Genomic DNA, 288,358 nt, shown 5'->3' with positions numbered 1-288,358 from the left:
GTAATAATCCCTGCTGCTCTTTAGTAAGCACTCCCCTTGACTGGCATGTCTGAAAGGCAAATCAGCTTTCATGTATGCTAAGCAGTCCTTATCCTGATTAGTCCTTTTTTTTTTTTTTTTTTTCCCTTCCTATTCATAGATCAGAGAACATTGAAAATACCTGCACACAAGCTGAAAAGACATTTGAAGGTTTAGCCCTGCTTGCCTTCCCCCAGAGTGATAAACTCCAATCCAGCATTTCATTAGGAGGCTCAGTACATATCATCCTATATCAACAAAACATTACTGAAGCAGTAGAAATGTACAGCTTTTATCCATTCCCACCTTATTTCTATAGAAATTTACTTCAGGTCAAAGCCTGCCTGATCTGAAATCCTTGACCCATGGTGTGTAATTTGTAACAGCGTCTTCATGTCAGCGCTCAGTGCCACAGGGCACAAATGGATGGTTTGGCCAGGAAAATACAGCAAAATAAATTATTCCGGAGCAATGCTTACAAAGGTAAACACAGAGCAGCAAACACTGGAGTCTCCCCCAAAGGAAGGTCAGGCTAGAGCATCCTCTGCATACACAGGGCTTGGTGAGCTCTCAATAAGAGATACAGACAGTGATCCTGCAGCTACAGACCTGCTGCATCCGGCTTCTCTTCTACATTATTTTGCTTTCAAACTAAAGAAACCTCTCCTTTTTACTACAAGGAAAGGCATGGTTAAAATGCCACAAAGCACAGCTGTACACAAGCTCAGCAGTCTAGGTCAGCCCTGTGGGAAAGAATGTAACTTTCTACTTATACCTGAGGTTTGTGCAAAAAAGATTACTTTTGATTTGGGGACTTGGAGCATCTTGTACCTTCTGAAATGCCACATGTTGACTTCAGGCCTTTCTCCACTGTGCATGTTGTTAAAATCAGAGCAGAACTGCTGCCAAACCCTGTACCTATTATGGGATGTGCCAAAGCAGGATTACACTACACACCCACAAACTCCAATAGAGATTGTATGATCTGCTTGAAAAACACTGAGAAGAACTAAAGAGAAAGAGAGCAACAGACACTTCTTTTCAAACAAATAAGCCCCTGCACATTCAGTGGGAACACAAGGATCACTGCTTGGATAGCAGAGAAAGGGGAAGCACTGTAGAAGATGGTAGGGGAGATTTGCACTGCACTAATTGAGTTAGGAAAGGAGCCTGAGACCACAGGGAGCTGAGCTGTGTGGTACTGAGCACCATCTACATGTACCCAGTAGACTGCTCCTTACTGTGGGGTGTCCAGTGCTCCTTGTCTAATACTCCCAGATAAATCATAGGCCAAAAAGTATATAAAAAATGCTCATTGATTCACTGATCTACTGCCATCCCTGGTGTGGTTTACACCAGAAGAAAATTTATGCCTTTACTGCAGTGGCACAACATCTTCAGCATGAGATGATTAATTAAAAGCAGGCACATGTAGCAAGATGCTTTTGAGAAGATGAAGCAAAATAGCTAGGTGATAACACCAGAGTCTTCTCTGCACCCTGATCTTTAAAATGACAGTGCCTTGTTTTCATTTGAGTTTTAGCAGGAAGATTGATGACAGATACTGGTTATTCCATAACAAAATAAAAGTAAGCAAAAGCTCCCATCCCAAAATTAATACTGGTACTTAGAACAAAAAAGTTCATTATTTAACTTCCAATAATTTCTTTCAAGGCATTAAATGATTAAAAAATCCTTCATAGTCAATGCTAGAGGATGACACTCGTAAGACCTGTTTTTCCTTCTTCCAGCCTGTGACAGGAATCCTGTGGTAAAGAAAAGTTTCTTATTCTCTTTGTGCCTCTGATTCTTGTCAAACATGAATCAGCGCTTGGCACTCATAAGAAAATTAACTTTAGATACCAAAATTAAAAATGCTAATGCTTTAATGAAGTTTTTAAGGCACGTTCAACATGACTATTTCCCCCACTCTGCCTTCTAGAGACAAGCATGCAGTTAGGATTTATCAATCCCCTAAGAATTCGATTTGTTCCCATGCTCATGGCAGCATTTTATCGCTGTCCTGCATTTTATCTCTCTGCCAAATCATAGACACTTTTTTATTCTTCTCTCTTCCTTTATCATTGTGGTTGTTGGTTTTATTTTGTTGTTTGGGCTTTGTTGTAGTGCTGTGTTTGCTGATCACACACCAGCTTGCTGTCTGGGAGTGCATTGTTTGATGCCAGCATCTGTTGCTATTCAGAAGGGGTGACACATGGCTGACAGGGGGTTCCTCCTCCAGGTACGGCCCCCCCAGGAGCCCAGCATGCATGTGGCAGATAAGGGAAGAGCAGGAGAGGAAAGCCCAGGGTGTGGGGGTTGAGACCCATCTGACTGCCACAGGCAACCCAGGAGAGGGTATGAAGAAGCCAGGGTGCAGGTGCAGTGTTCCTGGTCACACCAGCAGGATGCTGGCAGACAAAGGGATCCTTTCCACCAGATTAAACTTGCAAATTTCCTACCTCATAGGACTGGCATTGTAATTCAAACTCTGTGCCACAGAAAGTTAATGATTTACCACTCCTCACAACCCACACAAACTGACACCAGAGATTTGTGAGCAATTAATTGATAGCACATTACAATCTCAGATAAGTAATAAGCACTTTTACTCACAAAGCTGCCAGCACGCATTGCGTAGCTTCCTGATTTGGCCCAATCAGTGAAATATGCACTGAACTGCATCTGTAATCGCGTTATTCACCGTCTAATTATCATTATTTGCATTTATGATAGGTTAAATGCACTGAATGGGATCAGACACACAGGAAGCATTCAGCACTGGGGCTACAGAAATAGTAAAAGAGAGATCTCGGTTTTTGAAAGTGACATTGCCAAATAGAAGAGGTCCAAAATTTGGCCTAAAATACAATGGTGAAGACAATAGAGCCAGAAAACAAACCAATAAAATGAGGAATGCAATGCCTTGGGATACTAGCATGCCTCTGGATTGCATCAAGAGACATGGGTGGAGAAACAAGCAAGCAAGAAAATGGAGACACAGCCCAGACCTTGGCACAGCACCCGTTCAAGGAGCTTCCACCTATCCTCACCCAGTCCAGTTACTGCTCTCAGGTCTTTGAGCATCTGCTGCAAAAGATCAGGAGTAGCACTTCGAACTCCATAGCCCAGCAAGCACATCATAAAACTTAAACTGTTCTTCACTATCAGAGTAGTTAGAAAATTATAAAACAAGCCCAAAGGCTTGGCTGAGCAATAGAGGTATAATGAAGAGCTTACTGTTAGAACAAGAAAGTAGGTTTCAAATGTGTTCCAGTCATTGCCTGTATCCTATATTAAGCAGTTTTGATGAAAATACATAGAAAGGCCATGGAGCAGAGACCAGACTGCCCTTGCCCAGGAAAAATCCCAGACCTCTAGGGCACAGAGCAATTGTCACTCTTTGCTTAACCCCGTGCATTACAAATCATCTTCTGCACACTTCACAGCTCTCGGGCCAAGGCTGCAGAAAGGTTGGCTCCTGCAGTGCTCCTGGGGATCCTGGTTTCCCATGACCCACCCAGGAAACCTGCAGACAGGCACCTCAACTCCCTCCCTGCACTCAACCCTGATTGCCCCCTGAAGGAAACCAAGACATGCAAAGAGATGGATTTCATTCCCGTGTGTGACTGTGAGGAGAACTGCAAGGCACCACACAGAGCCATCCACAGGCACAGCCCACTGCCTTGGGCTGGTCCAGAAAAACACACAAACTACTGAAAGGGAAACATGAGGTTCTGACTTATCCCACCAAAACCAGAGAAACAATCTTCTCCTTCATCCTAGCTTTCTAGCTACTGGGCTACTGTGCAAAAGCACAGCACCAACATGGCTCTTTTGGAGAGAAACAAGGATTGAGCCTGAGCAATTTCTGTGAGAAAAGGCTAAAGCAATTTCTTCCATGGGCCATAAATCCCAAGTAGAGAGAGGCACCTCCTGGCAGTACTGAGAAAAGCACCTGTATGTCCTATATCTCAAAAGTCAACACATTTTTTTCTCTCATCCCTGTATTTATTTGGGGTTTGTTTTCACCCTGACCCCATGAAATCCATCCTGAACTGCCCAGTCTCCCTTCTTGGAGCTGTAAAGTCCATCAGGAACCCCCGCTGCCTCATACTCCTGAATCCAGCAAGTCTCAGATTCAACTTCTCTGTCTCAGTTTCCAAGGAGAAAATAGGAGTGATTGTATTCCTATCTCTGAGCAGTTCTGTGGTGATATATATATTCAAATACTATTTTCCATGCAGATACTGTAGTAATGGAAGCCCTGAAGACACCAGGGGTAGCTGATAAAATACTTCTATAAAATGCAGAAAGACTTCAGCCCCAAACCCGCAGAAGAATTTGCAAAATGCAGTTCCCTCACGGGCTGAAATTGTTATGGAAAAGTCAAGTGAAGTTTCCACCAGAGCTTCAACGAGCAGGTAAACACTGCTACAGTATTCAGTGAGGAAATGAGGACATCCCTCCCACAGAGCAATGCTAGTGAGACAAATAGAGAGACTACTGGCCTGACCGAGCCTCTGGAACAGTTGCCTTGCTGATCCTCCTCTATTTAAAAGTTTAGTAAATCAAGAATGATTACTAGGACAGGGCCACAACACCTTGAAAGAGATTGCTTTTCATTTCTAGCAAGAGTCACAGCAAACTTCATGCTTCTAACGTATCAATTAGACAGTTTGATACTCATTTTCTTTTCAGGAATTCTGCCCTAATCTGTGTGTAAAATGAGCCCAAGAAATGGCTTTAAAAATCCTCTCACCATAGCTTCTGCTTTGGTGGGTAAACTTGCCATGCAGTTACGAAGAGAAGAGCAGAAAACAGTGGTAAATACTGAAGCAGTACGAATGAATCCAGTCTACAGCCATGAACCTCCTTCAGCTCCAGCCAGTGCTTACAGTTAATCATTTCACTGGCCCTGGCAACACCAAGCCATGTATTTCAATGGATAATCAGGTTCAAGGAGCTTTCCTGTGGATCTGGAGGCCAGGAAGCAGGACTACACCTGGCAATCAGGGAAGGAATTGCTATTACAGATTTCATTTTGGAGAGCGTGTATTTAACTCAGTTTTACTTAGAGTCAGTAAGAAAAATGAAATCAAAAGCCTAAAACAAAACACAATTTCTTTTACTTCGTATAGTATAAACTGTTTAAAAATATATAATCTGTGGGTAAATTATCTTCACAAACTCCATTTTCCCAATAGCAGAGAGCAGCAAAAACCCCAAGGAGGGTCTCCATTGTCTATACCAGGTCCTTAAAGAAATCACTACAAGACAAAAGCTGCAATTGATAGCATTAGCTACACATCTGCTATCAGCATCACCTCATGGTTATCACATCCTCCTGGTGCCAAGGTTTGGACCTGGGCAACTTGCTTCTATATATAGGCTGGCACATGCCAGTAACCAAAATTTATTCAGAAGCTGAAATTTCTGGTCTAACTTCGATCTTCAGAATCTCCTTTGATTCAGATAATCTTTCTCACAGCACTTGTAGGGAGCTGATGTTATTTTATAAACCTGAAATTATCCACCCATCCAAATGTTTCCACTTTGTCTGCAGTAGTACATATGCAAAGCATTTCTCCTACCCCAGAGATACAGCTCTTGTCCCCTGGCACGTTGTCCCTTCCTTAGGAGACCAACCTCTGAAGCAGAAATACCCAAGCTATGTGTACTCTGTCATGTTGTTCAGCATGACACAGTTTTGAGCATGTTAATTACTTCACTTTCAGGGATAATCATGCACATGTTGCTGTTTGCATCTCTGCCAAAGCAGACTCCATTTCTCCCTTGAAAATGCCCCTGGTGTACTCTCTGCTTCTCTTTCAGAAGGAAATTCATGTTCCTCTGGTACGGATGTTCCCCTTTCCTGCCACAAAATTTCTGTCTGAGGAGAGGCCAAAGGGGAGAAGGAAGAAACATCGTAATTTTATTTTTTTTTTATTATACAAGAAGGCAGCTCTCCAGGATTGCAGTCTAGCACTCAGCTCTATAATGAATTATTTATCCTAGGAAAACAAAAATGCTTTATTTAAGATGACAGAGAGCCTGTAAACTTGCTTCTTATATATGCATTGACTAATTAGATTAATTAAGCATGCATACACTTCTGATCATGCAGGTGGCAAATCACATTGAAGATGACTTATATGATTTATTTTATCATCCTCACACTTGACAAATAACATCAATTCCAGCATGAAACCAGGGCAGAAAATAACCTATTATTTGCAACGTACAGTACTATTATTTTCACATTTTATTTACTTCTTGAAAGAAAGTGTAAGACAAATAAACTGTTTCTAGCAGCTAATCCTCTTTCATATGAGCACCCAGAAATGTAATTCACTGCACTGCATCAAAACAACAAAACGTGGTAAACCTATTAACGCTGTGACTGAAACTGAAATCTGTAAGATAAAAAAAACTCTGTTGCAAGGCTAGAGAACTATGCTGAAGCTCTTGCAGAGTGTACTGGGAAATACAGCAACTTCAGAGATTCACACAACCTTCCATTTCCTATTTGAGCAACAAAACAAAGGGAGGGTAATAGCTGGAGATTTCTTAAATGGTCTAGAGCATTGCTGCTTTAGGCAGCTATGAGCACACTGACAGGGCCCCAGGACACTGATGCAGCACTCAGCCTCACAGCACAGAAATTGCAGTGCACTGAACAAGCACTGAGCTCCCCTCTACTCTTTCAAGCCCCTGAGCTGCAAAGCCCCACGCATCACAGTGCCCTTACCCACCCTGTGCCAGGAGAAGGTGGGACCAAGGCTGCACAAGGCAGCAGTGAGGGTTCTGCTGGTTCTGCAGCTGGGATCCACCTTGTCTGCAGAGGGGAGGTGCCACCCTGTGTTCAAATCTCAGCAATGAGCCAGGGTCCCCAATGTCCATCAGGGATCACCCAAGCGACAGAGCTCAAAGCTCATCTCCAGCTTCAGCAAGCCCAAACCCTCAGTCATGTCACCAACCATGGGACTGCAGCAGAAAAACAAAGTGATGGCACTGGGAGCACAAAGGTGACATGAGCTCAGCAACAACAGGAGTATAATCAACACTTCAACTGGTGATTGCTACAAACCAAGGTGAGTGCCAAAAAAACCCTAAAACAGCCAAATCTGACTGGAAAGGATTTAAGTCTTTCCTCACCAGTATAAACTTAAATGCTGAGGTTTTCACTATGAGTTAATGACTGGTTTGCACTGCTCCTTCCTTTGTGCACCCTGTCACTGAGCAGGAGCAGTGAGCTACCTCAAAGCCTCATTAGTAGCCAACAAAAAAAGCCAATGAATTCTCAAACACAAGTTTTGCTGCAGTGGCACATTGCCATTTAGCTGGAGGGAGGCAGGAGAAAGCAAGTCAGCAGTGACATATTCTGCACATCCAGCTGGGAGAGAAAGAAAACCCAAGTATAATACCACATCTTATCGGAAGTAGTTAATCTGACATAACTTACTTAAAAAAATTGCAGTCTATTAAAAAGGCATGTAAGCAATGCAGCTGAAAACAAGTCTACACGGGAATAAGCGAGCATAATTATGGCTGTCTGACAAATAGGAGAGACAGAAGAAAAAACTGCATAATTTACCAGCTGACAAATGTTAACAACAAATGGAGAAAACAGGTCCTTGACTAAGAAAAAAATAATAACTGCTCACTTTGTAGTTTCACTTTAGAACTTAAGTATTTTTATCAGGGAAGGAAAAAAAGTAAAAATACCATCTTATAGCTTTGGGAAACTAACAGATCAGCACAAAACAGGGAAGTCTCCATGACATGGGTTAGTACCAGCTTCGCTTTGGTGCTGGGGCTTACACACAAGTTGCTTGTGAAGAAAACACATTTGTGTCTGCAATCCTGCAAGATTAATGTTTCTCTCCATCTCCTAACGAGATAATCACATGTGCTGTGTAACATTAAGCATATGAACAGTCCTTCTGGAGCCACACTTTAAATTCAAGACACGCTGAGCTACTTTGCTGAGCTGGAGCCACAGGGATTGTGCTGCATGTGTTCTGCAGACACATGAGAGGGTTGCAAGGATTTAAGCATTACATCCCACTACCTCCAAATATCTCTTGTTACAGTGTGGGGAGAAAAAGGTCATTGTCATTTTCAGGTGTTACATTTTTGTTGCTTAGTTTTAGGCTAATGATACATTTGGAATCTCAGTGAAGGGATTTTAACACAGGAGCCTGCAGACAAGCACCTCTAGGAGGGCCCTGCATAGAGGTTGGAGGTCCCGTGCTCCTTATTAAACTCTTCTTTTTTCCCCCTCATATTAAAGGCAGTCAACATTATTCAACATAGTGATGTAGCTGCTGCATGAAAATTAGTCCTAGATAGAGATTAATGCCATGCATTTGAAAAGGGAAAAACTGGACACAGTTGAAGATCCTTCAGCATTAGGCACTGTACAAGAACAGGAGTGGCAGACGGGCTTCAAAGTAAGAGAGCAACTGATTCTATGATATCAAAAACATGCAGAGTTATCTTGGAAAGGAGACATGCTAAAAACCAATTTCAGGCCAAGGCTAACTAGGAGCTTGGGTTTAAAGATATATTGGTGCCTAATAGGCAGCTAGTAGGATTTCTTGTATCATTAGACCTCCAAATACCATGGCCTGAAGGAAGCAAATGTGCCGATTGAAATCTTGAATGTCATCCATGCACTCCACTCTGGAATGCCTCTGGGATCTGTCACCTAGATGAACATATGCTTGGGGTAAATTTCCATTAGATTGTCATTGGATGGATGGAAGTGACATGATCATTCTGTCAAAAAGAAAAAAAAAAGGGGGGGGAACAGTGGAACAGGAGTTTCGGTACCATTGCCTAGATATGAGTTGTCAAGAATTAATTACTAGAATCCAATTTATCTTCTGAAAAAAAGAATTTTGTATAACAAGTAATTATTTCAAACATTCACATGGTCTTTCATGAGGTCAATTTTCCATATCAGAAGGCAACTATTAGCAGTATTCAAAACTGTTATTCATAAGTAGGATTTGTTTAAAAGTGCCTTATTAGACACCTAACATCACAGTTGTGTTTAGGAGACGTCTTTTCGGATAGGAGAAATCTTTATTATGAAAAGAAGGGACAAAAAATAAAATGAAAAGGGACTAAAGAATACATAAAAACAATCAGAATGACTGCACATGAGCAGTGATTGTACTTTTCATTACTGAGAAGTAGTGATCACTACTTTTGTGATATACAATTTTTAAGAGCACCAGAAACTATCAAGGAAATACCATAACCAGAGGCAGAGGGGAAATAACTGAAAAGTGGTCCAGACCTGGTACGAATGACAGCAATCCACAGAGAGAGAATCAAGGGCTGCCTGGCAGACAACACCCAGTCAAGGACTGGAGTATGGTTGTGTCTCCCCAAGCCCCCAGACAGGCAAACCAGGTCTATCCAGCTGTGTGAGCTCAGCTTCTGACCTCATGCAGCAGGGCTGTAGCAGTGTAGGTTAAATCCCTCAGCATCCTTCTTTGGTAAACACACACCATTTGACACTACAAATTGGAAGTTACAGAAAGTCCTGAGGATCCCCAGGGGTCCTTGAGGTATCAGGCAAAAAATACATAGCCAAGCATGATTTTTACAGCATGATTCCTATCTACACTGACTGAAGAGCTGACCCTGGATTTATTCAAAACAGCAAAACACTATTATCTATCACCTAAAAGGTAGTTTGGAGGAATGAAATACTGGGCTGCTGCAAGATGGTTCTTGAACAAATGCTTGTCATGCAGTGACTTGTCTAGCAAAGAATGGGGGCAATAAGCATGGGAGAAGGAGGTGCTAAGTAACTGGTGCCATCCTCCTCACTGTCCTCTGCCTCGTTATTCTCATCCTGCATCTTCAACATCTTTACTGAACTCTGTAAAGTGGGTTTGACAGCCTCTGATAAACACAAGGAATGAAGTACAAACATCACAAATACATGTCAGCACAACATGTGAAGCATGTATGTAATAACCTTATACATTTTGTTTAATATGCTCTAGCTTTCAATTGTTTCTTCTCCAGTTTCCCTGAGCAAGACAACTTCAGCATGAACACTGCAGGTTTCATTGGTTGGGATTTCTTTTAAATTCCTCCCCCTCTCCCCTTTAGAGGTCAGTCTCTCAAGTAATAGCTTCTGTATTTTAGCTGTCAGCAGTATTTCCTCTTCTTTTTTCCCACTGCTCAGGTCAATCATCCTTTCCCTCTGAGGCTGGAAAACCTGCCTGCTCCTTTGCTTTCTAATTATAATCTTCAATTCATCTTCCTTCATTGCATTCAGTTCATGAACCATATTGGTCTTTTTCTTTCTTTCTCTGCCACTTGAATATGCTTTTTCCTTTGTCTCAAGAGTTTTTATGCAGGTAACCAGGATGATACATAACCAGTAAACAGAATTTAGTTCTCTTCATATTCCCTGAGTGTCACCCTGCAGTTAAAGCATGCACAGCTGCACGTTTATGATGTGGAAAGAGCCGCCAGCAATTGCAGTCTGGAGCAGAGGACCACACGGGTTGTGCCTTCCAGGTCTCACTCCATCCTTCCTGCTTTCCTAAAACAATCATAGGTCCCACCTCTGAGACCCCACTCATCCCCATGCCATGCCTGCCATTCCCATCAGGGATTCTGAGGAGCTGCCAAAACCAGAGCAAGGAGCCACCAGAGAAACCACAACAGGACACAGAGCAGGGTCATACCCAGGAAGCTCCCTACCTTTGTTATTTCTGACAGTGTTATAGGTAACCATGAAAGAGTTTTCAGAGAAAGAAGATTCAAAAAACCTCAGCACACAGCAGCTCCATGCCAGAGGAATTAATGGTCTGATTTTTTAAAAAAACTTTATCAATATAGATGTGTATTAAAGCTTTCCTGGGTATATACATTTCCATTTCACGAAGCAAATTAGCCTTGGGAATTGCCAATAGTCAAATAATTCTTTTTAATCCCTGTCTGCTCAACTCTCATTAATTTATATAAATAACAACAAAACAGTGGTGTTATTTAAGGAAATTTAATCTCTGAGTATTTCTCAAAGACATGTTAATTCAATCAACTTCATGCAACACATTCAGAGCTTTTCAATACTATTAGCAGGCTACCTAGTGAACATTTACTAGAAAGATCCTATAAGAAATGGCAACACCACCCCCGTGGATGTCAGGTCAAGACGAATGCCAAGATTTCTCAGGCTGCTACCACAAAGTGCTTCACATCTCTTCAGCAATCAGTTTTCAAGCAGCTGAGTCAATTCAGTCATTATGTGAGGGAGCTGTATTTTTAATGTCTATTGCCTGAAAGCCCTCCTTCTGAGGACTTGGTGGGAACTTGGAAGGCTTTAAGCATCATGGATTTAGCATGAGCACACACAGCAGAAATATCCACTGCTTCCTCTTATGAACCCCAAAGAGCCCTTCATAGGACATGCATCTTCTCAAGAGCACCAGAGGAGGAAGGGTCTGTTCTGCTCCTCTTCCTCCTCAGCCTGAACAACCTGGTCCTGCCCAGCCTAGGAGGAAAGGGCAGCAACCACCTTCACATCAGAGGACAGTCAAGAAACATTATGTGTCTGCAAGAGCTCTATTTCTGGAGCCAGCTGTACCAAGGTAGAAATCACTTTTCAGCCTGGTAGGGCCATTTTTTCCCTCCTGAAAATTAAAGCTAATATAAAAACTTTTATTAGCCCTTTGGAGCCAACAAGTCCAGAAAGCTCAGTGTTACGCAAGTACAAGATGCATTAGTGTGGCTATATGGATTGGAAGCAGTCATAGAGGTCTTGTGGCCATCAAGAATCAGGAAACTTAGCCACAAGGGCTTCTTTAACCCTTTTTATTAAAACCCAAATTCTTTCCATGCTGCATTTTTCCAGTAAAGCAAGCAGAATACTGCAACCAAATGTGGCCATAAAATGGAAAAGAGTGAAAACAAATGACATTTCTCTTGTGGGTTCCCTTGCTGGACTACAGTTTCATGCAAAGTTAAGTCCTTATTAACACTCAAAAAGATCTGAAGTAACACGAGCTTTCAGAGAGTGAGGGGAAACCAGAATTCATTCCATTAATTGTGTTTGAGAAATACTGTGTAACTAGACCTACAGCTAAATAGTGAGGGCAGGCTTGCAACAAGAACAGCATTCCTTTGGTAAGGAAAAAAAATGGTACAGTAAACCAAAGATGAGAAACTTTAGAGAGACATGGAATGCACATTTAAGTGAAAAGTGGTGTAATGTATGGGCACACTGCAATAAACCATCACACAGAGATAATGATCCTAGTCCCAGTCAAGCCAGCAGTAACATTCCTAATTATTTCAGTGAGAATGGGTTTCCACCCAAGTTCTAAATGTTTTACTCATGCTAAAAATGAATATATATATAAATGAAGAGAGCTTACTTTTGCCTTCCATCTTTCAGCAGTATCTTAATTAGAAACTTGCAACAGCTTCTCCATCACAGAACAGAAGAACAAGTATCAAAATACATGATAAACTGGGCATCATAAAGTACAGAAAAGAAGGAAAGAACAAAGTCCAAGGCAGTGTCCAGAAGATTTGTACAGATAGGAAAGAAAACAGAGCTAACCACATCACATCTCTGCTGAGCCTTTCTAGTAGGTTAACTCTGAATAATAATAGTTTCAGAATTAGGCCGTGCAGGCAGGTGCAATCATTACCAAGACTGATAGACTGTAAAGCACCAGTGCTCAAGCCTTAATTTAAATCTCTTGTAGAATTAATATTAAAAGACATATTAGGTGGTCTCTTGCAGGCTGCTATCAACTTTCTATTATATAAAGTAGTCTATAAAATATTTTCCAGGAGACTGTTTGCTGTCTTAATTATCCAGTCTAATATATAATCTATATCATTCCTAGTTCATCCTCTCCTTGGCAATTTTCCAGCAGTAAAATAATAAAGCTGTTGTATGTCTTCAAGTCAATAAATTTCACACACCAAAAAAAAAAAAAAAAAAAAAAAAAAAAAAAAAAAAAAAGTAAAAAATGTTTCACCTTAAAGGTCCATTTCTTCTCTTTCTTTTGCTTAAAAAGAAACCTTTTTAGTCTGATTAAATAAGAATCAAAATCTACAGTTTTAAGTCTATCAAATTCAAAAAGAAAATTCTGAGATTATAAAATATGGTTCTGAGGATTTGTGCTTAGAGCCAAAATTGTTTGGGTTCAAAGGACGGTGAATTCATTAAAGAAGCTACTAATAAAATTCACCCAGGCCTTTTATACAGTTTTTTATTATAAAAATTATTTGACATTTGCATTATGAGCTCCGACCTCCCTAAGGGAACAGTAATTTTCTGTATATAGGGTACATCCTCTGGAACACAGAAAGGTTATTGTGAAGGCAATCAATCATGCCAACAACGCACAGTCCTGTAAACAGGGAGCAAAGTTGATAGCTCCAGGTTTCCTTGCAGCTGCTTTTCAATTTCTTCAGTGTATAAATACATACATATCATCAATATTGTAATTAAATCCCCACCCTCTAATACTATAGTAGATCCTGGAAGATTAATTCCTAGAATACTGCACCTGAAAAAAGTACAAGGTGTTATTGACAACTCTGTATTTTTTAGGGCCATCAGGAAAACGCTGTCAATCATAGCAGACACCTTGTGCCACTCTGATGGCTGCTTGGGGGCTCCATTACAACTGTTCCTTGGTTACAGCCCCTCCAATTTCACATAGGTGTTAGGGGTGATGAGAAGAAAATCCCAATAGTAATACTCTTAATAAGAATGGAAAAACAGGAGACATCCCCCTGCCTCAGGCCATAGGATTGCCCTTCTTCCATACTGCTGCTACTGCCCTGCACCCCCAGAGTCCCTGCAGCCACAAAGGATGGAAAGAAGCAAGGAAGAAATGCTCCATACCAGATAAGAAGCCTGACTAAATGGCAGTGCATCCTGATTTTCAAGTGGTTTCTCATAGTTCATGGTCTTAGCTCTGCTTGACTTCAGTGGAGCTCTGTCAGGAAATGCCTCACAGAAATGTCAGGTTGTGTTTTTAGGGAAGCCAGAGCTGTTTGCTGTTACATCATCACTACCAAGACAGAAAAGCTTGCTCTGATTAAGAAGGTTTCTATGAACAGGAAACTATACACAAACCACAAAAATGTAATTATATTTACCAAAAATGTAAAATATTTGAAAACTAAAATATTTGGGGCACTTGTCTAGTGTGATAGTAAAGAAGAGTAAAAGCAAAAAGCTTTCATTCTTCATGGAGGAAGCAGAAACAGCTTGGTTAAAAATCCCATGGAAGAAAACTCCTCAAAAACTTTTCAATCCTAGGTCTCAAATTACCTACTAAAAAGAAAACCCACCATTCCTCAGTTTACAAGTAAGTACAGAGAGGTGTAATGGAATTCTCAAGATCCAGCATAGAACCAGAGGAGAGCTGGGAATAGAACCCATTTCTCAAGGTCCAGTAAAACACTTTTCCAAAACACTGAGCCTCTCATATGTATATAGAACAAAAATTGTACAGAATACCATTAGACCTATATAAGGCTATCCTAGTGCTATGCTTTCTCACATCTCTTTCAGCCTATCCATGAGTGATAACGCCCGTGGAGCAGCCTCAGCAGGTGAAGCAGACATGTTGAACATAGAAATTACTGCCAATTTTAACTCCATTCTGATTTACCAGGGTCTGAGCAATTTGAAGGAACTGGAGATTCTCCTCATGTTACATGAATGATTTACTACAGTGGTGCCACAGACTCAGTTCTTGAAGAGAAACTTCACCTTCAGGTTGCTGTCCTTAAATTACTTCACATATAAAAAAATAATTTAGGCAATGAATATAAGTTTATTCTGCTCTAAGTCCCATCCATGTCAATGAAACCACTGCAAAAATGCTGCAGGTTTCCCAAAAAACTGTACCTACCACTGGACTCAGTTCAGCTCTGGGATGCACCTACATCTCTAGGCATTTGTAGGGAAATAAATTCCTCAGTTAGCAAAAATAGGCAGTATGCTGGAGAAGGAGAATGATTGCAGTGGTTCAAAGCCACAGAAGCACAGAATTTCCTCTCTGCTTCCTTCCTCCACCAAGCTCACCTCTCTCATTCAACTCACAAGCAGCCTCCTCAGCTGAAGAAATCACAAACCACTGGGAGACTCAGAAAAGCAACAAATCAAAAAACCTGTCTATGTACTCCTTGCTTCTTTTTGTACCACACACACACACTTCTTTTCAATTCTGTATTCCCACAAACATTATTTTAAGAAGTGTCTTTGAACTGAGCCATGCAATACAACCAGATAACAGAAGTGGGAAAAGTGCCTGTTCAAAAAGCAGCAGCAAAGCAGCCCAGCTCAGCTTCCTGTGGTTCAAGAGCTCTCTCTCCACACTGCATTGGCAGTGCCACAGGACATGGCATGGATGGATGGATGGATGGATGGTACCCAGCTCTGGTATGCCCTGAACAGGTTAGCACTGGTAAGGCTGGAAGAGCCAAATTCTCTTTCCTTTATTCCAAGAATTTAATATCCATGAAATATCTTAGATGATTTGCAATGCTTGTGGTCATTAGGAGGAGACCTTTTCACTGTACTTGGTTACAGAAACCACAGAATACCTCATGAGGGCAAACACCATTTTAAAAAACTCCTTATTCTCTCAATACTTATTCTCAGTTGGCCGGAAGAAAACCATCCCATGAGTAACACCAGAAAAGAAACAAGAGGGTTCATCAAATGAAGAACTATCATGAAGTTTTTTTCACATTCATGCCCAAAATATACTAATTCATCAGGAATTGGCATTCTCCAAAAGACAACTGCTCTGTAGCAAATGATCTCTCTTCTGCCATCGTTATTTATCATCAGAGAGATCATGTTTCTCCCAATAAAATCAATAGAAAATTACAAGCACTGACAAAAGAGTGGATTCTTCCAAAGGCATTCAAAAGGGCAGAGGAAGAGAGCAAACACACCTTTCACTTCAGATGAGGCAAACAAACACATGTTGCTGTAGCAACATCTGAAATCTTTTCTCACCTATAGCAATTGCACCTCAGAATAACTCAATTCCCTTCAGAGAAGATGCTATAACATGTCAATATAAATAAGATCAGATACAGTGGCACTGAACAACAAAACAGACTAGTCCCAACAACCAGTTGGAATTATTTTTTTTTTATTTACACCTGGGAGTGTTGTTTTCCATCCTATATAATCATCAAACAGAGTTTTACATATTCTTTATGTTTATAAAAAATTGTTGCATAGCTTGAAACAAAACCCCCCCCAAAAAATAAACAAGGAAGGATATCTAGAATGAAAAAACCTCTGGAATTACTTTGAAAAATATTTTTTATCTTTCAGTATCAAAAAAAAGGATATTTTATTTTCAAGGGAGTGCATTCAGGCAATGAATCACTGCCTCAGAGATTTTACAGTCTGTGATTGAGTCATAAAGGAGAACAAAGCTGAGAACTGAGCCAGGATAGCTGGTAGTTGAGAGAACTGGGACACAGCAGGCTATGGGTGAAAACACTAACACTGCACAAAGGATAAAAGAACAATTATCAAGGCCAAATAGAGACATTCTACTCTGGCAGTCCAACCCCATGAGACTGTATATAAGATTTCTTTTTTTTAATGCTTCATTCTAATCTGATATTGACAAAGATTTTCTCTGATGTTTTCCCTGAAAAAGCCTGAGATTATTTCAAAATTCATACTTCATGTTTCCTCTACATTTTTCAGGGAACAAATTTTACTTCTTCAAAAGCTTCCAGCAGATTTTATATTGTCCCACATTTCAGCTTTCCCATCCTTTGAGCAAAGAGCATGCATAGCAGCCTATTTTTGTTTGTTTAAGGGATGTTGTAAGAACTGAAGGTCTGCCACCTTCTTGGGAGGGGCAGAGGGGCAAATTTTATATTTATGTCTTTTCAAGCCCTAGGCCTTCTCACTGCCCAATTTATTTTTCCACTTACTTCAAGCCATCAACCTATCTCTGCCATTAGCTCTGATTTATAATGCCTAGGAACATAATCCAATCATGAATCTTCCTTGGGAATGCTGGAGTGGCATGAGAAAAAAAAACTCCATTTAGTATTCTTCATAGGGTAGAAAACATGAAGTTTCCAGAGCTATCAAAAACATGAGGAGCTCTTTTGTCTGATATTCCCATTCCAATCCTCTCAATGGATCATCTCAGGAGAGAACAAGGCCCATCAGGAACTTACAGGTAGGGAGGAAAGGGATTTCCTGTCTCGCAAAACTAGGATTTTGAAACACTCCCTTCCCACAAGTGGATTTAACAGACACCTTTCAAACCATTTTCCCAAAAGAAAAGAGAAAGATAGGTTTACCAAATTGGCTAAAAGCTAGGATGAAGGGGATCCTGAGTTCAAACTCCCAGCCTGAACTGGGAGGAAGAGGTCTCAGTTCTCTGAGTCAGGTGAGCATCCCACTTGGGTCATTCAGAGGTCTCTGGGCAGCCATCCTCTCCCAGATTTCCAACTTCATATTATGAAATCTGACTGTTTCCTATCTCCTACTGGGAGCAAATAATTTTAACAAATCACATTTCTTCCTCCTGTACACCTCTTATTAAAACTCCACACATTTGTTGTCAGCCCATGCTTTTGTCTCACAAATCACAGGTTTGCTATTGGGTGAGATGTTCCAGCTTTCGTTTTTTAGAAGATGCAGAGAGAGGCTGGAAAGCATTTTCCCACTAGACCCCATAGCTTGCAAAATCAGGATTGCAAACAAAGAGTTCTATTTATTTATTTAGTCAATTTCATGATCTGACTGATGCTGCTGCTTACTTTTTCCTGTCTTTATTGGCTGGCCACTTCTGCTGTAAATCGTCTAAGCAGAGTGGAGAAGGGCTGTAAAATGATCTTTGGATTTATTACACTGCTTTTGCAGGATAAGGTTCTGTGATGCAGAATACAGAAGATTCCTATGGAAACATGAGCCCTCAGGTCATTTTGATCTCTTGAGCTAAAACTTTCTGAAGTCACAGAAGTGACACAGGACTCTAACCCCATTAGCTTTCAGTGCAACTCGTGCCTGATGTTGCTTTTGAAAAGGGAGTTTAGAATAAAGAAGTAGTCAATGCTACATAAAAACATCAAGTACAGTTCACTTACAAGTTGTTAGAAGAGTTTTTCTATGAGGCTCTATAGCCAGGAGTCACCATTTCAGCCTGAATAATTTGCCAGTTTTATATAGGAAGTGTCCTATATTCCTGTGCACTTTCACATTATGTCTCCAGAATACCAATGAAGATTCCTTGTATTCATTGTGCAATGAACAGCATTAGTACCTACTGATATGCCACTTGTCATAAGTCTTGCCAACAGATCTCACATATCTCTATTGGTTTTTCTAGTCAATAAAAAGACTTCTCTGACCTAGACATGAAAATGGAAAAGAGTGAATGCAAACTCATACTGTAAAGCACAGTGCTCTTCTGAGAAATGTTTGGCAGATACTGCTTCTTACAGTAACACTTTGCTTTAATGGCTCTTTAATTGACAGTGGAAGTCCCATAGAAATGTTCGAGGCATCCACACTAATGCTAAATAAAAGTCATTATGATTTTAGAGATATACCAGGACAGAAATATCTCATGTGGCAGACTCCCTGTGAGCATGAGTGGGAGATGCTTGCTAACCTTTTGAAGAGGTTGATCTCCTATGCAGCACTTTCCTCACACAAGTCCCCAACTCTCCTTACAAGCTGCTTCATGTCTACTATTAAAATCCAAGTTGTTCTCAGGTCATTTCTGGGGCGAGGGGGCAGCAGACAGGCAGGCAGCAGGAACATGAGACATAAACAACACTGGTGGTAACTGAGACGTTTTGCCAAGGATGAGCTCTGTGAAGGCTCCTTCAGTAGCCTTAGCTTTGGATCTCAAGAGATCCTGCTGTTGCAAACTCATTCCTTATCTTAAACTTGGAATAGAGAAATACACCATAAAAACTGCAGAAATTTGGGATGGGATTCAGAGTTAATGAGTTTAAATCCTTCATGGCTTGAAACCTTCACAAGAACACAGAAAGCCTGAGTCGGTTCCTGGATTTATTCCCTGTTCCTGCCTGACTCCCAGAATGAGCTGGTCCCTGAGATTCTCTTACTCTGGCTTCCACTCCAGGGAAGGGGCAAATGTCTTCCCCAGATGAATACAAATATTGCTGTGCTTTCACAGCCTTGTACAGAGAAGAGGTGTATTAACATACTCGTATGCTTGCTATAGCTGGAAAAAATATAAAGACTTTTTTACAGGTGGTGAACTAAGCGACAAAGCCAAGGCTTGAGCCATTAACTGTCTGTATTTCACATCTATATGCACTTTTCCTTCCCTTTCCTCCACACACACACACCAGAACATGCACAGAGAAGCAAATGGCTTTAGAAAGGATCAGACAAGCAGGTGGTTCTCTCGTTTCATATTTTTTTCTCCCAAAGTCACAGGCAGATTTTCAAGAGAAAAAGGGTAAATGCAAAAGTGAGGTCATGCAGCTACTCAGGGGAATACTATCTTTGCAACAAAGATTAGGTTGGACTCTGAAGCAGAGAAGATAATTTTCCTCCCCAAACTTGTCCTTTAAATGCTCAAGGTGGTTCCTGCTAACACCCATATTCATATCCAATTGCATTTTTAATCTTACTCATCTCCTACTCTTCATGTAAAGTGCTCTGTCTTAAGCCAGCCCTAAACAAACCATCAGTTTTCTAAGTTAAGTCATGTGGAAAAATCTCCAGGGGAGAGCTGAAAAGCTCCAGGTGTTTGGAGCATATCAGCCTCGTGTTTCAGCATGACTTCATGGACAGAGTGTAGCCTCATGTGGGATTTCCCATCCTTTTCCTGCTCCATAAAGCTTCTCCAGTGAGGCTCCTGGACATTTAGAGCTCAGATCAACATGAGAAAATAATCCCTACCTTTCTTCTAGGCAACTTTCTGCATTGAGAAGGAGAAATTTATTCAGAAAGGGCAGACACGTAGCCCTCACTGCAATGCTATTTCTGATTATTGACTACTAATGGCACTGAAAGGAAAATATTGTCAATTTTGAAGGGCTGAGCAGCTTAATTAAACCACTTCTATTTCAAATAATGAAACTCAAAAGTAATTAATAAAAAGGATGTGGCAATCTTTGCAAGAGTATTTCATATTTACTGTCGGAGAAGTAATCTGTTTTAAAAAAGGTTAAATGGGCTCCAAAGGTGCAAGAGAAAAGAATAATTTCTTAGACAAGTTCAAAATCAGTTATGGGCTGCAGAAGGGGTTCCAGGCAACGTCTGTCAGGCGAGACAGCTTCCTCATTTGCAATAACTGCAGAGACAGTTTCTCCATCTGCAAAGGAGATAATGGTGTTGACCTTCTTCGTGCATTCCTGTGACATCTACTGATGAAAAAGGCACCATAATAAATGCACTTTCTTAGACTATTATCCTTTGAAGTTTCTATGAAACCAGAATACCATCTTCTGTCCCAGCATACAGAGACTCCTGGAGAACAAGGCAAGGAATACAGAGAGGAAAACACCTTACAAGAGATTTTTTTTTTTCTGTTGTTGAACAACAAATCACAATTCAGAACCAAAGCAATGGGGTTGGCTACCATCACTACCAGTGCTGAACCCTCTCCATTGCCCTGAACAAGCCTAAAAGTGAACAGCAGCAGAAACAGAGCAGTTTTAGCTCTCTATGCAGTCAGCAAATGCTTATAATTTAAAACTCAGAGAAGAAGATGGCTGTTCTTTACTGTAACCACAGCAGTCCCTAGCAGGTAACGAGACCTGTACCTCTCCCTAGGCAGAGGCTGGAATATCATTGTCCTTCCTGAGTAGAAAACCAGGGTACAGATTATCAGAAACATCTCCCAAAAGCAAAGCATGCAGCCCTAGGGCATATCCCCTGCAGACCAGGGCCTTAGCTAGCTTTGCCTTCAGCACAGGCCCAGGACTAGAACCAGCACTGTGAACACAGAAGGGCAAGCTGCCAGGCATTTCCTTACCTCTCTTTTTATAAGCATTTTTAAAACTAGTTAAAATTTAATTCTTTATTGAAAGGCACAAAGAGTCTTGTGTCAGGGTTTGACCATTAAAGTGCTGACTACTGTAAAGATGTCATGACTGATTCCATTTTTCTAAGCAGCCCACAGATATGGATTTAAGTGCTTTCAGACCTTGATTGTGATTTAAAAATGGAAGCCACAAAACAAGTTAAGAGTTTGGAAAATAAATGATGGGCTTATTTAACATACATGTTAAAGAGTTCTAATGTATTTGCAAACACAGAGATAAGACCTGTCAAGTTGCATTACTGACAGCACAATCTCCCTTTGCCTCACTACTTTGGTGAAAAGTTGAAGCCTCCAGAAAGGGCTAAAGTTTTCTTTATACTCACAGAAGAGGAACACCAGTGACAGCAGTGCAGCCAGTGTTCCCACACAGCCCAGTCCTTATGTGCTTTGGCTGGGATCTGTAGGGGATCAGCACTTCTAAAGCAGGGAAACTAACCCATTCTTCATGCCTCTCCCAAGCACAGTATCCTTTTTCTGAGGCCACCAGAAAGGGAGGCTCACAAGTCACTTTTCATTATGCCCACCTAATGTGCCTGCAGTGGGCAGTGCATTTCTAGTAGAAGGGCAGGGTGTTCAGATACTGAGAGCCCAGCTAAAACTTACTCAGTGGAAGCTACATTATAAATTTGACAGGAAACAATGCCAAAAAACCCCACTTTATGTCTTTTATTCCAGTCTATGAGATTGCTTCCCTCAATTTCAAATAGAGAGGGTCGAGGCTCCAAAGCAGAAAGTTTATTTGCTAAGAACCTGTTTTCTACAGTTTTACAAGACTTGAGCAAAAAAAGCCAATATCAGAGAAGGTGGAAAGGCAGGCAAGCAGACAAGTTAGCATATGTGGAATGGTATTATCCCAAATCACAGCTCTTACATTACAATGTTGCATGAACCCTGTCCAGCCTCAGTGGATTATTAAGCCTGAATTTGATAGCTTAATAGGAGAGATTACTAAAACTCACATATAAAACCAGCAGTACAGAAATTAATTTATAGTCATTCCTTTCTAGCATTAGATACATTCCTGTGGAAGGTAATGTTAAATCTGCCAGCAGAAGGTCAAGACCACACAAAGAAAATAAATCATGGCATCGCTATGTGGACCTGTCTAAAGGTTAAGGATCTAAAGGACAAGCAGATACTCTAAAATATAAACAGCCCTTAGGGGATAATTACTTAACCAGCTCCATTTGAGCAGTCCTGAACAGATGGTTTAGTAAGTATATCAACTATTGCTGTTTTGTGAAACTATTTATTATCCTCTGACACTGGGAACAAATGATACTGTAGACATGAAGCTGGTTGTCTCCCTAATCCTGTGTATCCTTGCAATATCCAGTGACCCAGAAATCCATTCCCAGAAGTACCATCTCCCACAGGCAGTAACTGGGTAAAGTGACATCAGATAACATCCTGTAGGTATAAAGCCTGAAAAGATTAAGCACAAAACAGGTTGTTTGGCTGAATTTTCAAGCCATTGTAAATTATAGTGACTGCTGTACAGTTAAACGTACCCGAGATAATACTGAAGCTGCTGGAAGTATATTAAAGACTCATCAAATTTATGCTTGGCTGTGAATGCAGGACCCATGGCTGCTCAACTTTTGGCCTGAGTTTCTTCAGCCACAAATACTTTTCCACTTCTGCCAGCATCACAAATACAGATGCATTCAATTCTACCTGAAGTTCTGCCAGGTCAGACCAGGAATAGGCTCTCAGTGGTTTATTCATGGTGAGTGTGAGCAGCATCAAAGTGTAAGAGGGAGAAAGCTAAGCTCTGATCCTGGGAAAGGTCCCATGAGACAAAAAGGACTCCTGTCTCTGCAGGTGGCCAAAGCCAGGTTTCTGCATCTCCACCTTCCCACACTTATGACAGTGGTGAGAAGGAAATTGGGTTACACTCCTGTCCACAGTGTAACAAGTAATGGTGCTTGAAATCAGCAATGTTTGAGTAGCGAGCTCAAAAAAACTCTGTAGTCATCTCCTGAAGTTCAGCCCTACAGGATTTTTCTCTTTTAGGATTACTGATTCCTATGAAACTCCTACCATACCCAGTTTTGCTCCTCTTTATGTGCATTTCAGGTCTGCAAACCAAGAGAACAAAAGATCACCTCTCCCCAGCACAGCCATAAGTGATACTTTACCTCCTCTCTGCCATACACCCAGCTTTCCCAAGGGAAAATTTTGATCCAATGAAACCTGGGAGTTCAACATTTGGTTGGGACTTTTGGACATCTGGCCTGCACAAGGGTCTGCCCCAGAGCTGGAAAGCTCAGCCATTCCTACAGCATGCACAAAATATATGCCTGAGCCTGCCCAGAAGCAGTGGATTTACTGTGTGTGGGCAGGACACAGGATTCATGGGAATGCAGTGATCTGGCAGGTCCCAAAAGCATCACATCCATGTACATGTGTTGCCCACATGTGTAACGTGTGACAGTGAGAGCAGCGCTTCCTGGAAGGGTCAGGTTTACTACAAATGAGCTACACAGCACTGGCCTTTCTCCTCTCTCCATCTGTCACTCCAAGCTGCAAATGATAGGTGCCAGGATGGCAAAAGGACCCATACAGTGCAGAGGAATGACAGGAAGCTGCAGCTGCTTAACCTATGAGGCACCAGAAAACAAACCTGTCATTTCCTCTGGAGACCGGGCTTGCCACTGACCACAACTCTTGTACTTAAAACAAGTTCCCCAGAAAACCCAAGGAGCAAGACAGGGAGCTGCTTCTTAATAAAATGGAATGGGTAATCATGGCTCTTCTCCTGCACATTTGACCAGTTATTTAGTTTAAGCAGGGGGAATGTCACACCTTGATGTGCCAAAGTAGTGCTGAGTGGGACGGGGAGGAATGAACAGAACTGTGAGGGCAAAATAAGAGAAACTGGCCAGGTGTTACTTGGGGTTACCAACAAAGATAAAATTATTTAGAACTGGACTACAAAATAAGGTGTCTCCAAAAAGCATCCATGTGATCAATGGAAGACAGAGAGATACATAATTTATTTTATTAAACCTAGAGCAAACAGCTCTGAGAAAGAAGATCCCATTGAGTATTTGGGTTCATTGGTTTCAAGGGCAAGTACTAAGCACAAAATACTCAGAGCTCATTTAGCTTTCAAAGGGCTGGGCTAGAGATTTTGGGGTTTGAACTGAGAAATTTGGCTTCATAACGCATGGGATTAGTATCTTATACAGCAAATATTACCATACCTTCCTGTTCATCACCTTTTCCCATAAACAGACTTTCCTTTTTCTTTTCTAAGCCTACAAAAGAAACTGGTTGCTCAAAAAGAATTCAGAACTCTGACAATTTGAACAATCTTCCACTAATCTTCCCTTCAGGGTGCCCACAATCCTTTAAAGCATGACAAACTGACAGAGAGTGCTCCTTTATAGTTGCTGGGCTCTATATCTTTATAAACTGGGCTCTTCTGTATGCAGCAGAAAACCCAAGAAGGCAGCCACTGTACAAAGGAAGGTGGAAACAGGCATTTTTAAGCATGCTTGAGGGGCCACCAGATGAAAGGAAAAGGTCTGGGCACAATATATGATTCTTCAGCTAGAGAGAGGGGAAAAGCTACTATAGCCTTGTTGGAAAAGAACCCCACATGCCTACTAATCTACCTACCAAGGGTTATATGACACTTAAAAAAAATTTGGAAGGCACTCAAAGCAAAGAATCAGTTTACCAGAGAACACAGCCTTGCCCTCATCACTTTTCTGTTGTTTTAGATGTTATTTGTAATACAGCCAAGCTGATATGGCCTTGACACGTGCAGAACGTTACAGCTCCAGGCAGCTTTTGGTTAAGTGGGGTTAAGAAAATTGTCTGTGTGTGTGCAACAGCAGCTCAGTCTCTCCCTCCTTTTAGGTTTTTTTTAACTTTAGGTTTATCTCTGTTTTCATAATGCCATCCTGACTGCTTCCAAACAGATACTGTGGGAGAAGACACTGCAACACAGCAGCTGTTAACAAGCTCATTCCAAGCTGCTCCAGATTGGCAATGCACATGACAAACACACCTTCTAAGAAACCAACTCTGACACATTTCCCATTGCAAATTTGACACCATTTTTTTTACTGATATGGATCTGATATCTGAGAGACTTCGAAAATACCCCAACGATAAACTATTTACCTGCCATATGGTGTTCCCATTTCTGAAGATGACCAAGCCTGAGTTCACACACTATTTTTCACACCAGAAATAACATGATAACAACTGGCACATAATGGTTATCATGCTATTAGGCAGCATACTGTGATTCAGCCATTTCACATTCTGTTATGCATATATATATATATATATGCTCACATTAGTCTGTCTACAGTACAGCACATAAGTAGGAGCATCTCAGTAGCAAAAGCAAGTAACACTGGTGGCAGTCCACATTCCCACATTCTGCCAGATGGCACTTCTTGCCATGTTTGTGCTACATAACTTAAATGTAAAAATGTCTGTTTTGGAGACAGGAATGCATGAACCCTTTCTGGAACAACTACTGAAGTCACTTATAAGATATCTGCTTAAATTGACTTCTAAAAAAATAATGTTTTAGACAATTTAATCATTCCCTGCCATTCCACCAACACAGCTCTAAAGCCCCCAAAACATTAGGATTATCAGGAATGCACTTGGAGTGTTAGAAGCAAAATCTCTTAAATGTCCATGTGAAACTCAAAAGCTGAACTGCATTGCTAAAGACATGTTTTTTTCTAGCATTGCTCCATATAGCAAGCACAAAGTAATCCAAAACCTGGACAACTTAAGAATAAAATAATTTCTAGATGAACCATTACATAAACTCTAATAGCATATTTAATTAACAAGATTACATATTTTATTACAATAGTCTTAAAAATAAAAGGGGTACACAGATATCTGAAAATAGGACCCCTCTGTTAATAAAACTGTTTACAATGCCCTATTCATTTACTTTCTCTATTTTTAATTATTATGGCAATAAATTTAAAAGTATGTCAGTAAACACACGTGCAGCACCGGTGAGAAAGGAGGATTAAGATGAACACCCATGCTTATAAAAAGATTCCTTTTAAAGATTACAGTTCACAAGCTGTGCATACTAATGCCACTTTATCCTCCTCAGCAATTAAGACAGATGAAAAGAGAGACGACTAAATAAATAGACTTTGAAGCATCCTTTCATCTATTTAAAAAACTGTTGGGATCTTATTGCCATCACTTTGGTGTGTGTTACAGCTTCTGAGAATTTTAACGAAAATATCGGTCTGCTTCGAGCAAGTCCTACAGGTATTTTCCAAATTAGAAATACCTGAAAAGTTTATCATCTCCCTATTATTCATACATCTCTTGACAAATATGATTTGAAAAGATTGATATTTTTGGCTCCTCGTTTCCTGTACTTGAAAGGTATTTTCTTCATGAGTCACTATATCAGCATGTCACTCTCTCTGGGGCAAGAAGGAACAGCTCCAGCCATGAGCCAAAGCCTGGTCCCCAGTGGCTTCAAGGAGAAGCATCCACAGGAGGTATCACCTGGGAGGAATGCAGGCCCAAGGACACTTGGAAAATGCTTTTGTGAGCTAAATCAGTCCTAGGAAAAAACAGTGCTAGTATAGCAAATGAAAACAAAAACAAACAAAAAAAAAACAAAAAAACCCTCATAACCCATTTTTTTAATTTCTAAATTATACACAGGTGGTCTAAAGCCACCTGTTTTGAGTTCTAGGTGTCATCAATGACACCAGCATTAACCACTGTACCTGCATGTGTGCAAAGATGTGAGTAGACTCACCATGGATCATAATAGAAATATCCATCTGAATGGGAAAGTGCACCACAGCTGTTGCTGCTCATCTGAGAAAGTAATTAAAAACCCTCAAATGTGTTACTCCTATTTGCCTTCATTTGGGAAACTTTTGGTTGGAATATGGGGGAAATGAGCATTGCGATATATGTAAGCAGTGAAGAGTATAAAAGGGGAAAATAAAATTGTTTTTACAACAAAAGGACTTAAAGCTCTTCCCCCTTCTCAGCAAATGGCGGAAGACTTGAAATGTATGTTGAAGTTCGCACTGTGACTGGGAGAGAAGAAGGGAAAAGAAGAGAGAGAGAAGGGAAAGGAAACCCTCCATGGACTCTGTCACTCCTCAGAAATTCAAAATCTCAGCTGTCTGCCCAGGGATGCAAAATGCAAGGTTCCTGGTGGGACAGGTGACCCCCCTGCACCTCTGAGCACAGGGCAGAGCCCAGGTGAGGGCTGGGGCACAGCTGACACAGGGATTCAAAGCCAGGCACCAAAGAGCTGTTCCAGCAGAGCACTTAAGGCCGAGCACAATTTAAGCAGTCCCATATTTAAATGCTCTGCTGAAAGAAGGCTTTTGTTTTGAAAGTTCCTGTCAGTGCTTTCTTTTAATAGGAAATCAATATATCATTTGTTTTCTAGAAAGTAGACACCCGTCCTTCAGGACTTGTGCAGCCAAGTTTAGCTCTGGTGGAAAATTGAGTAGTTTTGACCTAACTTTTCTTTTTCCATGAATGTCACTTTCCTTACCCTGGGGATAGGAGGCGAGTGAAAAGCAAAGGGAATGAACAGCACGGTATAACTTATACCTAATACTACTTATGGCTGAATTATCAGCTCTTAATTTCTTCTTTTCAATGATACTGCCAAGCAGAAATCCCAATGTGAGATAAAAAGCAATAAAGAGATTAAAATGTAATCTCCTTCCCTCGTGTTTGGCTTTTAGACTAGTAGCAGGAGGAAGAAGAAAGTTGGTGGGGCTGGTTGCCAAGAACTCTGACCTGTGAGCAGCACAGATGGAGTTTGGCAAAGACCTGGTAACTGGGGAGGGTTGGGTGTCACCTTCTCCCTTAATATCAATCCAGATCACATAAAAGAGAATTTTGACCCAGGAACAAGGTAAGAAGCTCTAGCAGTTTCTGGAAGGAATTGAGTTGCAAGAAACTGGAAAGGAGCTAAAGAGCACTCCCTTGTCTGTTCCAAGGCACATGCAGCAATGCAGCACTTGGGGCAGATTGCTCCATAAAAGCAGCCTGAAGAAAATAGCTTGGACCCCTCCAGCTCTTCCCTTCTAAATTAAAACCAAGAAAAAGGTCTTGTTACAAGATGTTTATTTACAGCTGCTTTGAGTAGAATGCAAAGAAATACCTCATAACAAGCTGCCTGATGGCTTCCTATTACCTGTGCTAATGTACATGTGCTTCAGCAGGTACTCACTGATGCTGCTGAAAGATTAAGTGACTGTGGGAATAATATGAATTAAATCTGTTATTTTGCCTATCTTCACCATTCCTCCCATGGTAAAATAACCTTCAGAAAGACAGAAGATCTGATCTGCAATCTTGGCAAGAAACAAATTATTGAACTGATAAAAGAGGATCAGTTTCAAAAGCTGCAGTTTGTGTTCATGGGGTGCTAAAATTGAAGGAGTAAAAATACAATTAATAGCAGATCCATTGTCCCACTTAGGATATCCATGCTTGAAAGGAAGACATTGAAGATTAGATTCAACCACTGGGTGATTAATATTGAAAAGCATATACAGAGGATGGGATCACTTTTCAGTCACAAGCTAGCTTTCTTGCCTGTTGTTTTTTTTTGGGGTGTGTGTGTTTTTTTTTATTGTTGAAACTATTATTATTCATATACCAGGATATCCTGGTTTGGTAGGACTTCTCTCTTTTCATAAAAGTACTCTCATCTGTGACATGACAAAGTCTTTGAAGGGATAAAATTCAGCCCTTTGATCAAAAATAACAGTCCTTACAGATGGGTACAGACTGGATGTACAGACAGAATTTCTCCCTTTGCTTCACTGCCTGCATAGTGCCCCTGATGCAGCAGATGTACATTTCTGCTGTCACTTGTGTTCCTGTTCAAAGCATGAAGTTCCAGTGTGCCATCCTTCTGCACAGCTCATGACATTACATCTGGTAGGAACTGTTTCCAGTCCAGATCCCAGCTACCTCCAAGCCTTCTAAAACCTTAGCACTTTGAAGGGCTCTTTTGAAGAAATCTACTTTTCTTACAACTAGAAGATGCTAAAGAACAAGGCAATGCTTCATTCTTACATTCTTAATATACCATGCAGCCCAGACAAGGGCAATGAATTCCTCTACTGCCACCACCAGCAGAGGCTGCAGCACACAGCCCAGCACCCCTGGGGACCTTCTCAGACTGATGGTTCTGGCTGGGTCTGACCCAAGAGCCAAGTAACCAGCTGGCCTTGATCTCCTCAGGGCAGAGAACTGACAAATTGAAACACCTCACAACATCAGCTTCCTGAGAAGCCCAGCATGTCAACATGAGCACATTTCAGTATCATGCAAAGGGAGACTTTAAATCATCAGGGATTACTTGCTGGAGCTGAAGTTGGCAGATCTGCTGGCTTTACAACACAGCTCTACCAGCAGTATTGCATCCAATCAGCCCAATCATTTAAGGGTTTGAACAGGATTGAGACAAGACTGGATTTGTTTGGCAGAACAAGCTAAGGAATTTAAATACACTGATATTAAGGATCCACACAAACTGAACTGGATCAGTTCTTAAGCCAGCTGTTAAATACTGTTCCATTTTTCTGCATGGTGTAAAATATGAATTTCTTTCCTATTGCTATACGAGTACTTCCATCACTCCTTACAAGAAGCTGATTAGCATGCCAGGACTGCCACGTTCCCACAAGTCTGTTTGTATGGGCTGACTGCAGCTCTGAAGTATTTAGCCTGCTTTCACCTTACAACTGCCTTGCTCTTGGCTGTTAATTCCCAAAGTAATAATCCTCAAGCTGAACTTGTTCCGATTTCTTTCTTGCTTTGCCTCAGGTTATTCACTTTCCACAGCTACACAACTTCTCATGCGATAATTTCCCCTCCTAAATGTCTCCAGTAACACTGTCATGCAGTAATTCCAACAGAGAAAAAGATAAAGGTACACTCAGTGCCATCCATCTGCATGCTAAATAATAAAGACTATGATACTTTCAGCATTCCTAAAATCTGCCATTTGAGACATGACTTCATTTCTTTTTTAAATGGACAAATCAGGCTCCCTTTTATCCTCAAAAGAGAGTATTGATCCAAACTTTACTTGAAAATTTTAATCATATCAGAAGGCTCCATAGAATGTGTTTTGGTTTTGTATTGTGCATGGTTTATTCTACATTTCTATGAAAAATATTGTAATTAAGACTCAGGAGACTCTGAAAAGGTCCTTAAAAATCTGCAAACAGCACCTTTGGGAAAAGGCTTTTATTTAACAGAATTTCTTTATAGATATAGAAAAAGAAAAAAAAAACAACTTTCTTGGCTATTGTGTTTGAATATCCTGCAAAAACGTAGAAAGGAAATGTTTAGATTTACAATGTGTCTTGTTACATCATCTCATGTAATTAAAAAGCCACTGGTTCAGACATGAGCCTTCAAGTCAGTCACTTCATTTACCCAGTAATTTAAAGATTCATTTTTTTGATGTTGTCTTTTAAAAGACTACTTAAAACAAATTAAAGACAAGGAACTCAGAACTTCCCCAACCTACTGTGTCCTCAAAGAATAATCAAGTACTGCAAATTGACAAGGATATAATTGAATCATAAAAGCAAAAGTCATGTGTGAAGAACCAGGTAGAGATAAGTAACAGTTCCAATTGTTAGCTATAAAAACAAGCAAAAAAACAACAAAAAGAAACCACCTTCCAGAATTGAGTGAGAAGGTAACAAAAAGAAAGAGGCTATTGTCTCCTATGGGGGGGATGGAGTGGAAGTAAAAGAGTAATAATGAAAGTTCCCAAGTCTTATTTTATGTATACAAAGCCAAGAAAGTCTCAAAGGAAATGATTTCCAGAGTCACTGATAAGTACTGAAATGTTTCCCCAGTGGACAGCAGGACAGAAATCCTTATTCTTTTTCTTTGTAGGTGAAGACACCACTAAATGTGGGCCAAACCAGACCTCTCTCAAGCAGAACACCATGGAAAGACACTAAGATCTCAGGAGTGGTCTTTTCCTTTGATGGTTAAATCAAAGTCACTTGTGGAATCAAGCTTCTTGTTAGGTGCAGATACCTGTGTGCATAACTAGTCTTCAGTCTGGTGCCTTCCTTTACTGAGGAAGGAAAAAAATAAAGCAAAGAGCTTTTTTCCCCACAAAAGCATGAAGAAAGAGATGATTCTTAAGGACCAATTTGTTGTTGCTGCTACAACTTATAAAGCCACAGGCTCTGATAAAACATTGCCTGCAACCTCCTGGTGGGAAACTGAATAATAGTAATGGGGAAGTGAGAGTGAGAGAGCACCAAGATTGAAGTTCTACTTCTTTTGCTGTGCAAAATGCTAGAAAACAACAACAAAAAAACCCCAAAGCAAATTGTTTTAAATACTACCTTATTTGTGGCAGCCATTTAGCTGTCTATTTAGTGCACTTTTGCCTTACAAGAAATTCAGATAAGCTTTGGAATCTGTGATGTTTCACAGTCTGAGTAATGTTGAAAGATTCCTTTTACACACCTGAACAAGGAGCCAAGAAAATACCTTTACTACACATGACAACAAACTCTCACTCTACAACTCCTCATCTCACAAGGGCCCTGTAAATGGATGAAGCCTTTTTTGGTGTTACCTTCCAGTTTTCATCCCTCAAAGTTCACATGAAACTAACCATACCTGTCCTAGTTATGCTGAGGCTGAAAGACAGCTGAGCAGATAAAGGACAGGAACATCTTCCCTAATTCTCTAAAGAGTTCTGCAACTTGAGGCAGAGCTGATACAGTGAATAGAGAAAAGAGTCTTTTGAGAGGTGCAGTCCTCCATGCAGGCAGCAATGTAAATAATAAAAGAAATGATCTAGAACTGATTAGCTGAATGACAGCTAACAGAATGAAGTTTGGTGGTCTTTAGAGCTGTATCATCAGTTGAACAATTCATCCTTGCTTTGTTTTGGAGAAGGGATGAATTTTGGAAAAATAAGACAGCTACAGATTGTTTCTTTTTTGTTCAGGACCACTCTAGCCACCAGATTTGTCCATTAGTCCTGGAGAAGATTGATGGCCACCTGGGTTGTTTATAGATCTAGACAGAAAGGCAAGCCTAGAAATGTCTGCTTTCAGAGTGGTTTCATCTGCATTAAGAAATAAGTTTTTCCTCTATATTGCTACCTAGGAAACCTAAAAAGAAAATAGTCACACCTATTATCTGGTGGAAAATACTGCTTTATGCTCAGAAATAAACTGGGAATCATCCAATCAATCTTATCACTTTTTATCTGCTCTGTTTCCAGATGCAAAAGATACCAATTGCAAGGCAGAACTTATGCCCCACTCACATTTACTCAATTTTCATATTCAAATCAAAGGCAGGTAGAATAGGAAGAAGAATTAGAGGACTTGAGAACATGAATTATCAGCCAAATAAGTAAATCCCTTTGCCTGTGACATGCCACTATCTGAATCACAACTCTTTATCCTGCTTAGCCATGAAAAAGATCCAAATATGAAAGTAATATGAGGAAGTAAAGACAATTTGTATCTCTTTAAACAGAAGATGATGCTGGCAAATCAGGATGTGAAATTTGGGCTCAATTACTGCTATGCATCTGTGCCAGTACACAGCTACAAAGCATTTCAATTCCTTGGGCTTCTACATCCAGCAAGTGTCAGGTCACAAATTCTAGATCACAAAACTTGCCAAGGCAGCATCTTCCTACCCACCCACACCAAATAATGGGGATTCTTGCTGGGCCTACTCCTTGTGCCATGGCACACAGCTAAACTTAGAGGCAGAGCTGACTCAGGACTCCATTGAGAAGGGGGCTGGCCAACAAGTCATTGGTTAGCAACAAGACAGAGGAATAGAAAGAAGTGTAACTGGCAGCACAAGAGCCCTCACTAGTGGCTAGCAGACCCCTAGCTGCTGATCAGGACTTCCTGGCTGCAATGGGAAACAGAAGGTGGAAGATGAGCACCATATTTCCATCTTTGCCCCAGTTTTCACTAGGGACATCGGGTCTTTAAGATGCCCATTGATATCTCCTGCCTCTGCATTCAACGAAAGCTTTCCGACCCTTCAGCTCAGAAGGATGAGTGGCATTTCCTTGTAACATTCCCCATGGAGTCAGGAACCTAAGACAAGTACAGACAGGGACTAAAGACATCCTTCATAAGAACAGGTTGGCTCATTTCTTTTTTTTTTTTTGGATATTGCTGCATTACAAACAGGTCTTTCCAGGCAAGTTCTGTTCTATTGCAGACTTCTTGAGCCTGTTGTCTGTGGTGTTTAATAAAAACTTTGTTTTCTAAATGTAAAGCCAAAGTAAAAAAAAACCTTTAAATCATCTAAGAGACCAGAAGAAAACTAGCATGATCAGAGAGGCAGATTACTGCATTCTACAAAGCACAGGATAACTCTGTGTTTAGCCAAGAGCGTTTGGAACCAAGAAAGTGTGTTTGACACATCTGCTGTGCTATGGACCCAAAGAGCAGCACAGTCCAACAACTCCAATAGCTACAGAGATTCCCCTAGAGATGACTAAATTCCACCAGTTAATCACAACTAGGTAATTTCTGAGGTAATGAAATTAAAAAGGTCAAACAAAAATATCATAACAGATGCAGAATTTGAAAGACAGATGTATACAGAATTTTTAGTCCAGTTCTCTATCTAGCTCTTGCAGCCTGAAGCTTGATTTATTCCACATTTTCTGGGAAGCTACAATGTTTACTTGATAGCTTTGACAGAAGAGGTAGAATCAGACCCTAAGCCTTCCAGTTTGCTCTGCCATCTCTTCTTTAAGAACCATGACTCAACTGGGAATCTCTAATTCCTGAGCTCATAGAAAAGAGGCCTGGGCAGGAGTTCAAGAGGTCTGTCAGTCAGTGTCTGTGTTTGATTATTACGGGATCAATTATTCTACCTGATGATTCTGCTGATGAATGTTTAAGAACAGGTTACACACATCTCCTTTTGTGGGAGCTCTACAATTTCTCAAAGCATTCTAATCCAGCACTGCAGATGTCACACTGAAAACAGTGTCATTGCTACCACGTGGCACAAGTGCCAGAATGAAGTGCATTTGACAAATATAAGTGCAGTTCTTGTTGAAAAGGCTCTTCATCTTACTATTTTAAAAGCGTGCTTCTTTGTTACTCATTTACAGCAAGCCACTTATGTTTTATCTGAACACTTCATCTGGTTTTCAAGTCAGATTTATAATGTAAACTTGAAACAGCAATTAAAAATTGTGAGGAAGATGTCACTGGCACGGTGTTAAATGTAATGCCAGCATCTTGAACACCATACCAAAGGGATTCTGCAACCCTCTCTGGTATAAGCAGTCCCAGTGAAAACAACTGAATGAGGAATGTTCATGTTATTAAATACTGCTGGGGAGTCACACAGCAGAGGACACATTAACTGTGGTCTATACTATCAGGAAGGTCACACCAAATATATCTTTAAACACAGCTCTATAACATACACTTAAAAAAAAATTAACCAGTGTCAGAAAGTTGTACTTTAGAATAACAGTTTTTTTGCTTTTGTTTGTTTTTAAGATATATAATTGCTTTGTTCTCCTCAGAACTGCTATAAAATAGAGCCCAGACTTTTGTCACTTTGCTTATTACGTTTCCCTCCTCTCCTCCTCCCCCCCTCCTTTTTTTTTTTTCGTTTTTGTTTTTTTTAGAACATTTCAGCTTCAGGGAAGCTCTTCTCATCATCTTTCTTTCCACGTGGAACTGGCTGAAAGATATTCATTAAAGATTCACTAGGGCCAATTTTCTATGACTATAAGCAACAGCAACATCAATATTTCAATGTCTAGAAAATGTGGCTGTTCTCTTGCGTGGAGTAGATTGTTAGAAATTATTGTAGTTTAATGAATTCAAAGCTTCCTGACAGATTCTTTGGGTACCTTATGAGAATTCATAGGGGCAGAAGAAATTTTTGTCTAAACAATATTAGGGCAACTATCAACCTGCTGGTGTTTTACATTATATTTATGGCAGTGTAGGTAGAAACGTGACTGTTGATCTTTTCATCATGGTCCTTGTAGACTGCTGCTTTCCCAGGCAGTTTCAGCTGTCACAGTTGCTTAGAGTCCACTGAGCTGTTTTTAGTTACTCATTCAAATATTCATAAGAACCGAGGGCTGCAGTTTGCCGTCTGGTAACAACTTCATTTTCTGCTCACACTGAGCTTGTCCTTGTGGGCTGCCTCTTCCCACTCAGATTGGCTTTTCCACAGCCACCTGACCCTTGAAGGGTAATGGAGTTTTCCTGGGAGCAGGAGAAAGAGGCATGTTCTACCTTTTATCTTTGCTTGGCTGGACAATGAAAATAATTGCAGAAGACAGTTATGGATTACCAGAGAGACATGAGAAATGATCAAACCTGTATCAAGCACTGGTTGCTGCTACTAGCAAAAGCACATGCTTTAATTATTTACCTTCTGGGACAGCTCACACCTTAGGATGGCCACATTTTTGTGCAAATATTTACTTAACAATATTGTACTTGAGCAGAGTAATGAAAATAGGTGTAATTTCATGTAATGTTCCTGGGAAAGACCAATGGACTGTGACATTTCCCTGCATGGGGGAAATCACTAGAGTGCAATGTTTCTATTATTTCATTAAAACTCTTGCTAAATAACCCTTCAGGGCAGCCCAATTTTGCATTTTTACCTAAAGGAAATAGCTGAAGAAGAGAAAGCCACAACTATCGCCAGTTAATAATAGAGTGTGGTAGGTTTCCTAAGAGAAAATACTACTTAATTGAAGTGTGTCTGGGTAGTCATGTGTGTTAAAACAGGATTTAAAGGAAGCTAAGCAACACCCTGCAGTTAGAAAGCACAGCTTCCACTCCATGTATTTACACGGTCAAGACACAAAGGAGGAAGCCCCCTTGTCTGTCTGCAGAGATCATTGCTCCTCTCTCACTGATGCCCTCTTACTTCCCCCTTTACCAGCTCTTCTCTAGGAAAAGCTTATGGGCAACCCAAACAGAATAGGACATGTCCCTTCTACCACCAGCTCTCCATGCAAAAGCCCAGATTCTGGACTTGACAGAGAGTTTTCAATGAGCATTAGAAGTAAATGTTTCCCTGGGTATTACTTCAATAAGTTATAATGGGGTTACTGCAAGTATTTTATAGAAAAAGGATTAATCTCTGCCAAATACAACAGACTACATATAGAGCATATTAAAATGCCCATCCTTCTAATTGCACTGCCATGACACTTTTAAAAGTTGTCTGTTTCAAGGCTTAGATTGAAAAATTTTATTTACACACTTCCTGAACATAGGTACATGACAGCATGAGATGGCAGGGAAGCCTTCTGGAAAAGCAAGACAAAGGATGGAACAGGTACAACAAATTTTTGCTGCCTATCCTGTTCTACTCCAGATTAAAAGGGAGGGGGAAGCAAAACAACCTGTCACAGGCTAAGAAAAAAAGATGATGGTTTCATAGCTAATGAATGATAAAACCATCTTTGGAAGGAAGTGAGGAGAGTGGGGAAAAAAAGAGCCCAATAACACCATTTGTTTACTTTAGAGAAACATCCACTACTGCAGACACTGTTAAGATACTGTCAGGGTTTCTATTATTATCCCATATTTCAAAGCCTTACAACTTGGCCATGACAAGTCACTTTTAAAATTGAATTCAGAACATAGAGTGAATTTAGATGTATTTAGTATGTTGTTGTCACAAGGTAGACAAAAATGTGTTATAAATTTAAAATAAAACAACTACAGCTAAATAAAAACTAAGTCTATTTCTGAGCTATGAATGATAAAGACATATTAGGCTCAAGTCACCCAGGTAGCCCTCATTCCCTTGTCTTTAAAACAACATAACAGATTAAAAAAGCAGAACACTTTTCCTGGATTTTAGGTGGTCTGTTCGGGTTGGATTTTTTTTAGTTGCTAGAATACAAAAATCTGAAGAAGCAAATCATGCAAGAGCACTATAAAATACATGAAAGAAAACTTTAAGAATAAGATTCTCTTATCTTAAAGAGATAAATCTTTAAAATCTTAAAGATCTTAAAATCTTAAAAGATTTTCTTTTAAGAAAAAGAACCCTCTGCTTCTGCAGCACCTGCAAGATATATTTGTTTCTTTGTGTAGACATTGAGTGAGAGCTGTTTGGTTGAGCTGGGGGCAGGGGATCTAACTTTACAGACTTTGACCTTTCATGAAAACCCTTCAGCTTGCTCCCCCCAATCTATTTTTCCTTCAAATATTTTTCCTTTACAAGGCTTCTGAAGAGCAAAGGTTAATGAAGTAATCTATGACTGAACGCTAACATATGCAATGTATGTATAGAAAAATGCACATCCCATTTTTAACATTTCTCTGGAAACAACTATGGTCTCTTATAGCTGCAATTTGGAAAGAATGTAATTATGGTATAGAATTTCAGCTACCTTTGGGCTGAGGCCTCTGGAGACACACAAAGAATTAGTGTATTGTTGTGTGATACATTTGTGAAATCATGTTCCTCTAATATCCTCTCTAAAGCTACAATGCAATGCCTCTCAGCTAAAAATCATCTCTGTCTTTCCTTCTGCAGTGAAAACATCTAGTACAGCCTACAGGTTTATTTTCAGTTTCAAAAAATCAAAACTACGTCCACTAAATTAGCATTAACTGACACAACCAAAGAGCTTCTGCGAACAAAAAATGCAAACTGAAAATTAAGCACTGAAGGTAATGGATGTGGTGGTGTTGGGCAAGTGGAGAGGAGTCAGTCTGAGAGCTGAGAGTCATCTATCAAAGTGCCTTGCACATTTTGGGCAGCTCTGGAAGTCTTTGATTGCTGAGTTTATGTATGAGCTGAGAGAAAACATGAAGAGGTTTGACTAAAGTCAGTTGAACAAGTTTAAATGACAGGCATAGCTAATGTGTAAAACTGTATCTCCCATCATGATCAGACATGACTTCTAGGGTGTTAAAAATCAATGACCTTTTGTTGCTTCCCTTCATGAAAAAAACAATTCTTCCAGGGATTAAGTTCACTGGCAGAAAAAAACCAAAACAGGTATTCCTCTTGTCTGTGCAACTCACTGGAACCCTCATCAGGAATATACTGATCCCAGAGAGGTTCAAGATGGCTTGGGCTTATCTGATAGATAGGGCAAAAGAAAGGGAGATAGAGGCTTAGAGAGCAGATACACTGATCAGAACAGCCTTAACTCTACCCATGGAATCTGGAAATTCACTTTATAGCCAAATTATTCTTAATATCTGTTTTAGTTCAGATAAGCTTCAGCTCAAGGTGCTTTTTCAACCTTTTCTCAGTAGTACTGCTATCCATACTATCTAACAATACAAAGTCAATTACTATGGTTTTATTGATAAAAACTCAAGCTGGTTTCTTGACACAGTTTTTAGTACATTGAATTGCCAAGTAACTTCAGAAACATGACTATACCACAGGAATAAAACATCAAATAAAAAGAATACGAAAAAACAATTTAAAACTGCACATTCATAGAGTGGTATCACTGATCACTCTAGCACTTTGGGATAAAGACTTGGATTTGGAGTATGGCACAGCTACTGTACTCTGGCCATCGTGTGTACACCAGAGCTTTGCAATGCATGGCTGTGTCTGCTTGCTAGACATGAGGCAAGCTTTTTGTTCTGCACCACTCCCTGCACATCAAGGCTTCAGAATTTCTCCACATCTGCTCCCAGTTCTTCCAAACTATCAAATGTTCCAAGTTAGGTGCTGAAGACAAACACATTATTGACGCAGATTCTCTTTACCAGTTTTAGCCAGACCCTGGGTTAACTAAAACCTTCTTTACATTGGAAGAGCAAGTTTATGAGCTTTAAGGAAGTTTAATGAAACTGAAAGCTGTATTTGTTTATACTTGAAGATTTGTGGCTAAAGTCTAGACTGTATCTTCTAAAGTCTTCTATATTGTGTCTGAGTCCCCATGATGACTTGAAAGTTCATTTCAGCCTTCTGACATTCAAGACCATACAACACCCAGGGACCCACAGCCCAAAACACTGCCCTAACAAGATTACACAGATTTGCCTTCACTTTTATCCTCTAGTCTGAGTACCACCTAACCAGATCATTCAGAACCCAAACTCTTCTTTCATATAAATCTGTATTTTTCCATATATATAAAAAGAATTTCCCTTATGCTCATTTTCCAGGACACATCCTCCTTTATACTTGCATGAAGTCCCAGATAAACCCTGAGGAGCCTTGTCAAACAACTCTCTCTATATATATAAATTAAAAAAAAAAAAAAAAAAAGATTAAAAAAAAAGATGCAACATATTTTCAAAACAGTCACCTGTTAGACACCTGCTGTATTAACAAGCACCAAAGTCCTCTCCTTTCCCTCCCCTGAGGATGGCTCAATACAAGTATTGCACCAGTTTCTTCCTGAAGCCTCTTCCTTCATAACTGGGAATATTATTTTACTAACAGCAGTCTGGAAAATATCCCCTTGCTTGTTTCTAGTGTTTTAAAAAAAGAAATGCAAAATTAGGCACTGGTATAGTGATGGGAAAATCTTAACATCCTTCCTTCACTTATCTTGGCAATAGCAGGGCACATGGAACACAAGCCTGAAAATCCACATATTGTAAGGAAAATGAGAGGTTTCTTTTGGTTTTTAAAATGATAGACATGCAGGTAAAGTAACTGTAAAAATTTCCTGATTCGTAAGGATGTGACTTAAAGAAGTCAATAGCTACACTTGGTCCTCAGTCACCGTGGTGTTACTGTGTTTAAAAGAAAAAAGCACACTGTCAATGTATAGAACACCAAACTTTCACAAATACTGTACGGGTCAGACTGCAAGCCTTTCACTCACACTGAGTAGGTAGGTACAGCCTCCCCGAATTAATGGCAATATAGTAAAATGCCATCAACACAGCCTGCCCTGGCAGGAGGCAGGAAACAGGCATCCTGCAGCTCCTAAAGGTGCTTGTGACCTAAACAGAGGTCCCCACCTCATACTCCTTAAAGCTACAGGAATCAACAGCTGTAACATGTTACATGGGTCAGATCACACATACCTTCTCCCCACCCTAGAAACAGAAAGATTGCCTCATGTCAGAAAATTAAGACAGAAAAAAACTAACACAGAACCAACCCACCAGCCTCTCTTTCAAAATCATTAAAACATTTACAATAAACACAATTGAATCTTTCTGTACAAACAAGGTCTTTTCCGACATCCCCAGTAAACCCTACACTACCATCTAAACCCGGAGGACCTGCCAAGCACTTCATTTCTCCTCTACAGCATTTTACAGAAGGAGATGCAGGGACTTCAGTGCAACCTTAACGGGAGAAGATGTTTCCCTGCTCCCTTTCAGAGCATCCTGCAGCTGCCTTCCCGCTTACACACACACCTTTCCAAGAGGGACAACACTCTCAGTACATTTTGAGTTTCCTCAGAATTTTGCTGTTTCTGCAGCCAAACGGCAGCAGAGCCTCCTCCCCAGCCCCCCCGCCCTGCCGGCTTCAGGGCGCCGGGCCGGGCGGTGCTGCGGGACGAGGCTGCCCCCTGGCCCCGCCACGGGGAGACGCAGCTCGCTCGGAACCGGGTCCGGACCCGGCCCTGCCCGCAGCGTGCGCAGAGCGGCCGAGAAATAAACCAGCGGCCGGCAGAGGCTTCCGGGCAGGGGCATAGCCACGTTGGTCATTTCTTGGAGCGTTTTCAGGGTTTCCCCTAAAAAAGGGAAAGAGGGGAAAACAACTCGAAAGCCTCCACAGAAAATAGCTTCTATGCGTCTGTTCAAAGCTCTGACTTTCAAGATAATATAGGGGGAAAAAAAACAAACTCCTGAGAACTTTACCACCCCAACTGCAACAATTGCAAGTATTTCAGAGCACAGCTAGAAAGCAGCCTCCCCACTGGGCATCCTGCTGTGCCAAATAAAAAAAATCCCCCAAATTTACTTGAAGCAGCCTCTTGCCTTTCTCTGCTAATAACTGCTAATCTCTCAAAATATTTAATTAGCATGTATTGAATTTTATAGTACTTTGATTAAGAGAGATTTTTTTTTTTTTAGTGGAGAATATTAGTCTTTGGGGGATTGACTGAAACATGAAGCATCTTTAGAGGAGGAGTGACACAGTGGGAAGGATAAGAAACCCCTTGAGGTTCTGAAGTGAACATTCTCCCAAAGAGCCCCTCTGCAGCGGTATCATGAGAGGGAGCATTTGCTCCTCTCCTGCTGTACACCCTGAGTTTATGCCACAGTTTAGGAAATCCAGTTCTAAACACTGCCTCAAACAGACTTGCATCAAATTTTGGAGTAAATGATTCCACAAATCTCTGATTTACTTCTAAACTAAGCACAAACAACTCCCAGTCTTGAACAAGTTTGTTAAATCCACCTTTTGAGGGTAGCTGATCAATCTGTCCCTGCCATTCCCTGCCTGCAATTGATTCCCTGCAACATGCAGCTGACATGCAAATTAATTTACCCCTGGCACTTCATTTCACTCCCTGCCATGGGTTATACTCAATACTCAGCATAGCAACTGAGCTTTTTTCTCTCTCCCATTCCAAAGCAACAGCAAAGTTACTAAGAAGGAACCATCAAATTACTTTTGGGATCAGTTGTTTCATCCCAGAGGATGTTTTTTTCGGTCACAAAACATTACAAGTTGCTAAGGTTTGATGTGCTGAGGTGAGGGAAGGCACAGCTACACAGATAAAGAGGTTTGCTCTGAAACAGCAGCAATTCAGGCTTCCAGAGCAGTTTCATTATTAGCACAAAAAGCAAAGAGGATTTACTTAAAATTACCTGACAATTTGTTCTGAGGTTTGATCTTTTGTACTTCTGTTAAATCCTACTTATTTCAGGCGCATTTTAAGCTGATTCCAAATAGACTAAGAAGAGCCTTTCATTCCCTTCATTTTACACATTTTTGGATTGCAGTTTTTTTTTTTTTTATTTCTGTGTCTGGTGGACTGGGTCTCATCTGAACAGCTTAAAGAAACCTGACAATAAGAGAAAATCTGCACTGAAATCCCTCTAAATACACTTTGAAAAGAATTGGTTCTCATGGCACAAGTTCCTTTTGTGAAGGATATTAGGAGACATCAGTGTCTCCAGATGCAAGAGATATATCAGGGTTTTCATTCTGAAGGCAACAAGGCAACAGACGCTGTAGGCAAAACTCCTAAACTCTTTCCAAATTCCTCTTTCAAACTCACAGCTCCATATGAGCAGACCTGCAGCACTTGAGCGCCTATTTGAGGATCCTTCTCATTTTGTCACCATTCCTATGAGCAGAGAGAATGGCAGGGACATGGCTCTTAGGCTGATGTCCACAGTGGAGATGGCCCCTTCTGGACAGCAGAGCAAAGGGGTCCTGCAGCACAGCCATCCCTCTGCCTCACCCCAGCAGGGCTGCTGCAGGGGCACAGCATCTTCATGCCCAGTACGTGGCCATTCTCTCTCACCAGGAACATGACAGCCCAGTGAGGTGCTGGTGAGGGAGAACTTCCTAGGGAAATTCCGTGTCCCTTCCTAGTTGTCTTTGTTCAGCCTGTACCCAGGACTAAACTGAAGCAGGGGTGACCCCCTCCCTTCCAAGACGGGGAAAATCAGGAAAGGGAGAGAAGCTCTATGGGTTGAAATATAAACAGATTTAATGAAATAACACCTAATAGAAACACCCCCACAAACACACCAGCTTCTTCTCAGCCTGGTCCTTGGGATGAAGCAGAGTGAGCATCAGGCCAAGAAGGAAGAGCACCAGGAAAGGGAACTCCCACCCTTAGCACAGCTCCCCCTTTATAATGTGTGAGGTGAGAGCTGTGGGACACCCTTGTCACCACCTGGGGCAGCTGCCCTGCCTGGAGCTCCAGGCTGCCTTGGGGCTGCTAATGGCCTGTCCTCCACAGCCATCCTGGGATCCTGTCTCAGGAAAACCAGGACATTACTGAACAATTTGCCAGTGGAACCAAGTTAAACTGAATTAAAGGGGCCTACCCTGAGAAGCAGATGTAGATCTGACACTGGCTTCCCTTGCACACATTCCTTCATCTACTGTGCATTCTAATACAGAAGTGAGCTTCAGACCTTCAAGCCCTGTGCAGAAGGTCAACCTTCAGCTCCAGTCCAGCTCCTTTATTCAGATCTCACTTCTGTTGCTTCCTATTCCTCCTTTAAGGAGGGCCTGAAGTTCAGGAAGTTCAGACTGTAAGGATAACCAAGGACTAAGCTCCATTTTCTTATCCTTTTTATTTTTCATTTACACTCTGTGTACACTTTGTTATGCTTGAAAAGACAAAATACCTCCCATGGAAAAAGCAATCTGGGAAGTCCAGGGTGATGTACCAATTTTAGTCAAAACATCTGTGAAAAATTTCCACTCCAAGAAGAGCTTTGGTACAGAAGCAACAGCAGAAGACATGAATTGCTGGCTGAAGGGCAGCACTGTTACAGAACATCTAATTAAAAGTAAACCCCCTGAAAAAGACTTTTATTACTGGTCTTCCTACTATAGGAGATGGGTCTTTCTAGCAGTGTTGTCCATACAGACAACATTCTATTTGTCTTTCATACAAAAGACATCCAGCACAAGATACAACTATGGAAAGACCCTGAGAGACATTAACTTTGCTATTTGTGTGGTATTCAACAAGTATTTTAACCCTGTTGTCATCTGTGCCAGACTTCTAAAGCTATTATTAGGCCACAAAATCAGTCCTGCAAAAGACCAGCTCACCCTTCATCATAAAACATTTCATCAGCTGAATAAATCAAAGTTTTCATTACCATCAGAAGGAAGCAGTAATGGTGATAAAATAATCAGTCAGCAAAAATTCTATTACTTCTCCCTTACTGAATGTGATCATTACATCTTCACTCAAAAGTTTCTCATTTCCTGAGGGATCAGAACAACTATTAGCTAAAAAGCACAGAGAAGGCAAAACTGACACCTATTAAATGCATAATCCCATTGCCATAGAGAAACCCCACTGAAATTGCACTCTGAATACGTTTCAGGTAAGTGGTTCAAAGTGCTCCTGTCATTATTCAGATTAAGAACAAAAAAATGTAGCAGAGAAAGGTGTAGCCATAAAACACAACCCTTCTCTTCTGCTTTGTCTGGTATTTTTCCTTTCTGTACATTGAAAATCTATTCCTTTAACTGGATTAGTTAGTTAAAATGCATAGTATTCTTTTAAAACAGCCTTCCATATTTCTCTCTATGGATTACTTTGAAGCACAGCATGTCTATTCTTTTAAACAGGTTCACTCTTCACAGGTGTTCATTAAAGTGTGCTCAGCTCTAATCCCCTTAGCACTGAAGTATGCAGCTTCTTAAAAGGAACTGTGCTAAACCAGAATTGCTGAACTCTTCAATGCTGTAAAATGTAGACATCCAAAAAAGAAGAATTTCTTCAGCTGTCTTAAAGACCACACATGCTCATCCTGGAACAAATACTGACCTACTTTGTTAACCTGGTTTTAAAATGATATTTCATCTTTGAAGAGGAAAAACAGCCATGCCAGAATACAGTCAATTGGTATATGTCTAGTTGTTGGTGAGAACATATGTTGGAAAATCCTGCTCCCTATAAATAACACAAGTGATTCTCTCAGCATCTTGTTTACTAAAAAACTGACTTCATGGAGGAGGAAAGGTTGGATAAGAACCAACTTTATAGATACTTTCATCACTACCCTTTGCAGAACTTTCATGCAGTCCTTTCCAAGGATGTAAATTTCTCATGCAACACCCTTCCTTCCTGTCCTGGATTTGGTCTGGATTAAGTAGCAGTTGTGTAGGTCCAAACCAGCAAATACTTTGGCACAACAATAATGGCTGAGTAGGGAAATTTAGCTGGTGCTCAGCCTCCTGACATCCACACTATATCTATTTCAGATTTACTTCCCATTAAATTTAGTTTGGTCCCTGGACTAAACTTCCTCAGTGGACATGTGGTTTGATGCTTTCACCTTAAGTCTCCTTCTCCCAAGGAACAACACACAGATTATATCCTGGCAGTTCTCCTCAGGGCTGTGCTGTTAACAGTCAGATGGAGGTTTTGGGCTCAAGAGAGGAGTTCAAACAGATGGGACTACATTGCTCTTCAGATGCAATATTGCCAGTAATAGCTTAAAAATGGGGAAAACCACTGGGGCCTCTGTTGAGCTCAGCCAATGGATGTACCTATCACCAAAGGACCCCAGAGCTAGAAAGAACGAACCATCTTTCCCCCAGTTTTGCTGAGGTGTTACAAGGTTTTTGCAATACAGGTGTCTCTATTGGCAGAAACTGGTAAAAAGTCAGACAACCCTTCTGAAAGTTTCCCTTCCTTCATGACTGTTGAAACATCTCTGTGTGCCAGTTTGCTCAGGCTGGCAATCTGAAACACGGCAGGAGGCACCTGCTCTATGTGCCAGTGTAATTCTGCACTGCAAAATCATTTTATAATTCAATAAACATCCAGAGATCTTGGTGAAATTCATTCCCTGCAGGCAGCAGCAGGAGGCATCCACCATCAGCTTTCAAAATGTGTAATGCACAGGCAACATTGGATGCCTTTAAAGCTGAATTTGTCTCATTTCAAGTTCTTCTTGCACCCTTCTTTGAAGAGTTCAAAGCACTTAGCAAATATTAAGTATCTTTTATTTAGGAGAAGTGTTAAAATACACTTTATCAATAGAGAGATCAAGGCAGAGAGGCTGCTAGGTGCAGCAAGTTGTTGGTAGGGGGTGAAGAAAAAAAATAATAAGAAGCCCTTTTCATATCCTTTAACTTTAATATATTGTGCTGTTCTAATATGAGGTTATTTGGGCCTAGGAAAAAGAGTAGTAACCCCAAACAAGAAGCCAAGTGTCTATGCCCATCACTCGGTGTTCTGGGCTGGAGTGGGGGATAGGAACAGATCTGCTTGAAAGATGTTTATGTATTTGACACAAAACCACTTAACACGTGTGACTGGGCAATCCTTGGGCCACAGTTCTCACCTGCCCCAGCTGGGCTGGCACCTGCTCTGGGCAAATAGAGATACTAAGGGCTCAATCCTTCAAACAATTTTTATCAGATGTGTTCACAGCTACAAGAAGGATGTAATCAAGAAAGTGAGGCTCATGTAAATGTACTTCAGACAATATAAAGCTAATTCAAAACATGAATTATTCCTGTTGGAACAACTTCACTGATGTCACCTGGCTCTTCACTGTGACTTTGTGAAACTCCAGCATATTTTCCCATGCACACTGCAGCCTTTTACACACAAAAAAGTATATAGGGACAATTATTTAATGCTACAAAATTCACACATTAACTGGAATTCCCAATTCGATGAAAATGCTAAAGATTTTTCCATCTTGTTGCATTCCCAAAATAGGAGAACCAAACATCCATTTTCTCTAAGCATTGCATAATGCTGCAGGCCAAGAAAAGGTGACTATCTGGGTTTTGAAGCAGGGTGTTGAGCTCTGATATTTCCTATGAAAAATAAGCAATTGACATTTCTTAAACCCATGTATTTCATTGACATTTTGATGAACTGACTAAACCTTAACTGCATCATGACTGCTGAACTTTAAGTCTCATAAAGCAACAGACCATTTTTTCCCAAAGCAAACTTTCTGTTTCACAGTACACCAAGCCACAGACCTCTCAATAAACTTCAAGAAACCAGTGCATTTCTTGCCATCTGCTCCCACTTTGTTTCATGCACTAAAAAAACTACAGTTTCCACAAAACAAGGTAAAAACATCATTGTGAACAGTGACCATTTTAGATTAACTTAAATAAAAGAACAAAAAAACCTATCACAACCTTTATGAAAACAACCCAAGACACATACTACTCTTTATTCATAACAAATGCTTCCAGAAAAATCTAGAGAAAATATTGATTTTTGGCAAAAACAGCTTTCCAGCATGATGCACACAACTGTCCCTTCTAGCCAATACCTTATGGAATGAGAATGCAGCAGGCTCTTTTGTTGTATTTACAACTGTCCTTAAGTTATGCATTTGTGCTCTCCCCCTCAGTACTGTTTCTGCTGTTATCTGTTTAATCTGATTACTGAAATAAAAGTAAAACCATCATTTCAAAGAGTAAAGAAGGATAAAAGTTTCTGCTCCACAACATTGCTAGTTCACAGAACTCACTCTTGTTAATTCCCTTCCCAACTTTGCAGGCTGTAGAAGTATTCTTGATGTTAAGCCAGAATCCCTGATCCAGCAAAAAAAATATTTGAGCAGCTCTTTGCTCTGTCAAGGCTCACATCTTTTCCAAATTAAAAATGTGCATGTTGGTTTTGCTTCTCAAAAAACGATACTAATTCTAATTACATTTAAAGTGATCCAGATTTTAATTGGAAAAGTAGAAAGGCAGAAGATCACCAAAATGATACAGGTTCAAAAATAAATAAATAAAAAAATCAACAGTACAGAAAAATACCCAAAATTATAGACTTTGATAAGCCTTTAATTTCTAATAGCCATTGAGCCAAAAACTTTCCTGTCTGAAATAATAAGCATGGTTCTATTACAAATGTGCCCATAACACGTTTCCAGATAAATGCGTTTCAAATTAAAATAAGTATTTGAGTCACTGGAGGATTTCTTTATTTCTTGCAGCAATTATTTCTAAAACCAAGATGCATGTACAGTTTGTTTCCCATCCTATTAACACAGGGTTATTAATCACTGTAATGTGTCCTGGTATTTAACATATGCAGATGATCAAAATGCAGAAGCTTAAGCAAGGTTAAGTATCAATACCTTGTCCTTTCACCTGGGGTTTTGTTTCTTGTAAGTATTCCTTGATGTTATATTACTTTCAAGTATTTTATTGAATGGCAAATTAAACCATATCTCTAGTGTCACCACAAATTAAATCAATTGACCCCTATGCTCTATTAAACAGAAAATAATGACTTGAAAGCTAAAGAAAGTAAAAACTGTGGATTATGATGGCCTTTGTAATCACAGGTATTATTTTTAGAACAACAAGCAACAAAGAAAAGTCATTTTTATACATTTGTTCACTAGTTAAACACTAAATCTAATCATTGATCAATGCTTGAGTCAAAGAGTAAATGCAAATCTTGGACAGCACTCAAATTCTGTATGAACCTTCAATTTAGGAGCTAGATTAGACTTGGATGGCATTTTGGGACTGTAAGGTCCTTCCTTCAAAACAGACATTTTACCATTGATACCAAGGTATCATCTCAAGTCCATTCAGCAAAAGCAGCATCTGCAGAGGGGTTTTAGTCCATCTCAGCATAAACCAAAATATTAGCCTCTGGGTTAACTTATGAATATACTTGTTTTAAAGAGAGGCGAAACAGTCAGTTTGCGTCTTCAGATAACAACTCGGAGTAGTCTCCTTCCCAAATCTATTAATAAATATTGGGTAAGCAAGGGTAACATACACATCACTGCTGTGACTGGCAACTTAGGTGAAATGTCTCCTTTCTAAGAAATGTTTATATTCCTTTTACTGTTCACCACAATCAGGTATGTCACTGTCTGCAGTTCTTAAGAAGCCCTCTGTACAATGTAGAAAGCAGAGCTGAGAAAGCATCCCCCCAAAGCAGCACCTTTGTTTCACCATGGTGGAGTGCTGCACATTCATCTCTGCCCCCCAGCAAAGAGCCAAACTCCGACATCTAAGTTTGCCTGGGACATTCCTCCAAAAGGTATTTCATGAATTCTTACAGAGGAAATTAAGCCTTTCACACTAGTGTAACAATATCTGACCAAGTCAACATTTGGCAGATGTGGTTAGAGATTTGCCTAAGGAAAAAGAATCCCCTGAATTACATATTGACTCTGTGGTGTGCCTTTATACTCTCATTTTGCCCATATTTTTTTCCCCGTAGGCTGCAGAAGGTTACTTGTTTACACTGAATCTAAGCCAAGATATTCCTGATACACACCTTCCACGTTGCATTGTTTTTGCTTCTCCACACTTTTGACACGTGAAGAATCAAGTAGGGTATTTGCACTCTATTCCATGGGCAGACAATGGTTTCAAGAGACAACAAAAGATTCTGGAACTAATCTAAAGCTGGATACCTTCAGATTGTCTACTGATTGCTTTTCTGCTTACTGCAGAAGTAAATGTTTTCCTTCTGGCACTTTCCCACCAAACACTTAGAACTGCTAATGATAATATCACCATCCACTAATTCCACATACTCTTATCCTTGAAATGAGGATATCCTACTTAGGATAAACCAGACCTCTCCTCATTCTGATATGGGAAATAGCTTTGCTCATTAGCTTCCCCAATTCTAAAGGATTATTGAAATTGATTATTAAAAAAACACTTGCCCCCTCCAACCCCCAACCTGCCAAGCCAAGAATGACAGAAGCTTTGCCACCTACCATATGCAGTACCACAGGGTCAAAGGCTCCTCCATTTTCTCTGTCTGAGCTGCTTGGAGAGTATGAGGGTCACCCTGCACCTCCTGAAGGTAAGGGAACAGCAAACTTATTTCCTAGGAGAGAAGAAAGAAAAAGGGTCACCCTTGCTTTTGAGTGGTGCCAACTTCTGCCAGGCCGTGCAAACTCAAATGAAAAGCTGTGTGTGTGGGAAACCAGGACAGAGGGAAACTATTAGTCAACTCATTTCAGCAGAACATTTGTGCTATTTTGGTAAAGATACTCTATACTCCCTGCAGCTGCTCAGACGTGCTCTCCCAGAGCTCTGGTTCTGCATGCTACTTACCCGACAAGTCCAAACTCCTCAGGCTCCCTGCAGTTGAGGGCCAGTCTTACCAACCTCTGCTGCCTTCTGCTTTTAGGGCTGTCAGTCAGCAGCAGGAATTCCCTCCCTACATAGCTATGCAGGCTGGGATTTTGTACCTGGCTGACTCCCAGGAGCACCCATCTTCCCTATAAGCAGGGAGGAAAGCAGGGAGGAAAGCAGGGAGGAAAGCAGGGAGGAAAGCAGGGAGGAAAGCAGGGAGGAAAGCAGGGAGGAAAGCAGGGAGGAAAGCAGGGAGGAAAGCAGGGAGGAAAGCAGGGAGGAAAGCAGGGAGGAAAGCAGGGAGGAAAGCAGGGAGGAAAGCAGGGAGGAAAGCAGGGAGGAAAGCAGGGAGGAAAGCAGGGAGGAAAGCAGGGAGGAAAGCAGGGAGGAAAGCAGGGAGGAAAGCAGGGAGGAAAGCAGGGAGGAAAGCAGGGAGGAAAGCAGGGAGGAAAGCAGTTCTTCCCTGTGGATTCTTCTCTCAAAGATACACATGCTCCAGAATGGCATCTTTGTTCGTGTTATCAGAACATAAAGTGCAAAAAACTGAAATGAGCAGAAAGCAATTCCTCCGTTCTCTGGGAGGCCAGGAGCCAGGAATACTTCACACCAACCTTTGTTTCACTTGAACCAAGCTACAGTTAGTCGAGCTCTATTTTTTTCAAATAACACTTTTGCTGCTTTAAATTGCTTCCAGCCAACAAACAAACCAAAGCAAACATATCTATTTCTAGAGCAATATGATCTTTTCCTTGACTAGCCCTAAAATTAACTTTTTCTCCCCTCTACCAGACAGGATACCACACAAGTTAGAAGTCTCACCTAAGACACCTATCTCAACCATGTGTGAGTCAAACATACCTGACCCCACACACCTAACATCCCAGATAGAAAAACATTACTCCTCCAGCTAACATCCTTTCAAAAGGACAGGTTTTCAAGAGTTAGAATTAGCACTAGGTAAGGAGTGTCAATGACTGATCTGAGTCACTTCACATACCATTTTGGAACATAGTATTAAAAATCTAAAATGATAAAAAGAAAAAATAATAGGAAAACCAGAAAAGAAACAACACTACCAGTTATAAAGGACATGCTCTTTCCATTAAAACCATATAGAAATTTCTCTGTAAGGGAAGTTTTAAACACTACCCTAATTCTGTATGTAAGACTTCTAGTGAAGTACATAAACCTGGCTGCCTGACTTGATCAGCATAACTGTTGATCCTGCTCATTTAGCTTTAGCTTTATAAAGCCCACTCTCATGTAGAGTAAGTCCTCAAATATTCATTGATATGTTACTACAAAGTGAGGATAACAGCAGATCACCAAGAGATGGTGGTGTTTGGGTCCTTAGAGGCTTTCCATTACAGCTTAGGCAACATCAGACAGGGATGGGTTTACACTGGCAACCCCACCTGCCACAATTCCATGTACCTGTATTTGGATACAAAAACCACAGCTGTTACCTCAATTTATCTATTAAGTGTTAGGGAGTACCACCAAGTAAGATGTAAAGCATCATCAGATTAACTTATACATGACAACTCATTAGGACTGAGAAGTCATGGCAAAGTGGACTCGTGTTAGAATGAGAAGGACAATATTCCCTTGTACACAACTCATTAAGTCACTAAACTTGCCTTACTTTCTGCTTTGAGCCTCTGAATGCCCATTGGCTCATAGCAGGGTAGGAAAACCTGAGACCTGTGTGTTCTTTAACCAGCATCTCTCATTTTTATTCTTAGCTTGTGCATTCATATAAATTTGTAGCCATTAGTACAGGACCAACAATAAAATGCTTGGACTAAATCATGTCCTGCAGAGGGCGTTGCAGCCATGGAAGTGAAAACTTCCACTCGCTAGAACTTTGGTCTTTGAATGCAACAAGTTTTTCTCTGCTAGAACTGCTTAACTTCTGAGTTTTGGGGAGCTCTTTCTACTGCTCTCTAATGAAGATGATTGCTCTCCAACAGAACTTTTCATCTCATCAACATTTGCAGGGAAGAGATGATGTTTTGCTTTTCTTATTTGTTTAATCCCATTAAAAAAAAAAAAAAAAAAGAGAGAGAGAGGGAAGAATCTCCTCTTGGCATGGCCCACACCTGCCAGGAATATTCTAGCAAGTGGTTGAAACTGTCAGGAGGATTTAACTTCTGGTAATCATTCAGAGAATTTGCCATCAAGTACATGGCAAAAATTAAATAGAGCAAAACAAACGTCTTGATTCACACACCATCTGAAATTCTCTTCAAATTGTTACCTCCTTTGGAACTTAAAGAAGCCTAGATCCAACTCAGGAGAGATGGTGACTGCCTGCTGCAACAAGCAGAGAATCTGACTGCAGCGTTTCCCACAACTACCCCATCACTGAACACTAGAGAGCAGCCTTTCTCCAGCATACTCGGATTTAGAGGCAAGAGAAAATTGACCTGTCCTCTGAGAACTCACTGCACTGCACAAAGTCACTCAGATGTCTGATCAGACTGGATTGAGCCTTAAATCTGCTAGACAGCATAATCACAGCATTTTATAGGTACTGGGTGTTGTTAGTTTGCATCCAGCTTTCAGATTCAGACACTTTTACAGAGAACTTTATCATCTCATCTCAGTTATTTGCACCACTGCATCACTTCAGATTAAACCAGCCATGACTCCAAAGGGAACTTGAAATTAGTAGGGAAATCCTCATAGTTATTTACAGGTTCAGAAGGGTTAAGTAAATGAGTTTACAGCAACACTGGGAATTAGACTTCTAATTGTCTTTTTAGTACCAGCTTTTTTCAATATCACGTGCATTAAGCTCTCATGGATTAGGCCTTTGGAGTGCTCAGGCTGTGCATTGAAACAGCAGTGTTGGAGTCAGGGATTCACTTCCAACTTTCAGGCTGTTAATCAGGAATGGGAGATGTGCAAGATTTCTTCCACAACCCCCAGCAGTGCTTAGGAACATCTCTGACAAGGCCATTCATTAGACTGGGGGAGAGAGTCAGATTGTACTTCTGCAGGGGTGGCAGAAAAGGATACCTGCTAGTGCACCTCATAACACCAAGTCTGTGACACATCAAACCTGTCTCCTGAGCAACGCAGCATGGCTTGCAGCTCATCTGCTAGAGCCTCAAGTCACCTGGGTGAAGCACTGGTTCTGCTGCTAAAAATCTGCTGGCATCTTCATTGTGTTTGGAAAAGCTTCAGTAAGTATCATTCTGTTTAAGACCTAACTTTTAAAGGCACAGAAGGGAAAGGCACATCCCTTACTTGTCATAGCACAAAGATGTTATCCCCAAGTGATGATTTTTTATATCTCTGGTATGACAGCCCATTGAAATAAGCTGTATAACTGTACACTACAGCTGAACATGTGTATTTAAAGCAGTAGCTTCTACAGTGCCTCACATTTTAGCACTGGGTGAGAAAACCCAGCATTGATGGAAATACTACCTTTTAAATCATGATCATTCTACACAATCCATCACTGTGACCATCAGATAACCTACATTCGGGCAGCAGCAAAGACAGAAAGCACAGATTTTCAATAGCAAAATCTCAGGTCTCTATCACTTCAGTTCAAAGGGGGGCTATCAGATACAGAATTATTAAGGCTATTACTCTCTGTGGGTTTAGACAGCAAAAGTAATTCCTTGTACCTCTGCCCTCACATTGCATCATTATTTCTATTTGTTCTCTTGTTCTGAATTGAAATGTTCAGTACAGGGCAGCACATTTGTGCTGAGTGCCTCTGTGTTGCCTAGCACAGGAGCCTCAGGGGGCCCTGAGTCCAGCTGCAATACAAATCCTTAATGGTTCATTTGATATGAAGAAATCACTAGCTAGTCCTACTCCACAAGCTTTTCATGACACTTCAGGTTAACTTACAATCACCTGTTTTTAAGCAAGGCTCTTTCCCCAGATACGCATTAAAGAAAAAAAAATAATTAACATGAACATCACAAGCAGCTGATCCATGCAGTAGGGCCAAATTTTGCCCATTTGCAAAGATCCCTAGCAAACCATAAAGGGTCACCATAAACTACACCTGATTGCCTTGCTTGTCAATAACAGTTCAGCTTAAATGACTGATGTATTCAGAAGCTTATTGTTTTTTAAATAAACCTCTATGTAGTCTCTATGTTTTGTAATCCAGCTCCTTCTTCAGAGTACAATTTCCACTAAATTTACCACCCAAGCATCAGATGGAAAAGGTGGAACCAGAAGCAGTCCCATCAAGGTCCCTGCCCTCAACCAACTGAAGAAGAAACACTCACCACATGTTCAGCACAGCACAACTCTGCATGAAGACACCAAAGAAATTAAGAGGCAAAAAAATATTGGAGGTTCATAAGTGAAAACAGGAAACAGACATTTAAATATTCAAGTGGATGAAGACTCTAGAAAGCCAGGATCAGAACCAAAGCATTCTAGACAATAGTTGATAACATAGCTTACACTACCTTTGGTTATTTCAGTATTATGGAGCTAGTAATATATTTACCATTCATCCTTTTCTTCCCTGAATGAGTAAGAAGATACAGTATATGCCCCAATGAGTAACATTCTTCACTTCAGAGTTCCTAGTATCTTCCTAGTAGCAAAACTAATGAAACTCAACTCATACACATGTTAATTGTTCCACCATACAGAAACAGCACAGAAGAAAGAAAATGTCAAGTCTGCATAATTTTAGTTCTTATAGTAATTACTCTATGTGAGGAAACATTTGCTAGACTGTAAATAGAACTGTGGCTATTTGGCTTGAAATATGGAAGCAGAAGATAAAAATGGGGTACAAAGAAAAAAGAAATAAAAGGAGGCTTAATAAAATTAGTTTTGTCTTGGTTATTCACTCCTTTAAACAGGGATGTTAAATGCTCTTGGATTCGTCAAGTTTAAAATTCAAATTAAAACTTCAAATTAATTCTACAATTATAAAACACAATGCAACCAGCAAAGTTAATAAGAGATTGCCCTAAGTTTTCTTGTGGTAAATTAAGATAGCAGAGAAGAGTTGCCTGTTTTTAAAGAGTTGTGAGGTAACACTTCTTTTTTTTTTTTTTGAGGGTGGGGTAGTAGGGGGAAGAAGGGTACAGTGTTAAGGGGGTCTTGTTTGTTTTATTTCAAATGCAAATGAAAGGGATCACAAAGTTAATTTGTCATTTTCCCGCTCATCCCTTTTTGGTCCTGGATAGCAGAAACCCTGAATTGGGACACTACTAATCTCTATTTTCCAGTATTTTTTCTTTTTTAGTTACAATGGCTTTCAATATATCTCAGCTACTACTAATCAAAAAAGACTGCATGCAATGGTTTTCCCTATGAAAAATGCAAGCTTAAGTTAAAATATCTGTCAAGAAGAGTCTTTCCACAAAGTTGAACCATTGCAATTTTTATATTTATTAAAAAATTACCATAGCAACCTTATCAAACATTCTGGTGATGTTGAAAGAAAGAACGTGTAACTATTTCTTCTGCATTTATTTTGCTTTCATTCAGAATGAAACCAGCAACTACTCAGCCAGCAGCTGGCAACAACTTTGCTGAATACTACTGAATTCTTGGAGTTTTTTATTACTTTATACAGGTTCTAGACCAGGAAATAAAAACACAGAACATGAAAGCACCCCACAGTGCACTTCTCAGCCTTAAAGCTCTTCTCTAGAGATAAACCCACTCCCGTATCTGTTCAATACAGTACTACAAGACAAGCTGCCCTTCTCCACTTCTGCTGTCAGTTCAATTCCACAGCCAGCACAGGGACAAGTGGGTTTTATACCCAAAATATTACAGGTCAGCTAATAACTGATGGATAACTGAAGGATCATGATCCTTCATTGCCTCTGTCCAGTATACTAAAATGGAGTATCATGCAATATCCAAACACCATGTAAATTCCTATTCTGACTTTTTCTTTACTTCCTCTCACTCTTTCACATATCACTTATTGCCCATGTCCCTTTTTCCTAATTTGTTGTTGTTATACTGCTTTATAAATACACATAGGTGTATTTATAGGCAACTTTGATCTGTAGCTACAGAAAAAGGCAACCTTGACTGCAGGCTGGTGACAATGAGAAGCCCTAACAAACAAATCTGGCAAGCCAGTATCTGCTTAATGAGGATTCCTTTCAAAGCAGCTGTTTTCTACAGGTCCCTTCTGGGTTACACTCACAAAATGCCAAGATAATGGTGCTTTCAACCTAGGCTACTTTAAGTCAAAGAAAACAGCTAGACTCACATTTGGACATTTTAACCCCCTTATTTTTCAGCCAAAATGCCAAGACTGATGAGTGTCCTTCAGTACCTCCCACAGGTCTTCTAGAGCTTCAAGATACTGTACCAGTCTCTCCTATCTTTTCATTGGAAAGAGCACCAAAGCACCTCACATTTTTAGTATGGTTTGTCACAAACAATCCCAGCAACACTGAGATAAGACAGGCACTGGGAGCTGTATGTGCCTTATGCATCACTTGCACTGCCCTAGCTGCTCAGTCTAACTGTGGTGTCAGCTACCCAGGCAGAGTCAGCACCCAACATACCTGCTGTGACTGGATGTTGGGAAGATCAACAAGAGGAATAAAGACATCTTTAACAGTGCAGCATCTAGCACTGGCACACAATAACAGCAACGCATGTGCCCTGCATCCTGTGTTGTTTTTCCTTCATTACACGATACAAGATTATAAAAAATGTCACAGAATGATTTACTTTAGTACAAATCCTTTTTTTTTACTTCAGTGTGTACAAAGCTAAGGATGTGTAATAACTTCTGAAGGATCAGGGTCAAAACATGAAATTGTTATCTATAACATTCAGAGTCATTTCAGTATTCTTTAGGACCTTTATCACTCCAGGTTCTTTCAGCAGACAGAAGACAAAATTAGTTATGTGCAGAAAATCTTTCAGTTTTCCTTACACCTGAATGGAGACAGTCTTGGAGATGTTTTACTCATTCTTTACATGCCTCAAAATATTCAAACATACAGGGGATCTCAGCCTAATGCCACAGTCTCTGTGAAGTTAAAAGCATCATTGCATTCTGCAGGCTGCCTATTTTATTCCATTAATACCTAAAATCTGTATAGCATGGCAAAAACACAGCAGTAAAAAAGGTGCCATCTTATCAGATGAGAAATAACACAGGCCAACCAGGTATGATTTACAGAGAGAAAGCATCAAAAGTGACAACTGAAGCCAAGATTTCTGGGGAAGGGAATGTTGGTTTGACCTATAATTAAATTCACCCTCCCTTTGCCAAGCTCCCTAATCCTGTTTTGAGTGGGAGTCATTTTCCGACAGGGAAAATAATATATATGGAATCAAACAAGTTGCTTCAGGCAGAGCAGGAGGGAAGGGTGGGAAGAACACTCTTTCACATATTTTTCACTACTGCTTTCTGCCCACTGACCACAGGCTGCTGCAATGTGAACTGCACAGCAAGCCCCAAGGACCTGCTTGACCAAACAGCCATGCTGCCAGGGATTGCTTTTTGCTCAGCTTTTTTCCCCCGTGAAGAACATTTCAAGGGAGCTGGCAAATGAGGCAGCCTGGTAGTTCAGGTGTCCAGTTGTTTCACCCAAAGTAGCCTCAACCTTAAAAAAAAACAGCTTTTGATCTAAGTGTATAACCACACCTTGCCACCAACTTCCTTCGTGGTTTTGGAGACTCTTGTCTCCATTGCCAGGCTGTATCACAGCACTGATAGAATTCCCCTGCCCCAAAGAGCTGATATAAACACAGAATTGATATAAATTCTAAACCCTGCATGATTCTCTCCTCAGGGAAACATATTAACAGCTAAAATACACCAGCTTTCCTGATAACCTAAATTTCAGGCTCAGTAGTTTCATAGAATCATAGAATTAGCCGGGTTGGAAGGGACCTCAGAGATCATCTAGTCCAACCCTTGACCCACTGGAGCAGTTGCTAGACCATGGCACTGAGTGCCACATCCAGTCTTTTTTTAAATGTCTCCAGGGACGGAGAATCTACCACCTCACCGGGCAGTCCATTCCATAGCCTGATCACCCTCTCCGTGAAGAAATTCTTTCTAATATCTAACCTAAACCTCCCCTGGCACAACTTAAGACTGTGTCCTCTTGTCTTGTTGAAGGTCGTCTGTGAAAAGAGTCCAGTTCCCACCTCGCTACAGCCTCCTTTCAGGGAGTTGTAGACAGCAATGAGGTCTCCCCTGAGCCTCCTCTTCTTCAGGCTGAACAGCCCCAGCTCTCTCAGCCTCTCCTCATAGGGCCTGTGCTCGAGTCTCTTCACCAGCCTGGTTGCCCTCCTTTGGACCTGTTCCAGGACCTCTACATCCTTCTTAAACTGAGGGGCCCAGAACTGGACACAGTACTCGAGGTGTGGCCTAACCAGTGCTGAGTACAGGGGAAGAATCACCTCCCTGGACCTGCTGGTGACGCTGTTTCTGATACAGGCCAGGATGCCATTGGCCTTCTTAGCCACCTGGGCACACTGCTGGCTCATGTTCAGTTTCTTGTTTATAGTAATGCAACCCAAAACTTAGGTCTAGAATTTTCTCCTTTAACTCTGAGCACATGTCCAGTTTTGCTTTTGGCCATTATCTCCAGTAAATTTTGTCCTTGCTGGCTAAATGCAAAATAGAAGCTAACACAGCTCTTGGTTAAAGTGGAGTTAGGCAGTTCCCTTGCTTTGCTCAAAGAGAAGCTTTAATTCCAACCATGAGCTGTTTCCCAACACTGTGAAAGTGTAACAACTTATATTGAAATTGTGCTGTGTTCACCTAGAAACAGCTTCCTGAGCTGAGGACTACTTGAAGCCTTGAGTCAAAATAAGTTTGAGGGTTTTTTTTCCATGGCTAAGATACTTCTGTCTGTGTCAAATGAAATATTCAACTTTTTCAAGCCCATCAGCCCAGTTGAAGAAGCAGAAATATCTGATTCAGATTTTTTTTCCCAATATTAACTATCTAAAGAGAAAACAAGTTGGATCCTTGCTTCATGCATGAGCTGTCCTCACCACTGCTTATTGGGTAACATTTGGTTGTTTAAGAGTTATTTGGCACTTTTCCAACACTGCTGACAGCTTAATAATATATAATCTGGTTTTCAGCAAAGCAATTACTAAGTAAACCTGAATACACTGAAGGAGTAAACGACAGGTTACAACACCTAGAACAAGATGCCACACCTGAAAAAGCTAATATTACCTGAATAACTATTATCTGTAATCACTAGAATATGCCAAAATTATTGCTTTATTTAGTGGAAGATTAAAACACCTGCCCTTAAAAATACATGCTAAGTACTTATTTACTGCTCTTCTTTCTTCGTACACTTAAGAGGTTCAATAATTACTTCACTAGCACATTACTGGCACTGATGTGTGAACCTCAAGTTTCAAGGCCAGATTGTTCATAGAGACAGAATACTCTTAATTAAGCTACTCACCTTTGAGAAACAAAGCAGAGCATCTGATTCTGTCTCAGAGCTCCAAATTAGAGCTAGGAAAACACTAGATTTTCAGAAAAAAGAATTAAAATAATTTAAACAAAGAAACGTTTGGGTTTTACACTTAAAGTTTAAGTCCTCACTCTCAGCAAAATATTTGAGAGTCAAGCTAAATGTTATGTTTGAGCCAAAACTCAACACTTGACTTTCTGTCCAGCTAGATGAATAGGAGCTTAAAAATTAAAGCATTAATATTTTCTCACCCATTTTGGGGGGGAAAAAAAAAATTAAAAAATTTCAATGAACTTCCATATCACCTGGAAGTTTATTGCTGAGTACTTTCCCACTACTGACTAGGAAGCTGTTACTTGTTACTATTAGAAATTATTGCTTCATTATATTTATGCTAAGTATGATAAAACCACCAGGGCTGCTTTTTTTTTTTTTTTAAGCTACCCACTCTACTTTGAATTTTTCACTAGCAGCATTGTAAACAGGTAATGATCATCTACCAATGGATCTCCAGTCAAAGGTGTTCATTTAGAAACAAATTGTCATTTTAATAACCACAGCAACAGGCTGCAAATGGAGGAGGTACAGATTACTTCTCTGCCATTCTCTGTTCCAGTCCAATGCTTGTGTTAACTTTTCATCCATCATTAAGATGTAGGAGAGCCCAGCACATCATAAGATGAGATGAGAGAGCTGGGGGTGTTCAGCCTGAAGAAGAGGAGGCTCAGGGGAGACCTCATTGCTGTCTACAACTACCTGAAAGGAGGCTGTAGCGAGGTGGGAACTGGACTCTTTTCACAGACGACCTTCAACAAGACAAGAGGACACAGTCTTAAGTTGTGCCAGGGGAGGTTTAGGTTAGATATTAGAAAGAATTTCTTCACGGAGAGGGTGATTAGGCATTGGAATGGACTGCCCGGTGAGGTGGTAGATTCTCCGTCCCTGGAGACATTTAAAAAAAGACTGGATGTGGCACTCAGTGCCATGGTCTAGCAACTGCTCCGGTGGGTCAAGGGTTGGACTAGATGATCTCTGAGGTCCCTTCCAACCCAGCCAATTCTATGATTCTATGATTCTATGATCATGATTATGATCACAGACCTCTTTGCACACACTCTATGTGCCTTATAAAAATGGAGTCTAGTTTCATTAAGGTTTTGTTATATGCTGTAGGGTTTTCTGAAAGTTATGTAACTGCTATGAAGATCACTACACCATGGTGGTAACCACATCATGAAACAATTACATGCATTTGTGCCATCTTCAGGAATGAAATTTCCATCATGTCAACCGTAGAATATCTATCTGGAATAAACATGCTATTGGAAAATGAACTGAAAATGTGCCAAATCCCATCATGTAACCAGTATGGAAGAGTTTTGACACACAGTTTTGCACTTCCCAGCAAACATCTTCCTCTCTACTTTAAGCCAGATTGAGGGTACATGTACAGAGTCTTTTGCAGACAGATGTGAACAAGCTTTGCCTTTGCCACAAGCAGCTTCCACACTGTTCTTCTGGCATAACCAGGGTACAGTGCCAATGGCAACACCTTGCCCTTCAGCAGCTCTCATCTCTTCAGCATGAGCACTGTCATAGCTGGGGCAGCACAGCTTCTGATCAGCAATTTTGCACACACGGCTGAGCTGCTTAAGTGCCTGCTGACACATTGCCTCCAGACCTGCCTCACAATTCCTCTGCCAAACACCTGTGCACTCCCAGAAAGTTCCATCTTCAATCAAGATTTGGCTCGCTCTCAACTTAAGCCCCTTTCTGGGCAGCTGAAATGCAGGACACACAGGCATACAGTGGTCTTAGTCCCTCACTCCATCTCCTTTCTCCCACTGAAGTGAACAGAAATCCCTCATCCAATAAAGGAGGTCAGGGCACAGGAGCCTTATCTATCAAAGCTGACAGTGCTGGACACCTTACTTCTAGGTTACTATCATTACTTCTCTTGTCTTTATTTTCTACTCACTCCAAGCATGAGTAGAGTACATACAACTTTATTTTTTTTAATTTCTCCCATTGTGTCCATTCTTAGTATTCCTTATGGGCCATTTAATAACCCATTTTTATCTGTGCATCCTCTAGGGGAGCATGAGCCACCACCACTGGCAGCTGAAGGAATCCCCTCTCCCTATTTCCTTGTATTTCAGTGGTCTAATGTGTTGGATATTACCCAAAATTATACTAAATAAACACCAGCGTGGGCCATTTTTTTCAGTGTATGTAAGATGTCAAGTGATGATTTTATTCAACTATTATTGTATGTCTTAATCTATTTTTTATTGTATGTGTAAACGTTTCATTGTATGTAGTAATCAATGTATGAATTTAGAAAAGCACTACAAATATGTAAACAAGTCTGTATTTACCCAAATACATTATTCTTAAAGGAAGTCTTGGGTTTTGCCATTACCAGATTTCTAGATGCCATACACAAGGGGCTGTAAGAAACTTTTCAGGTTTTATGGACTAGAAATTAGTCAAAACTACCAAAATAAAAAGCTAAACATGTACATAGAATCATAGAATCATAGAATTGGCTGGGTTGGAAGGGACCTCAGAGATCATCGAGTCCAACCCTTGAACCACCGTTGCGGTTGCTAGACCATGGCACTGAGTGCCACATCCAGTCTTTTTTTAAATATCTCCAGGGACGGAGAATCTACCACTTCAGTGGGCAGCCCATTCCAATGACGGATCACTCTTTCCGTAAAGAAATTCTTTCTAATATCTAACCTAAACTTCCCCTGGCACAACTTAAGTCCATGCCCTCTTGTCTTGTTTAAAGTTGTTTGGTAAAAGAGCCCAACCCCCACCTGGCTACACCCTCCTTTCAGGTAGTTGTAGAGAGCGATGAGGTCTCCCCTGAGCCGCCTCTTCTTTAGGCTGAACAACCCCAGTTCTCTCAGCCTCTCCTCGTAGGGTCTATGCTCGAGTCCCTTCACCAGCCTGGTTGCCCTCCTTTGGACCTGCTCCAGAACCTCGATATCCTTCCTGAACTGGGGGGCCCAGAACTGGACACAGTACTCAAGGTGTGGCCTCACGAGGGCTGAGTACAGGGGCAGAATCACTTCCTTGGGCCTGCTGGCAATGCTGTTCCGGATACAGGCCAGGATGCCATTGGCCTTCTTGGCCACCTGGGCACACTGCTGGCTCATATTTCTACAGAAGTCAGTAAGACAGCTAGGAGAGTTTTCACAGACTACTCACAGAATATCAAAAACCATTTTGTCAGAATACTCCTTTTGGAGCAAATCTTATCTTACTGCAGCCTTCACACTCCAAATAGGAACAGTAGATGGGGCTGTTTGATGGCATCTCCTACCTTGCATTTTATCACCAGGATTAACATGTTATTCTTAATACATTTTTACAACATCTATTGGAGAAATTTAATATTGAGACTCTACAGTCACAAGACTACATTTAATAATTATGACATATTTGATTATGATATTGCTTTCTAGACTTTACTTCAAAGTGCAGTTCCTAGAATACCTTGACTCCTCAGAAAATGAGGTTTTTCTCTTTACCAGTCAGATCATCATTATCAAGTGACACATGTTCCCAAATCTTTTTTTTTTTCCTTGGGGGGAGTGGTGTCATAGAATAGTCCAGCAAAAATAATTCCTAATATTTCAAGATTTTCAAAATGGCCAAAACTTGTATTAATTTGCAGAACTCTGAGCACACGAGCCCTGTAGAAAGTAAAAATAACTCTGCATTTAAGTCTGACAGGTGAATTTTTTTTTGTCAGAACCAACTTAACTGTGTAAGAGATTCCAAATTATTTAATGAAGTTGGTTTCAGCAAGCTGACATTTTATCATCATGTGTTTCAGTTTTTCTCCCTGCAGTTACAAATACAGCTTCATTCTCTCACTTGCTGGGCACCATCCTCCATTCCTGTCACTCTCCCTTGACTGATTTGCTCAGCATCATGCTCAAGCTTCTTGTCCTCACTTGGAATTCCTTCAGATATAACCATAAACACAAGTCACCCTTATGCATGCACCAGTTATGTTCCCTTAGTGGATGTGTCTCTTTCTGCCCCCATCTACTCTACACTTTCCCCTCTGCTGCCCATTAGATTCAACACATCTGTACAGCAATATTTTGGTCTCTTATACAGATTCAGCTCTGTCTCCCTGAATGATGAGCCTTAGCTAACAAATAAAGAGACAAACAGTGCAGCTGAAATAAGTCCTTTCAAACTGAGAACATCTGTATTTCTATAATATTTACATAAAAATACTATAAGCACATGTGCACTATTGTATTCAAAGACATTCTAGCACTCCAGTAGGACTGTCCACTGCCTGAAAACAGACATGTACACAAGTTCTGCATGACTTGAACCTCTTCTATGTGCTGCATGCTATTTGGGCTTCTAAAGCACAACAGCACCTCAAATTGTCAAAAGGAGCTGAGGTTTTAGGTGCAGATTTTTTTTGCGTATCAACAGAGAAAACAAAAATCCTCAATAGAAAGTTTTTTATGGAGATGGTTTAACAAACAAATAACAATATTGCTCAAGGAACCATGTCTTGCATGCAACTTCTTCCAAAACACTGCCAGGTTTTGTTTTCAAAACAAGTATTTTTTCCACAAACACTTCACGTTTTATTTTTCTATCCAAGAAAATGAACATTTGTCAGCCCCCCATCAGTGTTTTCCCTCCTTCTGCTTCTGCTCAGAACTTTTCAGGAGTGAAAGCATTTGGATGCATTTGTATCAGACCAAGGAAAAAAACCCCATTTCTTTCCTCCAGTGCAGGGAAGAGACACTCAGAAGAACAGGGAAAACCCCACACAAGCTTCCAGGTGCATTCAGAGACAGGCAAGTCTTTGAAACCTGGAAACAGCTTTTGCCAAAGTCTTTCAGCCTAAGAAAAGCAGGATCAGTGTTTCTGCTGGGGGCAGGGACCTTCCCAGTCCTCCTTGTGCCATCTCAAAGGCAGCTACTCAGAAGATGAGGTGGGGGAGCTCTGCTCAGGGCAGCCCAAGCAGCCTAAGCCAGGACCTAACCCAGGCTGAGCACAGCCAGAGATGTGCAGCAAAAGCAGTGTCAGTCTTTAGAGTGCTGGTGTCTGAGGGTTCCTCCTGCCCTCACTCCACTCAGGAGAAGGAACTGTGGCCTCCCAGACAAGGAGAAGGACTGTCTTATTTGCCTCAGACTGTGATCTCAATAAGAGAAATTCTTGCATGAAACATCTGAAATGGACGAAGGCTAGTTTCTGATAAATTCTTTTCCAGCACAGTTTTAGAAGACATTCAATTGCATAAGCAGAAACAGCAGGAAGGGCAGGAGGAGCTACAATGTAGAGAGAAGTGAGGAAGAAAATTGGCCAAGGGAATCCTTGTGACTTGCTGCCTGGAGGACCAGAGTAGCTGCTCTGTAGGTAAAGTGTTTCCACTGAGCTGCATCCCTGACAGCCCCTCAGAACCTCAGCAGAGGGACCAACCCCTCATCCTCCAGCACCATCAGCCAGAAAACCACACATGCTGCACAGCAGTCTTATGCATTTATTAACTCTGGTCTTCCTTAAAACAATGCTGTTTCCCCTGGAATTTTTTCCTGCCTTATAACTAAGAGATATATTCCCCCTCTGAAGCAGAGACATCTATTTCACCTCACACCATCAGCTGTGACGAAGGGCAGGGCAATGGCTCTTCTTCCCAAGGGGCTCTGCAGAAGGAAGACTCCTTTCCAGTTAAGCCAGGGTTCCAAACCAGTTTACACTCGTTTGGCATATACACAGAAGTAGCAAGGCCTGGCAGCACCTCAGTTTGTACCAGCCTCCCACCAGAATCCCAGCTGATCTAGCACTGAAGGCAGCTTCAATCAAGGCATTTTTCCTAGAGCTACCTGGCCACCAGACACTTCAAATCAACCAAATGGCAGGTGACAGCATTGTAGACAAGAAACATTGGCTGCTTTTCCAGTACAAACGTGTTTTCAGTGGCACCTTGAGCCAATTCATTCACAGTAATTCTCCTTTTCAGTCCATGCAGAGTCCCCACATCCACACTGCTGTGCAAAACTTCAACCCCCTGAGCATACGACGTGCAGAGAAGTTCACCAGCAGCATGGCTGCAAAACTTTCCAGGAGTGAAAGCATTTGGAAGCACCACACGAAGTGGTGCTCTCCCTGTGCTAGGTCCTTTTGGGGCCACTCAATGTATTACAAGGGGATTGCCTGCATCTCCTCAACATCCACCATGCTTCTTCCAGAGGTTATGGAATGCACATTCCCTTCTGCCAGGAACATAAGTTCTTCCCTCTGAGCTTTGCCAAGGCACACTCCCTCTTAGCAGAAAGACTTGGAAGATGCTGTATCAGAGCAGACTGCAGCTATCTCATATTCCTCAGCTCCTGCAGTTCCTGGGCAGTGCCAGTGTCTGTTACCCAGTCAGATAGGGTCTTTCCTGTCTCCCTGGTTCAAGACAATCAGCTCAGCCAGAAAATGTACACCACCACTGCAAAAAAAAACTTCTGAGTTTCATTCTGGCCTCCTTTTTACTTCACAATTCCCTTCTACAAAAAGCTGGAGCAGACAGACACATGGCCTGACCAAATGTTTCTAACTTTCCTTACTCTATCTCATGAAAAGTACAAGAGTTTTAAGGATTTCTGTAAAGGAATAAAAAATCCAATGCTACTACATTAGCAGGCTCAGTTTCCTCACTCTGGAGCACTTACTGGGATTTGGACTTCTGTCATGCATTTAGGATCCACCCCCCCGGGCACACACCTTTACCCCCCACACACAGACAGAGATCAGCCTCTCCTCCTTTCATCCAAGCCTGCTCCAGCAGGAACAATCCCTTCTCCTTCCTTAAACATGTGCCCCTCCTTTTTCTTATCCCACGCTTCCTTGTATTCAAACCCTTCCTCAGACACCTCTGCCAACTGCCTATCCCATTTGCCACTCTACTCCCCACTCTCCTGAGCAGGCTTAAACAGATTTCCTTTGTTCTTTGCCATCTCCACACACCCTCTAGTAAGCCAGGAAAATTTCTTAAAATTCCCGTGTGTCACGCCAGGCTGCCTACTCAGTACCAGTCACAGACACATCTCCCACCTTTCCTGAGAAATACAGGCTTGGAAAGCTGAATGTGCAACACTGCCACGTTTTTGAGCAGCTCACTTCTCCAATCCCTCCATATGCAGCTGCTGAAAGGTTTGTGCCCAGGGAGAGGGAGCAGAGGGATGGCAACAAGACACCCCAGGCTCTGTCCTTGGAGCACCAATATCTGGTGGCACTGGCTGAAAGTACTCAGGTAAATTTTTTTCAAACTCAAAGGACAAACAACTGCAAGGCACCCCAAGGTCTGATCACACACTAGAGACAAAAGCTTACATAGATAAACTCTTTTGCAGCACTGCTGCAGATCCTGGGTGCTCTCCCATCCTTCTTGGATATGATTCCTGCCTTCCTCTGACTTTTTGCTCTCAAGGGCAAGGCTGTACTCTCTGTTTTGGCCAAACCAGCAAGTATGACAAAAAGAACTCCCCCTTTTTTTTTTTTAAATCCAGTTAGTGAGAATAAACTTCTTGTACACCTGATTCTTATTAAGTGCCTTTGAGTCTTCTGCAGAAAACCATTGAAACTAAATGGCTGTGACATTTGATCTTTATAGTGAAGATGTAGGGTTAAATTAGTATGTTTTGCTGGCCTTTCATCTTCTGGTGATTGCATACCTTCTTTAGAGAGCAAAATAAAGGCTTTGAGTTCTCATCAGTCCCTTGTACACATTCAGGAAGAGCACTGACTGCTACACAGCCCATTTGGGGGTCTTCCTCTTATTGACCAAACCAGGTGTCAGTTCAGGGATTTCCCATAAACTCACTGCCAGCTGTAGTAGGGGAGAAAAACTCCAGGGTGAATTAGGCATTGCTTGGCTTTGCTCAGCACAGTGCTGGGACTGCTGCTGGTGTGCAGCACTTTGGACTGTGTGTGGCACTCTAGCACCTGTAATGTGAAATGCTATAGCAGAAAAACCCTGTTGGGATCCGGCAGCTGGGAGGATGGAAAACAGAAAGAGAGAGTGGCAAATTTCTCATTAGGTAATTCTTTAATCTGATTCTAGGAAGTTATCTGTAGTATCCAGGACATATTGAAGATATTCAGCAATACTTTCTTTACAAATTAAAGTCCTTCAGCAGGTTTAACTGTGAACTGTGTAGAGTCAGTAATGAATTTGTAACTTCCATAAATTTTCTTAGAGAGAACTTTTCCACTGGAGACATGAGAATAAAGGAAGAATTTCTGTTTCCATAAAGCACACAGGCATTTATAATGGATCTCCTTCTGTGTTAACTGCCAGCAATCCCATTTAAGGACTGTCAGTTCCCTACTTTGCTCCCAGCCAAATGGTGGCACAGAAGAACAACTTTCTCCTTTCCCTCAGACAGATTAGGAATATAACTTGGTGTGTTCATATGGAGATAGTTTCCTGTTGCCTAACTTCACTTTTGCCTTGAGATGATGTTGCTGAGTATGAGAGCAGCACTGGGCAGCAGAAAGGGAAACTAATGCCCAGCTGAGTCCCTCTCCAGACAGGATAGAAATGCTGACACCTGCCTTCCTCCCAAGAGCCTTATAGACTAATTTGATATTACTGCCAGAAACTATCTTAAGAAGAAATCAAAGGCTGGCATTTGGCTCCCACACCATCTTTGTTTCATTTCCTGGAAGTTAACTATACACCTACAGGTGCACCTATAGACTGCTGCAATATCCCATAGCATCAGTGCTTTCTCACGGAGAACTGCCTGGACACTGAGCCTGAGTCCTAGATGCTAATTCCTGGTCAGCTAGGATTAAATTTCTTTAAAATTTGTCATTGTCTCAATTGTTCATTGCCATCCTCTCTTAACAGACCCCAAGAATGTACTTTCAGTTCATAATTGAAAATACCTGCCACAAAAAGACATCTCTTTGGAAGGAGCAGTCAGCAATTCTTTGACCTTGTTACAGAGGAAATCCTGAGACCTGCAGTGACACCTGAGTTTTGAGTTGCAATTCTAAATTTTCAAGTAGTAATTGATAATGGGACACTTTCCATTGCACCATGTCCATTGTAGTAGTTCATATTTGTATACCTATGAAGCAAGACCTCATCAGAATCAGTAGAAGTGGGTGTAGAAAGTATTCATCTGTAGCAATTAAAGTTTCACATTCAGAAAGAATGTACAAAAATAATGACTCTGATAACACTACTTAATTTACAATTTACAAACTAATCCAGGAAACCAAGGAAAAATAATCATCAGCATAGAAAACTGGAAGGCTTAAGCTCATCTAATATAGGTGGTTTTAGTGCATCCTTGTAATGCAGGGCTTTCCAAACCAAAATATCTCAGGTGCTCTTCATCTTGTTCTGCTTTACCTGCTGCCAACTGTAGCTACATTAAATGTAAAGACCATAGAGGGGAAGGGATGCTAATAGCAAAGAACACTTATAGCAGAGTTATTTCTCAGTTTAAAAGCATTCAGGGCAAGCTAAATTTCAGCTTTATTAAAGGTCCACGAGTCCCTTCCTAACTTCCAAAAATCTCTAGTTAAGTAAATGAAGACTTTCACAAAACTGAAAAAGTAACCCATTATCTATTATAATTAATAAGCATTGACTCATACAATGCCACTGGACAGAAATAAGAAAAAAGGAAAAAAACAAAACCAACCCCAACCACTGTCCTCTGAAAAACTGGGTATGGTAGGCTGAGTGTCTTTAGTGGCCACAAGGAGTCAGGACAGCCATTGAAATAACTAATGGTACCCTCACAGCTATTGCAGAAAAAGCCCCTCATGGGACACTGCTTCCCAGCACTCAGAAGTTCCTGCTCACAAGCCTGAGAGCAAACAAATCCCACAGCTATTTAAATGAGGAGAACAACTGAGACTTGGCGTCCCCAGCAGCTCCAAGGAGGATTTATGGGGAGGGTGCACACAAGCTTTTCCAGGGAAGCAGCTGTGATTCCATAGTTGCATAGTATCTGTAGACTTCCACCCAAAAAATCAAGTTCCTCTCTGTGTGAGGAACAGCTTCCACAGATAATGGCCATGGCCTCACCCTGACAACCCTACGGTTTTTTTCCTTAAGAAACAAGGAAAACGCACTCAACTTGAGTATTTCAATGAGATAGCAGGGAATAGGACAAGGAAATATTGAGTATTTCTCTTTAGCCAAGGGAACTGACATGCTGGTCCATTTCTTGTCTGGGATACATATGCAATTTCCCTGGCAGCTTGCTAGATATCCCCATTCACCTAAGGTACCCATACTGCTACTTTAATTTGTACCAATCAGCCACCCAGGAGATGGGACTGGGAAACCTTGCAGTGACAACCTCTGCAGTACAAGACACAGAACAACTGTAGACAACAAATTACAGCAAGATTAATAAAACCTGCATTTATCTCTTGTTTTTTTTTGTATAATGTGACTGCTAGGATTGATTACCCTGGGCAGATCTCATGTCATGTGAGAATCTCTATGCCTGGGAAGAACATGGCTGTATGGTACAACACAAAAGCAGGGTGGCTGATGAACTGATTAGTCAGAATACAGCTATTCAGGGTTTTTTTTTTTTTCTTTTTTCCTTCAGTCTTTTCTCCACTTTGCACGGACCACACTAAGCCTATAAACCATAGGTTGCAATCCCATCAAAAACGTGGTCTATAAAGAAGATACTTTTACAGAGCTGCTCAGGTACAGACCTTGAGGATCTCCCCATGCCTCTGAAAGCTGTTAACTCTGTCCTCAGTGGAAGTAATTCCCCATGGGCCATGGAAATTCACACAGAATTTTTATGTATATACTGCTCACAACAGAGGAGAATGAGCTAATCAAAACATCCTGATTATTTTTTATAATACATATATTTTAATATTTAAAAATCCAAAGATCTGTGTTGGACAAAAATTGTTATTTAATTGCTGCACGTGGATATTTTTCTGTGAAATATGTTTTTCCATCACCTGAATTGAAAGATCCAATTGGTTCCTATATTTCACCTGTTCTTCCACATAATCTTGCAGTACCCATCTGACCATTCTGAAGTTCGAATACTCATAATTTACAGCAAGTAGTGACTTGACTATGGGGAAATTTGTTTTGCCAATTGTAGCCATTTCCCAAACATATTCCCAGTTGGATCTAGTATATTAACTAAAATTAGGTATGTGTTTAAATGTATCTGAACCTATAGAAACATTTGGAACTAGATCATAGCAACTTAAGAGAATCTTAATTCAGTTAGATGAGAGCTCACACACCTTAAGCTAAATGCTATTAACTTTTGGTGCCTTAAAAGTTCTCTCTTGCAGGGAAGAAAATTCCTAAATTCTGACTATGAAACAAAATTAACATCTTCTATCTCATAATTAAGGAAACAGGGAAGGGAACAGACATTTGTAAGAGTGGGTTTTTCTGGTAATGGTAGTTTGCTTAGTGACTACATCAGGTTTTGTTCCATGTTCAAGCCACCTAAAAAATTCAAAATCATTGTAAGTAGAACTGCTTTTGCAACCACTTCATTGCATGATTAAAAGCCATGTGCTGTATCATCCCACTGCAATTCACCGATACAGATGGGCCACTGACTTCCAGATCCTCTTGGGAAGACACAGCCTTACCATTCAGCACAGTTTCTTCAGAGAAAAGAATTCTCTGAGAGACCTTGACAGACAAGTGAGCTGCCTAAAATCCCACTGCTGGTTTGGAAAAGGACTTAATCTCTAAAAGCAGGAAGGCTCTGAATTGCTTATTGTAAATGCCAGGCTTCATAACTACTTTTTTCCCCCCTTTCTGTTAATAGTGCAGAGCCAATACCTCTCTGAGCCATCAAGACAAAATCCACTGCTTTTCCTGTTTTGTCATCAAAACTGACACAAGAAAACACTTTCAGAGCTGCGTAAGTACAGCCAAAATTGGAATAAGCTCCTCCAAGCTGTGGTAAAGCTAACAGGATGCCAAAATGAGCAGCTACCCTTATGCCTCCCGAGACAGAGCCTCAGTGCATGCAGAATCACAGGATGAGATTTGCAAGCTCATTTTTCAGCCTTGAAGAGCAATGCTTCCCAGCTCCATAAACGTCTCATCAAACAGGGGATCTGTCTAAAAATCTAAAATATCTTCAGAGGGAAAAGTACAAAACAGGATCAAATCCTTTTCCAGGCACATACCAAAACTTGGTTTGTTTTTGCTTGTTTTTTGAGTCAACCAGTTCAGCTATTGAAACACATGTAGCCATCCAGCCCAACAAGGAGATTTAATAGCATCCACCACTCACACTTCAAGAGTATTGGTAAATATCATCACCTTGGTTCTGTTATTCACCCTGTGGTCTTCAAACTTCACATTAATAGCAGTGCAAGTCTTCAGGCTTTAATAGGAATAAGGATACAGTGAAAAATTAATTAACCATTGGATTTGACCCTTTTCTAGCATTCCAATTCACTATAATTTTCTGATTTTACCACACTACTGGAAAATGACACTGAACAAAGCTCAACACTTGATTTTTTGTACAGTAAGACTTTGTTTACAAGAACCAGTCCAATCCAAATTTGAGTGAAAACAACAGAAATGCTCCCACTGACTTCTGTCCACTTTGGATCTGATTCTAAGCCTGCAGTTTCCTACTGCACTGTGAAAAGAAAGACTCAGGATAAGGCTCTCTGCAGCTCTATTCATTCAGATTCTATCATGATGGCTTAAGAAAAAAGTCTCAATTACTCCTCCAGTGAGAAAAGCTGAAAACAAACAACTCACCAGAGCTCAAAAGCAAAAAGCAAGACGAAATGCCAGCATTTAAATGAATCTCTATTTTGTCTCCCTGAAACCATAAAGACTCTGATATTCTAGTTCAGCAAAAGTGCTTCCCATAAAAATCAATAGAAGGATCATCACCAACCTTCAGAGGAACAGAGTTGGACCTATACAGGGTTCTTTAGAACATTCCATCTTAAATTCCAAGGTAAGTGTTGGCATCTTGGGTCACGAAAAGCTTGAAGGCCATTTGTGGAAAAAAGCCACCCTTAGTCTAAACACACTGCAATAACAGTTGGAAATGGAATTCCCAGTCACTCCTCTTTCATCTGCTCCTCTCTGAAAACAGCCAGGGAAGTGTTTAGCCCCCTTTCAGCTGAAGCTAGCCAAGGGCCAAAAAAGCTCAGGAGTAGAGGTGGCCTCAGATTTCTCTAGCCACAATTCTTGCAATTCTTCTGCCTAACATGGAGGGGTTCAAAGCTGAACTAAAATCAGAGATATTGTTACTCTTAGTGTTCTTTCATTTTGTAATTTAAGTGCTAATACTTTCCTCTCCTCCTTGTACAAAAAGGAGTTTATGACCAGTCAAGCACCTGAGACAAGTTTGACATGTGTGCTGCAATAAATCAAGTGCCAGGAGCCTATGAAGAAGGGTTAGGAAGCACAGTAAAGTAATTCTTGAGTTACACCTATGGTGTTTAGGTGTAAGATTTTGACCTCTTAGCACAGGATTTTTTTTCAAAGCCTGCAAGTTATGGCAACAACAAAAGCAGGGCTGAAGGGGAGAGAACATGAGCTGTTGTAGGTCACATTTAACAAGAACACCCAGACTACAGATTTCCATGGCAAGGATCAGTGACTCTGCCTTCCCCCCCCGACCTACTCCCCCACCCCCCTTCCAATGTCTAAAGTTAACTATAAATCTGATTCTTATTTGCTCTATATTGTTCCTGTTGCATTATGGAAAAATACTGCTAGGGCTACATTCAACCATTTGTTACAAATTCCACTGGAATTATATCAAAATTTATAACTGAGCTTTATAGACTATGGGATTGGTGTGATTACTTGAACTTAATATGCCCATTGGGGGCTAAATTTATACATCATATTTGGTCTCCAGACCACATTTCTTTTCCTGCCTTCATTTACATCTGTCATATCACGTCTGTAGCTGACCTTGAAGACTGTTGTTTCTGTGGAATAAAATATTTGTGGCTTTTTCTTAGGCCCCTACTTGAAAATGTACTTTTTGTGGTCTCCAGACCAATCTGAGGCAGAACATGCACAACTCCACACTCCCAGGAACAAGACAAACCAAATACTGAACCCAGAAGCTCATCCAGAGGTTCCAGTCAACAGAAGCCACATGTGGCCATTCACCTATGACTCTGGAAATGTTTATCCTAAACATTACTGGGGTCAAAATGAACAGAGCTTGCACTTGTCATAGATCAGCTTCCAGTAACAAAAACTGTAAAGCAAGCACATGACAATGACATCTATTTGAACAGCATCTGTTCAGACATCCCTAACCCATCCCTGCAGTGCTATTGCACTCAATTAGAGCTCTTCCATTCTTCATACATTAACAATTCAGGTTCTTTCACACTGTCTTATATTTTCCACTAACTTAGGACATTTAAACAAAGCAGGCTGCTTGACTTTTGGCCTGAATAGGACTTTTGTTTCATTTAGCTTTTTGAAGAGACTACATTAGATTTTTTTTTTTTTAAGGAACAGAACAAAGAAAAAGAAAATAATTCTCTTTGACATCTGTTCCTTTGACTTCCAGCTAATTAGGAAAAATTAGAAAAACTGTATTGCCAAGTGCTATTTGCTTGCCGTTGTTTTTCTTCACTATTTTCCATCATTTCCCATAAAATCTTAGGCTACAAATCCTAGGCTGAAAAATAACTTGGACCATAATAGAATCTGTGTTGCTAAGAAGATGGCATCCTTTTCTTGCATGAAAAGAAAATGCTCTGCTTTTGATGTGTGTATAGGTAGGCCTGGCAATTAAAATTAGAAGAATTTAATGAGATGATTTTAAAAGAAATGGTATATAGTAGAAAAAAATGTTTTATTGCCTTGACTCTCTGGATCAGCACCTGTTCTCAGAAACCAGCAAGAGGGTAAGTCCATGTTTGCAATAGCATAGCTAATGTTGCATAACTAAATGGTTCAGTAATATCTTCTTGCTGTCTTAGTATGAACCTTTACTGCTATTAACAGCAGTATATTAGAGCATGCCAACATATGGAAGTGGATTGCAAGTAGGCAAAAGGGAGCTTAATAGTTTTATTTAAAATAGGCAATTGAACAACACCCTCAATTTTTAAAAATATACATGGAAAAAGAATAAAACTCCTTTTGTTCCATTAAAAAAAATAAATCATTCTTTTATGGATGCATTGGCACATTTTTTCCATCACTGTTAATCTTCAGTTTCCTCCCTCTGCTGTGTTTATCACAAAGAGGATTGGTCAAGTCCAAGCTCATCAGCATCTTACTGTTGTGCTTGTAGAGGGAAGTTGAAAACTCCAGAGACCAAACATAGTTTAAAGGGATACAAATTAGCATCGACAACTATTGTACAAGCTTAGAGTTCCTTGAAGGTATTGCTTTGGACAAGACTTCTGTACTCCCTTAGCTTTTCTGCTAGGGCTTGCCAAAAAGTTTGCAACCACCCCCTGTTAAGTCAGTGTCAATGCTACAGAATAACCACGCCCAAGAACTCACCTGCTACTGTACTGGGAGCCCATGTGACATCAGGTTCACAAAGTCACTCGATAGTGACAACAGTTTGCTCATCTTAATACATCCCTGATAGAAAGCAGTTTTTGTCAGCACCTGGAGCACCCTTATGCCAGAATCAGTGATATACCTGCTGATGGTGCGTGGCTGACACTTGCAATGAATTTAAGGGACGATGTTCTCAAAATCATTCTTTAAAATAACAATTCCTTTCCACATTAAAGCTGCACATATTGCTGCTGACTGGCAGGCAGGCACTGAGTCTAGAGGCTGTTCCTCTTATCTCTGTGTCTTATTGACTGATATCCTACCTAAGCCACTTCGTAAGAAAATCACACAATGTGAAAACACAGCAAGGGCCTTAACATCCCAAACTTACTGTTATTGTCTGTCCTTTGCTGTTGAGCTTATGAGAGATAAAATAAAAGGCAGCAAATTCAGTGAAGCCATGAAGGAAACAGAGACATCAGCTACATAGATTACATCACCAGCAGCTTCCCAAGACCAGAATATATTCTATTGAGTTTGATGTGCCAGGACCAGAAATTGGGAGCTGTATCAAGACAAATATTTTAAAAAGCAAGTACACATTCTTGCTCAGAGATAGGGTTGTTTAAAATCTAAACAGTTATGCAAATAGGAAACACATTGCCTGAAATATATTAAATGCAATACACAGTAACCAGGAAATGTAAAATCAGGGAGTCAGAGCTTTCCTTGGATCATCTTGGCCCAGGTACTTTTGCATCATGCAGCTATGCCCTTCTTACAGGAACTAAAGTTTTGTCCCAGATTTGAGTACAGCTGAGACTATTCTTGGGCATTACTGGAAACCTGTGATGCCCAGAAAAACTGCTGGACCACATCTGCAGATTCTCTTTTTATTATGTTGTCTTCTCTCTCCTCCTAACATAATTCCCCCAACTCCAGCTGAAACCCAGGCTGTGATCCACAGTGCACCAATACAACCAGTCAGAACAGGACTTATTATATATCCATAAACTATCCCTGATTTAAAGCAAGCAACATCAGACAACTGTTCCAGGAAACCAGTAAAGCTTTGCAGAGCTGCAAGACATTAAAGCTACACAACTCTTCTCCTCACTTCTCCTTGGGATGTGACACCCATTAGTTTGAGATGTCAGTGAAAATCTCCCCCAGTATACACAATTCCTGTAGGCTCTGTAAGTTAAGGAAGTTATGTTGCTAAATGAATGGAGGGAAAATGGAAAAAATTGTTGGTCTTTCTTCACTGCAGCTTGCCCAGAGCTACAGTTGATGCACTGAGCACACCACAGGTGATCACTTCAGACACAAACGTGGAAGTTCAAACCTGAGCTGACTGGATCAGCAATGAGAGCCCAAGACAAGCTGGGAAATAAAGTCATGGTGCTCATCCCTCTTGCTACTCACCACTGCAGCTGCTGTACCTTGCCAGGCTGAAAGGGGACTTACATTACCATGGACAACACTGTAACTCTGCAGTGAAGAGCTACATCCACGTATACCAAAATCATTTCAACAGCTTCTCTGACTACGTGAAGATCTTGGTATGTGTGCACTAGAGGAAGTCAAATTCATGTCAGTAAGCTCTTTTAATGAAGTTGGTGCTATGAGGAGGACACAAAGTTAGAAATGAGACCGCAACACACAGAGCAAAGTTTGTCTACCTATTAGGTAGCCGAGATGAACAACAAATGAACACACCCAGTAATGAAGGTAAATAAAACAGTGGTCTGTTCAAAGAAAAATTGAAAGCAGATTTGTAGAAAAAAATCAGAAGCTGCTGCCACCAATTGAACTTGTTAGTTTACAGTGGTGATGGATCAGTTGATTAGATTTTTTCAGGGTTAATAAGGGCAAGCCTCAGTGGGTCAATCTCATCTTGTATACATTCTTCTGGTATGTAAACAACGCTAGACAGTCAAAGCAACAAAATTGAAAGCAAAAACTCATGTGATGAGGCTCATTGGTCACTCAGCTACTGCTTTTCCTTGTCATTATGTTGCAGAGAGAAGCTGCTGATTCTGCAGGAAGCCTGAGCACAAAACACTGAAAGGTGAAAAGTTTTGACCTAAGCACGTTTGGGTGGTACAATGATGAAAGACAAGAAGTAAAAGTTAAAATGAAAAGCAAGGAGTCAACTGAGAAATATAAAAGCATAAGGTCTTCACCTTTTTCCCTTCTTTCCTGAATAATGAGAAAACAAGTCACAAAGAACATGACACCATTCAAAAGAAACATGTCTCACAGTGAGCCAGGGGAACCAATTTATTTTACTGAAGTCTTGCCTGACTGTAAGTGGACAGAGTGTGAAATCAAAGCAAACTGCAGCAGGAGATTCTCAAGAGAGCAGAAAGGCAGAATTTACAGAAGCACATCGTCCAAGAGAGATCAAACATCCTCAAATTCGAACCTTGAGAAGGCTGTAGATCCCCATATCCTCCTGGAAAGCAGGTCAGCAATAGCTCTTGTGACTTGGTTTTTGCCAGCAATAACTGTGAATAAGAGGAGATTAAGGCAAACAGCCTTCTGGTGGTTGAAACTAACAGAAAATAGCAATCTTCTAACATTGAGAGTGAAAGGAAAAAATACAGGAAAGGAGAAGGGCTGAAATTTCTCTATTGTACAGGGGGACTAGGAGGTGGTAGAAATTAGCCAGATGCTTGGTTCATGAAGAGCTAGACACTGGGCTGATTTGCAGAGAGAGAGGCACTGTCTACAGAATCTGCCCCTAAAGATCAAAACCCAGTCAGCATAAACAAAAATTTTGTAACAGAAACCAACAGCAAGCTTGTGTAACATAAATGGACTAAACATATTACATGGCCCACAGCAAGTGTGAACTGGAAGTATTTTCAGACAGCCATCCCCAACTCTGTTTTACAGAGTCATCCTATGGCCAGCCTGTGTGTTCTTAAAAGACTCCAGAGAGGAGGATTCTTAAACCTTCCTCTGTTAGCTGAACTATACCCCATATTGGGAAGTTTCCCAGAATATGTAAACCTTTATTAAAATCAAAATGCAACAAAACTTCAATCATAAAATTTTAGTCTTCTCTGAATGTAATCTAGTTGCCTGATCAGCTGTGTTTAAAACATTATGCAGAAAGCTCTTAAAGATTTAAGAAAATGCTCTGTTAAAAGTAACTAGGTTTAGTAACCACACTTTCACAGTGGATTCCGATTTTCTGTAACAAGGGAAGTGTTCCTGGAAATATGATTCTTATTGTTTCTTAATGCTGATGAGCTACTCAACCAAAACTAATTAGTTCTAGAACGGAAAAGTTGCATATATGACTTAGGCATGGTATCTGGAAGAAGCCCTGCTGTAGATCAGCCCTCCCTTATGGGATAAATGCAGGAAAAGGATAGCCTTGGAGTCTGCAAATTCCATCTGGATACTCTGCCCTTACCCTTACTTTCTCTTTAAATACAAGGAGAGCAGTGTAATCACAATGATTTAAAAGGACAGAAAAGAAAACCAAAAGAATTAAAACCCAATTGCAGAACAGCCTTTGAAAAGATTATGAAATGTAGGTTGTTCCAACTTGGTTTTACTTGGCCAAGGCACCCTCAGGATGATCTCTAGAAGTGATTGATGCCAGCAGGTAACAGCAGCTAATTCAGACTGTCTTCTGCTTTGACCTTGATCACAACCATTGACTCAGTCCTATTTGAGCCAAACTGGCCAGAAATTCAACATACTCTTCAGTTTGCAAAAATATGGTAGAATGAAGAGGTATGTAACTGAGCAATAGCTACTAAATATTTAGCAAACTGTCCTTCTGTATTAAAAATGCATCAATAGCCCTCAAGAACTAAGTGCATGCAAACCACTGTACCAGATCTCAGAAAACAAAACCCAACTATGGTTATATTCCTTAATTCCTCAAGTAACTGCTATGTTGAGTCAACTGAGATTATGAAGGAACAGATTATGACTACGTCACAATCTCAAACAAAAATTACTTGCTCTTCTGTTACATACTACTGCTTACTTCTTCATTTATAGAATTTCTTTTTATCATGATAAAAAGAGGAAATTTTAACCTAACTTAGTGCACAGAAACCCCAGAAGCTAATACAGCCACATTAAAATAACCTTTTCAACAAGTGAATTTGAAGTCTCTCAGGAACACTCCCTTTTCACTGACCTGAGCAGTTTTGATTAGACTGCTAAATGCAGAGCAGGTGAAGCCCCATCTTAACTTAATGAAGAGGAAAAATAAAAATAAATAAAAAACACCAACAAAACCTACACTTGCACTGACTTGGTGGCAAAATTTCTTGGAAAGCCCAGAAACTCTAGCTCAGCCATCAAGATGATGATCGCATTATCTCCTGGATAGTACCAGCAATATAAACAGGCTTTAAGACAGAATAATTAAGAACAGTTTCTGGTAGATTGCATGTAAAAATCACCGTGGGAACTAGAAGGAGACATTTTATAAATGGCAAAACTTGCTACAGGCAAAGTCACCAATTTGCAGCCTAACCCCATTGAGGTTATTGAGTCACCCTAGAGTGACTCAAGAAGTTCTGAGTCACTGAACTATTGTTATAGCTTTTTTTTCTGGCCAGAATTTTCCATTTGTGGGTTTTCTATTTTTCAGCAGGTTTGAAAGGTATTGTTTTCATGGCAATATTCTGCAGGAGGAGAAGTTCTAAGGGGAACACTCTTACCAGCTCTTGCTAGAAGGATGATGAGAGAAGAGAGAAGAAAGATTTCACAAAAGATCTGGACGGGTTTGGCTAAACTTAAAATAATCTTCAATTGTATCACTGAATTTCTGAGAACTCCTTAATTAAAGCACAACTGTGAGAGATTCCTGAAGCCATGGGAATCCTTTAACACTGATCCCAATAAGAAGAACCAAAACTAAACAAAGTAGTGGTGAACACAAACTGAGAGTCACAGAGATGAGCATTTCATTCCACAGTAACATGTCATGCAGAAAATATCAATGTGAAACACGCAAACAAGGGTGACATCTAGGTGGAGAAGAGTGGTGATGAACAGATGTTACAGAAAGAAATCCTTTTGCAGCAGGGACTAATGGAATATAAAGCAGAGAAAGAGGCCTGCATTTCTGACTGGTATTAAACTTGGAGGAATATGGAGATTTTTGGAAAATGCTGAGTCTCCAAACCTGAGCACAAAACTAACTGAAGAAGTTTAATTCAAGAAGTTCAAACAAATAAAGCACAGACTCTCATATTTTTAATTTGGGCAAATGCAGAAAAATACCATGAAATTAATCTGTTATGCAGTGGGTGGTACCCAAGTCTCTGAAGCCTTAAGCACTTTATGAGCAGTCTTTCTGTAAATTATAGAAATTTAACTCACAGTTGGCTGACAGGTGTCCTGTTCAATGACTTAAAAAGGATTTTCAGAAGTTTTCTGAAAAGAAAGATGGGGGAAATAGAGGATGGATGGTTGTTGTTTTGGGTTTTTTTGTAAAAAACCAAAAAAACAACCCCCAAACCAATGATTACCTTCTTGCAAGGGAGAATAATTATTCAGATTGAGAATAAAGAATCATATTTGCTTTTGCAGGAATGCATGGAAAAACAAATCACAAAAACATCGATATTTTCTTTTTTTTTCCTCAAAGACCACATACAGTTTAGAGTACAGATGTATACAAAATAATTCAATTCAATGGAAGTGCAGGAAACTTTTTACAAGTGCATATAAGGAACACCGGGTAGATCCTTTATTGATATAAATTGATAAAGCAATGCTGGCTTCAAGAAAAGGAGAGTGATCAGCAGTATGTGTGGGTCTGAGAAAAAGATCCTTACTAAAATAATAATGGACACCTAACCCTAAGGAATTTATTTTAGACAATTCCTACAATAGGTATTTTTAAAGGACAATTTTCAGCCTACAGTGATGTAAATCTAATGGTAAGCAAAAGATCTGGTAGACACAAAACTCATGGGTCAAGTCCCTGCCTCAGTCACACTCCATTAGATGACAAGATATATATTCTGGATTTGAAACCCTCATGCTCATAGGCACATATAATCCTATAACCTACATAATCCTTCTGGTAACTACCAAATATTTCAGAAAAAAAAAAATATAAAGTTTCTATTAATTAAATAAGGGAATTAGAGATGACCTCTCGAGCTCAGTGTCCATTCCATTGGAAAGTTTAAATAAAAAAAGGGAAAAAAGAAACCTGAAAGCATTTTCTCAGATGAAACAAATGAATGAAATTAAGCATGCACAGTCACCTCTGATTTCTAACACTCCATAGGCTGCAGAGCTGGGAAAATAATCAGGTGATAATTACGAATCAGGTTAACCAAGTCCTGTAGTTTAACTGATTAGTCAGGATAACCAGTCCAAGTTTCATCCAACCTGGAATGGTGAAGAGGTGGCAAAGATGGTAGGACTGCTGCAGTACACCTGCAACGATGCCCTTCTGCCTGCAAGCTGCTCAGTGCAGTAGTGCATAGGATACATGTTTAAATCAACAGCTGCTGTTCATGTTTACTGCACACTGTACAACTTATAGATCCTGCTATTGCACACAAAGGATATCCACATACAGGACAGTGAAATACTCACAAAGCACAAGCTTCCCAAGCAAGCCATAGAGTAAGAGCAGTCTCACGATCTTCACTTCCTGAGACAAGCCATCTCCAACTCAGCTCCAATGGAGAAAAGAGGAAAAAAAAGAAATTACACCTCTAAAACCCAAGCTGCAGTAGCCAATCTGGAGAGAGGGATCAAGATTGGTGGAATAAATTTTGATTCCAGCTTGTTGCTGACAGGTAGAGAAACAGGCAAAGGAAGCCTCCTCAGATGGACTCTGCATCCAAGCCGATGTCAACAAAAGGCTAGAGAAAAAAGTTGGTTTATATCCTTCACATCTTGATCTTGCAGCAAACAAACAAAAGCTCTGCGTGGATTCAAGGATACAGGATCAAACCATACAGATGAAATTGAAAAAAAAAATTTTTTTCCTCTTTTTTCTTTATTTAAAAAACACTGAAGTGACTTGAGAGGGCAATTAACAGCAAAGCAGATTCGGTTTTGCTCACAATTCCAAGACTGAAGCTAAACTTCACAATTCAGCAGTGCAGTTTTCTTTAAATGACCACAAAACGAGAATTGTCATTTCCTAGAGAGCTCTTGTGAAAGCCAGGAACCCTGCCAGGCTAACAGCACTCTGCTGAGGGCAGATTACACTCCCACTCCTCCAAGCCTAGCAGGATTAGCTCTGATAAGCAAATATGAGAAAACCCAAGAGGCACTCTGACAGTACCACTCCACTGCAATTAAATAATTTCTTCAAAAAACCCAGCAGTTTAGATGAATCAGCAAATACCAGGGAGATGGAGAAAAGAGACAGAAAATGTTTCACCAAAACTTCTGCCTAGATGCTTTAAATCAAGCTATGTGGCACTGCATGCCCAAGTCCTTTAAGTGATTATCTAATGGTTCTGTGCATCAAAAGGTTTCATAGAATTCTTCAATAAAAATATTCTACTGGAAATAAAACTAATATATTTTAATAAAGGGGGAAAAAAACCCAAAAGCAAACAGAGTCCTAGCATTATGTTGAACCCTTTTTTTCCTTCCTTTTCCTCGCCCTCAAAATTACAACATTGAATTCATTGGTTTTTCAAGGTCACCATGGAGCACAGCATTTGCAGGTTTTGCTGAATCAGGGACCATGTCCAGCACATGAGGAGGCCAGGTTGTGTTTCAGTATTCCATTACCCCTCTCATCATACCCTCTCCAAATCTCAGACATGTATCTCTCTCTAAAATCCTCTGTGCCTGGTCCTCTCATAATGACCCTGGGTAGTGACTCCAGATACTAAACACAGATTTAAAAGCATTACCACATTGAGATACCTCAGTGACTCAAGGCAAAGTGATCACTATAAACTTTCTTTTGAGAGTTGTGCCAACAAAACTGCAGCCTCTTCAGGACACAGGAGGCAGAAATTATGTCACCAGTGTGAAACTGTTGCTACTAGCCAAGGAGAACCTTGCTAGAACAGATAACAAGGACAGTTCCACCAGGGCCACACTGGGCCTAACAACAGGCTTCTACTTAAGCCAGAAAAAAAAAAAAAAACAGGTTTTTTTTTGCATTATTAAACATACATTGAGTATCATCTTATACACACGAGGATACCTAGCTATGCAACCTCAGTTGTCAGAACCTTTTATCTTTGTGTTAATTTTCTGACCCCTTTGGTTCTCCTTCTGCTTGTGGGATGAAAGCAGATCAATAGAGGGGAGGGGGCACTGCCAAAGGTCACCTATATTTAAGGCAGTTTCATGTGCTGGGGTCACATAGCATTCCCAGGCTGAAAAGAGGGCTCTGGCTCTGTTGCTGGGAACTTAAAAAACAAGCAGAAGGTGGAGTGCAGTTACAGTGCAAGCAGCTGCTAATCAGTTCTTACTGTGCCTTCCAATATTTTAAAGTAACTAGGGAAGATGGAAGGTTCCCCCTAAATGGGCCACACTGCTACAGGGGGAAAAAAAAATAAATCTTTGGATGGTTCACATTCATTCCATTAGAAACAAGACCACAAGATTCATTTATTCCTAGTACTATGAGCTCTGTTAATTCACTAAGCTTACTTACATGGCAGAAGGATTTGCTCTTACATATTCCACACCAAAACATAAAAACAAAAAACCCAAAACTAAACCCTCCAGCCTATTTGAGCTGATTGAGTCTGAACTACATATTGCTGCACTTACTGAGGTTCCAAGTTTGGGAAGCATGCTTGCTCAGGGAGACATGGCAGCAGATGTTTAATTTTAAGCATGTGCTTTTCCAGTCCCCCTGCACTCACACAGGACTGACGAAAGACTTTGGTACAGACTCGTGTGCTCCTCTGAAACCAGGCCAGAGGCTACTCAAACAATTCTAAAGTCTTTCTAGAAGTTCCTCCGATGAGAAAAATATTTGCTTTCCAAACACCAGACTCTCACTGTCTGTGCATGCAAGTATGCCATAGATGAAGTGATGAAATTTTGCAGCATCTGACATACAAATTAGAGAGAAAAGAAGGTAGAGACATGTATAGCATCAGGCCTGCCTTAATTCAGGCACACTTAATTTTCCTGGAATGCAACAGCAGTCACTGCCATGAAGTTTTTCATGCATGAATAACTGCAGCACAACAACACTCTTCATGTCTACAGTTGCCTACAGGCTCCAGGAAAACATGATCATATCCAATATGTATTTTAGACACACACACACGCCCCATGGAAGCAGAAGGTTTCATTTGTAGAGACTGAAGCTGTGATTGAAATGAACCTATAACGTAAATTCAGTTCTAGACATAATTCACTTAGCAGCAAACACCAGAACTTAAACAGCCAAATCAGCTCACTTCAGTTTTTCACTGGTATGAGGGCAATCCAAAATAACTACCCTTTTAGCTGGCCCTCTATCTACCATTCTTTTGGCATGCAGAGAATGACTGATCCTAATACACCAAGATGAATGTATGTAAATGTAGAGAACAACCCAATATTTCTCTGGCCTGAGTTTAACCAGAAGAAAACCTTCTCAAAGAACAGTTGGAGAAAGCTACCATATTAGTTCACAAGGAGTGAGTGGAACCATTAACATGCCTGTATTTCAGCAAAGCCTTTGATAGAATATGTCAGAAGTCTCAAGCTAAATTCAAAGTGGACACCTCCCTCCAAAAAACACAAAAAAACAAACCCAGAAACAACCACCTTCCTCCACCAGGTGCAATCCATTAGAGGGTCAAAACTGTAGGGGAACTAAAGCAGGATTCTACTGTCTTAGCATGTTTCTCTCTAGCAAGGAAGAAGGAACAAGAAGCTTCTTAGGTACAGCACCAGATGAATAATGTTAATTCATAACACCAGTAAGAGAGCCAAAGGAAAAAAAATAAACACAACCACTAATGAATCTCCTTCTTGCAATGGTAAATCTTCAAAAATTAAAAAGGCACAAGTGCAAACACCCTCTCCCTGATTCCTACAGTGTCACAGCCCCTTGCCTGGGCTAAGTGTCTTACAGAGCACTTTCTAGTGCCCTTCCACTTTCCCAGTGCTTAGCCTGGAGCAGACTCAGAGGTGTAAACCATACTTCACAGCCCATGGCTCACCATGAACAAGGTTATTTAGGCTCTCCTATTCTCCTATTAACATCCCACACGTAGAAAACCTGAAGTAGCTATAAAAGAGACTGACAAGGTTACAGATCCCATGCTTCTGTAAGCTCTGGAAACAGCACACAAATACTAGCTTCACACATGGAAGAAAGAAATGAGGTGGACAATTCTCATACTATAAGCAATGCGTCAAGTGCCAGAGCCATTTCATTTGATAGTGTGCATACTGGCCAGCCCTGTGCTCTCTGCCTTCACCCCTTCTCTTTCTCATGCAGACAGGCAACACATCACACTACAGAGAGACCCAAAAAATGACACCACCTTGCCACCTTTCCTTCTGCTCAAAGAAGCATCAGCAGCTTTTTCCTGTCCTTCTCTCTACACACTAATTTGAGGACAGAAATCTTGCTTGTCCTCCAAAACACACACTCAACTCCCAAAGCTGCACTGAAGGCTTGTGCCACACCACCAAATCAGAAACTTCTTTCTCTAGCTGGTTCACCAGATCAGGTTTGAAGAGGTACAGATCAACCTAACTACACTCAAATTACAGAAACACCATTCACAGCTGAAGACACACCAGTGGTGATGGAGTAGCCAAGTGTTCCCTGTCACTTGTTACTAAAAAGTAAGATCTCCTGGGTAAGGATAGACAGGCTGTGACACTCAGAAGAAGAAAAGCTAATGATGTCACCAACATGTCCTGTAGCTATCATTGACAAAGAGACATTTTCACTGTTTCATGGAGATAGGATGGGAAAAAAAGCCTTGTCTTGTTGGCATACATCCTCTTGCACTCACACACAGGCACACACTGTGCAAAATTGTTTGAAGAGCTCGTGGTCTTGTTGTTAAATGAGTTGTGAATGTTTCCAAAAAACCTGAACACCAGACAATGGCAGCACATTGCTGAAGAATGTTTAAGGGATTTCAGCTGATCTGATAATTGCTTGGTAAGACAAAAGCAGAAACAGGACATGGGTTTGAATGAAGTTTGATTGGTTCTTTTTTGGTGGTTTTTGTTTTGCTTTAAAAAAATAAAAATAAAAAGGCATCTAGACCTTTAATTTTTAAGATGACATTACATACACTGCTAGGACTCAAAAAATGCTGAATACAAGATAAAAATAAAAAGGATCTTCTGGCAGGAGAGCAAATTCACATTTATACTCTCTCAGAGGACAACATCCAGAGCTCTGTTCTCAAAAGACCAAGTCTTCCTGCTTGTTCCAAGCCATTACAGGACATGAAACTCAGAGTGATTTTCATTTTGTGCACTCCTAGGAGCACGATGTCAACACAGATGACTAACTTTCATTTTTTCACCCCAAACTTTCTAGATGAAGCAGCCAGAACACGTACAACATAGACGAAACACTGATTTGTGTAAGAACTACAATTCTGGTCTTGATTCTATAGTCAAAACCATTTAAATTTGAGCTGGACTAAACCAGCAAAAATACATCTGTGAATATTTTCTGGCTCACTACAATGCTTGTGTTCCTACACTTCCACATCAGTATTCTGCACGTATACCACCCCCACACTGAGACAAAAGGAGTGGCCTCTGTCTCAGATGGTCCCCAACCAACAAAACCTTGGAGGCAGGGCAAGAACAACTGAGAAAGTATCACCTTATTCTTGTTCTTTCAGAGACAGACTGTTACGACCTGAGCCAACAGAGCTATTTTTGCTTTCAGGCTGGTAACTGGGAAGCAAATTTTAGTTTTATGAGAAGAGGGTTATGCATAGTATGACCCTGCCTACTCTCACACACAGAAACCCCTAACACATCCTCTCAGAAACAGGCACAACAACATCTGATCACTCAGCCCAGCCTGAACACATGTAAAAAATTTCTAAATATTGAAAGAATTAAAAATCTACACATCTTTAAAATAGTCAACAAGTTATGATGAACAGTACACACTTAAAAATGAAGGTTTTAGCATTGTAATTCCACTAGTAGAAAAATTTAACACCTTCATGAAAATGTCTTTGTTTGACTTTGGGTTTTGTATGCATATTAAGGAAAAATCAAAGCCTACCTTCCACCTGAAAATGATTACTGTGCTCAGATAGCCCCCTGAGCTGCAACTGGATCTGTAATGCAGACACACATCAGTATCTATGTGGTTCTATAAAAGGTAAAGATCAGAATTGGTGGACCTCAGATAAGGCAGCAAACAAACAGAAGTTACCAAATACTACACACATGCTATCACAAATCAGCCTGTGTCTTATCAGAGCCATGATACCACAAAGCAATAAGCACCCTTTTTTTATAGGAAGCAGTGTGTTCTGTCAGAATTTTTACTCTCTTCAGTACTTATTAAGCAGTAGAAAAATTAATATATCAGCTGGCAGTCCCATGTATGCAGTACAACTCTGAATGAAGCTTGTGCAACATTTTAGCAGTATTTTAGCAGATACAGAAAAGCTTTTCTTTTGTAGAGCTGGTGACCACTTGTAGTTACCATTCCCTAGGACCAAAACACACATCTCAATATGAAACTGGCAAAGAATTCAAGAGACAGAAAAGGCAAGGACTCCAAACTCCCTCAATACACAACCTGTTTTTCCACTAGATGCATTTTAATTACATTTTACAGATGTTTTTCTGAAATGATTGCCATAGCATGTGAAATTAATTTTTCAGGGGGGGGAATGCAAGAGCTTTTCTATATTTACATGTTAAAGAGTATTTGCTGGTCCAGGCAGAGTCAAATGAACTCTTCTACTCAAGGGTGGCATTTTCCAGGGAGAGTACACACCAGTTTCAGGTCTGAACAACTCAGAAGCAACAGCATTACTCTGGCATGCTTACACAAACTACTCCTCTGTCAAATAAATTCAGTCTGGATGTAGAGTGGATTCCTATTCTTGTGCCATGAAACTGGAAGCAAAAGCTAAAGATGGCCACTTTTCAGTGCCACTTTACAAGATTCCTCCAATATATAGAAAAGCCATATTCCAGCAAGAAACGAATTACAAAAAAACCAAACCAACACAACACACTTCTTTTCTCCATTACCTATTTTAAGCAATGCTCTGATTTATTGTGAGGGAGACAGCCATGCAAAATAATTGTGTAGATCTTCACTTGAGATGCAGGCAGCAGAAACAGTCTGGTGCATCTTGCAGAGTATTTTGGTTTAAGGAGTTCAAAGAATACTTTCTTCTTCAAAGTCAAATTTCACCACAACTGGCCGGGCCATGTTCCACTTCTTATTTCGATTCCTATCCTCAATGAACTCCTGGTAAGAATCTTTCTTTGAAACAGCTTTCTTCGAGCGTACATAACCAAAAAAGACAGTTAATGCCAGGAAAGAGTAAAACAACATGACAAAGAGGATGAAGAAGTAGGCGTTGTCATATGGTTTGTATTGTGGCTCTTTTTGTTCTGTAGCATTTTTTCTTGCGTCCAGGTTCCTTTCCAGAAGTTGCAGAACACATTGCAAGATGAGAGAAGCTAAAGCTGTTTGGTTCATGTTGGGGAATTAAAAAGCATGTCAGAAAACACGGAGGGGAATGAGCATCTAGGGGCCTCAAGCAATGCTTCATTGAAGTGGGAATCTATGCACTGGCTCTAACAGGAGCTGGATCTGGCCGGTAATAATTTCCTCTTTTGGTAAGGAATGCTGTCAAGCACTTATTGGGTCTCAGTCATTTGATAATGAGGCATTTGGCTGATAAGCCTGCCTTGCCTGTGAAGTGAAGTCTATTAATAATAACAATAATGGAACAATAACAAATCCCCAAGAGATATGTTTGCCAGGCAGTTTTTAAAGTGAGAGGTGTTTTTTTTTTTCCCCCCTCCCTATATTTTGGGGACAAATTTGCTCAAGTCATTATGTGAAAGGATTTTAAAAGCATCAGTAATAGTGTTCCAGGAGCAGGTTAAACAAAAAAAACGCCAAAAAACCACCACCAACACAAAGCACACACATCCTCAGTGGAACAAGGTGTTTGAGTCCACCTCTGAGTTAAAGAGCAATCTTGCACATTTTCTAACAAGGATCTCTAAATTGATTCTCAGGTGCTTTCTCTCAGCATCACAGCTGGTAGGCTGTTAGTCCCTTAACAAAACACTCTGCCTGAGCAGCAAACCAGTAGCCAGGGTAAAAAAAGGTTGTTGAATACTGATACTGCATTTCAACCTGTTGCAAGTTAAACATGACAACTCAAATTTCAATTCAAACATGGCAGCCTCTGAGCTTCAGTGGGAAGTTGAAGGTTTTAATGTGTCTGTGTGTTAAGACCACTAGTCCACCGTTGTGTGCTGCCAGAAACAGGTACCATGCTGGAAAGATGCAAGACAGTCAAACCCAACCTGAAAACAACCACCTATAAAGTCCTTCTGGAAAATGAAACCCTTGAATACCAGCGACAAGTGGACTACAATGAATATTTTCAGACAAGGAGCAAGAGGGTTAAGTCTTCTCCAGCGTGGTTTGTCACAGGTCATGTCTACTTGCATGATAATAGCAGAGCAGTGCTCTGTGGATTCCTGCTTCTTATTGTGTTTTACAGGCTAGGTCACTCTAAAGTAAATTGTTGTTTTACAAAGTAGTGAAACCTTACCTCGCTACAAAAAAAGGAAAAAAAAAAAAAAAAGAAGAAGAAGAAGAAAAAAAAGTCCTTACTGCCACAAACGACAATGCCAGCTGTTTCTTTCTGTGATCTGAATTCTGGGGAGTAAGCACCATGACTTTGAAGTGGAGAGCACATCACCCGACTAGCAGTTTGCCAACTCTGCAGTGTTTCTTTAGGCCTGACCCCCTGAACTGATTGTATGATGACTAATTCACATGCTAAGATTGCAGTATATCGGTATCACTAAACAGCCTGCATTTGTCATTAAGGGGTTCTTGTAAAAAGAAAGATGAAAGTGAACTCTGTAATTTTATATGAGCAGCAGACTATAAGTACATTTAGAATATGTAACTTCGAGAAGAAATGTTCAGCTCCACATTTTAACTGTTTGTTTTCAAATCAACCCTTGAACAAGAAAGAAAAACAATTAAAAATCCCCATTAAAAGCAATGCCAAATCCTGTTCTTGGTTAAGACCACCTTATGGGAGAGATTTTATTGTCCTATTCTTGTGGGTAAAGCAGAACAGATTTGGGGGACCTAACCTTGTTTGGAGGAGAGAAGAAAAGCTTTATCACCAGTGAAACTCCAAATAAAATACATTCATTAAACTGTATAAAATCTTCAGGGGAACTATGCCAAATTTATATTCATATAACTAGAAAAGGATTTTCAGTTAGGTTTTTCAGCTCTTCCAGATCTCTGTAAACTCTTAGTGTTTGTTTGTTTTTAAAAGAATTTGCTTCAGTAAAAGGGGCATGTGGTTCTATATAAATTAAATTGGACACATTCTAATTCCTATAAATTTTTTGACTGCTTGAGAAACACATGACCTCTGTTGGCCAAGTTTCTGGGACTTTTTAGTATGAGCAAAATAAATAAAAATGGGCAAGGACACCACAACTGAATAGAGAAACAAGTGACAAAAACCACACAGTGACAGCTTAAGGTATGCCAGGAACAATTAGTGCTGTGCTTACCTTTCACCATGTCTCCTAACAGAGCTGCAGCACCCTGCTTCTTGAGGTGCCCAGTTGTTATTTCTTAAAGTGTTTTATTTCACATTATGCTACGCAGAGGCTGACAGCCTCACATGCCTAAACAGTTCTTAAATGCTATTTATGGAAAGGCTCTCAAAGACTTGGGGGGGGAAAGGACATTCAACATTCTAAGCTTGGAAACTACATTACTGTGTTAGGCCTGGTCCACACTCATCAATACCTGGACTCTATTCCACAAGGAGCTCACCAACTCAGAATCCAGGCACAAGGCATTCAGCTCTACACCTTCCTTTCCAGACATGCCATAAGGTACCCACCGGAAAACTTGTAGACTTTATACTACCCACTGGAAGAAAGATTTAAAGACTTGGCATGCACATCTACAAGAAAACTACAAACAAAAAACCATACATACCAGAGCAGACAACCTCCTCTGAAACCCAAGCAGTTAGACTGAGCGTCCAGGCATGGTTCAAGGGAAGTGGGGAGACCTCAACTGCACTCTGATCAGCTTTGGGAAACACTCTTCCTTCCAGCCACAGCACAACTTATTCCCTTCTGATGCAGAACAGCTGGGAGAGGAGAGCTGCTCACTGATGGCTGATAGAACTCACCTGTGCTTTGCCTTTTCTGAAATGCTTTCTCAAACACACCTGCACCAAGAATCAGGTGATTTGACTTAACCCAAATTACAGAGAGATCTTCATTTGCCCTTCTGCTTCTCTACTGTAATCTGGTTTTATTGTAATTAAGGGTGTTTCTGTGAACAGTTTCTGAATCTACTTGAATAGATCAATGCTTTGTGAGGCTACACAAACATTGCTTTAAAGTTGCTTTTTCTCCCTCTTTTTTTTTTCTTTTTTTCTTTTCACCCTCCCCCAACAGTACATAATGATGCTTTGAACACAATCCTGAAGAGCTTTTTCAATAAAGTGGTCCAATTCTTTTTAGAGATGTAAGTACGCAAAATTCTTCAAATGAAGGGGGACAATGAGTGAAGATTAAAAAGAAAGTAAAAGATTAAAAGGAAAAGACCATAAGAAAAACTCAAAGGGCGGGGGAAAGATCAAAAAGAGGATTAACCATGTTACTTGTTGTTTTTCAGAAATTAAAGAAGTATGGAGGATAAGGAATTTGTTTCCTTTTGGCCCTAGAAAAATGCCAATTATGGTAGCTAAATTGCCAGGATCACATATCAGTATGCTTTGGAAATGTGAGAAATGGATGGGAAATATAAACACAGGGCAATAGCTTACAGTTATGTTATGAATTAAGCCACAAAAAATATCAAGATTTAGTCACTGAATAAGCTGCCAAAGTTAATCTTCCCTGATGAACTTGAGCAGAATCAGAATAGAAGCAACAGAACTGTAGTTTCACAGATCAAAATTGCCTTCCTCACTCATCTTTGCTATCTCTGGATCATTGTGAACCTAAACTTTCCACTAAAAAGTGAAAGTACATGGGTCTGTACAGATATAAAATGGAGTTCTTTATCTACCCTGTGTATTCATTTATTTTCGAAGCTTTTTTAAAGCTTTAGGGATAAAAATAATAACTATTCCAAGTCACTTTTTGGCAAGACAGCTTGTGATACTATCCACACTAGCACAAACTTTTATTTTCCTTTAGGTATTTAGAACACAAGCACAGAATAACCTTTTGGGGGGTGAAGAAACAGCTTTCTTCCAGGTCTTCTAAATATATGTCATTTATGTAGCCCTTTATGGATAAGGCTGACAAAATGAGGCAAGCAGGGATTTCTGCCACAAGTTTAATAAGCAACTAAACCCCAGCTACAACTTACCAATATCTACCAGGTAATTTTACACAAACCAACTCTTTTTACTGAGGCTCACCAGATGGTTTTGCTGTGCTTGGTACTCACCAAGGTGAAGCAGGCCAGCCCTGCACCCTGCCACCCCAGCTGGGGACAGCCACCTGGCCTGTGAGGACATCTGGGGATGCCCAGCTGCCCATGGGACTGACAGAGACCTTACACCTGAGACTCACAGTCTCTCACATACAGTCTGAATCAAAACCAGATCCAACAAAATGCTCAGGTCACCAAGGCAGCCTAAGTTGAACGCTCATTGGAATGGTTTATTTTGGATCCCAAGTGTTGTTAGCAAACAAATACCCAGAATCTACTCACCAGCAATCCTGGTCCTGACACGTAGATCACCTGGGACCACCACGGCACTGAGGTGGCTGCACCATGTCCCACAGTGGCACCTGGAGAAGCAGCAGGATTTTATTTTACACAGTGCTCCATGCGTCAGGACCCAAGTCCAGTAAAGCCACATTTTGATCCCTGCCATTCCCAAAGGACTGACCAAGCTCGACCCAAAGGCACCCACCCCTTTGCCACAGCAGCAAACACCCCACAGCTGATCCTCGCTGACCCCACGCACTTGAGGAAAACGTACTTGCAGTAACACTGAGGCGTCACAGCACTGTAACCCCTCCTTAGCCGCCATTCCCCGGGACAGCAGCAACCTTGTGTAAAAGTGTATTTGGGCTTCACCTTCAGTAGAAACCACTTCTAAGGTTTCTCAGAAGATTTCCAGCATGGTTCCTGTTGCATCCCCTGCCTGGGAAAAGCTGCGTTGGTGCCATCACGCGTGGCAAGCAGCCCACACCAGAGAGACAAAATGGCTGACCCCCCCGCCCTCACGCCCTCACAGAGCCCAGTCCCACCACCTCTCCCTCCCTCCTCCCTCCCTCCCCCTCCCTGCTCACACCCCCAATCTTTCCCAACCTCTGCAAGCCAGAATGTCCCCAGCAGTGGCTGCTTGCCATGCTGGGAGCTCCTCATCTCCAGAACTGGTGAGCACCACGCTTCGGTTGCTCCCTGTGGGACATTCACTGCCGGGCGCCATTTTGGAAGTGCTGAGGTAAATGCAGGATGACCCCAGAGCCGCGAGCTCACCTCAGCCTCCCACAGCCCCAGGGCTGCAGCCTGCAGCCCTTGCTGAGGTGGCTGCGTGGTCATAGCCTCTGGAAAGAGAAGGCAAGAGATAAACTCTTTTAAATGGAAACGGGCACTGGGAAAAAAGGTCAGCCAGCAAGCACCTGCAGAGCAGAAGGGCTCAAGGTTGCCAGAGAGGGAGAAGGGATGTGGGGGAGCAGCCATGATGCTGAAGGAAAGGGAGTGTCTCCCACTACTTGGAGACTTTGGATGGAGGAGATGGAGGAAGGGTTCGGCCAAATGCCGAACAGAGGGGCAAGGCTCCTCACCAAGACAGGTGCAGCAGGGGCTAAAATAGCATTTCGAAAAGTTCTTGAGATTTGTACCTTTGTAAATTATCCCAGTACTGATCATCGGGATACTCACACAAGGATGAGCTCCAAAGAAATTTTGTCCATCTCGAACTGCTGAAGTTTTATGGGTTAAGTGTTCACCATACCTGTAACAATCATCCCTAAAAAGCTCTTACACATATGTTGACTTGAGAGCATTATGAATAAATACATATATACATATATATGGGCAAAAAATATTTGCGTAAATGAAACAGAGTCTGTGATAAAAAGACATGGATAATGGTAAAGAAGCATAAGAAAAACTGACACCATAATTGTGTACAGCACAAGCAAAGATACCCCTGTGAGCACTGAAAAGTGGAGAGTGCAGCAAGTAACAAGTAGCTTAACATTTGCTTTATGCCTAAGGGACAAACTTTGCTGAAGACGAAGACATTGAATAGTTAATAAAGCTTCTGAACTGTTTCCAATTCTCAGACAAGGAAGCAATAGTTCTGCTCTTATCAGCAACTGCTCTTTCATATTTGTGTATCAGGCTAGCTTTATTAAATTATTCAGCAAAGGTCAAATGTGATGTGTCTTCATAGTTTTATTATGATTTTTCTTGACATTGCCTGAGTAGTTGAATAATAAACAGTACATGTCAAAAAGCTGCAGTGCCTGAGCTATCCACAGGCACTCTGCATTCTGAGCCTACTCAGCCACCAGTTCTGAGGCAATATTGCATTTAAGCAAAGATTTAAAGGAGGTGTGAGCACTGCAAAATGTTGTTTGTGGAACCAGGACTGCAAAGCAGAACAACACTTGAGCAGCATGATTGCATACAGATTTTGAAGCCAGCTTGTACAATAAATACTTCATAAATTTCTGAACCTGACAGACCATCCAGCTAAAGCATCTTGCTTCGGGTGACTGATAAGAAGTTCTCAGACTGTGCTGAGCTACCCAGAAGTGCTGAGAGAGAATAGGTAGGTAGTGAAAATCTGACAGACCAAAGGACCCATTACATACAATGACCAGAGAAGCAGACTGCAATTTTGGTTCTTTTACAATAGAAAAATTATCTTGAATAGACTTGGATCAGCTCATGTGGTGTTTTTTATAACCCTGTGACTGTATAAATGTATACACTGATTTATAGTAACACTAGCTACAGAATAAACTGAAAGATACACAAGACTTTTTCAAGCAGTATAGGATGAGGATTGCAATTTCATATATATAATATAAACAAAATACCTATCTAATGTTAATTTAACAGAAATTTATCCATTTAATTTAGTGAATTCGTTCATATCTTTGCAGATTATTTCTGTGTGGCTGTAGGCAATATCTAGAGGTCACTGGAAAGCCAAAAGAAATTAAAATCAGGATATTCCAATCAGAATACAGGTTTTCTTGCAGATGAAGTGAACAAGACAAAGTGATTAATGAATTCAAGTTGCTCCGGGTTTTGGATGGCCTCACTGGTATTGCCCTAAATTAATTTCTTGTCATATTATATATATATATATTATATATATATATCTTGTTTGTGAATAAGCCCATTATAAAATTCCTTGGGTGTCTAAGGGAAAAAAAAATTGAGGACAGATACCACCCATAACTGACCACAAAGTTCTTGCACTGCACAAAGGCATCCCAATTGCTGTTGTGCTATTTTTGTTTTGAGGTTTTTTTTTTTCCTTTTAAATGAACAGCAAAGAGAAAAGTCTTTCTCAGGTTGGGAAGATGTACTGCTGGTACCAACAGCAGTTGAAAAATGCATAGTTCATTTATAAGGTGAGCTCCAGGTTCCACATTAGCAATACCTAAGCAAAGATGCTGCCTGAGCCTCCCACAGCCCTCTGGTGTGTGCAGAATACACTGACAATCACTACAAGTTGGCATTGAAGATAACATGGTTTATTTCTTCATTATATTCAGATTAAAATGCATTGATGTATTTAGCACAATACTACATTTTAGGACAAAATCAGTGCTTTGCAAGTCTTCATAATGTTTATTCATTATAAATAGTAAATATTTACTGAACTTTTTACATGAAAGACGTTTGGGTTTTGTTTTGGGGTTTGTTTTTTTTTTATATTTGGAAATTTTTGTGGGTTTGTTTTCGTTTTTTACAACATCTGTTGTCGTAGAGGCTGCAACACAATGATAATATTTCATTTTCCATCACCCTTAAGACTGAGCTAACCTCTGTACTGAACCTAGCCTAACTCACTACTTCATAGTCCATAATGCTAAAAGGAATGTATTTGTGTTCTGCCTCCCTCTTCCTTCCAAGAATAGAGAGAAATAAATAACACCGCCTTCCATCTTCTTCATCTTCCTCTCAACAACACAAAACACAAATTTATTGACATTCTAAAATGTCACAATGAAAACTTCTTGTAAACCTTGGTTCCTATAATTATAGTTTCTATATTGGATATTATTGTATAATTTAAACAAACGTGTCCAATACAGGTCCATCTCTGTCCATGTCCCGTATGTCACTAAAAAGAATGTAAACGCAATTATTTCTTCGTATTGTTTCCTGAAAATGACCTTTAAATCATGATAAGCAAGCTGGATTTTAGTTGTCCAGCACACCACAACACATCTGTATTTTTTTCATCAGGAATCATGCACTGCAAAAATAAAAGTACCTGCAAAAATATAGTTCTGATTCTATCTATCTGACTTTGGATGATCCCAAAGTTTGTGTGAGGTACACAGTATTGCACATTGCTAGGCAGTTTTGATAATTCAGTTACATTGTTGTTGATTTTTTTTTTTTCTCCTGTGTTTGTTTGCAAAGGTACAACAGACTAGGAAAACTCCACATACAAAAAGGTACCATCTGTTTCACAAGATCTTGTCTCTTGGTAAAGCAAAACTTGCAAGTGACATTCATTGACAACATGAGTACAAAAGCATGGTAAGGTAACCACTAAATTGCTTGGGAAGTCTTTCACACTTATCCTAAGTTCCTATGGACTGTGACATTTCCTCTTGATGACAATTTCCAGTGTGTAAAATGAAAGAGGTTCTCCTGTCCTTGCTTCAGAAGCTGAGCAGTTTTAAAGTTAGACTAAAGTCAGCACTGGATGTCAGATGAGTCAGAGTATGCAGAGCTAAGCTGCTCCAAGTTTCAAAATGTTCTATTTGTCCCAATCAATGCACATTAATTTCAACAACAAAAACGGAATGTTTTGCCAGGCAGTGATATTAAATACTGCTCTGTTTTGTATACCCACTCATAATGAACCATGTCCCATTTATTTATTCATTATTGCTTTTGGCCTTTGTCTTCTGTGTAGCTTCATCCAGCCTTCCAAAGTCTACTAAAAGCTATGATTGGAGAGAACACAACAAGCCAGCTTCTCTCAGTGGGACTGCCCCAGTTTAGGCTGCAGTGTGTTGAGAAGATCCCTCGTATCCAAGCCTTGGAGTGAGACCGGAAAACAAGACCAGCTTTCACTTGAAGTGGACAGTTCATTTATGCAATATCTGGCTTCAGATAATGAAAGGCACCTGCAGGAAAGCAAAAGAAGCTTTTTAAGTCATGCTGTGACAACCTCACATCATGGGGCCATGCCAACTACAGGTTGACATTGTCATATTTAATACTGATATATCAAAGGAAAGAGACTAATATTTTTATTCCTAGGACAAGTTTGACAAAACTCTATGTATCTGGGATTATACACTGTAATGATTCTTGAGCTGACCTCATTAAGAACATGTGTTTCTAATAGTGGAATGCCAGTGGTTATTTCATTTTGGACAACCCTTATGTTTTACCTAATGGCAATCAGGTTTCATGTCTCAACAATTAATAACATCAAGATGTTGTTGACATCACTTAAGAAAATAATTATGCAGCAGAAATCTTGCTCCAATACAACAATCTCACCAGTGCACTCCACTCAGCTTTGGAGAGAAGGAGCAGGCAGCCGTTTCTATCTGTTCATCATTTTATTAAAGACAGAAAACAGGGACAGTTAATAAACAGGTCCAGTGGTGCTCTTCCCAGTGCCAGCATCCCCATACTCACTTTGTCCATACTGTCCATACTGGTAGCCAGTGACAGGGTCCATGCTGTAGCCCGTGGTGCTGTAGGTGGGTGGGCAGTAGGACTGGGATGTGGGCAGGCTGTCTAAGCTCTTCATGTGATCCAACCGCTGGCTGCAGCTGGCTGACACCGTGGTGGTGGGCTCCAGGCCCCCAGTTAAAGGGGACAGGGCATAATCAGTTTGGGGCTGGTGTGGCACACCACCATGGTTAGTCAGGAGTCCCATTACCTACAACAAAAGGTCAGATGATAAAAAGGGTTAAAACAGGTGAAGAACTGTGCTGCTTACAGAGCTGCAGGGATACTCAAGTCTATCGTTTGATTTTGGTGTTTGAACTGTTATTTGACTGTCAACTACCAGAAAGACCCTAATGGCTAAAAACCAGTAAAAAATTATACCAAGGGAAAAAAGGGAAAATAATTTTTAAAGCTTATGATTTTTCCATACCCCATCTCTGTAGATGGTTATTCCTTGAGGACTCACTTAAAACAAGGTGAGAAGCAAGTAGAGACTCTCGAGCTATGATGTCTTGTATCATTGGCAAACACAGAAAATCTGTGAACAAGTTCACTATTTCCCCCCCCAAGACCAGCAGCCACTAAAATGAAATTAATATGGAGTGGATCAGGGCACCAATGGAAGTAAAAAGGATCCCAGCCCCCACACCACAATGTGTGGGGAAGGGGCAGAGCAGCCAGAACTCTGGCTGCTGGATGCCCTGTGTTGAAATGAATGTGACAGAGCAAAGTGCTGGTCTTATAACCAGTTCCCAACTCTGTCCCACTGAGTTAGAGGACACAAGGGGCCAAGTGTTCCAGGTTGCCTTCAAGTTGACTGTGACTTCCTTACTAAGCTACTTGTACATGAACAGCTATGAAACCAGTAGCCAAGATTAGCTGAAAAGAGATTAGTAGAGAATTCATGCCTGTCCCTACAAAAGCCCAGACTTCTGGGCCATAATTTCTAGTTGAAAAGAGGTAAAAAATAATAAAAGCACCTGTGCTTTCAATCATGAGTGAAGGAAGCTACAGTGTCAAGCTATTGTTGTACAAGATCACTCACATTACAGGTCAGTATCCCTTTCCTTTCCCAGCACACCTCTATAGGACATTTTGAAAATAACTGAGATAACAGCTCCTGCTGAAAGATGCTGTGACTCAAAGCCTGAGAAATATTTTGTGGCTTATAACCAGTGTACAGATTCTGCCAAATCATATTCACATCATTTACAGGTTGTTCTTACTCCAAAAAGACATTACAAATACCTGACAGGTGTGCTATTCCATCACAATTTATCTTTACTGCACTGCCTAAATGAAACTAAAAAGAAATTCTTGAAATTGGAGTCTATTTTGTAAAGAACAAATCTGTGCTCCTCTTAACATGTCTAGTCCCTAAAGTTCTGATGCTCCTTCTTGAGCTGTATTTATTTTCTATTGCAGAAGAAAAGGGATTATTACTGTAGGCAATTGGTAGTCCCAGAGCTGCCTTTTAAAAAAGAAATAAATAACTAAAGCTCCAGGGGTGATGACCTAAGTAGGAAAGATGTGTCCTGGTCTTTTATGTCTGATAAGGGGCAGAGCAAGAGGCAAATCCTGAGTACTTCAAAATAAGGCACCCTGATACTGGCATGAAGAACACAAAACACCTCCATATCAGATGGACCCAAGACCTCCCTCAGAAAAAAGAGATGCTAAGAAAGAAGTTCAGCTGCTACTTACAGCACTGGTATGTTTCATTTGTTTCATTAAACAGAAAAAATGAATTTAACTGATGGCATTTTGAGTGTTTCATAAACTGAAGCATTCACACAAAAAACCTGGATTCAGTCTATAAGTTCTTTTCCATTTAGCTCAAACAACATTTTCACTGCACAAAAGCTACTAAAAAACTGAGGTTAATAAAAAGCAATTTTAAAATATCACTGGAATCACCTCAGATCAAAAAAATCAGATTATTTGCATTAGCAAACTGCAGCATTTTCTCCCACAAACCTCTAAAAGCTGAAAATAGTTGTGGCCTCAACTTTTTCAGGCTTTTCAGGAACTAATTTTTAGAAGAAAATTTCTAAAAAAGTATTTCTATTTTAGATATTAAATATTTCTCTTATGCCTCTGGAAAGTTATATAGGCATGAAAACATAACATGGTTAATGACCTGACATTGCATCAGCAGGATACACTACCAGAAACTATGCTCATTTAGTCTTCGTTCATTTCAGTCCTTGTTCTTTAAAATTAACACTAATAAATCTAAAAGAAGAGAAGGATCCACTGAAAACATAGCTTAACTTAAACATTTACATTTAAAATTGCTGCTCTGAAAAATCTTTATGTTGGCCCAATCACACGTGCTCCCATCACACCTTGCTTTTACCTGCACTTGCAGGACCAGTTGTTGAACTGGGCAAATAGATACTTCACCAACTATGTACTTGAACTAAACTTATTTTTTTCTCTTTAATATTTTCAATAGAATATCACCTACACCATTATTTGGACTAAATATTTAATTATTTGGTCAAAAACTTTGGGACTGGAAGTTATTTTAAATACCAGTCTTGAAATATATACCTGGATTCAGATGTGACCACAAAACCCACTCCATTTTTGGTAGCATCTATATTTGGATAGAGATTTATCTTCTCCAACAAACTAAAATTAGTATTTGGTGAGGTTTACTTTAAAAGCTTTAAATGAATCAGATAACACAAGTCTTCAGGCATCTTTTTAGTAAGCTCATATGCACCTAAGAGACATTTTGGGGTAGACCTGACACAGTTCTCTGTCTCTCAGGTGGAGAAAACTCAAGTCTAAACAGTAATCATCTCAGAAATATCTTCTTCAGAGGCCTTCAGAATTATCCTGCAGTTGATTAGTATCTAAATAATTAGATTTTTCATCATGTCTGTTTTGAAAGCTATAAGGGAAGCAGCCTGAGGGCAGAAGGCTTTCATAGGGAATGTGCCATGACCTTATCACCCGTACAAGGAGTTACAGGAAGGGCATGGCTGACTTTCACCTAATCAATTAGAAAGCCATTAATGGGCCATGTCTGCAAGATGCTCAGCACCCTCTGTCTACTGGTCTACAAGATCTGGATTTTGCAGCCCAGATCTTCCGCTAGCATGGAACAGGAGAATTCTAAATTGGTCAACAGACTGATTGCTTTACAATAATGAGGGAAGAAAATAAGTTGACTGAAGACATTTACCATCCCAATTGCTAGAAACCATGTACTTCCCTCTGAGTTACTTTGGGAAAGCCAAGGTAGTAATTGTCATCCTCACTGATCTGGATCCCAAAGAAGATGAAAGGAAAATCAAGGGCTGATCAAACACCTAGCTGCTGCAACTGTTCAATTCTTTTTTTTAAAGAGATCCCTCTGTCCTCCCTACCCCCCCCAAAACAAACAAAAAAAACCCAAAAAAGCCCCCAGAAACCCCAACAAACCACCACCACACAACTGGGTGTATGGTTGTGGCCACATATATTTTGTTCTCATTAAAAAAAAAAATAAAATACAAAGAAATATTGATGCATCATCACGCATATTAAAAAAAGCAGTATATATAATTGGCCAAATAGCTCCAATCTATTAGAAAACAAAGGTGCAATTAGGAATAAGCAGAGAGAACACAGCAAATTGCAACTAAACTCTCTGCAGAATAGTTTTCAGAGAGTACATCCCAAGCAAACCAAAATATTCACTGGGACAAACCCCTTGCTGCCGGGCTGAGCACGGCATCACGAGCTGAGGATATAATCCAGCAAGAAGAGGAGGAATTGAATGATGAAAGCCTTAAAGATCATGTACACCACATCTGCCCCATTATCAGCTATTAGAAAATACTTCTATTATCAACAAAGACCATTAAACTGAGAAAAAGCTTATTCTATTTAAATGAAACATTATGCCAGTTAATGTGGTTGGTATTTTAGGATGCAGGACCTACCCTGGGCACAATAAAACTCTCATATGTTTTAATTCATTTACGCATGCCTGCATTTAATATGCTTTGTGACTGTGCCTGCAATTAATATGATATATGAGAAAAGAACATGTGCAATATTTTTGGGTACAGTGCTAGGTTTTTTTTCTCCTCCTGCGAGTGAAAGATTTAATGAAACAGCTCAAGGAAGGTTGTTGGCAGTTAACGTATTAAGTCAAACTGACAGAATCATGAGTAAACTTTAGTGGAGTTAATGATATCCTCTTATCTGACCCTGACACATTTGCAGCATGTAATTTACAGAAGCTCTGTCCAGGGAATCTTGACAAATGCTCCTAAAGATGTCAGGGCAATGTTCCATTCTAATGTAAAACAGATGTGGGTCAGATACCCTCATTCATCACCAACATTGAAAATTTCAAACTCCTTCTGAGATGAATGGCATAACCTGCTGTTAACTCTTTCCACTTTAGAAAAATCTCTCAAAAATCAGACTATTGCACAAGAGAGAAGACAGAAAGGATGGTTCTAATGCATTAGAATGAGAGATTTCAGAAGACTAATCAGCTGCATGGATCAATACTTATTGATCCTAGAAACATGTTGCTGATTCATTTTATATATTCATATTTCTGTCAAACATAAGAAGAAACTCAACAGAAAGCCTTTTCATGCCAAACAGCAAGCACTTGGAAGCACATACTTGGTTAATAAAAATAGGAGCAAACACACTGACTCTGAGTATCTGATGGTCTGACCTCCTGCACACTCATATCAAGTGGGACCTCATCTTGATTTCACACCACTAGACATCAGTGGTAGCTACACTGAAATTAGAGAAGGTTTACTGATGGATATTCAGTGCAATTAAGAAGATAACATGATCCTTCATGAATTATATTTTTATCTGCAGGAGATTACTAATGTTCACAACATTACCACAGTCTGTCACTGAACTTGTCTTTTTTCAAGTGCTGGTTCATGGAATCACAAGACTAGATAGGGTTATCAGATAATCTCTAGGGGTAGCCAACTATCTTGTTCCTGGTTGTATGGAAAAGCTGCAAAAACATCAGGACAAAAAAAGTAAACCAGAAAGCCCCATAAAGGAAAAATAGATATTTTGCTATTTTGACTTGGGGAAGGCTTTTTGCATCCCGACTCTGTACTCAGTCTGTTTTTATAAGAAAATTTTATTTTTACTGATGGCTGATGAAATGAAAGTCACCTCTAGAGGAGTGGGAAGCTTCAAAGGAAGAAATTGAGCCTGATGCATTTCAAAGTTGATCCATGGTTTTCTAGAGTGTCTTTGCTAAGGTTGCCAATCCCACTGCAATTTATGCTTTTCACTGAAACACCCCAGAGTTTTTTTAGTACCTTTCTTTGGAAATCTAAAATATAGAGCATAATTTCAGGACTCAAGTGAGAGCTTTCTGTGACTACTCACAACAAAACCCTCATTGGCATACCAGTCCTTAACTGAAAAAATACACAGCTATTCAGATTCCTGTTTATATTTCTATTTTGAAAATTCATTAAAGAATTAGAAGTTCACCATCATATTCACTAGGAAGGGCTAACTCATACTTCCACTCAACAAGTGGTTCAAATTCAACTTCAATGTGTAGCAAGAGTAAAAAAATATATTTTAAGGGCTGTAGTGGTGCCGAATACTCAGCCTGTGAGTGTGTATTTTGTACAAATTATTATGGAAGAAGATGGCTTAGTTTTGTGAGCATTGTCATCTTTAAAAAGGGTTAAGGAAACCAAGAAACTGAGATGTGTTCTATATTTCATATCATTTTACTGTTACATTTTTGTATCTAATATATTTTTTGTTGTATTCTAAAACTTTATTCTCATGTAATTACAGTACAATTGGCTTAGACTTCCACAAAAGCCCAGAGGTTTTTATCTCCATGTAAGATTGATGAGCTGCAAGAGAAGACCTATTAGTTTCAAAGGCTGAAGCCCACTTCCCCTCAAGATTTCCTGGCATGGTGGAAACGAAGGTGGAAACAGACCCAGAGACATAAGTGAAGGTGGATATTAGAAATGTAAGGTCACTTTTTTTTATTGCTGTAGTTATATTAATATATTTTATTTTATATATATATATTATATTCTATATATTTACTTATATTTAAATATTATCATATTTTAAAAACAATTATTCTTGCACAATTTCAACTATGAAACTATTGCACCCCATTTATTTGTGCCCATTCCTGACACAGAAATAATCAATCCAATTGGCTTAACTTTTTTCTTTTTTTTTAGTAAAAAAACCAAACTACAAACCACAACTCATGCTCATGAAAATTATATAAAGTGAATTAACTTTCTCACAAAGAAATCCCTGACCTCTGTCTCATGCTCTTGGGTCATTAAGCAAAGAGCTCTCAAAGCCAAAGTTCATTGTCAGAAAGATCCTGAGCTTCTCATTGGTGTGGGACTTGTACCCAGATGAAATGTTTCTAAGGACAACCAATTGTGTAATTCAACAGAAGGTATAGGAAAAAATAAAATCAAATAGTGGTTGCTCTTTTTTTTTTTCTTCTTCTGTTCCTCTTTATGAGGGAATGCAAGTTTTTAGCCACTGGTTCCTGTGTTCCCCTTAAAAGCAGAGCTAAAGACAATATGAATGTATCTGACTGATTCGACAGCTGCCATCAGATCCATACTTTGAGTTAATTCAAACCAAGTGCTCTCAAAGGCTTAAGAGAAGCCAATTGCCTAAGATCTATCTTACCAAAAAGAGTTACAGCATCATGCTGAAACTCGGGCAGTGAAATGTTTTGACAGTAGAAGAAAGAAACCTTGAAACAGCTTGCATCTTCACTGCTGTTCAGAGAAAGCTTGACATTTTCTCATCAAGATTATACCTGAGCTCCAGGTAGTGGCATGAGAACTGCAGACTTTGTTAGAGACTGTTATGATCTCCCACACAACCTACTCAACACTCAATCCACTTCCCATTTGAAACTACAGACTCTAAAAAATCTCTGATTTGTCTTTGTCATGGAAGGAGATGACAAGCAAGAGGGAACAGTAGATAGGACAACTTTTCTGAAGGACAAGGAGGAAAAAAATTATGTCCATGGGGGAAGAGGTTATGCATGTTTGTTCTCTTTCCAGGAAAAAAAACCCTACTAGTTAAGTCTGGGTATGAAATGGCAGGTTTCAAAACTAGCAAACTGCCTGAACAGCCTGGCTTGGAGAAAACTCTGCTGCTTTACCACTAGTAAAAAGCACATGACAAGGTCAAGGGATGCTCCTGTACAGCGGAAAAGCCTTTATTCTGATTTTAAATGAAGCAGTTCAAAATACTGATATCCTGCCTTAAAAACAATCTGTTGTGTAGTAAGACCATACACCTGCACTTGCCAGACAAGTGGTTTTCCAGTTGTTCTGCTATCCATGGAAGAGCTGGTGATGGCTGTTCATGCCAGGATCAGACAGTGACTTGGCAGCTCCATGCTTAAGCCCCCTACACATTTATGAGCACATAGATATGTTACTCCCTAAGAATTCTGTGTTAACAAATGTTTGTTAAAAGAAAATCTCCTGAGCAAGAGAAAACTAATTTGAAAAAGAAATACAATATCCCTATAAATGTATGCATGGAAGTGAAGGAGCTGCATAATAAGCATAAAACACACAAAAATATTCAATTTACATATATTACACACTAATAATCTCTGTTCTGACATTATATTTAAAGAGCTCTGGCTGAGGTGGCATGCTAGCAGTTTGCTTGCTTTTCCATGAAATACAAACAAGAACACTCCTGGCTACCCCTAACTCAGAACATTAATCCTCATCTTATTCCTGCAGAAGTCAACCATTTTCAGGTCTTTTAGACAGAGGTTGTCTCACTGCAGTCAGATAGCAGCAAGTAAACCAGTTAAACCAGGAGAATAATCCATCATCTGGAAACCAGCTGCAGTTCTTGTCTTAATGTTAAGAAGTGCTGAATAGTATTGGTGAGGTAGGACTCCTTCTAGTCTTATTCTTTTAAACAAGAGCAAAACCATTTTATTTCCCTGAAAGACAGGCACACCATGGAGCATTCTGCTTCCTAAACCTGACTAAATCATAGTCTTCTCTAACTTCCAAGTTCATGGCTAAGAAGACAAAAAGAAAATTAGAGCACCCTAACCCTCTCTCCTTCTCTGCCATTACCTCATGGTTACCTGAAACATCATCTTTGTCCATCATACTCAGAACAAAGTTAGAAAGAAAACATCCTGTGTGGGAAACAAAGCTTCCCCAGGGGTCCATATGTCAGAACCCCTCATTTGGAATAAATTGAAGTCTAAGGGGAAAGGGAATTTCAAGTCTTGTATGAACATGATCCTGTGAATCTTGATACTAGAATTTTATTATTTTTTTTTTTTGCAAGTTCTGAGGGCTGTTTTTTTTTAAATCACAGAGGATCTTTTGGCTTCAGACAACGCTTCCCCTGCCCCCTCAAGTAACTGTAAATTCAGCTTTACACTGGGTACATCCAGAGCACTTGCCTGAGAGGACATTAATGGGTGGAAACATTATGTTAATTGCTCACACAGCCAGATTTATTGTGGTCAAAAATCCACTGGCTAGCAAAAAGACCTTCCTTCCTTCTCATCTAAATTCCATGCACACATGCAGAGTACTACAACATGCCCACTCAGCAGGAAATCTCCTGTTTCCCTCTCTTGATGAAACCTCCAACACTGAACTGGGTTTTGACTTGGAAGCCACCTGGATGCCTGCAGGAAGAGCCCTGAGGAAGCCTGAGAAGGGAGGGGGTGCACTGTGACACAGCCCACCACTGAGAGGCATTTTGTACCCAGTAACATCACACGTATGTGACTGACGTCTGCTGCTGCTCTTTCAGGCATAAAGCACAAGTGCTGTTTTGCCAGAGTCCCACAGTTTGTTGCACATAATTTACATATTTGAGGCTGTGTCACTCCCTTACATAAGCTCAAAGCCTACACATGTCATTTCATAGACACATGTGTTTTCTAAGCCCCAAAATTGTTTGAGAGGAACTTCTGATAACAGCTCATGAATTCAGAACTGGTTTGGGGTTTTTTTTTTGCATGTTTGTTTGATGCAATGATTTTTATCAGCCAGTGAAATAATCATTCAGTTACCAAGAAACTGCTCATGGAAATGTACATGGAAATAAGTAATCTCCCATCTGCAGTCAGTGATGAACAAAACATCAGCTTTTATGTGATCAGCCTTCTCCTAAACCTGGTGGCATAAATGCAGGAATGGGCCAGGACCTCTAAGCACTGGGGTAGGAAAAGGTTTCAAAAGTCTAAGGAAAAAGAACAAAACCCAGAAGATTCATAGCATAAAGACAGGGCTGGGTGTAAAAAAGCACAGTAACTGATTAAAGACATGTAATCTATTCCAGGATCTCCTTTTGATTATATCAGACCTCAAATCAGCAAGATGTTGAGGGGACAAAACCCGGCCTCACTTTTTTGTCCCACTTTGACCAGACATCACAAGATTTCTATATTGTTGTTCTCCACTTCTGTGTCACAGACAATAAGAGCTTTGTGAAAGGGAAAGATCACATTTTCCAGAGCCAGAACCAACATACACTTCAGCTGACACCAACCACTTCTTTGGATGGATTAATACAGAAAGATCTGTACATCAAAACTGTGGAAGACTTGCACACTATGAAACTAGCCATTAAAAAAAAAGTGTTCTCTAGAACAAAATTCATTCAAATCTCTTTGGAAGCACAACCATTTGTTTTTCTGTTGGTATTTTTTCCAGAGGTTTCAAGCCATAAAGTTTTGTACCCCACTCTACGCTATAGGAATCTGTGAAACTTAATTACATTTACTGTTACAAAAAAGGGTTTATGAACTTTTGCCTTTGGGCAAAAATGTTTATTTCATTGCCTTTGTTATTCATTCTTTTCAACTCCAGTGCCTTTGAACTTTTCAGCTGCACAGAGTTATCACCGTTGCACAGGAACCAGGAACCGTACTCCCGAGATGCAAACCACAAGTTGAAGAAAACCAAGGAGGCAAAGATATACGAGTCGTTATTTTGGCCACCCTTTGTGCCATTAAAATCTCATTTTCTGCCTATTAGAATGCCCTCTGCCTGCTTAGGCAGTGGTGATAGTCAGTGATTAGTGTGTAATTGAGTATAATTGTCTTTTCACTTTTCATTTGTGTCATTCCGAGCTTCTCTCTGTTTTCCTAACTACTGAGAGGAAAAAAGGATAGAAAAAAGATAAAGCTGTTAAAACTCTCACTTTCAGCCCTGAAGAGATTCCTGATTGTAATTATAGATAGCATCCTCTTTGTGACTTCTCAGAATTTAGTGGACATCTCTTTCCAAGCACCTGGGCAAAGCTCTCAGTAATACAACAAACTACCATCCACTCAAGCTGGAGCTAATAATGTCAGCTTCAGACAGATGCTGCATGTAGGAAAATTCAACCAACCTTTTGACACTCAATTATCAAGCCAATTTATTAACATGATTTCCTAAAAGGAGCTCATGCAAATTAGAAAAACAATTATGGTATTCATGCATTTAGATATTGCCTAAGAGCAGTAATACTCCTAATTTATGTATTTATAACTCGATTAGGGCTCATCTCAATGTGTACTGCTCAGCCCTTGGAACTCTCCTCATACATCGTGCCTGTAATTTTCCTGGACCATTTAGTGAAACCTTGGTGAGGTTGGTGTAAAGAGATATTTTATTTATAGAAAACCTAAATAATCTACTTTCTGTGCCTAGCCATGGATCTTCAGGAAAATAGCAAATGCTATTACAAATGCTTGACAACTGAATGTAAACATAAAGCTTGCATGATTACATTATATATCACATGAAATTAAATAAGCTATGACTCTTGATTCAGCCAGTAGGAGAAAAAAAAAAAAAAGAAAGGAAGAAAAAAAAAAAAGAAAGGAAGAAAAAAAAAGGAAACTAGCAAACTGAAATCATGTGGCTTGTATAAAGAATACATTATGGTTTAAATTTGGCAATTCATTATACTATGGCCTGAGGGAATAGACTCTTTGGTTCTGGTATACAGCAAATCCTCTGTCTGAAAACACAGGACTGACCTGAGGTGAAAGGCCATTGCCAATGGCAGGGTTCATGGGATTTGAGGGCCCGGACGGAGGCACAAAGCTGTCTGTATAGCTGGAAAATCCATGCCTGGTGCTGGGTAGGCAATAGGCAGAGCTGCTCTCTGGGTTTGAAGGGAGGCTGCTTTGGTGTACAGTGCTGGGAGGGAGAGGCTGAGGTCTATGGACCGTGCTGCTTGGATCAGACACAGCTAGAAGCAAAACAAACATGTTGATGCATTTTCCTCATTTTTTTTCTGGCATAATAAGTTCATCATGTGAAGCTCTGCTTGACAGAATTTCATAAGGAGCTAAGTGTCAAAATAGAAAGGTAAGTCTTTAATGCTGCTAGATATTTAACTGGCCAGCTAAGTTACATAAAAATTCTTAAAAGACTGTAAAAACTGATACAACAGACACATGCCAGCTTCAGACAGTCCTTAGTGGATATATATTGTTCAGAATTGCTCCAGCAAAATTAAAAATAAATGTTGTATTTCAATATTTTTATATATACATACATATATATGAAAATCTTTAATTGTTTAGAAGACTGGTAACAGGCTTTCCCTTATTGGTCTCAGCACAGAAATTCTGCTGTAACATGTAGTAAACTTAGCAATGGATGGGAAAAGCCCTGGGAAGTGCTAAATTGCCTTCATTAGAACGTGGCCTAGCAAAGACATCCACCAACAGTTAGGATCCAAATCCTAAGGAGGGAGAGCAAGGAGAGAACAGTAACTTGTCTTACAACAACTCATCTGTAAAGTTTTTCTTGATCAGTAACATCTAGGGCAGCCTGAATTTGAAGCTCTGGTTCCCCCCTCCCCAAACCCATCAGAGTTCACATAATTTCTGGTCAGATTTATATAAATTTTTACCATACTGAGACTTGCTGCTGTCCAATGTGGAACAAGATGGTCCATCATCAGATAAATATTCTGAGTATTCTCAGAAGTTTCCAGTGCACCATTATCAAAAGCAACAAAGATGAAAGGATGCAGTTGCTGCCTCCTTCCCCAGTGTCCAATGCAGCAAAGGGTAGGGAAGTGTGCACGTTGCTTCACCAAATATTGCACCTCCTTTGTGCATGAGGCTTCTGTTTCTCTGGCTAGCACCCTCTCTGTGTAACTGGCCCTTTTATTGCAGCAAAACAAAACTGATCTCTTAAACAGGCTGCCAAGGTCCTCGCTGACTCAGACCCTAGATTGGCAAACACCCATTTTTCTACATTCGAGAAGAAAATGATTCTACAAAGGATCAACACAGGAACCCTCCAGTAGCATTATTTTAACCAAGTACCTGTTGGCTACTGTACCTTGGGGTATGGAGGTGGGTTGGTAGGAGGGCTCGGAGAGCTGGTAGGTTGGCAGAGTTGGCATGGCACTGGGTGGAAATCCTCCTGGGATCAGATGGTTGAAAGCCATCAGTTGGTTGGCACCTGCCTGTTTCCTCCATCTAGCACGGCGGTTACTAAACCAGACCTACAAACGTTTTAATTAGGTACATTTGATTGTTGTACAGTGAACATGTGTGCATCAGAAACAACAGCAGCACATTTGAAATACATTCGGGGTCAGAAGAGGGATACAGAAGATGCACACTGGGCTCAGAGCTCCTAGATGAGAAAGGAGCCTTTGGCATCCCTTCCCACCATTCAAAGGAGAGCAGACAGGAGTCCCAGACCTTACCTGCCTCTCAAATACCACCTTCTGAGGAACAAGCTGACTACTGCTTTCAAGCTTTTGTGTTTTTAATAGCTCTCAGTCGTGGTCTTTATTGTGCCAGATTTAAGGAGAAAGGGAAAATACCTCTCCATTTGATCTAAGTGCCAGCCAAACCTATGTGGTCTGGATAGTATTATCTTTATATTTAATTTGCTAGCAAGGCAGCAACATCATTTAATGCACTATTGGAAGGTGCTTGTATTCATGGTGGGATACTATATTGCCCTAATGATCAACAGAACTGTAAGCTTTTAATTTGAAAAACACAAGCCCATGTACAAAACACACAAATCCCTCCCAGAAATTTTTGGTGTATTCACATGTGTACAAAACATCTCTTAACAAGCTTGACATTAGCAGTAGATGAGAACTGCAGTACTAGATTAGCATTTCAGAACCACTTTGGAATCTGTTCCCAGGACAGGGTACCAAGCAGCTGGGGTTTGCATTAGTGGAACATTTTAGCTATAAATCTGCTTTCCTTCACGTCATTCTCAGTTCATGTTTTAAGTTTTCTGGGTCTTGGATGGCTCTTATTGACTCCAAGAAAGAAGAGGCAAGACCTCACAAATGCAGATATAATAAGGGTTGCAAACCACAGAAATTAATAGAGATGCTGTAGCAATTACACATGCCACAAATGGGAAAGGTAACTGGCCCCAGCAGGGGTGCCTGGACCAAGGTGCATCCACACTACCCTGCTGCAGGCTTAAAGCGATTTCTAGATTACAGCACTCAGGTCCATGAGGTGAACCCCTGCAGAAAAGAAAGGTTGTTTAAGAGAAGGGAGGCTACACACATTAGTAAACAAGCAGATAATTACTCATAACTGTACACCCTGAAGCAACTGCAATGATCCTCTATGACTACTGTCAATTAAATAAGACCTTAACAGAGAGTTAGCATCTTACAAAGTACAACTGGGCAGCCTGTAAGGCAGCACCTCAGCTGAGGAGTCACAAATAGACATATTTATAAAAGTAAGCAGGGTCTCACATCTGCCCTCCATTCTGCAAACAGCCTGGGCTGGCTTATCAGTCAGCACCACAGACTGGAATTCTAGGTGTAACATCATTTGCAAAACCATGAGTAGCCCTTCCATAAGAGCATAACAACATTTTGGACTGCACTCTTGGCTGCTTCTCTGCTTGCTGTTTCAGAGCAGGAGTGGTGGGACTCAGTGGGCCATCTGGTTTCTGATGTGGGCCATCTGCCACCATGTAGCTTGATCAGGCTTCATCCTCTTTTCAGAATAGGATGCTCAGTCCACACAGCTGCCTCCTCCATTGGCCACAACAGCCACTCCTCAATTACACACTCCAACCCCAGCTCAAGATTTAGGACAGAGGGATAGATGAAGCCTCTCTTCTACCTCAGGAACCCCTCTCATGTTTTTGCTAGATGCACTAACCCTCCACACAAACTGGATCTGAAAGCAGCTGGGACAAGGCACAGATCTGCAGTTAGAAGTAGTTGAGGATGGGTCTAAATTCAGCGGGTTGGTTTTTTTTCATCCTATAGAGATCTGTACCCTTTTTCAACTCTCACTATACCCTTAAATTCTCTCACTGACTTTTAAGTAAAAATTTTTACTCCTCACAGACTCATTCCACCTGCTTACATCTCCCAGAGCCCACCAGTCTCTCATCCTTCAACACTTTCTTTTGAAAATTACCAAGGAGAAGGAAAAAGAGGCAAGACACACTGAAGAGGCTTTGCTAAAGAGCACTTAAGGATAATGGAGGTCAGGGAGGGAGCAGGGAACAGCAAAGGGATGTTGTAATTAGCCTACCCAGGTCATTAACTATGGCTGTCTCTGTGACACTCTCCCTTCTTCAGGTCAAGAGGGTTATCTGATGATCTTCAAATGCTTTGGGAAAGCTGACTGAACTACACTACGTGAGGGGATTTCCCCAAGGCAAATGAGGCATCGAGATTTTGTTTTCTCTCCAGACAAGCATTTGCCTTCAAGCCCTATATCTTTATAAAAAGAACCAAATCACAAACTTAATTCAACAGCAAGTGATTTGCAATCAAGCCAAGGTTTATGCTTTTATTTACACATAGATTTTGGTTCATTTTATAGACTTGCATTTTCTCAGAACTGCAGAAACGTGTTAAACATCCCCAGAAGGGATGTACTCAGTGGCATCCTTGCCTGCAGAAGCCCTGGGAGGAACATACTTGTGCAGAGCTCTGTTGCCACCTGGAGCCACGTTAGATTATGTGGGACTCTGGGCGTGCAGGAGCCTCCTTGGGCTGTGCAGAAACAAGAATGTGTATTTAGCACCTCAGTCCCAGGGGACATGCTACCTGCCTGACTCCTGCACCACAGGCTGCTGGCACAACTGTGGCTCCAGGCTCATCACTTGGGCCACTTCCACTCCAGCAGCAGCACCTCTGTCACTGGCCCCAGCTTTTTACTTTCCCTGAGCAGCAGGAAGGCAAACAGCACCTGACTAGCACCAGCATTAATCCAAAATTAACTCATTAACACATTCAAAACCACTTATTGCCACTGATAATCACCCTCCATTTTAGAGGCACATAAAATATAAAAACAAACCAAACAAACAAAACCCCCACTCATTTACAGTAATCCCCAGGAGGCTGAATCACACAAATATACTTGTTTGCCTTTGATTTTAACAGGCTTTGGACCAACCTTGGTAAAAATACTAAAAATACTCTATCTTTAAAATGACCATAAGTGTGGCACCAAGTCTACTATCACGATTCTTTCCATATGATCACACTGAAGATCCCTGTCACAACACCAACAAGAAATAAAGTAACAGTAAGACAAGAATAAAAAATACAAACAGAATTATTTGGAAATCTTAACAACCTGAAAATCTGTTTCGGAAAGTCAAGGAAAAGTTATGCAAACATAAATAACTCGAGCCTAAATATTTTATTTACATATTATATAATGTTTGCTAAAATTAGCCAGACCCCAAACTTTATGCAGTAGCAGTTACACCCTACCTATGTTTAATGAAATTAATTTATATATTTCATTAATGATAGTACCTCAAACTATTTTTGGCTGCCTTGATTCAGAAAATTTTTGCAGATATCCTGAAGAAACCACATGTACTATTGTCACCAATTAAAGAAACCTAGAAAGATTTTGCCAATATCAATCCAAGACTCAAAAATAAATCTTGTCACAGCAAGCCAAGGTGTCTTAGAAACTTATCTTAAGCACCTGGGGAAATATTTTCTTTTGTTTGTACATTTCCCACATGATGGAAACACAATGTCATCTCGCATCCAGCACATTCCAACAGCATGAAGAGATCCTCATCTTGTGTGTGGCCTTTTCAGATCTAGCAGGTTCTCTGTAGGAAGCCTCTGTTCTCCCTTCTGGGAGGGCAGCAATCATCACCTGGGTGCAGAGGTGCTCAGAGTATAACAAAGCCCCAGTGTCCTACCATCAGAAAGCACTGCCCTGCAGAAAGTGTAACAGAAATCCAACTCTAAACTCTCTACATCTGCTTAACCTGACAAACTAAGGCATCTTTTGTTGCCTCCATCAGCAATGGCACAGTGGAAGGCAAACCAACCTGAGACAGTACTTCAAATCCCCACTACCACCCTAATTCCCCCATAGGAAAAGCAGGGGTTGAGCAAGATGCTGTATTTTGAAGACTCAAAATATATTTTTCTTCCACCAACAGAACTGTGCCTGAAGGAATATGAGCTACTCATGTTGGTGGATCATGCAGGAGCTCTAAATCAGGTCAGCATCGTGCTTGGTGTTGTGAAAATGCAGGCCTGGGCAGAGGAAACATGACTTGTCTGAGGGACTCAAGCATCCCAAAGCACTGGCTGCACCAGAAGCCAAGTCACACTCATTTCAGTGAGGCTCTGGCTTCCCAGTTTCTATACCAGTTTCAAAGATGGAATGTAAATGGCCCAGATGATTTGGAAGCAAAATAGACCCAAGTGTCTTGCCAAAATTCACATCTCAAGAGCAGAACTGGAGAGGATGGAATTCAGAGCCCCAATAAAAAAAAAAGATAAAATAGTCCTTTAAGGGAAGTAAGCATTAGAGGATCCAGTTTTTCAAGCATCTGGAGCTGGACTGACCAAAAAAGAAATCACTCTGCAATAGAACATAAAAAAAGTCTTTTACATTGTGATGTAGAAGGAGAGGAACTAATAGGTTTCTCCCATTTCTATGCTGTCATATCTAAAGCCTGCCTTTTATTATCATTTTTTCTTTAAGTAGTTTTCAAGTGATCATGCCAACATCTTATTTCGTTGATCTCAACAGGATATTCTTTAAAAGATGCATTTATTCACTTGGGAACACACTTGTGTAATTAGCCTTGACATTTCAACAGTCTGATCATAAACACAGAGTGCTCTATGTGCTTTTAAGGCAAAAAGATCTCTGATCCAACCAGGCAAAACATTTGAAATGTGAATTTTGCAGGAAACCCATGAATAAGTTGTTATACAGAGTTCTGACCACTGCAAGCATGAGTGCCAAAACCACACAAAGTCAAAAGACTGATGTATTGTTAACAGCACTTCTAATTTTAGAGAGAGGGGGTTTTAGGGTTTTGCCCCTTTTGCCTTTTGGTAACTTTCATGGTAACTCCCTCCCCCACCTGCTGCTACTCCCTGTCTCTCTTTTTTCCCAAAATTCACATGTTTAAGCTAAAGTCTGATCATGCTGGAAGCAGGAGCCCTTGCTGGGTATGCCATCAGGGACTGATGCCCAGAAGCACTGAGGTTCCCTTGAGAAGAGGGGATGCTGAAGAAGGAAACTGGTAATGAAGCTGGGCTGCAACAGCCCAGACAGAGCTGCCTCCAGGACCTTCACACAAAGTGACAGTGTCACTTCTGGAGACACCCAGCACTGCCTGTTCCTGTGCTTCCTGTTGATGCTGGACCTACACTTAGCTCAGCAGCCCTCAGAGCAGTCTGTGCAGGCACTTTCGGGAAAAAAATATTTTTCTTCTCTTTTTGCAGAAGGATGAATTTCCATCCTGGTTCAACATAGTATCAGATGAGCCCTGGGGGGAGCACTGCCAGGGACCAGAGAAAGTAGAATCATCTTTTCATCAACAACAAGAGGTTGGTAAATGAGCTCCACTGCTGTATCTGCACACCCCCAGCCTCAGAGGAATAAGGTACACTATGCAGGCACAGAGGGATACCATGGGTGGCCCTGTGTCCTTTCAGTGTCCCTTAGCAGAGCTGCCTGCAGGCTGAGAACAACCTGCAGTGGCCATCAGTGGGAACACTGTGAGGCTGCAGGTTCTTCATCTGCCAGGAGCTGTTGTTCCTGGTGATGGGAAGTCATAGTGGTTGGGATCCGAGGAGTGATGGAAACCAGAGTTCTTCTAAAACAAACAAGGGGGGTGGGAAAAAAAGCAAAAGCACTGCCACACACATACAAAAAAACCCCACAAAAATTAAAACACCACACACAAAATAAAAGAGAAAAAGACCAGACCAAGAAACCACTAGGCTGTGCCAAAAGGAACAAGGATTTCCAACCACCTCCCAGTGCGATCCAACATACTCAACTCTTGTAGGTTTCTTTGAAAAGACTTTGAGTCCGTCCTAAACAAATGCTTCTAAAACACTGCAGCCAAATAGTTCTGCAAAATATTGAGTAAGAAGCAAATTGAACTGTGTATTTATAAATTAAAGCACCACTAATTGAAGCCCTTAGGCAGCTGGGACCAGAAAGACAGAATCAAAATCACATCCCTTCTTTCCCTTTATATTTAAATGCCTTCTTGGGCCTGCATATGTTTGTAGTTGGCTAATTTACCCATAAGAATGTCTCCTTTACCCCAGGGGAAACGAAAAAATATCTGCAATTACAGGGTTATCTACTACAAGAATGCACATGGAGCTTTCTTTCTTTATCCCAGATATCCTACAAGAGGGACAGCCTCAAGAAAAGGCACAATTAATTCTCCATGACCCACATTGGGAATAACTGTAAATACATGCTAAAAGTTCTTAAATGTCCTCCCTCATTCCTTTACTCCATCTCCCCCTAGCACCGTGCAGTCCAGTGTACAAGCTCAAGCCATTTCAGAGGAGCTGAGGACAAACAGACTTTTTTTTGGCACAGGTCTTTTCTCCTCCATAACCTCCCAGAGAATACTTTTCATTATTTACTACTGAGAAGAGACTTAGGAGCCTAAAAGATTGCACTTCAATGCCTTCAAAGCTTACTATTAGCTTAAGAGTCACCATCTCTTCTCTCACCTCTCTCCTGACTACCTTCTCCAAACCATCCCTCCCCCTTCCCATACCACGGTGAAATGAAGAAAACAAAATATCCATGCACAGCACTTCAAGTTTTAAGAATTATCATTTACCTTTCAGCTACTCAAGACTTCTGAGCTCTTGGGACTTCTTTTATTTGCTGAAGCTGTAACAAGCTTTTTACAAAAGCTTACAAGATGATGACAAGTTTGGCACTAAAACATTCAACCCTATGCTTGTAGCCTTAAGAGATCTGCCTGAATTTTCCAATATTCTCTTTTCTTAATCAATATATTTTCTTTTTGGAAGTTTCCAACCCAGCCAATTTAACCTGGGATTTGTCCAAGAAGAACTTTTTGGGGACAGGCTGTACCCACATTTCATAATTCTTTCTGATTCCCTCTGTTCTCTCACTATTTTTTCACAAATTAAGACAAATATGAATTTTCCCCTTTGCCTTTTGGACTTGAACTGGGAGGTCATGTGCCAGCAGCTTCTCACTGCAGGATCTCCTGCCCCAAACGATCCCATAGAGTTTCAGGCACATCCACAGAACAAACAAGTCTCACCCATCACTTTTCTGGTCATCTAGGAATCCTGCTGTCAACACTGCCCCAAAAGATTGGTCTGACTGGACAGCCCTCTTTGGCCAAGGCAGGCTCCTGGCTCTTCACCTGCTAAGGCACAAACCTGAACATTATCTAAAAATTCTTTACCAAAAGAAGAAAGTAAAAGCCTACCACCACAGGCAATCTGAAACAAACAGCTGCCAAAGCTCACCCAATTCATGCAGGTCTAAAAATAAGCCTGATGTGGGAATCAAAATGTAGCCAGAAAAGATGCTGCTCACTTCCATCTTTATGGGCTATTTGTTATAGAAACCACAACTGTGCCACTCTGAAGCTGACAAAGAGCCCTGGAGCTTCATCTGCACCAGGGAAATTTCACTTTTAGGATTTGCCTTCCAACTGACTCAGTAAAGAGAGGGCACAGACTTGAAGGGTTTACACTGCAAGTTAATGATGTTTTTTAATGAGGTTTTCAACTGGTCAAGTAAAGCAGTACATGTCTGAGATTTTTACCAACAATAAATGAAGTTTAACTTTACACACCCAGGGTACTACAAAACTTTTTTCTTTTTTTTTTTTTTTTTTTTTTAGTAAAGGGTCATCTTAGGCCTTTGGGACTCTGCTTACTTTTACTTTTTGGAATTATATCTGATGAATGCACAGTACCAAAGAACCTTCCCCTTCCTGCTGCATCCCATATGCAGAAAAGTGCCAGGTGTCTCTGGAAGAGGCAGCAGAAGAGGTTGTGCTGCTCCCCACCTCATCTAGGCTCAACATGGGGAAGACAGACTTAGGGGTCCTTGAGTGCAAAGGCAATGCAAGAAGAATCACAGGGAGCATTTGAACTCCTTATTACACTCAATGCTGAAGTGTTTGTAAGGATTATAGTTCTAGAACTCATGACTCTTGCAACATTTCTTTCTCCAAAAGCCTTTCCTGTCCTCACAATTAAGTACACAAATAACATTCACAGTCCCAAGTCTGTTTTCAGTGGTTTGTATCTTTCAAAAAATTCCCCTTAGGAGATGAAATGTTTAAGTGTGATCTCAGCCCAGAGGCAACCTTTTACACCCCTCCTCCCCTTTACAACCAGCTTAGAAACATGCATTTGGTTATCCTTCAGCAGTGGGAAGGTGACAAAATAGATGATTTGGCAGTTCAAAACTCTTCCTTTCATGGGTGTTCAAAGACTGCCTTGGGGAAGAGGGAGAAGGGAAGCACGGGGGCAGCAGGGTAGAAAAAACAACACTAAATGTGAGCACTACACAAAGGGACTAAGGGAATAACAAGGTGGTCCAGTTGTGATCAATTAAATAACTTCCTAGACCACGTAAAACAACTCTATAAAATTAGTCCCTACAGCTCCAGAGAATAAAATAATTTTCTGGGCTTACCCAGACCCGGGATGCAAAGAGTTTATGGACAGTCCTTGATCAGGAAGTGAAGAGGTATTTGTGTACATACCATACAAACTTTGCTATCTCTGATCTCCATCATACTGTTACCAAAAGAGAAGTGTGACTAAGAAAGCCTGAATGCTTTCTTACATACATCAGTATGGCTATCCAGGCCCTCTCAGCCTCAAATCTCTTAGGGTTATTTTCTTTTCACAGGTCGTCTTTTATTTCATGCCCATCATAGGTGGCTATTTTAAGGGGCTACAGAGAGGTGCTGAATGCTGATAAGGCAAATCCTGTACCCCTTAATCCACTGCTAAATCACTCTGCCAGGCTTCAAGGGTACCAGACAGATGGAGTGCACTAGGAAACTGCCCACAGGCTGGCTACCTCAACCCCAGCTCATCTTTAATCCAGGAAGGTTTTGTTCTGGTATTTTAATCGTTGATTGACTGGGAACTTTCTTCCATGCTGTGTTAGGTAAAATATCCATATGTCAGAGGTACTGGGGAATTTGTGGGGCTGTAGATCATAGAAGTGCTGTGAGACAGGATGTGTCTCAAGGGAACCAAGGAAGCCATAAGGAATGTAAAAAGTCACAGGGTTAAAGCCACATTAAGACAGCTGTTATGTTAATGAGAGTTCTGCTTTTCTTCTAGCTGTGGGTCAATGATTTAGAAAAACACAAACAAGGTCTTTTTCATTTTATCCTATTTTTCCACTGTAGCTAACTTAGCCCAAAATGTCATATCCTAGATGCCATTTGTTTTGCTAGCAGGTCTTATCTTTATTATGTAGGAACTTCTTTATTATGTTTGTGAAGAGATGAGTCCCAGGGCTTGATCTGGCCTAACCTGGCCCAAGTCTATATATGAAACTGGTTTGCATGTTAGTAAACATGTTAAGAAAATGTCATGCAGTTCTGGGTCTGCCTTCCAGACAAATTCATCCAAGCATCTGATTTTCTCTCACAGTCAACAAACATTTAAAAGAAATGTGGTGTGAAGCCTTCTGAAAAAACCTTTAGCAAGTAAAGCTGAAAAAGTCCAGATCTTTCAAGAAAGATGCTCAGTAATGCTGCAGGTGTACTTGGTATCTAAAGTCCACAGAACATTTCCTATTGTTTATTTCAGTCTGCAGAGTCTCAGTGCCCAAGGCTGAGCTCTGAAGGCCAAAGGACAAACACAGTTTCACCAAAGCAACCAAATCCACCTGTATCCTTGGTTAGATCACAAGTTACCACTCATTTCTCTTCCATGGCTGGATGACAAGCTCCAACACGTTGCTTGCCACCCAACCATAGGCACAGTTGCCTGTAAACACTTCCAACTCAGATGGATTTAAACTAGTCATGATTTTCCAAATGACCCTCAGATGTCAAGTAGTGAAAGAGCAGCAGAGGAGTCTGCCCATGGCATGAAACATTTCACAGGGCATGCTTCTGTGCTATGAAACAGAATAAGAGTCCTAATCTGAACCTGAGCTCCTGGGTGCAGTTTATTCTACAGTTATTTGGCAATTTGCCTGGTCATGGAAATCTGAAAAATCCACCTTCATCTCTTCTTTAATTTAAATCAACTCCCTGCTTTATTCCTGCAGCATACTACTTTGTTTTAGACAACCCAGATGTACATGAAGTTCTGAAGACCTAACAGTTATTTGAAGGTGTATTTTCCTTATAATTAAAGGTAATAACAATTATTATTTAATAATTATTTCCTTATAATTAAGCTGACAATGGGGATAAAAGAGATATTACAAGGTTTAAATCAAGTCAGTTACAAAACCTAACCTAAAAGTAAACTGTAGATACTTCACCAGTAACCCTCCTCACTTTCATGGTTCTATAGACACATTGTCCTTTTTAAAATGTTTTTCCCCCCTCTGCTAATGCCTGAAAGACCCAAACAACAACAGATGAAACCAGTTAAATAACTATAAACTGGCACCACAGCTGACCTGATTACATGCAGAGTGCTGTCAAATGCACAAAATAAACAACCTGGGATAACAGACCTTCTTCTCCAGAGGCTCAGTGTTACATTCATGGTAGGTATGGAACAATTACTGGAGAGAACACAACTTTTTTTGCCCTAAACAGTTTGGAAACCAATGTCCATGTACAGATGCAAAAAAACCATAAGATTATAAACAATGTAGCTTCACATTTTCTCTCTACCCCAGGGCAGGATCACATGAGAATATAAAAGGACCCGGCATGCTAACAGAAAAGGAAATTCCCTTTTTTAGAGAGCTTTTAAACATGTACCTGGACACGAGCCTCTGTGAGTTTGGCTCTTTGTGCAAGTTCTTCCCGGGTATAAATGTCAGGGTAGTGTGTCCTCTCAAAAGCTCTTTCCAGCTCTTCCAGTTGCTCTGCTGTGAAGGTTGTCCTGCTACGACGTTGCTTTCTTTTCAAAGGTAAATCTGGTTCAGAATCAATGTCAGAGCCTTCGTCAGACTGGGATGCTGATGCTCAAAAAAGAAACAAATTAAGGACAAAAGTTAGCTTTAGTTAAGGGGAAAAAAGCAAAATATTGGATCACATGAAGATTTCTTCTCATATAAAAAGGCTGCTTTTCCCCCCCGTGACTCAGAACTGAGTCGTTAAACTTAAAAAAGCAAAAAAGTTCAAAATTATTCCAAGTTATATGTTACAATGTGCAAATGGACTCAAAGAATTGTCAGAATTTCAGCTATGAGTTTAGCACCTTTTCTCAGCCCAGGAATATTTAAGGACCTCTAGCAATCTTTATCACTAAATGGATTATTTGATTTCCTTTCCCTAACTAGGAAGCAACACACACACTTGTTCCTTTCCCTAAGCTAGTGAACAGACACCAACATTTGCCACAGTTGTCCACGTTGGAACTTGAACATTCCAACCTTACAGACACACATCCGTGAGACCTTCCCTATAGATCAACCACTAAAACCTCATTGCTGAAATAGTTATGGAAGTGGTTACAAAGGTGCTGCTAAAGAAATTAATTCCCATACACAATCAACCATTTACTTCATGTCATGTGTGTTATTTCTCCTACACCCTGAACACCATTTTACATATTTGTGTGAGTATATCTCAGCACATTTAAACATTCCTTCATCTGCTGCTTACTTGTCTGTCTTAGGACCACCTGACATAACTTTAGGAAAGCATCACTATTAAAAAGAAAAAAAGAAAGAAATAAACTTTGAGATGCACATTGCACAAAGTCCAGCAAGAACAACTCAGAGCAATAGTCTGACTTGACTCTTCTACTTACTAAAGCAAGGATATTCCAGGCTGTGTGATGGACAGCTTCCAGGGAACATTCCAGGACATGACTGCAGAATAGCCAGGCTGCACTGAACCCAAGGCCATGAACCATACACCGTGGCCTGAGTCAGTACTCAGGGCAAGTCAGGAAAAAGAAGACCAGGTCCATGAGCTAGGGAGTGGCTACCAGCTCTTGTCTTCAGCAGTTTAAAGAGCAAATAGAACCAAAAATCTTACTGGTTTTCATCTTCATGGAGAGAATAAGATGACACATACAGCCAGCTCCTGGCATCCCGACTTCTTTTCCCCTGTGCTCCCTTGGCCATCAATGGAACTACAGCTACAGCCCAGAAACAGCTGAACTTACATCTATAACTCTGAAGGCAGCAAAGCCTCTTCCACTACTCAACCAGATTCTCCTCAACAAACAGTAATGAACCTGAAAAGCAGACTTTCAAAGTCCATCTTCAGTTGCATCAGCTGCTGTCCCAAGCAACAAGCATTCCCTCTTCCTGGAGTCTTCAAGGGAAACCACCTAAAGAGGGCAGACACTCACCAGTGATGCTGAAACTTCTCCTTCAGTTGAAACACAAGCATTGCTCCTACTACTTCAATAATTCCAAATGAATTATTGATATAGACATTGATTCAAAATAATGATCTTAACATGATTTATTTGAAAGTAACTGAGAACACAAAGCCAGAAAGAAATCACTGTTTTCCCAAGCTCCAGCTAAAGCCCATCACCAGTGTTCATGTCCAACTATCTTACATTTCCTAAGTCACTACAGCTGCTTGTACTGTGAAAACATCAAACTTTCAGTCTCTAACTTGCATAGGAGTTTTGTCCCAAATAAGACTGGGTTAAGCTATCCTAATTCCTGAGAACATTGTCCTTAAGGAGGATCAGTACAAGCATCCTTACCCAAACAGTTCAGGTTTATTCCTTATTAAGCACACAATCTTGAGTATCCCGAATTGAACATAACACATTGCCTGAATCAGTGATAAATCCCAAATCTTCTGAGCTGGGCTTCCAAAGTGACACCTGCCCTCCTCAACAACTGCCAAGTTACCACCCTTCAGGATGGCTTCATGGTGTTGTTCAAGAAAAAGCAACACAGGCAATGTAAAACATAACTTCCCTATGGTACCCTCATATCCCATCACCCACCTCAGGCAGAACAGCTACTGCTGACAAGCTGGTCTGGGAGGAGAGCACAACAGCCACTGGTGTCACACTGACTAGTGCTGCACTCTTACAACACCTCATCTGCTCAGGAAGGTTCATTTGGAGACAACTTCTCTGCCAAAAGTTGCCCTTGACCGTCACCCTTACTGTTTTGGGGTTTTGTTCTGTACAACAACAAAAAAACCCCAAACAACAAGCCATACACACACTGTAACCAAACACCAACAAGCCGAGTATCAGGAGCTCTTTCAATACTCTTTCAGACTGCATATATATGTATAGAACTTCTTCAAACATCTACATGTGTGTCTGCAGAAAAACAGCTTAAACTGTAATTCAAAGTAGATATATAAACTTAAATTTCTGAAGTCAATCCCCTTGCCAGCTGAGCAGGAAAAGACAACCTCCAGTAATCTTGCTAAAAATATTTTATAAAGACTTAGCAAAATCCTGGGGTGCTTCCCTGCACCTTGCATTGGTGCAGCAATGAGAATACAGAACTGAAACACTGACCTAATTTAATTTTCATCATAGCTTTACATTTCATTAAAAAGTATATAACAGGCACAAAGGTAAAGCAGTCAGGGAAAAAAAAAAAAAAAAAGCATCCAAGACAATATGTCTAATCAATTACAAACCTTCAGAGAAAAAGTCTTAAAATTATAGGGAGCAATTGTATCAAAAATTAAATTATTAACATCTGTCTGATTTTTGTTGGTGAAATCCTTTGCCAAGCTTGCCTGCTATGTGCAAATCTACTGAAAACCTTGAGTTCCTTTGTCTTGCCTCATCTGCAATACTAGAATTAGACAAACATACTATCAAATGACAGCTACATGTCCATGGTATGACTACATTATTTTTATTTCTTACAAAGCCTTCTTAAGGATTATGTGTTTCAATTAAGTTTTTATTCTTTTTTTTTATATTCAAGTAATTTATTAAAACTTTTATATAGGCAAGAAGCCTTTGTACATAAATTGGACATTCCTCTGCCCATAATAAAAGCAGTATTTATTATATATATGTTCAACAGCTATAGTGTAATGTCCTTTTGCTCAGCAGTATCTCATAAATAGATCCACTGATTTCCATGATATGCTACTCAGCACAGGTAAAGTCAGTCAGATTTCAGCAAGGTTATTTCTATCTCCATCATCTTCACAGACAGACAACACAGTTATCACTAACCTTTACACTTGTCAATGATCTTAATACTCCAAGCCCTCAAGCTATAAATAGGAGAAACAGGAGTCAGAAAGCCTGAGCAGTACCCTGGGAGATCCCCGCCAGAGCCCTGGCGATCACTGCTTCACCTCTCACTGCACAGCTCAAAACAGGAGAGGCAGCCAAAAGCACTACCACAAAAAGCTGAGCCACAAAGTTTAACTAAAGCAAGAATTACAGAACTGAAGAGTAATTATTTCTCCTTAACCCCTTCGTGACCTCTCTGGTGGCCTGAAGAAAAAACCACATGCAGGTTACGACCATGATACGCAAAAAAAATCTCTGTCATTTGGTCACCTGGAGCTCCACAATGATCTCTTTTCCAAACACTGTAAATAGCCACCACAGGACAGAAAACCAACAAAATAATGCTCAAGAGGTCATTCTGTAGGTTGTTCTTCCTCTCAGCAAGACATTTCATTTGAATAATTAAATAACAAAAACATGACAACCATTTAAAAGCCATACATAATGGCCGCAGCACAGCGCACCTGACAAACACAGGCAGAGAGGGTTGTCTGTCAGTGACCTGCAGAGGCACAGCTTCTCTGGCAATCCTTCACTCACCGTGAAAATTTTTTAAATAAAATATTACACCGCCTCTTCCTCCAAGCTTAATATCCTGGGGTCTGCCCTGCACAAATGCTGCTTAGCCACAGATCTTGCTAAAATAAGACCCAAAACCCCCCCTGTACCAAAGCTCAGGGAGCAGTTTCAATCTGCTATCTCCCCTGCCCAGATCTTCCCAATTCCTTATTTATTCAAGATTAATTTCACAGGCTCTCTCCCTCGTGACACAACTCTGTTCCTTAAGGCAAGGGCTGGGGTGTCCTGAGCAGGGCAGCCTCCTGATCCCCTCAGAGCCTGGGGAGACGCGAGTGACCTCCCTCGTGTTTCCTCGGGTGCCGGCACGGAGCGGTGCAGTGGGGCCGCTACCCCCACACAAACCCGCAGCCAATGACAAATGACACTTTTCTCTTTGTGATCTTTGGGATTTTTGTTGACTTATTTGGAGGCTTTTGTTGGGCCCTAAGAAACGGTCCTGTGGCTGAGGCCTATTCGGCCGATTTCCACGCTCCATCTGTGGTATCCATCAGCAGGGCCTTCGTCCGCATTCAGGGCTCTGACACCTGCCTGGCAGGATGCGGGAGGCACAAAGGAGGCTGTGGAGGAGACGAGGGGGGCGGGGGGCTGGGGGGGCTGGGCAGGGCAGCCGGGGTGAAGGGGATGCACAGCAGGGGTTAATCCAGGCTCCCCCCTCCCCAAACCTCAGCACCTGGAAGCGTCCCTCCAAGGCCACTTCACTCTGCAGAGGTAAAGGGGCTCCGACACCAACCTCCTTCAGACTGCGGATGGATTAAGGAGGAAAGGAAGGGAGGGAGAGAGAGAGAAAAATCCATCGCAGGATGTGGGACGTCAGAGCCACCCCAGGCACTCGGCTAAACAAACCTCCGGTGCTGTCCTGCTGCGAGGGCTGGCAGCAGGGGTAGGTGGCCAGCAGTGCATTCCTGCCCAGGTCCTTGTTTGTCTTGGGGTAGGCTTTCAGCAGCTGGCGTTTCAGCAGTTGACAGACTAGAAACACATCAGCTGTCCTTTCTTTCCTCAGAATAAAGTCCACAGGAAAATAAAACAGCATCTTCGTTTCCTACTCTCTGCACACCTCTCTCCTCCCCTCTAAGCAGTCCCATTTCAGGGCAGACTTCTCTTTGCATACAAAATAAGATGAAGACTTTGGAGCAGAACGTCTGCAATCCCTTTTCGCTGTATCTGGCCCGGGGAAACCTGATGCCAGGCTGCCCTCTCCTCCTGCTCCTCCTGAAACCTCCAGCAAGGAGCCATTAAAAAGAAAATACACCCTGCCAGGTCTATGCTAATCAAAACAAGACAAATAAACTCTGACAATCAACAACTCCCCGAGTGCCCTCAGCCCTAGGAGGAGACTACAAATCAGTTATGAATATGGCAGTCAGCAGGAGATGAGCTCCGGGGGTCTGGAGGGACCCCTCAGCCACCTGTGAGCTCTTGAAGACACCACAAATGAACGTCGTGTTTATCTAAGATAAAGCATGCTCCCAAGATTAAACAGCACCCTTAAATTGTGGGTTGTGTTGCTTCCACCAAAGCACTTTTAATAAGTTTACCAGGACCCAGAACTGATATTTTACTCAATTCACTTTCTGTGATTCACCATCAATGCAGAAGGCAGACAGAGAAGGGGTCTGGGCACGTGAGTTTCACCCCCTTACATCACATCCCAAAATTTTTTAGTAGTTGGGCTCTTCTTTGAGAACATAAGGCAAATAAAAATTAAAAAAAAAAAAAAAAAAAAAAAAAACACAAACCAACAACATAAAACCCAAAACAAAGTGAAAAAAGAATTCCTAGTGGGGTTAAGATAAAACACTACTGTTGCTCCATGCTCCTATTTCCCTGTTAAAACTGAAAAATTTGGAACAGCAGGGATCAGTCTTGCTAGAAAGCAACAGAGGATCTAGTATACAAAGTAGTAAAATTGCTTTTAACCCTTTCTACTGGCATTTCAACCATGATATATTAAGAAACAAGAAACAAAACCGAAAAGCCACTGTTCCAGACATGAATATCACTCATCTAACAAGGATTAAGTCACACTTCAGTTGCTCCTTTGAAAACCATTGCTATTTGCAAAGGGCATGCTTACAAAAACACTGTAAATAGCTTTTATTAAAAAACTCCACAGGCACTTCATAAAAGTCCGTAGTGAGAGAACAAGAAAAATGGAGAGAAAATATGCTGCTGTTTAAGTAAACCAATTAATAAGAGTAATTAATCACTTACTGGAATTGGAAAAGAGCAGCCCCATCTCCTGTGAGCTCTGAACTCAAAAGTCAGCACAGAACAGGAACAGCCACCACAGCAGTGACAAAAGCCATCTTGAGAGAAGTGGTTGGTATTTTTATTTTGTTAGGGCTGATTCACATAGAGAAATGCTCTTTGTAGAGCCAAGTGAAAAGGAAAACAGTAGCTGCAGTAAAAGGAAATGGCCAACAGTGACTTTTATTTACAATTACCAAGAGACAGGCTATTATTGACCATATGTGCCACAATCGCCCTCCTTATCATGGGATGGCCATCATGTCCACTGGGAGCTGTTAATGAACTGGGTAATTGAGCTGCTGACATGTGTTACCAAAACAAAACAATAGGAAGAAGAGACAAATGAACATTTTATTTGCCAATCAGAGTAGGTTCCGCTTTTCAGAGAGCTGTGCCTAAGTAAGTGGCTGAATACATAAAACAGTGCATTGAAGGCAGGCAGATGCATGCACAATAATGGTTAACTGACAGCCTATGGCCCATCTGTGCTTAACATTTTGTTAAAGAAATTACTTGACTTGCTAAAGAGACAAATCATACAGCTGCCCCTAGTGCTGCCTTATAGGAGATAAATCATTAGCTAAACTGTTTCATGCTTAAAATGACAATGCATATTAACAGTTATGCAGGGACATTTTGTCAGCACAGCTTGATGCAGGTAGAACTTACAAAAAAAATGTGGCAGCTCGTAGCCATTCAGCAATTTCAGCTTTGAAGAGAACGACAACACTGTGAAAACAATTTCACTGCATAAACAATAGGCAATTCACAGACTCTTCTTCTTTTAAAAAAACATAGTTAGCTTTTTCGTTGAATGATGAAATAATATAGAAAGGGGGGAAAATGGCCTGTGCCTCACTGTTCTGCACCATTAATCTGCTAGCATGTACTTCATTCAAAACCACAGAGCATCAAAAAGGAACACATTCCATTTTAAATATCAAAGACGGCATCGCCAGCACTAAGAATAAATGGCTAATTCTCAACTGTGCATGAAAGGATAAAGAATTTCCAAAGTGGAAGAAAGGAAAGAGGAACCTGCAACTACAGCTACAAAAATCTCTTCTTATCCCCCCACCTCCTCTTCCAAAGGTATTTGTTTTCTTGATACAAGTAACATTAAACTACTTAAGAGCTTTGCATGCAGGCTGATCCCACTCAAGTTTCCCTTCTGTAAATTTGCACTGGGAATCACTATCATTATGATTTTATGTTGTAATCTAAATAAAGGATCTGGACTTAGCACTCTGATCCTATTGTACACATAGTGCACACAACGCACCACCCCAAACAAAAAACAAGAAATCCTGTTTGGTGAAACTCCTGTAGCCTGTGGGAGCTTTCCCTGTGGTTTCAGAGGCTGGTGCTCACCTAAGGGTTTGCTCAGGTTTAAAGAATAAATCAAAGTGACACTGCTACAGATTTCCCCACAAAGACAACACTTCTTGCTGGCTGTATGGTTTCTACTCGCAAGCCCCAAAGGGGCTACTCTGCTGCTTCTGCCAGTTGAAAACAAAAAATGGATCCAGGCACATTTTGGCCCTCACTCAACCTCTTGTCATTCCCAGGAGATCCAGGGGAAGGAGCTCAGTGAGAGGGAGCCAACAATGTGATAACGCTGGGTATGGGCACAAGCCATCCCCTCACACGGTCACTGGATTCTGAGTCACCCTGGATGGTCTCTGAATAGAACCCATTGACTGGGAGAGGAGGACTTTTTGAAAACCACCCAGAGGAGTCACAAGTGCATCTCAGTTATTTCACACATGTGCCCACATCTAGGGGCTTTTCCAATCCTTCCCACAGGAACCATCTCTGCTAATGCTGCAAACACAAGTACTGTATACAAACGTTGCAGCATTCAAGGGAAAACTTCCAAAGAGCTCAAAAAAAAAATAAAAAACCAACCAAAAATCAATCAAACAAACAAAACCCACCAAAAAAACCAAACAAAAAACCCCAAACAACTAAAACTTGACCTCCTAAATTTAGAAACAGGTAAAGGAAGCTAATTTTCTTTATTTGTTCTCAACCACCTTTAGGAAGCTGATATTAGAGGTTATATGTCTTATAAAAGGGAGACGGAAGAGGAAAGCAAGATCTTTTTTTCCAAGTTATAGAAGATACTAAAAAAGGATTAGCATCATGACTTCAAGCCAGTATCAGCTGATAGAAGAGATGATGGGTAACTAAGAAAAACTGAGAACATTGAGTACCCCAGGACATGGAATTTGTCAGCTGAGAAAGTAAATAAAGCAAATGGAGTCTCTAGATAAATAATGAGACTGTACTAGCAAGTTAAAGAACATATAACACTCCTCAAAGTCTCTATGGGAAATCAAGTCTATAATCTCTTCTCAAAGCCACAGCTGCACCCAGACCACCCCTCAAGACACTTTAGCCTACTGGGGAGCTAAACTTAGTCATGTCATCATCTCTGGTTATGATCCTCAGGACTTGAGACAGAACAGCATTATTTTTTTCTTAACAGAATCTTGACTTTGTCTTTGAGCACTGCTCAAGAAAGCACCTTACTTGGCAGAAGATTTGTGGAAGAAAACTAAAAGTGCTGACTTTTTTTCATGCTTCAGTCAATAAAAAAGGTTATTTTTTTTTTTTTTAGGAGATAGAACATTAGAGAATTGATCCCAGGAAGACTATCTACCAAATGCTTTTTTTCCAGCCAAATCTGTTTGTAACTCAAGGTCACAGCCATCACAAGTACATAAGAATTAAGGTGCTGACCTCAAAATCCATCATCTCCTGTCATGGAACCTGGTCCTACTGGGCAAGCCCTCCAACCCCACTGGCTAACCTCAGCCTCTGCCCTTACACACTCTTAGATGGGAGAGCAGTCAGGTGCTCAGCAGTGTTTTGTGTCACTCCCTGGCAGGTTTTTCATTCTCACTTCCTGCCTTGAACACCAGCACGAGGGTGCAGGAATCCTTGGTGCACAAGACTCCCTGGAGCACAGCAAACTCCTTTTTATTTGTTCTACTGCCTTTGAAGCCATTACAGTAATTAACTTGGGTCTAGAAGCCAGTCACCTGCAGCTTCTCCTCCTCTCTTGCCCTGTGAAGTGTGTGCACCAGCAATCTCCTGGCATCATCTTGCAGTTACCCTCCCCAGAAACTTGGGGTGCAACACCTACACGTAACCCAAACTGCTCTGGTCAGGGGAAGTGTGAAAAAATAAACCTTGAAAAGGCTTTTAGAACTGGCAGGTGCTACCTGGTTATCCCGTTGCCATGTTACAGATCCTAGAGAGACACGAGAAATGACAGCTAGACTTTTTCTACTTTTTATCATGAAAACAACTGAATTTGGGTGATTAAAAGGAGTTCTCTGCATAAATACAATGCTACAAAGAGATGAACATCTATTTGCTAATAGCACCAAAACACACAGCTTGCTATCTAAATCAAAAAGGACATAGGGAGCATAATTTCTGGATAAAAAAAACCCAGTTTTTCAGACTTGTAAGAAAACCAGAACAAAGCCCAACATCAGCAGATCTCAAAGCAGGCAATAGAAGGAAGTGATGTGCCATGCTGGCCTGCAGCCAGCCTTACAACTCCTTTACAGCACAGAAAATTTGTCCAGCTGGGAGTCACTCTTTATCCATTTTCTACACCACAGATACAGGTAATGCCCACACATTTGTGCCCATTTGCTACTTGTTGGTGGCTGCTGGTAAATGCTTTTGAAACTCTGCATGAACAATTGTTGCTGGTGAATGCTTAATGGTAGAAATGTCAAAAATTCTTTGAGTAAACACACACATTGCTTATATCATCTACTTGAAACCTCAAGAGATATTAAAAAGAACATTTATAACTGTCCCTGTGAATGGCTAGCAGCCCCATAAACTATTTCATAAACATAAACTCTCCAACAAATCTTGTGAAATAAACACACTGGCTTTTCTCAAATACTCCTCTAAACAGGACAGAGGAGCAGGATGCCTGTTGGTATATCCTGTAGGTTTTGCTTGGACACTAACACCAAAAAACACATTATAAGTCCCTTGTTTCTTCCCTCCCTCCCCCCCAGTATTATTTGTTTTGAAAGCAGATTTCTTTAGGAATCAAAATTATTTTGTTTCAATTTTTTAAAGCTCTGAAACCAAGAGAGTTATAACAAAGATAAATGAAAGCTGTGTGTTGATGAGTATGCAATCCATGATGTTCACAGAGCACAATGTACATCATGCTATAATTATTATTATGCCAATATAAAATATAAGATTAACTATTGCCTGGAAAGCATTAATTTTAGTTGACTTCATCAAGGTACTTTGCTTTTAATAGCTGTTTAAAAGGAAAAATGATTTTAAATACTTCCCAACAAAACATGACTGTAAAACGTTTCCCAGAAAGATGCAAAAAACCAAAATAAACCAAGCAAGTTAAACAACAAATAAGGCTGCTTCTATCTGGGGAGAGGGGCATGGGGATGTCCCTTCCCTCTATTTTAAAATGCAGAACTCTCAGGTAAAGAACTGAGATGCTACACCAGCATTACCCAACCTGTATTTAAGGCAGGGAGCACAGCAGCTCCCAGGAGGATGATCTGTGGAACACCTCCTGCCTCCCAGCTGCCTCTGGCACCCCCTGGGCTGGGAGGCCAGACTTCTGTCAGCCCCAGCTTTTGGCAAAGGTTTGTGATGAGGATGTTTAAGAGTTTGAGGGAGTTTGCTCACACTCCCCTTCTGTGTGTGTTTGTGTGTGTGTGTGCATAGCCGTGTTGTTCAGCAGTTGAGGTTTCTTAATTATCAGTAATAAGAGTTTTAGTCACAAGCACATTGTCTGTTTCCCAGCTTTCTCTGCCACAGTGCAAAACAGTGAAATACAAGGTGCAAGGATTTTCTTCACGTTTATTAGGCAAGCTTTCAAATAAACAAAAATATTGAACAGCCTGAGCAGAAAGATAAAATATACGTTCACTTTCTAGGAGTCTTACATATATGTGGCTGGCTTGGCCCATTTACCTAATCTATCTTGTATTTATTAACACTGTGAAGCAATATAAATCCAATGCTACACCTCTGCTACATGCCAACCACGTAGCATCCCACCTGCAGTCATAGGCTCCCAGGTCCAGTACCCAAGATGTGCAACCTAAGGTGCCAGACACCCAGTTCTCAATAACTTCTCCACCTGATTGTATTCCCTGATTTTTCATTCTCACATCACCTCACCCTACCTTGCAGTTCCCAAAGAAAACTCACAGTTCTTCACTCTTACACAAGGCAAGGTGTTAGAGGATGCCAAAATTTCTCAGAGTTCTGCAGCGCTGCACTTGCCAATACATCTGACAGGAAAAATACTTTAAGAGATGATTAGGCATTTTCTCATTTAATCATTCCTACCACAAATCAGAGAAGCTGAAAATTGTATTTTTGGCAGTTTCAGCTTACAGAAACTGAAGTAACACAGAATATGCTGCAGGCTATCCTCAGAAAACAGATCCTTGCCACAGCCACACATTAAGAACAGAGTATGTATGTCACTGCATACACAGTAATGCATAACCTGCAAACACTGCATGAATGTGTAATACAAAACACACCCTCTGTTAATTGCACCAGCAGGAAGAATCAGCTGGTGTGAAAACAAGGAGAGAAAAGAAGGCAGGTTTAATTTTAGGAAGGCACAAGTGTGCTTTGGTATCTTTGATATTCCGAGCACACAAATCACATCACTACCATGATACGTGAATTTTGCTGCAACCTAGTGCCCCGAAAACACGAGCACCTGGAGTTTCAATGACTTCAAGTGACATGAATATCTAACCAGAGTGTATTTAAGTCAAATGGAACAAAACAGAGTGTATTTAAGTCAAATAGAACAGAACTACAGATGCTACACCCATTTACTCCCTTCCATTCCTAGTAGAAGAGACACGGAATAATCTGGTTCTTCACCTCAAGCCTTAAATGCAAAACTCATTGTTTCAGTGGTTTTCAGATCAAACCTCTAGATTCAGATGCATTCCTCAGCCACCTACTGGTATCAAGAATTTCACACACATAAAACACAAGGTAGATGGACTTCAATTTAGTTCTTTTTTCTCCAAATAAGAGTGAAAAGAATGAAAGCTTTTTCTGGAGCATGAAGAGGAGTTCACTGTTAAGATATCTCCCACATGATACAAATCAACGGTTTCATTAAAGCTGATGGTTTCACCCTCCAGAAATAGGGCAATTCTCTAAGATAACAGTAAAAGTGGTCCCAAACAGACCTGCAGTGTTTAAAAACTAGACCAAAAAAAATACCAAAATGCAAACACAGATTCAAAAAGGCTGTTAAAATGCCTAATGTCTTTGATCTTTGTAAAATTGACTATCTGAACTGATGAGGCTGTAGGCCTAATTGATAGCATCTATTTAAAGGTTCTCTCTGGTTCCCAGAGGTCCTCAATATTACTGGGGGGATATAGAGGGGGTGTGGGAGAAGCTTTATGTCAACTACAAAACTATAAAAATTCTTGCTACATCTTGTGTTCCAGTACTACAGTATCACTGACCTGAGTCCCTGTTCATCCCACTTGTACATGAGTGGAAGCAGCACAGACTGAAGAGTCACACATGATGCTGGGAGCTCAGTACTGCTGCAGGTGAAAGTCTGAATAGTTACACAGTAAAATGCTTCATGAGGTCACTTTCATAGGTGGAAGTAGTTCTCTATAGGTTTTTTTTTTCCTCAAAAACACTGAAACCCTCCTAATACTGCACCATATTCAAAAGCAAGAGACTTTTTTGAAATCAGACTCTTCACACTTCCAGGGTGCTTGGCATTTGCCTGTCACCATTTGAAATCACAACAGGTCTTAAAATAGGAGCTTGGGTTTGGCTGCATTAGAGATATATCTCATCTTCTAAGTCCAGACTGAAACAGAAATACCCCTATGATGACTACTGGAAGAAGTGCAACCACTAACACACAGCCCACCTCCCCCTTCCTATGCAAACAAGCAGTACATATTTTGGTGAGCAATTTAGAAAATACAGATATTAAATACCCACTGAATTTCAGCAGAAATCACACCTTTTTTATTTGATAGCAAATTGGTAATTCCCCCCCCCCTCAATTGACACCCTGTGGATTGTGAGATGTAATTATCTGTCTGCTTTTGGTCAAACCCTGCTGAGAGCCACAGCAATGTTAAATTGTTAAATTTAAATTTAAACTGTTAAATACAGATCAGGAAGTCAAAACCTGGTGTGCCACCCAGCCTGACAGAGCCTGAGGACAGGGCCTGACAGATGCCCCAGGTGCCTATGGGGCAGCCTGCCAGAATGAACTCCACACAACAGCAGAGAGACAGAAAAGAATAAAAGCCACGTGCTGCCAGCCAGCCTCCTGTGTCTGCAGAAGCAAACAGAGAAGCAAAACTGAGAAACCAGGTCCTTGCAGCCTAAGTGGCTTCATATTTAGTGTTAGGCAAGCAGGGCAAGGAGATCCAGGGTCCCAGGTGTGATGCTGCCCCAGGGAACGACAAACCACAGAAACAAGTGCAAGAGAACTCCCCTGTGAGGGCAACATGTTGGAGACTTTTTGCTGACTGTTGGCCAGGTAATCAGAATTTCTCTGCCCTGACACAACACCTCATGTTGTGCCTCTGGGTTCCCAGCAGAAGCCTCCAACATTCATTGTGAGGATGGACATCAAATCAGAGAGGAATAAACGGAGCCTTTATTGCTGTGACAATTCACCAACATCTCTGCTGGAGTTTAGGTAGCTGTGAGCTGAGCCTACCACACATCACAGCATCCAAGAGCCTCCATCTCTGCTTTCAAGTCTGAAGAAACCTGGTGCCCCACCAGATGCTTACATCATTAGGTCCTTTTCACAGGGACATCTTAAAAGCCGTCTTGGTCCCGGTGCCAGGGCAGTGGCAGGCTGCAAGCAGGGAGCCTGTTTACCATAGCAATACAAATAACAACAAGTGGCTGAGCAACAGATGGCCTGGAAACATTTCTGATGTTTTCAGTGACAATTACCTTATTCAGACACTCTAGTTAGACTGCCTAAATCATAGTCTAAGGCCAGTTACCAAATAATACCTTACAAATAAACTTTGACCCAGGCTGTGCTCTGGTCAACATTCTTTTAATTCTAACATATATCATCATATATAAATGGATTAACCAGCATGTTCAGTGGATAATTGCACAGCAAATGCTCAGACTGCAATCTTCTTTGAGGAGCCTGCCTCTGCCGTTAAAATTAATAATAGTCAGGCTTTAATGTTAGAGTAGCAGAATATATACTGCTAAAATCCCTGCACTGTTTTGAAAGCCTCCTTCCAACACCCAGGAATATTTTTTCTTTTTTGCAAAATGCAAACATCCATTTATTTTTTGCATATTTGACCACTGAGGAAAAAAAAATTGCAGAAGTGGTTCAATAAGAACCTCATTATAGCTTTCATGGTCATCTTTGTCTTGTTTTTTCAATCCCACATGGCTCAGAATCCCTCCTATGTTGTCCTGGAAGACACAAAACCAGACGAGTAAGTGCCACTGAGATTTTTGATCAGAATCTAAACCAAAATAACTAGAAAGTATTAGAAAAATAATAGAATTCATGAGGAAAAGTCCAGACCATCTCCTGAGCAACTCAGAGTGGGATGATGTTGCCTGTTTCAGAGCAGTCACCCCTTTTTTTCTTTTTTGAGAATTACAAAAACAAGAACCTTTTCCTCCTGGAACATTACTGCATTGGAGACTGAGTTTTCATTACAACCTGGGACTGTCAAGGTTCAGCAGAAGGTTTGTGATCTTTCTAAGCAAGCCTGGATTTTGTTTTGAATAAAAAATTGGCCTATTTATGGTTTTGCATCAAAGTCATGTGAAATGTGTGGTTTTGCATGGCTTTAATTAGAGACAAGCCTGAGGCACAAAAAGTTCAGATCGTGATCTGGATCCAGACCCACCCAAAGCTGAGGGACATTTAAGACTAAGGCACTTGGTTCTTGTCCACCTCTGTTTCCAGCATGAAAACCAGGTGGGAGTCACTTTTAGCATGTCCCAGTTCCTTCCCAGATTTTTCCACCTTTTCTAACTTGCCATGGCAGCAAGAGCAACATGGTTCTGGTGGGATCTGAAACCCATAAGATACTGTTTGAGTCCCTGCAGACCATAACTATGGCATCTTCCCAGCTCTCACAATTAAGCTTTAAGTCATAAGAAAAAAAAAAAAAAAAGAAAACCCAAATTAACAACTATATTGACAGTTTTATAGACCCCTGAGGGTGCTGCCTACATCCAAAGATGACAGTCAGGCTTTTTTAGATTAAAGTGAATTAGCAATCAAGTTGCTAAGAAGGATTCATTTAATACATTGAAGGAGAGAATTCAAAACTATTTCAAAAAGTAATCCTTTGGCAATAAATCATTCTCTGTACAGTGAAAAAATGGAAGATTGCCATTCTGATGCTTGTCTTCATTGGCTTTCAGCAGTTTTCCTCTTTCAATGTAACTGTTTATTACATTAGTGAGCATCATCTCCCAGTAAACGAAAATAATGTTGCCATCAGCTTCATTAGGAGCAAGATAAACTCCTAATGATTTTCTGATAAATCCAAGGGTTTATTTGGTTAATTTCTGAAACTAAAAATTAGGGAGGGAGAACTAGGAGTAAATCTGATCCTGCTGAGCTAATGAAAAAACCCAGATTCCCATCCTCTTCCTCAGCCTTCAAGTTCACCAACAAACTGAGAAAAATTTGTGGATTTTGCACCCTGTGGGCAGCATGGTTTCAAGAGTCTGTCCAGGACGAGCACTTACCTCCCATTAATTAGCAGAGCTCTATCAGGATCAGACTCTAGCACAAAGAATTTTAAAGGATCTTTAACTGACCTTTTAGCAGTACAGATATTCTCACAAAGTTAAAGTCAACCTTGCAAACTCTTTTGAGTTTTATACCCAACTCAATGCAACCACCATTAAGTGACAACTCACAGAGCCCTAAAATGCCATTCCCTTTAATATCATTTCCTCTGGTAACACACAACTCATTGGAAGGCCTTTGCACCTATTTAGAAGCAGACTGACTTTCAAATTAACTTCAGTGGAGCCCTGGCAGATTACACCAGCAAAGGTTCAGCTGCTTTGTCATTTGGGTATGTTTCTAATTCAGGTCATTTCATGCTTTCAGACCATGGTTGGTGAAAAAAGGGAATATTTGCCCTTCTTGCTTCACTTTTCTCCTTCCAAGCTTTTTCCCCTCCACCCCTCTATTATGTGCTAGTGGAAAAAAAAATATATTGTTAAAAATCTTCCATGAAAAATGGAAAGAGAGATCATCTGTCTCTAGATGGAAAGGTATGTAGTCGTGGCACTCACTCAGGATGCTTTAGAGCGGAAACCCACCACACACTGGACAGCCTCCAAGACCAGTAACTCCTGCTCCATTTCCACTCTTCAAAAGGTCCAATGAGTGCTTAAGAACAAAGAAATGAAAAAGCAACCAAGCAAAACCAACAGTCACACACAGACTCCAAGGAAGGTCCCAGTGCCCAATAGATGGTAGTTACACAGATGAAGTAGAGGAATACAGAGACGACCCAGAGATGTCTGCTTACACCTTTCCAGCAGGGCCAGGAAAACGTGCTCCTTCCTTGAGGCAGGGAGCTGCTCTGCTCACAGCAAATGGAACAGCCACTTTCTCCCATTATTTCCAACCAGGAATTCCAGCTGGAGTCAGGAAAATCCTCCTAGCAAATACTATATGCTCCCAAGAAAAGTCTGCTTTGTCCAGTTGCCAGGGACCAACACCGAGTGTGTTTTGTTAAAAAAAAAAAAATGGAAGCATGGCTGCTATTGCTTGAGTCTTTTTCTTATGGATCTTCTCATACATTTTACCAACACACAGTCAAGAAAAATTTACCAAAATATTTAAGAGGCTGGAACTACACTGGTATAACTGCACTGAAGAGCAGAAAACACATTACTGTGTTCATGAGCACACCAAGGTTTTCCATTATGCTAACTAATGTCTCTAGAGTTTAGGACTTCCCAGAGCACAGTCTTACGAACTAAATGCACAGTTTGGGACTACAATACCCACATGACACAAATAAAAATCTAACAATCTCTTTTCTGTCACTTGTTTGTCCCATTGGTTCTCAGAAATGCCCAATTATCATTGCACATTGTATTTTAATCGCCATTCAATGCAAATATAATTGGTTTGAACAGTGTAACTTTGGTGGTGCTTTGGGGGTAAAGGGAAGAGCATAGTTGTAGGAATAATAAATATGACTGCTCACTAAATCTCTTTAGAAAGTCAGGCAAAATACCTCCAAAGGCACCAGGATAACATTAAAAAAAACGTATTCCACTTGTTTTTTTTTCCCCGCATGTTTCAATAGGGAGCATCGTAGCCTGGAACTCAAATAAGTCAACACCACGAAGCACAAAAGACTGCAAGGATTTTCTGCAGCATGGGCTTGTCAAAGCAAGCAGGCAGCCTTTGTGTGCTGCAGCACAGCAGGAGCATTCCTCCAGGTCTGAGTGGCAGAGTGCCCCCGGCTGCTGCTGCCCTGGGCGCCGGAGTTCCCACACCCAAGGCGGTGGGAAGAGGAGAAAGCAGAGCTGGAGAAGTGGCGTTGTAAATGGGATGAACTGGTCACCAGGCTTCTTAGGAAACGCATGGCTTCCAGGAAGAATCACGTGCCGAGATTTACAATACAGCCACATCAAAGGGGTTGACATTGGCTCTACTGGGACTCTCAAAAAGAAAGCCACGTCTCACCCCTATAGCATCGACTCTGCCCGCTCAGGGAAGAGTGCACAGACATCCCTGAGAATCCTCTCTGCTTGGGTATCAGTAAGGTTTAGCTTCTGAGTTGAAAAGAAGAAAAAAAAAAAAAAAAAGAATCAAAAAACACAACAATTAACTCCAAAATATTTTCAGTACAATCCCTATTTTCCTTTTCTTCAATTTAAGTCACTTGCACAGTGTTCTGATAAGTTATCAATTTGCCTCAGATAAAACTTTGTATTTCTATTTCCCTTTAACACCTTGCACCAGGCAGCTTGAAGGGTAACGCCTGCATCAGGAGTGTGAATGGGTGACCCTCCAGGACACACTGACCCAGAGATAAACTTTGACCTGATGTTTGCTAATAACACTTCTTCTTAAGATGCCTTGTTTCTTTTATGAACTACTGCTTGACTTCAGGATCTAGAAGTTGACACGCATTAATATACATCTCTGAATGCCCTTTGACTTGGCCATCAAGACCCTTTGACCCCAGACTTGATTCTTAAGCCCTGTCAATTGTTTGCAAGTGGAAAAAACTTATTTTCTAGTAATAATTAATTTTGGTCATGTTTTACTAAGCATTTCTCCTCTCTTTTTAACTTGTTGTCATTTGAATTTGGGTACATCAGATGCTTATTTAATTGAGTGCTTTTCCAGAGTACAAATTAATATCTAAAGGCACTCCTTTCGACTTCAATCCTTTGTTTTCAAGCTTTGTAAAACTCCCAAGTAATATTCAAGTGCCTTCACATTTCAGAAAAAAGCACCCCGTGAACAATAATGTAGTTTAAGAAGCCTCCTTCTGTGCACTGCCTTTCAGATTTATCTGTACATTTCTGCAGCTTCACAACTTTTTTCAGCAAGCTTTCCAGCACACTTCAGCTGTGATCCCACAGCCAAAAAAGCTGATGGCAAAGCTTTCATCAGTGCCCACAGCAGCAGAACCCAGCCCCTTTGCTGAGGCACTCGGGTCCAGCTTCCAGCCAACGCCTGACACTGACACTTCTTAAAGGAAGAAAATTTGGTCCAAACAAACAAAAAAAAAGCAGATATTTTATTTAATTTAAAAATATATATACCCTCCACACCCTATTTTAGCAGCCACATAGACACACTGTGTACTAAAGGGAAGGGTGACAAGCTCTCCAGCAGCCCATCCCCACCAGCCAAGGCACACTGCTGCTTCCCAATACATTCCGAGATGGAAATTTCTAATTCCCAGAATCATGTTACATTATGGCAGGAATTGCTGCACTTCTGCCTGGTTTACATCAGGACTGGGAGATTGTACAAAGAGAATGAATGCTTTCCAGTGCTTAGATGATGTATCAAGTGTACGGTGCGCACACACACCATTACAGCAATCAGCATCTGGTAAGGAACACCAGCAAATAAAAGACCTCCAGTCTCAAGAAGGAGCACTGGAACACAGTAAATGAGGGGTTTTAGCAAAACGAAGCAGCTAGCCTTTATTTTTGTTCACAAAATGCAGTACAGGCTCAGCAATTATGATGTGATATTCTTAGAGCAGCTCTGTTTTCTTGCTAAGCAAAAAAAGCTCCAAGAAAATGCCATTAAAAATTAAGTTTCACATTTAAAAAAAAAAAAGAAAAGAAAAGGAAAAAAAACCACACAGCACCAACCAACACTCACAGTAGTATTTAAGAGCAGGCACATCAGGCAGGGGCACCAACAAGGAGAGGCAGAAGCTGATGCAGAAGGTGACACCACACTCAGTTTCCACTTCTTCCTGCAGTGAGTGAATACAACTCCAATTCGGTGGAAACACGAGGAGAAATTTTGTGCTTCCAAGTATTCCCAAGCACTGCTCCCACAACTCAGGTCCCCCCTATGTCATGTGGGAGGGTTTCCTTGCCTCTCATTTGTCCCCATCCCAGAAGGTTACTCAGGGCAGCCTCCATCACACACAGTACCTGGAAAATGCCACCAGACCAACAGCAGCAATCATGGGTTTGGGTTTTTATGCACATCAGAAAAGACCAAAAATGTTCTTTCCTGCTTCCAGAACAGAACACACTCCAAACAACCTGTGTTTCAGGTGAGTTTTCACTCTTACAGGCCTGATTGCTCCCCTGGGTCAGGCAATTTCTGATTTCTGTAGGACTAAACCATGAGTAGAGACAACTGCAACAAAGAGAGAAGACCAAGCAAGGCCCCTGTGGGCAGCATTCATCCACATGCTCTGCAGTCAGGGCTCTCCTTGTTTGAAAATACAGTCTAAGGAAAAAGCAAAACTATCTGAAGCTCATGAAAATGATACTGGGGTGCTGAGTCAGGTATTTTATGACACTCCAGGTTTCTCCAGAACAGGAGAAGTAATTTCCTGTATGTTCAAATATTATCTAATGCACACCAGACGACTTCCCAGTAATGCTTTGTTTTCTTTTCCCTGCCCAGCAGACTCCATCCATCCTTTCCTTGCTCCATTCACAACATGAAGACTATTGCTTCTTTTTTCAGAGCTACACTCCAGATTTTTAATCAGCAGAACCTATCAAACTGATATGCTACCTACCACCTCAGTGAACAGCCCCTCTGGGATATGCACAGACCTGCCTTGCCCTGGGCAAATAGAGCTACTCCAGGGAAGTTAGAAGAGAGCAGTTTCCCTTTGTAGCAGAGAAAGAAGTTTAGATAACATTTGGAAAAAGCTGAAAGTTAAAGGAGAGAACCAGTAAATCCTGACCAGCTTGCAAACCACACCAAACAGGATTACCATTGTCACATATATGCTGCTCCAAGCCCACCTGAAGGTATGGGCCAGGCAACTAAGGCTTCATGCATCTCTAGAAATCCTCTACTTTCACCTGATGTAATGACAGCCTTGATATTCTCAGAGGGATCCTTGAACAAGGTTTACCATCATCAGGTTTTAAATATTAATAAATTTCTCCTGTAAGGAATTTGGTCCCAACTCTTAAAATTAAATAATAAATCAATTAATGGATTTAATATCAGTGGACAGAAGATAAAACCCTATGGACACCAGGAGGACCCATACCAGTTAAGAAACAGGTCGTTGGTTCTGCACAGCTATTCCTGCTGGAATTCTTACACAGTGAAGTGTTCATATAGTGCCATTTTTTCTACTGAAATGTAGCTTTGAAACTCTGCTACGCCTGCCATATGCAAGAATTCCTACTCCTTTAAAGAAAAATCCAGTGGTCACTATAAAAGAAAAGTTGGTATTTCTTCTTGGATGATGGCAGAACCCCCCCCATACAAGCACAACCACACTGAATACTCTTTTAGGTTATTTGTTAGGTTCAAAGAGGGTACAACGTAGCCAGGAAAATAAAGAAAGAAGCTCCTCTGGTTAAAATTTAGCATGCAAGATCTCAACAAAAGTGATTTTTGACTGTGCCAATGCTTTTGTTTTCACAACCACAGCGACAAAAAATGATTTCTTCCTTCTCTTCCCCAGTAAACCATTACCAGCTGTCGAAGTACTTTTTTAACATGCATTAAGTCATATTGTGCCTTGTCCATTTCATGGGTGTAAAGCATTTTTGGCTACAAATTCCTCACTATGTTATACCAATAAATCCAAGGGTACCACCCAATCTTGTAATACAGTTTAAGGCTTAACACAAAGGGGATTCCACCAAACAGGATCATACTGGAGACTCAAGTTACCTTTACACAGAGGTGATGGAAGCACTGTGCATAAACTCCAATGCAAAGCCTTTTGGCAACTTTTGCCCATACAAAGCAAGAGCCACGCTTCCCACCTAAAATCCACTGCACATTACAAAAAAAGTAGTTAAATAATGTTGTGAAACTTCATGAAAACTTCATGTCTTTCAAGATGGTTCTCACCACACACTTCTGTCCATGTGCTGCCTTACACAATTCTCTGCTTCAGCTGCAGAGAGCACTTTGTCAATTCATTATCTCACGTTGCAAATTCATCATCTCCTTGCTTCAGCAACAGTGACAATTCAATGCAAGTAAGAAGATAAACTCAGGAATCCTTTCTTATGCCAGGACCTTAAAATGTCTGTTTGTGGGCACATCCATTTGTCCAAGTAAAACTGTGTCTTTGTTTTGGATGTTCAAATTCAGGACGGCGGAAAATTAAACCCTATGGGGATAATTAGCAAAACAATACAAATAAAATTGTGAAGGCATATCTAAAACTTTGTCCTTAATTTACCCAGTTAGAGCAAAATCAGGCAGGAGTCTCAAACTCACAAAGCTTAGGTACACCAGCACATGTCAAGGAAGGGGAGCTGCAGCCACAGCTCTAAATCACATTGTTTATTGTGGTTTAAAGTCTGACCCTTAACGTTACGTGTGGTTTAAAAGTCTATTTGGAGGGAAGAGAGCAATAACAACCCTCCCAGGTTTGTAAATGTGTTTGTCTTTAAGGTTTGTTCCAGGGGAAACCATGCGTGCCTTAGCTTGCTCCATATGCAAACCCTTAGAGGGTTTTTCAACATGCTAATGCTCACATTCTGCATCTCAGGTTAATCGGGAAGGGTTTTTTGTTGGTTTTCTACTAGCAGCTTGCCTACAATCCACCAACCCACCACTCTTTATGTATATACGTTGAATAATTATGAAGCAGCGAGTATTTATCACCTTTTCTGAGCAGTAAGCAGAAAGAAATACAATACTATTACTTCCAGCTACTGGCTTTCCCAAGATAATTAGATAACACAGTGGACTGAAGCCTTGGTTAGTCCAATGCTGTTCAAGTTAAGTGATTGACATGCCTCTGTCTGGCTGCTCTATTAACTGTTTCATTTTGTTGCTATTTGCAGTTTGCTTGGCTAATACTTCGAACAAATACAGACTGTTTCTTTAGCCCCTTTTTTCTCTTTGACCTTCTCCTGCCCATTTTCTTTGAGTCACTTCAAACTGCCTTGAAAAGGCCTGTTGAATACGCACAGTCCATCAGAGTCCCAGGTTCATCCCATTCCTTGCCCTGAATGCTTTACTTCAAAGATGGGCCGCATTCTTTAATTGCCCTTTGAATTAATATCAAAGGGTCACAATGCGAGTGCCAAAAGAGAAAGAGGCTTTAATGAAGCAAAGAGCTGCCATTCATTTGCAGATAAGCACGTTTTTATGCCTGACTGGTCACCATGGCTAAATGCTTCATGAAGAGGAGGCAGGGCAGGCAAAGAGACTTTTCCTTAAGTGATGATTAGTTCAAACAAACACGAGTAAACAAATAAAGGGAAAAAAAACCAAAACAAAACACAAACATCCCGACAGCAGAAAATAAGTTCATGTGGCTGAATGTGTTAAAAAACAACCAACATCCCATTGTGCTGGTAGGGCCATTAACCCTTTGCAAAATGCTGGGGTTCCGCTCTGAAGAGCTGCAGCTCAGCCTCTGCTTCAGCCCCTTCTTTCCCTTCTCTTCCACAGAAACATATTTGGGGGGTTAGACCTTCACTCCTAGCCCTAGCCTAAACTCAAATTGGTTTAATGCACTTGTTTCCAGAGGCATTAAAAATAAAAAATAAAAAATAAACAACCACATACCCAAACCAAACAAACAACATAGACGAAAGTCTGACTTTGCAATGAGATCACAAAGAGGAACAGCAAGCTAACAGCAAGCTTATTTTTTCCAGAGGCAAAGCGTGTTCAGTGGTTTGCATTTTAGTGCCTGCAGAATAACAAACTCTATACTCAATATTTTTTCTTAAGGTATCCAGAATTGTGCTAAAACGTTTGAGTGTTCAACTTTCTTCATTGACTGAAGGTCTCAGATATTTTGTTTAAATGTCAGTACTTGAGGATTTTGTTTAGCTGACTGGCTGGTTTTACTTATTTGGAACCTATGAAGCTGCACTAAGAACATTTTATCAGCTTGTGAACCTTACCTATGGAGCCTTTTATTTTCTCTTTAAAATACTAAAAATATAAAATTAAAATGAGAAGCTCTAACATATATTGCAATGTAATTACAGCCACAATGCAAGTATACAGAAACAAGAAGTTCACAGTTGTTCTCTTTATAAATCCTGACTTAATATTTATACTCTAGCTTCTCTTTGCACAGAAATAATAACTTAACAAACACAAGGTTGTTTTGTTGCATTGGAGTTATCCTCCCCCCCCGTGAAAGAGGATTAGCTATACTCATAACAGTGTAAAAGTGCCTTATAACTGCATTCCCATCAGGAACTGTGCTGCTATCTCCCATAACTAAGGTTGTAGGGATACAAACAGTCGGGAGAAACAAACCACATTTTTAGCCCCACTTCTTCAAAAGAGATTTCTCAGTCATTCATGATGCATACACTTAAGCCTAACCCTAGGCTTAGTGTTTGTTTTGCTTGGTTTTTTTTTTTTTTTTTACCCCTCTGCCACTACCCTGCTCCTGCCTTCCTCAGGCAGAGCGCTCATCACCCGCTACCAGCTCGGAATCTTTATTAGTCACCAGAACGTGAAGAACTTTGACCTTAAACATCCAGCTGGAAACTCAGTACTGACAAACACTGGGAAAACATCTTGCATTTCTGAAGTGAAGATTCAGGGGAGTGAAAAACATGCAAGAGAACAGGAAGAAGGTGCTGGCTGCAGAAGGGGGACAGAAGCGGCTTGCAACTTGTTCCAACTACAAAGCTGAATCTCAAGCAACCTGCTTTGGAAACTGCTCATTGGTACTGCCTGAAGTTAGCAGTACAGTTGAAACTTAAATTTAGGTGTTTTCTTGAGACTGCCAGATTTTCAATCCTACTTGAACACAGACTCCAGAAATTCTTGATTGACCAAGATTTATTTCAGTAAATGTCAAGTATCCCCAAGGTTATACCATTCTTCTAACACCTGACACTCTTCTGTTTCAAAGCATTATATCTTCTAATATATTTATTTTCCTTGCATTTCCCATATATCAGATTAATAATTTCACTCTCCTACAAGTAGTTGCAGAGAGCTCTGTACTATTAGCTAGAAACAAAAGACATCCCCAATAAAAACTCCTCAGAAAACTGCCCCAATAAAACTCCTCACCTAGAAAGCACAACACAACTGACAGCCCTGCAACACCAGACTCAGCAGAGCACCAGAAGTGAACCCACACCCCTCTAAATTTAGGAATAATGACTTCATGCCACATCCACTCATGTAGTGAGTGTGTTTTCCATGAGTTCCCATGCAGGGGCTCTATGGAGCATGGCCACAGGGACAAAGCATCCATCAGCAGATGGACACATGGCACAAGCTTGTGGCCAAAAATAGTAGAGCTGTACCTTCAGGATAGTCCCCAAGGTAGAGGGACTGGCTGCTTGGCTGCCCCACAGCACCAAACTATGCACCAAAGCAGTCTTCATCATGCCACAGCCTCACATAAAAGCATGAAGCCAGGGGCCACTCTGTCGGCTTCACAAGCAGAAGGTGGGGCTCAGACACAGACACAAGGGCCCCAAAGCTGGCACAGCCCCAACCTCATCACTAGAGGGATCTCAGGGCTATCCACAGCCACGACAGACATTATGTTACCATGACAGGAGCCAACATCCCACATTTTTACCCACATCAGGTCAAAACTCAAAATCAAGTCAACAACCCCCCCACAAATTGCTATGATTATGATGTGATTAAAACAACCACCAAGCATGTGGACTATCCTCTCCTGTCTAGCAGTTTAATGGTGTTCACAATGCTTTCATACAAATTGCTCTTATTCACTAGCACACGGTCCAGAAAGAGCCAGGTGTCACAATTCCAACTCCTTCCTGCATTATGTAAATTCCTTATGCAAAGACAGCTCTGAAGTTACAGCACGGGTCTCCAAGAAGGAGACTTCTCTTTGGAATGTACTAAGACAAATCTTTCCATCTCCTGCATTTAGGTAACATTCCTTTACCCTTATATATAGATATAAACATATAAAAAACCAACTCTAAAACATTAAAACAGGAAAAAAAAAATTCCCTATCAACTCTTAATTTTTCCTGATCTGTTACCAGTTTGTATCAGTACATAAAACACATTTATTGCTACTGTAATACCTGTTCTAGAACAGCATTAATTGACTGGCAAACAAGAAAAAATATTAGTCAAGCCATCTTAAATATTCACTCCTATAAAATAGTTAAATCACTATTTTGTGAACCATAGGAACTCGCTATTATAGTGATGGCCATTATTGAATTATCAAGAACCACCATAAAATTAAAAACATAAGCAAATGGATTTTAGTGTTTTGTATTGCACAAATTCTTTACCAATACAAAGCAAAAAGAACACCATTGATAGATACGAGCCACTTCACATCCAGGGCATGAACATAACCATCACTACTCCCCTCTAATTAAGTTAGCTGTCCATCCAATACTGCCTGGGGCATGTGTGCTCCTGGAAAATATTTTCTTGGAATTCTTGAGACAAATCACACAAGAGTATTTTATGATAACTGGATTCAACTCTTCCTTGCCATCTATTCAAAGTTTTTTCTTTTGGTTGTCACTTTAATAGCTTAGCCATCAGACATCCAGCTCAGATTAGCCAGCTTCTGCCATTATCTGTAACTTCAGTAGGAAATGGTATCCAAAATGATTCCATACTGACAGTGGTTATATAAAATTATGTTTGTGACTAAAATAAACAATTAAATGTGTATTATGAAGAACAGGAAAATACTTTAGCGTTTCATAATCATCATCTAATCTTATCTTTAGGAATCTGAGTTAAAGTACCCAATTAAAACTTGGAAGAACAGCATCTCCCACCCATTTAGATACCATATGCACAAATAGAGTCCCCAACCTGATACAGCCTGCTATTTGCTACTGAAAGTGATCTCCTGGCTATTTCAGTAACTAATTGAAAACCACATCTTAAACTTACAGCAACACATTCCCTGAACTCTACTCAATTTACGGCAGAGTTTCCAACACAACACTATCCTTGTTCAGCCAACTGGAAGTTCACAGGGACATCAGGAGAGGAACATTCATGGGGTTCACACAGAGCCTAACACAGGTGGGAATGTCCTCGTCCAGCTCCTGCCCAACCCCACCTGCTGCTGGAACATTTTATCAGAACTTTTAGGTCTCCTTTAAGAGCCTAGGAAATTACTGGGACAGCAGTAAAATCAAAGGGGAGTTAAACTGAATAGAAAAATCAGTATCCACATGAAAAAAACCACAAAAAAAATCTTAGAACATCGAGGATGAAAAGTGAATCAGAACTTAAAGAGGCATTCAAAGTCAAGGCTAAGTTTTGTCACTGACATCTATGGGAACACTTCAATTTATCTGTGCTGTCAGCATTCAAACCTCTGCAGCAGGACAGCCACTCTCCCAATGCCTCTAGCTCAAACACAACAGTCCATGGAAAAAACAGATAGACATCTTCTATATCAAATTTTTATAAAATAAAGTTCAGCTTTCCTATTTAATAACTACTATAAAGTTGTCAAGAACATTTGTGTGTGTTTTAAAAAAAAAAAAAAAAAAATCTCCTACAAGTTTCATGGTACATCTGCTACACCTTAACCTCAAATTAACAAAAGGTTTTAAGGATTTTTGGTCTGGGAATGTTCAGTGACAAACTTATCAAAAAACAATTATTTCAGAGCTCCAGCATAGGGGTTTCCAGTTTTCACTCATCCAGTACAACCATCCTCAAGGAAAATTAGAAGCCATACAAGAGAATGAAAATGTGACCATATGTTAATTCTTTTCTCTTAAAAGACCATTGCTATGACCCCAAAGCCCATGCTATGATGTAATGTACCCTACGCCCTCAGCCCAGAGGGCCTAATTCTACTCCCATTAAGGCAGCAAGCAGCTCACATGGACTTGAATAGAAGTAGCCTGCCCCAGCAGCAGCATTTCATAGAATCATAGAATCATAGAATTGGCTGGGTTGGAAGGGACCTCAGAGATCATCGAGTCCAACCCTTGAACCACCGTTGCGGTTGCTAGACCATGGCACTGAGTACCACATCCAGTCTTGGGTCTTCATCAAACCTCCAAGTCTGAATTGCAGAAAAATATTGTGTTTGCCTCTGTGATTTAAAAAAAAAAATTAAAACATCACCATCATTTCAAAAGGGACTCACCTGAAATGGTCCTCTGCACTTACTGCTCTAGAAACACTCAAAGCACAGGAGATTTACACAAGCCCTGAGTGTTGTGGGTTTGGTTTTTTTTCCCCAGTAGATCCCAAAACCTCGAGGCCACTTTTTCTGATCCACAATAAACAGCAAGCAGCAACTGTTGTGCAAGCTAAGAGGATCCAAGGAGGAAAGTAAACAGGATCCAAAGAAAATTTCCCAACAGCTATCCTGCTGAAGGTCTCAATAGAAAACATTTGTTACAAAGTAATAAGAATTTGCATAATTTTGGGGAATACTTTGTTTTCCACATAATTCTCTTTTTCACCTGCTTAGGACTTGACCATGTATGGCTTTAGTTAAGTTTAGTTGATGGCGGCTCATGTTTAACCAACTGTTTTTAATTTACAAATTAAACTTGTCAGAAGTAGAAATCCTTCCCTTGGAACCCTTCCAATATGTCAAGAATTAATTCTAATGAAAACGGCATTGCCTAAATGCAGGATGGCCAGTTACTTACTTTATTTACACAAAGTCCTTCTCAGTTTCTTTGATAAAAGCAGCTAAATCTTTTTCCTCTTTCATGTTTTGTCAGCACTTGATTCCTTTTGTCCCCTGGCTATTTGCCTAGCTGTGGACAATAAGGCAGGAAGAATAGAAGCAGATTGTTGGAATGGCCCTCAATAAACCTAATTATGACATGTTGACTGCACTCACCATGACATATTCAGGAGATCCAGGCTTATTCAATTACCCTTGCCAGGTTTCTCTTTCAGACCTAAAGTTATCCTTTGACTGTTTGTATTTCTGAATAGTATTCATGTTCATTGTGAAAGAAAATCCCCTGGACTTTGAGGGGTTTCTAAGTTGATGCTGTTATTGTAGCTAATTTTTATTAACTGAATGATAACATGATAAAGAAATACACTTTTGTTATGTAATAAGAACAAATCCCTGTGTGCTTAAAGTTACACCTTTCTTTCCTTTTTCTTCCCCCCTGCAGGAGACTGCCAGCACCCACAACTCCAGTTAATGAACAAAACCATTTTCTCCACCTGGATTTCAATTCCAGTGACACTGAACAGAACCTCAGCAAAAACTCTTGGCAGCCCCAGCAATCTTGCTAAAGCAAAACCACACTGGTTTTCCCCCCCACAAGCTCCTGTATCCCCAGCACCCATCAGCAACAGAGGTGCTGGGGAAGATCATCTTTTCACTCTACCTTTACCTCAACAGCTAACTCTTCACCTGCTTATTTTTGTTTGTTAGTTTGTTGGGTTTTTTTAATTAGAAGTTGGGCTATACATCAGGGATGAGTTTCACCCCATGGAAAGACTGTGCAGGGGGCATGCCAACAGTTTCTGCAAAGCCATGACAGAGAAGCTGTGTGTCAAGCTAACAAAAGAAGGCAAAAATGAAGGGAAGCTAAAAGGAGGGAGAGAGAGAGAAAAGGAAGCAGCCCCTGATCAAACTCAGCTCCAAAGGAATTAATATTCATGTCTTTATTTCAATCCAGTGCTCATAATTAACAGCTTTCCTGCCAGGCTCCCATTTCCCTGAACAGCTCCTATGATTTTACATCAACAGAAATCCTGCAAAGCAAATTGAGAAGGCTGGGAAGGTTTCGCATAAAGCACTTTCCTTTCCAAGTTAACACCTCACAGGTGGAGAAATCATGTTGCTCTACTAAAAATTACTCATTTCACTGTTTGCCATAACTTTCTACTTTTGAGGATCTAATCCTCAAAGTCCTTCCCACCTGCTCCAGTGACTGCTATTGCCCTACACTGCTGTGCACAGAAACACTGAAGAAATCAACTGCAAACTTGGCTGCTTTGCTTCATCCTGCCAGAGGCTCTCACAAGCTGACTGGTGTGTGTGTAAGCCAGAGGCTGGGAAAACAAACATTAAAAATATTGTTCCTGACATTTTCTTTACACTCAGCCCTCTAATGGATGAGAGGGATGGAAATGGGGATGATTTGGAATGAGAAATTCTGGTCTCCATGTAGAGAATTTTGCTATCTCTGCATTTGTTTTTCTTCTGGATAAGAAGAGATATTAATGTCTCAAAAGCAGAGAACTGTAGGGGATTTTTTTTTTTTTACTGCATTCACTTTTTCTCTAAAGTAACAGCAACAATAAAAAAAAATCTTAAGTTCTTCAGTCTTCATTTTCTAAAGACAACTTTAAAAACTAGAAACACAATTTTAAAATGATCAAATAGAACTTAGCTGTATAAAACGTTGAAATTATTTCATGTAGCCTGAATTTTTCCTTCCATTTCTTTACTCCAGAACAAAACGTTGCCATAATTGCCATGATTTGATGGAGTTCCACATTGGAAGACTTGAACTTTCCCAGCAGTAAAGAGTCCCCAGATCTCCTGATCAGCACAATCACAAAACAGTATTTGGAAAGACAACAGCACAAAGTATTTCAAAGGAGATGCACAGAGCTCACACGGAGTAATTCCCACACACAGAGCATATTTATAGGGTGGGTGTTGTTTGAAACTTGAGGTTTAGGGTGGTTTGTTTGTCAGTTTGGGGTTTTTTACTTGGTTTTTTTTTCATTTGGAGACTTTAACAGGTGTTGACAAGCCCTCCCAGCAGCAAAAGAAACTTAAAAAACGTAGTCAATCTTCCATTTTCACCCTTTTACTAAAAAAAAAAACAGGTATAGCTTAGCTCAAACCATTATAAAAGCATCTATTGTAACAAAACTGTGGCTTTCTTCTGGTTGCACAAGCCCTGAACGTGGTCACTCAGCTCTGCTCCATGGTTCACTTGTACCTGCCTTGTCCATCCCTGCACTTGCACATGAGAAATAGAACTCAGAGAACTTGGAGCACTGAGGTCAGGAAGGTTTCTAGCAATAACTAATACCAGATAAACACATCCATCAGCCTAAAGTGTGCTTTACCACCTTATTACAGAAGCAATGGTAAAAATGAGCAGAATTTTCAGCTATATCAAAAAACGTGGCATCATTTGTTCTGCAGCTTGTTTTATATAATTAAATTGAATAAAAAATCCTTTATAAACATCAATAATATCCCTAAAGGGAAATTAGAACAGTAACTAAATCTTACAACACAGATAATCCTAAACTTGGCAGTACATCCTACATGCCTTTGCTCAGGAAAAAGTCCTCAGTTGTTGAAACTGCACAAAATTAGCCATAAAGTCAGATTCAGATCTCTGTTACACTGCTGAAAATCAAGGGATTTTGACAAAGGAACCACTCTGATATGATGCCAGCAGGCAAATTTCATGTCTGGTTTTAAAAAATATTCTGTATTATGGTCCTAATTCATGCCAGTTTATTGGCACATCCGCATGGAAGTACAAATCTGTAATGCCTCAGCCCCTTATTCTGTGTTGCACAAGAACAATTAGATTAAGTCAGTATCTCAAATTATGCTGGTTTCCTCTTTCTAACCTATCAAAACATATAAAAGGAGATTAAAAATTGTTCTTTTATTAAATTTTGAAATGGTGTAGAGCAACTACAGAAACAGACAGAAAAAGAGATAACTAAATCTAAGTATACTGAACCTGATGCTGAGCTCTTTACACAGCTCTCTGCCCCATGCCAACAAGGACAGAGATAAATATCCAAATACCACCAGAACACCTCTGTAACAAACTTGTCAGACAGATTTGCAGCTTTTCATTCTATTATGATACCTGTAAAAATGATGTCTGTGGCACTTCCACCCTGAGTGATATAAGTGGCTGATGTAAAGTGTCCATAAAATATGAATCTCTTCTGCTACTCAGCTTTCCCCTTTCTTAATCTCACCCAAACTGACACTGGGTTAAATTAGAAGGGTAAAAAAATTCCCTGATGCCACCTAGTACTTTTCTACTAGTGAAATCAAAGGGCATTTTGTTTTCTATCTTATATAAATAAATACATCAGAGATGAGAATGGACATGATAACAGTCAAAAATGTTATATTCAGACCGCAAGACTATAAAACTGTTCCATGAAAATGGGAACCAAGTTCCCTCTTTTCTGAAATACATCTTAAGCTCTGTGTAGCTGATGCCAAACAAGGACTTTTATCTGCCAACATTTTACTGCTCTCAGCCCACAAGAGAATGAGAATCCAAAAGGCTCCTTTTTACTTTAGAAAAACTAAAACACCACTGACAATGCTCTACCAAATCCAAGCCTGCTGTCCCATTTCTAGCTCCAATTCCTAATCATTCTTTCACTTTTTTCCCAACATGGGAGATAAAATCAATTGTAACTGGTTGTTCAGAGACTTGATTTTCAGAGAGTTAGGTTATGTGTTGTGCCAAGAGAAAGAACATGAAGAGGTTGCAGTGTTTGAAATTTGTTATGAAATAATATCTGTTCAGACCACTGTTCTCCACAGCTGCATGGAGCTCCTTGTGCCCTGTTCTGTGCTCCTTGGTGAATACAAAACCCCTTTCCTTTGCTAACTAAAACTCTCAGCAATGAAGCTGAAAATCACCTGAAATTATCAATGCAGTGGTCACTTATCTTTCAGAAATTTTCTTTAGAGGTTTCCTTCAATAGGTGTGTGAACCCTCAGATAGCAAATTTAAGCCACTGAGCACTACTTTTCTCAGTTACCTTCTGTCAACTGATGGCTTCAAAGGAGTCCACAGACTCTGACAAGATAAATCATCTAATACACTCCTAGCAAATACCACCACCACTTTTGGGAGTCATTTGTGTTCTACCTAACCCTCCCAGACCCAGTTTCCTTCACTCAGCCAGCCTGAAGCCAGAGATGCCTGAGCACATACAACAGGCTGGGGTCAAAAAAGCAGAGCATGCAAATGGAGATCCTCCACATCATCCCAAAGCCTCCTTTCCCATTCCTGAAGCCATCAGCTCAAACACAATATCAAACAGAGGTATGGAAACACACTCTTTCCAGTTCATTCATAATGACTGCTGCTTCTTCCCCATGAAATGCAGAGCTAACTGTCATGGAAAGGGTCTGGCACAGCTGGATGACCAGGACAGGGACACACAGCAAGCACAAAGAGCCACCACTGGGCTCCTCTTGCAGCCCAGAAGTCCAAATGCAGGTGCCAACACCTTTCCTGAGCCTTCTCTGACACTCAGATCAATTGCTACCTGCTTCAAGAGAAAAGTGACCCAGCACTCTCCTCCACAGCTCTGCCTGGTGACACAAGCCACCCACTGATGTTTGCAGGCCAGCCCAGACAGGAGCTGGCAGAGGGGCTGCTCTCTCTCACCTGCAGATGCTTTTCTCAAGGATTACAGCTCAGATGCTGCAATATGGGTTTTTTCCCAAAAGGTGACTGTCTTTCCATACCTTGCTCCCTTGCATACAACAGCAGGAGCACCAGTGTGGTTTAGGCTTGTGGGACAGACTGCTCTGTATTGCAATGTTGGGAACACAGAGGAGGTTCTTTCTCTGATATCCTCTGCTTTCTCTGTTGTGCCCACGCCTTTAACAGAGATTGATGTGAGATGCATGGGTCTCTAAAGTAGCAGTGCAGGGATTTTTTTTCTTTGTTATTTGGTTTTTTTGTGGTTTGGTTTTTGGTTTGCTTTTTATGTGCCTCCAGAACACAACCTCGCAGGTAACGCCTGCTTCTATCCACTTTTAACCTAGGTAAATGGCTGCTGCATTTAAACAACACGTAAGAAATTCCCAGGTACAAAAGAAAAAAAAAATACTTTCAAAATTCAAAACCAAAATTAAGTCATGCTGAAGACTTTTGTCTGGATTTTATTTAAATGACAGACACAAAGTTCAGAGGCTGATTTAATGCATCATAGTTATGTACTTGGACATTTGGTCTATTTTCCCACCTTCTAGACCATTTACAGCTTATGCCCAATCAGTATTTTCTAGAGGCAGAGAAATAGATCACCTTTTCTTGGAGAAAGTTTAGAAAACAGCTTCCCCTTCCACCTGGCATGGTGCCTTTCCAGCAAGGCAGAAGTGGAATTTCTGGGACTTCTTTATGAAAAAGGAATAAAAGACTCATGAGATTAAGGAACTTCCAAAAAGGCACAACAACTGGTGACAGAGATAGTTGTGGGCACCTCAGTTCCCACATGATCTACGGCCTCCTCTGCTCCAGGAGGGAAGAGACAGTTCCCAACACAAACAGCTCTCACCATCTTACCTCAAAAAGAAAAAAAAAACCCCAAAAAACTGTCAGGAAAGAAAAAGCCCAGCAAGTTTTTAGTTTGGCTTTTGAAGTTCATCCTTGGCTGACTGATGCTTGCCCGTATATAACTGGAAGAAAAGACTTCCATTGTGCTGCTCTTCACACCAAGTGTATTATTCTCCACACAAAAGCTTTCGAGTCTAACTTCTAAACACACCTCTCTTTAGGGTGTACTGTTTCTAAGCCATAAAATCTTTCTTGCTCATTATGAAAAAGAAAATTAGACAGCTTTTCCCCTCGGGCAGTCTACTTGGCTTGTTAGTTTTTTGTATTCTTTTTTGCAAATGGATATCACAGCCACAGAGCAGTCAGCAGCAGAACAGCCAGTTCTCCTCAGAAATACAGTATTTTTCCCCAGCATGGTCTCCAGTGGCTTATCCAGATCAGCTTTAAACATGAAATACAGCCATTGTAGGAACTCCCTGGTTTTAGACAAGACTTGGAGAATAATCACTCTCCCTGAAAACATCTCCAACATCTGGCAACTTGCTGCTATTTGCAGGGTCTGTGTACTGGGTCAGGGCAAGGATGCAGGAGCAGGGCAGGGGGTTAAGCAATGAACATGCTCAGCACCTGCTTGCTCTCTGCCTGATTCTAATCAGTATTCTCCTCTCATGCCCAGGAATGCTAGAATTCCTGTTTCCTCAGGAAAAAAAAAGTTAAAAAAAAAAAAAAATTAAAAAAACTGTTTTTGCCCTCAAGGAAGGAAAAAAAAAGAAAAAAGAGATAAATCCTATTAGTTTCATTAAAAACAATGCAAGACTTGCCATTAAATTCAATAGGTTTTTATGAGGTTTATAAGAAATCTCATATGCTTGACACTGTTAATTAAAGGAATTAGTGGTGTTAAAAAAAATGGCAACACAAGCCCCATAATTTTGCTGTCCAAAAAAATTATCCTAACAACGTCCTTTTTCCTTGAAACTCCAGAAATCAATAAAAACTATTTGTATCAGCAATTCTGGAAATCAAATCTTAAAGCTGCACTGAAGCTGTACATCTAAACAGTTTTCTTTTTGAAGACCTGTTGACAAATTCAAGCCTGCCCATCAACTGGAACTGGCTCCTCAGTTTTCTGGCTCTCAGAGCTTCATGCCCAAGTCACTAGACTGTTTCTGTCAGGACAATGTTCATTTTAAAAAGTACAGATTTCATTTAAAGAAATGATTAAAAAGTAACTAAAACCATTGCCCTCTAATCAGTCTACGTAATACATAATCCCACCACTCAGAAAATCATTCTGTTGCATAAAGACTTTGAAAGCTACAGCTTTAAACTGTAAATATTAGCAAGACACAACAAAAGACTGGTTAAAATATGATGTCTCCTTTTTCTGCTCTGTTCCTATTTCTATTTTAACAAGTAAATACAATTAAAAAAAACCAAAAATCATTATCCAGAAGTTATGATACAGTTTTAGTGAATGTAACACCAACATTCAGTTGTAGAAAACCCACTTGTGTTGAGTATTTGCTTAGAACCAAAAATTACTTGTCTGTATTATTGAACAGAATTTCCACACTGCATAGTTGAGAAAATTGCAGGCAGTTCATGGGAAATGCAGCAGAACCAGTGAAAAGTGTGTTGTACCATTAGTTGTCCTCCAGAAAACAGATTGGGACTTAGAATCTCCATGTAAATTTAGGTAACACCTCTAAATTCATGAGCTTAGGCCCAGATCATACTAGTTATTGACCTGCTTTTGCTGTAAAAAAAAATAATAATATTAGAAATAATCAATTTGTTTCAAAATGTGCTTACCTGCTGCACTTCTCCAGAGACATCTCCATTTTTCTGCTCTGTACCATAGGCCACTGCTCCATCAGACACACACTGGTCCCTTTACAAAGAGCCCAGTGCTTCCCAGCTTTGCAACCTTGAAGCTTAAAAACCCAATTGCCCTTCTAAAGACAGGTTGCAACCCCTCCTAGCCACAAAGAATTTGTTCTGTAACTTTATTTCACCTGGATTTGCAGTTTCAATAGACAAGCTATGGCAGCTATACTGTGGTTTTGATGTATAAATCCCAGACGTTTGGAAATACCAGTACACTGCAGCCCCTTCCCACACACCACCAGGATACACAAGAGCAGGAGAGGAAATTAAATAGAAATTAAGGAGAAGATGAAAAACAAGAAGCTGCTTCTTGCTCTGGGAAAACAGCACCAAGCAGAGGCAGAAAGCAGTGCCCAGGGAAGGGGTGTGAGCCACCCTATCTTACCTGGCTCCTGGCATAGGCAACATAGAAATTCACTCTCGGAAAACCAGAGCAAATTACACTTAATTCTCTTCCAAACCAAACCTAACTCCTCTAGCAGTAGTTTCACAGAAAGCACTTTCTTCTTGGTTTTTTGCATTTAGGTATATCACCTACTTATAAGCACATTATTCCCCAAGATCACTCTTTCCTACTCAAAAAGGATATTAAAAAAAAAAGACTCCTTTTTATTCCCAAAAATGCAGAACCACATCCCCCACAGCCCAGCCAGAGGACTCTTAAGGCCAGTGGAGAAATGCCCTTAGCAGCCACTTTCCCACAGCTGTGGGAAGTTCAGCAGCAAACCAGTCCCAGCTGGGAGCCAGGGGAAACCATTCAGCCCAAATCACTGGCACCAAAGGCTTCTATTCAAAGATCTGGACCTCCCCAAGACCAACACATCACCTCCAAAACACAGCTGTGACCACGACATCTCCACCTGAAGAGCACAAGAGTCCCCAGGAGACTTGAAATTTCCCATGAACAAAAAATGAAAAGCACTTAAAAGTGTCCCAGAAGGGCAGAGGCAGGAGTTGGAAAGAGGGTAGCACCAGCTCCTGCCTGGGCTGGGAACCACCCTGAACTTAAGAGGTACTGTACCCATCCCCAGACTCCTGCAGGGCTCTCTGTGCTGCTTCCAGCTCCCACTCCCAGAAGCACAATGAGTCTTTTAACCAAAGGATCTGGCCCTGTAAAACTAGTCCATGGCACCCCGAGAGCACACCACTCCTCAGCCCCCTGGGGCTAAAACAGGAAGAGTAACAAGGAAGAAAACAAAGCCCATCCAAAGGCATTCTCCCTCTGCTGTCCTGGGAAACCCATCCTCCTGCATGGCCTCCCCATGCTAGCCAGTAGCCAAGAAGTGTCAGTCAGCCTATTTATTTAACAGAGGGACTTTTCTGCCTGATAACACCAAAATTAGAAACAGATGGCTCCCTACTCCATTCTTTGATCACCTGGAGAAGCTTTTTTGCCCCTAATAGGACTTTCCTGGGTGTTTTATATTTTAATAACAACTATCATTATCTGGATTCAGATGCTAGGTGCATTTAAGATTGGTTTAATACTTACTATAATTGTTTTTGTCTCTGATTTACTCTTCCTAGGCTGACAAGTCTGTTCCTGATGAGAGATTAGGAAACATTTATGTCATCATTCATCACTCTATCCTTCTGATTGCCAGTGCAGGGGAAGCACAGTAACTTTGAATCCTGGCTTGTTTTAAGTTCTTCCTTGGGCAAGCGCACTAAGAGTCTGGAGAAAAAAAAAACCTCTTTATACCTGTCATAGTGTAACATTGGACCACTCGTCCAATTAGAGATCCTGATTTCTCTCCCTAAATTTCACTGGCTGTCTTGATTAGGATCAGAGGTTGAGGGGAAGAATGCAGTTTAAGGGGACAAGGGACACGTCCCCTTGTGATACCCCTCAGCCAGGAGGAGCCAGAAATGCAACTGAGCAAGCAACATGCTGTGTCCCAGCCTGTGGCAGGGACTGATGGAGGAGATTCATTACAGAGCTGCAGAGAGCCAAGGGTTTTGTTTGCATTTTTTTGCTAAATCATGTGTTAGAAAAAAATTTAAGTGCAGTTCTCTAGAACATCTCCTTTCAATTTGCTCTGCTTGTAACCTTTTATTTTTACTACACTTCCTTGCTATGACAGATCTCTTATTTATCAAGGAAAAGAGGTGTTTAGCATTATAAATTCTGGCTAAGTCTGAGATAGCAAATGAGTTTCCTTAAAGCTGAAGTGTCATTAAACTTTCATTTCATGGCCAAATCCGATACCAAGTAAACTGCAAGTCCCTTGATGAGAGCAGGGGATTGCTCAGATGTAAATGACAGCACAGAGTGGTCTCGTGAAACTTTTTGAACACAGAAGAAGGAAGGAATGATTTCAAATAAATAAATCAACAAAATGCCTGCTGTGTAAAGAGATTTTGTATTTTCAGCAAAGAAGTGAGACTCCTGAGAGCCTGCAACACTTTTCACTGCTTGAGTTCCTGCTGGGCACCAGCTGAGCACTGGCTGAGCAGCTCATGCCAGCCTCAACACTGCTCAGAAGAGGTGGACAAGCAGTCAGTTTTAAGGGATTTCCAAAAGATAACACACTATTTGTGGGAAAACAAATTGTGAGTGTTAAAGCAACAGGCATTTGTGTGGTTTTCTGTGTTGCTGCCAAATATTTGAGCACTTTTGCTTGATCCCATTGATTTAAAAGGGAGCAGGTCCAATCCACAGTGCTAAACCAGGGATGAACCCACAGGGCTTTTTCCTAACAACATCTATTGTACGGTCTTCTGAATAGATTCTCAAATGTTTTTTCCACTATTTTCCATTATTTTCCAGCTCCACAGATGGTGGCAAAGAACCTGGTTAAGCTACATAGCATCCACATACCATAGGCAGCACCAGAGGTTAGAGCATGCTGTGCCTTTCTCTGCAACACATGGATTTAAAACAAGAAAAATTTCCAGACTCCCCTCCTTCTTCCTCCAAAATCCTGCATCATAAAGGTGTACCAACTTGAAACATCACTCCTTGTGCAAACAGCCTTTAGTCAGACACCTTCTCTGGCTTTGGTGAAACTAGCAGAAGGGGTGGCACTTGGGTGGGTTAAATCTGCACGGCAATAGTTATTCAAAATTATCCCTTCTTAAATGTCAATACTTATGATCTAGTTCAGCAGTTGCTCACACACCACCTGCAGTGGAGCTAACCTTGCTTTACACATAGTAAATTGAATTCCTCAGATTTTTATTTTTTTTTTAATTTGGGCAAAACCTGTTTGTCAGGATTTCCTTATGAAAATGGGAAAATAGTGTATTTCACTTTCCCTTTTCATATTTCTCTCCTTTATAAGAACAACTTGTTTTGCTGTTTGTGAAACCAGTGGAAACCTGGCTTCCTAATACATCCATGCCATTTTTCCTAAGCAGAGGTGCTGGGTGGGTGTCTGAGACCTCCCTCATAAACTGAGCATCCTGGCTCATGCTCCAGCCCTTCATCCCAGGTCAACCAAACAGCCAGATCTTAGGTTGAAATGAAAAGGATGTCCTGGCAGTGTCTGCCACACCACCTTTGGTAAAATATTTGTTGATTTTTTGGTTTGTTTGGTTTGGTTTGTTTTAGGGTTTTTTGTGAAAAACTGCTGCCCCATTGGCCTGGTTTCTATGACCATTGTCTATGTTAATCTCCACTTTTCCCTCAGCCAGATCAAGACATAGAATCATAGAATAGGCTGGGTTGGAAGGGACCTCAGAGATCGAGTCCAACCCTTGATCAACTACCGCCACAGTCACTAGACCATGGCACTGAGTGCCACCAGGGACGAAGAGTCCACCACCTCCCCAGGCAGCCCGTTCCAATGTCTGATCACCCTTTCTGTGAAAAAATTCTTTCTAATCTCCAATCTGAACTTCCCCCGGCACAATTTAAGACCCTGCCCTCTTGTCTTACTGAGAGTTGCCTGGGAAAAGAGACCGACCCCCCCCTGGCTCCAACCTCCTTTCAGGGAGTTGTAGAGAGTGATGAGGTCTCCCCTGAGCCTCCTCTTCTCCAGCCTCAACACCCCCAGCTCCCTCAGCCTCTCCTCATAGGATCTGTGTTCGAGTCCCTTCACCAGCCTGGTTGCCTCCTTTGGACCTGTTCGAGGACCTCAATATCCTTCTTGAACTGAGGGGCCCAGAACTGGACACAGTAACTGAACATAGAGCTGGGAGAGGTTTTAAGTTTGATTTGATTATCACAACTATTGGTGCTACTGCCTCACAGGGGGGGGTACGTGGACATTGGCTCCATTTTTAACAAAGAAGAACAGAGTAACTTTGCCAGAAGAGCTGTAGTTGCTGTTGCTTTTCTGGGCTGGTATATGGAACAGATCCTGACTATATTGGCAAGAACAGTCCTACTCATTTAAAAAAGGTGAATAAGATTTGATGGGGACTGAATAAGCTTTCTGCTGGCAGAAGTGTCAGCTGCAGACAGTTTATTCTTCGTATGATTCAAAACACAGTGATCCATGTGACATTCTATCTGATAAAGAAATTACTACATGGTTATTTTTAGATCAGACATCCAACATGAGGCATATCATAAATACAAAAAACCTGAAGACAGGTCCATCTATGGACTTGTGCATTACAAAAACATCAGTGATATTTGGCAGAAAGTCTGCGTCCAGGCAAACATCCAATAAAAAAATAAAAATAAAAAAAATCTAAAGGTAGAATGTGTATCACTGGCCTCACCACAGCTCTCCAGAGAAATGACCGAGTTGAGTTTGTGGATTTGAAAGAAATTCATACCTGTAATGCTTTCAAAGAATTTCAGCTGTTACCCTGTGGCAAAATGTCTCCAAAAGTAGCTGGGTGCTTGTAAGCTATTCCCAGACTGGTATTTTCTTCAGAGATAACCAGACAAAATGGAAATAGAGTGTATTTAAGAAGGGGAAGGAGAAAATGCTGATTTTAAAAGCCCTGCTTTAGCCCTTGCTGTTTGTCCCCACAGCAGAGGAGGTTCACCCACATAAAACAAATGTGACACCAGGAGAGGCTCTCCAGTCTCAGCAGGCTTCTTCCCACTCTTCATGAAGCTGAATTTCTTTGTCCAGAGATGCCAGTGGAAGCAGCAGGACCTGGATCTCCTGCTCACATACCCTACAATTCAGCTGAAACTCCATATCATAATTACAAGCCAATATAATGCAGCCAGACTGCACAGCCTCCTCTATTGAGGATGTGGTAGAATATATTTTACTATCTCTGAAATAAGTATAGCTTTCTGACATGCAACAAGGAACTGATTATGCTCCAGGGCTCTGGATTGCTTTTCAGCACAGCCTGGACAATCTTCCTTTCCCCCTTTTTGGAGGAGGAGGAGGAGGAGTACAACTACCCTTGACAATGCAAGTCAGGTCTATAAAATCAAAACTGAAGAAAGCTCACAAAGAAGTGCTGCAAATTTGTTTGTTCCCCCTTTATACTGAGAGCCCAGTCTGGAGAACTGGCTGGTTTCTCAAGCTCCTTCTCTTTTACTGGCAGCCCTGGACCATTTAGCTCCTGTATGATATGGTATTTAAAAAACAACTGAGAGCCCAGTCTGGAGAACTGGCTGGTTTCTCAAGCTTCTTCTCTTTTACTGGCAGCCCTGGACCATTTAGCTCCTGTATGATATGGTATTTAAAAAACAACAACAACAACAAAAAGCTTCGTGTTGTTTTTGTTTTGTTTTGTTTTTTAGAGCACAGTCTAAAAGATAACAGGCAATAAAATTGGTTTCATTAAAATTCAGTGAAATACCATCTATTTTGCCTCTTCCAATAGAAGAATTTCAGTGCATTGTATAGTAAACCCCAAGCAAGTAAAAAAAAAAACAAATCCAGTAATGCTAAACAAAAACCCTCCCCAAAACTGTAAAAGCATACAGTGCATACATCCAACAGACCATGCAAAATAAGGACTCCATTCAAATTTCACATCTCATTAAGGACAGTTTGGCCATTAATCCATATGGGTTTAGGAGCAAAGTATTTTCCAAGACAGATAAACTGAAATGATCCTCCTTTGATCTCTGAGGTTAAGAACCAGTGACAATGGAAGATGAACAACAAGGGGCAGAACTGCTGGCCTTTTTATGTGCCACAATGGCATCAGCAGACAACTACTTAATCAATATTTGGCCAGGGACACTGAAAACTTCCTTTTCAAATTTTAATTCCTAGTTGTAAAACAACTGTAGGGCAACCAGCAAGATAAGACATTACACTGACTGCTTAATTGCATTTTACTGTCTTACTGGTTCTATACGCACATTCGTAAGAGTTAGTGAATCTTTATTTACTAGGATGAATAAATGACCTGTCAACACTTAGATCAAACTCCACTAACTAAATAATCTCGGTGCATGACACACTTTAACTCTAATGTGTCCTCAGTGCGTTTTAATTTCATTATGCTTAGCTTTTTTTTTTCTAGGCAGAGTGATTTAAACTGAATTAGTTTAACAGCATGGGGCAGGAGTACTCCAGGGCAAGTCAAGTAAAATGCCACACTCACACTATGCTAAACAAGGTCTTGCAGTGAATTATGTTACTGTGCATCATTTTTATTAGCCAGAGAGCTCAGCCTTTGGGGAACACTTGGAAATATCCTGCTTTTTCATTTATATATTTTCTTCTTTCTCTAGCCACATGTGTTTGTTAGGTAGGATTTAAAGTGACATTTACATGGAGAAATTCACATTGCCTTACTCTGATTTATTGCTCTGCGTTTCACTCAATTTCTTCTTAAATTAACCAGAGAGCACTTTGTAGTTCTGCTTCATTTCCCAATGCAGTTTTATTACACAGCCCTGGGGACTCGTGATAATTTATCACTATCAACTTTATTGGCTTCCCTCTTCTAAATCCTGTTCCAATCCTTATCAATAAGTAAACCTAATACCCAACTAAATATTCCCTGAGTACGTGTTAGATAAAAGCACTGCCTGACTGATACAGCAGAGAGTTGATATTTGAAATCACACTCAGAAATAATCTGCTTTAGGGATTTAATCAGCACCACCTTTTACTTTCAGCATTCATTTAAATTTTTTTTTATTTTTTTTTATCACTTAGAAAGTCTGTCTGTCTGTTCATACCATCAGTACATCTGTGTAAATGCAAAGATCCCTCAATGAGAATTTTGCCAGAGACTTTCACTCGGGATTAGTGTCAGGCTCTTGTTCAGTGGGTAGTTTCTGTTAACAGAATGGAACAAATTTGGGCCCCATTCCTGCCTGCCCCAACCCACGTGAGAAACTTCACACACATGAATGGGCCCTTTGAGTGGGGCTCCTGGCTGTTACCCACATATGATGGGTGTCTGCAGAACTGGGGGGTCTGATACTCGATCCAGTAAACCCAGCTCACATCCTAAACCTGAGGATTTCCCCCGGAGCTGCAGTTGCTCAGCACATTACAGAGCTGGTTTCAAGAAGAGCCTGATCTTTACCATGGTAATTTCCCACTGACGTCAAAGATTTTGCAAGTGTATGAGAATCCAGAAATCCAAAGATAAAAATCACATTTTCAGAGCAAGTCCTAGCTACACCAAAGACCACTGACCTGTTTCTCACCTCATCCTTTCCAGAATGACAGTGAAGTCTACTAGATTTTTAAGATTTTCACAGTAATTAAACTAAGATGCAAACTTGGGTATAAATTCAAGTAAATCAGCTGCCCTGTGTGAAGCAATCCTGGTATTTACTAAAATAACATCTGCCTTTGTTCTAGGTTTATGCATTTAGAAAAAAAAAAAAAAAAGGATGCCCACAGCCATTCTGTTTGAACAGGCACTGGCTCTCCAGGTTGAAGGAAGTGTTCCTAAGATGGCAAAATCTGCCAACCATCAATGAAATCAAGATTTCAAGAAAGGGATAGGATGTACCTGTACATTATTTCACAGAGCAGCTCCTAAACTGAGTAACACCCTTTCTTCCCTGAGCTGGAAGTATGAATAGTGCTTATGTACAGGAATTAATGTGCAGTAAGTCTGACAATTAGCACTCTCATCCAAGTTCCCCAGCCCAGCCTTCAGACAGGAGGGCAGGGGCTGCCCCTGGCATCCCTGGAGCATCACTGTTCTGAAGTCACTCAAAACACAAACATCTAGCACCTTTCTGAAAATTCTCAGCATGCTGGAACATCACACCTTCTCTCGATAGTGAGGTCATTATTTCTGTCTGAGGTCACCAGATATTATCAGCAGCACAGAATAGTTATTTAGAAAGAGGAGCCAGTCCCCGAGTTCCAGAGTGATGATGGGTCAGGCAGAAGAAACAAAGTTGTGTTAGGTTTGCCTGGCATCACCTGCATGGGTTTGCATTTGTGCAGCACCTGGCTTTTCTGTCCAGGACTGGGCTCCCACACACTATTGAAATATGAGGGGGAAAAAGAGGAAAAAGACAGACAGAAACCACTGTTAGCACTCCCTGCCTTGAGCCAAATTGTGGAGTCAACAGGGAGTTTTTCTTAATTAAGCACTATTTTCTTGTCAGCTCTGGGAGCCTCAGAAATGAAATTCTGTTCAAGTTACACGAGACGATTTCTTAAACTTGCTGGTGACCAAATATGTAAAGCACTGTATGAAACACCAGATAACTGCCTGCAGCAACAGTCATCACATTTCATTCAATAAGTGAATCTTTCCCAGGAACACTGAGCAGGAGGACACGATGTGCTACTCAGCCCTGAGACACGGCAGTATTCCACACAGCAAGTAAATCCTGTCCCTGGGACACTGGAGCAAAATCACAACAAGCCCTTCATCAGAAAATGACAACAAAATCTCACTCAGTATCTGCCTCGTCCCATGCTTCATCTCCTAACTAAACAGTTTACAGTGCAGAAATGAATGAGATGATTCCAACCAGTGTCTGATGCCTGCACGTTAATCCTGTCCCTTAATAAACTGCCTTTATTAGTTTAACAACCTAAAAATAACTGGCTGCATGATACTGACCAACCCTAATCAAAACATCTGTAAGCCCAGCTAGCCCAGCTACCCTTCAGATCATGTGCCACCACTTCAAAGCCTGTGCATCAAGTCAGCAATTGTAACATTGCATCTAAATATTTAAGCTAGGGGCTGGTAGTCGCGTGTCCCATTTACAGTCAGCATCTGTCCTCTTAATTCCATTACAGTACAAAGCAAAAATGTTTCCCAAAACTTGCAAACAGGAAAAGCATCACACAGATAGAGAAGCAGCAGCAGCAGCAGCTTGGACTTTCTAGCCACTGAGCAGGGCTTTTGTGCTGAGGTCCTTTTCTACCACCCCCCACCTCCCCCCCCCTCGCCTTCTAACTCCCCACATACACACACAAAAATAGGGGTGGTGCCGAAATTGTATTAATGTGAGCCTCAGGCACACAGAAAAAGAAGAAAAAAAAAAAAAAAAAAAAGGAAGGGGAGGGAGGGAGAGGGGGGGGGAAAGGGTTTGGTCCAAGATGAAAGTAAGAAGGAAATAAAGGAGGCAATTTAGTCTGCTGTAGCCTGAATTGCTCTCAGTACAGCCAAGGCTAGAGTCTGGGGATGAGTAGGGCCCTTTTTGGACGGGTGCACATGACTGGGGGAGGATCCGCCAGGACAGGGCCCGGGGGCCAATTCCGCCGGCCGGGGAACAGAGGCCCCCTTTGAGGCCGGGCAGGGGGGTCCCGGCCCCAGCCCCAGCCCCAGCCAGCTCAGAGCAGCCCGACGAGCAGCTCTGCACCCCCTGGTTGGAGTGCTGAAAGCCGCCGGTTTCTGCCAGAAAACAACAGCTATCTTATGGAGTGGGGGCTTACCAGATTAGTCAGCAAACCACGCCACACACAGCTCCCGAAAAAAGGTACCAGCAAGTCCCTCTTAGGCTAAAAATATGCCCTGATGTGCCATATAAAGGCACAACAGTTTCTCTTTCTTGTTGTTGATCTGTGGCTTGTGCCTTTAAGAAAAATATATCATGCGTGCAGAAATCCAGATACGCTGTGATAGAATTATGAACTTCCTGATACGCCCTATGACAATCAAGGTATTCTTTAACTACATCTCCAAAATCAGGGTAGAGGGTGACCCTGAAAAATGCCAAAATACAGCAAAGCACATGTGGCATCTGTAAATGCCAGCCAGCGATTTAAGTCCCTGAACAGAGGCTGAAACAGAATCACAGCAGGGCATAACAAAGTTTACCTACACTTAAAAACATGATCAGAGAAATCCCAAGCCACATGATACACTATTTCTATTGTACATTTTTCAAAAATCCCATGCTTCTCTTTTCCCCAGTCTCACTCTGCTGGAAGTACTCCACCAATCCAAAATCTTGAATTAGCTACCATTAAAATTACAACAATCATTATCCTTTCTCTCACAAAGAATGCCTGTCCCTGAGCCCATGGTGAGGAGAGGGTTTCAAACGATGTCAGCAAATGTCCAGCTCTAGATGTGTGCTCCCGAGCAGGAGAGAGATTCCCTGCTCCATGCTCAGCCCCAGGGCTTGCTTCCTCATCTAACCAAAAGCCTTCCCTTACATCTCCCCACACCAACTTTGAGCCCCTGAGACCAGAGCTATAAAAATCATGCAAATTATAAGACTCCAAAATTCTTCACCTTTTTCACACCATAACACAGAGCACCCAGCAGTGATGTGCTGCACAAGGATTTTACCGTGCACCATCAGCACAACCTTCAGACATACTGCAAGCAAGCCAAGAGTCAGAGAGAACATCTGAGCCACCCCACCAGTGGGCAGCCTCTGCCACACCAGCCCTCACTGCCAGGCTGGTGGGCACTGGCAAATACCATCTTGAAGCACCAAAATCCTCAGGAACACTGCCAGTCATTACAGCAGGGGAGCAGGATCTGACCTGATGATTTTTATAGACAGGGAGAAATGGAAGCTCCTCTGCTGGCAGTGGGAGGTGAAGCAGAAACTTTTTTAGTTGGCTGGGTACAGAAAGTAGTGACAGACTTATTTTATGGCTGGTTTTCCCTTGTAATGAGCTCTCTGGTGTGCTGTCCTTATAGTACGACCCTAAACATTAAGCATGTGTGTGCTAAGAAATCTTTTCTTGAGCAGCAGCTCTCTCTCACTGCAGCATCCTGGCCATTCCAGAAATAAGATTAAGCAACAGCTTGCTAGGCAGGGAGGGGAGCAAGCAGTGCAAACGTGCTCCCCCTCCAACTGCCAAGCCTTCCCAGGCACTGCCACAGAACAGACAGGATTATCAAGTCACCATTTGCACACAACTGCCCGGCCACATTCACCCAGCAAAAACCTGAGTGTACAAGTACAGGGTAGGACTGTGCTATCCCATTTAGATAAGGAGAATTCTCCCACTGACTCAGCTGGGAAGAAGCAAAGTAGGTCACTAACATCCTCAGAAAGTAAAGAAGAGGGTACATTGGAGGGCAGAAGGAAGCCTCCTGGTATGGCCGTGCAGGGGGGCACGAGTGAGCCCCCACTGGTGGCAAGGAACCACCAGCCCCACGGCTTTTCCTGTAGGAGTCTCAGGGCTCCCTTGAGCTGGAGGGTGGCAGCAGCACACCCAGACACTGATTTACAGTAGATCAGGAACACTTCTCCAAAGAGCAGAGAGTCAAAGAACAGGAAGAGTATTTCGAAGAGAAATAGAGGATATTGTGTGATAGTGATAATATTTTTTCCCTTGCAGTCTGTATTAATTTTTTTGTTGTTGTTCTATAAAGTAGGGATGTTATCAAAGTTTCCTAATTTTTAATCTCTGGTGAGATATTCAGGAAGGCATCAAGGCCATATATTTTAAAATAACTAGAGCACTGAGATTAGTTATTTGTTTAGTTAATTTTATGAGTTTAGGTATTTTTCCTTTGGTACACATCACTTTCAGAAAAATTTGCTGTTGGAGGTGGCTCTGGAGCTAACTCTGACCCATCATGCAGGGGCAGCTAGACTAGGCAATCAAACTGTGCCTTCTTGCCTTAAATCTATTACTTCACCAGCATCTTCTGTCTGTTTGTTTTACATGCACCCACACAAACAGACAAAAGATAATGCATCTCGGGAAGCTTTTGGTTCAGGGCTGAAAACTAAGTTTGAGAGTGTTTTAGGGTTTGTAGCAACGCAACAAGGAGATACCCTACTTTCAAAGAACAGGTTTCACTTTTCTGTCTTGAATGGCACTAAGCATCTCTAAGTGCCTAGAAATGCAAGAAACATTTTCTAGGTAAAAACATCTACTTTTTCCGTGGTGGAGAGTCCATAAAACTGCGTGGAGCATCAGCTATTAGGGGCTCATTGAATAATTCATCCCTCATTGCAAGCCCATAATGTCTTTTCTCAGCCTTTTGTGGGGCTGTTTTCTCTTCTTTTCTCCTTGAATTATAAAAAGGTTGCCTTCTTTTGTTCACATCAAGCTGCTGCTAGCTGAAGCTTTGTCTGTGCAAAGCCAAAGTGTGAGTTTCAATGGACTCCCCCCTCTTTGTTTTCCAAGTTCATCTCCAAGTGTAGATTGTGTATAGAAGGCCTTCTTTGTAAAAGCTGGAAAAGTTGTACAAATGTTTGACCAGCTCATTTGGTACTTTTGTCTCGCCTTCACCAGTGCCTCTGCATGTGCTGGGCAGCCACTTCCCTGGCCTGCCCCTCCACGCTGGCCCAGCCAGGGAGCAGGGCACAACCCTGCAGCCCTTCCCCTCTCCCTTGTTCAGGTTGCAACCTCCTGGCAGCCCCTGACCAAACACCAACACAACGACCTTTCCCAGAAGTTTTAGGAGGAGATGAAACGAAACACGTGGCTTTCTACCCACGGCTGCAAACACTCAAGGCTGCCCCAGCCAGTACCTAAAGGTGCCCCTTCCATGGGGTTGTGGCCTTTCACACAGCTGGGGCTGGCAAAGCAGCCCCTGAGTGGCCGTGCTGGGGGGCCCCACTGCTGGCTCCAGCCCTTCTGCTCCCCCAAATCCTGCTATTGAAAGCCAAACCAGCGCCTCCTCAGCACCATTCCCGCATGCTGCAGGGTCATATCTGTGCAGGAACAGGGATGGGATGTGGTGGGATGGGATGGCCCCCGGTAGGAGCCAGCTGCTCAGCCTGTGCTTCCCACTGCACTGGCCCCAGGATGTTCTGCAGGAGAAGGTGAGTGATACCCACCAGCACCCCGAGTTGGCCCAGGGCTCCTTGGAGAACAAAGGGGATAGGAGTTTACCTCGTTCGCTGAGGATGCCGTCAATGCTGTGTTTGGCCTTCTTGTCACCTTCCTCCACCTCCTTTCTTTCCAACTCAGCCTCCTCTTCTTCTCCTTTTCCAAACTTGCTCCGCAGGATGCGGCTGATGGAGCTCACTTCAGGGGGAAGAGCAGAGCTGTAACCAGACTCGTCCCCAGCTGTCTCCGCTGCCCCACACTCCCCTCCCTGCCGCTGCCAGTCGGGGCTTTTGGGGGAGCAGACACCCGCTCTTCTCCCCACGGGGTTTTCCCCGGGGCACTATCCTTCACTGAGCCTCAGCGCCGGCACAGAGGCCTCGCAAGTATTTTTTTTACCGAGCCCGGGCAGTGGGTGATGAGAGGAGCCACGGGACACCCGCACAAAATACCGCACTAGCTCTGTGTGCCCCCCTCCCGGCAAACAACCCACCGGCACAGGAGCTGCTCCCCAGCTCTCCGGCAAGCCCCTAACCCTCCTGCGGCAGCAGCACACAGGGGAAGCCGAGGAGGAGGCGGGCTGGGGAAGATGCAGTTAAGATTTAATTGGAAACACCTCCGCCAAACATATGAGGCTTCCCGGGACCTGCCTGCCGGTACCAGTGTGCGAGCGCCTACCGCTTCACCGGGACCAGCGTGGCCCGGGTCTCCATCCCGCCAGACCAGGCCTCTCCCCGGGGATCGCGCTGCCCTCCCCGCACCGTGTCCCAGCCCCCGCTACTCCGGCGGTGCCTCATACCTGACGGCACCGTGTTGCGATCACACACCCCGTCCTTCAGCAGCTTGTCCCGGATTTCCCAGCTGAACATGCCCGCGTTTTCCCGCTTGTATTCCTCGATTTTCTTCTCAACATCCGGCGTCGTCACCTGCTTCAGTAAAGACAAGGCGAGCGGGCACAGTCTGCGGGAAGGGAGCGGCCGCGGGAGCCCGGGCTGCCGCCTCCGGGACCCCTGGTGCGACCGGAGCCTACCCGCCGACCGCCCCGCCAGCAGCGAGAACCGACCCCGTTTGACGACCCCTCTATAAAACACCCCGAGCACAGACAGGTTAAAATCCGAAAGGACCTCAAAGGTAACAACGGACCCACATAAAACAAGCAGCCCCGGGGAAAACGAAACTTCCCAGGAAACCTTCCGAGATTACACGGGAAGGTGGGATCGAGCCCTCGGCAAGGGAAACCCCAAATTAGGCAGCATGGGCTGCCGAGAGAAAATGCCGGGAAAATTCTGTCTCGCATGAAAGGAGGACTCGGTCTGAGAGAAGCTCCAAGTCAAGAGAAGTTTCGGCTGAACAAACTTCGTAGCGCCAAATAAAAAGCCGCGTAATAGAAGTGTTGAGGGGTTCCAGGAAAACCAAGATGTTTCTTCGATGGGCTCATGATTTTTAAAATAAACAAATTCAAACGAAACAAAAGTTTCCCGGCTGGGGAACAGCCTTTCGTTCGGTAACATGTTTATAAAAATAAAAACTCTAGTCCTAACACTGAAAAGGAAAGTTCATGCACTGCTACTTTAGAAGCAAAACGGGGGGAAAAAATCGAGAAGCAACTTCCAACAGAAACTCAAGCTTTTACTTCGCTTTTGTGAGAAAGAAAAGCTACAGCAGTAGGAGGAGGCTGATCTGAAGGGAAGGATCCATATTTGTCTGCATTGTGAGTGCAAACTTTTTAGCGGTGTAGCTATAAATACATGCAGCTGCGGAGCGGACAAAAAAATAAACAGAACAGGAAAAGAAGCAGTAGGCAGACAGACAGAAATACAGGTAAATTTTTTTTTTTTTGCTTTGCAACGAAAGAAGCGAGGGCCCGATCCCGCCGCGCTGTGTAAGCCCTGACATCTGACCGATCGCTTCCCCGGTCCCTCCCGGCAGCGCCGATCCCCCGCGGGGCTGTGCGTGGGGCACTCGGGGCTTCGGACAGCCAAGCCTTCATAAAAAGACCCCTTTTCCTCGCCAGTATCGTTTGCAAAGTTACTTTTAAAAAATACTATCTTCTTAATTAAAAAAAAAAAAATAGGAAGAAGAAAGCTCCAAACAAACAGCAATTTCCACGAACTTCAACAGTAATTTTTAAAGCCTCGGAAAGTACCAGAGCAACAGGAGGGGACGTGGCGAGCACTGCTGTGCCCGGTGCGTGTCTGTGCCCACCATAGACCCCCTCCTCAGCCCTTCCGCGACTGCTGCCTCCCCGCTTATAAACCCCGGGGCCGGCCACCCTGGGCCGAGTCCCTGTTGTGCCCTGCTTTCCGCGGACGCGGCCGGGGTTTGCCCGGCTCCGGGCAGGCGCTGAGGGGCTCACCTTGGGCTTGCTGCCACCGATGGCCCCCGGCCGGATGGAGCCCGTCTCCTGGTACCTGCAGAGAATTTTGGAGACGCAGCCGTGGGACACTCGCAGCTGGCGAGAGATGACACAGGGCCTTATGCCATGGTGGGCCATTTCCACTATCTTGTGTCGGATATGGTTGGGTAAAGGCCTGCCATTGATAAACACTCCTCCGAGCTGATTGACTCTGCCCTGGCCTAGAGGAGTAGAGACTAGAAAAGGAGGGGAGGGGAGGCAGGAGGGGGAAATGGCGTTAACGTCTCCTTCGGATCCTGCTGAGTCTTTTTCTTTTTTTTTTTCTTTTTTTCTTTTTTTCTTTTTTTCTTTTTTTCTTTTTTTCTTTTTTTCTTTTTTTCTTTTTTTTTTCTTATTGTTCGTTTGGGTTTGGTTTTTTTGTTCTTGTTGTTGTTGCTTTTCTGTAAGGCAACTCGCCGCCGCCCGCCCCCGCCCGCCCAGCCGCCCCACAGAGCGCCCGGGGCCCTCCGTCCCCCGGCGGAGCTCCCCGCTGCCGGCGCGAAGGACGGGGGAAGGCAGCGGGGCGGCTTCACCTGTTGCTTTCGCACAGGAGCTAGGGTTCGGAGCTTGCCCGACTCCAGCGGAGAAAGGGACAACCCGTGAGGGAGGCCCGAGCTCTCCGCGGGTGGGGAGGACCCGGCCCGCACCTCAGCTGCCCCGGGCGCAGCGGTGTCAGTCACCGCACAGGCCCGTCCTCTCTGGGCCAGGGGCCTGCGGGGCTCCCCGGCGCTGCGGCGTTCTCTCACCGCCGCTGCCTGAAGGAAGAACCACCACTTGCAGCGGCCCGACCCACCCTGGACAAGCGCTGGCTGCTAAAGTCTATTTCGATGTTGTTTGGCTCGCTTTTATTTGATTTAAATTCTTTTGCTAAGTTTTCCCCCACTTTTTTCTAATTTTGAGGTCTCCAAATTAGTGCCTGTCATTCGGCTTAGGAGCCGATTCGGGGGCCGCTGTGCTGCCGACCTCCGTGCCGGTTGCCCCCGCGCTCTCCGTCCGGAGGGGATGGACTGCTCCCGGGGTGCGAGGCCAGAGCCGGCGGTCCGCTACCGAGCCTTCCCCACACCAACCCCAGCTATGCCCGTCCCAGGACAGGGCCCTGCTCCAGCCCCCCGCGGGATGGCTCTGACAGCCGGGCTAGGAACCCTGCGGGCTATGGGGGAGCCCGCCGGGGCCTGGGGGGAGCCTGCTTCGTCCCCACAATTCTCATTTTTCCGAGTGGGAGCAGCACGGTCGCGGCCTTACCTTCCAGCGGGAACCCGCTGCGGGGGTAGTTCTGCCCGGCCCCGGGTCGCATCATCCTGGGGACAGCTCCAGCCAGAGTTGTCATCGCGGCGGCGTCCCGGCGGAGTTATATCCAGGTGAGGGCTGATCTAGGAAAGATTCGCGCTGTCAGCGGGTCCCACCGAATCAGGAGCGGTCCTGGGAGGGGGTGGGGGATGCCGCCGGGGGGCGGGGAAGAGGCAACTCCGCCGTTAGTCAGTGACCCGCGCTGCCCCGCACCAAGAGGGCAGGGGCCAGGGCCAGAGCCCGGCTAGGCGAGGAGGAGGGGGGCGGTGGTGCTGTCCCCGGTGCAGCGGGGAGCGGCAGCCGCGGGGCCGGGAGCATTTATCGGCTCCGTCCCCGGCGCGGCGCCTCCGCGATTGGCCGCCGGCGCCCGGCCCGGCCGCGCCGCCCCCGCTGATTGGGTGAGAGCGGCGGCTCCGTCGCGTCCCCCGGCAGCGGCACCGGCCCGGCCCGGTGGAGCCCGGCCCGGAGAGACACTGCGCGGTGCAGCACTCCCTGTCCCCGAGGGCAGAGCTCGGCCGGGCCCAATGGCCGCGGGCAGAACCGGCCGGCGGCGGGGAACGGTGTGGTGCCCCGACGGGCGCCGGGGAGGGGGAGAACCAGGCGGAGGCGGCCCGGACCTCCTGTCCCTCCGAGGGGCTCCCTGCCCCGCCAAGAAAAAGGGCAACCCCTGCCTCGCTACCCATATTTCGCTAAAGTGCTTTGTCTCCTGGCTCTGTTACTCCGAGCACGAGTGACGAGGAAGTAGTGGTGGGATATCACTCGCCCTGCTTTTTTTCCTTTTGTTTGTTTTTGCTTGTTTGTTGTTTTTTAATTAAAAAAAGGAAAAAAAAGTCTCCTCCCTTCTATTTATTTATTTTGCACCGAAGCCTCTCGCCGTCCAGAAGAAATATCTCTGGACCAAATGGTGCTAACAATCTTGAAAGCGAGAGCTGCCAGTGTGTCTGTGGGGATTTCTGCTTTTAAAAACCGATGGGACAAGTGTGTCCCGTCATTACACGCTTGTGCGCGTGTATATGCGGGTGTGTGTGGGTGCGAGGTGGTGCGCGTTAAAGTCTTACTAACAAGCGTTTGTTCCCAGGAATTTATTGTAGTATTCAAACTAAACTGCTGGAAAAATAAAAGAGGTAAAGTCTGCCTAGGAGCTGAAGTGACCACAGCAGGATATGACGCCAGGAGTGTTGTAAAGACTGTCTGTCCTTAAAGAAGGTACTATTGTGCATGGCCTTTTATTTATAACTTAGTAAGTGCCAGCAAACTCGCCTCCTTTACACTCTGAAGTGCCAGCCCAGCTTTCCACAGTGCTCTTTATTTGCAATAGTCTATTCACTAACTGTCACTCCCGAGCTTCAAGTTATTCAAAACCTTAATCAAAAGGATGAGAATCGTTCAGGTTTCCCCCTTTGAAATGAGGGAAACAATGTTTTCTGGACTTCAGTCCGCTTCTCCTTTAGGGCCCAGGCGCCCGTTTCGGGGCAGGTACCGGCCCCGGACAGGGTGGGAGTTCGCTTTTATTTAGGCAGAAATGCGGAATCGGAATAATAAACGAATCCTCCCGCCGAGGAAAAGGCAGTGGCACTCGGGGAAAAGCGGAGCTTGCCGGTGGGCTCGGCACGGAGCAGCCCGGGGCGGAGGCACTCGCAGACGGTACCGGCATCACCGCTCCCGCAGCAGCGTGTTCTGTACGACGAGGGGCTCTGGCCCCTGGTCCTGCGCTCTCCAAACCCCGAGCCCCGGCCACCGAACTCAACGGTTTCCATCACTTTTTAAATGCCTAAAAATATACCCCAAATGCGGTGTGCGCGGCAGCCACGGCTCCGCTGAGGAAAGCTTTCCGCACACGTTAAAAATACCCCAGGTTGGCAAGAAAAGTTTGGACGCCAAATAAAGTCCGTGTATATTTTACACAGCGTTTGTGATTTACGAAGCACGGCGATGACCGAAGCTCTGAGAAAACCTCTAGCGATTCCTGTGCAACCTCAGCCCGGAAAAATCCCGGCCAGAGACGGACGGACAGCACAGCCGGCGGTGTCCCGGCACACACCGACCTCGGGAGAGGTGCTGGAGAGGTACCGCTCACACTACGCGTATTTTACTCGAGGAAAGAAGGCTAGTGAAGTGTTATTAAAAATAAATAAATAATTAAATACGCGAATTAGATTTAATTTGTGCCTGGGAAAGAGGCGGCGGGCAGCATCCCCTGACCGCCCCCCCTTGCCCTCCCGGTACCGCCGCGGCCCCGACCGACCCTGCCCACCGCGACTGCGGAGCCGCCGCCAGCCCCGGCCATAGCCCACGTTCAGGCGCGGAGTCGGGGGAGGGGTGGGGGGAAGGGGAACGGGGACTTCGCGGCTCCTCAAACGCGCGAGAGCATCCGCGGAGCCCCTCTCCCGGCAGCGACAGACGGGCCTGGCAGCGACTGTGAATCAACTTTCCTACCAGTCCCCTTCAGCGCCGCTCGGACCGTGCGCGGGTGTTTGCGCAGATCTTTGCGCGGGCCCATGCGCTGTTCCCGGGGCCATCCGGCCCGCCGAGCCTGAGCCTCCCCGGAGCCGTTCCGGGCGCTCCGCATCTCCTGCCGGCCCCGCAGCCGGTGGCAGCGGAGCAGGGGGGGTCCTGGGCCCGATCCCCCTGCGGGGGCCGGCGGCTCTGTTCTGTTATTGCTGCTCCCACAGCACCTCCCGGCTCCCTCCTCGCACCAGGGGGCGCGGGGCTGGGGGGGGGGGATTCCCGCACTCGGAGCACCCCTGGAGCCCCAAAGCCTAACCCAACTCCCCCGAGACAGGTTGCTGGGCCGGGATAGGGTGGGCGGGAGGGGAGAGCGGTGTGAAACCCACCTAGTCTTGTCCTGCGCTACCAGACACCGAGGAGAAGCAGCCGTATCCTCCCGCACGGGAACTGTTAAAAATTCAAGGGAAAAAGATTAGGCACGAATGCCTGGCCCCGCTCCTCCCTCCCCTCTGCGCCCCCACCCCCATATTACAGTCCTTTAGGCCAGCAGAGATGATTTCACGGTTTTCCAGTGGAAATAGCTAAAAATGCTCCTGCTAATTACAGAGCTCTTCCAGGCCAGGTGCACTTTTAATTGGATTAGTAAGTGCTCTATATTAAACCTGCAGCACATCAAATGGACAGTGAAAATTAGACCTATTAAGAACACAGGCAATCATTTCTGAACGATAGCATTACTGACTGTTTTCTTCTCAATTAGAAATAAATCAATTATACTGTTTCCGGGTTTGTGCGCATACTTTAATTTCTCAGAAGGATTTCCGAGGGAATTCTCCAGCTAACTATTTCCAGGGGACGTGAGGGGGAGAGGAGAATGCAGCTTCATAATAGAAATGTGTACTCGAGAGAGGAAAAGGTAAAGGAAAAGGAAAAGTAAAAAAGGAGATAATGAGAGGGAGAGAAGGAGAAAGAGAAAGAAAATGTAAGAAAAAAAGAGGAACAGGAAAAGAAGAAAGAGAGAGAAAGAGAAAAAGAGGGAAAGAGAAAAAGAGAAAGAGAAAAGAGGGAAAGAAAAAAAGAGAAAGAGAGAAAAGGAAAAGGAAAAAGAAAAAGGCAAGAAAAAGAAAGATTAAAAGGAAAAAAAAAAAGGAAAAGAAAAATAAAAAACAAACCCTGGCATATCTAGTGTGCATGACCGCCTGTGATTTCTGGCTCGTGCTCCACGTTGCCCTGGCTATAAACACCTCCAAAGAACCCCCCGGTTTGAGGTCTCTGGTGGCGGGCTGCCTAGGAGCTGGCAGTTCAGTTTCACCCGCTCAGAGGCTCCTCTCTTCGCCCAGGTTCCCTCGATCTCCTCGTCAGCCAGAGAGAGCGGGTTTGTGCGTTTGGGGGATGGCACAGCCCCGGTAGGACCCCTGGGCAAGGGAGAGCGCCGGCAGCCGATGCCCGGCGGTGAGGGCAGAGGATGCTGTGGGGGACCCTGTGAGCGGTGGGCCGGGAGAAGGGGGCTGTGGGGCGGGCGGGCTCCCAGGAATCACTGTCACATCCCGTGCTCCGCTTTCGGAGGGTCTGTTCCCACTGCCAGCGAGACGTGGAGGGGTGAGAGAAGCTGCCTTGGCCAAGGAGCGTGTGAAATCATACCGGTACCGACTCTATCGGACGAGGGTGACTTGTCCGACGGCGACTTCCACAGAAAAAAAAAACTTCGATAGTGTTCTAGTGATTTGGGGTTACAGTAATACGAACGGTTAATAAATCCTCTTTTTTGAGCACGGGACGCGGGGCGGATAGCGGCGGAGCAGGGCCGGGAGATGGTGGCACTTGCCGACATCCCGCGGGCGGCTACACTCGAGAAACAACGGGCTACAGCCACAGGCAGCCCAGTTCCCCTGTCAGAAACCAGCTCCACGAATGGACCCCTCCCGGGAAAAGTCTCTCCAGGCTATACTTTTCCATACCATTCATCCCTCCGCCCCGTTTATAGGCGCCCAGAGGTGTCCCGGGACATTACCCGTGGAACAGAAGGTGTGCGGAAGCCTCGCCCCTTCTCCCCGGGACAGGCGGCCGGGAAGCACGGCCCGGCGGCGGGACTTGCGGGGCTCCCCGGGCACGCCGTGCTCAGGCGTCAGGAGGGACCCAGAACCATCCCCAGGTTTGGAGGAAAAACACCTGCTCGGACACCACTCCCGCTCTCGCCAGGCTCCGCGTTGCGAGCTCCGGGAAGGCCCCGGACCCTCGCTTGCCCGCAGATGCCTCCGGTGCCCCTGGAAGGCTCCGGACCAGCGGAAGAGAGGGCAGGAGTGTCGCCCGCAGCCGGCTCCTAGACCCGAACATTAGCAAATATTTCGAGACAAATAGGCTGAAGATTAATTGTATTAAGAGCGCGTTGGTTTTTTATTTTTTTTTTTTGGGGGGGGTTGTTTTGGGGGTTTTTTGTTTGTTTTTTTTTCCCCAGAAATGTAATACTATTTGGCGAAAAAAGAAATTACCAGCAAAGGGCCGGGGAGATTAACATTTGGAAACTTATGAAATGTAATCTGCATATCCAATTGATTCCCAGCGTATCAGTTGAAAGGATAAAGATGCATATCTCCATGATGGATATTGCATTAATAGGCACATAAATAAAGGTTGAAAAGTCATCACCGAAAGCTTTGAACCTTTTTTCCATCGCTTTTATGTCCCATCCGCATGTCTCAGCACCGTCTTATTTGGGTTTTTTTCCCCCTCTTTTTTCCCCCCGTTTGAGTTGTTACGTTTTCATTTATTTACAAGCCACAGCAGGTTTGGCAGCCTGAGAAGGGCGGCTCGGTACTGAAGAATGCTCTGTGTAAGGACAGGGGTAAGGAACAGGACATCCCAAATCCCCCGAACCACCCCAGGCACCCTCAGGCTATCCCGGGGATCACTCTGAAGCAGAGCTGAAAGCAGGGAGCTTTTCTGCTGCCCAGAGTAAGGAGGAGTTTGCTTCCGAGGGTATCGCCTTTGCCAGGACCACAGAAAAATGGGAAATTTGGAGGGCGGGTAGATTCGACGTAGCTCCCGCTCCTGGGGTCCCAAGGGAGCAAACACCCAGAGGAGTCCCCTCTGCTATCCACCGGCTTTGCCCTTCGGGGGCACCTGCCCGCGGCCCAGGGGCGGACCGTGCCCCGGGTTAGTAGGTGGCCCCCGGGAAAAGAGAAATCCAGATCCCCCGTAGGCCGGTGAGGCTGTAACATTTAGCTCGACAAATGGGTCCTTTTGCGGCACCGGCCGTCCTCTCTCTCCCTGTAAAATGGCAATAAATACAACATGTACTTCACTAACTCCTCACCTCTCTGATTACTACCAGATCCTCCAGTAAGCGATACTACAGTTGCCACTCCATCCTAACACATCCCTGCTGGGACGAGGACAGAGATGCCTCTGGATGCCTCGGGGCTCCGGGGCAGGAGGGAGAGGCGGCTGGTGCTCCTCGGCCACCCCAGGTCTGCGGCGGGGTCGGGCTGCTCCTCCCCTGCGAAGAGACGGGAGGAAAAGATCGGTGTTACTCATTTCTTTCTGGCGTTAGAGATCACAATCGAATTTCGGATCCATCTCAGCGAGAGGAGGTGACGCCCCACCGTGCTCCCGATGGCTTCCCAGCGCCTTCCTGCGTGGCTCATCCACGGGTGGGGAAATTCGCATCTCCCTTCCCTACAGCCCCCCTAGTTAACAGCCACATCTCAAAACGAAGCGTCTAATCCTCGTTAATTACTTGTAAAAACACCAAGGATGATTAATTCGATGGTAATAGATTTCCACCGGGAGTTAGCTGACCCTAGGCTCGGACCGGTCACATCCATTTGCCGTCGCAACACGCGTGGCCCTGGGCGACCCACGCTGTGTCTGCCCGCAGGTAGCAGGGCACCGGCAAGCATCCAGCCCTCCATCCCCAAACGTCACACGGAACCTTCCCCCTTCCTTCCCAGCCCTCTATCCAACATGGGGGGAGCCAGGAATGAATGATATAAAGGAGAAAGTGGAACTGCTATCAAGATATTGAATTAATTGATCGGTATTTCGCCTTCAGCTATATGATTTCACCCCTTGTTCTTTATAAAATGGACTGGATTAAAATCTAGGAAGACAGAAACCGGAAGAGACAGAAAAAGGAAGAGAGAAAGAAAGAGAGAGAGGGGAAGGGGCGAAAAGGAAAGAAGGAGGGAAAAAAGAAAGAGCGAGAAAGAGAGAGAGAGAAAGAAAGAGAGAGAGAGAAAGAGAGAGAGAGAGAAAGAGAGAAAAAAAGAAAGAGGGAAAGAGGAAGAGAGAAAGAGAGAGAGAAATAAAGAATGAAAGAAAGAGAAAAAAGAAGATGAGAGAAAGAAAGAGAGAGATAAAGAGAGGAAAAAAGAGCTAAAGAAAGAAAGAAGGTAAAAGGAATAGTGGATAAAAAGAAAGGGAAAGGAGAAGAGAAATAGAAATTCAACAGGAAAACAAAGGAGGTGCGGGGGAAGACGAGAGTCCCGCAGGCCGAGGAGGACGGGCTCCGGCTGCGGCGCTGCCCGTGCTGGGGTGGCAGCGGCGCAGAGAGGCCCCGCCGGTGAGAAGCCCCGGGTAGCACCGGAGAGCGGGCGGCGAGGCCCGGCCCCATCCCGGGCATCCCGCAGTCGGTACCCGTAGCGGCCCGCCGCTCTCCGCTCCCCCATCCGTGCTGAAATAAGAGGATCCGGCTCCTCGGGCCCCAGCACCGCTTGTGTAAGTGCCAGGCGCCTGTTTTCAAAGCTGGGGCATTGCTGGGGAAAGGAAAAGGCAGCCCGAGTGGCCCGCTCAGCACGGGCCCGTGGCACCTCCCGGGGTGAGTTGCCAGGCGGCTTCGGGGGTGGGAGCAGCACCCAGGGCTGGGCAGCCCCTGTTCCTGCTCGGATGGGTCGGGCAGCTCGGGGAGCCCGTGTCCAGCCTGATGGCTCGTCTTGGGCAAAAAGTCAAGCAACTGTCTACAGAGAATAGAGACTTGAGGGTCGGTTTGGCTTTTGGGGGTTTTTAGGGGGAGAGGGTGAATCTCAATGACTTCCTAATGTCTGTAAGAACACTGCTAGTGATCAATACCAAAGAGAGAAAGGAAGCTGAAGGTAACTTCCAGAACAACCAGTTTCACGGTTGTTATACTTGAATAATACAGAGAGATCTAAAATTATTCTCAGAAAGAAACGTTTGCTACCTGACTAAAACAAAGCATGGTTCCTATTTTATTTTTATAGTTTCATTTCGTTTGCTTTAAAGTCTGCAATAGTTACAGCTGTTTTGACAGAAGGCCAATACGTGGCTGGGTAACAAGTCTTTGTTTATGATACTGATACCAAATTGGAATTATTGCTCATCACTACATTTTCATTAAGTCATTAAAGTCTTATTCTTGCCGTTTGAAAGGAAAGGAAATGAAATTTTGATTTCTATCTCGAGCATATTTCTCAAATTTCAGTCATTAATCTCCTCCCCAAACTAAATAGTGTTATTGCTGTTCACTATTAATGGAAAGACAGCAAAATAATAATTGATACTGATTAGTTAGATTTTGCTAACTAGATAAACAGTCTAGAAACAGAATTGGTTTAAAGTGTTTCTATCTGGACCTGTAATGAGCTGAAATGTTGTTACTGAGATTCATGACAAATCAAGAATAGAGGAAGTAACAAAACCAACAACTTTCAAGCTATTCCTCTCAGATTTCATAATCCAAAGATATAAATCAATCTCAACAGATTTGTTTACTGTAAAAAATATCCTTAAAATAGCTGGGATATTTTTCAGCTGAAGAGAAAGCCATGTAAGAGATGACAATGACATTGATCCAAACCTCACAGTCTGCATGAGATATGAGAAGCATGGCTGAGATATCACTCCTTCCCCATTACTCAACCAAAAGTACTTTATGCTGCATCGATCAAGGGTCAACATAACTGAATGCATCTAGCATAAATATTTTTGTTCCCCTATGGTATAAACCTCATTTTTTAAAGACAGTTGTGACATTTCTTTTAAATATCTCAATTTCTACCCATATCCAGATGAAATGTAGCAGCAGGAGAAGTTGCAGGGGTTTCTAGGTTTAATAAAAAGCGAGTCACCGAGTTTAAATACTTTTCAGAAACATTAGGTTTCATAACCATGAAAGACCTGCACAGGAAAGAAGCACAACCTGCTTCCTTGGCCACTCTGTAACACGAAGGGACCATTTGCAGTGTTTGTGTGAAGATCTTGCATTAAGGGGAACTGACAGGGAGCCAGTTAAATGTGGGTTAAATGAGCAGAGGTAAATGCAAACAAAGATTAAAATTCTCTCTGGCACAGAATATGCTCACCACATGAACTTCAGTCAGACAGAACGTATTCTCTAGTCCAGCAGAGCAGGCAGGGACATTGTATCTACAAAACACCCACAACACAGGGAAAAGGGCTGTTGATCTTAACAGGATTTGAGTGCACACCAAGAGCTCTGACCAAGTCAGGCAATCAATCCTAACGCTTTTCTTTCCAATGAAATGTTAGGTACTCGATATCATGTCCATAAACATAACTCACACCATATTAATATCAAATGCACTGTCAAGCCTGCAGGTCAGAGAGGATTAATAGCCATTTCTCTGCATGATGTACACATTCATATTTAAATAGTCTGTAGCAGCTGTTAAATTTTCACTGACACACAGAACACACTGATACGGGAAAGAGCCTGGGCTGTGCCAGGAAAGAACACGAGCAAGGGAGCTGTAAGCAAACTTCTTCTTGGGATTCACAGCTCTTCCTCTAAGTAAAGGTTTTCAGGTCTGAACGCATAATTCCACATGGTTTTGCTGAGAAACTTGCAGTTCACACACCCCTAAAATTCCCATTCAGGGTAACTTTTTTCTGTTTGCACAAAGGGCAGCCTTGGCCAGTTGGAACAGTTCACCCACTCCGGTGGAATCACTCACTGAAGTAGGATTTTCAGCTGAAAATCCACATTAACCCTATAAACTACACCTGTATTTTCCAGTCTGTGGTAACTGCTTGCATGAAGACAACTCACAAAAAAGACATTTGATACAAAGGGTTATACCTGGTAAGCTACTTCAGGATGTAAGCCCTAAGAACAAACCTGAATTTCTGGGAACTGGAATTTGAGCTATTACAGAAAAGCATTAAGGTAAGAACCAACAATGTTTCCCTATGCACCTGTAGTCCACAATACTTTAATAATATATATATTTTTACAGTGCAAGGGAAAAAGAAAGGAAGTTTATTTTCTGTTCATCAAAGTATAAATGCAGATAGAAACCTGCTTTTTCACAGCAAGCTTCTTTTTGGCATTCTCAGCCCAAAATTGTATTATTTAGCTTGATTTTTCAAAAATGTGCTTCCAAAATGCTGTCTCAACACAGACAAAAATAGATTGAACTTGAACTCCCACTCACTTGGATCTCCTTTGCAGGGATGAATGATTCAGTACCCACTGGTGTTAGCTAAATAACTTCAGTATTATTGGGCTTTGTGGTACAAATCCAGTGATGGTGAATATGAGAGTAATACTATGTTGCTTTTTGCAAAATAAAAGAGCACACGAGTACCTTTTAATCAACCCAGTAAGTTAATTGAGGTTCTTCTTCCTTATTTATGAAATATTCAAGTGCTTTTTCTGCCAAACCCGCCTTTCAAAAGAGGAATACCTGAAGTTATCTAAACCAACATTCTACAGTTATTTACTGTTTATGGGCTACTGATGCAGAAAGGAATATTATTCCCTGCAGCATCAGTATTTACGAGAGACACTTTCAAACGACAGAGCAGAAAGAAATATTTCCACCCCGTGGCACTGAAATTTCATGTTTTAAAATCACAATGGTGCTTTTAAAAGAAATGGAACCCCTGAGCACAAATTGTGAAGGCCATTATGAAAGAAGTTGTAACTCTGCAGTGTTTGTCCTAACAATATGTGGAGAAGCTGCCTGCAACCAGCAAATGCTGAGCTTTACCTGTGGCTGCAGTGAGATCCAAGTGAGGACTTTTCACAAGCAGAGCTGGCAGCCACCTCTCCTGGGTGAGATGGAAAAGCAGTTTACAGAACATGCTGTACACCTCCACATCTACCCCTCAGGCTCTGCGGGGAATTCTGTCCTTTTTCTGCCTTTTTCTCCCTCCCTGGGCCTAACACCACTGATGTCTGGCAGCCTATTCCAAACCATGAACATAGCATTCCAGCTTATCTTCCAGCCTGGAGCCCAGTATGTTCTGTTCAGGTGGAATACAGGATAACGTCCACACAGAACTTTCTGGCAAAAACTGGAAACTACAGATCTTGCAGAGTTCAAGAAGCCTGTGATCTTGCAGAGGTCAAAAAAATTTCTGAGAAAGCTTCAGGCCTTTTGTTTGCTTTCCTGGTACTTCCATTTCTTGGCTGTGGATGCTTATGCCCCTGGCTGCATAATGCAGGGAAATGTTGCACAGCAAAAAATAAACCTGAGTGCATGGAAAAACAAAACAAAAGCCAAAAAAAAAAGCCAGAAAAAAAAAGCAAAAAAAAGAAAAAAAAGCAAGTCAGCAGCTTGTATTTCCCACGATTTTCCTCATGGTGCTATGGAATACCCAGCCTTCTCTGTTTTCCCACAGAGTACTCTAAGGACTTTTTTTTTCCCTGCAAGATGTGTGGATATTGTAACTGATGCCTATCCCTTCAGCTGTGTATTTTTGTGCATTTTTAATCAACTAGAACACATAAGTGTTTTGCCTGCAGTAGTTACAATAATAAAACACCAACAACCACACAGATTTTCTCTTTTTTTGTATTTACTTTTTTTTACTGAAACTCCAGCAAAGTTTGGCTTTAGACAAGCAATCTGTACACTTAAAGAAACCCAAAATACAAATATAATACTGGGATTCTACAGTAGCTAGAGATGTATACAATGCATGGGATTACTCTGACTGGTACTGTGAGGTGGATCCAGACTAATGCTCCACTCTTGAGAAGTTTCCCAAAATTTGGCATATGGTCAGACTGTCCATTTCAATTTGGCTGTGAAATATTTCCAAAAACATGGGTAGGAACCTGATCTGTATTATGACTGTTCAATTGTGAATAAGCCTGAAAATTCCATTTAGGCCTGTGATCTTCAACTTCTTTCTGATCTGCCAACCTCCAAACGTTTTAAAGTTGACCCTCAGATAACAAATTTAAAGTTCTGATGATCAAATTGCATTTCTTACTTACCTTTCATAGATCCTTTAGAAGCAGTCCATGGACACAGTTGGAACCATTGTTTAGTCAAAATGGCAAATACAGAGAAAAGGCAATAAAACAATGATTTCAGAAAGAAAAGAAAGGGAAAGATGGAGTACACATTCCTAACTGTGACCAGGATTTCAGGGCACAGCTGTGTTGCAGCTTCTATGGTGACTGCAGCTCCTGTGAACAACCAACCCCCGGGCTGGTGCCAGCTCCAGCAGCACATCTGCCCCGTCCTAGTGTCTCACTGCAGCCAGAGGTGCTGCAGGAGGAACTGAGGAGCTAGAACTATGTGGTAAGCTCCAGCTGAGCTCCGTGAGCACTCCAAGCTAGCTTTGGCATGTCTACATGGAGCAGAGGTACAGCAGTGACTCAGCTGGGCTCAGCTGAACAGCAAGGTACTGGAGCTTACCTGATGGAAATGCTGAGAAACAGGCTATCTTTGCAGTAGAAGCAAAAAAAGATAATATTGGTGCATATGATGTACACATGTACATATCTTATATATTTATTTTTCTTAGAAAACATTGCTGCCGTTTATGTCCATTAATTTACATATATTTATTCTTACTACAGTATCATTTATAATAATACTTTCACTTCTATAGCACCTCCTCGTCAAGGATCTCCAATTTCTTAAAAACTTCAATAAATAAAGCCTCACATCTTGCCTGTGAGGTAGGTCAACACAATTACCAAACTTTACAGATGCATTAACTGAAGAACAGAGAGGTTAAGGCTAAAATTTTCCAATGTTTGTACCTGAAGTCAACCATCTAAATTCTCATTTAGATGCTTAAATAAAAGTCTTGTTATTTTCTTTGGTGCAGAACATCCACAACTACTGCTGAAGTCAACAGGGGCTAATGGTCAGGCCTGATTTTAGGAGGCATACACCTTTTATCCAGCTAACGAGCAACTTCAAGTTTAAAAAACACTGGTCTAAATACAGGTCAGAGCCACAGTTGATCCCAGTAATTTATCTCCTCAGGGCCTTTATATTATGATACATTACTTAAAAGGCTGGTGCGGATCTTTTTAAATAGACACAAGTGACACAAAAATCATTTACTGTTTCCACAAACTGTGTCCATCACAACAGAGTCTGTATAAATACTGGCTGGGTTTTTTGGGGGGGAGCATTGGGGGGGGGGGGGGGGGTTGTTTTTCACAGATTTGTGATATCAAGACAATGCACAGTACACATCATGTGTGCAGTCATAAAACACATCACACGTCTTCACCTGCTGCCTTCAACTTTGCACTTGTGATAAATAGCAGTGGTCAAGTAAGAGGTCTATTAAGAGGATACTTGTCAGAATATCATGCAGATAGCTTGCAAAATACACATACTAAAAGATCACTTTTAAAATTCTTGAGTTGTTAAGCACGAAAATAATTACCTCATTCCATTACAGTACTGTGTAGAAACACGGAATAAGCAGCACTGTCTTATTCCCAATAGAATAGATTGTAACAACTAATTAAGTTAAAAAAATCAGGCACCAAATGAATTATCCTGCAACATAGAACAGTATCTATATAGAGTGCTCTCCTTAATACACTACAAAATCAGCAGCATGGCAATGTTCGTCCATTTCTTATTATAGTATCTCGTCACATTTCAAAGACATCTTTGATGTTCCAACAGCACAGAACAAAAACGGCTCCTACTGACCCTTACTTACAGAAACTCCTAACACAGAAGAGAAACTTAGCAAGAGGGAAACCCACCATCTTTTTTATAGCTACCGCAACCAAAGGAAAACGTTAAACACAGAAATTATGCCACCACATTCATTCCACTTTTACAGTGATGCTGAAAGTCCATATTTTAATGTGGGCTTCTCTCACTTTGTAAAAATTGAAATCAATGGCCAGTGAAATGTTACTCTCTCCCACAGGAATCTCTTAGCTCTGTTTTAGAGCTCCTCTAATTAAATTATCTTCCATAAATGTTGTAAGTGTGCAATGCAGTGTTTCAGTCTCCCACATTAAATGAGAATTTCAAATAATTAAATAATAAAGCTTATTTTAAGCAACCAACGGATGGCCCAGCGGCCTTCTAATAAAATTATTATAACAAAATCGTAGTCAATACATTGTAGGGAAACTTTGGCTCAGTCTCTTCAAGATAATACATTTCTGTTACAGCTTCTTCTACACGTACTTGTTAACTTCATAAAAAGGAAAACACAGAACGCATTTAACATCGCCAGTCTGTTCTGCTCCTAACCACAGCGACTCCCTCCTATCATCTTCCATGTGGGGGCAACAGTAAGCCAATTTTCTGTAATCGAGCCTCTGTCCTGCATCAGGGAGCAGAGCCCGGGGCTCGCCCCGGCAGAGGCGGGAGAAGCGCGGCCTCGACCCCGGAGCCCCGGCTCCCTGAGGAGGAGAGAGGAACCCTCCCGGCCCTTCAGCGGCCTCTCCCCTGGTCACCTGCACACCATCCCCGCCACCTCCGACTCTGCCGGAGCCGCGGGGCCACCTTGCCCCGCAGCGGGCCCGGGGCCTCTCACTGTGGCGGGCCTTCAGCCCTGCCGTCCCCCGCCACGGCGGCGGGCCCGGACCCCAGAGCTGGCGAGCCCGTTACACCCAGGAAAGTCACCGCCTCGCCCGTGTCCTCCCCCCGCTGCCCACCCGCCTCTGGGCCGGGGCTAACACCCAGCGAACGCGGGTACCTGCGCGCAGGGCCGCGGCCGAACCGCTGCATCCCGGGGCGGGCGGGCGCGCTCTCCCCTCACACGGGCGCGCTCTCCCCTCACACCGGCGCGCGGGCGGCGGATCACCCGCTCCCCTCGCGCCCCGACCCCTGCGCGCCCGGCACCGCTCCGCCGGCGCTACGTGTCGCTCCTGCGGACAGCCGCCCCCCGGCCCCGCGGGGTGCCGTTGGCGGTCGCCCCGCCGGTCGCCGCCGCCGCCTCAGGCCGGTACTTGAGCCAGCAGATGAGCCACGTAACGACGACGGAGAAGAGGGCGAGGATGCTGGCCACCGACAGGCAGATGGGCCCCACCGGCGACGGCGAGGCCGAAGCGCCGGGCCCAGCGTCGCCGCCGTACTGGTTGACGAAAATGAGGCCGGTGAAGAGCAGCACCACCATGGAGAGGAAGGAAACGACGACGCACACGCAGCCGGCGCTCAGCGCCGCCCGCTTGCAGCTCTGGCAGCTCTCGTAGCCGCCGCCCGAGGAGCGGGGCCCGGCGGGGGCGGTAGGCGGCGAGGCGAGGGCGGCGGCCGCGTCCCGGGCACGGGGTGTACGGCGGGGCGGCAGCGGCGGCAGCGTGTCCTGGGGCAGCGGGTCTCGGGCCCGCAGCTGCGGCGGGCAGGCGGCGGCGAGCTTGGTGTTGACGGGGAGGCCGTGGACGCGGTGGTCGGGCAGCGCCGTGCGGTGGCGGCAGAGCGGGCAGGCCAGCGAACCGCCGGCCGAGCGGCCCGGTCCCGGCCCTAGCCCCGGCCCCGGCTCGGCGGCGGGGGGCTGCTGGGTGGCCCGCAGGTGCAGCTGGCTCAGGCACTCCTGGCAGAAGGTGTGCAGGCACTCCAGCAGCTTGGGTGCCCGCCGCTCCAGGTCGAAGTAGTTGTAGCAGATCTTGCACTCGTAGTCCTCATAGCTGGGGGCGGCCGCCGCCGCCGCCGCCTCATCCTCCCGCCGCCCGCCCTGCCCTACGCCGCCCTTCTGCGCCGGCTCGGCCATAACATCTCGCCGGAGGGGGAACGGAAAGCCGCGGAAAGGCGGAGAGCCCCGGGCCGCGCCGCGCCTGGGAGGCGGGCGGGGAGCCGGGGAGCGGCGGCCCCGCCGCCTCCTGGCCGCGCCCGAGGGCTGCGGTGCGGCCCGGCGTGGAGGGAGGGAGGAAGGGAGGGAGAGAGGCAGGGCCGGAGGAGGGCCGGCTGCCCGCCCGCCGCGCTGCCGGGGCTGCTGCTGCTGCCTGCCGCGGGCGGGGGGCGGGATCGGCGCCGCCCGCCCCGGGAGCGGCCGCCGGTGCGCGACGGGGGGAGCGCGGCAGCGAAGGCGGCGGCGGAGCTCTGCTCCGGGCCCTCCGCAGCTGCGGTGCGGAGCAGCCCCGGGCTGCGGGAGCTGCTCGGCGGCCGGTGCATCCGGGGAGCCGCATCCACCGGGGCTGGCGGCCCTCGAGGCCCGGTTCCCCCGCACCCCCGGGGCTGCTCTGGCTCTAGGGAACACCCATAGGTGGAAAATGCCGGTAGCGTTTCGGTCCCGATGTGCAGTTTTTTAAAATCGCTGCATTGACTTCAGTTCCTCAATGTGGTGGTGTTAGGATTAATGCAATGTCTGTTCGGCAGCGAACTCGGCTACTGAAGGGTTAAAGGGGAAGGCCTGTACGGTGGCGGGTTAGCATCTATTCAATATATCACAGCTGCCTGACAAACTTATATTTTGCTTTTCTGTACCCTCAGTCCCTTTCATGATGCACAGGGAAAAGAAAAGCCATTTTACTCTGGAAGCCAGAGGCAGAAGGAGGTACTGGTGTTTTTATTTACATCATGACATTGCAGTATTAGATTGAGAGCTTTTGATCAGTTTAAAACCAGTTCAAATAAAGCATTCATAGCCTACAATGTAACACTGTTACACAGCCTGGTATGCTTTGCTGAATCAGATTCTGCTTGGTCACATCAGAGAAGTCTGAAGTATTTCCCTTACCTGCAGTGTAGCACAGGCCATAGAAGTATTTATTTCTCTTGGTAGTTCTTAAAAAGCACTTTTGGGCAGGGGTGGCTCTGGGCAGGTAAGGCCCATGTTTCAGGTACACTGCATTGATTTACCATGTTGCTAAAGCTGCATCTTGGGAAAGTCAGCTCTGGAATGAGCTCTGTCTTAGACATCTTCCCTGCTCCTCTGCCCTGTGACATGCTGTATCCTGCGTGCTTCACTGCAAATGCTGTGGGAAACTCCCTCTCTCAGTATTGGAGCCTTCTTCTATCTGTCTGTACCAGGATTCACTTTGTTCTTGAGCCTCGAGCGTTCTTGAAGAGCCAAAACAAGATGGGGAAACTGTTGTTTAGAAAGACTGACTTGTTGGAGAGATGCAAAGGTAGATGCTGCTAAAATGTAGTGACAGATCTGAAGGTTGTCCTTGAGTCCTTGAACAATAAAACTAGCAAAAGCAAGAACTTCAACTTAGCATAAGCCAAAATAACGGGAGAAGTCAGAGGAAAGTAAAATCATTCTCTGTACAAGGAGGCAGATCCTTTTTGTAATTTACCCTAGGAGATGACTAAAAATCTGTTAATGAAATCTCGGCTCAGTCTCTGGAAAAAAAAAACAAAAAGAAAATTTGTTTTGCTGTCACTGTTCATAGTGAACAACAACTTAAGCATGTGGAGTCAAAAATCACCTGTTTTTGCAAGCCCACACTGGTTTGCAACCTCAGAGCTCATCTGCCCCTGTCACCTGGGGCTTTTTCAGTGTTTTCATGATCCTGTGAATTGTCCCTGATGAATCTGGAATGTTTCCATCTAACTCTTGTATCTTTCATTTTTCCATCAAATCTCATTTATTCAAGTCTTGCTAAATTCTAAGAAGTATATTTCTGGTGGTTTGCCCTTTTATTTTTTATTTTTGTTTGCTTCTGTTTTGCAGTATAGCGTCAGCTCCACATTTAATTGGTTGTTAAAAGATCTATATCAAATTATCCCAGGCACCACCCTTCCACTTAATATTATTACAACTTTCATAACCCTACAACTTCCAATTAATTTTCAAAACACATGGAAGTTCTCATATTCAAGAAAATCTGAATTAATTTGTCAAGTAAAAATTTTTGAGGTGCTGTATCAAATGCTTTAATAAGGTCCAGATACATCAGCTCTGTTTCTCCTTCCAACTGCTTTGCCCCTGTCTTTTTTTAATTTTTTTTTTCTGAGATTTCTTATCTGATGTTTTTATGCCTTCAGGTCAACTGAAACTCCACCCAGTAAGTATATGGAAGTCAGCATTGGGAAATCTTCCTGTAAAGCTGGCATGAAAACTACACAGAATAGATAGCAAAGTCAAGCATAACTCAAAACAATGAGAATGATGATGGTGATAATAACAGCAATAATAATAATAATGCAAAACTAGGATGGGATTTACATTTCTTGCTAAAACTTCTTTGTTGATAATTACCCCTGTGAACACAGTGTTGTATAACAAGGTGCTGAACAAGGAAGGTTATCTTGTGCCCTGTGGTCTCTGGGGAGCATTATTGCATAGAACATGTAATCCCTGTGAATGTCCCTGTCCCCACCCCTGGTGAGGGGCTGTGGTTTTCTATGGAAGAGTACAACTCCTGCTTGCCTCTTGGTGTTTCAAGTGGCCTTTGCAGGCTCCTACTCTTTAGCTAGCACAGGAACTCCTGTGATCACTCAACATGTGCTTGTAGAGATGATCCAAATGAACACTGTTTATTCTTTATTAGTTTTTCTGTTTCATGTTGCTGCCTGGGTGCATGAGGTCTGCAGCCACTGCAAGGGACAATGCCAGTGGCTGCATGAGGACATGAGGCTGGGAGCAGAGTGACACAGTGATTTCCATACACTTTCCATACATTTACCTCACTCTGGAACAAAGCCATTAACAATTTCAGCTCTTTTGTCTTGGCCCAGCATCATGTGGTGTGTGTAATGGGATCTTTATATTCCAGAGCAGGGCCTGAGAGCCTGCTTGGACAACCTGAAGGATAAGTTGTGTTCTTACCTCTCTGGCAGCCTTATCCTCGTTGGAGTGCTCATCTGGGATTCTGTGGGGGTTTGTGTGGTGTGTGTGACACACGTGCTCCTGCTCCCTGCCATGGGGCTCTTTGATCACTTGGAGTGGCCAAACACCTAACCTGGAGTTGAAGGTGGCTTCTTGGGGTGGATTTCTCTGGCAACTAAAGCCTGAATTCTACACAAGTGGAGGGATTGGATCATGAGTACTGGAAAACATCTTTTATGTTGAATGTAAAATCTTCATAGGCTGGGATTGAAGAGAATTTTTTTCAGGTTTTGGAAGAGTTACAGTATTTCTGAAAATCCAGATGAATTCTGTCTTCTAGTCACTTTATTTACAATAAGCATTTGTTCTTCGGATTGTCAGCTTGTAGGGGCTGTTCTTTAGTGGGAAAGATGTATTAGTTATTGTAAAAAAAACCCACTGAAATGCAACTGAGCTGATTCTGAGGGCTGACTTTTGGCTGAACCACTATCTGAGCCTTTGGATGTTATTCAGAAAAAGTTGTGTTACTAATTCTGAATAAAAGTGGCGAACAACCCTTATGGAATACACATTTTTCCACTTAAAAAAATCATTCTATGGCTGGTAAGAATTGGTTTTTAGTGTTTTAGATATTGGGCCTGATTTACCCAATGCAGCATGCCAGTTTTATGCTGGTGTAAGACTTAAGAAGAGCTGTAAGAGTGAAAATGAAATCACTGATGAACCAAGCCCACAATCTTGTAGAAGAATCCTCCCTTTTTTCACAAGGGACATACTGGCATAAATCCCTGCAGCAATAATGTCTGGTTTAGCTGGTTTAATTATTCTTTTTTTTTTTGTGTTGCTGTACAATAGATATGTTTATGAAATTTGACATCCTGCTTTCTATATACAGGTAGGAAGAAAGTTCTCTCTGATGGATGTGCAGGACAGGAAGGGATCAGGTGCCAGGCCAGTCATGGTAAAAAAGTTAACCCCTCTTTTTTATACATTTCAAGGACTAAGTAGCTGATTTGGTATGCAAAGATCATTGCAGTCAGACAGTTCTTTAGGTAAGTCCTTGTGGTTTAATGTACTATTATGGTTGACATCAGAAGCTTTTTGATGATACTTTAATAGCAGAAGTTTTTTACTTTTATAGAAGGCTGCTTATTGTATGACTTTCTGGAGTGCATTAAGTAATAAGCCTAGAGCTCATTTGGTAAATATTTAGAAAAAGAGAAGGCTTTTCAACCTTCCCCTCCTATTAATTTCCACAATTTTTCCCCCCAACCCCATTTCCACTCACATTTGAGGAGTACAAAAACCTGTGCATTATTTTTGTGCCCTATCATTTTATCACAGGATGCTGCACCATCATATTCTGCTTTGTTCATGTTAAGATTGTCTTTCCGTTAATGTAGGAATAATTTTTGGTTTAAATGCTTTTTAATGTTTTCTGTCTTGGAACTACTGTAAAAACTGTTGCTTGTGCTTCCTTCAGTACAGAAAGAAATGTTAATTTTCAATTAATTAATTTCAATTAATTGATTTTCAATTTGTGGGGCATTTCAGGGACCTGAAAATGGAAAGAAGAAAGATTACAAGTACGAGCAATTCCACATCAGTCACAGCCATATACAACATATGTTTTTTCCCTTAATGTATGTAAAAGGAAAGATGCTGAAGTAAATAGATGCAGAGGAGTGTTTGATTCCCCTTTCCCCTAAAACTACCCTTTATTGTGATGTAGCTGCTAAATACAGCCCTGCTTCAGTTGCTTCAGGCAATGTATGAAAGACAGGGCTTTCACTGACCAGAAGAGAGTACCTCTGCTGATGAGCTCTTTGCTTTCTCATTTCTTCTAGATTAAGCTTTTAGGTTTTCCTCTGTTGACCTGAAGCCCCACACACAGACACACCCTGGTTGGCATCAGTCTGATGCCAAATTGTGCAACAGGTTTATTAGCAATAAAACGATGAGGGATGTGGGCTTAAGGCTGAAGGTGACTGCATTCATTTCTTCATTTCTGATGGGAATAATTTCTGATTATTCCTGTCCTTTTATTTTCCATAATCCTGTTTTCAACACATCCCAAACAGGTAGCTAACTGCGTTGCAAACTTTTTGTTAAGCAAAGATGAGGAACCATGCAAAACTGTGAGGTTATGGCCCTTGGTGCAGTAGCCTTCTCAAATAGCCCAGGTTTAACAGCAGTGAGGGGCATCCCTGTAGTCTTGCTATCTGGAGCAAACCCATCTCAGGAACGTTATTTAAGCTGATGGCAGATGTGGGCTAACTCCACAGTTCACACAGAGGTGACTCCAGTGTTGCCCACACAACCTATGTTTAATTTAGCTAATGGGAGTATCAGATCAATAGCTTAGGCTCCAGCACTGACTGCCCCTTGGGTCTCCCAGGCTGTGCAATAACACGAAGTGCATCTCTCTGGTGTGTGGGGCACTTTATTAATGGCTCCCTGCAGCAGGAACTGTGTTTCTGTGATAGTGCAGACCTGCCCTGGGTGTTTGCAGAGGTTTATTTGATCTCATAGAAAACAGTATTTAAATTGGTGCAATCTTCCAGGTTGTTTGCAGCTTTAGGAACAAATGTATTTTTACAAAATTTACCTTCTTCTGCACTTCCTCAGACCCTTTGCTGATAATATAATTGAGAAAATAATCCAGGAATTACACTGATTCAACCATTGTAGGTTTTGGGTTTTTTTTTTTTTTTTCCAAAAGGACAAAACTAAAAAGATAGAAAGTCCCTTGTTTTGGCCAGCACTTCACAGTAATAGGATTGTGTTTGACACTGAATGCTGATTTAGGTGGCAGCATGTGGCTGTCAGAGCCTGTTGGGGCTTGCTTGGTGCCTCATGCTGCCTTAGGAGCCTTGGCAAGGAGAGAGGCTGCTGCTGAGCAAGGTGTTTCAGGATGCAGGACTGCTACCCCTCATGTGGCACCTCAGGGCTTCAACTGAGCTAAGTGTTTTGGTGATGTTGGCCACATTAAAGCAGCTCTGTGGGAAAATATAGTCAAAATTAATAATTACTGATAGTGGTGATTAGAGTAATTGGTAAATACAAGCATGGCTATTTGCTCCTGGGCAGTTTCTGCTATCCAAGCATCCTTGCACTGTACTGGAAGAGAAAAGCTATTCCTGTATGGAATTACTTTAAAAGATTATTTAGTGCTTTGACAGCTCTGTATAAAATCCACAGTAGACATTTTGGTTACTTCTTTCTTTATAGTATGTCATTGGTAATGTTGAGTTAAAATAGGGTGGTTATCTCTCAAGTTCAATCTTGATGCAGTGAAACTGCTAAGAATTTTTTCATTACCCTCAAAGGGGAGAAGTTTTTATCCTTGATAATTCTGGGGACATATTTTTTTAAGACTGCTTGGAAACAACTGCTATTTCTGAAGCCACAATATTATGTATATGGGCTTTAAAAACCCCTTTTTATAGGGCTTTTATAGAGAATGAGAAACACAGGAAAAGTCTGGTAATTTTTGCATTCATACAACTGCATACATTCAGATATTAATGTGTTTTTTGCTTGAGCTGAAGTAAACACATGGAAAATTTTTGCCTTAGCATCTCTCATAAGAATAACAAATTTAAAAATCACTCAACATGAATCTAAAATCCGATTTATTGCTAGCTGAAACCAAAGGGAGCCTTCCTATGAGTTGCTCTATCTTGAGGTTTGTTTCAAAGAGCATTGTAGATGTATTTCAGTTTTTTGCTGAAAAATGGCCTGTTTAGGAGAGAAGAAACTTCTTAAGCTTCAACTGAGCTCAGGTAGCTTGTAAGGGGATGTGGAAGTTGGATTGCCTCCAGAGTGGCAGGACTGTGTGTCACCCTCACCACCCCCTGCTCTCCCCACCTCTTGGAAAACTCTGAATTCCTTGCCTGGAGCTCTGAAGAGCCAAGCCTCTGCTTTAGAGGAGGTATCAGTCAGAAAGCAAACCAAGTGTTAGGGGTAAATTAGGAGCAGTTGAAGCATCATTTTGGCATCCATCATGCACTGAGCACTGTGTGTGCTGCTGGTGCCTCTTCTCTAGGAGGGCAAACTTGGAAAGAAAGTGTTAAGGGAAGAGCAAGAAGGACCAGGGACTAGGAGGAGCTTCCTTACAAAAGACACCAAACAAACCAGGACTCCACAAGCTCTGGAAAAGCCAGCTTAGAGGGGAGGTCATAGCTGTCTAATTGACACTGCAGAACAAGCCAAATGACTCAGACACAGTGCATGGATCTCCAGCATTACAAGGGGACAGAGACTGCCAAAAGGGATGCTGCCAACTTCCAAACTCTCCCCACCAAGGGTGACTGTAACTCTAGAAAGAAAGAGCTATCTGATTTGTTACTTGGCATATTCCTGCTGTCTGGTCTATTTTACTGGCCCACTTATTTTCACAGTATTGGAAAGGAAGAGGAGAAGCTTGTTTCTAATGGGTTGATTAGATATTAAATATTTTAGAACAAAACCAAGTAGCAACTGGGATGCCTTTCTGATGGGAATGAGAACTTGGGATATTATGTTTGGAGAGAACAACTCCAATCAGCTGAAAATGCAGCTCTTGCTGAGTCAAGAAAGAAGTCCCCACATCTTAATTTGAAATCTAAATTACTTAATTGGAGAGTATAAGATTCCTGAGTTTTGTGAGTAAGAATAATAGAAAATTGGTTAAATTTCTATTTTTCTGTTAACATTTTTCTCACAAGGAATGTGGACTAAATTTTTACTCCTGTTAATGAATGCCACTTTGGAAGAATTCAGGCTGATTCCTTGCAGTTTCCCTACTTGCACTTTCCTCAGTGAGTACAGAATCAGGCACTGTGTGCATTATTTTTCCACTTTCAGACCTGAGGGAATATAATTGGTAGCCAGGCTGTCCTACTGCAGATCAAATCCCAGGCTGGGCTCCTGGAGTCAGCAGCAGATGGGAGCTGGAGGCAGGCACACATGGATTCAGGATGGCAGGGATAAGGATACTCCACAGGCAGATGAAGGGACAGAATCCTCCCAGGCTGCCAGCCATGGACAAAGAAGATGAAATATGCAGATTTTAAATCTATGGAAACCCAAACTTGTTTTGGCAGTTACTTTAAAAGAGACTTCTGAACGATCTTAGCAGCAGCAGAAGAGGCAATTCACTCTTCATGCTTGAAATGTGTCTCATTTTGGGAGATGTGAGTGCTTTTCATCAGAAAGAAAAATAGAGAAAAATACCATATTTGGGAGAAAATTTCTTAGGGTCACTTCTGGTCTCTGGAAGTACTGCTGCACTCTAAAACCTCATCCCATAATTTCAGAAATATACTTTTACCTCATCTAATTAGATCACTGTTTCTTGTTTTATTTATTTATCCTTGTATCTTTGACTGTCTTAGGCTCCAAATAAGATTTCAGAAGCTCATCCAAAGTTTCTTGTATTCTACTAATACAGGAAATCACAAGGAATGCATCTGCTCTCAACTCCCTCACTGTTAGAGACATCAGAACTGCTAAGGAGGGGAGTTAAAGCAAGATTTTTCTCTTCCAGCCATTGCCAGGAAAGCTGCCAACCAGATGGATGAATGGTGGGTGGTATTAATTGCTAGAACCAGGGCAAATACCCAGACTATACAAGGCTTTTTTTTTCTCTTTTTTTTCTCTTCTTACTGCCCTGTACAGTTAATCTCATAGCTTCCAGCATTTCAAATTGATATCTTACATTATTTCTAATGAATTGAGGCAAATACTGTCAGGTCCCTTAATTGTTGTTCATATCTACTATACCATAAAAAATGTACATAGGTACCCTTGGTCTACTGTTAGTCAATCAATGTTAAAATGTTGACATAAGACTGTGGGATTTTTTCACTGTTTTTAAAATAAGATCAATGCCATTAGAAGGTTTGTCATGTAAATAGTAGAAATAAAGAAAAAAACCCCAAACCCTAAGTGCTTTTTATGGTTTTAGGATGACATCTGTAATGTGGGTGGTAGTAAAATGTAAAGTTGAGAATTTCCAAGCTCTTCATAGTTGAATTAATTGACAGAGCATATAGTTTTTAGTGCTTTTAAAAGCATTAGTTACCCAATGTTTGGGCCTCCAAACAAAATAAATGAACTAAATCTACGACTTGACAGCACCAGCTTTGATACCTTTCATTGTTCATTCTCCACTTCCACCCTTCTCTGGACTGTTAGCTCCCAAACAGACTTCTAGTTGAAGTAAATATCTCATAAATTATCTGAGAAAAAGATTAAATTAGCAAGTCAGCAGCTCTGAGCAAAAGCCACCATTGCCCTTTTCAGGACATTCTGCATCGACTGAGCCTCTGCAGGGACAGAACTATTTCTGAAGGCCAGTTTAACCTCCACTGGCAATGCCCAGCTCCTTACCTCAAGCAAACAGGGTTTAGAGGAAAGAAATACTCTGTGGCATTCCTAACAAGTGTTTGACAGCAACAAACATTTAGAAAACAAAATGCTGCAGCTTCGGAAGTGATGACAGCAGTTTCTTATCAGTAAGGTGCCTCCCAGGAGAACCTATCAGGGAGCAGGATGGAGAGGCAGCCAGGCTGCAGGTCCTTCCTCTGCTCTGAACAGGATGAAGAACCACATAAAAATGTGCAGTGCACAGAGGCTGTTTGGAAGCTGCTAATGCCAGGGCAACATAAACCACTGCTCCCCATCAGTGACTTTTCCTCCAGGAAAGGCAGGTGAGTAAAGGCAGCAGCTTCTTCCCAACAGTTTGTGCAGTTTTGTCCAGCCATAGGAGCTGACTGCTTAAGGAAGGACAACATACTGTGTTTTGGTCTTCCTTCTGCACTCATGGGTCAGCAAAACTGACCTTTCCAGAATAACAGCCTGCTTGCAAGACAAGGAAATAGTAAAAAGCAGGGTATCACACTGTATTTGATAATAATTACTCAAGGGCAGTCTTGTTGTTGCCATGACTTCATATGCTGAATGAGTCTTTATTGAAGAGAACATGCCAGGGGATGGCTCAGAATTAACCAAGCAAAGAGAAAGGATGTTTATTCAGCTGAGCCCTTCCAGCAGTGCCCATGTCTCTGTAGCCCCTGTCAGAGGGACCATTTTCAGGGGAGCTGGCTGTAACCATCTAGGAGCTGCTCACTGCTAGGAAGGACTCTCCCAGAGACCTTTCCAGAGGTGATTTACAGAGGCTGCTGAATTTCTTTGTCTTATTATGTTATCCCCTTAATCCAGACACTGGCTACTACAAGCAGAGATGCACCAGACAGCAGCCTGGCAGCTGCCATAAAAACACCCACTAGAGATCCTTTACATGGTTTCAAGTACATCAAGAGAAAACTCAGTCCAGAGAAGAAGTTTTCAGCATTTGAAGCTGTTGAGTCAGATTTTTTTCCAGAGGGCTAGCATCTGGTATTGTAAATAAAATCAGACAGATCAACTGTTATGATAACCAAGCTTTTAAAAATTATTAGGGATTCAATTCAATTTTTAAGCACAGCATTATTAATTTCTCTCCTTACTGTTGCTTCCCAAAACATTGGAACAGCCAAGGTATGGTACAGCCTACAAATAACTCAAAATGCTGAGAAGACCTCGAGGAATTTCACAGTAGATGTGCATGCAATTGAAGTGTCCAAGTGATACGGTGCAGAATAATTATTTAAATGATATGCTAATCATCACTGGAAATTAGCAATACCATTTCAAGCAAGGCAATTCATAAGTAATTACATAGCATTATCTGGTTACTTACAGTGCAAACAGCAATGTTAATTATTCTTACCCAAACCAGCAGGTGCAGCTTCAGCACATTCACAGATTTTGGTGTAGCAGGAGGAGCCATTCTTGCTCCTGAAGCTCGACGAGCTGCTGGTCTCTTCCAGGACTCCAGCCACCACACAGCACTTCCAGAGTAGAAGTGTAGCAGGAAGAGCCTTTCTTGCTCCAGAGGCTCGACGAGCTGCTGGCCTCTCCATGCCTCACACCAGAGTTAACTTCCTCTGTGGGTGTGTGTCCCACCTTTATTGGCCCCCTGGTAATAGGGGGCCTGCCCTAACCAGGCACAGGTGGACTCACACCCACTCTTTGGCAACTCGAGGCACCTGGTTTATCTTGTTTCTCTACATTTTGGTGCTGCTTTCATCTTTCCAAGTTCTAAAATTCACTTTGCTTTCCTACTTATACATGCTCTAAAAGCAGAAATACGACCATACATACAAAATAAGGATTTTATAATTAAATTCTATGAGAACTCTAAAAACATAGGTCTACAATTCCGTTTTCTTCCATGCCAAAGTTCTGGGAGTTGTTGAGCAGTTAGGTCCTAAAAGAAGTTATATATTTAGCATGCCCTCTGTGCTGGAGTTTTACATTTTTAAAACCATCTGTGCACAGACAATCAGCTGTGTGTTCAGTGCATTGAAGGCTGCTGAGTTATTACAGAAACAAGTTCCAATCTTGCTGTATTTTTCACTTGAACTAAAGAAGGTGTGTGTCAGAAAAGGCATATAAAACACAGACTTGAGACCCAGCAAGGCTGTGTGGGCTCCTGTTGTGCAAAACCAACCTGGTTTATGTTGTTACATCTCAAATGGAGATTAAATCTGGGAGAGACTCAGTGAGAATTATACTTATCCAAGGCTTTGCATTGCAGACACAAGGACATTCCTACTGCTGCAGAGCAATGTCTGGTGGAAGTTTGTGATTCTTTCTTTATTGACCTATGTTTCAAAAGACTTTTTTCTAAGAAAATTTCTTCAATATTATTTTTATTTGACCTTTGATATGCATTAAATCAAAAGCAAACAATACAGATGCTGTGAAAAACAGTCTCTCATACATTGCTTTCTAAGGGCACCTTCCACAAAAACTTTGCCATCTCATCACCTTACTTCAAAATCTTCATTTCTTCCAGCTGAGCTGATGGAACTCCTTTTTGTTCCCTGTGAGGTTAGTGGGAGTACAAAAGTCTCAGATCCAAAATAACATGTGAACTTAATGAAATGAGAATGCAAGAGTCTTACAGAAAGAGTGTAGCTGGAACTTCTGGTGTTAAAATAATACAATGTTTGGTAATTTCAGTCACAATGTAAGCATGAAAAAATGCCAATTTCAAATAAATGGTGAAGGAAGATGGAAGTAAGAGCTGGGCTCTAAAGTCCTTTGAGAAAATGGTTTGGGGAAAAAAAAAAGTCTTGGTTATGCTGAATTCTTACCAGCTAGATCATGACATCCTTCCTGAGGCACACTGCCACTAGCCCGGGGTTACCTGAAGAAGAGTTAGGTAGAAGCTGGCTATGGATTGTTAGTTCTATTTTAATACTTGAGAAGTATTATAATGACAATGTGGAGACACAAGTATGTAGGCAGATCAGATAAATATTGAGTGGTTATCAGAGAGATGCTTTAAAATACCTCCAGAGTGCTGGCCCCAGCTCTGCACTTTTGTTCCTGTTTTCCTGCTTCCCATCGTGTCCCTGGATGAGATCCTATCTCACCAGCAATAAAAATCCCAGCTGCACCAGCAGGGCTGTAATTTTAGTCTTCAAATGAATATATTAAAAACTCTCATATACGTTGTCATGTAGATGGATAAAATAAGGTTTAAATAATTTTGAAGATTCTTTCTGTAATACAATGAAAATAAAGAGGAAGGAACTGTGGATCAAACTTGTCTCCCCTCCAGCTCTACTGAAGTCAGTGTATGTCGGAAGAAACTAACCATATAAATGCAATTTTTAACTGAAATTCCATAGTTGTAGAGGTCTCACAGACCAAAAAAAATGGTGAAAAAATCCAAGAAAATCTTCCCTCATATTTCTGAGCTCACCTAATACATTATCCAGCAGCTGAACAACTAAACCAGAAGGAAACAATAATTCCTGCAGTTCAACAATATAAGCCTCTGAGGTGAGCAGCCACCTTCCTGGGCCTGCAGGGTGCTGGTTCTGCCATGGAGCCAATGGCACCCCGGACATCATGGCCGCGGGTGAGCGTGTGCATGCAGAAGCCATGAGGAGAGCACTGGAAACGTAGTGTCACCTGAAGCTGGGGCTGGGCAAACCTCAGGTGATAGAGGATGACATTTCGAGAAGATAAAAGAGAATGAATCACAGGAAACAATTACTTGGGCTCCACCCTAAAGTCTGGTTGGGGTGAAGGAGCCCCATCCCTGGAGGTCCCCATGGAGGCCCAGCTGCTTACACTGTGGAGGTGGCCTTGTCATGCTAGGGCTGGGTGAGGAGGTGGCCCTGCCATCCCCAGAGTGCTGGCTCTGTCAGGGGCTGGAGGGTGTGTAGGAATGGCACATAGCTCTGACTTTCCAAGGCTCTAAAAAAAAAAAAAAAAGTCTTGTTGCAATCCTGAATCATTTGAGGTCATTGAGAGGGGAAAAAAAAATCCTAACAAATTTGTGACTCACCTACATCAGTGGCAGACGAGCCCCTGAAGCCCATCTAGGCTGTGCAAAACCTTGCACAGGGAAGGGGAGCAGATCCACACCCTCCTTCCCATTTCTTCCCTGTCTGGGTATTTTCCAGGGAAATCCCGAAGCTACTGCTCAGATTCTGGGGTGCTTTAAGAGAGTGTGGCTCAGCTCAAGGCAGCTTATATTCTTTCTTTTTTCTTTTCTTTTACAAGAACGATCACGGGAAAGAAAAACAACCAAAAAGTGGAACGTGCTGAGCTTCCTACTGTCGCGGGGGGAGCACCGGGAGGGGATGGCCCGGCCGGCAGAGAGCGCTCCCGGGCGGGGCCCCGCACCTGTGCGGGCGGGGCGGGGGCACCTGGCGGGGCGGGGCGGGAAGGACGCACCTGCCCGCGGCCCCGCGGCCGGCGGGAAGCTGCGCTGTGCTGCGCGGGCTGGGACTGCGCGTTGCGGAGCAGGGAGGCTGCCGGCACCATGTCCAGCCTGCTGGGCACCTTGCGCAGCTCCCAGCCCGTGGCGCGCTTCCAGCGCTGCTGCGGGCTCTTCCTCGCCGGCGAGGAGAGCGGCGGTGACCCCGCGGAAGGGGCCCGGGACCGCGGCGCTTGCAACGGCACCGTCGCATCTCGCCGCCCGGCAGCCCCCAGCCGCGGGGCCTCCAATGGGCTGCGGAGCGGCAGCGGCCCGCAGGTGAGTGCCGCGGGGGGCAGCCGGGCCCGGCCGTGACTCAGCGGAGCTGCCCCCCACGGGCGTGAGCTCTGGGGCTCCAGGGGACGCTTCCCGCATCACGCCGCCTGCCCGGGAGGACGGACGGACGGACAGAGGTGCCGGGCTGCGCCGGACCCGGGGAGCGCTGCGCGGGGCCGTAGCCCCGTATCCCAGTGAGGAGGCGTTTCTAGGGCTCTTGCTTCCCATCGGTGGAGCCCCCGAAATGAGATAATCGGTGTGAGGAGGGGAGGGGGGGGTGTGTGTGCGGTGCGGTCTTCCTGTAGCGGTGCCAGGAGGAACTCCGCAGCAGCGCTGCATCGCCTCAGGACGCACGTTTTCCAGCAGGCAGCGGCTGGGAAGGCAATTCCATTTACTGGAGGTCTCTTTCGTTCCCGGGTTGCACCTGCGGAGGGGCTGCTCTGAGCTCTGCCGGCCTCCCAGGGGGTGGCCCGGGGCTCCTCTTGCCGGCTTCCCGCCGGACGCAGCCCGGCAGCGGGGGAGCTCTGCCCGGGGCTGTGCTTGTTGCAGCCGGGGCTGTGGTGGAGGTGGGCTGCGTTTCCTCTGACCAAGCAGGTCACGGCGTTTCGTGGCCGGGGCAGTAATTCACTCGTGTTTCTGCGGGGAAGAGGGAAGGGCATGATGCAACCCATGTGTGCAGGTTGGATGACCTGCTTTTTCTCCTACTGTGATGACTTGAATTCATTATCAGATCACTTTGCGGTGCCTCTTGGAAGGGAGGTGGGATACTGGTCTTCCAAACCCTGCCAGAAAAAATAAAAGAACAGGGCCACAGCCTCCCCTCTCACACTATTTACTTTTCCCTGCTCTACATTTAGTGCTTGGATTTCCCCTTCAAGCATCTAAAATTCTTCATCAGCCATGGCTTGACTCTTTCTCAGAAGATAAGAAAAACTACAGTAATCCTTCAGTCTGTTCACTTCTACACAAACCCCAGTAAACTCTATTAAAAAAAAAAATTGTTCAGGTAATTCATGGAAAGATTTGTTTTCATGTCTTGCCTTTACTGCCACTATGCAGTCTTAAAAGGACTTCAGGTTCTCCCTGTGGACAGTCAGTATGCTGTATCTGTGAAAACAGCATACAAAATTGCATGCTTGAGTAAAGAAGACATGGGCAGGGTGGCAGGGGTGGGTGCCATCCTGCAGACATCCCTCCAGAAAGCAAAGAGAGAGGACAGATCTTCATCTGGGAGCAGGAGACCTTTAATTACTTGCATTCATTTGTTGCCAGCAGTGCTGCTTTGGGATGTATCACTATTGTCTTTTAGGTATAACTTGCAGATTATATGTGCTTCAGAAAAAAGAAGAAAAAAAATCAGTAAGGGCTCATTACAATGGTCAGCAGTGCAGTGAGTGTCTGTATTTCTGAACTGTTGTAATTCAGTCCTATCTGCCCACAGAAGCTGCCCTGAGAAGAAGAGAGAAGGGATGAAATGCTTAGGTGTGACAGCACCTAAGGTCTTCATGTATTTTTTTTTATACTCTTGAATCAGTTGTCTAGCTCATGGTCTTGATGTTCTCATGGTTACCAGATCAGTTAGAAAGACTTTTTAACACTTGAAGTGAAAACTCTGAGGATTATAAAAAATTGTAGTCAAACACACAAGCTGGATTTTTGCCCTGGCTGGGACTTAGTATTGACCCAGAGGGCTTTTAGTGAAGGAGCTGTCTGGTTGTGTAATACAATGAAAGACAAGACAGTAACTTCTTATTATTATCCTGGCTCTAGCTTTTTTTTTTTTTTTTTTTTTTTTTTATCTGCACTCCTTTCTAACACTAGTTTGTTTTGCAGGGGATTTACTTCTGAAACAGGGAGATACTTTTTCCTGAATCTCTGTATAAAGTGTACAACTCAGCACAACTAAAAATACTTGCTTTAGGCTTTTCCAGTGTTTTAGTGAGCAGTCAAATGCAGGTTGCATGACTTTTAAAAGCAGAGCACTTGCTTATCTGTAACCTCCTGTTGGACTTTTGCCCCTGAAATTGATAGCCTGAATTAAAGGGCACCAAGAAAAAAAAAAAGACTCTTAGAGTTCTCTGTAGAGATCTATTTGGTTTTCTCCACTCTTCCCATATGCTTTATCATCACTTGAGATCTGTATTACTGACTTTGAAAGAGTACAGTTAGTATTTACTCTGTAGTTATACCTTAACTGTGAGAACTGCTCAGGGCTGGTGTAATGTTTACAAACTGCCCAATCATGTTCAGTGATTGTGTGGTTCTTGCTTGTGCTGTGGGTGAGGAGGCTAACAATCAGGATAAGAACAAGGTGATGGTAACAGAAATGGAGGAGAGAGGTTAAAACTGCACACCCAGTCCCTATAATGTGTTTAATTAGTGAGAACACAGAGGCTGTCACTGATGTGATGGGAGGTAATTGGAAGTATATTGGCCCTAAAGCTTAAGTCAAGCTCTGTCTTCCATACTGTTCCCTTGCATTAGATGTTTTCATCAGCTTCAGAGCCTTGTTTTTCCTTTCTTAATCATATTACAGGCTTCCTCTGTTTCACACTGTTTCCCTTTACAGCTGTAAGTTGAGAGTAGCTGAAGTAGGTTCAGCTGGTGAGAGAAGCCCATGAGCACTGCTAGTGCTGGCAGCAAGGTGTTGCTGTCTTGAGTACCAATACTTTGGCCTCCTAGAGAGTGTGGCTGAGCTTCTGGATGCTCCTGTTTGGAGCTGCAGCTGGAGAAAAATGACATCTGGTTTCATATCTCGATGGGTTGAGCACAAAGCTCACGTTCCTCAGCATCACTCCTGCTGCTCCGGTACTTTGTGTTCAGCTCTTGCCTACCACGTGTGATGGGCAAGTGAGCTTGCCTGTCTGGTATGTGTCTGATTTCTGTTTCAAGGTTAACACAGAAAGCAACTGATAAGAGACTGGTCTGTATAAATGAAACGGTTTCCTTGGATGGTTTTGCCCCCTCCTGTGAATGATGGCCCTTTGGAAGATGGCAGTGCCATCGCATCCAAGGTTCAAGTAGTGTGTGGCAACCATGTGTAGATGTTTTAGTGCTGGTCTTGATGCTCCTCAGCAAGAATACCAGTATCCCATCTAGAGAACAAAGCCAGGCACATGTCATTTGCTACCAGTGCCTGGTCATCTTCCTGATCTTGCTGCAGAAACACCTGATGCAAATAAAAGTTCATGAAACCCCCTCCCTGATTGTAATAGGTATCCTGTGTGGCTGCTGAGAGGGAAGCTGGGTGGGGATGCAGAGGGCATGCACAGGACCGTGGCAGGAGCCCTGATCATCATTAGGTGCCCCATGAGTAAGGGCTTTGCAGCTCACAGCCTGAGTCATTGTTTTGGGGGCTGCTGGACCTCCTAATGAGGTGCTGTCAGTATCCTAGGATTAATTCCAGTACTTGGAGGTGAGCCATTTACTGTTTTATAATTCTGCAGGCTGTCTTAGGCCATTAGTTCAGATATCAACCAGAAGAATAAAAGCTCATCTTCTTTGGATCTCTGGAGTACAGAGGTAGTTTTAATGGGAAAAGAGCCAGAGAAAATCTATTCTCCCTGGGAAGTTCCTTTGACCAGCCAGTTCTTTTACTTTACCTTGTGTATGTGTATGCTCTGTGGGGAATATTTGGTCATCTGAGCAATAGAAAGTGACTATTGGGTGCTATGGCAAGTAAATCTGAGATCTAGTGATTTTTACTTAAAGTGGTTACTCAAGTTCCTGCTTTATAAGGTATCATATCAGAGCAGTATAGGCAGTATAACGTAGGGCTGCATTGTTACTTTATACCTATTTTATTACTATATTTGTGATTATTATTATATTATAGAAGTATGTTAAATCCTTCCTTTTGAAGACAAATTGCTGTTGCAAACAACTGTTAAGAGAGTTTCTTGAGCCTGCTGGTTCTGGTACACAGCTGTGCATGTAGCCTGGAACAGCAGACTGGATCACTCTTATCCCCTTTGTAGGCAGCTTGGCTTGATTCCATACTTATGCTAATCAGTTTAATGAGGTGTATTGCCTTCAGTGTCCCCTATTAACATTTCTCTGTGCAAAGGGAGGGTGTTGAGGTACTGTATTTTGCAGAAGAGGGTGTCAAACACCCCCCAGTTATGCCTCAGAAGAGCAGAGACCAAATGTTTGCATGGGAAAGGGCTCCCAGGTGTCAGCAGTGAGGAACCAATTCCCTGGCACAGATAAGGGTCAGAACATGAGCACAAAGTGGAGGGCAGGGCAAGGAAAAGACAAAATTAGTAGCATGTGCCCTGCAGTTCTGGTATGGGGAGTCTGCTGGGTCTCTGGGGACTTCCAGCTGGAGTCACTTGTTGGGTGGTTGAGGAGATCCTGGCCTTGAAGCAGCAGCAGCAGAGATCACTGAAGCCAGGCTTGTTGTCAACATCAGGTTAAATGTTGGCTTCTCTGTGAGTTTCCTCATCAGAAACAGAGCTGACATCAGCACGGCCTGCACTAATTGCAACTAATAATGAGGCAGCAAGTGAATTGAGAAGGTCTTATCTACAGCTCCTGTTCCCAGGGATTGGCTGGCTGGCTGCTGAGGTGTCCTTTCACATCCCTCTCTACTGTCCCAGCTGCAATTTGAACACTGTTCCCTTTCCTGTTTATGGTGGTCTCTGCCTCCCAGGAGTATATCTGCCTGGGACTGGCATCTTTGTGCTGATACTCAGGCCAATGCTTTATTTGTCAGTACCTTAGAAAACTGCTCATTGGCTTGGATCATGGAACTATCTGCAGGAGAGATGGCCATTTGTCCCTGTGCTGGTGCCTGGTTGTAACAGATGAAAAAAAAGAATGTTTTAGTTGTCTGAAGACAGTATGGTGTTTTATCTCCTAGAAGCTCTGTGCCTCTGAAAATAGACCTCTGCTGTGGAACCCATCTTTGTGCAGAGGCAAGCTGACTGGATTCATGGTGCTGCTGGGGAGAAATATGTGACTAATATGTGGTGATGAGTTTTTAGGTGATAGTAATTTCTAAAACCTAGTCTTAAGATGAGAGCAAGGTTTTTGCTCTGAAAAGAAACCTAACAGTGAAGACTTTGGTCTCCACAGTTACTGGGCCATTCTCCTATGCTTCATCTGGGCTTCTGCTGATGAGCTCCCATCAGCTGGGAGCTCCCCAAACCTTGTGTGCTGGGGGGTAAAGTGAGTTGAGGGGTTCTGACTTCCTTCTCTGGATCTCTGGAGAGCAGTCTGGGTGTCTAACAGCTATGCAGATCCTAGGAACACTCTGACTCGTGTTTTGGCAGAAAGTCAAAACTAGGAGGTGGTGGTGCTTGCAGGGAGCTGGTGTGTGGGCAGGGTGGCCCTCTAATGCTGTGCCATTTAAAAACTGTTGTGTGACACATCCTTCTTCTACCCAAAGCCACTTCTATCAACACTCATCTTTTGGGCATATGAAATATGGTTGAGATTCAGAGGGATTTTTTTGATCTCCAGTTTGAAGCTGTAGTCCCCGTCCTTCTGAGTCCTCTGTAATTTCCTTTCTCTGGTTCTTAGCTTGTGTTCCCCTTATCCCCTGTTCACAGCTACCTAACCCTTAAAATTACTTCCTTGGTTATTTCCAGGGTGTAGACTCTATGGTGCATTTCACAAAATTACACTCTAGCTCTTGTGAGTTGAAATGCAATTAAACAAACCTGTTCTCCCACTGTAAATCAGGGAGGAAGGAAGCCTTTTCCTTCCTGCCCTTTCCTCTCCTTCCTCTCTTCCCTCTTGTTTCCTTATTGCACAAATCAGTCCATTCTTCTCTTCCTGGAATGTAGGAGGATGCTGAGGCCCACCCTACTCTTTTGTCAGGGCACCTGAAACAGCTGTGTTTACCCTGCCTAATCTCTGCCTGGCAAAATAGGGATTGAGAGGATGAAGGAGATGAGAGACCTTCCCAGTGCTCATCAAGAAAAAGATGCATGCAGCCCTGCTTATGCTGGTGTTGTGCAGCTTTCTTGGCAAGAAACTGCTGCTGACACCCATCAGAGATTAAAAACAGAAGCAAAACAACTGGATGGCTGAGAAGTTACTTAGACAAATGGAAGGCACGTGAGGTGGGGCAGTTTTCCATAAAGAGGGTACAAGGAAATAAAACCACAAGTTTTACCTTCCCTCTTGAGGATGTCTCTATAGGTGTTTGCTCACAAGTCTGAAGACCATGGTGGAAAGTTGACCACTTTAGGTTTCTCTTATACTGGGGGAAAAAAAGGGTGAAACATTTTGATACCATGAGACCACTGTGTGGAGAAGATTGGATGATTTTTGCCTTTTTTTTTTAGCAACTAGTACAAGCTCCATAGCATATGAGGATCCACGGTTGTCTACTGACCTCCCATCTGCTAGGAGAGAAATAAATGAAGTTGAATGGCCCGTGAGTTTGAGTGCAATGAAGAACATCTTTAGATGCCAAGTGATGAGCACAAAGGCTCTTCAAAACAGGTTTCATAGCCACGTGGAAGTAAATATCTGGAAATGCAGGTGTGAGATGAATTTAGGAGGAGCTGCAGGCAGGTTGGAGGACAGGAGCAGAAATCAAATGGTCTTGTCAAGTTGCAGGTATGGTTGAAAATGGACTTGTGTTCCACAGGTGCAAATACCTATTGAACAAGCAGATGTAAGAAATACTTAGTGGCAGAATGGAAAACATTGGACTTGGTAGTGCTTCCTTGGAGGAAAAAAATGGTTAGAGAAGGTAGGAGGTTGAACATGGCTGTGTGGTGGCTTGGGTCCGAAAAGGGTCTGCAAAACAAATGAACCTGTGGGATGATTCCTTCAGCACTACTGTGTCCTGTCTGCCCTTTGGGCACTGTGATTCAGGACAAACAAGTTCAGTGCTGTGTATAAACATGCTCAGTATCTTCTGTAAGAAATACCAGGTGATCAAGAAGTGGAAACAAGGACAGTTATATCCTTTTTGAAGGATATAACTCCTCCTCTCCTGCATCAGCCCTCAGAGGAAGGAAACAGATTTGTTCATCACCTGCAGTAGATGAGAAAATAACCCTAGGTTTAAATTTGAGTAAGAAAGCTTCAGGCTAAGAGGCAGGAGAGCAAAGCACTCAGAGATTGCCTGGAGCAGGCAGTGGAAGCTCTGCCATGGGTGTTGATCAGGACAGGTGAAACAAACTTGTGTCAGAGTGATGGAGCTGTAAACCACCTGTCCTTGGTGAGCAAGCTGGACCAGGCTTCAGTTTAGATCTCAGGAAACAGGAGTCTGCTCTTCCAGCTGGCTGCAGGGAGATGTCTCTGAAGGAGACTTAGGGGATTTTCTTTTCTCTCTTTAATTAAGAAGGCTTTCTTTTAGATAACATGACATAATCATTATTTTCCTTAATTGATTCCTATTAATTGCCTAAACAAGGTCTCTGTCAGTTCTAGTCTTATTTTATTCCATTTCCTATTTAAATGACTTGGTAGATTCTTTCACATCCACCTGTGTTCTTTCAACAGAAGGAAAGAGGCCTCATTTCTTCAAGAGCAAAATACAGAAATACAACCTATAATTCATTCTACCTCCCAAGTACTAATCAGAGTGGAAGGGAAAATAAAGATTAAAAAATGAAATCTTCAGGGCTAAACTGTGTCCCAGCTGTGTCCTGGGCCCATCCTAGCTGTGGTGTGCTGGGGAGGGGTGTGTGTGTCTTATCTGACCATCCTTTGGAGTTTGAAGGGGAGGCTTTGGATGAAGATGTACCAATGTCAGATGTGACAAACTGTGGGAGATATCGAGGGGTGAGGACTGTGCCCAGCATGGCAGCACTTGTGGAATCCTGAGCACTTTTCCCTTTTCCCACTTGACTGGTCTCAACCTTTGGTCCTGCAAAAACCTGGCCCATTTCAGTCCAGTGTCTTCCAGCCATCCCCAGTGCTGCTGGCTGTGTGGCATTGCTCTGCTGGAGTGAGAGCTTTGTGTGAGCAGCCATTTCTGGGGCTTAGTATGAATTTAGAAATGACAGGAATGGCCCCAGAAGTCTTGCCTGGTTTTTAGCTTTCTGCTTGTTCTTTTCCTGAGACTACTGAAAGCTTGGAGCTCACACTCTGTAACCTCCCATGCAGAGACTGTCCTGCTTCTGCACCAAATGGTGATTCAAGGCCACATCCCTCCTTGTTATGCCATGAGTGCATCCACTGCAAACACCTCCCCAGCAGCTGTGAGCTGGGTGTTGCCTCTTTGTGGACTGGCCAACAAGCCTTTCCTGATAATAGCAGAGCTTTGTAGTGTTTATAGTGGGTTTCCTGATGATTTCTCTTTTACTTCCATCCCCACATGTCTTGGGTTTTAGTCAGCTCTTGGTATCTCTCCAACAGCAAGGACACCATGTAGACCTGGACAACTCTTGGTACTGGCTGCATCATGTTCTGGAGAGAATAAAAAAAGATTTACTTCATGAGAAGTGCTTGAACAGAGCAGGAAGCTGCACATAAGAGTTTGGTTTGGAGAATTTTTCATGCCTTGAGGCTCCTCACATGCATTCAGTGCTCTCTGTGTGTGCTACCACCACCCTTCTCTCTGCTGTCTTTGTGACATCTCTGCAATTTCTTCCTTCTGTCTACATCACTCCTTTGCCATCTCCTCTATCTCCTTGCCATTGGTTCAGTGCCCCCAGCCCCTTCCTGCAAGGACCTCACAGCCATGCCAGGATCTCCCACTGGAGCACAACCCCTTTTTCCTGCCTGCCTTGCTCTTTTGGCTTGGAGTGATGAGTTTCCAGCCTTGGTGCTCCCAAGGGAGCTGAATGTGATGGAGATGTTACTGGCTGCTCTCAGCTGCCTGTTGAGTCTTCAGAAAGCTCTGATATTGTTTTACATTTAGCTGTGCAAATGGATGGAAGAGCTGAAGCCTTTGATATAATGGGTTCTGCTTTTTCTTATTTTCCTGTGTCTGCTCACTGATACCTAATATTTTTGTTGTGACTTAATAGGTTCTTTTACTACCTAGATACAGTTAATAAACATACAAGATTATGTAAAACTGGCTGCTTATATAGAGTACTGCAGTGCAAAAGGTTTCTTTCCCACTGGTTATGCTCCACATGGTACTGCCCTGCAGGACTGAAGTGTCTGATTTATATTGGCTCTGTGTACAGCAGTATCTAGGTGGGAATTTTTGCCTTTTTTTTTTTCTTATTTCTGGTCTTCGGTGGCTCCTCTAAATTTTGTGCCTTTTTTCAGCATTAAAAAAAAAAAAAAAAATCTGTAAGTCAGAAGTATTGCAATGCATCAACTAGGGCTTTGGGAGGAGATTCCTGATCTTCTGCAAGGCAGTTCTGTTGTAAGGGAAGCAAGGGACTTAAGAACTTTAATTAAACATGGATGTCTCCTGGAAGATTCAAAGTAATTCTGAGCTGAGAACAAAATGTCAGCTAATGGTATCTCTGGGTCAGACTCTGATGCTGCAAAGCTTGTCTCTAGGGACAGGGCAGGGGAAGCCAGTGCCTGTGTAGCTCTCTGACAAGAGAGATCCTGCAGAGGCTGAAAAGAGATATACACAGCTTATTTGGTTTTGTTTTTGTCTTGGGGGTATGCCTTTGCCTAAAAATATATTTTAAATCCATTACATGAGTGGCTCAGCTGCTGTTCCTTCAGCTGTAAAGGCTAAATATTCCTCATGCCTATACTTTGTGAAATGGTGGATTCCTGCTTTACTCTGTCATTGACCCTCACCAGGGGAGGGGTTTGTTCTGCTTTGCTGCTCTGTCCTTGCTACTCCGTGAGGATGCTTTAGGGATGCTTCTGCCCTTGGGGACAGGGTGGATGGGTGCTGTGGCAGTGCAGGGGCTGCTCTCCAGCCCTGAGCATGCGTGGGGCAGCACCTGGTAAGGGTGACCCCCACCCTTGAGCAGTCTGCAGAGTTTGGGTCACCTACAATAACAATTTTCTGTGCTGATACTTCAGGACAGTAATTAGTTTATGTAGTCACGTTCTTGTGAGTTGCTTGTAGTTTGAGCAGTGAAGTTTTTTTTTCAAAACATACAGTTGATGAGAAGGGTCCTTTGTGGGAAATCACCTTTCTTCTGTGTCTGTGAGCATCATGGCTTATTACACCTTGCCTCTGAAATGTTCTTAAGATTCTGACTTTCTCTACAGCCTTAACTACTGCCCATTAAAAGCTCTCTGATCCCCACCAAATGGAGATGGATGGAGAAACTGACTCACTGAAAGTACTCCAGAAGTTGTGGAAGGCCCAAGGTCACTTCAGTCTATTAAATATAAACAATTGTAAAGATCAGAGTTACTTAAAATCAGAGATACTAAATAGAAATAATTGTAAGGTTTTTTCCTGCCCTGGGTTAGAATGAGGAAAAAAAAGGGAGGGCATTTCACAGAGCACAGCATCCTTTGCTTTTGTAGAAGTCTATCTAAATAGTAAAGGAGAGCTGGGTGCTGGGTACCATGTGGACCTCTTATGGGCCAGGACATGAAGCTGCATGGCATGGCCTTCTTGTATTTACAGTGCTTTAGGATCACTAGGACTGGAAAAAGAGTTTTTTATTTTTACACACCACCTAAAATCAGTGATTGTGTGGCACCTAACCAGCATGTCACTGGAATGATCTCTTTGTCCCCTGTTTCATGCAGTGGGCTGTTCACAGCTGAATTTCCTCCCCAATATAGATTACTGGAATTAGAGTTTTATTTCTCATCCCATGAGGTTTCAAGTATAAAAGAGGTTCCTTAGGGATACGTCTGATCATTTTTGATCTAAAGCACATAATTCCTAATACACTGGAAATCAGTGCTTAATTGAGGAATTAGTGATGTCAGCAGAGAGCTTTCTTTGAGGCCGTGTAAGTGTGACCAAATACAGTCTCAGGGTCTCAGACAGAAGCCCTGGAGCTTCTAATTGCACTGGTGGTGTTTTCTAAGTGGCAGATGAGACCTGAAACACTTTAGGCTGATTGCTCTGTCATTCAGCCAGCCTTACCCCTCTTACCTTAGAGGGTTGCCAGTAATGCATCTGTGGGCTCTATTACTAATACATGGGGGAAACACTCCCATGGCCCCAGTGTTTCCAAAGCATTAACTCATCTTTGCTGTTTATCAAGTTGTTGGGGTTTTTTTGTTGTGAAAGGTGAACTGCTTCAACTTTGTTCTATCTTGCTTTTGTTGCCTTCATGCAGTTTGCCTCATCTCCATGACCAAAGCAGATTAAAGGGGCTGAAATTTCTAATGGCTTTTAACCTATATCACTGTTGGCACGTTTTCTCACTAGAACATAGGACAAGAATTTCTGTCTGGTAGATGAGGTAGAGTCAAGCACAAGCATAACAGTTTTCCTCTTTGAAAAGCTTTAGGAATTTATGCCCAAGTTATATATTAATTTATTGCGTCTATGATGAAACCTTTGTGGTTCCTTCTCAGCTCTCATCTTTCCTCTCATTTACACGGCCAACTTCCATGCTTTGTGTTGGTTTTTTCTTCTTGTGTTTTTTTTGGTTGGTTGGGGTTTTTTATTTGGTTTGTGGTTGTTTTGGGGTTTTTTTTTTTGTTTGTTTGTTTGTTTTTGAGGGTAGTAGATTTCCAATGAAAGCAATGGTGACCCTCTTTATCTCCATCTGTAGAAACATGAAAATCAGCACACTGGTACCCTTGTGTGAAATGTACATCACTTTCCTGGCAGAGAGGATGACGACTCTTGAACATCTTTGTCACTGTGACTGCTACCCTTAATCAGTGGATTTCTATTCTGCAGGAATTGTAGCTGAGTTCTCACAAGACTCTTTGTTTTAGTATAAAAACTGACCTTCATTTCTTGATCCTTGTTCCAACAAATTTTAAGGACTGAAATGTTGATGTTTTGGAACTAGGAACTCTGTAGCACTTTAGGTATCTTAAATGTTTGCTATAATTTGCTAATTTGCTAAAACTTTCTAAAATTCTCTCATTTCCAGGGTTGTGCACAGAAGTATATTGTGAAGAACTACTTCTACTACTACTTGTTCAAGTTTTCAGCTGCTTTGGGTGAAGAGATATTCTATATCACTTTCCTTCCATTTACCTACTGGAACATAGATCACTCTGTGTCTAGAAGGATGATAATTATTTGGTCTGTAAGTATTTCCATGAATTATTTAAAAGTGTAGTTAACTTTGTAACTAGCAAATGAATATTTAAGAGGAAGATAACCCTTCAAACGAACAACTTAGCTGATGCAGGGTGTCTCTTCATCTCTGCTACATCTTGGACTGATTTATTATTTTCAGCCCAATAACTGAGCTGCAGTTGATAGGGCTTACATAGAACAGCTGGGAAAACACTTCTTTCCAAATGTGTCATGGTAGTTCAAGTGTAATTTTTCATAACTTGAGGAAATATTTCTTTTACCCCGATTTCTTCTACATAACCTTTTCATCTAGCTCTGCCTCAGCTGAAATCAGAATAAACCTTATAGGGAGGGCATGTGCAGGTGGCAATGGAATAAACAGGGAGCTTCTGCAGTCACTTGAGGGTGAAAAAAAATCAGATTCTCTCTTGAAAGCCAAGATCTAAAAGCATTGATTTTTGTTAACGCCACTGCATTCTCAAATTAACAGGTTTCAGCATCACTTCAGCATTCACAAAAGAACTTATTTCCTACTGAAAAACAGTAGATAACCAGGCACTTTAATTTGGGTTGTTTAGTCACTGACATTGCTCATCCTGACATGGATCAGGTCTTTGCTACCCAAATAAGTCCATTTTAGAACAAAGAAAGGAGGTAGGAAGAATTTCTGGCAGATGACAGACCCTGAAGGTTTAGTTGTCAATCTACATTGATTGAAGAAATTGAAGCTTGGTAAAAACTTGGATGTGACAGGTAGCTTTGGCTCTTCACAGTTGATTCTGGTTAATAATATTCTGTCTTTTGTCCAAATAATAAGATCATAGAATCATAGAATTGGCTGGGTTGGAAGGGACCTCAGAGATCATCGAGTCCAACCCTTGAACCACCGTTGCAGTTGCTTGACCATGGCACTGAGTGCCACATCCAGGCTCTTTGGAAAGATCTCCAGACACGGAGAATCCACTACTTCCCTGGGCAGCCCATTCCAATGCCTGATCACCCTCTCCAGAAAGAAATTCTTTCTAATGTCCAACCTAAACCTCCCCTGGCACAACTTGAGACCCTGCCCTCTTGTCTTGCTGAGAGTTGCCTGGGAAAAGAGCCCAACCCCCCCCTGGCTCCAACCTCCTTTCAGGGAGTTGTAGAGAGTGATGAGGTCTCCCCTGAGCCTCCTCTTCTCCAGGCTCAACACCCCCAGCTCCCTCAGCCCTTCCTCACAGCACTTGTGCTGGGTCCCTTCACAGCCTCCTTGCTCTTCTCTGGACCTGCTCCAGCACCTCAATCTCCTTCCTGAGCTGAGGGGCCCAGAACTGGACACAGGACTCAATCTGTGGCCTCACCAGTGCTGAGCACAGGGGCAGAATCCCTTCCCTGGACCTGCTGGCCACGCTGTTCCTGAGCCAGGCCAAACAATATGATGAGATGAGAAACAATAAAACCAATTTGAATTGGGTTATACCCTTCAAGTACAGCTGGTCTTGGAGAGAAGGCATTGATTGTTCTGTGCCACGAACCCTGGTCTCTATATTTTACAGAGAACATGAAAAATACCTCACAGATGAAGTTCAGACGTAGGTGGACACTGTATAATTAGAGCTGGGGTTTTGCCAGGAGTACACCTACTGCTTCTGGAAATGTGCCACAGCAGATGATAATTGGTAGTCACTGCCTTGTGGTTTTGCAGATTGCTCAAAAATGACTCCTCAGAGCTCCTCTCCTGCCTTTCTGCAGACCTGCCTTTGCTTGGCCCAGAGGCCATCAGACCACTGCCCAGACCCAGGCTGGTGTGAGCATGTGGTACTGTGATTATTAGTAGTATTCTTCCAGTCACTGAGGGAATGATCAAGTTGAATTTTATGTGGAAAGGGAGAAGCTGTTTGAGATACGTGGACTGGTGACAATCTGTAGTTTTAAAAACATTTTAATGATATGTAATTGTGAAACAGCCAAAAATGCCCGTGCAGGCTGCGTGTGGATGCCAGGGCATGCCCCGGGGGGGTGGCTTTACCAGGGAACAGGCTGTAAACAGGAGGCAGCTGGAAGTGATGTCCATCTGTCTGAGAACAGCTCTGATAGGTACAAGTGAAAAGCCAGGCAGTCTGAGAATCTCTGAGAACATCTGCCAGCAGAAGGCTGGAAGAGCAGGAAGGCAGAAATGCAGCACTGGGCAGGGTCTGCAGGAGGAAGGAACTGATGTGGAATGGAGAGCCTGAAGGAGAAGGCAGTAGCAGTTCCCTTGTGACACTGTTTGGGGTGAGGAGAAGCTGTCAGTGAAGATTCTCAGCAGGGAGAGGGAGGACCAGCAATGACCTTGCTGTGAGGCTGGTGCAGAGCCCCAGCATGCTGGGGATGTACTGGTGACACAGGGTGGCAGGGCTGGCCCTTCTGGAGGTGAGGGGTTGGAGCACCTTGAGAGAGAGGTGGGCTTACCCTGGGAGGGAGGAAGGAGAACCCCAGGTGGTACTGATCAGGGAGCTTTGCCTTGTGCTGTCAGAGACTTGGATCTGTGAGTTCTGCTGCAAGTTGGGAATGACAGCCGGTGTTGCAGGATGAATCAGAGCAGCTTCTTCCCTTAAAAATGGAAGCTGTATTAATGCTGTTTACAAGGGCTTCCTGCCACCTTATCAGGAGCAGTTTATGTGGAGCCAGTCACCCACGTTTGAGAAAGATAAAGTCAAGTTGGAGCAGGGCCAAGGATGATTAAGGGAACAGGCTATTTTCTGAGCACAGACTGAAAACTTAGATCTAAGTCCCTGACAAAATGAAGTCAGAGAGAGAATGGGGCTGGCAGTAAACACAAGGGAAAGGAAGGAGCTTCCTAAAATAAAAGTACAGTCACAAGCAGAAACACGCATAAGGAGGCTGTTAATAAGCTAAGTTGAAGCCAAAGGTTGTGAAATAGCTTTAGAGGGGCAGAAGACAATAAGAAAAACTATGAAGAGAACTTAATTCAGCAGCAGCAGCAGAGTGGGCTTGGTGTACTGGGATCCCTTCTCCAGCCCTGGGTCCAAAGAACCAGCTGCTTGTGGTCTTCTGTCCAGCTGAATGGCTCTGGGGAACACTGGCTGAGGCCACGTCCTGGTGCTTTGAGAGCTCTGAACACTGTATTGTGTTTCCATGGTCCCTTTACTCTGGGGATTCACAGAGTATGTGTAGCCTTTGCCACCCCCTTGAAGGAAGATGAGGGGAGTAACTGCCTGAAACCTCTGAGCAAGATGCTGGGGCAGTGCTGAAGGTACTCTGGTGTCTTTGCTTCCCTTCTTCAGCTTTTTGAAGTAAAGGCTCTTGAGTCTGCACAGGTGAGGCTTTGATGCCTGCAACTCTTGCTGCTTCAATCAGGAAGCACAAGGATGAAAAATAACTTCACATGCAGTGGCTCCAGAATGTACTTTAGATTTCCTGCACATCTCTGCTTGAGAAGAGAAAGCTCAGTTTTGTTTTTTGATCTCTGCATGCCTTCACAGGGTTCAAAGCTTTATTTGGGTGTAAAATTGTAGTGGTAAGGTAGAGACCTAGAAAAAACTAGTCACATTTTCTGCTTGCTATTTAGGATGCTTGGAATTTTTTCTTGTTTTTTTTTTTTTTTTTTTTTTTCAAGATGCATGGATGTAAAATGTACCCACACACCTTTTTTTTAAGCCTATAAAACTTTTAATTTCTATTTTACAAATAGCAGCTGGCCAGTGTGGCCTCTGGTGGGGCAGGTGTGGAAGCTCCTGGTGTGTAAGAGCAATAAGATGCTGGCTTGGGAAGGTGGCAGCTCCAAAGGCAGAGTTTAGGTGGCTGTGGTGCCCCTTGGGGTCCTCAACCAACGTTGGGTGCAGATATCCAAGCAGGTCTCAGTTCATGGTGTTTTAGCTTCCCATCTTGGCTTTCAAAGGATCAGTTTTCCAAAGGCTGTTGGCAGTCAGTGACTTGGGAACAATGAGATCTGGCCCTTGGGTTAACCAGAAACTTAATTACCAGCAGGAATTTGCCTGCAGTCCCGATGCCCACAACATTAAGAGGGGTGGAGGGGTAGGGTGATTGAATCCCTGGATGCTGCTGTAGAAATTCACTTTGTATCAAGCTCTGGGTTTAATGATCCTCATGTTTGTTAGTTTTTGTGCTTCTGCAACATTTTGTCAAAACATTTTTATGCTTTTGCAGCATTTCAGCAAAACAAGTTTGGAACAGCTGAAGTTGAACTCTTAAAAGCCCATATGTTACACTGCATAAGAACATGTAAGACTATTCAGGCACGAAAGGAAGTAGAAAATATCAGAATAGGAAAAAAAAATGGTCCAGAAAAAAAAATTGCCATGTGCAAAATAGTCTTTAGTGAGTGAGAATTTTATAGATGGGGGTACCTGTGCTCTACCCTTGAGGAAGTGCCTGTGAAGCTTTCAGAACTGAGATGCTGAATTAAGGTAACCCCTGTGTGTCTGGTGTCAGCTCCAGACTGCTAACTTTTAGCCATCTAGCTGAGAATCATTTAATGAAGTTTAAATTAGAAACCCTTTGTTTCACTGGAATCACGAGGTGTAAGATTTCCAGTTTTAGGTGTTAAATGATAAACCAGATCGATGTGACAGCCCTTCTTCCTGCTACCAAGGGAGGGTGAGCCCAAGTTTCTATGATCTAAACCCATCATAAAATGGGTTATATAACTACTGTATGGGTTATAACCACATCATAGTTTTTGTCCAAAAGCTTCTTTTAAAGACATAGCAAATGCCTTAAGTTGTGGCAGCAGCTTGGCAGTAGGAGGAGTATCTCAGTGAGCATACACTCACCTTGCTCCTATGTCACTGTGACTCAATGATGCTGGGTGAGCCCAGGGGCAGCTATTGCAGTCTTTGTCTGCTTGAGCCTTGCCTGGGGGGTGCTGAGGACAGAAGCTGGGAGCAGTGCTGGATGCTTGCTTTCATTTCTGTGTGGTGAATCAAAGCCTTGAAAGCTACAAATACAGTCTTTGCAGAGTAATCTCCTGAAAATGCTGGTTTGTTAGTAGTACATCCTTTGCTTCTCCCCCCTCTTCCCAGCATTCCCAGTAGGATCTGTCACTCCTATCAGCACACAGCGGTCATAAAAGAAACAAAAGCAACATCATTTTCTAAATGTAAATTTCCTTTCTGGGAAGATGACAAATACTATTGCAGTCCAGGGTTTCCAGAGCCAGGTTACAGAGTTTCTTTTTTGGAGCCAAACCCGCAGTTTCAAAGTCAGGCTGCCCCAGTGTGAGCCTCAGGGAAGAAGTCAACAAAGCTATTTGAGCCCATCTCTTCTCTAGAATTTACTCTTGTCCTTTTAATAGATCAATAGCACAGACAGGAGAGCTGCAAAATCAGAAGATGAAAATAAGTATGTTCTGCTTCACCTTTGTTATTACAGCAATACTCTGTAAATACTCTGAAATATTAGAGAGTACAGAAAGAATTGCTCCTCCTGACCTCTGAGTGCCTGTGGGACAGTCCTGTGTGTCCATCCCCATGTGGAGGTAGTGGCAGAGGTGGGATGCTGAGGAGATGCCACACACAGCACACCAGCAGCACTCTTCTGTTCCCTAAAACCTGCCATGGGAACATTCCAAAGGGAAAAAAGCTCCTTGAGGCACTGATGAGGCACTTCTGCTCACAGTCCTGGCTTGGCTGCATGTACCTATGTGCCTTCATACCTGTCTGGCCTGTGGTAGTACAGCTACCTGTAGCTCTCTGCTTCCTACAGCCAGAGTTCTGCCTGTAGCCACTGCAGGAGTAGTGAGGAAAAACCATGGAAGACACCAGGCAGCAGCCACAGGTGAGCAACACTGCTGCTTAAATTACTGAAGCAATGCCAGAGTCCTGTGAATGTCAAGGGGACACATCTCTTTCTTGGGCTCTAATGCCCCCAGGGAAGGGAAATCCAGAGGCATTCCAGCAGATGTTGTGGCAAATGCATTGGCATCTGGACTCATGTGGATGCCAGTGCCCTGAGTTGGATTTGTCATTCTTCATGAAAGCAGGATCTACTAAAACAGAGTCATTTTGTTTATGCTGGTCCAAAGCCCCAGGTGAGGATGTCCAAGATGGTCTGTGTAGATGACTCAGAGCAAAGTCGAAGGAAAAAGGCTGTTGTGCTGCTATAGCAACTTATAATTGTGCAATTAAGTAGTAAAATGTGATGCTGCTGGCCCAAAGTGGCCATAGGGCTTTGCCTTTCCTTCCCCAGATGCCTGGGCTGTAAAGGATTGCTGTTCCCTTCCCACAGCCCAGCCCACTCCTGGGCTGTACTGGTAGGCACCAAAGTCTGAGGCAAGTCTTGTTTATAAGTTCTCTACAGCAGTACAGAAAAAACTCTTTGAGAGGGTGGCAAGTAAGCATTCTTTACCCAATTTTTTTTGTTTTGTTTTTGTTTTTTTTTTTCTTTAAATGCTTCTTGAATTTGTCATCAGGATTTAATTCCAAAGATCTTCATGGCACTAGGGGAGCATAGGTGAACATGAGGGAGGAGCAGACTGATATAAGGGGTTAAAAAAACAAACAAAAAACCCCACTTGTGTGCCAGGGTTGCTGCCTGTGCCCATGTTTCCAGCCTGGGCAGCAATAAATGCAGAAGCCCTGAGAGGGAGGCAGCACCTTCCTGCACAGAGCCTGCAGGAGCCTGGCAGAGTCTGGATCAAGACTGAACTGGTGTGGGGAGCTGCAGCCTGGATTTCAAGTGTGGCTCAGTCAGCCCAGCTCCTCACTTCCTCATGGAATGCGGGTGCTTTATTCCCTTGCATTGCAGGGCAGAAGGAGCCCTGGGGAGGCAAAATCCTGGGCTCTTTTCTGCCTGCCAGTGCAGCCCAGGGGCTCAGTAGCATCAATACAGTTCCCAGCTGGTGTTCTGGGGAGGCTGAGCAGCATCAGGGGGTAAGGGAGCTGGGCAGGGGCAGGGGGAAGCTATGGGGACATCCCTGTGGCCACTGCCCCTGCCTGTGTGCCTTTGGAAGCAGTGCCTGGGAGGCTGTGGTTTATTTCCCACATCTCCAGCTGGGGCTGCAGTCTGACTGCCAAGTACACTAGAGGTATTAGGGAGCTGCCATAACTTCCTGAGGGTCCCCACCATGGCAGTGATACCTGAGCAGCTTTTCCTTGTGCACAGCTCGATCTATAAGGAAAACCAATGTTTTCCTGCATTATGCACAGGCATGGTTGTTGCTAGAGATTTCTCCACCACACCACTGCTCCTGTGTTTGGGGCTCGTGGGTCCTGTGCCATGAGCCAGGAAGGCTGTGATGCTGACCTGGGGTAACAGCCCAGAACTTTGAAGCTGCTTGCTTTCTTTCCCAGGACTGGCAGAAAGGAAATCCAAAATATCAGAGCAATAAGGTCAGGAATAATGAAATGTGGCTCAGGAGAGGATATTCCAATAAACCAAGGCAGACACCTCCCATCCTCAGAAGGTGAGAGTCAGAGTGCAGGTCAGACACTCTGCAATGAAATCTAATGCTGTACATGTGCTCCTGCACAGCACTCAAGTTGTGACCACATCCCTGGTGGCCTCCTGCTTTGTCTTGTTTCAGCTGTTTGTGGCTGAGCTCTCTGGCAAGGTATGGTCCCCAGCAGGACGAGGGGATGCTTTGGGTTGGGGACATGTGAGGAGCAGCTTGTGGGAAGGCAGCAAAATGGAGCTGCTGGGTGGCTCTTGGGCTGGTGCACTTGTCATCTTCTCAGGGAAGCTGCCACTCAGGCTGATGGGGGATGTTACAGATGTTTTACTGCACCCCCAGCTGCTGCCTCTGCTAAATAATCCAGAACGTTGCTTGTAAAACCACATGCACAGGACCCAGACAAGCTGAAGCTTTAGAGAGCAGTGCTTGGTCTGAACTTGCCCTGGACTCCTCTGGGTATTTTATGGAAGTTGTCTCAACTCTCATTCCTACACGTGCCAATACAATATGTGGTTTTAATAACTTAATGGTCAGAATTTAATCTGGAAGGAAGGTGTTGTGAGGATGCCTGGTGTTTGTGCTTACCCCTGGTACCTCCAGCATGTTTTTCACCATCAGAGGAGTGCTAGCACAGCCTTCATTTTGAGGATGACTCATTTCCTTTCTGTAATACCCTTACTTACTAGTGCTGGTAATACTTCTGTAAGTGGAAGTCATTATTATAGAAAACTGTTGATAAACTGGCTCATCCTACCTTGCCTCTGAGATGGTATCACAAATGGTAGCCTCAACCTTTTATGTTCTGTTGGAGAGAGTAGTTTTGCTTTCAGCCATGGAATTAATTTCCAAAGAGATTCCTGTGTGGTGGCATCAACCACTCAGCCCCATGCAGTGGTTCCTTTGAGACACTGCTTCAGTGAGCCCTTGTTTCCTGTGAGCAGTGTGGGCAGGGTCCTTGCTGGCTGCCCTGTGCCCCATCTCTAAGGGGCTGGAGGAGCAGCCAGGTCTGCCAATAACGAGGCAAAGCTGTGATTGATGGGATGGAGTTTAGCTAAAGGATGCAGAGGCACCAACAATCACTTCTGCAGGCCCTGGTGCTGGCTGTAATCCCAGCACTCCTCATGCTGTGCCCTTGGCTCTAGAGAGGGGGATGAAGGAACTTGACATTTTGACTTTTTTTTTTTTTTTGATTCATGAATCCTGAATTCTGACGTCTTTCTTCTAATGTGAAACCGTTTTAAAAATGGTTGGGTGGGAGAGAGAGGGATGTAATTTGGCTGGTGGCAACTGTGGCAGCAGATGATTGTGTAGCTGTTCTGGCATATGGCTCACACCAGCATGGGGGGAGAATGTTATTTTAAGACCCCCTCCTTTCCTAATGGAAGTGTGAGAAGCAGAACAGTCAGCAGTCTCACACAGCAACTGAGTTTTCGTGGCAGATTTCACTTAACCTGATTTTTGTATTTAAAAAAAAAAAAAAGTTGCATTAGTTTCAACACCTTTTTTTTGCCTCTGTCTGGCTGTGCAATCCAAAGGAAGGATGGGGGCTATAGAAAGCATATGAATCATCCAGGGTCAGCCTGGGTGGCTTTTACTCTCATCCTTCTCACTGTGGATGTTAGGAGCTATTGCCTTTGCCAATGGGATGCTGAGAATCCCAGGATGTCAGCACAGTTGGTGGGTGTCCTGTGTGCTGCTCTATGGGCTGCACCTCTCAGAAATGCTGCCCAGCTTTGCCTCTGCTTCCCATTGCTACTGCTGGCTGTGACCTGGGAATACAACGTTTTCCCCCCAAAATCATTGCACTGCATGCTCAGGTAGCTGACTCCCTTAGTAGGGAGTCCTTGCTTAAGCCTCTGGTGTCCCCAGCAGTCCCCAGAAGTCCTTTGCTGTTGTGGAGTTGGGCAAGAGAGCTGGTACTCCATGTCACCTGTCCAGTTTTCCCTCTGCTGCCTCCCTGGGGATGCCAGGGTTGTGATATGATAACCAAGTAGTGGGGTCACCCAGGAGGGCCCCTGCAGCACCCAGTGAGGTAGGACCTGCTGGGAACAGAGGAGCTGGTGCTGCCCTCCAGGAGCTGCTCGCAGAGCTGAGGAAGGGATGCAGATGGGACAGGTGGTGGCAGAAAAATTTCTCTAATACCTGTTTGCTTTGCAGGAGAGGGTTTGCAAGGGATAGGGAGGAAACCTGAACTTCTGGTGGGTGTGGTGGGAGCCAGCTGTCCCTCTCACTCCATCCTGTAGTGCTGCATCTCATCAGTTAACCCTTCTCTTGGTCCCACTTCTGGTCAGGTTAAAACATGGTGTGGTAAAACCATCGGTTCCTTCACCGACCAGGATAATGGGAAGCCCTTTAATAATTCAAAGGATAAATCCTGTGCTTGGGGTGATGTATTTTGCCAGGGAAAAGTGTAGAAAATGAGCTGGTTCTTGGGTGGGCTGAGTGGAGGTTGCCCATGCTGACTGGGAGCCCTGTTGCTTTTCCTCTCCCCAGATTGTGATGTACATAGGCCAGGTCTCCAAGGACATCCTCAAGTGGCCTCGGCCCCTCTCACCACCTGTGGTCAAGCTGGAGATGAGGACAGATGCTGAGTATGGGATGCCTTCCACCCATGCCATGGCAGCCACTGCCATCTCCTTCTCCTTTCTCATTGCAACTGCAAACCAGTACAAGGTAAGGGTGGAGAAAAAAACAAAAACAAAACAAAACAAACAAACAAAAACCCCACAACAAACTGGCAAGAAAATAAATAAAGCGAAGAAACCCATGTCTGCTTCCAGCAAGCTCCAGAAAACTAGCAAATCCAGAGCTGTTGTCAATTTCAGAGGAGTTGGAATACGTATTTTTCCCTCTTGTTACCCACGGATGGCTGAAAAGAGATACAAGAAGAAATTTTTCTTTCTTTTCTTTCTTCAGCACAATCCCTTTCTGGAGTCACCTGCAAGCAGTGCTGTCCTGATGGCTCAGTGCACTGGAGCTGTAGGCAGTGCTGGTATTTTTATGTATATTGTCTTATATTTTGCCTATATCCTCAGCCTTTGATCTTTCTAAAAGGTTTATTTCCCAGAAACTCACTTCTCTCTGCTGATTTTCTTTTTTTTTTAGTTTCGTTTTCTAAATCCAGACAGATGCTCCCTGTACTTTAACCAATAACATCATTTGGCTGCATCATTTTTAAACATGTTTCTCAGCTCTCTCATTATCTCAGATAACGTAACCAGGAGGATTTGTGTTACTGCTTGGGGGTGTCTTGCTGTCCCTGGGTGTCCTCCCCACGGTGCCAGCCTGTGTGCAGGGACCAAAGCCACCCCTTTGATGAATGGTGTGGTGCTGTGGGGCTGCAGCTCATAGAAACAGAGCTCTCTGAATTTCACTTCCAGCCATGAAGCAGTGGGCTTTGCTTCTGCCCATGGAGCTGGGATGTGCTGCCAGCCTCCTGCCCCACAGGAATTGTGTGGAACCTGCTGGAGCAGCTTGGCAGTGTGATGAGGAGGGGAAAGAGGAGCTGTAATATGGGATATTTGTCAGCTCTGGAAGGCCAGATCCGTGCCAGGTGTCAGATCTGCCCCAATGACCTGCCCAGCACCACTTTCTCCCCTTCCCCAGTCACCAGGCTGCCACTGGGCCACGCAGCTCCCCACAGGTTGTCTCCTGCTTCTTGGAACCTGCTATGAAACTATAAAGCTGCTGTAAAATAATTAAATTCTTTAATTGCCTCTATTAAGAAGGAGAAATCTACCAGTACATTATGCTACTATTTTCTAAAGCTGCCCCAGTCATCAATTACTGGCCTGGAGCAGCTCCCAGGCTGCCTGCTGAGGAGGAGATAAAGTGGACATAAAGCCTCAGAAGGCTTAGAGAAGTGAGGAAAAACCAGCTTTTTATGAACTGGGAGTGACATCTGCAGCCGAGTCTGAGCTCTCTGTTTCAGGGGCTTGAGAATGCCAGGGGGAAAGGGTCAGGAGTGAGTTGTTATGCTTAAAATATCCACAGCAGCATTTTTGCACTGGCCTATGGCCACCCTGGTTTGTTGTCAGTCTCTAGTAGTAGATGGAGACTTTGTGTCCAATCAGGTGAATTAATTGGTTTATTTATATTTTTGGTTGATTTTTTTTTTTGTTTTTTTTAGAAAAGGAATCTACCAGGCCACTCTGCTTCAGGATAGGAATGAGTGGATTAAGGGCTAATATGTTAAGCTTATCCCTTCCCATGTGTGCTTTGGGTTTTTTTCCTTTTTAAAAGTTGATTGATTTCAACATTTGTTTCCACATTCATAGGCAACCTGGGGAATTGAGCAGAGACAGCTTCCTAAGAAGGTGATTAAACCTCAAGTGGCAGAGGGAAGAGTGGTTCTGACTGCTCTGAGAGCTGGACTCTGTTTCAGCCCAGACATGGATTTCTCCTGTCACCCACTGCTCCAGGACTAGGGATCATGATTCTGGTGCACCTCTGAGGCTCTGGCATTCCCTCTGCCTTTTTTCCTAAGGGCCTTGGCACTGACATGGATTTGCAGGGGGATGTTGTTGGGGAAAAAATTCTGTAAATGCCATTTATTGCCCAAATTTCTCCATGTTGGGACCAGAGCTTTGCAGAAGCTGGAGCCAGAGAGAGTGCAGTGACCTTCTGGCTGCACGTTGACCAATGTGAGGTCTCAGGTCACATTGATCTCTTTGGGAAAGGAGAGCTCAGGAGCTGCTTCCCAACGTGACATCCTCATGGCAGCCTGGGTGCTTGGGTTTTATGTCAGATCTGCACTGATGTTAAAGCAGATAACGGTGGAACACTTGGGGTTAGATTTATTTATTTTATTTTTTTTTCTTTTCCCTTTTTACAGTATCCATTTGAACTGGGCCTGGCAGCAGCATTTGTGTTTTCAGTGCTGGTGTGTCTCAGCAGGCTCTACACAGGGATGCACACTGTCCTGGTAAGGATGCCCTGCACCCCTCTGTGCCTCCACCTCCCCTCCAGCCCTTCCCATCCTATGCCAGGTACCCCCTGCCTTGAGCCTGCCACTGCAGGAACACAGGAGTCATGGCACTGAGTTTCAGGCTCTAGGTTCAAAGGCAGATGTGAGGAAACCCTCAGGCTATTGCTATTTGAGTCTGCAGTGGAATTATTTATATTTATCCCATTAGGGAAGCATGGCACACGTGGGTTGAGGAGCAGGGAGAGGGCGGCGAGGCAGCCTCTCAATTGTAGCCCTGTTTTGAAGTTTTAATTGCAAGGAATGCAGTTGAGCAACTGATGCTGCTCCTTGGCTAAGCCTTTTGTGCAATAGTATCACTGTTGTCAGCGAGAAATAGCCTGGGCTGGCTCAGGCTGGGAGTGTCAGAGGAGGAATAGCAGGGCTGTGAGTCACCAAGTGGAGAGTGGAGGAGAGGAAAAGTGTGACAAGTGAGGTGCTGGGGAGGACAGCAAGTCCCACGTTACCCTCCAGGGACATGGCACTTCTTAGGACAAGCCTCTTGTTTGCAGCTTGCAGAAGTCCATTCTCAAGGGACTGGGGTTGCACAAATACTTCACCTGAAAATCATCATAAAATATCAGTGACTTTAAAGGACAGATCTGTTGGGCACAGTTGTTCAGGGATGTCAACCATCCTTCCAGAACAGATTTCAGTGAGATTTCAACTGGAGAGAGTAAACATTATTGATTTGTTACATTCAGTGGTCTGAGGGATGGTCCAGCTGCCCAAGCACGGGGAAGAACTCCCAGCTTCTTCCCCACTGGAATCTGATACACGTTGTTTGTTGGTTGTATATACATAAATAATTGCATTTTAAACTAAGTAATAATTATGTTTGTTATAATAAGGAGGGTTGATTAATGTAAGAAAGGGAGCCCTTATGAGATTAAGGTTATCTATAAAATATAGCTTGGCATTCTCTTCCAGGCCTAGTAGATCAAAACAACATCTTAGACTGGGGCAGAAGACACCCTTTCTGGGCTAGTGCCCTTAAGTCCATCAGTAAAGATTCTTCACATACTTCTTTTGTTGGCCCTTCATGATGAAAGGCTGCTCTAAATTTAGATGGATTTTAGGGTAAAGAATAAAAAGATCTTTGTGCCTTTGACATGATAAAAAATGGCTTTTTTTTTTTTTTTTTTTTTTTTTTAAGAAAAAAAGCTCCTTAGTCTAACTGCAAGCAGTGCAGTCTTTCCAAAGGGCAAATATACTTTGACTGGGTCTTCATCCTATGCCTGTTGTGATGGAGCTGGACCTGGGAATGTCTGCCCAAATTCAACCCCTCTCTTTGCAGTGCAGCCTGTCCCACTTGCAGGGGCAGGTTCTGGTGTCCCTTGCAGGGGCAGGTTCTGCTCAGAGAAACAGCCCAGCTCAGAGCTGTTTAGTGCACTTTAAGGGCTGCTCCCACCCCGAGCTGCCAGAGGGGCTGCAGCTCTGCCCACCCATTGCATGGGCACCCAGGGTGCTGTGGAGCCAAGGCACAGAGCTTGCCCAGCCAAACCACCAGACAAAACAGCCTCTGTCTGATGGATTTCTAACTTAATGGAAAATGAATACCAACAGGGTACAAATGTGTAGTAATAAGCAATCATAGTGTTTTAGGAAAGCAAAAGGCAAATATATCCACTGAATAGATGTAACTGATTTTTTTCCCATTTGAGGAACCAGAGGAGTGGCAAAGGGGTTGCACTATTCTCTACTGCAGCTGTAGCTGAAGCTTCAGTTCAGAGGCTCATCTTCTGTAGTCTCAGCTTTAAAAATCAGTCTGTATTTCAGCATTGCTTGTGTTGCTTTCAGATCAGGAGTGACCTCAGTGGCACAGTCATGTAAGTAGAAAAGATGTCTAATTAAAGACCTTCTGGAGATGTACTGTGCCAGTATGAGAAATATCTGCATCATTAGAGCTGTATCAGAGGGCAAAGGCAAGGAACACCCATTGCCTGGGCTGGCAGCAGGAGAGCATCACCCCACCGGGGAGAGGCAAGGAAGGCACCCAGTAACACTGCTGAGAGGAAATGGGATAACAATAACCCACCTTCCCCACCATAACATGAGAATATCCCATGGTTGTAGACAAGCAGGAGACAGGCAGAGTGCTTCCTTTGAGGTCTGAAGTGATGGAGTGTGAGGAGCTGATGAAAAGGCAATCTGGTGTTACCTGGAAAGGTCAAAGTGAAGATTTGGACATGTATTGAAGCAGAGAAGATGTAACAGTCTAGGGGTGTGTTTTAAGGAGGAAAAAGCAATTTGAGACATTAGGACTACAGTTTGGTTTTTTGGGGGGGGGAGGTTCTGAGTTTTTTGTGGGTTTTTTTCTTTGCAGACAATTGTATTTTAGAATACATTCCTTTACTCCCCATCTTAAAAATCTGGCTCATTTTTTGTTCCCTGTCTCAGTGAGCTGAAGTTTTTCTGTCTCACCATTGCTGAAGCATGGCTGGGTCCCCTCACGTTCGAAGTGACGAGTGATGGTTCCCAGGAGTGCACAGTATTCCAAAGAGATGCCAGCAAAACCATTGCCAATCATACTGGGAAGAACTTCACCAGCCAAGAGCAGCCCCCAGAGCAGGGGGAAGCCTGTAGCCTTCTTTTAACCCTTCAGGGCCAGCAGTAGAAATTTCTTAACAGGCCAAGCTCAGGGATTTGGCACTTGCTGAGCCACAGCTGGTGCTGGGACTGGGTCCCTGGGACTGCAGCTTCCCACGGGCACTGCCCTGAGCTCAAGGCAGGAGTGCCCTGGGCCAGCCAGGGTGGGGCAGGATGCAGGGAGAAGTCAAAGGTCATTTTTTTTAATGACCAAAAAGAAACTTAAAGGTTGTTTCAGTAAGCAAAGTAGTTTTTTTTTTTTATTTTAAATTTTCCCCTGAGGTATCCTGATTCAGTGCTGGTGCATCTGTTGCTGCTTAGGGAGAGGTTACACTGTGGGTCCCACCCTGCTCCCTTCCTGTGCTGTACCTGGGTTTATTTTTTTAACACCATCATTAATCCTGAAGTGATCTTAAAAATTTTCAAGCTGATAAACGAATAATGTATTAGCATCACTTTACAGACTGTGGCAGCACAGTCCTTGTGGGATGAAACAGAGCAACCTATAGGAGTGGAAAAAGCAAGTGAGAGATTTCTGCTGAGGAGGGAGTGTAGCATCTTCCCATGAAGGGGCTCTGGGCAGTAAGTGACCAGAGGCAAGACTGAACAGGAGAAGTGTTATTTTTGCTTTGATTTGAAACATGATGCTTGACCAGCAGTGTGCTTGGGGTGCTGGATCAATGTTCTGAGAGCTTTTTGTGACTTTGCATCTCCAACCATAGTTCAATGGGAGGAGCATAGTAGGGTCTTGCCTTCAGAAAGGCTTTTGCAATCCTAAAACGAAGCATGCTCCAAGACCTTGTGGAACCAAAAACCCATGAGCACAGCAGCAGCAGTGCTCATACCCACAGCCCATGGCACTGCTGTGCTGCCTGGGTGGTGATCAGAAAGGACTTTGAAATGCCCCTGTCCTGTTTCTCATCCAATGGGAATTGTGTTGCCAATTGCTTTTCTTTATGAACCTGCAGCACAGGAAAATAACTTGAAGGGTTTGCAGCATTAGAAATCCAATAATGGCAGCAAAGCAAAATGTCAGCTCTCTAGCAGTTAAAATCAGCAGGGTGGATCCCCCCTTGTGTGTACTCAGCCCTGGTGAGGCCACACCTTGAGTCCTGTGTCCAGTTCTGGGCTCCTCAGTTCAGGAAGGATATCAAGGTCCTGGAGCAGGTCCAAAGGAGGCAACTGGGCTGGTGAAGGGACTTGAACACAGACCCTATGAGGAGAGGCTGAGGGAGCTGGGGGTGTTCAACCTAAAGAAGAGGAGGCTCAGGGGAGACCTCATCACTCTCTCCAACTCCCTGAAAGGAGGTTGGAGCCAGGGAGGGGTCGGTCTCTTTTCCCAGGCAACTCTCAGCAAGACAAGAGGGCAGGGTCTCAAGTTGTGCCAGGGGAGGTTTAGGTTGGACATTAGAAAGAATTTCTTTCTGGAGAGGGTGATCAGGCATTGGAATGGGCTGCCCAGGGAAGGAGTGGATTCTCCATCCCTGGAATTACTTAAAAAGAGCCTGGATGTGGCACTCAGTGCCATGGTCTAGCAACTGCAACGGTGGTTCAAGGGTTGGACTTGATGATCTCTGAGGTCCCTTCCAACCCAGCCAATTCTATGATTCTATGATTCCATTTCTGGAGTCAGGAAAGCTGGGGAGGGATTTTTTACAAGTAATAGGACAAGAGCTTCAAACTGGGAGAGGGGGAGACCTAGAATAGAAATTAGGAAATAATGCTATAGTGTGAGGGTGGTGAGACATTGGAACGGGGTTCAAAGGGAAGCTGTGGCTGCCCCATCTCTGGAAACGTTCAAGGCCAGGTTGGATGAGGCTTTGAGCAACCTGGTCTAGTGGGAGGTGTCCCTGCCCATGGCAGGTGATCTTTAAGGTCCCTTCCAACCCAAACCCTGCTGTGATTCTATGAGCTGGCCAGATGCTGGTGACTGTGGTGGAGGCAGGAAGGTGCAGGGCTGAGCTGAGCTGTGGGGGTTTTGGGGAGGGATGTATCCTGTGGAGGACTCAGCTGGGGAATCCCAGCAGGGAACCGGGAGGCTTTAAGCTTTGCCAGTAGGGCTGCACCTCGAGCAAAATTCATGCCTGCCCTCATTTAAAAATTCCTTTGTAATTGAGGGTTTGGCGAGAGGCTAATCTGTTTACACAGGCAGGAATGTGCTTCCTGGGAGTGCATCCAGCATCTGCACCACCGGGAGAAGCTCAGGGCTCACCTGGGGCTGCAGCAGGGAGACCCCAGAAAAGCGAAGCTGTTTTCTCCCCAGAACCAGATCCATCCCTTCTCTTCCCAGCTTCTCAGTTGAACAAGAGAGGGTATGTGGGGGGGGAATAATTAAGTCTGCACCACTAAATATCTTTGTAAAATATTGGTCTTGAACTGAGCCACCACTTCTGAGTGTTCAGGAAGTGCTACCTCTGCCCGTGGGTACCAGAAGCTGCTGATGGCCACGGCTGGGTATGGCTCATGCTCCCCAGCAGTTCCTAGAAAGGACACCTCCAGTGTGCAGTCCATATGCTGGTGGGTAGGGGTAACACCAGAATGAACAGCTGGTCTCCAAACTTGTTTGGTTGTGAACCCCTAACAGTAACAAAGTTTTCAGCATGCACCCCAATACACATGTACTAGCTGTACATGTTTACTGCTGTATTGATATATTTTAGTGTAAATTAGAGAAGGATGATACAGGGATAAAATAAGCACTGCTCTTAAATGACATTTTAATTTTATTTTATTATTGGTGCAAGAAAGTATTTTATTCCCAGACCCCAATGGTTTGCCTTGTGCCCCTACTTCAGAGGCCACTGACACAAGGCACTGATGGGGAGCAGATCTGGCTCCGTGTCCTGCTTGAAAACTGCAGGAGCCCCTTTTCTGTATCAGGGTGGAATGGGAGGATAACAAACCTCAGAAAACTTCAATCAGTTCCATAAATAGAGGCTGTCTGGGTCCTGGCTGGGAACTGCTGGAATCGGCTGTGTAAATCTGAGCAAAGCCTTTACTGGGGAATGTTCATATTTGGTTAAATGTCTTTAATTGGAACAGAAAAGCAGGTGAGAAACTTTTGGCTTTCACTCATTGGTCACCCGTGGAGGGGGTAATGAGATATCAGGATTTTTTTTCTAATATGAGGAGGACAAAGAGTAGGGTGGGAAACAGAGGCATGCAGGGGTGATGGGATTTCTGAGCACCAGTGCTGGGAGCAAACCCCAGCTCTGTTGTGTGGATGCAGTTCCATATGTTGGGCCAAAGCATGTATTTGTGAGTAAAGTTATAATGTAAAATTGGTTCTAAAAGATGGAATATTGATGTGTAATGATATTTTACATATTGGGCATCTGAACAACTTCAAGTATTTCCGTGGCTGTTCTCATGTCATGGGTGAGGGAATAAACACATGTGGAGTTTTAGGTGAGGAATATGCAAAAATGGCTCTGGAGAGTTGCTTAAAAATAAATGTGCTGTGAATCTATTGCCTGGAAATTGTAAACAGCTCAAGCTCACCCATAATGGAGTAATGCATTTACCAGAAAGTCATTTAATATTTTTGCTGTGAAAATGTCCCCTCATTTCTGCCTAACAGTAAATGAATTTTTCATAAATAATTCATGTTAGACCGTGACCAAGCATGGTAGCAGTCAACTGTTAGGAGGCAGTGGAAAGGATACAATGTTCAGAGTAGGACATTGGTGTCTCTGATTAAGTCTAGCTTTTTGCAGGGCATTTCACCATCAGAATACAACTTTTGCTGCCTCCTGTGTGATGCTGGCAGAGCAACACGAGGCAACCTGTTATATTGCTTTTTATCTGGCTGTTCTCACCCAGACAGTTTTGTCAGGGGTTACCTCTTGTCTCCCTTCCCAGCCCTGCGGTTGACAACAATCAAGTTCTCAAAACACCTTATTTGCCTCTGTTAATAAATTAGGTTTTAACTATGTACTTGCCTCAGGTGCTTAACTGCTGCAAGCTGGATTTCAGAGGCTCAGGCAACAAATTCCTTTGTGCTGCATTCCTGCAGGTGGTGCCCACCTCTGGCTGCTGTCTGCAGGGATTTTGGCACACCCCACCCTGTCCTGCCCCTCCAACCCTTTGAGCCTGTGCTCCTGGGCTGGTCTGGTCTCTGACAAAAGACCAACATCTTTATTTATGCAAGGAAAGGAGTGATAATCCTACTTTCAAACTGAACTGACTCTGGGTTATGGGAGGGGAGGGTTTGTATGAAGGCAGCTTAGTGATGTCACTGCTGAGATGGAGTTGTGTGCGTGCCTTTCAAAACATGAAAGGGGAATAATCTCACTTGTCCAGGGGAAAGTGTGAGTCCGTGGGCATATCTGTATGGACAAGGTGAAGGCAGGGTGCAAAGATTGTCACCTTTAGTTTATCACAGGCTCCGGGTTGTCACTGATCATGGGCTGTGCCACTGCTGTGAATATGGGGCCTTCCTCTGCTGCCGTGTGCTCACGGCTGTAGATTCTGGTTTATTATCATCACTTGAGAATTTCTACTTTGCCTTCCAGGTCTCTCAAAGTTTTCAAACACCATCTCTTTGCAGGACGTGATTGGTGGGGCACTGATTTCGGCCGTGCTGCTCGTGCTCTTGTACCCTGCATGGGACACGATAGATCACTTGCTGTTAACCAGTCCCTTCTGTCCACTGCTGTCCTTAGTTGTGCCTCTTGTCTTATGTTACAACTACCCCAAACTAGACTATTACAGCCCGACCAGGGGAGACACCACTACCATCTTAGGAGCAGGAGCTGGAGCGACTGTGGGATTTTGGTTAAACAACAAGTATGCCAGCCCAGCCTACACCAGCCAAAACTTTCAGCTTGGATTTCCTCTGATTACCAGTAAAATGGTGCTGGTCATGCTAGCCAGGTTCTCCATAGGGATCTTTGTTATTCTACTGACACGCCGGGTGATGAAGGCAGTGGTCCTTGGTGTGCTGGGGTACCGGTACCGGTTCGCCATGGGAGACCTGGAAGCCCGCAGGAGGCTGGAAGTGGAGGTGCCATACAAATTCATCACCTACTCCTCTGTTGGCTTCTGTGCTACCGTGCTTGTGCCATTGCTGCACGAGCTGCTGGGACTGCTGTGAGGGCAGTACCCTCCTCGCAGAGCAGCGTGTGGCCCCACCGTCTCAGAGATGTGGTAAAAGTTGTTCTGGGCTGGTAACTTGACCAAAAAAGTGTTTTGTGCCTTTCTGCACTGGTCTAAATCACCCACTTTGGAAGAGTTGCAGGAATCGCTGTTCACCGATAACTTTGGGTTAGAAATCACTGACCCCACAGGATCCCCTAATTCCAGAGCCTTGGCACAGAGAGCTGAAGATGACAAGCACAGTGTACAAAGCCCAAATCCCTGTCAGAGAGGCAGCAGCTGGTTTGCCAGGAGAAGGAGAAGAAGGGGCCAAGGAAGGGCTCGTCCTTGAGGCACGGGGTAATGAGTGGCTGGTGGAGTGGGGGAAGACACAACCAGCCAAGAGGAAAGCATCTTCCTTCAGCAGCACAGAACTTTGTACCCTGCTGTCCCCCGAGGCCTGGGAGAAAAGGGAGATGGCCTGAGGATGGGAAGATGATGGGCAGGTGGATGGAGGGTGCTGGGGTCTTCACCAGCTGGCACCTTCTTTCTGTGAGGCTTCAGTGAGAGCATCCTGCTGGCTGAGATGGCAGCAACGAACCTCAGTAGGGAACAGATGGCCACACTTGGCTATGGCTGTGTTTCCCTAAAGAAATCTGATGATTATTGTACTTGTTGCTTGTCACTGGGTCTTTTTCTGTGAGTATGGTTTTACCTACTGCAATACCTAAAAAAACCAAAGCAAACCAAACATAACCCCCAAACCAACCAAAGAAGTAAAAGGGAAGAAAGAAGAAGCCCCCACAAAACATTTTAAGTGATTTACAACAAATTCATCTTGAATAGTAATAAAAAAGCCTCCACTAAAAGATCCAGCACCTATGTACAACTGAGCAGAGTTGTTACCACAGTGTTTAGGCTGGTGTTGAACCTGTTCAACTGTGATTTAACTTCCCTGCCTACGAGACGGGACAAAGCCCTTCCTATTGTGCAGGGGCTTGGTGACAAGTAATGTTCTTAAACCACGTTGGAGAAGGAGCTGAGTAGTGACTTGGGTGCCTACAATGCATGGAAACTATCAGACTCCAACGTTTTCTGGTGCTGCAGATGATTGGTCTTCCGTGCAACTTGCAATACTGTGTGTACATTGTAGAATAGCAGTTGAGGAGTGTTCATAGGAGGGTTGTTCTTATAACTCAGGCTGTTTATTAAAAAAATTAATATATATATATATATGTATATCTGCTGCTGGACCAATGAGCTGTTGAGAAATACAGCAGTGAATGTGGTCTGCTTGGCTGGAAAAATGTTATGTGCTATGACTGCAGAGCTTCAAGCATGGCCTCTGTGCCTTTCCTGGCAGAATGTACAACAAAGCACCAGTTTTTTAACCATGTATGCTTGTCTTCCTGGCTGCCAGAAAAGCTGGCTTGAAGAATGTAAGGAGTTGCTTTGCCTTCAGTTTGACTGCTTGGGTAAATATGATGAAGTTCAAAAAAAGGCAGCTGGGAGCCTTGTCTGAGGAGCAGGAGGTGTGTGCTTCAGAGCTGTCTGATTTTAAAACCAGGTTGGTAGTCTCCAAAAGAAATGCTGGCAGAAATGATGATCATTTTTAGGTTTGTTCAGGCTACAGATAAATCAGTGGACACAAGGAACCTGTGGACACAGGCAGGTTCAGTGAGCCCTCCAGCAGGGCACCTGCCTGCTCACTCCTGCCCTTGGGTGAGCACTGGCCTTGGGCCACCAAAGCTACAGGGACCTGACCTTGGTCTCCCTCCCACCCACACCCCACAGAAGTCCTGCCATCAGGCCTTAAAACACCTTTAAACTCCCTTATTTTAAGGGTGCTTTATGACATCCAGCTGCATGGCAGAGCTGAAACCCTGTGGAGGTGCCACATTACATTGGATGGGACTAAAATTGGGTAGAAACTTGGCAGCAAGCTTGAGTGTTTAAGCTGTGGGGTGAACACAGTTTGACAGGGACATTCATGCAGTTTTATGTGGAAAAATTCTGTTCTGAATCACAGCTATTTTATGCTATGAAAATTTTATAAACTATAGATAAATGCTTGGATTTCTAAAGTACATGCACAGGTATTTTTATCTTTTATAGCATTCACCTGCATGTGATTCATGCAATACATGCAAACTGTACTTGGTTCAAATTTTAAAATACACCTATTTTGCAAAATTTGGTGTTTCTCTGTTCATTTAGCATCCTTTATTGCTAACTGTAAATGATTGCTGTAAGGAGAACGAGTCACAGTTCCCAATCCCTGCTCACTGAGGAGGTGTATTTGAAAGCAGGCAGGGTGGTGTCCTCAGCTCAGCATCCTCTCCTGCCTGGAGGTGCTGTGCCCATGGCTCCTGAATGCCCAAAGATGCTTGGGGTGAGACCTGACTGCTGCAGGACCCCCAGGCCACCAGGACCCAGTCCAGCTTTCAGCTGGGCTCCACAATAGGGCTGTGCCATTCCCACAGGGTCAGCTTTGAGGAGAGAAGTCCTCTGACAAGGTAAGCTCTATCACCCTTTCTTCATCAACCTGAAGCACCAGGTCCTGGTTGCAAACCCGTGTGTGTCTTTGCTGTTATCCCCACAGTTTGGGTGCCTCAGCATGGTAGAAAATGAGGTGTGTGGCCTGTTTGCTGGTCATGTTCTGTACTCTGAGACACAAAGGCATCAGCTGGATCCTCTAAAATAGGCACGCTCAGTTTTTAGACTGAAACAGTGCCTCTGGGGGAAAAGGGTAGGAGATAACTTCCAGATATGAACCATCAACAGGGAGCTGTTGACTTCTCAGCACTGTCCTTCCTGTCAGTCCTGGTCCATCCCCATAGCTCTCCATCCTGCACTCTTCAGCTGGAGGGATGGTGCCAAGACAATCTTTCTCTAAATTTCCTTCAGTTTGTGTTCAAGAGGGATGTAACAGGCATCTCACCCTTAGCCCACTCTGTCCTGCCTTAAGGCTGTCTCCTCCGGATGAGCTCTCTCTGCAAACCACTTTCCAGGTATGTGATGCTGATCCAGGCTTCCTCCTCTCCCAGAGCATCTCTGTCTGCTGCTGCCCCAGCAGAGAACCAGCTATTTGAGGCTGCAGCCAAACACTACTGCACCCCTTGGCAGGGATTAAAAACCCAACCAGCAAGCACTGAATTTGCCAGGTTTAAATTTCCAGCAGTAACTTTGTCATGACCCCAGTCTCCTCTTCCTTCTAAGCTCCTGGCTAAAATCCCAAGCAGGCTTGCAGGTTGCTTATCTGGATACAGGTCATTTCATGTAGGGGATGGAAAAAAAAGCAAATAGTTTCAGTTTTAACCTTTCTACTGCCTGCTCCAAGCAGGAATTGGGAAATATTTGTACATCTCTGGCCAGGGTGGAAGTGTAGCTCAGCAGCCAGGGAACCTTTCATACTTGTGACATATTGAAGTGTGAAGCTCACTCATGCTCCTGAGCTCCTGTCAGCTCCTTGTTTTACCTGCTGTCTGCTGGAACCTTTCATATTTGTGACATATTGAGGTGTGAAGCTCATTCATGCCCCTGAGCTCCTGTCAGCTCCTTGTTTTCCCTGCTGTCTGCTGGGACCCCTTTGTCACTCAGCCCATGACCACGGCCACCCCAGTGTCCCTCCCTCACACCCAGCTGTGTCACCAGTGCTCGGAGGTGTCTTGCACTTGAGGCTGAGCCCCCTTCCACTTTGGCTCAGCCCATTCCCTGTTCCTCTGTCCAAGGGAGAATCATTTAAGTCCCAAGCCAGCAGGTCAGAGCCTGGAGACAGCAACAGTGCCAAGCAGCTCCTTCCCAGCACCTGCCAGCACAAAGCCCAACCTGCCCCAGAGGTCCTGCCCTTGGGAACAGCTCCTCTGAGGGATGGAAGCACTGCAAGGACAACCTCAGAGATCAGGTGTCCAGCTGAAATGAACCCAGCCATCATCCAGACAGCATGGGCAAATAGGCTTTTGGTTCTCCAGCCAGTGTTGTGTTCAGGTCCTGAGTGATGCCCCAGTCCCCACTGCCAGCAGGAGCAGGCCAAAAGGAATCCCACTAGAGGCAATGGCCTGAAGCTGCACCAGGGGAGATTTATACAAGGTATTAGGAGGAGGTTCTTTACTGAGAGAGTAGTTAGACTTTGGAACAGGCTGCCCAGGGAGGTGGTGGAGTCACCATTCCTTGAAGTGTTTAAAAATCATGTAGATGAAGCACTTCAGGACGTGCTCTAGTGGGCATGGTGATAGTGATATAGATATTTATTTTTATTGGGGGGGATGTTGATGGTTGGATGTGGTGATCTTAGAGGCCTTTTCCAACCACGACAATTCTGTGATTCGCTGGGGACCAATAGTGAAAAATCCAACTTTCAACTCTGCCCTAAAGAAATATTCAAAAGATGTTAAAATATTGCTTAGAAGTCATCACCATCAGCAGACAATGGTTCCTCTGCCAGAGATCACAGCAACACCAAAGGGCAAAAGCAAAACTGTCAGGCTCATAGTGGCTCTCTCTAGCCCAAAGCTGTGTCAGATACCTTGATTATTGGCTCCAGCTATGAGCAAGCTGTAAATATCAGATAATTGGCTTGGGGCTATGAAAGACAACACCCTGCAATAAATATGCTGGATTTGTGTGAAGTGCCCCACTTGTCAGGATTCACAGCTAATCCTGAGCACAGCACTACAGCAAATCTTGAATTTCAGAGCTCCAGCAGCCTCTGCAAGCTGCTAGCACCCTGTTTTGCAAGAGGGAGGGGTGGTTCTGAGGATTTTTTAACCTTCCTCTGGATTCTCTTCCTCTAGGAAGTAATGCTACTTACCTGGGACAGAGCTAACATCCTGCTTGTGGAGCAACTTGGTTATCACCACACAGAGAAATGGTAGGAAAAAGTGATCCCTAAAAGCCTTGCAAGAGGTACCACTGCAGCTCAGCCCCTTAGTCCCAGCCTCATCTGGCCTTCACACTCAAAAGGACAGAAAATCCATCGAACTGGGACACCAAGAGAGTCAAACAGGCCTGTACTCCGCTGAAATGCAAATCTGCCTGATTGCCATCCTAATCCCCATGCATGACACACTAATAAACAGGGGGGTTTAATACTTACCATCTGTGTTCCAGACTGCTTCCCACACTGTGAGCTTGCTTAGTTACAGTTCTGTAGGCATCACGGAGCGATCTCTCCTGCAAAGGACAAGCTGGCTAATCCCCCGGGAGCCTTGAAAATGGGAGCTGCAGTTTTCTCACTCTCCGTGGGCACTGGAGTCAGTGGTGCAATGTATGGCAATAGCTGTAGTCTCATTTCATGTCTGTCATGCAGAGATAATTAAAATCTACACTTCCATCTATCTGAGAGGAACCATAGGGTTTCCAGATGGGCGACTGTAGCGTATTCTTCATACTGGATTAACACTTGCCCCAAGAAGCCTTGCCTGTTGCCCTCCCACCTGTTAAGATTACTGACAGGGTTACCACTGAAAAGCCACCGTGGGTCCTGAGACAGGGAACTGCATGGACAGGCAGCTCATAAAACTGTGAGCTTCCCCTGCTCTCATCCCTCTCCTTGTTGAGTCAGGAATTGCAATGTCCTTCTCCAGCATCACCCAGGCTTCCACCTTTGGACGGTGCCCTCCTGGCATCAGGGGCTACCTGGCTCACAACAGGAAGAGAAACAAGCCACAGCTTAGTGGCTTAACACAAAATATTCACTGTTGTCAGCCTGCCTCACCAGCAATGCTTACAATATCAGAAATGAGGGCCAGCCACCTTCATTAGCAAGCTGGTAAAGAGCCTGCTCCTGTCTCCTGAGCTGGCCACCCAGTCAGTGATGTTAGAGCAGGAGGGAGGCATGGGGCATGGCTGTGCTTGATGGAGCATCTCAGCTTCCCAGGCAGCAGAGGCACAACTGCTGCCAGAAAGTCACTGAGAGGCCAAGATTGACCCTGGAGAGGTTTCCATGTATTGTCAGGGGCAAAACTGCAGGAGAAGAAAGAGCGTCCCAGAGCCGTGTGGTCCCTGCTGTGCAGCTGGGGTTCAGAAAGCCACTGGTGGGGCCATGTGAGTGCAGCAGGACCCAGCTGACTTCTGCAGACAAATATTCCAGCCTCAGTCAGGCAAAGGCTTTGATACTTTTCAGCTCCTAATGCAAAAGACCACTGGCATGTGCTTTTAAATGCATTTCTCCAATTTGGTTTGGAGCTTCAAAAACCACTAGGCTTACATCAACCATGAAAAAATTTAACTCCATCCCCTCCCCTTTCTGAATTTAGAATGATAAAGGATCAGCAGTTATGTCTGGAGTAGGGAAGCAGATATTACACATATCTTGCTTACAAAATAGCTCTGGTTTTCATGAAACAAGTTTATTTTCCTCCCCCAGCCACTGATGAGCACATGACAACCGTACAGAATAAAAGCTCAACTCCTTAGTTCTGCTCACATTCACTCAACATTTGCTCTAATCAATTATCTTATTTCATGCAATAAGAAAAGAATGAGATTCCTGTTATGCAGCCGTAATCAGTTACAGTATGAAGCTGTGTCTGTGGAACATTTCTGATTTTGAAAACTAATCGTGTGCTCTGCCATTACATTTCTCTTGTTAAACACTGGGCTTTTACCCAACTTCTTTCTTCCCTTTGTCCCTTAAAAATACTGAGGGCACAGTCTAGTCCAAGATGCCACGTTCTTACTCTGCAGAACTTAGCCAAATCACACTGTACAGAATACATTCACCCAGGGAGCCAGGCTGGTTTTCTAGTTTATTAAAATATAAAAGTGTAAGCAGATGTTGCCTGCAGAGAAAGGAAAAAGAGTAGAGGGTGCTGCATGTGACAGTGGATGGTTTAGGAGGAGAAAAGTCCCATCTTCACACAAAGGGCTCAATATTGATCTCCAGGGCAGAGCATGGCATGGTGAGCTCAAACTTGGTGATAACATCGGGGTGTAGGACTCCAAGTTTCCCAATGCTTTGACCTTTGGCAAAGATCTCAGCACAGCGACCAGGAAAGAAAGCAGAGGCTGTAAAGAAAGTGAAAGAAAAATCAATATTTCTCTGGGCTGAAGAAGTCAATAGGCATTTAACAAGGAGAACAAAGCTCTCAGTATTAAACCCTTCTCTGTGCTGAGCTGCTAAGAAGGCGCTCTCAGTTTCTTGCATTAACAATTGTCATGATTGATAGAGCATGAGGAAACACTCTGAGTTAAAAATAAAATCTGAAGCCCAAAGTGTGGGCATTTTTCACACTCCAGTTGTTTTGACAGAATTTTTCCTGCAATAGAAATTAGCACAGATAAGCCAGAGGGACAGCGAAATGAAGAATTTTTCCAGGCTTTAGGCTCCAATTAACACCTGAAGGTTTCCCACCTCACTCTGTTTAAGGAAATAAAGCTTGCTGTCATCTTAAGAGGTAAGTAGGAATGTCATGCTTGATTACATGTCACATAACTAGCAACAACCTACATTCCTCATCAGGAGAAGAGCTTTCAAGCAGTTTCATATATACTGTAAAACACTGGAATAACCAAAGGATTTGGAGATCATCTTCCTCAAATCAAGCCCCAACTTTTAGATGTTACTTGGGATTAAAAAAACACAAAAACCCCCACCCAAAACGCCAGTCAACCAACCAAAAAAAAACCCAAAAAACCAAACAAAAACCAGCACAAAACCCCCCAGAACAGCAGTTGAATTGGCCACAGCCATTGGCTGTTAAAAATGCTATTCAAGCTTCAGGATCATCCCAGGACATTATTTTACTGCTATTTACAAGGAGCTATTTAAAAATGGTACTAAAGGGTCAAATTAACTTTAAACTGCAGGCACATTTTCATGACACTCAGCTCACTAGTGGTCAAGCCCAGAGATACAATCTTTGTTAGCTTCCCACTGGAAATACTTCACTTAGCAATTGTCCCCTGTCAAGTTTGTAGTCATAACTTGCAGCTACAAGAATAAGAAGAGCAATTAGGTCCCTCTGTTGTCCAACATGCTGCAAGGGCAAATTAACTTCAATGTCTATTTCAGTTTTGGCTGCCTTGTGAAATCTTACAGCACTAAGTAAATGATCACAGTAACATCACCTGTTACCAAGAACATTCTCAACCAGTATCTTTTAAATCACTCAGCAGATTTATCTGTGAGCACAGATGGGTACAAAGGATGTACTCAAGTGAGATTCTCTGTCCCTTGGGGCTGGTGCCACACGACTGCAGCCAAAGAGCCCCTGCCCACTGCCAAGCTGCACCATTCACAACAAGTGTTAAAATAAAACTTGACAAAACAAATTTAGGAAAGAAACAAATGCCACACATACAGATCACTCCGCAGATTGTGGGTGAAAGCATAGCCTAAAAATACCCTTGTAGTTAGTGGTAAAGGCTCTCCTATTTGTGAATAAAGCTGGTATTGTACCATGGATCTGAGCAGCACACAGCAATATTCTTTTTAGAAACTTGACTGTGAGCTTAAACTGGCACAAGAGCAAGAACTAAGCATAAATAAATAATGTTGGCATGGTACCCCACTATAAAATCAGAGGAGAAAAGGAGCTTTGACAACATGGTTAGTGAAAAAACTGTGAGTCTGACTTGTCTGTTCTTCTGAGCTGCCTTGTATGTAGCCTTGGGAAAGTTCCTTTATCTCCTTGCCCATCTAGTCCCAGTTATATCATGAGGCTTGACTGTTTCAAGACCTGGTTTAGGCATCTGGATGGGGTCTAAAATAAAACTGCACTGAGCTGATCTATTGCAAAATTAGTGTCATTTCATCCTTCTAACAGCTATGCATGTTTTTCCTGGTTCATGCCTCACTTACTGACACTCAGTGAGCTAGCATCAAACGAGAGGTTTCTCAGGGAGGCCACTTCTGGTGCTGGATATAACAAGAGCCTGACTTTGGGAGCTCTGGCTGCTCACCCTGAGATCAAGGAGCAGTCCTGGCCAGCCACAACTATTAAAGACTTTGTGTACACCACATATTGCTCAGTTGGACTTTATCAGCAGCAGCTGCTTTGCTGGAAGAGGAGTACTACAGGGCCCAAAGTCAAACCACTCTTTAGCCAAACCTTTGTGTAAGTTCCCCCACATTTAACTACAAAATACGCATTTGCAATTAAAAAGTTTTGAAAACTGTTGGCAATTCCTGACATCCTCTTGAAAACTATGAAATGACTTAATGGTTCTGCCATAAACTGATGTGTTACACTATCTAGAACCTGCACACCAATGAAATCACAGCACAGCTTCACAGCACAAGTGAAGTGAATCAGTCAATCACCAGAGGGCCAAGGGAGATGATGGATTTCCACCTGGAGAGAGGAGGAGTGTGGGGCAAGCTGTTGGCTTGGCTTTACCATGCAACCATACATTGAGACATTTTCCATCTCATATCCAGCAACTGATCCAGGACCTTGATGGTTTTTAGTTTGCTTTGTGTTTCCTTGCAGCAAAGAGGTAAATATATCATTGGTATCAAGGGAGAATAAATATTTAGCTCCCCTATGTGCAGAAAGCAGGACCTTCAGACCACCTCTCCACTGCTGGTTAAGCCAGCCCTGAAATGCTGGTGGCTTTAGTGTCACAGTGCTCTGCGGGCATGGCCCAGGGGGCACTGCTCTGAGATGGGAAAAGACTAAATAAACAAGCAAATAAAACCCAGAGAACCTCTTTAAAGCTTTAAGGTTCCCATCTGTCCAGCTAACACTTGGCTCTTGCACCAAAGAAACATGAGCTGAGGAACAGGTTTGCAAAGAGTTTATGAACTCTGGTTAATAATGAAACTATTCTTATGATAATTGGCTGCACTACAGAATGGTTTAAAACATACTCCTGCCTGCCAAAAAGGCCTCCAGACTGCATCCCCCAGATGGGGGATCTGAGGTCTTCCTCGTTTTAGTGAATTTGACCACACATGTGGTAGGGGAAGGATGGTGGCTTAGGTCTCAGGCTGATTTTTGTTGGTCCATGAATTTCCAGCAAGGGCAGCAGCATCTGGAGAAAATGCCATTTTCAGATTTAAAAATTCAGACATTGAAAGGGAAGCATATAAATAAAGACAAAACTTAGATGAAAAATCAGAAAGGGGTGGTAAGAGAGAAGAGCATTTTGCAGCTGGGGGGAGTACTTTAACTGAAGGACCAACCATGACTAGAAAAGGAGACCTGAGCTGGAGGAACCTCAGTGTTTTGAGGACAAGCCCTGGGCTGCAGGAGGACATAAGCAACCCCTGGAGCAGAACAGAAAACCAGAGAACTTGTCAAAATAACCAAGAAACAAAGGTAAGGATTTTTTTTTTTCCCTACTCTGCATGTTTATTGTCTTACAAAGTAAATAGCAGTGGTGTTTTGGATTCCTAGCAAAGCTTGTGTTGTAGTGTGGTCTGTCACATCATCTCTCAAAGTAAATTATAAAACTTCAGTGTGAGAGTTAAGGCTGTGTGAACACAAATTTATGTTACTTGGACCTATGGGGAATCAGCAGAAAATGCACACACTCTTCTCTCATTTTAATAAATCACACCATAAGCTGAACCCCCATGCTCTTCAACTTCAGTGCAGTTGATGCCAAAAGGAGTCCAAAGGGCTTCTTCTTAGAAAAGCAGGCAGCTGTTTCCTGCAGTTTTTGGGCAGGACAGGTGGCACTTGAGGTTGTTCTATTTGTGTATATAATATCCTCAAGAATGGTATGGTTGTGAAGAGCACAGTCTGCCTGAAGAAAGCTTTTCTTGGTTAGGCAGTCACTGAAACACACCTGGAGGCACCATTACCAGCAGGTGTGCCAGGAAGGGACTGAGTGTGCTGCTGCTGCTATGGGACTGGAAGGCTGTTCTTGTAGGTCTGCTGGGTTGTACCATCAAGAGCCAAAATTAACTGAAAAATTGCAACTTGCTCTACCACCCATTTTGCAGGCAACAGATTTATCACTCTTGATCCAGCTAATGCTTTTTGCTCTGCACACAAATAGTAATAAACTTCATCTTGAAATCGAGGTAGAGGTCATATTGTCCTTGCTGGGAGAGACCTATACAATGCCAGAGGAAGCCATAAGGTCTAGCACTGGAAAGCCACCTCTTACTATGACAATGTTATAATTGGTAGTTAAGAGAAGGGGTGGGGTGAAATACAATAGAAGAAGAGATGCCAAAGCCAGCCATGCCTTATGCTGACATACTACACACAAGGGAAAGACAAAAGCTACTTCTCATGACTGCAAGTAAGAATTTCATTTTCAGTGTTCAGTGATGTAGAAATAACACCTTTAATTAAAGCTTCCGTAGCACATCCTCAAAAATCTGTAATTGCCTCTCTGTAGTCAGGCAACAAGGCCACTTGGAGTGCTTTGGGGTAATTCTTTGGCCAATAATCCAGTAGAGCATGTAGTCTTTAGCACATTTTCTGGCTAATTGACCCTCAAAGAGCTCAGAGGTCCCTGCACTCTTTGTTGTCAAACACCTTGCACAGTTTCTTTTCTCTGCCTTACTCTCCCTCCCTTTCAAACAGAAATAGATTAAAGTATTATGGGCCTACAGTTGCTCTAAGCCTTCAAACCCTCTCGTTTGTTCCTGTAACTTTGAAGGAACATCGGAAGCTGAAGCTTAAGAAGGTAATAGAGCAGAGCTCATCTGCTCTCCAAATTCTTTCATCTTAATTCTCCATCCCCTGAGTCTCTCCAGCTGCCCTTTCACTACTGGGTCCTGGCTCACCTGGTGAAGTCTTTTACTTGTGCTACCTTAGATGGAATTCAGATTTTTCTGAGGCTAGAGGTTTGTTTTTTTTAAGTTTTGGGTTCTTGCCCTTTTCAACTAATTCCTTCTTTTGGTAGATAGGCTCAAATGCAAAGTTTCAGGACATTATCAGACCAGTCAGCATTTGAAAAGGCAACAACCTTGGCTGTGTGTGCCATGCAGGCAGGCTGACACAACCTTGTGTAGGGCCCCAGCAACCTCAGAATTCCATATTGCTGTGAGATGATTTACCTTCAGCTGGTTTTTAAAATCAGATGTCTTGGATCCTGCATGATTTTTGGAGTACACTGAGAGACAAACTGTTTGTTGCACATTATTAGCAGTTCTTCCCTCATATGCTCTGATGTCCAGAAAAACATATTTTGGGATCACTGGGCTATTGATCAGCTTTAATTTCCTCATTTGTAACACCTGGCTAAATTGGTGCCAGAACAACCTCCCCTCCCCAGATCATGCCTAAATAAAGATGTCAGGAAACTGAAATGAGTATAACCAAGCTGAAATTGAGTGCCTTGGATTTATCCCCCACCCACCTCATCACTTGAGTAGATGACATAGGAAATGTTTGTACAACATGAATCAATGTCTTCTGTCTAAAGGACATATTTCCCTGGGATTTCTTCCCTTTTTTTTCCTCAAAAGTCTTCACATATGGGGCATAGCAGAGGAGGACAAAGGGATATTCAATTATTTACCTGGCCTGGCACACTGGATACCCAAAACCAGAGCAGAATATAAGACAGACCTTGTGCAGACCATGAGGCTAAGGAATATGGCCAGTCCATTAATTATATTCTTCTGTTACAATCAAGTCAATAGCTGCTTTTTTTATTAAGTCCCATCTCTAGGAGGGGTGTGACAAAAACTAACTCTTCTCTTACAAGAACCCTTTATATATACTCATTTACAACTGAATAGGTGCTGTTTGATATTTGACTGTATTTAAGACTATTTAGGGATCAATTATCCTGTGTGCAAACACCAAGTTACTACAAGCAGTGTGGAAATAATCATAATCCTGCTTGGATCCATTGTTAGTCATGTCAAAAGTGTGTTGCAGTGATGGACTGGGGACCAGTGTAGCTCCCCACCTCATTTGCCTTGAGAACAGAGACCAACACAGACTTTTAGGTTAGATTTATTTTTCACTCTTGCCCTAGGAGCTTTAACTGAGGATGTTTCGTGTTGCTGGATGTCAGGAAGTGGTTCAAGAATGTATCGGGTTTGGAGCTTGTCTTTAGTCACCACTTGGATTATTCCCAGGGTGACAGCAGTGTCAGATACCTAAGATTATTTGGGGGAAGTCAGAGTGATCCTACCATTCCTGGAGGTAATGTTTGGGTGGATGCTGAGGCTAAGGAAAGCAGACATTTTGGGTCACTGATCTAGGTAACAGGATTTCAAGTATTCAGTGCTGGAGTGCAAAGGTGGCTGCTTAAGCAATGTCTACAGGCAAAGTGGTTTTGAGTGGGAAACCTAGAAATCTATCAAATTCCATGTATTTTTCTAGAAATCATTATTTGTGTATAAACCCCACTAAACCTGCACTTGTGTGCCAGCTGTGAGAAATGGCAGCTACATGTCTATTTTTTTTAAGGCCAGTTTTATCTAATTTATGCAGATTTGTACGAAATATTTTATTTGGTTCTGTCTAAAAGTCACAAGCCTAAGCTCATGACTTACAAATGTCACAGCTATTTATAAAAATCAAGAATTCCCAAACACAGCTGCTGCTTTTGTTTGTTGGTTTGTTTTTTTTTTTTTTTTGAGGTGTCTCACTAGCTGACTTGAGTTAGAGAACACAGCTTTGATTATTGAAACACTTAATATCTTCATGTCCCATGACTTTTTGTTCTCTCTGTTAAAATAACTAAAGTAATAATTCATCTTTGCAGACACCTGCATTTTTAAGAAACTAGGGAAATAACAAACAGACTTCTGCTTTTAGGTTTTGCTCTCATAGCTGTATTTAAGAAAAGCAAGAACCAGCACTAAGTCATTCCCCGAGTCTTGTCTACTGTGTCACACTTAGTTTGCATCTTGTCTGGTCACTTCATGTCCCAGTGACATTACTTGCTGAGGCAGAGAACAGCCACTTGACCTCGTGCTTTTATGGCCACCACATTTCATCCCTTTTAGAAAATGACTTGACAAACCAGCACGGAATAATACATCATTAAACAATCTCAGCAGTGCCTCTTAATCATTTAGTTTTAGCAGCTAAGGTTCCTGTTGCAAACCAGTGCCCTGTGGCTGCACCACTAGGAATGGAGCTGCTGGAAATGGCCAAGAGTGAGCCAGCCCAGGACCAGAAGCAGTGCTGGGTCTACAGCTATTCTGGTTCTGGACCCAAACAGAGAAGCTGTATGCCCAGCACAGGTATTAGGTTGAGCCTGCACTAGCTCAGCACTTCTTTGCTCTCTCCTGCTTCCTAATACATAGACCAGAAGCAGCAGTACAAGGTGAAGTCAATTCCTCCCCCATGGGAACAGAAATGCCAATCTCAGGGCCCTGCATTCACCTTGATCAAAAGTTTTAGTCAAAACCTTGCATATGGCTGTTTAAAGCTTCACTGCACGCACGCCAGGAACTTGATGTGAGATGAAATTTGAAGCAATGATCCTCTGCATCCTTACTGCAGTTCACAAACATCAGACCAGATCAGACCTAAGTTCAACATGATCACAACTGCTAGCATTAGTGTAAATATTGTAGTGAAAATGAAAGCCTAAACAGACACTTGGTTGGCCTCCAGCCACAGCAGGCTGTGCAGAAGGTGACAGCAGAATCAGATGCTCAAACTGTGGCATCAGGCAAATGTAGCACTCAGCCAGTCCTGCACCCTGACCTCACTGTTCAGACCCCTGACCTTCTCTCTGAGAAAGGAGATGCTGCATTTGATTCTGGTTTTTGCTGCTAGCTTGGATGAATCTCCTCTCTCCTTGAAACAGAAATTTATTTTTCAGTCATAAACTATATTTTCAAAGCCATTTCAAAACAGGAGACAGAGAAACTGGAAGTGACCTAGTGCTCTATTATGTAATGCAAGATGTGCCAGATGCTTTAAGCCCTTGCTGCATGGAAGACTTTCATGTTAGACTTGTTACGATGTAAAACTGAACAAGATAGTTGCCCTGGGGTGGAGCAGGAGGAGAAATAAAGTCTGAAGGGTCCTCTCCAGTAATGAAATAGCAGTAGTGCAAAGAATTAATGTCAGGGAGAATAAATTACCACCTTGAGCTCAGGGACAGAAGTGCCAATCATTTACATGTTTCTGGTAGAAAATGAGAAGTCTAACTGGCAGGAGAAATGGAATGCTTCAAGAAGTAGTAGTCAGAATAAAATATAAGAGGAAGAACAACACTGTAATCTTTATTAGTTACTACTTGGGAAAAAAAGCAGCAGAAAAGATAGGTTGTGTGTCTTTACAAACTGACTTTATAACCCTTCCTCCTCAGAATGTTTTTGCAGTTATCATAGATTTTTCCACCCACTGTTGTACTGCAGGAAACATACTTCCAAACGCCTCAGTTCAAAGGGGATTCTCTTCTGAAATCTTCTGTGTTTGAGAAGCAAATATATTCTTTGTTTTCAATGAATTTTTTCATTTCATATAGAGGTGGAAAGAGTGTGTCAAATGTGATAATGATACTCGAAGGGTATTGGGAAGGAACATGCAGAAACTATCAGAAGGGGAGAAGAATTTAGTTCCTATGAAATGGAAGTCCTGTATTTATGGGAAGGAAATAAAGGAATTTATGGGAAGGAAATAATACACATTTAAAGAGAAATGAAGTGAGCAGCCACACCTACTTCCTGAGATAATTTAATTCTGAGTTGTTAAACTGTACTTCTACACATAACTAAGCTCCCTTGATGCTGCAGGATAAATTGCTCAGGAGAAAAGGCTGGAAAAGTAATTAGAAACTAATTAGATCCCAAAGTAGTCCCCAACACTGGAAAATCTTCAAGTGATAAAACATCTTACAAAAGTGGCTGTTTATAATTAAGCCATTGTAATGATCAGTGCTGGATCTCCTGGAACCCCTTGCAAGAAGTAGGGTCATGCATTCGAAAGGACTCAAATCAGTCAAATTTAAAACCAAATGCCTTGTCTGTTTAGTGTTGATTTGTAAAGCTGACTATGAGAGTGAGAGGGGAAAAAAGAAAAGGAAAAATGGGAGTGGAAGATGGGGAGAAGAATTTATTTGGTAAACAAGTAGTCCCAGTTTTGCAAGAACTGGAAACTTTTTTCATAGAATCATAGAATCATAGAATTAGCCAGGTTGGAAGGGACCTCAGAGATCATCTAGTCCAACCCTTGACCCACCGGAGCAGTTGCTAGACCATGGCACTGAGTGCCACATCCAGTCTTTTTTTAAATGTCTCCAGGGACGGAGAATCTACCACCTCACCGGGCAGTCCATTCCATAGCCTGATCACCCTCTCCGTGAAGAAATTCTTTCTAATATCTAACCTAAACCTCCCCTGGCACAACTTAAGACTGTGTCCTCTTGTCTTGGTGAAGGTCATCTGTGAAAAGAGTCCAGTTCCCACCTCGCTACAGCCTCCTTTCAGGGAGTTGTAGACAGCAATGAGGTCTCCCCTGAGCCTTCTCTTCTTCAGGCTGAACAGCCCCAGCTCCCTCAGCCTCTCCTCATAGGATCTGTGCTTAAGTCCCTTCACCAGCCTGGTTGCCCTCCTTTGGACCTGCTCCAGGACCTCTACATCCTTCTTAAACTGAGGGGCCCAGAACTGGACACAGTACTCGAGGTGTGGCCTAACCAGTGCTGAGTACAGGGGAAGAATCACCTCCCTGGACCTGCTGGCCACGCTGTTCCTGAGCCAGCCCAGGATGCCATTGGCCTTCTTGGCCACCTGGGCACACTGCTGGCTCATGTTCAGTTTCTTGTCGATGCAGACTCCCAGGTCCCTTTCTGCCTGGCTGCTCTCCAGCCACTCTGTCCCCAGCCTGTAGCGCTGCATGGGGTACATGGTTTTCACTAAAACCCAACCCATGTTTAGTGCTGGACTGAAAGTGATGAAAAATCAGATGAGCTCCTAACAGACAAAAATGAGAAATAAATGACACTTAGTAAAATGTGATTAGTAACCATGACTGAAAATTCATCAGGAATCTGAATAAACTGGGAAGATTAGTGACTGGCAGCACTCAAGACAAGATTAGAATTGTAGGTAGTGTACTTTTATCTGCTAACAAGATGGAAGTTTTTATGTGAGACAAATATCTCAGTTTAGGAATTATAATCTGGGGGGAAAAAAAGGTCTTCTTGAAGATAGTAAAGTGTCTTCCAGTCCACTGAAAAAATGAAGGACATCTTTGATTAATCTACCAGGACCAGGATGTTTCTGAGACGTTGGAAGTCTTAGACACAAGAATTAGAGTGCAGGTCTCAAAACAACTGTTTTTTCTCTAATGCTGGTAATTTTCTGCAAAAATAATGTAGTAGAATTTTGCAGTACTATAGAAGTATTTCCAAGGAGGATGACCTAGGTTGATGCTAGGTGAGAAAAGATTTTGGAGCTGGGAAATGTGAAATTCAGAGGATCCAAATACAGTCATTTCCCAGCTGATCTGATTTCCTTGCAAACAAATCTGATTACCTACAAAACTTGTAATTTGCAAGGCTGTAAAGAAAACTGAAAGGCTGCAGTAGCACCTGGAAAGTGTCTGTTTTTGGATGCCAATTAAATGGATTCAGAATTGATTGATTTCTAACATGACACAAATGATATTTGGAGGCTTCATAGTAAAACTGGCACATTTCCTTTAGTTATCTGTGAGTAAATAACAATTATTGACATTCAGGGACAATTAAATGGCTGCCAAGAGAGGCAACTGGCAGTTCTGGATTGTCATTAATAGCAATCAAGCCACAGTTCCTTAAAATAGGAATCATTAGTGCCAAGTTCAACATGGGTACTAAACATCTGTGCACATTACAGTCCCCCAGTATAAACTGATCACCAGAGACAGATGCCAGGGTTCAATTCTATACATGCAACTCAGCATTAGTCCCAGACCATCCTCCTCCTCTCTTGTGCATTGAGGATTCACAGTCTAAATCTTCTTTTAAAGTTGTTTTTTTTTTTTTTGTATAATTGTTGTTTATACAAGCAAATGTTTCTTGCTGTTCTTAGTTATGGAGATAACTCACACCTCCAATTTCCCATCTAAACCTTACCAAATGAGGAACTATTACTTTGATTTACTGTGGAATTAAAATTTTCTACACTTGACCATACCTTTCATTTAATTAAATAAGGGCAGTTAAAAGAGGGGAGTGTGATGTCTGTTCAAGATAACTGTCAATAACTGAAGGAAGCAAGATTTAGGATGCCTTTATTAAGCTCACATTTATGTTGAGCACAAGTGGGCTGACTTCCCAGCCCTTGATGGGTAAAGGGCATGAATATTTACTTATAAATCAAAAAACACCCAAGAGTCAGCCGAAACTCACAAGAATCAATAATGTATAGAAAAGTAATTAATTTCCCAAGCTCATGTGATCGAGGGATGGTTTGTTTTCAGGTGAATGAATGCTGTTTCATCAAACATGAGCATTGTCATGGGAAGTCGTGGGGCAATGAAGCAGAATCAGTGCACAGATTTACCATTAACATTTTCTGAGAATCTGTCAAGCTTTTTTCATTTTCATATGGATGCTATTTTCAAACAGTCTGTGCACAATTATCTTCCATTTGTGAAGTACAGAGACTCTCAAAGGTGCTGCCAAACTAGGGTTTCTTCCCTTAAATAAGGGACAGTCATTCTAAACGTTACAACAGGAGTGAGGATAATTATACCTGACACTTCACACCACTCCTTTGAAGGCTGCCATGTGGAATCCACTATCAGTATTTACTAAGCCCTTTTATTCCTTTTAGCCTCAGTGAGACTTTGTTCTGGATCCACATCCCACGATTACTATCACCTCCTCTTATCATGATCCTCATTGCTAGAAGAAAACAGTGATCTCAGATGGTCATCCACATGCAGAAGATGACCACAATGTGGCAGAAAACATACCCATTCCTGCAGAGATTAATAGTTGAAATTCAGAATGGTTTCCAAAATAATTATCAGAATGCTTTTAGTGTCCAGTCCAAGGGAACCAAAACCAGTGAAAATCGACTAAAAAATAGATTTTATTGTTACCTGGAAACATGTGATTAAATTCGTTGTCTCTTTCTACCTGCATTTTTATTGTTTAAAAAGCTTGATTTTATTTTGTTTACCCCCTAGTCACACACATCCATACTGATTTTTACATTTTATTAGTTGTATGTAACTGGTTAAAATTTCAAGAGTTTTACACAATTTTTTTAAAATTATGTAACACATAGAAATGTAATGATTGATACACTAATCATACTCTTCCAATCTATGTTAGATTATGGATGCCTGTGCTATAAAACAAAAAACCCAGCATGCTTATCTAGGCCAGAAATTGTAGGATTCACTGATGTACCAGAAGGCCATCACATGCATTTTAGAAAAATGTTTAGTATTTTAAAGACAGACTCTTTTTAAAACTTTATAAATCTGTATATTAGTGGTAATGAGAAAAAAAAAATAAATCCATTCATAATTTTAAGAAGCTGAAAAGCACTGAGGGCCAAATGTATGTTGAAATCCTTGGATTCTGTCACTCAAACCCCTCTCTTCCTTAAGGCTGCTCCAAACAGCTCTTCTCCATTTATTACCTAGCTCAGATTACACCACAGCACAGTGCAAAGGCCAGGGGAACATCACAATTTCACCCATATTTTCTAGCATCTGTACTTTTTTTCCCAGGTGTTGCTACAGAGGCAAGAAGACTCTGACCTTAAGGTCAAGTCACAGGACACTTAGGTGTTGGTAGAACAGAAGGAGCCTAAATAACCATGATTTGCACATATGGACCAAACAGAACTCTGATTAAGGCATCTTTTTTCAAAAGGAATTTGGAAGAGGCAAATATATGCCCAACAGACTTCTGTCTATTCTTTGCTGCTCATTTAAAGCAGTATTTTTCCTTGTATTTTTTTCCAATAATCCGAATTATTTTTATCAGTTACACCAGAAATGAGGACACTGGGATTAAAACCTTACTTTTGCACCGTGCTGCTTACTCATCTAAAGCTTTGCTCAAGATCACAGGCAGAAATAAGTGTCTAGGAATTTCCTAAACCAGTCATAGGATAAACCCATTGCTCACTGTACAAATTTTAATTTGGCACAGGCAATAAAAAAGCACGCTCCATAAAGATGCATCTAAAATTCCATGCTGTGTGGAATGTCCTGATTTAAAACCTCTGAAGTAACTTCCACTGTTCTTCTGAACGTTTTCAGTATCCTGCAGTCTCTTAAGATGCTACAGGGTACTTGACCTAACCCCATCATCTCCTGACACTTTCTCTCTGACATGCTTAACTGACAGACTTGAAGCAAGTTTAGGAAGAAACAAAACAAACAAAGCCCAAAACAACTAAAAATCTCAAACTAGGTAAAATTCCCCAAATTACTTTGTCTTCCAACCACCTCTGCAGTGATGGTCTTTTAAGTCAGTTGGTGCAGTGATACTGCACCTACTGTGGCAGCAGAGTATCAGCCATCTGTATTGTAGCCAAGGTTAAATTCCAATGTCAGGAGAACTGCAAGGAACCTATCTGCTATCCCAGGAGAGTTTCTGAATCACTGGTGAAACAGAATGCAGTAGGCACTTTTGTTTTGTTGGTTTTGTTTTTTTTTTTTGCCTCGAGTCAGAAGACACAAACTACTTGGAATGTATTGCATATGACAAGGAACAACCCACCCTTTACACTGGATGTATGATGTTATGAGAACACAGGGATTTTGAATGGATATTACCAATGCCACAGCATCAGGAATACTAAACAGCACTAGGGTGTAGAGATAAATTCTTCACTGTGTTTGGGTTATTCTTTTTTTCCCAGTTTCTTGTAGCCGTGCACACATCACTGAAATGTGTGGAATATAAAACACTTGCAAGTATTTTGATGCTAAAGCAAAAGCTTTGTTTATTAAAAAAGGAGCTGCAAAAGAGTTTTGAAAAGGACTCTAACAGTTCAGTTTGAGTATCCAACTTCCAGAGGGTCTTCTAGCCCCCCTTCCAAATAAGAAGCTTGGTACTACATGTTCTGTGCTTGGTAGAACCAGAACAAGAAGTACAATTGTTTAAACATTGTTCTGGGCAATCTGGGAATTTTATTAGCAACATTCTAATAAGCCCTTTGAAAGTCTGCCTTAATAATACTGAGCAAAACAGTACTTTGTCAAAAAACAGGAAGGGGAGTGTCAATATTTATGACAGAAATGTGCATAGAAGTGCTTTGAGACCACTTAGTTGAAGTGCTGTGTTTGGTCTTTTGCAGGCACACTGCAAAAGATGGAGATAGCTACTAAATTTTCATTAAATTTCTATGAACAGGCAAGCTGGGTCAGGCTGTCGGGGACTTTCTGTGCCACTTGTTCCAGTAAGTGCAGAATGGAGGCACTTCAAGCTGAGTCCATTTGAGTCACTGTCTTGTATCTCTCAACACCAAAGCATGATGCACAGGTACAATCATAGCTGCTGTCCCTGCAGTCTGGCTTTTCTCTTCTGCATTTACTAGACTGTTATTTTACATGGCTGAATAGAGCAGTTGCTGCTGCTTACTCTCTTGTATCAACCTATGCTCTCCCAGTGAAGTAATGGGGTCAGCCTGCTTACTTTCTCTCCTCCATGCATATGCACATAGACAGAGGAGATTTTGCACTTAAGGATGTTATTTTTAATTCATGTGCAGCTCACCCTTTGTAGAGAAGGAAGAGGGCTGATACACAACTCCTTGTCTAAGCAGCAGGTTCAGTCTCAAAGACAGACAGTCTCTTATTCAAAGATCTATAAGGCATGTATCCTCATATAAATACACTTTTTAAAGGTACATATGAATAAAAACTATAGATAAAGCTGTAAACTAAAAGATCAAGTGTAAGAAGCTGTCTTCCAGGCACTCAAAGAGAATACAATGGGGATCTGGCATATTCATCATTTCAGTGAATTTGTATCTACTCTTGCAACCAGCAGATTAATTAATTATAAACAATGCATGAAGCTCACAGCATACACTTGTAAGACTCCTTAGGAAGCTGCCAACTTGCAACTTCTATAAAACTACTCGGAATAGCTCACAGAAAGACAGCAATCCCATTTTGCAATCAGTGACTGCAATTAATGTCTCTTCATCATACTAAAGTGTGACAGCAATATGATAATACTCATCCTCAATGTGTACTGCTGAGAACAACCAACAATTCACCTATAGATTGTAGGGGAACATTTGAGCTCCAGAACAACCTCTGCTGTACACTGGAGCTCTGTCTTCCTTACCTTCAGTTGCCTTGATTGTGTAGCCATTCTCTTCATGTGGTGGTATATCAAGAAGCTGCATGACCCTGTCCAGCAAACCATGCATGATCTCAAACCCTGGGCTCTTGTTGTAATAAACAGCACCTAAATGCCTGTAGTTTCTTGCACCTACATCTGAAGAAGAAGAAAGCAATTATGTTATCTGGGGAAACAGTCAGAAATGTGAAGAAAGACTTAAAAGTACCCTATGCCTTGGGCAGGAAACAGGATTGTTACAAGTATCATTTACACAGTGACAGGTACCAAGCATATAAAGGGTTGAGGAAATCAAAAGCAGACAGCAAAAATGCAAATACTCAGTTACTAGGTATAAGGAGGAAACTTACAGCAATAGCATTCCTTTTTAAAAAAAAAAAAACAACAACCCCAAAACTCTTCTGATCTATAAATAGTTTTAACATCTGAGGGGAATGAGGGAGTAAGAACTTCAGTGGTGACAGAATGAAGAATGAATGAGTAAAAAGAGCAGGTCTGTCTGGTCTGGAAGTGAAGGTAGGGCAGCAGCACTCAGTGACATCATTGCATATGTAGGGCTTTTATATTTCTTTCCAGAAATTAACCCAGAAGAAAAGCACATGACATTTGGTGTATGCCAGGATGAATTATGTTTTTTAATACAATCAACTTGTGTTCACACTGAGCGTGTCAGGACCTCTGGTCACAAAACATTTCAGGTGAACTTAGTGTTCCCAGGAACAAAGGTACTGCACTGCATACAGCTCATGGGAAGGGTTTGCCTAAAGGTCCCTTAAATTAGTGACTTCATGGGAGTTATTGCAGCATCTTTGTTCTGAGTTGGACCTCCACATAGTTCTGGACATAATATCAGAACTGAGCATGTTGGGCCTCAAGAGATTATTTTTTTACTACAGCTATCAGCTGTTTGCTCCTGCATTCAACACAAGAAATAAGGGATAAAAAAAATCAACAGGAGGCAAGCTCAAAACGGGAACAGGAGCAGGTTCTTCAGGCAGAAAAGTTGAGGAGTGAAACTTCCTGCAGGATTTTGTGGGCACTTGAAGTTTACAGGGCTCTGAGAAGGTTGAGGAAGCTCCTAGGAGATAAATCTTAGTACAAACAACCCTGTTTGAGTTGGGAAGTCCCCGAGCTGGAGACCCTCCATGGCTGGACCAAGGGACCACTCTGGAAGTACTACATATGTGTGTATCTGCTCCTGTGCTTTCTCTGGAGCAACCACTTGGAGCTGGTGTTACAGGTTACAGGGCTGACCCCCCCCAGTACTGACCTTGGTGCCTGATGCACAGTGATCCTAAATGCAAACAGAAACTTTAGCACTCATTCAGTGTTCCCCAAACTGTTCATATCTACCATATACAATGTTAGAGATGATTTTAAAATTAAATTTACGTCTTGTTTATTTTCTCCAACTGACCATTTAGGAACAAAAAACACATCAAGAAATAAACAGGAAAACATTTTAGCAAATGACTAGAAGGAGCATACACAAAAGATGAAAGCACAGCCTTTTTGAGTCAAAAGTCATTCAAAACTTCTGGGGCAGCAACTTGGCAATACAGCTGCAAGTTCTCTTGCAGGCTACTGAAAGCTGAACTTACAGTAAGCCTGCATTTTATCACTCAAGATCTTTTTCCTGTCATTATAGTAATTTGCAGTGTTAAACGGTGCTGAAGAATCTAATCTTGAAGTTTAAATGGCAACACAGAAAAGTACAGCCAGCAGATAAAATATCAATAAATGCAGCATCTGATTTCTGGTCTGAGCACACTGCCTGTTCAGTCCCACTCTATGTATCTCTGTTTCCCAGATCTACTAAGATACCAATCAGTAACAGTTTCATCAAGAGTGGATAATTTATTTTCACATTGTACTGAGCAACAGAAATGAAGAAAATGGTTTGACCTTCCTGGCACAGCACATTCTTTGGGCTAGACATTCAGTAGAATGATTTCCTTTTCTGTGAGTCACGATGCTAGTAGAATTTGTGGCAACTACCTGTATTTTTATTTCATTATTGCCAGATAGTCAATAATGTCTTCAGATCACTAATCTTCAGTAAAGCATCAAAAATAAACATACACAGCCATCTTTATACCTCATGTTTTCAACTGTAGGAATCCTTGGTAAAGGAAAGGATGCATTTCCAAGCATTCAAAAAAAAAGCAATGTTATAGAACTTACTCCCTTAAAGAGTTAGTTTGCAACACAAGAAGTTCATTCACTAAAGGAATAGGAACTGCAGGCAAAAGCTGGCAAATGTTAGAAATGCTTCAGTTCTTTATAACTCACTTAAAAGATCTTTTGTGTCACGCCATGAAACATTTCTAGTTTTTAAATGAGCCTGTCAAGTATGTCAACCTAAATTTTGTGTCTATATATCTAGGTATTTATGAGACTTCAAAGTACTTCCTGGGGATGCTGCTGAAAAACAATCCAAATGATGGGCAGCTGGTTAGGAATATGTGAGCTAAAAGAACAGAGAGGGAGTTGAAGTTGAAGCAGTGTTGTGTGCTGCTCCCTTCCAGATTAGAGCTGCTTCAGAAGAATGACTTGGTGATCTGAAAGGGGTCACCTGCTCAGTGACACTTGTCTCTTAGCTTCACAAAAATCCCAAACTATTTTCTCCATGTAAGTAATACTTCCAGACAGTTTGGAAAAATGCTTCAAAATACAGCAGCAGCTGTACTCACAAATGATGTACACTGTGCTAAATGTCTGCTTGCCAAACACACCAAGATCACTGGTCAGAGGTGATTTTCTGATGGATTAATTCCTTTCGTTGTGCTTAGGGAGAGAAAGGGTCTTCTCTGTTTTCTCTGTTAGGACTGGTGGTGTAAAGTGATGATTTGTACTCTGAATCAGTGTAACTACCCTACCAGAACTGACTCTAGTGTTACAAGTTAAGCACCTAAATGCTGTGCAACATATTCAAAATTGGCACATTTTCTCCTGCCTTGAGAAGAAACATTTCTGCTCAGATTTGTTTCCTTGTAGCCTGATATTATATCAGGCACACATTTTGCTCATTTAGCACGTCAAACCTTTCTGCCAGATATGTCTGAAGAGGCACATGTTCAGTTCACCTTGGTAAGCATGAGGTTCTGTGTAACGAGGGATTTTATTACAAACCTGTGTGTTTAAAAGAGCTACATTCATTCACACATGAATGACTACTAGATGCCATTTCAAATACAGTTAATGTCAGTACTCTTTTGACCCATACTTTTTAAATTATTAATTGGGAATTCTGCATGCCAAAATCATGAAATAATAAAATTAAATTAGTCAGTCTGATGACATAAGCCTCCTGCTGGAAATCTCATTCCATATGTGAGAGGACAACCCTACACTGCTCAATGTTTGCAGAATTACAAGTTATTTCTTCTCCCTTTTCAAACTATTTATTAGCAAGTTTGATTCTGGAAATAGATTTAGGTAAGACAGTAGTTGTCTCCAGTATTGTATTTAGAATAATTTCAGATGCTGTTCACAGTCTGCAAGGGCTCAACATAAAAGGGCTTCCCACAAGCACAGGGTACTAAGCTGCTGCCTCAGAAGTCTTCATCTTTCATCTTTTGCAATGGCTCCCATCACAATGAAGTCTAGATTATAAAACTCCTGAGCAGCCATCCACATAAATGGAAGCTTTCAGGAGTTACAATTACCACGCACAAAATAAAACTAAGAATTTAACTTGCAAATTTTAGAAAGCCAGAATAAACACACCCCTTGGTCCAAGATAAATAGCCTCACTCTTGGTTCTGAAGAATGCTGTTGCTATTCTGCCATCTCTACCACATTTTTTACATTCTAGATAATTGCATGCCCAACAAGGAACGGGCTGCACCACCAAACTGCCTGTATTTAATAAAAAGGTCTACATGGTTTGCTAAAACTGCATATTTTGCTTGGCAAGGCTTTTTTTTTTTTCTTTAAAAAATGTCATCTACAAATTAAATTCATCACCAAAGCAATTTACTTGCCATTTTGTTTATGCCTTATATAAACCTTTGTTTTGCAGATCCCAGATACCTTACACACAACCACTAAAATCTGAAACCACCTAATGAAACAACAGAATCATTTCAGCTGCTGAATTTTAAGTAACATCAGCCTTTCTCACTGAGAGGCAAAACTTCAGAGTTGCAACTTGGTTTACATGCACTTCCTCCCAAAAGCTGTAGCTTGTGAGCTCCTTTTCCCCTAATATACCATATAGAAAGAAATTACTGAGTAAACACTAGACAAATGTTAACATTTCAAAATCTGGTTTTATAGTTTACTTTACACTGATGTATTTTTACAGATTAAAAAAAAGATAATATGAAATTTTGATCCTGTATAGTTAAACCAGTGCAAAGAGCCCCCAAAACAGGAGGAGGGATTTCACTGAAGCTTTTGAAAAGCAAACCAGCTGCTTTGGCTCTCATGTAGAACAGTTAAGGTTACAGAACCATTTGAAGGAAGCCACACTTTCTTACGTAGTTGGATGAAGTAGAAAGATAAGGAAAATCTTTACAGATGAGAGAGGAAATTTTATACTGTCAAGCTTTTTATACACAGACTTTCTCCCTTCTTTACCCTCTATCTGTGCTACCAATCTAATTCTTCATATTTGAGTACAAGCAGTCCTGTTGAAAGGTGACAGAAAGATAGAAAAGGGATTAGTGTTGAGACATACTGACCCCAAAATTTTCCTCTGAATTACAGCTCTCCAGAAGAGAATCTGTTTGCAAACACAACCTGCTATGCACTTGACACATGCAGCTCTTCAGCCAGCACAGCACTGCACATCTTTGAGACTGCAGCTCTAGTGTTGTAGTAGCAGCAAGCCTTCAGTAATTTACTACCCCCCAAGGCTTGTGCCACTTCAAAACATGACCACCAGGTAGTTTCTTTCATAAGTTATATCCCTGATAACAACACAAAGCAGCATGAGATTAAGAGCGAGTAAAATGGGTGCATAACACAAGCAATTTAGAGCAGATTCTTTCTTTGTGCAAACTTGTCTTGCATTGATCCTTAGAGTTCTGCAATATTCTTGACAGATTTTGAGGGATATTTAGATGCCTAAGAATATTTGCAATGTACCTGCTTGCAGTTTTGAGAACATTTAAAAGGGAAGCCTATCTCTATCCACTCTAATATCAAGCCTGCTCTGCCAATCTCAGCTCATGTGCTACCTACATCAATAAAAAGACCCAATGCAGTATGCAACAACTGCCACATTTGTAAAGAATTTGACAGATTTACTTACTTTGACCATTCGGGGTGTAAACACGTTTCCTTTACCACAGATTTTGAGGCCCCTTCTCTTACCTGTGTTAGGATCTTTTACTACAATGTCAGAAACCTCAAAGAGTTTGAGAGGCAGGGGCATCTTTCGGTTAGCAGCGATGGTTTTCAGCAGCCCAGGAACGAGGGTTGTCCGTGCCACCTGCAGGACAAACAGGGATGCTGCAAGTGAAATACCTCCCAAAACCAGCTCGTTTGTTTTCTTGTATTTTTTTGTAAAAGCAGTCAGCTTTAAATACTGCAGTTGTCTCTTATGTTTAAGCATCTTGGCTTGAGGATTATTGAGCGTGGAAATGCACATTCTCTGTGTGTTCTTTATACTGCACTTTCTGCATCCAGGTGAGCCTAAGAACAGGTATCATTTCACATATGCTTGAGATGCAGGGCAGCAAACAAAGTAGTACTGAGAAGAAGGGTAAGAAAACTTCCCTAAGTTTAATCTAATTTATGCAAAAGGTAAATACTAAGCATTATTTTAGAAATACCAAGTGCTACCTGAAATATTATCTTGGTATCTCCTAATAACAAGCAATGGCACAGGAAGAATCAAAGTAACATAAAAAGAAACATCCACACTGGAGTTGAGGACAACCTGAAATAACTAGAAAGACAAAAAGCAAGCAGCAAGCATTGTACTGTTGTGCTGAAACTTTTCTTAAGAGTGTTCACCTTAGTGTTTCTTAGGCTAGAAAAAAAAAATCCCTCTAAATTTAACTTCCTTGTAAAGTAGGGAAAGCATCTTTGCAAAAAAAAACCAAAAGAGACTTTCAAAACTAAATGCAAAAAGCCATGGGTACACTTTTAGGTATTTTCAGAATTCTTGAGAATCCAGCAAAGATCAAATATCTAGAAATGGGTAATAAAATACTTAAGGAGCAATACAGAATTTAAAATTTTTTAAAAAAGGGGAGGAAGAACAATAGTGGTTAATTTAAAAAAACAAAACAAACCAAATCCTATCTGGAGCTGAGGAAGCTTTGAGATTGCCAGGTTTAGTAATTCCATTTCTACTGAATGGCTTTTCTCAACATGGGAATTGACCAGCCTGGCATTTTGTGTAATAAGGCAGCCCAATTTTGCCACATGCTGTCACCTAGAGCATGGTACTTGGTACATGGTTCTGGGCCCCTCAGTTTAAGAAGGATGTAGAGGTCCTGGAACAGGTCCAAAGGAGGGCAACCAGGCTGGTGAAGGGACTCGAGCACAGACCCTATGAGGAGAGGCTGAGGGAGCTGGGGGTGTTGAGGCTGGAGAAGAGGAGGCTCAGGGGAGACCTCATTGCTGTCTACAACTCCCTGAAAGGAGGATGTAGCGAGGTGGGAACTGGACTCTTTTCACAGACGACCTTCAACAAGACAAGAGGACACAGTCTTAAGTTGTGCCAGGGGAGGTTTAGGTTAGATATTAGAAAGAATTTCTTCACGGAGAGGGTGATCAGGCTATGGAATGGACTGCCCGGTGAGGTGGTAGATTCTCCGTCCCTGGAGACATTTAAAAACAGACTGGATGTGGCACTCAGTGCCATGGTCTAGCAACTGCTCCGGTGGGTCAAGGGTTGGACTAGATGATCTCTGAGGTCCCTTCCAACCCAGCTAATTCTATGATTCTATGATTACTGAAAAGCTAAGAGTATTTCACACCAAATAAAGTGCCTCTCAGTAAAAGAGTAACAGAAAACTGCTGCTAGCAAGTTGAAAGATGAAGAGCATTATTTAGGAGCTAATGGAGGAAAAGTAGCTCTGTAGTTGATAAGGTTTTCCTGTTGCTTTCTTTTTTTTCCTTATTAAGTATAGAATATGTGGCAAGGTTGCTCCCAAAACTTTACCTGAATCATCTCACCTGAAACTCTGCAGTTTTGGGGTTTGCTATGTGCACTGCATTTGTTGCAGAGATATCCATGCCAAGTTTATCTGCAATGTCTTCTTGAGAACACTGAAAGGAAGAGACAAAAAAAAACCCCACTAAGGTCAAGGAGTTAGACATTAAGTCAATGATGAAGTTTGATAACAAGAGTGAACAATGCAATTGTGGCTCTTGCTCTGGGGCTCCATGATGTGTGTTCTCACACACAACACACAGTAATTAAGCCCCAGTCTTAAGACTAGGTAAGCAAACTGGTTTATCTACAGAAATTAAATGCTAACCAAAATAAAGCTAGTTGACAGAAAACAAACAAAAAGGCGAGTGTTTATTTAGGCTTTTATCATGGATTGCCCTCATCTGTTTTAAAAACAGAGGCCCAGATTCTGCTTCCTGATGTGCAGTAGGAAAAGCATTTAATTTTATTCTGAAAATAGTACTTGTAAAGGGAATGGTACCTGAGCTTTCTCACAAAACCAATGCCTTGCCTACTTGCAGAAAGTGAAGTACTGTCTATGAAAAAAGAGGCCATATGGCCAAGCCTCCCATGTCCATAGCTGCATAGGATTCTCACAGTTCATTGTTATTTTAATTTTTTTTTTTTTTTTTTTTTTTGAGCTGGAGTCTTTTTAAAGCCCTTATTCTCAAGGTGTATCTTAAGGCTGATCAGTAAAGCAATACAGATGCACTTTATCAGGCTCAGATGATGTCTGTGCACACACAGCAGCAGATGCTATGGATAAGATTTCCAGAATTTATATCTCTGTGGATGTATTAAAGAAGCCAACAGCAGACTAGGCATGCAACAGAAGATTTCCTAGTGCAGTGCAGTTTCCCAAAGTCTTCCCTTTGTAGTGGTAGCACTCCAGTTGATAGACCAAATGTGAGGAAAATGATACCACGTGAACAAGTGGATTAATGAGTACAAAAAAATAGTCTTAAATGAATGCTAATCTTAGGGGGAGAAAGCTGTGGTGGAGTTTTCAGATGTGTATCTATGATTTAACTAGGTACATTTTGGCTAAACCAGAGCTCCTGACAGGAAGAGATGTTACTGTGTATGAGTACAATCCGGGGCTCAAACCAAGAAGCAGACTGCATGCACAAATGCCAATAAGCAGTGTTTGTCACTGGGCTACAGAATATTGTAGCATAAATGATATTCCTCATAGTCAGAGGCCTCCTGCTGGTGTTTTGATAAAGTGCTGGTGACACAGCAGCCTGTGGGTTTCATCATGCCACAGCAGAAATACAAATATGTAATGGGATAACACGATACACTGCCTGATCTCACAAAGTCCTGGTCTTGCAATTCATGAAGGTCCTCAGATGCAGTGATGGAATATACCCAATGCTTTTAAGCATATTTTCTGTTCAGTACTAAAAAACCTGAATTCTATTTATTAACGCACCAAGAAAATCTCTAAAAGCTTGGCCATTTTATCCATAATATTTCCCCAAAGTGGTATTACCACAGGTAGCCTGAATATTTTTGTCAAATACTAACACTGCAGGAAGTAAAACCAGTTATTTTCCTGGTTACTTAAATGAGTTAGTAATAAAATATTGGAACTAGAATATGTATTCTTCAGACTTCAGTGAGTTTAAATTTTACTTTTGAAGCTCTGTGGAATCTAAATGTGTTAAAATTTTATTCAGCCCATTTGGATTATTATTATTTTTAAAAGAACCTTTCAAATGTGTAGAATTATTTTAGGAGCCTGCATCACTGTACCTTAACATCTTCAAGTAAATTACAAAAAAAATAATCTGTCATCTTAAAAGGTTGTGTACTTTCAGGGATGTGTATTGCTAGCCATCTACTAAGTTTTAAGTTCAGGAAAATGTTGAGAAATTCAAGTTCTTAACAGAATATGGTAGCTCCCTATATGCTAAAATAGCTCCAAACTGCACTTTAAGGCAAAGGCTTTGAGCAGATCATGCAAGAGAAAAGATATTATAAAATATACAGTCTATTTTCAATAGCTGACTCTGTGAATCTCCACGTATGGACAGTTACCATGTATGTGGTATATTTAACTTTTTTTTTTTTAATAGTAGCTCAGGTTCTCTGATCCAGTTCAGAACTATGGCAAAGGAGTAGGAAGGTGTGGGCATGACAAAGATTGTGTTTCCTACTGAATATTTTATTTCAATAAAACAATTTTGCTGTAAAATTTCAGTATTGGAGATTATGCCAGCTGCTAGTACTGGAGTGGATCATGCTGCTGTTGAGTCCTAATTCTTGGTAAAAAAATGACTAGCGTGGCTGTAACTAATACCTGCCACCAGTGGTAGCAATTACTGTGTTTTTATTTGTTCTTCCATGCAAAACATGCAGAAAAAGAAATCCTGTGCTGAAATCTACAGAGGAATTTGTGTCCTCTTTCTGTGCATTACAACTTTCTTAGATACTCTTAAAACTCCTAGACTGAAATACAAAAAATACAGAATAATAGGCAAGTGACAACAATAAAAAGAGACAAATAGAAACAGGTTGATCTCTAAACTGCAGTAACATCCACCAGAAAGTATTAAATTTTTGTTTGTTTTCCAGATTATCAAGCTATGATGAATTTCCCATCTGGTGGTCAGTCTCAAGAGAGACTCACTGTGTTACAACTTCATTCCATCAAGTCTAACTCAAACCAGTACTTGAGCAGCTATTTTGCCTCTATACTTAGAAACACATTCTGTATTAGCATTGACTCATTAAATTTCTGACCTGTAAACTCACAAAATATTATAGTATCATTCCAAAGCACTAGCAAACAATCAACTTGCCAAAACAGTAGAAGATAATACTGGTGCATTTATACACCAAGATATCCTCAGACCATCCTCTGCAGTTTTGGCTGCATCATTGCTCCAACATGCAACTAAGATAAGAAGGAAATCAATACAATATACCAGGGCAAAAGTGAGTGCTTCAGTGAAACCAGCAGCTGCCAGGTCCAGTCTCAGAAGTTCCGTGAGCTTATTGAGGGGGAGCTAAAATGAAACAAAAGAGATTTCAGCTTCCATCTAAGAACATTTTTCTCTTCTTTCCTGAGGTGATTCTGCCTGTTACATTATGGTGAATTCACTTGGGAGGTACTATGCTTGTGAAAGCATCAGCCAGCTGCCTCTAGGCTTGCCTGAGGAAATGAATCTCCCAATTAGAGATTTAATACGGGCTCCCAACTTAAGCCCTGGTTTTTTTTTTGTTTTTTTTTTTTTTTCCAAGTACCAGCGACCACTGGTCTTAGACTTATTCAAATCAGTGGGGCATCTGTTTTGTATCCCATCCATGGTAAATACTTCTCAAGGCAAAGCATGTCAAAATATTTAATTCCTAGGTTCTGTTTTCCCCAAAGCCCTTCTGGCATGCACTAGTCATTTACTGACAACAGAGAGTTTATTTGAAGGGGCAATCTTACTTGATTAGCCATGGTGTACGTTTTCGGAATAGTCATCTGAATGTTGTTATAACCATAAGCTATTGCTGCATCTTCTATGATATCACAGGCATGCATAATGTCAGATCTGGTAGGAGGGATTTCAACCTCTAGATTGTTCCCATTCCCTATGACGTCCGACTTCAAACACATCCTGGTCAGCAGCTTTGCAAGGCTTGATGGAGTTTCACTGAAAACAAAAGAAGAGAGCAGCAATTTATGGATCTTGCACTTGACTGCCTTTTCAAAACTAGTCATTTTTTTTTCTGCTGCATTGCCTTGTAGCCTGAAGAATCTTCAGTGCTGTATGGACTACACATACCCTTAGCCCTCTATCAGAATTAGCTCAGATACTGAATATTTTTTTTTTACATTTCATTACAGTTGTGTCAGGTCATAAATAATCATTTTATTACCCTGAAAGCAGGGAAAGAAGTCTTACAGAGTTGACCTAATTACCCGAGATTGCCCCTGAATTTTTGATAAATTAGAAAAGAAATTCAAGACTTCATAGTGTGAACCTTTTTGAAACAATGCAATAATCAATAATTCCTAGAACTTTCCATGATTAGTGTTTGAGTAAAATCCATGTTTTCGTTTGCAGCAACACACCTGATTCCTAATTTCTTGTTAATGAGTTCAGGTTTCACCTTCTCTTTTCGGTAAGCCAGCTCCTAAAAAGAAAAACAAAGCTTTTCAGCATACACTACCTCTGCCATTTCTACCTATGAGGATTCAAGTTTGATATCTTAGTAATGAAGCTTCTTCTCATTGAAATACTAAAATGACATCCACAGAACACAAACAGGATTCTCAAAAAAAAAAATATTATAATAGATGAATGCAGTGTGAAATCCCTGTTACTGACATTTCCAGGGATTTCTGATATATGGAAGTTAACAGTTTCTGAAAGGTTCCAGTCACCAGTTCATTCTAAGTCAAAGCCCTAAAGCAGTGAACAGTCATGCATGAAATCTCGTGGTCTAGTAGAGATCAAATGACTTTTAGGAGGAAAAGGAAAGAAAACATTGTTTCCCTATTGGCATGGAAAGATCTATGGGTATTTTACTTTGTAAGTTTGCAGCTTATTTAAGAAAGCTTTTTTGTATGTATTTACTTCGGTGTTTCTAAACTTCTAGATATCCTAATCCTTAAAAACCTTATCTAAAATGGGGATTTTTTTTTTTTTTTTTTTTTTGCTCCATTTTATCTAGGGAAGCTACTTTGGTTACTGAAGAGATTTCTGTACTGTTGGATATCTCCCAGATTCTTTCTCCCAGGTCTTTCCTCCATTGATTAAAGATGACATTGCTAAAAGCAGAAGCTAAAATACCACTAGAAAAACCCTGTAAAAATAGGTTTCGTTCCCTCTGAACAATTTGTACTTGCTTGATACATCTGATTTTATGAACTCAACCAAATCTCTGTCTTCAGTTACTTTCAGGAAACAGGAAGAATTGCTTTCTCTATACTTATTAAGGGAATAAAAAAAGCAAGACTTCATTACTGCAGAGAGGTCTGGGACTCTGGATGCAGGCAAACCTGTACTTCAAGACATCCTCTCTTACAGACCTTTATATAGTTGGAGCCTATAAAGTGAAAGGCTGAAAAATCCAGTGCTACAAGGTTATTTTAACTGAAGGGCATGAAGGTTTCCAGATCTGATAAGGAAGTTATGCTGAGGCTGATTTCAGCTGTCCAATGGCTTAAGCCCGAAGGACATCTTCTTGTATTCAGTTTTCCTGATTTGGAACACGTAGGTTTTAAAGGCTTTAGACACAGATTATGACCTTTGATTGCAATCTTTACTTGTTCCTGAATAAGTCTGTATCATGTCAACTCTAAAGCACAATCATGGTTACCACTTGTAACTTTAAACCTTACCCTTTTTCTGCTATCAAGCTGTTTCAGTGAGGCTGTATTTTTAGCCTTAGCATCAAATGAGCTTCAGAACAGATCTCTAGTTTTTTCCTAGATAAAGCTGGAGCTGCAATTATTTTTTTGTGGTGCTGGAGAAGGCCCTGACTCCGTAGTATATATATTGATATATATATATATATATATATATATGTGGTGCCATGCTGATCTTCTACACTTTACCTCAGAACCTGTATGTATTGCCTTAGCAGAAGAGAGGGCAACATTGCTCATCCCAAACTTTGTGTAAATAAAATCCTTTCCCCAAGGATGCTGAGATACAATATCACTCTGCTTACCGGGTAGATGTGGGTCTTCCCACTAGGATAAACTACTTCTGCTGCTTCAACTCTGAGACAGAGAGAAAAACAGGAGTTAAAAATGGTTTTTTAACCTGTGACCCAACTGTATTCTCTCTCTGACTAAAGATTTATACTCACGTGAATGGCTTCTCACAATATTCACTAAACATGGTGACTATAGTATCAAGAACAATTTTTGCCTACAAAATAAAGATAATCACATTGAAATCTGTCATCTACTTGTGCTGAAGTAGACAAAGTATCTTGGCAAAAAATGGAGGAAAAAAATCTTGTCTTACACTCTTTAATTCTATTCTTTTTAATAACAAGTAAAACTGCAGCAGTCTGGAATATCAGACTGAATTTTAAAACATGGGGTTTTTTCTGCTGCAAAGACTTGTATGCAAAAACTTCATCTTTGGTTTTCAAGGTTCTGAGGCATTTCTGTATCTTTCATAAACTCTGCTCTGTAGATACACAGGGTCTTTATTACCAGTTGGAACTGGGTCTTCTCAACCTTTAGTCTAATTCACAATTTCACTCAAGTTCTGAGTGAGAATGTAGGGAATAGAGGACTGTGCCTTGTTTAGAAATATATTCTCCAATAACCTTGTCTGAAAAATCTTTTGATTTACAGTTAATATTTTCAAAGATTAGAATAACAGAACACTTTTACTATGAAGCCAAGCAGTGGCAGCAAGAAGCAGTTGTTTGTTTGGCTAGAAGCCACTTCCCAATGTGTAGCCAACATATCATTGTATATTAGAGCAAATTAAGTGTTTTTGCTCTTAAGTGTAAAAAAACCCCACACTTTAGGGAAACTATCAATGAATGCTCAACCTATATTCAAGGACAGTCAATTATAACTGCTAAGGTTTCATGCTTCAGCTTTGAGTTACAGAATTTCCATATGGAAAGACTTCAACTGGACAGTTATTTACACAGCATCCCTGCTTGAAAAAAAGATAAGTAAGAAGAAAAAGTGTCATTTTCCTTCCCTTAGCCCAAATTTTAAGTAGGAGACAAAATGATTCTTTACAAAGAGTATTGCAAAATAAGAAAAAACAGTGATTATATTCTTTTCAAAGCCTTTCAGATTTAGGATGTGTTCAAAAAACTGAACATTTAGTCAACATCAACATACAGTGAATTTAAAATCCAGTGAAAATGCAGCACTGCCTAAGATAAAAACCTAAAACAGCACTGAAGGAATTCCACACAGTTCTGTGACCTGTCCTGCCCTTTTGAAATGGGAGGTGTGCTCCATACAGTAAATGCCTGCCTTTTATAAGCCTTTGTAATAGAGACTTATCACCCAAAGGGAAGACAATGATATTGCAGCATACCAAAATCAGGAAAGATCAATTTACCTTTGTAATGTCAGTGCCTGTACATTCAATAAACACATTTCTGGTTTTTATGCTTATTTTTGTATGATCTCCTAAAACATAAAGACAGAAAGAAATGTTACTTTTCTTGCAATGACACTGATATTTACCCCTTTTGTTGTACAGAAGTATCAGTCATCTTCTGCAGCTTAAAAAATTACTGCATCTACTACACCAACATTCACAGTTCTTACCACAGTAGCAGCTAGATTTTATTCTTTTTTAAGTTTACAAATCAAAAAGAGGAAAAAGGCCAAAGTTACTGACTGGGTTGTGCCTTTCATTGAAAGCATCCAAGTACCCAGTTGAAGAAGCAAATTAGCAGAATACTTGCCATCTGCTGGCTGCAAAGTGCTGCTGCACCTCCAGGGTGCATCTTGCCTCTCCTGGCTTTAATAACACATTTTGATGTGTGTAAGAAAGTAGCCTTGGGCAGCAATGTACAAAATAGTTCTTAAAAAGTGATTTAGACTGATAACTACCGACAGCTACTTCTATGAATAACCAAGATCTCTTAACACCATCTGCTGATGTGCTAAGGGTCTGTCTAGGTTAACTGATTCATATCCTTTGATATGAGTGAGTTCCTTTTAGGCATGAATTTGCTCTGTGCCTGTACTTGAAGTCGTGAGGTGTGCACTGAGGCACTCAAAATTATTACTCATCTGGAAGCAGAAAGGTAGAAAATACACATTGGGCACCATTTAAAGCATCTCTCTTGCAAATTGGTTGCAAGGTCCCCTGGTAATTGATTCCCTACAGAAGTGTGGTTCTGTTAGTATGCTACAAGCAATCCTGAGAAGCTGTTCAGAAACCTGCCTTGCACTGTCTGTTAGTTATAGGTGTGCTGTGATACCTTGAATGAACTTCACTGCCAGTAACCATGCAGCATGAGAGACATCCACACTCTTAGAAATGTATAGGCTCCTCTGAAATCCAGCCTCTGTCCTTCTGGCCTGTCCTTGCACAGTCACTAACACAGGTGCACTCCACAGGTGGCAAAGGAAAGCAAGCACTTGGATAGACACAAACATTCTCACTCCCTTTGTTTGACACTGAGCACCATGATTCAGCTTCTGCGCTTTAGTTTCCTACCTGAGAAACTAGGATGCAGCCAGACTGAAAGTCAGGTGCATTACAGCTCTTAAGACTGAGGGATTTTGTCATCCCATCCCTAAGATGCTGTGCTGTACTGCTCTGCAGATGGAATGTACTCAGCTCTTCTAGACTCACTGCAAAGCAAATATAACATTTTCCTTCAGTGCTTGTACATCATCCAAAAACCCAACACAGATGTTTAGATTTCAGTATCTGTTTAAAAAGTACCTTTAAACTCAAAGTGTCTCTCAAACAGTACTCTTTAAAATTGAGGCAGGTGTTAAATTTAGCTCAACCTTCCATAAAAAGCAAACAATATGCAATGTTTACTATGTGGAATGCTCTGAAGTTGAAATGAGGGTAACAAAGAAAGATCACTGCTGGACAGCACTTCTAATTCAGAGCAGTTGTTCATACTAGTCCCTGCCAGAGTCTGAGCTGCCTTTTAAAAAGATTTGGTTATATGTTTAAGGGTAAGGTCAAATAGGAAAAATACATCCAAAGAGATCATCACTGCAGATTTTATTGGTCATTGTAGGGAAGCAGTTACTGATTCTTGACCTAAATATATAGGTCTGATGAACTATCCTTGTTAAAGGAGTACTTGCCATGTCATTACCTTGTTTCAGTAAACATGGTTCTAAAAAAATCACCCATAGTTTCTTTTGTATTCAGAAGAAATCCATGTTTAGAAACAATGGAAAAAGGTCTAGGCCTACTCTATGAACAGACCAAAGTCTTCTGGAATAACTTGTGTGGTGACAAAAAGATTCACAAGAACTGGTTCACACTGATTATAAATACACTGGGCTTAAGATCTAGATAAAAAGATTCCTACTGTGACCATTTAGAGTGCCAGTCAGACTGTTAAATAGTTGTCAGTTTACAAAATCATTTCTTCTCCTTTTCTTTTAGCCAAATGACTGAAAAGTGTCCACCTATGCAAAAAAAAAGCTTTCCTAACATATATTCCTATCACAAAAAACCTTGCTTGAGCTTATACCATACAAAACTAGAAGGGGATGAGAATCTAAGTGGAGAGGTTTGCAGTGGGACTTCTGCATCTTCTGGATGAGAACAGAGAACACAAGCAATTTGGGGCAGCAAAAAAAATTTGGCTGAGTTGAAATTGAAAGAGGGAAAGAAGACAAATCATAAAGAAGACAATTTCAAGAAAACAGAATGATGAGTATTACACATCAGTTTATGTTAGAAACTGTTAGTGTTAGTGACCTGTTAGTGATCTTACCATTTATGATTGGTGGCATGGACAGAACAACACCATTGCTGTCATAAATAACAGGATAGAGTGGCTTGTTCTCAATGAGGTGTAAATAGTGCCGAAGATGGCTGTCAGTCTGCAGAAACAAAACACAGCCTAAATCTCACATTGGTTCACTCATTGAATTCTACACTGCCAAAACCCCTTGCTGAGATGACCAGGACTTTTGAAAGAGGGAAGGATTGGGCTTAGAGCCAGGTACTTCACTAGCAAAAGCTGTTTGCTCTCAGAAGCAAGAAAACTTTGAAATGAGAGAAATGGATTTTTGGTTTCCTTCAGAAATATTAAAAATTGTTTCTTTAAGGATTCTCTCAGAGGTGTCTGAGTAATGCTGTCCAAACAATACCCATGCTCACCAGAGCAGACCTTTCACTGCCAAATCCAGGGGCACAAATCCTTGGTTTATATCAGCCTTCCACAGAGGTGATAAAAATTAGGTCTATATTAAACTACAGATTTCTGCTTAAATTTGGTTCAAAATTTACATTTGTTTCAGTGACACATGCTCTACCAAAACAATACTTTTAGTCTCTCTGACACCTCTTGTTTCCTAGCTCTCTTACTCATCTTTAGCCAGAGGTCTTTGAGAATTTATCTCTGACTACAGTGTGTGCTCCAGCAAAACTGTGTATTGCCATGATGGTTGTAACAGTATCGTTTTCAAGTGCTGACATTTAAAGTGGCTTGTGTGAACATCACAAAATCAGACCTGATAGGATGATTTCCTAGAATTTACCTGGTTGCATCAGGATGCTGAGCTGAGAGGAGTGCCAGAGTCTTTTACACTGCTACACTTGTCTACTACATAGTTGGATAAGTAATTCAAAGTTCTCCCCAAGTAAATTGGCAAAATTAAAATAACATTTTAAAATCTGATATAATTCACATCCAGCTTTTCCCAGCTTTGTACACTAAGTATCTTGGTGTAGTTAGTGTACCTAGTGTAGACAGATATATATATACAACCCTTTTACAGTATTAAGAGCATCATAAAAAGCAGTCGTGCTGATAAATGAGAGAGTTAATATCAAACTCACTATTAGCCACATGAAAACATTCTGTATCTTTCATGGGCAATTAAGTATTACCATGCATTTCTCATGAATAAGAAGGCTGAGGAATGTTCACTGAATGAAGCTACAGAAAATAATTGTATTGGAGTTGTAAGAACTGAATAACAAGGACATGAGACACTAAGACTTGGAAATGTATTTTCCTGCATTTAGTGCAAAAAGCCTGAAAAATCCCACTTACCCTATACAGATCCATAATTTGTGAAGCTGTGTATTCCTTAGATTGATTCAAGGGCTTGAACTTAATTTCAGAAGGTGCTTTTGCAGTAAAAGTAAATGGACCAGAGATGGTGTCCAAGTCATGGGTGCCTATTGCTACTAACTTTCTTCTCCTAGAGAGAAAGAAGGCAAAACAATGATTTTACTAGTAATATCCTTTGAGACAATCTCATGGTGCTCTGTATTCCTTTGTATTCACAGACTTCACTGAAAAAGCAAACGGCAATTTTGAGAAGGATAGAATGTTGACAACACAGTAATATTCAAAGGCAAACCCAATGAGATTGCAAAATGCTTCTTTTTTAACTCTTTTAAGAGCTATTTGTGTTGAAAAATATTGAAAGCAGGCAGAGACAGACAAGGAAATGAAAAGAGAGGGAGCTGAAGAGAGCGGCTATGAAAGATTTTCCTTCGCATGAATATAAATAGAACACCTCTCTGCAACAGGGATGTTCATGTGATCAAATCATACAGGCAGGCAACTATGGACTTCTATAAATTTAAGCACTAACCTGCAAATGTTTTGGTGTAGTTTTTCCTGGAGGTCAATGAAACTCTCATAACGTTCCTTGGTAAAGGTTATGTTGCGAAGAACCGCAGCTACGGCGTGAGGACGGACCTGGCCAGTCTGTAATTCACACACAAAAAGCACTACACTGTGAATTTCAAGTTTTCAAAACACAGACTGATTAACTCTTCTTTAAAGTAGTAATCAAGTGGGGAATTCATGAAAAGAAATCAGAATCTCAAAGGGGGAAAAAAAAAAAACCTCAAACAAATCCACTCCAGAACTGCTGGAGGAAAGGAAGTTTCAGTGGCCAGGAAGGGGAATGCAAAGCAAGAATCTGGCATTTTGATTTGATCTGCTACAGGGTCCACCCAAAATGACCTGTCCATTGTTCCTCCCCTTCCCTAAGAATATATCACTATGAGTAAAAATACTTAAATTTCTTTAGCTCTTGTTTCACAAATAATATTTCTAGTTTCACTGCTCTTAAAAACTTCGTACTGATGGTTCCTACCTATCTTGATTGTTCAGAAACTCTCAGCAAATTCACAAAGATGCAGTTTTACAGTTTTACCTCTGCAGTAATCATCAGCTTCTGACGTTCACCCTCAGCTGGTATTATCTTTTCATACCTGGGGATGTTTATCCTAGAATAAAACCAGAAATAATCCTGTAACTGGAAAACAGGAAGTTCCCAAAATGCAGGAAACTACAGAAATGTAGCAACAATTATATGTAACTAACTTGCTTAATAACATTTTTTGGCATGAAAATTAGCTAACTGTTTCAAAACTATTTTCTACAGGATGGTAAACTCTTCAACAGAACTAGGAGGGAAGGACTCAAGATGAAGTCACAGCAGAAGTGTGGAACAATTTGGATTGGCATTTATTACAGAGGAGCATAAGGAAATGGCATCCTGGGCTGGATCAGGACCAGCGTGGCCAGCAGGTCCAAGGAAGTGATTCTGCCCCTGTGCTCAGCCCTGGTGAGGCCACACCTCGAGTACTGTGTCCAGTTCTGGGCCCCTCAGTTCAGGAAGGAGATTGAGGTGCTGGAGCAGGTCCAAAGGAGGCAACCAGGCTGGTGAAGGGACTCGAGCACAGACCCTATGAGGAGAGGCTGAGAGAGCTGAGGTTGTTCAACCTAAAGAAGAGGAGGCTCAGGGGAGACCTCATCACTCTCTACAACTCCCTGAAAGGAGGTTGGAGCCAGGGAGGGGTTGGGCTCTTTTCCCAGGCAACTCTCAGCAAGACAAGAGGGCAGGGTCTCAAGTTGTGCCAGGGGAGGTTTAGGTTGGAGATTAGAAAGAATTTCTTCAGGGAGAGGGTGATCAGACATTGGAATGGGCTGCCCAGGGAAGGAGTGGATTCTCCGTGTCTGGAGATCTTTCCAAAGAGCCTGGATGTGGCACTCAGTGCCATGGGCTGGGAACCACGGGGGGAGTGGATCAAGGGTTGGACTTGATGATCTCTGAGGTCCCTTCCAACCCAGCCAATTCTATGATTCTATGATTCTGTGAAGTTCCTCTGCAGGCATTCTTTATAGAGGATAAGTCTCAAATGGAAGAGCAGTTGAAACATTTTTATAACAGATCCAAAACCCAATAACTTGCTATAGTGTAGTCCTTAAAAAATACATATAATAGATCCTTTCCAGAAACATCTAAGGAACTGATCTACATGAGAGATCATACTCAAAATCCAAGTAAGCAGCAAGGTTTTTTATGGACCAGAAATAAACTCATATTTGTATTTAAACAACCAACAAACCACATGAAAATCCCACAACTCTGCATTACCTTTCCTTAAAGATCTGCAGCCCTCGGACCAAACCTTCAAGGCACAGGAGATCATAACGGTTGGCAGGAACATCAATTTTATAGAGAACAGTTTCAGATGCACCCTTTGCCTTTTCTCCACCTTTTTCTTTACTTATAATGTCTTTCTCAGATGTCTGAAATTTAACAAAAATGTGTTTTTAACTTACAATACCTTAATGTCTAAAAAGAAAGAAAAAAACCACTATTAGAGTTTGAATTAAAAAAAAAAAAACCAACACATTACAGAAGCAAAAGTCTGCAGACCAGCAGATCTCAGTGCAAAACTGGGACCCTATTTTTGGCCACACATTATCAAATGACTTGTCATATCAAGTCTGCTCTGAAATAAAGCATAACATGGTATTCAGATGTATGACAATAAACATCATTGAAAGACAAATTAATCCAAGGTGAAAAGCAAAAGCAAACCATGTCTAGTTGAAGAAGATGTACATGGATACAGCCAGCAGAGCCAGCAAATTTTCACAGATACAAAGTCCAATTCAGAATTTTAAATGTAAATTAGTTACAACTTTGTTATCTAAGTTCAGGACAAATCCATTTTTCTGGATATTGCACAGAAGAACGATGAATACAAAGCAAAGCCAAACAGATCCCTTGCAATATATGGTCTGTGAACATATTTATGCTTCTAAATAAAATGGGGCCAGAGTGTGAAAACCAAGACAGAGTGCCAACAACCACCAACCATAGCAATATGCCGTCTTGGAGGTCTCCTACTTACAAGATGATTAACTTTGTAACTCTGGCTTTCTTTTCCAGTTCAAAAAAAATCCACGTTGGCCCTTGGTCAGCACTGTACCAGGGAATGTGCTGGAATGCACTACAAACTCTTGCTCAATGCAAATGCTGTCACATCTACTGAAAAAGTAACCCCCCCCAAAAAAACATTACTTACGATTTCATCAAGCTCCAAACCAAACTCAAAGCAAAGCTCATCAAATTCTTCATCAGCTGTGAAGAAAGAAGGTGACTTTGGGTTAATAACGAGATGTCAGACTTTTGAAGTATTGTTTTGTGTTTGCTTTCGGTGTGTAGAAACAAGCTAATAAATGCTACTTTGAAAAAAGGGGCAAAAGTAATTCAAATAATTTTGCTTATATTTGAATCTGACTAGCACTTTATTCAGTATGTGTTGCATTTATTGACATATTATTCTCACAGTCATGGCAAGAGCTTCTGAACCTCTGAGTCTTGCTTCACTACCAGCTTGTCAGCTGAGTCAGAATAATTCTGACTTGAGCTGATAATGGAAACAGGAGCCAGGAACTGGACAGCTTCTGCCCACAGCTGCTTTTATGGTCAGTCAGCTTGCCAGCCAGAGGCTGCACAGAGTGAGTACCACAGCCCTGCCTCAACACAGAGACTTCCACGCGTGTCCAGGGAACTGACCCACTCCAGGGTGGGATGGATAAACTGCTGCACGGCCCGAAACAACAGCTTGTTTTATCAGCCAAACAACCGGTTCCTAAGTCACGTTTCTGAAGAATGGGGGGAAGAAGGATGGAATAGAACCGTGCTATGAATTGTTGGCTTTGTTTCATCACATCTTCCAGTCTGACCAAGCCAGTCCAGGGAAGCTCCCAGGGGAACCGCCTGTGGCAGAGGCTCGGTTCCGATTTCAGGAGCGATCTGAAGGGGAGCGGGGAGCTTCGGGCCGAGAGGCGGCAGCGCACCGGTCCTGCCCGCCATGCCGGGGCCTGGGCACCCGGACACAGCCCCCGGTGCTGCTGCTGCTGCCCCGCGGGCTGAGCTCCCCTGAGGGTCAGTGCAGCTCCGGGAGCGCGGAACAAGCGACGAGGGAACGGGCCGGGCCGGGGAGAGCAGCCGGCGGAAGGCGCCAAGGGTGATGGGAGGCAGTCGCCCGGCAGGGCCAGGAACGCCTCCTGAAGAACAACCGGAGGATCCCCGCCACCTGTCAGCCAGGCGGCTGCACACCGGTGCCTCAGCACCGTGCGGGCGCGGATCGCCCCGGCGGGCCGGCCGAGAGTCGGGGTGAGGGTAAGAGCGTTCCCGCGCAGCCCGGTCCGTCCCGCGGCACTCACTGTACGTCCTGCCCAGCGCCTGGAACAGCACATCCCGCTGCACGCTGACAGTCGGCATGGCGGAACACGGCTCCTCCGCGCCGCACCGCCCCGCGCCTGCGCGCCCGCTCGCCAGGGCCCCGCCGCGCCTCCTCCTGCCGCGCTGCCTGAAGGCTACCGGCCTTTCCTGCGCCCCGCACCCCTCGCCCCTCAGACTCTTCGGGGTGACGGCGCGCAGACAGCCCGGCTGGGCGGCCACGGAGGGAAGTCCGCACATCTCTTGTGCCCAGAGAGGAGGCGGGCAACGCTCCGAGCACCGGCAGCGCGTAGGGCAGCTACAGCCGTGATTGATATCAGCCCGTTGGCCGCCAGCGCCTCATCCCGTGGCTGGAGCCGTCCCAGTGCCGGCATCCGAGGGAGCGCTCGGCGCAGCGGGACCGGACTTGGGGATGGACGGACGGACGGACACGAGCAGCAGCGGCTCCGTTGCCCTCCGTGGGGATATGTGTGCAACCTGCACAGGGCTTTTGCGAGCCTCGGGGTGTTTTTTTATTCGTACTGAGCTGCTTCGGACGATACCTGTGGCTGGCACTCGGGGGTGGGGTTGGCCGTGTGTGTGCGGGGATGAACTGGAACGGGCGGGCTAAGCCCGAGTGCCTCGGGAATATGAGAGTCTCGGTCAGCGCCCGTAAGTGGGTGAACTGTAAGAGCATTAACGCGGCGGGTGCCGGCAGCTCTGAGGAGGTGAACGGCTGCGGCTCAAGTGCTGCCCCGGTGTGAGAAGACGAGGAGGGCGATGAGGAGGAACAGCTGCCGCGGCCCCTCGCACCTGAGGGCTGTACCGGGGGGGAGCAGAACCACGGATGTCTCCGCCCCTCCCGCCTCCCATCGTTTATTTAAACCAGGGCGGGCACCGGGCGGCTCCGAGTCGCGGATCTCAGTGAGCAGGGGTTGCAGCCGCAGTCCGGGGGGTTGTCTGCCCTCTGCCCGCTCCCCACTCGAGGTCGGGCTTCCCGGGGCGGTGCACGGGGGTGGAAGGGGCCCGGGACGGGCTGCACCGGGGCGGCCGCTTCCCCGTCCCCGCCTGCTAGGGCTGTGCCCGGGCCCCGCAGCCGTGGGCAGCGCCGGAGGCAGGAGGGGGCGCGGCCCTGCCCCACAAACCGGGGCAGCGGGTGCCTGCAGCAGAGCGGCGGGGCTGGAGCCGAGGCTGGAGCCGGGGTAGGAACCGGCGGGTCCTGCCTTCCCGCGCTGCTCTCCCGCCATCAGCATGAAGGTCGAGTTTGCCCCTATCAACGTCCCCCTCCAGAGGAGGATCCAGACAGTCGCCGTGCTACAGTGGATCTTCTCCTTCCTCCTGCTGGGTAACAGCCATCCTCTTTCCTGCCCTTGCCCCAGGGACGTAAAAAGGGAAAGAATATTTTTTGTCCTTAACCGGTGTCACCCGTGGGCACGGGTCGGTGTCAGCCTGCGGTGATTCCATGCGGGAGGAGAGGCGGCCAGTGGCTCCCAGTGGCTCCTAGCAGCCCCGGGAAGGCAAGAGCATCACGCTTCAGAACTTGGGCCGCCTCCTCCCTGAAATCTCTGGATGGCTTTTTCTCCTTTTGGGGGGCTCTTTGTTTCTACGGTTTCTTTTTCGAATGTGATCTTAAAAGAAAAAAACCCCAAAACTAGTGACTGCATCTTCTCATTGAGATGCCCGCTGGGTTTCTGCCAACTAACAGCTTTTTATTGAACGTGAGCATAAAGGCTGGTACATGACTAACACTGTTTTCATTACCGATTTTATCACTGTAGTTCTGTGAAATTCTCATTTGACTAGGTGATGACAATTAATAAGGAATGACAATGAAATGGCTTAAATGCAACCAGTCCAATAAATTCATGAAAAATCTCTCACTTGCTTTAAGAAAGTGTTCCTAACAATTTTAGTTGGCAAGTTTCTTCTGCTTATTGTTCCTCTATAGTGAATTTTCCTAATACCTTAATAGACTCCTATCACTAAACATCTATGCAGAGCAGCAAATCTCATGGTTAGTCATCTTGAACTTGATGATATGAGTCAATTGATAAGGTAAGCTAAGCCCTAAATCCCTGGCACCAGATCCCATGGGTTGTGTAAACAGTCAAGTGGTTATTGATTAGTCTATATGGAATTAAACTGTTGTGAGGCATGGAGCAACTGCCTGAATTACTGGAAATGGTGGAATGTTTTGTGGTCACCTATACTTTAGGACTTAATGAAGGGGGGAAGGAAGGAATACACGCGCAATCTTCTTTGTATATCTTGCAAATGTGGTGTCATTCAGATGGTGGTCTGATGTCTTCCAGACAATTGGTTTTAGCTTGCTAGCACACACATAAAAGATTGGAGGACGTAGGGGAAGCATGGATGGTATGAAGCACCTCCACAGATTTATCCTTAGCACTTGGCTGTTTTGTGTTACCTCTAAGCTGTATGTGGTGGGACTATAAGCAAATGACGTTTGTGGCTACATTGTAAGTAGCCCGTGCTTTTAATTTTCTGTTGCTAAATTAGATTGTGGCATGTCTCATTATTCCAGTCGAATGATAATGTAGCTGAAGTTCAGTGGAAGGAAACGAAGTTTTATCCTAACCTGGCTGGTAATACCATTGCTGCAGGAAATCTCAGCCTTCTGTGTTTCCAGGGAGAGATCCCACTTCAGAAAATCCCCTCTGGTTTCAGTTCTGTGGGAGAAGTAGGTAGTGGCTGTTTTCTGCAGCTGATGCTGCCTGAAAATAAATTAAGCAAAGCCAATCAGGAGGTGGTCTCACAGCTGATTGTGTTGCAATCAATGAGCACATATGATCATGAAAAAAATCTATTTGAAGACTGCTCATATTTTGGTAGATAAGTTGATTTTAATACTAACAGTAATCTGCTTGTACTTTCACGGGGATCTTTTTCTTAAGACTTTTCCAAGATGACTTTGTAATTTTGTACATGTACCCTTTTAGTCATAGGACAGTTGGAATGATCTGGCCAAAAAGTTTCACTTGGCTCCAAGAAAAAAATCAGGTGGCCGAATCCTGAATGATTTAAAGTGAAAAATGTTTTCTTTTTTTCCTCTTTTTTTTTTTTTTTTTTTTTTTTTTTTTTTTTTTTTTTTTTTCCTTTTCTGAGCAAAGTATGGAAACACTGTTTTGAAGCTCTAGAATACAGAAATGATGCTTTCAAGTCATGCAGGGGATGCCCTGGCACAACAGAAATACTGTGTGGATTCATCACAATATAGGTTGGAGGTATGGATGGTTTTTGGGTTTGGTATAGGGCTGGAGTTAGTTAATACCAGGAAGATCTGTAGGCTCAGTCTCTCTTATGTAAAAATACCTGCATCCACGTGATATCTAAAGATCATCTTGCAGATACAGGGATTCTGTTTAGATTCTGTTTAGAGCCCCTGAATAAACGTGGCACTGGCTTAGTTCCTGAAGCTGGTGAGGTGCTATAGCTTAATAAAAAGGATCAATAGGACTAACAAATACCACAAGATAACTCTAAAGATGGGTGCCCCAAAAAACAAAAGGTGACTGAGGTAATGATTAAATCCTTCAAAGCTGGGCAGTGACATGTGAAAACATGATTTGTGCACAGGGTGAGTTGTAAGGGGACTGTAAGTCTATTAGACCCCAATTAAGAATCCATAATGTGACTTATATAGAAGACTCTGAAAATCAAATACTGGTTTTGTCTTTGTGTCTAAGACACTAGAACAGCTGAATTAATGTAAAAAGCACATTGTGTTGGTCATTGCCCCTTGCTCTGCAGGTTTACTTTGCTGTAATGCTGCTTGGCTTTCCAAGACAGTGGAATTATGATTGTAAATCCCCTCTTCTCATTTGTGTGACTAAAGGCTACTCACAAGTTGGCCTGGAATACATGTATATGCAATAGCTCTGTTGAAGATTGAATCCCATCACCACTTGCAGAAAGAGTGTCTCAGTCAACAAATAGTGAACCAACTGCTGCAGTGGCTCAGGAAACAGGAAATTTTACCCAGTTTGCTGGTTTGGGCTGGGTCTGCACTACAGATACATTGCTTTCCCTATAGAGCATAGGCAGAGCAAACATGGCTCAAAAAAGCTGTTCAGATGGGCAACAAATTACCTGCAAAAACATATTTAAATTCTGAGTTTAAGTTCCTGTGCTTCCTTGCTCAGTACTGCAAGCTGCCAAAGCTTACCCTCCAGCAGAAAAGAGAAGTTTGTGTAGCAGTGGTCCTTCTGTTATCCACAGGTGTGACAGCAGAAGCAAAAATAAGTTCTGAAATACTGGTATGTCTATCTAAGAGTGAATTAGATGAGAGCAATGCCCATCTAACAGTTTACCACCAAGTGGCAGCTGGAGCTGCCATATATTTTTATCTAACATGTTAGAAGGGCAGCAGTCTAAAACAGGTCAAGTTCAATTAAAAATTGTGTTTTAAATGGGCTTCCCTGTTTTAAAAGGAGAGTGTTATCAGCCTGGAGTATAAAAAAAACCTGAAGCTATGAAAACTGAAAAAACAGGAGACACTAAAACGATGCTGGGATATCGATCAGAAATTCAAAATGGCTTCAGGCTGAAACATTTTCAAGTCATTAGTTTTTTACTGCTGAAACAGTGAATATATGAAGTTTTGTGATTGGACAGTAGCTGCTTTGGGAAAAGCTGAAACAGACAATGTAGTTTTCTTCCTGCAATTACTGTCATTAGAAGTTTATTGGTTTGAGCAGGGGCTCACACTCCCAGGGCAGCTCTGGGATGAAGTATTTTCTTGGCACCTAAAAGAGCATGCTTTGATACTAGACCTCTAAAGGCAAAAAAACACCCAAACAAAATATCCAAGACAACCCAACCAATTCCAGACCAAAACCAAAATGCAATCCCCCCCAAAAAACAACACCACAAACTAGAGTTGATCTCTAGATTGTAATTTAGAGTGGATTAATTCAAGGTAATTAAATGTGGCTTTTGAGTAACTGGTACCATTATGAGCTTTTAAAGTGAAACTTAGGGCTTAAAGGAGTTCTGGAGGGGCCAGGTGTTTTACAAAGGTGCTTTTCCAAAACTGCCGAGTTCTGAGGAAGGTGTAAGTCAATATTAAGGCTTCTACAGCAGTGTGCTTTTGCTTTGAACTACTGGGAGTACCAGGAAAACTCCATATTGTTCTGGGCCCCTCAGTTTAGGAAGGATATCGAGGTCCTGGAGCGGGTCCAAAGGAGGGCAGCTAGGCTGGTGAAGGGACTCGAGCACAGACCCTATGAGGAGAGGCTGAGGGAGCTGGGGCTGTTCAGCCTGGAGAAGAGGAGGCTCAGGGGAGACCTCATCACTCTCTACAACTCTGGTCAGGTTCCAGGCTCATTCAGCACCCACTTCTGGCCCTCCTGAGAAGCTGTGTGTTTGGATCTGCTTGTGCTCTGCCTGTGCCACTATCCAGCCCAACCTCAGGCAGAAAGTCAGCTGGAGAACTGAAATCTCCAAGTGCTGCTGGACTGAGTGAGGGTGAGAGCAGAGAGGTTACAGCACTCCCGTTTTTGTGCTGTAATACAAATGTACTACAGTACTACCACGTACACAGTACAGAGGCACAAAATAAATCATTGCTGTCAATGAAAACAATGGACGTCTTATGTGTTCAGCCTAAGATCTTTGTTCTTAATCTTGAGCTTATTTTTCTTAAGAAGTTTGACTGGATTAATTTTGCTGCAGTTACCAGTCAGTCTGATCACCTCGTGTTTAGGAACCAGTGCAGTTTTTCTATTTCACAGGACTTCTCTTTGCCCTTGGTCTGTGGGTGTGCTGCTGGGCTGAGATATTTGCCTCAGTGCTGCCCATCAGGGATTGAGAATCAGTTTGTGTCAGGAGGTGAGCAGTACCCAGGCATGAGGTAGATCAAAGGGTTCCTAAAGGCAAAACAGTTTAAACAAAGAAAAAACAGTGAGATCTGCTTTAAGAGCTGCTTTGCAGGTGCTTTAGCCTTTTCTTTCTCTCGAATGTAGACAAATCAAATGATGGCATTTTGGAGAAAATAAAACTAGAAGGTTAGTCAGTGAGCTTCTCCTCTGCTAGTTTCTGTGCTTTTGATGTGAAAAGGAACAGTGGAATTTGAGGTTGTATAAAATCAAATGCAGAACCAGGTAACTGAGAGGAGTGATGGTGTCTTGGTCCAGACAATGAGAGACAGCTTAATTCTATGACAAAGATGCCAGAACTTGGTTTTGTGTCCAGGAGGTGGTAGGGGAAAATGGTACAGCTTCTGTAGCTCTCTTTCTAGGCTGGGGACCTAGGAAGTGACTGTGGTGCATGAACCCCTGTATTTATTTGCAAAATACTTAATAGTACAGAATCAGTACATAAGAAGAGGTCTACTTTAATATGCATGAAGCCACAAAATAATATTCTAAATACCTTGGTATTTAGAGTGCATCCTCTTCTCTGGTGATTAAACTCCTGTGCGTGTAGCATGTAGGATGAAGCACTTTGTTAATTGAATTTGGCTGGAAGCACTTCTCATTTGTGGATCTGGCTTCCCCAAAAGAACAGAAGTGATGAAACATTTGCCACCCAGTAAGGTATTTCTGCTGGAATAATAAGTAACTGGAGTGTTGAGAAAGCAGGCATCAGTGTAATGTACTAAAGTAAAAAATTACCTTTTCCCTAAGCATATAATGATGCTTTGTTATCTGGTGCTGATTTAATCCCGTTGTAGCTGGCTAACCAAAATGGTCCAATTCTTCCTCAAAGTCTCCTTGATGCCTACGAAAACTCAGCAAAGCTCTGTGGCCTTTCCTAGCGAGTTGCCTGCTACTTGTTTGTGTTCTCCTGTGCCTGGAGCTTGCTGCTGACCCATGGGCAGGAACTGATGTGTGATCACAGGGTACTTACTTGCTTGACTGACTAGTTGTAGGAATGCTACCTACATCCCAGGGAGGGAACACCTTGTCTCTGTACTCTTGTTTGGATGGCTCAAGAATAAGAGGAGACAAATGGCTGTGCCGAGTCAGGCCCGAGGCCTTCACTTGGCAACCTGCATGTGACAGTGGAGAGAATAAAATATTTCTCCTGAGGAGAAATAAAAGAAACAGGAAATTATGTGGATTAAATTTGGCCTCCAGTTTCAGGATTTGGTGATGGGTGACTAGGGGATTTACTGTATCCACACCACCCTACCTACAAAGCAGTCGTGCCTAATACTCAGTGTCTCTGGTTTATCAGTATTTGCCAGTGGAAGGTCTGCTTACTTGGGAACTGCAACCAAATTCTGGAGTAAACAAGCTTTTAAACCACCCCCAAAATGTTGTCATCTGAGACTTTGTATTTGCCAAATAGTAGTATTTTGTACTTTGTATTTGTATAGTAGTGTTGAATACAGGTCCCTTGGTAGGAATGCTCCAATATCCTTGTGACTGTGGCTCCAGTTGTGACCAACAACCTGAGGAAGGACCCCCACTATAGGAGGCTGATACTTATTCAGCAAATGCTGATTTTCTTACCTCCTCAGTCCCGGAGGTTGCTACCAAATTCCTGTGAACTTTTAATCGTTCTGTAGGGCAGTTACTTTAAATTAATTCCCAGTTTGTTATTTGCTGGGGAATCCATATATGCATGGTGTAAAAACAGGCAGCAAGTTCCTGTGCTTCAAGTGGAAATTTGTATATTGACAGAATTCCACAGACTAGTGGGCTCTAAATGGGATAGCACTGATGTTATGACTCTATATTTTTAAAAAGAGACTTAGTGTAACTGCTCTGGAGCTACAGAGGTATGACCTTGTCTTGGCAGGATGCCTCCTCTTAGGTGCTGCCTGCTGTCTCAGGTCTTTCTTTAGTGGGGTTGTTGGAGTCCCTTGCTGTGTGGGTTATTTAATTTAAATTTCTATCCCTTTCTGTATCAGTTACAAATAATTTTGAAAGCATTTCCAGAAACTAAGGCTGCTTCTTAATTTTTTTTTTCTTTCCCTCTAATGAAAGAATCTACTAAGCAGGGAATTTGGTTTTTTAATGCCCAAAGTGATGTGGTTGTTGAAGAACAGGTCATTTTTTATTCTTTTTCCCCTGTGGCTGTAGGTGTCAGAAATGAGCTCTTCACCTTGCTTTGTGTGTTTGGTATACACACCTATTCCTAAAGGCCAGAGAACTATATCTCTGTGTATTCACCTTTGTGCCAGTGGGATAAAGATGTCCCTGATTATTGCATCCTCCCAAGGATGAGCTTCACATGGTTTGTGACCACTCTGAGAGCAATGGGAGGTTTTTCCTCTAGTGGAAAATCTCAAGGGTTTTTGACTCCTTAGTAACTGCAAGTGTATTCAGAGCTTCCAATTGCCAGGATCACCTGTATTTCCCACCCAATGTGCTGGCTTCCTACTTCCCATCCCTGTGGTATTGAACTGTTTTATGACTTTGGTACCCTCAGCAACAAACTTGGAGCCTGTTTAATGAGTGAAACATCTGAT

General features: G+C 42.5%; 4 protein-coding genes across 8 annotated transcripts in view; 2 read left to right on the top strand and 2 right to left on the bottom strand.

Moving 5' to 3' along the window:
- Positions 1 to 97,201: 97,201 nt before the first annotated feature.
- On the bottom strand, positions 97,202 to 174,126 carry PAX3 (paired box 3). Of its 4 annotated transcripts, XM_030456148.1 has the most exons (10): positions 173,938 to 174,126; positions 172,657 to 172,892; positions 171,100 to 171,229; positions 170,367 to 170,501; positions 157,022 to 157,030; positions 121,131 to 121,330; positions 110,244 to 110,409; positions 108,923 to 109,137; positions 97,849 to 98,095; positions 97,267 to 97,325 (listed from the first exon to the last, which is right to left on the bottom strand). In XM_030456148.1, exons 1-10 carry the CDS (start codon positions 174,020 to 174,022, stop codon positions 97,291 to 97,293), a joined length of 1,458 nt encoding a protein of 485 aa, XP_030312008.1. In that variant the 5' UTR covers positions 174,023 to 174,126; the 3' UTR covers positions 97,267 to 97,290. The 4 variants fall into 4 exon arrangements, with proteins under 4 accessions (XP_030312004.1, XP_030312008.1, XP_030312005.1 ...); XM_030456144.1 differs by lacking the exon at positions 157,022 to 157,030 and having other exon boundaries at positions 97,202 to 97,325; positions 121,131 to 121,336; XM_030456145.1 differs by lacking the exon at positions 157,022 to 157,030.
- A 29,095-nt stretch (positions 174,127 to 203,221) lies between these two features.
- On the top strand, positions 203,222 to 236,579 carry SGPP2 (sphingosine-1-phosphate phosphatase 2). 2 transcript variants are annotated; one of them, XM_030456231.1, is made up of 5 exons: positions 203,222 to 203,434; positions 215,338 to 215,496; positions 225,376 to 225,555; positions 227,717 to 227,806; positions 234,984 to 236,579. In XM_030456231.1, the coding sequence occupies exons 1-5, from the start codon at positions 203,222 to 203,224 to the stop codon at positions 235,527 to 235,529; spliced, it is 1,188 nt and encodes a 395-aa protein (XP_030312091.1). In that variant the 3' UTR covers positions 235,530 to 236,579. The 2 variants fall into 2 exon arrangements, with proteins under 2 accessions (XP_030312091.1, XP_030312092.1); XM_030456232.1 differs by lacking the exon at positions 215,338 to 215,496 and having other exon boundaries at positions 203,383 to 203,434.
- A 5,260-nt stretch (positions 236,580 to 241,839) lies between these two features.
- On the bottom strand, positions 241,840 to 280,015 carry FARSB (phenylalanyl-tRNA synthetase subunit beta). Its single transcript, XM_030456549.1, has 17 exons — positions 279,924 to 280,015; positions 278,777 to 278,832; positions 277,837 to 277,991; positions 276,610 to 276,682; positions 276,040 to 276,155; positions 275,490 to 275,640; positions 274,203 to 274,311; positions 271,838 to 271,908; positions 270,606 to 270,667; positions 270,465 to 270,516; positions 268,861 to 268,922; positions 268,231 to 268,438; positions 267,722 to 267,802; positions 264,791 to 264,883; positions 262,976 to 263,093; positions 257,639 to 257,791; positions 241,840 to 242,518 (listed from the first exon to the last, which is right to left on the bottom strand). Exons 1-17 carry the CDS (start codon positions 279,979 to 279,981, stop codon positions 242,367 to 242,369), a joined length of 1,770 nt encoding a protein of 589 aa, XP_030312409.1. The 5' UTR covers positions 279,982 to 280,015; the 3' UTR covers positions 241,840 to 242,366.
- A 1,038-nt stretch (positions 280,016 to 281,053) lies between these two features.
- MOGAT1 (monoacylglycerol O-acyltransferase 1) overlaps positions 281,054 to 288,358 on the top strand; it is a 21,704-nt gene continuing 14,399 nt past the window's right edge. Inside the window, exon 1 of the mRNA XM_008491687.2 lies at positions 281,054 to 281,263. Within this exon, the coding sequence (XP_008489909.1) occupies positions 281,170 to 281,263 (94 nt within the window). The 5' untranslated portion in view covers positions 281,054 to 281,169. The remainder of the gene's footprint in view (positions 281,264 to 288,358) is intronic.

The sequence above is a fragment of the Calypte anna genome, chromosome 9 (genome assembly GCF_003957555.1).
Source record: "Calypte anna isolate BGI_N300 chromosome 9, bCalAnn1_v1.p, whole genome shotgun sequence".
In the NCBI taxonomy this organism is placed as follows: Eukaryota; Metazoa; Chordata; class Aves; order Apodiformes; family Trochilidae; genus Calypte; species Calypte anna.
This window is presented reverse-complemented; position numbering and strand designations above follow the sequence as displayed.

Bases quoted from the DNA above. Each gene is read 5' to 3' on its own strand.
- SGPP2 (XM_030456231.1), top strand. From the start codon at position 203,222: ATGTCCAGCCTGCTGGGCACCTTGCGCAGCTCCCAGCCCGTGGCGCGC. The intron at 203,435-215,337 runs GTGAGTGCCGCG...TCTCATTTCCAG, and splicing joins GGAGCGGCAGCGGCCCGCAG to GGTTGTGCACAGAAGTATAT. The intron at 225,556-227,716 runs GTAAGGGTGGAG...CCCTTTTTACAG, and splicing joins CAACTGCAAACCAGTACAAG to TATCCATTTGAACTGGGCCT.
- PAX3 (XM_030456148.1), bottom strand. From the start codon at position 174,022: ATGACAACTCTGGCTGGAGCTGTCCCCAGGATGATGCGACCCGGGGCC. The intron at 110,410-121,130 runs GTACATGTTTAA...AAACGTTTGTAG, and splicing joins TCACAGAGGCTCGTGTCCAG to GTCTGGTTTAGTAACCGCCG. The intron at 109,138-110,243 runs GTACAGTAGCCA...TTTTGCTTCTAG, and splicing joins ACCCACCTCCATACCCCAAG to CTGTGTCTGATCCAAGCAGC.
- FARSB (XM_030456549.1), bottom strand. From the start codon at position 279,981: ATGCCGACTGTCAGCGTGCAGCGGGATGTGCTGTTCCAGGCGCTGGGC. The intron at 270,668-271,837 runs GTAAATTGATCT...TTTATTTTGTAG, and splicing joins CAGGCACTGACATTACAAAG to GCAAAAATTGTTCTTGATAC. The intron at 268,439-268,860 runs GTGTGTTGCTGC...TTTTGTTTTCAG, and splicing joins AACAAGAAATTAGGAATCAG to TGAAACTCCATCAAGCCTTG.